This window comes from Lotus japonicus, chromosome 5 (genome assembly GCF_012489685.1).
Source record: "Lotus japonicus ecotype B-129 chromosome 5, LjGifu_v1.2".
Classification (NCBI taxonomy): domain Eukaryota; kingdom Viridiplantae; phylum Streptophyta; class Magnoliopsida; order Fabales; family Fabaceae; genus Lotus; species Lotus japonicus.
The window spans coordinates 58,859,643-59,136,572 of NC_080045.1; the positions used below are offsets into that span (position 1 = coordinate 58,859,643).

Below are 276,930 nucleotides of genomic sequence, written 5' to 3' on the forward strand. Positions count from 1 at the left end.
ATACTTATAGCTCAAGTGAGCTTTACATATATATATATAGATAACTTGACAATACAAACTTAACATGTTTCAATTGACTACGGATCACATTTTATTTGCATGTACTAGCTTTTACTCAAAAGTGTGGACGGAATATTCAAATTGGTTGGGTATCTCAACCATATTGCATAAGCATCGCAAAGATAATTTAATTCAATGTATAAGCCTATACCTTGCTGCATTTCTAAGGATACACAAGTATGTGGATTAAGATTACATTGCTGATTTAATTAAAGACTAGTAGCTTGTGATATGGATAAAGGCTAAGTCCTAAGTTTTACATATACTTTCATGAGTTTGGTATGTAAACCCCGGTGGTGTGTTCAATTTTATTTTTGAGTTTCATTACATTGCTGTATTTTTGAGAAAGGACCATTGTGAATTTGTGATGTTTTTTTTTTATATTCTTGGAGGAATTTCCTTTTTATTTTGCAGGTTATGTTATTGCAAAATCTTTTGTGATTTTCTGGAATGTGGATTACTTATCTTGATCTATACTCAATTACACTTTCGTAAAAGTTTTTCGTAGTATTAGTATGAGTATTCATGACTCATGTCTGTATCACTATATAATTTGCAAAGTTGGTTATGTTGCTTTGTTCTTAATTGTGAGGATTAAAGTACTTCTTCTTCTTCTCCCTTCATTCATCATTCTCTTATAACTTATAATCTCCTAAAAATATTGTTATCCATCATGCTCCTTTCTCTTTTAGCCCCTTTCATACCTCAAGAGCCAAGAGGTGTGTTATCCGATTTGGTCTAACTGATGGCTAACCATTTGATTGCCCCATACTTATTGTATTGAAGTCACAAGAGCTGCCAAACGACCTAACATCAGTCAATCAAACATGGGGACAAACTCCACAGAAGCACAAATAAGTAACACTAGAATGCTTAAGAATTAAACATTATAATGAGGAATATGTTTGTTCACAAAAATACAAATTAGCAATTACTCCTACGACTTTTCCCTTTGAAGGACGATTTTGGTTTTGTCAATCTTTTCATGAACTGGTGCTCGTTGGGCTCAGTTGTATGGCTCATTAGTCATATTTGGCCTATTTATCTGATGTTGGAGCTATGGGGTGATGACACTTACTGAACGGCCCAATTCAAGAAATTTTGTTTTATAAGATCCAAGAATGTAAGCCACACTATTTTTTTGGGCCTGCACCCAACATAGGAAAACTCATAATGCATTGTAGTGTATATGTTGTAAGTGCCATTTAGCTTGAGTTTATCATCCATTTTTTAAATCTCCATTATTGATAAAATATTCAAACATTTAAAAAAAAACGTCTATAATGAATAGTTTCATGAAGATGTGTGATGGAGTAGAAATTCAATTGAATTGTCCCCAGTAATGATGTCATTGCCATGTGTTACTCGTTCCCATCCATCTATTATGATAGGTATATAATCAGTTTAGTTTTGGTTGCATGATGATGGAAAATTGGAAGATAAGAGTTGTGGTTGTATCCCTTTCCTTTCCTCTTTTATCGTACTATGAGCAATCAATGAGTGTGTTGCACTTGTTAAGGGTAGTAATAAGTAATGAATGTCCTTTTCCTCTTGATTTATGGGAGAGGCTCAGGCCCTTCAATAGAAGCTACCCACCATCCATGGCTATATCATGTGCGGTGATGAAGAGATCTACGGCCCTCACGTTGTCCTCGCATTAATTAAACGCGCGCATCATGTCTCAACTAATTCAAGTATTCAACACACCTTAGTTATTGTATCTCATGATCATATTATGATCAGTTAGACATAAACACGTATCAACAACATCTAGTGATACATATTTAATTATACTTAAATAAAGTCTTAAATTTGAGTTTTATGGATGAAAAATTCACTGAAAGAGTTAGTCCCACCAAAATCACCAGTAGGAAAATATTTTCGGTGGTTAAAAACCGCAGCTAAACTATGTCGATTGAATGTCGTTGCTAAGAAGTGAACGTTAGATTCATAGATATATCATATATACCTATGGAAAAAACTTATGGTCGGTAAAATTACTCACACCCAAAAATATATACCCATGAATTTATAAAATTGATATTTTATCTACACTTTTTTTTGTTAATAATTTTCTCTACACACTTACTAATTAATGAATACGCGTACGAGTATAATTCATACCCATAGTACCCTATATCTAATACTAGATATTATACCCGTGCGTTGCACGGGTTTACCTACAATATTTTTTAACATTATATAAAAAATATTATAATTAAATAAAAATTAAAATATTTTTAACTATACATAAAAAAAAATTGTGTTAAGACACTTAAATAAATATTATTACAGATCTTTTTATATAAATAATTAATACTACTCAAATTTAATTATTAGTATAGAAATCATTTTAACAATTAAAAAATTTATTTATTTAATAATATGAAAAATAATTTATTTAACTTTTTTTTATAGAAAAAAATAATTTATTTAACTTGAAATATTAATATTTCATAAGAAATGTTAAGTAATAAATGTTTAATGCCATAAAATAATTTTTAATACTATTTTTTATATTTTTTACCTGGAAAATCATTTGCTCTGACATTTCAAGACCAAGAAGTAATAACTTAAATAGCCTTTTTTTTTGAAGTTATTAAATAGCCTTTTGATAAAAGAAAAAGGCCTAAAATATTATCTTATGAATTTAATTTTTTTCAACTAATTTGGTTTGCGAATGTTTTCTCACACTCAATAGTCATGATACTAATCCATTGAGGCTCTACGATCACGTTAAGTGAATAGACCAGACCTCTCACAACAAACATTTATTCAACTTGTTATAATTAATATGAAATACCTTTTAGCGGCAATTTTTTTAAAATTTTAATTTTTTTATCCATATTATTTATTAGTAAATACTTTTTATTTTTAATATTTGACAAATGCAAAACTAAAGATAATTTCATGTTTTTTTAAGTCAATTTTAATTTAATGAATGTTGTTATTTAATGTAAGTAGTTGAATATTTTTTGACAATACAATTTTTTCAGTTTTTAATTATTTTTTAATATATTATTACAAAGAAAATTTATTATTTCTTAATGTATTTTAATACAAAGATATATGAGAGTTTTATGATTTAATGTATTTAATGTAAAACTCAAGTCTCCTTTACATATAAATATAATTTTTTTTTAATTTTAAAACTATTTTATCTAAATTATTTGTTAGTAAGTATTATTTTCCTATTGAATTTAGTTTTTAATATCTGTGAAATACAAAACTCAAGTAAAATTTAATGTAAGTAGTTGAATAGCTTTTGACAATATAAATTTTGTCAATTTTAATTTTATTATTGTTTAATATATTTATTAATAAATTTTTTTTTGTTAGGATGCTTTTAATACAATCCAACACTTGAGTTTCGCTTATGTATTTAATTCTAAAACTCAAGTGTGATTTACATATATATATGTATATATATACATATATATATATATAGAAGATAGATAGATATATAGATTTAAAAGTATTTTATATAAATTAATTATTAATAAATAATATTTATTATTAATTTTAATTTTTACTTGTCAAATGCAAATCTCAAGTCAATTTTAAGTTTATGAATGTTGTTATTTAATATAAGTAGTTGAATAGTTTTTTATTATATAAATTTTTTTCAGTTTTTAATATATTTAATATTTTTTGTTATTTTTTATTGTATTTAATATAAATGTATGGGAGCTTTATGGTTTAATGCATTTAATACATGCAAAACCTCAAGTCTCCTTTACGTATATATATATAGATATAGATTAATCCTAAAACTCAAGTGTGCTTTACACACACACACATATATATATATGGATAGATATAAGATAGGTAGACTTAAAAGTATTTTATATAAATTAATTATTAATAAATATTATTTATTATTTATTTTAATTTTTAATATTTTTCAAATGCAAATATCAAGTCAATTTTAAGTTTATGAATGTTGTTATTTAATATAAGTAGTTGAATAGTTTTTATTATATAAATGTTTTTCAGTTTTTAATATATTTAATATTTTTTTGTTATTTTTTAAGAGTTTAATGGATATGCACTGTCAGTGTAAAACAGTTTTACACTAACAACCAATCACAACATGCCACATAGGAGGAATAGTAAATATCATTTTAAATTCTAATTAAAACAAAGATATATTTTATGATGTGGCGGAATTCAATTGGGCGTCTGTGTAAAAAAAGTTTACACTGACGGTGTATTTCCATTAAACTCATTTTTTAATGTATTTAATGTAAATGTATTGGAGCTTTATGGTTTAATGCATTTAATACATGCAAAACCTCAAGTCTCCTTTACATATATATATATAGATACTCCTAAATGTATCTGATAATTTTTTTAAACCCATTCTTCAATATGGATGTGTAAATATTTAATAATAAAATAAATGTGTATATAAGTTCAACAAAATCTTAATTATTGTCTTTAAACTTTCTTTATCGGTAAAATTTTTCCCTAAGAATTAATCAACGGAGAGCATCTCAAATGTTAGCTTTTAAAGGTGAGTTCTTATACTAAGAACTATGAACCACATTCTTAAGCATTGGAGATGACTAACGTGAAATTCTTAGTTCTTAAAAATAAGAATTAGTTCTTATATGAACAACTTTGTTTTATGAGTTCTTAGCATAAAAAACATTTTTCTCTCTCATTCAAATTGTTTTATCACTTTATGAGTTTCGTTGTATTTCTTTATGAGAATAAAATGTATAAACAATGTTGTGTGGTGAGATTAAATAAATAGTGCTTGGTTTGAGCGAAATATGCAAAAAATGACTTGAAGAGTTGTTTAAAGCACATGTGACAGTACGAACGCACGCGAATGTTAAAACTAAAAAATAAGAATTAGGATGTATATAGATGCTCTCATCATTTATGCTCATCATTTCGGTAATATGGTTATATGATGAAAAACAAAACTCATCATTGGGGGGACACAGGGCCTGGTGGATTCTTCACGCTTGAGTAAAAAGAAACATAAGGAAGGGTGTTTAAAGTGCATATATATGGTGAAATCAAATATTGGAACTATAAAAAAACCTTCACCAGCATAGCTTCGTTTTTTTGCTTTTGGTTTCTTTCTAATTTGGCTTTTCTTCTTTTTTGACTGGATATGATGATTGTTTCAGCCATCTCAGCTTGCTAGAAATTTCCCTTCTTGTCCCCTTGCCAGTAACATACACTTCCCACCAAAATTAAAGTAATTTCCGTTTCTGTTTTTCAAGTTGGAGTTTCCCATCATATAACATATATACATACATACATCATCAGTACTTTCACATCAATTAAGTTGAAGGGCAAGGTTTTTCAGGTGGTTGCAATTCAGAAACATGGCACCAGTCACCACTTACATCATGATTCTGATCTCCTCAGTGTTCTATGTTTTATGGGATGCCCGCGTTGTGATTGAAGATTTCAGTGCTCACGATCGCCTCCGGTACCCTTTGTCTCCACTTGGCTACGCTCTCAACCACCTTGATTTTCCAATCATTCTGTAAATTTCTTCAGAGGAATCCTGTTTCAGCTGTATGTGGAGTATTATCATGTACCATATATTTTCTCTACCTATGTGGGTTCTTAATCTTAGCTATAGTTGAAGAATGTCTTTTTTTTTTTTAATTCTGTATATATTAGATAAGATGATGAGTGGTTAGTGGTTATTCCAGCTAGCAGATGGAAATCGTGTTATTTTGAAGTGAAATTCTGCAGTTGAAGAAGAAAATGAATCTTCTTGTGTCTTTTTTGTCTTGAATCGTGAAGTGAAGTTTGAGTGTTTTTCCAATTCATTAACTGATTCTGGTTTAATTTTGATGAAATATGAAATAGAAGTCACACATTGCTCAAATCAAAAGCAATTCAAAGGTTTGAAGTGCACATATTGAAAATCCAATTCCCTTAATGTTTTTGGAACAAATCACTTACGGTACTCTTCTCTAGCCCAATCTTCTTGATTTCTGAATTTATAAATCATCCACTAACACAGACTTCACTTTTAACCATGAAAATTGAGCACACAATCTTCTAAAAAAAGTGATTAATCTTTACTAATTAAACTAGGCTACCATTAAACTAACACCTATTGATAAATGGAAAGTTTTTCAATTGTCCTTCTTTAAAACATGGAACATTCGTTTAATTTTGCTTTAATGTCTTGTCTTGCTGAATGCTTTTTCTTTTCTTTCCTTTTCTGGATTGCTTTGCTTTCAATGAACCTTACCTGTGAGGCTGTGATAATTTGCGTTTGCAAAATGCCCCCATATGGTGACCGTGAAAGAAGCATCGCGTGCAACACAAGGGAACTCGATTACTTGGAATATCCCAAATAAAAAATAAGTAAATGTTACAAGTTACTATTAAAAAAAATAAAACTTAGGTCAAGTTCCTTACTTCTATTTCATCAAATTTATGTGTAATTTTTTAAATTTTGACAACAAATTCTTAATAAATGACATTTATTTTTAGAAATAGTTGTACATGTGTCGTGACATAATTGGTAAACTTGATGAAATGAATTTAAGAAACTTGATATAAGTTTCTCTCTAAAAAACATACAAAATGCAAGAAAAGTTAATCCTACTACCATTTCATAATTTCAGTAGAAAATATTGTTAGCTTTTATATCACATTAGCATTTCTTACGTTTTTTTTACATTTTTCCTTCATAATTAACATATAGCGGTGCTTCTTAACCTACACAAAATTTGGTTAACACATACTAGAGGAAGTTATTGTGTGAACTTATTACAGTAATCTCCCATCTCTATTAACTATTTAACCAACACACTAACCATTAGGCGTGTTTGTGAAGTGGATTGGATATAACAGTGTTTTTTTTGTTACAAGACGAAAACAAAAGAAAAAAATTGGATATAACAGTTTGAATTTGATTGAATTGGATTTTTTAGTTTTATCATCTAATGAATATCTTTCCTACTACAATCATGTTTAGCAAGAGCATCAATAAAATTGTTCTTTTCCCTTTCCTAAACAAATAATTTCCTTTCTTAAGTGATCAATGATGCTTAGAGTGTTAAGCAACTTCCAAAGGTTATTGGAATCATTGGTAACCCAACCCATCCTAAGAATATAATTGCTTACACTTGAAACCGAACACATAAATTCATAATTATATAGCCGAGACTTCTGCTTCGAAAGCCCATACCTCCCAATATGCTTTGAAAAACACCCAAGGACCTCATCATTATGATTCCTTAGAACACCACCCCAAGGATCTCATCCTTATGATCCAATCCAACAAAAAAAAATTGGATGGTGGATTAAGTAGTGTCATTAACATCACTATGAGCGAGGGTGGACATTGACCACTGAAGGATGGTTCAACCATCAAACCTAGCCAAGGTCAAGTTTGAGACAACCACTAGGATTGTTTTCTTTTAGAAAAGAAAAAATTAATTAATTTGTCAAAGAGTAGTGGGTGGTGACAGCCGGCATAGGAGGGGGTGGTCTTGTATGACGAATAGCTAGGGTGAGATTTACCTCTGGATGGTCTTTGACTACAGTAGTGACATGGCTACAGGGTTACCAAGAGAGGAGAGAGGAAGATTAACCTACTATAAGTAGTCAAAATACAAGATTTAAAGCAAAGGTTTTTTTTGTCAAAAAGCAAAGGTTATTTTTTTTTTGGTCAAAGAAAACTTGTTCAATCATAAAGGGGCACAAAAAGCCCAAAACCCAACGACTATACAAAAGGCCCAAAGCCTAGAAACCTCCACAACAGGGGAGAAAACAGGGACAAACGCATGAAAACAAAATGGGGAGGGGGAGGGGGGGGGGAGCAGGATTCTTTCCAAGTGCAAACCAATACACAGAATAAAGTAGTTGGGACAAAACATAAAGGGAATTAAAAACACCACCCACTACAATAATTGTACCGCAGCACTACCCAAAGCCAGCTTCAGAAGAGAAAGCAATTTGTGAAGGAGAACCAACATCAAGAAAGCCATTCTCATCCTAGAATTCTCCCTAACATCAATGGACAAACCACACAGAGAAGAGATGCACACGATGAAACTACTGCCATTGCTAGAAAGGGGTGGCCTTGTAGAGTAACCAAAGATAAAAGCAAATAACCCAACCAGAGATAACACAAACTGGTGTAGACGGATTCATACAGAAATGTCCCATAGTATTCTCCCAAATGGTGTTCAAACAGCTGAGGGCCAAAACAGAGGTTCAGTTGCGAGGAGGGACCCATCTAGCATCTTCCTGGAGTGCTCTCACAATCTGCAATGGAGGAGATAGGCACCAATTCCAAGCAAGTCTGGTCTGAGATCCCAGTAGAGCTATCTTGTTGTTTGGTTTTTTTTGTTAAAGAAGGATAGTCAAATAACAAAAGGCCCAAGGCCGAGCCCACTAGGGGAGGAACAACAAGACAAACTTTGGAGCAGGAAAACAGAAAAGCAACCGACACACACTAAGCAATAATGCTGAAAAGTGGTCCCAAACTAACACTGGAAATGCACAAGTCACATGGGTGATTAATTCAGCTTTGAAAACAAACAACCACTAGGCTTCAGAGAGCAGAACGCACTAATGCTAGTGGAGCACAAACCAAGATTGAATCTCCAAGACTAGAGACAAACCAGAGAAGAAAAGCTTGAACTACCAAGGCAACCTTCTTCAAATCTCCTCTATCCTTAGCCTTCCAGCTAGATCTCATCCACTAAGATAGATTGTTACAGGAGCCCAGCGAGACAGATGAAGCCAGGGGCATGGAAACTCTGATGTTTAATCTCCATCAACAAGGAAAGGAGCTTGGAAAACCATGAATAGATGCAGCAGCTTGAGCATCAAGAACCAAAGCTCTACGAAGCTCCTGAGGGGGCTTAAACATCCAGTTATCCAACAAAAAGTTCTGCATGCACATCTTAGCAACAAGGTGAGCTGAATTATTTCTTTCTCTATTGGCCCATGCGAAATCACATCTATGAAAGAGTCTTTTCAAGTAGAAAATGTCCTGTAGAATGGCACTTGCTTCCCCTACCAGAGTTTCTGATTTGCATGCGTCTATGAGTATCTTGCTGTCTGATTCCATAATAATTTCAGGGCATCCCAGATTGTGGGCCAAAGAGAGACCTTCCCTAATTGCACTTGCCTCTGCAGTCAGGGGAGAGGAGGAATAGACCTTTGCATGCGAGCCAGCCAGTAGCGTGGAGAATTTATCCCGGATTAAGACCCCAACTGCAGATTGAGGTACAGAGCTCACCCAACTAGCATCTACATTTATCTTAAGGAGGTTACCAAATGGGGGCCTCCAAGCCGTTGGTCTCTGATTTGTGTTCTGATTTCCATCACTAATTACTTTCTCTGTCACTGGTTTAGCCAGGTCAATAGCTGAGAGGGTGCTAGCCACTTGTTGGATAGCAAAAGTTGGGTCAGGGCGAATGGCGTTGAAGACAGCTTTATTACGACCCCTCCAAATGGACCAGAGTATGCAGGCCAGAGTTGAGAAGTCCTTGTTGAAATCCAGAGAGATGGTTTGCAAAGCTGTGATTTTCTGCAAAAGCCACACATCAAAAGAACCAAGACCTTTTGGAGAGACCACCCACTGGAGAGAAGAACCGAACCATACTGCACGCGTCCAAGGGCAGACAAAGAACATGTGTTCCACTGTTTCCTGGGCTTCACAACAGACCAGACACTGGCCAGATGGTAATATTCTTTTTCTCCAAAGATTATATTTTACAGCTAAAGAATTATGACTAGCCTTCCAAAGAAATACCTTAACTTTCTGGGGTAGTTGAGATTTCCAAATTGTTCTCCACAAGAGTTCTGGAATATTGTGGGACCTTGAACTTAGGGCCTGGGGTTTAATAGAGTTAGACCTTGCTATTTCAAAACCCGAACTGACTGTGTAGTCCCCCTTGGGGGTATGAGGCCAGAATAACACATCAGTTTGATTTAGCTTACTGACTGGGGTTTGGAGAACTTTTAGAGCTAATTCTGGTTGAAAGAGACTTCGAACCAGTGCACTATTCCACCCTTCTCCATGAGGGGAAATTAACTCACTAACTTTCATATCTGGTGCATTATGCGGTTGGATAAGAGCTTCCCCTGAACTCAACCAGTTGTCCCCCCAAACTTCGATCAAGAGACCTCCACCCACTGCCCATCTGCTGTACCTACTGATAAAGTCTCTCCCTGCGAGTAAGCTTCGCCACATCCAGGAAGGATTACGGCCTAAGGAAGCGTTCAAGAAATCAGAAGTTGGGAAGTAAACAGATTTAAGAACACACACCCACAAGGCTTCTGGGTTGGTGAGAACACGCCAAGCTTGTTTGGCAAGGATCGCTAGGTTTTGCATTCTGAACTCTCTGAATCCCATACCCCCTTCATCCTTGCTCAAAGTCATTTTTTCCCAACTTCTCCAATGTATTCCACGGTCTTTCCCTTGCCCCTTCCACCAGAAATTCGCCACCAGAGAATTAAGAGAATTACAAAAGGTTTTCGGGAAGTGAACCATAGCCATAGCATACAATGGTATTGCTTGAATAATGGCTTTAATCAAGACTTCCTTTCCTGCTTGGTTTAAAAGAGTCTCCTTCCAGCCTTCCAACTTTTCCTTTACTCTCTCCTCAATCCAGGCTAGTGAGTGGCACTTGTTGCGTCCCCAAATAGCTGGCAACCCCAAATACTGGCCTGGGCTATCCCAAATAGCCATGTGGAGCAGATTAGAAATGTCTCTCTTTACCCTATTAGAAGCAGATCTGCCAAAAATTAACCCAGACTTTGCACATTTATTCTTTGACCCGAAGCCCTGTTGTACAAGTTCAAAATATGAATGATGCTCGTAGCCTCCTTTACTGTTGCCTCAGCAAAAAGAAGGGAGTCATCTGCAAAAAAGAGATGGGTTAGGGGTGGAGAGTGAGGCGTGAATCTGAATCCAGAGATTTCCCCATCTCGTTGTGCTTGGGTCAGCATGAAAGAAAGCACGTCTGTGGCTAGAACAAATAGATAGGGTGATAGGGGATCACCCTGTCTCAAACCTCTTCCTGGAGTCAGTGTAGAGCTCAAAAAACCATTCACTTTCAGTTTGTACGTGGCCCCCTTCACTAAAGTCAAGACTCTTGCTGTCCAAATTGGATGAAAGCCATATGCAAGTAGAGTCTTTTCTAAGAATGTCCATTCCAATCTGTCATAAGCCTTGCTCATGTCCACTTTGATTGCCATGTAATCTTTCATTCGTGATTCACCCCTTTGAAGCAAATGGAAGGCTTCTTGAGAAACTGTAATATTGTCTTGGATCAATCTTCCTCCAACAAAAGCACTTTGATTAGGAGAGATTAGGAGATTTAGGTCATCTTTGAGTCTAGTAACCATGATACGTGAGATGACTTTCAGAATGTAGTTACAACAACTTATGGGCCTAAATTGCACCACACTTTCTGGGGAATCCACCTTAGGTACTAATGCCACAATCGTTTCATTAATCTCAGCTGATAGATTTCCTGTGCTAAAGAACTCTTTGATAGCAGAACACACTGAATCCTGAATTGTTGCCCAATGATTTTTAAAAAATAAGCCATTTAACCCATCTGGGCCCGGGGCTTTCAAACCCCCTAACAAATTAACTGCTTCCGCAATTTCTGCATCTGAAGCTGGCATAATTAGTCTGTTATTCAGTTCTGCTGTCACCTTTCGTGGGAAGCCACGCAAGCAATCCTCAATTTGGTTAACCCCTTCAGATTGAAAAATCTCCTCATAATGGGAAACAAAGGCGTGCATAACTTCTGTTTGGCCTTCCTTCCAAGTCCCCTGAGCGTCACACACCCTATCTATTCTGTTTCTGTTCCTGCGTTTTAGAGTAGAAGCATGGAAGAACTTAGAATTTTTATCACCATATCGAGCCCATTTGACACGCGATCTCTGGCCCCAAAACAATTCCTCTTGTCGCCACAGTGTATCAATCTCCAGTTTGATGTTTTTAACCTCATTCCAATCCACTAGGTGATTTGGTCTATCTTGCTTGCTTTGTAATTCCTGCTTCAGCCTTCCAATCTCTTTTTCCGCCACTTTAAAGGTCTTCATTTGCCAAGACCAGATGGTCCTCTTGGAACTTTTGATTCTGTTTTCCAGATCCTTCCAGCAGTCTTCATTGTGCAATGGTTTAAGCCAGCCCTCAGCAACAACCTCACTACATTGTTCATGTTCATCCCAAAAAACTTCATATTTAAATGGGGTTTTACTCCAAGTGGGTGGGGAAGGGTCTAATAATATTGGGGAATGATCAGAGCTTATCTGCGGGTAAGCCATGGCTGAAGCATTCGGAAAAATATTTCTCCAACTCCAGTTGGTCAGTACTCTATCAATTTTCTCCCTAGTAACAAAGCCATCCCTAGGATTACTATGCCAAGTAAATCTACTACCTTTGAGATCCACATCCATCAACCCAGAATTATGAACAAACTCTCGAAACCTTTGAAGCACTGAAGGAGGTTGGGGCCTCATTCCTTCCTTTTCATGGGCAAAAAGGATTTCATTGAAGTCCCCAAGTAGGCACCAAGGGGTATTATCTCTGAATCTCAGAGCTGTTATTTGTGGCCATAGAAACCTTCTTCTTTGTGAGGAGGGATCACCATACACAAAAGTACAATCCCAATCTGAAACAGAGTTGTTGGCATAGATGGAGGTATGAATATAGTTTTGAGATGAATGGAGGATTTGGATATGCACTTCCCTTTTCCAGAAAAGAGCTAAGCCTCCAGAGAGGCCCCTTGGGTTTACCGTGAACAGGTAGTCAAAACCCAAACTTCTTCTAATCACTTCTAAATTTTCCTTCTTGGAGCGAGTTTCCATTAAGAAAACTATGGTCGGCTTGTTCTTGGAGCATAAAGTTCTCAACTCCCTTCCCGTCGGGGTGGCCGCCACACCCCGGCAGTTCCAACTTAGGATCATCATGGTGATTGGGGGGGCGTGGTTTGGCCCGCCTCCTCAGCCTTGCTGGTAATAGTGTGAAGTGGAGTAAGCTCATCATCAAAGCTATGTCTTTGCTCAAACCCTGTTTTAGGTTTCTTGGCAGAAGGATCACAATCCTTATTGTAATCACAGATGAGGTCTGGTTGCCAGTTTCTCTTGAGGCTGAGCGATAGGGCCAAATTAAGACTAAGTTGGGCTTCACAGTCATCACTAATCTGGTTTGTTTGGGTCTTTTCAGTCTCCTCATCCTCTGGTGGGAGATCAACATAATACTCTTGATCTTTCCCTTCATGCACCGCTTGATCAGCTGAGCCCTTGCCCTGCTGAATTTGTGTGGCAAGACGGTGTCTCCTCATCTTCCTTTTTGCTATCTCTTCCGCTTTCTTCCTCCAACCATACATTCCCATTTCCTCATTAATTTGTCTGCATTTTCTAATCGATCTTTGTTTCTCTTCTTCTGACATGCATGCAGCAAAAGAACTTACAAAATCATCACATTCCTCACTACTTTCAGTTGTAGCATCCTGTTCAAAACTAGGTTCCGGATAGGGCCAAGAGGAATCTAGAGGGCGCCCTTGGATGACCAGCTCCTTGAAAGGTAGATCCTGAAATGCATGTGGGATTTGTTGTTGTGTCACATCTGGTTCTACTGTAATGGTTTCTGCAACAGTCCCAGATGTTCTATCTGGGTCATCATTTTGTGTCTCTAGTTGAGTTATTGTCTCTTCCTCACTTATCTGAACTTGGTGAGGTTGGGGAACATCCTGGGTAGTTTGTTGGGAGTAGGCATTCTCTCTAACATCCATGGGATCCATTTGTTGGTGAAGAGTATGTGGGCTCATCCCCTCTGGAATGTTTTCTACAGGTTGGTTACTTCCCCCCGCTTTATCCTTTAGATTTGTTGTGCTCAATCTAGCCTTCCAGAATTGTACCCCTTCTTCTGTTCTTGTTCCACTGCTATTAGTTGAGTTTAGTTTCTCCCCCATATCCCTAACAGTTGACATGGAAGCTAAGTTTGCCAGGGATCTGCTTGGAGCAGCACTCAGGGCTAAAGAGTACTTTGGAATGTTTGGGTTAACAATTGACATTGCTTTGTTTTTTTTACAGGTTGTTTGTTCATGCCCGATAATCCCACACCTGAAGCAAAGTCCCTGAAGCCTTTCATACTTCACTGAGACCCAAGCTTTTGGCGGATTCAGCCTTGGGACCCAGAAGCCTGTAACTAGCACTTTGTCCACATTCAGGAGAACTCTTGCTCTGTAAAAAGGCCTTAAAAGACACCCTTGTACTTTCGGATCCTCCAACTCCAGCAGCTCCCCTACTACTGCTGCAAGTTTCTTAACATTTGCTTCGGTCATAAACTCCATTGGTAACCCATGGAGCTGTATCCAGAAAGGAACAAGATTGAATCTTACTTCTGAAGCTGAAATATGAGGATCCCAGAACTGTAAACTGATGAGGTTTCCCATAACATTCCATGGACCCTCAGACATGATCCTGCTAACACCTTCAGCTGTCGGGAAGGTGAAGATGTAAGTATTCTGGTTCAGATCTCCCACCTGTAACCCTTGCGGGTTTCCCCAAGATTTCACTATAGTTTGTTTGACTGCAAGTTTGTTGAGCACTTTGTTTGTAATGACTCTTCCCACCAACATTCTTTGAGCTAGATCTACGTTTGAAGAGGGATCTGGTTCCAAAGCAATGGTTAAACCATCTAGCTCTGGTTCACCTTCCATCATCTGGATCTGTTCAGCCATAAGGACAAGAAACTTCTAAACTTCCACAAGAGGAAAGGAATCCAGCTAAACTGGAAGAGTGCTCTTCTTAGATATTTTTCCTCTAGAAAAGCCCTAGCAGAGAAAGGATCTAAAAGAGAGATTTGCAAAGGTTATTTAAGTAACAGTAAACAAAGAGCACACATATGCAGCTAGAGAGGGCTAGAGCCCACAGTATCAAATCCAATAGAGGGCTAGAGCCCACAGTATCAAATCCAATATGACTGAAAAAGAAAGACCACAGATTTGCAGCTTCGGCCCAACTTTAAGGTAGGTAAACGTATACTTACCCTTCCTTGAAACATGTCATATTAGTGCTTGCTTTTTTTGTTTGAATATTTTTTATTTAAAGTTTGCAATGTTTACAAGAATGAAGTTACTTATTGTCTGTGCCAACTACACCCATATTCGTTATTAAAATTGAAAGAAGCCTAAACCATACTTCCACCTCTGGCACCTCTTTAATGTCTTTCCTCTACCACCACCATGTTGGTTTTGGTTTATAGGGAAGGGCTCTAACGCAATTAGTACCTTTGTACCGGAGGTACTACTAATAAATTTGAAGGAAAAGCAAACCTTCAAATTTACATCCCATTGAAAGATGATTAAAAGAGAAACATAGGAAAAAGAATATAGTTAAGAAAATTTTATGGAGTAATGTTTTATGAACATATAGTTTTTACTATAAATTGAACTGGTAAACATATTTTTTTGTGGTTTTCAACTGCTGCAGATATTAGTGGTGTATGTTAGCAAAAAGTATATGTCTGGAAGTTTATATGTCAAGTTAATAAAAAAACATGGTCGTCTAAAAATCAAATGCAAGCTGTAACATTATTAAGAAAAAGGATTAATTTTGTTATCTTGTGGTACTCAGCTTGTTAGTTGTGACTTGTAATCCTTTAGCTAGGTATCATCCACACCACAGATAAAAAGTTAAAAATCACAATTCTAATCCAATCTTTTCTGATTTAACCAGACTTGAAAATGATAGGTAAAGAATGCAGTTGACACGCCATTTATTATCAATAGGGTGAAAACATGTGGATAGGAATTAGCATTTTACTAATAATGCATAAAACAATATTAATATGGTCTTCAAACCTCGAGAAAATTAGTATCATAACTGTCGGTAGTGTGATAATTAGAAAATAAAATAAAAAACTATAAGAATTTTATTTATTTGCAAAAATTAAAAGAGAGAGAGAAACAGTGACAAGTGAAAAGCTTTAAAAACTGACTGAGAGCAGAACACTCTGTTCTAATAGAAGCATCGCCTTCAGAGAAAACAGAGTAGAGTGCGCAGTTTAATTTTTAGGCGCAGGATAGCAACAATGGTGCACCCAATCGCGGAGGCGAACGAGCACAACCCCTTCGGCGACCTCACTCCGGACGAGTTCTACGCTCACCACTCAGTGAGTCACGGCACCGAGTTCATCACCAATTCCCGCGGCCTCAAGCTTTTCACCCAGTGGTGGACCCCACTCCCTCCGGCCAAACCAATCGGAACCCTCGCCGTCGTGCACGGCTTCACCGGCGAGTCAAGCTGGTTCATCCAGCTCACCGCCGTACACTTCGCCAAAGCCGGATTCGCCACCTGCGCCATCGACCACCAGGGACACGGCTTCTCCGACGGGCTCGTCGCGCACATCCCCGATGTCAACCCCGTCGTCGATGACTGCATCTCGTTCTTCAATTCCTTCCGTTCCCGCTTCGATCCCTCGCTTCCTTCCTTCCTCTACTCCGAATCCCTCGGCGGCGCTATCGCGTTGCTCATCACGCTCCGCCGCGAAAATCCGCCGTGGAACGGGCTAATCCTCAACGGCGCGATGTGCGGGATCAGCGCGAAATTCAAACCGCCGTGGCCGTTGGAGCACTTTCTCTCAATCGCGGCGGCGATCATCCCGACGTGGCGCGTGGTTCCCACGCGCGGCTCGATCCCGGAGGTTTCGTTCAAGGTGGAGTGGAAGAGGAAATTGGCCATGGCGAGTCCGAGGAGGACGGTGGCGCGTCCACGCGCCTCCACTGCGCAGGAGCTGCTGAGGATATGTAGAGAGCTGCAGGGGAGGTATGAGGAGGTGGAGGTGCCGTTCCTGGTGGCGCACGGCGGGGATGACGTGGTTTGCGACCCGGCGTGCGTGGAGGAGCTGTACTCACGCGCCGCGAGTAAGGATAAGACTCTGAAGATTTATCCTGGAATGTGGCATCAGTTGGTTGGAGAGCCACAAGAGAACGTGGAGCTGGTGTTTGGGGATATGCTAGAGTGGCTTCGCAAACGCGCCGCCGTAGGCGGTGGCGCTTAGGGTGGCTAACCGGTTGTACTTGTTTCTTTGTCATTATTTCATAAGATAAGATAAGGAAAAAAAATACAATAAAATAAATTAATAGTATCATTTTCAGAAAAAATGTTGAGAACTTCATTGGTTGGTTGTTATGCAGCTATTAATGTGATGAGTTGATTGAGTTCTACCAACAGATCAGGAGCAATAAATGTGTTTTTATGTCATGAAATCAATAGCTTTTTTTGTAACCAAAAAACTTGATACAATTTGTATTTAATTTCATACTTCTATATTTTAACTTAATTTTTAGGTTAATTTTATATTTTAACTTAATTTTTATAATCATTTTTCTTTGTTGAGATGAGTAGTGTATAGTTATTGTAAAAGTAAAATGAGTAGAAGTAGTTGGAAACATTATATGGGTGATCTAACTTCCACTTTAATGGGATGTTTGTCCAAAAATATAGGGTGGAATTCATGAACGTCATATGCGTGACCTACCGAATTTAGGGCCTGTTTGGATTGGCGTTTGAGAGGCCAAATGGGCGTTGCGTTGAGATCGACGTGATTTACCTATTGTGATTCACCGTTTGGATATGCGTTGAGCGTTTGGTGTTTGATTTTGGATTTCACCAACTCACCTTTGCAGATCCGTGAAGAGGCGGTCGATGTTCACGCTCGGCCGTTCGCAAACCTCTACGCTGGCCACTCCAGATCAGATCTGTGCCACTCCGGCCATCGTTCACGCTCCGCCGTTCGCGCTCAGCCTTCCACCAGCCCACCGTTCTTGCTCCTCCTTCCCCATGGAATTGGTGTGTAACACCCCGATTTCGGTGGCGTCACTTTAGTAACCAAAAATAAACTTAATGCGGAAAAACGTGAATATATTTTTTTTTATAATAACTAAGACAAGACTGAAATAGATAAAACCCAAAAGCAACAAGCAACAGAACTAATGTACAATATATAATACAGCCCCCGCTGTAAGTAACGACCTCGTCACGAGTAACCTCCAGTGACGGAAAGAAAAGTGTAGCGCCCGAAGGCAATATGTACAGACTGAAAGTAAAGGTGAAGTGTCTGCAACACCATCTCTCAAACTGAGAATGAGCTGGCCCATCGGCCTGAAACAAGACCTCCTATGTCCAACCAACTCTATGTGATTCCCGTAAAGAAACCACACAAAAAGCTATAAGTGGGAAACTACCATGTCCCAAAAGAAACAAATGATGTTCAGAGCTAAGACTCTACTCCTACACTAATCTCATCTTGAGGAGCTCACACCAGCACTAAAACCTACATGCTAGCATGATCGTCGTCCGAATTTGAAATCCAGAACGACCTAGTCTATGTACACCATCCGTCCTCCTCTCGCTACCGCGACGCGCTCCTGTTCCAGCATCCCAACCTAGTTCCCCCCGAAGGGTGAACCATCATGAACTAGCCCGCCAAAGACATCTGACAATGGGCGTTTGTCCGCCAAAGCACACACAGAAGACGCGATGGTCAACTCCAAAGAATTATATAAATAATACCACCGATAGATACAGATAAGGAAATAGCCACTTAGGCTTATAGCTAGGGATGACATCCTAGGGTTGCATATTTCTCAATGAACAAAAACGACAGTAAATCACAGTTAACATGCCTCAATTCGAATTAACAAGTATCACACACACTTATCAACTAAGTCAGTATGCATGTTGCATGAAATGATATGCAGGTTAACCCAGTCAACCAATATGCAATCCGGAAACGGATGGACATCAAACGGGTCAATCCTAGCACCAGCAACGGTGGGACCATTTCTGCCCGCGTGCCTCTTACACCACACAAAGGTAGCCAGATCAGCCGTAACCCGTAGGTCTGCCATTTCGGTCTGCTACAAGAGTCGTCTACAAACGCTCTTACACGGCATTCCGGGTCTTATGACCATTTTGGAAACCGACGACATTTGGAATTCTCCGAGGTCCGGTATCACGCCGTGTATTAACCTCCTATGTATGCATGAATGCAATGTGATTAACCAAACAACGTCTCCGACCTCACTCGACACGTCGCCACGTGTTCTAGGTAAATTAATGTCTCTAAAAGCTTACCCTAAGGTAAAAGTCGATTCTGCGACAAAATACAATAATCATAAAATGAGTGCAAACACTCACGATGACTCTTCGGGTCATCAATGCTCTCACGAAGTCTCACGCTTCAGTGGAGTCTCACACATTCACAAAGTCTCACGCTTCAGTGAAGTTTCATGCTCTCACAAGGTCTCACGCCTCAGTGGAGTTCCATGCTTTCCACAAGGTCTCACGCCTCAGTGGAGTATCCCGCATTCACAAGGTCTCACGCCTCAGTGAAGCTTCATGCTGTTCACGAGGTCTCACGCCTCAGTGAAGATCCATGCTTTCCACAAGGTCTCACGCCTCAGTGGAGTATCACGCATTCACAAGGTCTCACGCCTCAGTGAAGCTTCTCGGCTCATCCCTTGGATGGCTAAACAAACTGCTCAACGAGCGAAGGAGTATCAACATACTCAGAACTTACCAATCTCCTCAACACTTGGATCTGACGACACTTCTCGTTTTCCAAAACTAAGATTTGCATCCAAAGCTTCCTTTCGAGTTTATTATCGTTTATTGAAGATTTAGAGGTTGTTTAATGTCTTATGTGTTTTCTTTTCAAAATAATATCCTTTTAGTCTTATCGCAAATCCTATCAGTTCTCGGGATCTCCTAATCCCCAAATAACACCAGAGAATGTCTCGATCCATAAACATCATAACAAGGCCCGAATCTCATTCGTCCTATCAAACTTTCTCAAAACTCTCAAAATAAAATCAGCATGACCTGCCCGCCATTCTCACCATTCAGAAACTCAGATTTCATTGCAAAAGCATAAATACTCAGCACAATCAATCAACATGTCATATATCAACATATTAAGCAATAAACACATAGCACTTAGCATATAAGGCATGCACCACACATCCTAGATTACCCACATAGCACGTAGCATGTAAGTCAATCATCAAAAACATTCAGTAGATGCATCATCTACATTGTCAGCCGAAGCCTCAGAAAACATTTTCCAATCACACACAATCCAGTGCATAAACAGTAAACAATGTCGAAAGCATCGACCCTAAGCATTAACTAGAGATTCAGTGAGAAGCCCTCACCTGTAGATTCTCCAGGGTGAACTTCAAACTCTTCCTCACAAGCAAAGCGTTGCTCCTCAGGAAATTCCTCAAAAGCTCCTTTAAAGCAAAATCACAGAAATACTATCAGAATCTATCGAAAACTAAGCTATCGATACTTACTAAGGTTACCCGAAGTAGTACATACTCCAAGGTATGATAATCTAGCGCGAAAGGACAAGTTTTCGGAAAAGGAAATTTTCCTCCTCCTCCCCCTATAGGCTCGGCCACTTTAGGTAATTAGGGGACTCGATTTTTCTTCGATCAAACTTGGTTCCTATGCTATCATTGGCCGTAACTAAGGGTATTCTGAACTCGGAAAAATTATCGGATCAAAAACTGTCGCAGGGGTATTTTGGTCATGATTTTTAACTTAGAATTTTCAAAACTGAAATCCCAAAAATCAAATTTGACAGGGACGTCACCAACGACGTTTATGACAACTAATCCTACTAGCACTAAGCTAAGGCGATAGTTTTCAGCCTAAAGGTTGAAGCTTTACTTCAAAAACTCCAAAAATGGGTATTTAAGGCTAAAATTGATTCCGGCGGAAATCCGGCGGCATAACGGAAAATCTAATCCGGCAGAAGTGATCTTGGGCACATAAGGAAGAGGTTTAGAATCAGAAATGAAATATTCAGGATAGTTTTGCAAAAACCTCAAAACTATCAGCTCAGAAAAGTCTACAGAAAAGCTATGGAAAAAGCGATCAGAGGTAAGGATTAGCGACTATACCTCGAAACCTTGAAGCAGCAACTGATTGATCGACGATCAAGCAAGAAATGAAGAAAATCTTCTTCTCCTCCTCCTCTCCTCTCAAACTCGCGGCCTTGGTGGGGAAAATGGGTATGGTTTTGTGTTTTTTTCTTCCTTTCTTGGCTATATATAGAGGTTGGCAAAACGAGGTAAAATGAAAGTTTCGCGAATCTGATTTTTCCGGCGACATTCTCCGTGAATTCTAAGATATGTTTTGGCGAAAGAATTCCAAAACTAAAATGAGGTCTCCTTGTATTTTTGGCAACTAAAGCATAGTCGGTGTAAAACTATTTTACCCGATAAGTTGCTTTTTGCATCGAATGTCGGAATGGAAAACTTCCTTCTGAAGAAAGATTGAAATCATCAAGAGAAATGGGTGTACGCGTGTGGAATATTCATTTGAAGCTCTGAATAGAAAAAGTCTTCATTGTCGGTTGATTCTAGGGTTTTGAGATACCAGGGTTTCGATTTCGGCAAACTTCCGATGATTGGAATCGGACGTTCGTAGATTCTAGAGTTTCGCCTCGAAACGATTGCGATATATGGAAAAAGAGAAGTTCTAACATTTCTCTGAAGATTTTTGGAATTAACTCCCATCGTGCCTAAAAGTGAAAACTAGCTATATACTAGGGTTTCTGACCTAGGTTTAAGCGTATAACGATCGGGCTATAACTTTTATCGATCCTGGTACAATCCTTAGACTTTTCCTGAACTTTCTCCTTCATAAATTTATTTCATTTGGTAAACTCTTGTTCAGGATTCCCTTCACAATACATCAAACCTACTTGTGAATAAGAATTTATTCACTTGGTATAAACTGAAAAAAACTGGGCCTTACATGGTGTCCCTGATGAACCACTGTACCTCTTTGTTTAGATCTGTGTACTCGCATAACACTGAACTAATTTCTCCATTCTCCATTTGCATACCTCTGCTCGTGAACTGGTTTATCCTTTTCTCTTGGGTTTTTTTTTTCTTTTTAATAAAAAGCTCTTGCTATTTTTTTTATTCCGTTGATTTGTTTGATGTCAAAAAAATGTTGATTTTGTTAATTTTTTAATTCAACCTGATGGACATGTAGTATCTTTTTTTGATTAAAATAGTTTAAACATATTTATTTTCTAAACTCAAAATAGTTTAAACATTACTTTCACTAATTTCATCCAAACAATATTCATTTTTTTTTAAATCACGTTTGTTACAAATCATTCAAACATAATCACGTTTATTCAAACACAATTTACTCAAAATCATTTTAACAAAATCACGTTAATTCAAACACCACGTTTCTAACGGGATGCCAAACGGGCACTTAATCTTGAAGGTCAAACCCACTTGTATGAAGTTAAAGCAGGGAACTTGTTTTTTGTTTTTTTTTTTAAGTAGTAGTTCTTCCGTTTCTTATTATTATGACTTTTCATATTAAAATTTAGGCTTAAATACTCTTTTGGTCCTTGAAATTGTAAAAGGAATCAAATATGGTTCTTGTAAAATTTTCGCATCAAATCGGGTCCCTAAAATTGTTTTTTAATCTAATTAAGTCATTTTGCTCAATTTTGACCTGTCAACGGTCCAGTGACAAGCCTGGTCAACTAAGGATGGTCACGTTGACTTTTTCACATCAATTTTAGTCCCTTGAAAAATATTTTAATCAATTTTAGTCAATGTTCTTCCACCTTTTTGCTCTTCCTCCATAACTCAAATCCTTAAACTCAAAAATTCAAAATCCTAAAAAAACAGTGTCATCATATTCACCTTGTTCTTCCTTTTGAATTTATGTGATTTGAGTTATGGAGGAAGAGGAAGAAGGTGGAAGAACAGAGACTAAAATTGATTTAAATATTTTTCTAGCGACTAAAATTGATATCAAAAAGTCCACGTGGCCGTCCTTAGCTGACTAGGCTTGCCACTAGACCGTTGACCGGTCAAAATTGAGCAAAAAGACTTAATTAGATTTAAAAAAAAATTAGGAACCCAATTTGATGCGAAAATTTTACAAGAACCAGATTTGATTCCCTTTACAATTGCAAGGACAAAAAAGTTATTTAAGCCTAAAATTTAAGAGGTTTAATCCAATTCAAAAGTTAGCTCAATAGTTGAAGTTGTATGAATCTATGATAGACTCTAAAATCATATTAGAATTTGGGGGATCTACCCTTTATAAAAGCTATTTATATTATATTTCTAGTCAATATGAGACTTCTAATAAAAAATAAGAATTTTTTTTGTGTTAAATTGTTATCGCAATTCTAATCTAGATATCAATGCTAAAGGTTTCCCAAGAGTGCAACCTTTTAGAATCAAACTCTCGTCTAGTGTTTTTTTTTTTTAAATAAATCAAAAGTTGATTAATATTTCTACCAAAGAAATGGCTGATTTTTTTTTTTGCTGATTTTCAAATATAAATTAAAACAAAAATAATTAGATAAATTATTTGAAATGTCAAGATGGTTGTAACCAACAAAATGTCAATTAGACAATTTTTTGGGCAATTCAAGAAGATATTTATGTTAGTGTTCTACGGTCGAGAAGAAATAGGAGGGGATTTGGGTTTGTCACCCCACTTTATTCAATACGGGAATTAAATTTCCGTTTTCAAAACGGAATTTAAAATTCTGATTTTTTTTTTTATATGCAATGAATGGTTGAAAATGTGCCACATATGCTAAAACACAAAACGGTTTTTTAATTTCCGTTTTTTTCGTATTAAATTCAGAATTTTAATTCCCGTTTTTAATAAAGTGGGGTGGGAAACCCAATAGGTGGGGTGCCAAACCTAATTCCCAAATAGGAGGGGTTCCTGATACTGATCAAACTTGGGCATTTTGGACATCATTGGAGTTCAATTTGGCTCTCACTTGAGGGCAAGCTAGTTATTACTGGACCAATTGGAGTTGAGTCTTGGGCTTTATTGTTTTTCCTTGTACATTGTAAATTGTATTGGTCTACGATTGGGCATAATCAATTGTAGGCCCAATTATTGTATACTGCATTTAACTAATCCATAAAAAATTGTGAACTTTGAACAAAAAAAGAATAGAAAAAAGATGGTGAACTCAAAGCAACAACACTAAGGGCTCGTTTGGCACGCCGTATTAGGCATGATAGTATAAGCTTATACAATACATTATGAGTTTATCCATTGTTTGGTGATGACATTGTATTGTATAAGCTTATCCATCAAAGTCCCCTTATACGTTAAAATGACGTATTATTTAATCCATCATGTGAGTGATGGATAAGACATGATAAGGTTGCGACGTATAAGTCACCATCACCACCACCCTCTATTGCTGCCAACTTACACCACCATTGGCACCACCACCACCACCACCACCATCCGATCACCGCCGCCGCCGCCACCACCGCCCTACCGTCACCACTGGTGTTGCCACCACCACCACCACCGCCGCCCTACCGCCACCACCACCATAATCGCCGCCACCACAACCCTATCGCCACCACCACCATAATCGCCGCCACCACCGACACCACAACCACCACCCTATCGCCACCACCACCACCACCACCATTGCCTCCACCCTCCACCGTCACCACCACCCTACTAAGCCGCCACCGCCTTACTACCACCACCACACTCTATCGTCGCCAACACCACAACCACCATCGCTGCCACCACCGCCACCACCGATGTTGCCGCCACCGCCACCGCCCTACCGCCACCACAACCACCACCCTATCGCCACCACCACCATAATTGTCGCCACCACTCTATTGCCACCACCGACACCACAACCACCACCCTATCGCCGCCACCACCACCACCATTGCCTCCACCCTCCACTGTAGCCGCCACCGCCTTACCACCACCACCACCACCCTATCATCACCACCACCACAACCACCATCGCTGCCACCACCACCACCAACCTATCTCCACTGTCACCACCACCGCCACCAACACCAACCTACCACCATTGCCACCACCACCACCAACCTACCACTACTTCCATCACCACCGCCACCACCGTTATAATCACCTCCATATTTGATTTTTATTTTATATCATTATTCAATACTTCATTAAACATAAAATTGCATTAATTTAAACGATATGGTAAATTATACAGTGTATGTCCAAACGCTGTATAGTATAAGAAAATTATCAGGGCTTATACTATCAGGCCTAATACTATCAGGCCTTATACTATCAGGCCTTATACTATACGTCACACCAAACGGGCCCTAAGGGAAGGAGGACAAGGGGAAAAAAAAGAACATTGGAGCATATCATGAGATGATGGGATTTAACTCATTCAAGGAGCCAATTCAAAAGCTGAATAAGTTATTATGATCGTTGATTGAAAGCCCATTGGTTGAAATTTCATGGAACATTATAATTTGTTATACATATACAAATCACAAATGTATGGTCATTCTTAATCAATGCTTATGATGTATTATTTTACTTTTTAAAGTGACTTTTTCACTTTACATGAACTAAATTTTTAGATTTGATTCTTACAAGAAAATGTGATGAAGGTAAAGTTTAGAACTAGTTGTGCTTGTAAAAAATCACTAGCTGCCTCATTATTGTAGGTAATGAAATTCCTTAAGCCCAACCCTTTTTCTTAGATAAGATAGGACATTTGACTTCTCTTTGGTAAAGTATGTGGTATTTGTCATGGTATATATAAGACTATCTTAAATTGTGCATAACTAAAGACTCTTAAATGATTGAAAAAGATGGTTGATAAAAAAATGGTTGAATGATCAGTGACTTTGTCGTTAATCCTTGAGTACACTCATTACTTTTACTGTAGAATATGAGTATACTAAATCAAAAACCTTAGTTTTTGGTCAAAATACACCTTTCAAAGAACCAAAATACATCACACATTAAATAATTCTCTCTAACTTTGGATGATGGATCCTGAATTCCTAAAAGCCTATAAAGTTTTGGGCCCAAGAAATCTCTTTCGAATAGTGATGAATAAGACATTTGTTGCGCACCACTCTAGCTAGGCCTAGAAGCATGCATGCACCTACAGATAGATATACGTATGGCCCATTGCCATGTTGTGTTTGTAATCAACACTTGTAGTAATGACTAATGAGAATTACTTAGTTTGGTCTTACTTTGGGAGTTCATTTTTGGAGGGAAATGTTTTGGAATACATATTTTTCTTGTTTAAATTAGAAATATTTATAATATATTTTACAATAAATAAGTTATTAGTATGTTGTGTTTATGCTAATTTATTATTTCTAAATTTTATTTTGAAGAATAATCAAATTAGATATTATTTATTCAAAAATTTAAAATATGTCATCTAAAACAAGCTCACAAACAACTCCTTAAGGTCGATAGTCAAGAAACAAAGTCTGGGCCTTTCATGATTCTCAGTTTTGGACATAAAAAATTGTCTCTTGTCCATTTTAATTGAGCTTGTAAGTCCAACTTTCATCTTTTTCTACCGATTTTAATCACCTTGTACTTTTTTTTTCTTCATCCGAAAATACTCTATTTTATTGTGCGTAACTATTATTTTTTTTTAATTCTAAAACAACTAGTGTTTTTTACCCGCGCGTTGCACGGGAAATATGTCTATTGTATTTGATATATTAATTAATACTTTGATTATTAAAAATATATTAAACAACGAATGAAATAGAAAAGTCAGAATTGATGAGTAAAGTGGACATAAAGACTTATCTTCTAAGCCCGATTGAGACCAAGAGGAACTCGTTTCACATTTTTTGTAAATATGAAGACGATAACACAAATCATAGATATAAGGAATTATCAACATATTAATCTTAAAAAAAAATAATGTGATAGTAGCACAAATCAGAATTGTGTAAGATATATCATAAAGTATAACATTATTGTGTTTATTTCAACTAAGTAGAGATGACAATGGGTAGGTACTATAGTACCATCTCCATACCCGCGTTTTTAAAAATTACATGTACTCGTCTCCATACTCACGTGGGTAGCAACTCGAAGCTCTCCACCTTTAGACAATTCAATGTCATTATAGGAAGAAATCCATCTTTGCCAAAATCTAAATCTATGGATGACAATGGGTCTCAAAATCATAGGGTACCCGCAAAAAATATCCACTATGGGTAGGGTAAAAAACCGCTAAATGGGTATGAGGTTAAGTATAGATAATTACCCGCAAAAAATAGAGGGTATGGGTGCGGGTATGGGTACTATAGTACCCAACCGGCCCATATCCGCACACACATGTTATCATCATCATCATCATTATTATTATTATTATTATTATTATTATTATTATTATTATTATTATTATTATTATTATTATTATTATTATTATTTGAGAATATATTAACAAATTAACTTAAGCTATAGCTTTCAAACTCACTCTTTTTAAAAAAAAGTTTGGGATATATTAATTAATACTCTAAAAATAAATAATAAATAAATTAAGATAAAATCAAGAAATAAACCACCTAAATCCTAATCAAATCTAAAATTTAAAAATGTATTTTTTTTATTCTAAAAATAAATCAAAAATAAATTAAGATAAAATCAAGAAATAAACAACATAAATCATAATCAAATCTAAAATTTTAAAATGTATTTTTTTATGAGAATTAATCTGAGAATGACACGTGTTATTTTTTTTTTCCTCAATTAGTGAATATTCTGCACCCTAGAAGATTTTCTTTTCCTCAATCCTTTTGCTTTTGATTAAGAAGATAAAAGCAGGAATCCTTAAAGCATATGACATCTTACAATTAGTTGAAGAACAAAATCAATTCATGAAGAAGATTGAAACAGAAACCCAAAATGAAGTCTTGAAGAACAAAATACCCTCTTTCACCAATTTGAAAGGACTGTGGTGAAAGAATTGTATTTAGTGTATTTGTGAATCTTGGGGTGGAGCCCTTGTGAAACAAAAAATCAAAGGAACATTTCAGTTAAGAGAAACAAAAAATGATGTATTGCCCCATATGTGCGCACCCCAGCAAATTATTTATATATGTAAGAAAAAAACAAAATAATTCTCTCACCCAAAATAATTGTGGTTACTTCACCAATAAACTTATACTAACAATCAATTTAAATTGAACTTAAGAAAATATATAGAGTAAAGTAAGATAAGTCACCCAATTGGCATACTAAAACATGAGTATATGCAAAACTAATGAGTTTGAGGAAAACATGAACCAACCTTAAGAATGAGCTAACCATACTCATGAAGATTAAATGTGAGCTCTTCATATGCTTTCATCAATTTGACTGACCTGTGCATCATTAAAAAAAAAATTAGTAAGTTGTGCATCATTCACATACAGTGCAAATAGTATGCTTATACACAGAGCTCAAACATGATGAATAAAAACGTGCAAAATTTGAGAAATGAATATAAATTCGGGTTATCCTAAGTTTCGTAAATTTCTATAAATTATACCAAAATCTGGTTTAGAATGGCTTCAAACGCATGGATTTCTACAAACTATACTAAAATCTGGTTTAAAAAAATACAAAAGCGGAAGTAGAACAATAGAAAAAATATTACGTCTTCAACAATGATTCGTTAAAGGGTCTATGCAAAAATTTGTAAACTTTTTGATCAAAACACACAAAATATGTGAAATTTAAGAATCCAGGATTGAATTACGAACAAAGGATAAACTGAAATAGCACAAACCATCAATCACAACATGATAAACTCTTCTTCACGTAACATCATCTTACGGCATACTTCTGTCGTGATCGCGACATGTGGCTGGGGTAGAAATAGCAGCTATCAAATCTCTGCGTGTCCATGGTAGCTTTGTGGACCCTCAGCACCAAATCAACTCCATTTTCTTAGAATTAGCATTAAATAAATAATAAGATAAATTAAGATAAAATCAAGAAATAAACAACCTAAATCCTAATCAAATCTAAACTTTAAAAATGTACTAAATAAAGATAGATAAAAATTACCAAAATCTAGCAAATCACAAAAAAAAAACTCATAAAATCCTGAATTAAATAAAAATATGAAAATTCAATAAAAGTACCATAAAAATTCATTTATACTCTAAATGTAACTCAAAAACAAAATAAAATATTTCATGAAATTAAAATTAAATAAATAATAAATAAGGAAAGATAAAAACTATCAAAATCTTGCAAATCACAATAAAAACTCATAAAATCCTGCATTAATTAAAAATTCGAAAATTCAATAAAAATTAATTATTATACTCTATAAATAAATGTAAAATAAAATAAAATATTTCCTGGAAGTAAAATTAAATAAATAATAAGATAAAATTAAGAAATAAACAACCTAAATTCTAATCAAATCTAAAATTTAAAAAGGTACTAAATAAAGATAGATAAAAACTACCAAGTCTAGCAAATCACAATAAAAACTCATAAAATCTTGAATTAATTAAAAATCTGAAAATTTAAGAAAATTTAATTAATATACTCTAAAAGTGAATCTAAAATAAATAAAGTATTTTCTGGATTTAAAATAAATGATAAGATAAATTAAAATAAAATTAAGAAATAAACAACCTAAATCCCAATCAAATCTAATATTAAAAATGGTATTAAATAAAGATAGATAAAAACTAACAAAATCTAGCAAATCACAATAAAAACTCATAAAATCCCGAATTAATAAAAAATTCGAAAATTCAATAAAAATTAATCAATTTATTCTAAAAATAAATTTAAAATAAATTAAAAGACCAAATCTTATCTTTTAAAATAATATCAATCAATTATTTTAGAATATATAAAATTAAAACATATATCAATTGAAAATTATATCTTCTAAAATAATATCAATTAATTAGGTTAGAATATATAAAATTAAAATATATATCAATTGAAAATTATATCCTCTAACAAATTGACACGTGGAATAATTTTTATGAGAATTAATCTGGGAGCGACACGTCACTAACTTGGCCTGTGGGAGCGACACGTCATGCTAGAAGTTGTTCTTTTCTAATATATATAGATAGATTAGGTCAAAATAACTTATAAAAATAACTTATAAATAGTGATAGAGGGAGTATAAGATACCAAACCAAATTAACTGTACAAAAATTACTCTAGGATTCAGTTCTTGTATAGACTATAGTGTAATAGTAATGGAGGCATTAGTGTTTAATACCGGGCTTAAATTTCAACAATGTTTACTATTTGCATAATTCAACTTTAAATTGACCCGTACACAATCGATAGAAAGGAATTTACAATGGAGAATGGATATGGCATGTTTAAAGTGCTCTGAAAGGGTATATGATTGGATTTTTTCCCCCCGAAAGCAATATGCTTGGATCTATATATGCATTGCATTTATTACCAATAAAAGAAAGTAAAATATGTCACTGTCTGGGTGAGGGTGTCCTTATGTAATTTATAGAGACAAATTAATTAACAGACTCATTACAAATGGACATGGTTGGGATAGTGAATGGAACTAGGTGAATGGGCAAGAGTCTAAGATATTAATATGAAAAGGACCTGAAGTTATGGAGATGAAGGGGGCTGGGCTTTTGCCCTCCAAATTATCAAAAAAAAAAAAGGAGATGAAGGGGGCCATTAGAGGGATGTGAAAAGGACAAATAATTGGCAAATTGAAGAGATCTGAGAATTCTATGGTTTCTATTTCCCAATTAAAATGATAAGTGATAACTACATGTTTGTTTGTCTAAAACTTAGAGACATAAAAGTAGTGTTTTAACCCTCTTAGGAAAAACTTAAAAAATGTTATATACTTTTGAAACGTTTTGTATAGGGAACAATTGAAACAAGCTAAATAGACATGCATAATACTATATTCGTACGGGAAGAGAAGAAGAGAGCAAATAATTTGAGGGAAAAGAAGTAGAAAAGAGTGAAACTAGAAAATGGATTTTTGTAGGAAATATAAAGAAAGGTTGAGTGTTCTTTCCACTTATTTAGTGATAGAGGAGCAACACTTAGATTCTTTGAAGTCTAACGGTAGATTACTGCATCTGCAATTAATAAATCATCATAAACTCTTTAATTTAATAAAAAAAACATTTAGATTATGATAGTCATTGATTACAAAAATCAATAGCCTATGATTGTAACAGTGCATTATTCGAAATTAAATCACTTACGTAAAAAGAAAAACACAGACAAAAAATCAATTAAATTTTGAGTTTTAACATCAAAGGGGTATCTGTCAAAAAAAAAACATCAAAGGGGAAAGAGATGCTCTGCCATGGCAGACACGCATGCAATGTCAAGAACAAACACATAATTAAGTCAAATGACTTCATTAGCAAAGCATTATGATTTATGAGAATATCGATTTAATGTTCCAATGGATTGGTATGCAAATGACCTAATAGAAGAATTAAAGAAAAAACATGACACTATGAGTGGTCATTCAGAAGTCTTGCAATCTATATTTTAGGATCAACTTGGCAGTTCGTTTTCCAAATGAAATTGACTAACTCCACATAACCATCCGGAAGTGTTTCAATTCTTTCATTATGTTAAGTGTTAACGTTTGGATATGCGATATATTTTCATAGTGGAAGAATAATTGATTCCTAATGTTTTGAACTTAAATTCAAATATTTTTTTTTATATAAAAAAAAAATTCAAATATTTTTATTTAAGATTTTTTTTAGAATTCACTCAATATCCAGCCCATTAAAGCTCAAAGGCTTGTCTAATTGTAAGATAATTTCAATGGGTGATTTTCATTGATAAAATACATTGTATATATAGATACAATAGAGTTGACCTAGGCTAGTAATTACAGATAAATCTAAGCCTAATTACAGGAAAATCATAATGACATAATATTCTATCACACCCCCGCAGTCGAAGCGGGAGGTTCACTGACGCTGAGACTGGAGCGAAAGTCATCAAATAGAACCCGAGGAAGGCCTTTGGTGAAGATGTCTGCAATCTGGTGACGAGAGGGAACATGAAGGATACGTGCCTGACCACGGACGACCTTCTCGCGAACAAAGTGAATGTCCATCTCAATGTGTTTAGTGCGCTGATGCTGGACAGGATTGCCGGATAGGTAGATGGCACTAACATTATCACAATAGACCAAAGTAGCCTGAAAAAGAGGAATGTGAAGCTCTAAAAGCAAGTTGCGTAGCCAACATGATTCAGAAACCACATTAGCGACGCCTCGGTACTCAGCCTCAGCACTAGATCGAGAAAGCGTGGGTTGTCTCTTGGACGACCAGGAAATGAGGTTGTCGCCGAGAAACACACAGTAGCCAGAAGTAGACCGACGAGTATCGGGACATCCACCCCAATCTGCATCGGTGAATGAAATAAGCTTCTCGATAGGAGAAGGATAGAGATGCAAGCCAAACTGTAAGGTGCCCTGAACATAACGCAGGATGCGCTTCAGTGCTAGCATATGCTCGGTGCGGGGGGCATGCATGTGAAGGCACACCTGCTGAACAGCATAAGAGATGTCAGGACGGGTAAATGTGAGATACTGTAAAGCCCCAGCAAGACTCCGATATAAAGTAGGGTCATCACACGGAGTACCAGCAGAAGTACTGAGTTTCTGCTTGGTGTCAACTGGAGTGGCAGAAGGATTGCACGAGGTCATACCGGCCCGAGCAATAATGTCACGTGCATATGTACTCTGACTGAGAAAAAGTCCACCTGCATGTCTGGTGACAGCAATGCCCAAGAAATAACTCAACGGTCCCAGATCCTTCATAGCAAACTCAGAGGCAAGAAGAGCCATGATAGATTTGCGAAGGTCATGAGAAGAGCTGATGAGTATGATGTCATCAACATAAAGCAGGAGGTAAGCCATGTCAGAGCCGCGTCTGTAGATGAAAAGAGAGTGATCATAGGTGCTATGCTGAAACCCAATGGTGGAGACATAATCTGCAAAACGCTGGTACCAAGCGCGAGGCGCTTGCTTCAACCCATAAAGAGATTTCCGCAGGCGACACACATAATTAGGATGAGTACGGTCACGAAAACCCAATGGCTGATGCATATAAACTGTCTCATGGAGATCACCATGGAGGAAGGCATTCTGAACATCTAGTTGGTGAATGGGCCAAGACCTGGAGAGGGCAATGGTGAGAACTGTGCGAATGGTCGCTGGTTTCACCACAGGACTGAAAGTCTCATCACAATCAACACCTGCAATCTGTGACCTGCCATCACCTACAAGACGAGCTTTATAACGCTCATAACAACCATTAGCTTTCGTCTTATGACGAAAAATCCACATGCAGCGAATGATATTAACATCACGAGGACGAGGTACCAAATCCCAAGTATTATTTCTAATTAAAGCATCAAATTCAGACTGCATGGCGGATTTCCAATTTGGGTCTGACAGAGCTAGCTTCGGGTTTTTGGGAAGAGGTGAGATGGTGGGATCATCAATGGTGACAGAAAGGTTGAAGAGCTTTCTGGGTTTGTAGATACCTCGCATGCTGCGAGTGGCCATGGTACGGATAGGGGGTACAGGTAAGGTGGATGGATGAGTCCATTGGTGAAGAAAAGAAGGATGTATAGTATCAGAGAAGCAGTCATATGTGGAGGGGGAACGGTGGTTGAGCGGTGGACACGCGAGCTCGGGAGTGCGATGCGGAGGGAAGATCTGCACAGGGAGAGAGAGAGCTCGACAGTGAGGGAGAAACCCAGCACGCTTGGGCTCGCAGCGGTGGTGCGAGCGGCCGGCGGCGGCTCTGGAAGAGAGGAGCGGTGGCGGGCGGCGCGGGGGAGACAGCGGCTGACGGTGGGGAAGAAAAGAGAGGGAGGCAGCGGCTGCTATAGGGAAAGAAAGGAGAGAAAGAAATCAGATAAGGAAAAGAAATTAGGTTAGGATCTTTTGTGCTCTTGATACCATGTAAGATAATTTCAATGAGTGATTTTCATTGATAAAATACATTGTATATATAGATACAATAGAGTTGACCTAAGCTAGTAATTACAGATAAATCTAAGCCTAATTACAGGAAAATCATAATGACATAATATTCTATCACTAATGACACTTAAAATATGAAAGAATAAATTTGAACAAACTATAATATAATGTAGAACATAAGTAATTTAAGTAAGTATACACACTCATGTAAATAAACTAAACCATTCAACATAAAGAGCCCCCTAAAACACCCAAATTTACATGAAAATTGGATACTACTCTACTTTTTCCTCTCTTCTTAGTTGGACTTATTTTAGCTCTAATAGGGTTTATTTGTTAGATCTACAAAAGTTCTACCCCAAAGATTGAGGTTGAGGTGCATTATATTGAATACTTTGTAGTTAGAAATTAGAATGAAGAGTTGCTCGAAGAAATAGACCAAATAGTCTCTATAGGACATCAAGTTGACCATAACATCATCAATAATACTATTAAAAGAGCAAAGGTTCAAAGGACCAAATGCTGATGTGTCGCAACCACAAGCATTCTGCTCTCTCATGCAATCTAAGACTTAGTGGAATTCCACATGGCATTCTACAAGCTCTTATCTCCTTTTTACTGTACACGTGGCATTTCCTTCTTTTTTCTGTTTTTTTATCATGCTTCACTCACCATTCTCTCTCCCACTATCTTCCTTCATTATTAAGAACTCATTCTCTCTCTATCTCATTCTTATTTTTCTCTCTCCCACCCAAAGCCTCATTAAATCCATCCATCCTCTAAGGTTCTTCCATCTTCTACTATGCGCACGTTCCACGAGTTTTTTTACAACAATTGTAGCCAATCAAATGATTTCATACCCACTATCACTTCTAAAGCATGTGTGAAAATATTAATCTTCCTATTTCTTTCTCCAAGACCAATTAATAATCTGCAATACCTAGAATTTCAATTACTAATGGTGCCTACCTACTTTTCTTTCAAATTTCTTATTTGAAATACAAAATTAAGACCCTCTTTTTTTTTAAACTTCATTTAATGATTTACTAAACCAATTGAAAATTCCCAATGCATCTCCTCACCTATTCAGAAGCAAATTTTCTGACCCTCTTTAATTTTAGAAATTTTAAATCCAGTTCTCTCCCCTCATCCTCATGTATCCAATTAATTATATTTTTCCAATTTCAAATTCTAGAATTTATCCATTGCCGTGTCTATCACGAAGTGTTCCAATCTCATGAGTTGCACCTTAGTTACCAATGCCACTTACTTTTGTTTTGAATTTGAAAATTCAAAAATTTCAAATGCAAATGTTATCAATCGCTTTCTCATAAATGCCAACCCTTTGGAATAACCCAGGATTTCGACCATCTTCTTTTTCTATTCAAGTTCATTTGCTGTTGTTCTCTAATCATGAACAACCCCTACACGACACCACCACAGCCGCTTCAAATCCTATGCCATCCGCTTCCAAAACCCCTCCTTCAGGGCCTTTTTATCGGTTGAGAAGATTTCAGAGTTCTTTCCACACCAATTTTTCCCCCATCTGAGCCCAACGATCTCTTCCTCTTCTCTGCCTAGAAACCCCATTGATTTTCGTTCTAACGTATGCTGAAGAGCTCGAAATCCTTCCAAGGACCGGGTTCTGGTGAGACCCATAACCTGACCTTGGTCGCCACAAATCTGGCACAAAGGTTCGCAACCCCCCTATCTGATAAACCAAATCTTTAATTTGTATATATTGATTTCTTCTAGCTTCCATTCATGTCTTCTTTCTATTTGGATTGTGTACTGGCTTAGCTTATATATTCATAAGAATTTGGAAGAGAAGCATATGTATTGAATATTATAGATTATGATGTTGAAAGTTTTGGTTTTGTTCTGATGAAGCCTGACTTTGAGTGCAGAATCCAGAACCTACAGTTGATTTCTACACAGTGGCAAATGTGAAGCATCAACATGAAGTTAATGTTGGTAATATTCTACATAATTGTTCTTATAGTGAATCTAGATTCTTTAACATTGATATATTGGTCCAAATAGTATTTCCCACCTTTCTATCTCTTCACTCAGCATGCACGTTGATGATATGTTTTCATTCATTATGCTAATGTCTTTAGTTATTGTACAGGTTGTTGGAAACCTTTTAATGGAGTCATTGAAAAGAGGAAGGCATACTCCATAGATCAATGTAAGAATACAGTTTCAATTTTGTGTAGAGAAGTTGTGGAGCATATTTGTTTCCTCAAATCCTGTGTTAGAAGCATCATGTACTCAAATAGAGCTAGATTTTCTAGAGCCTTTATGAACTTTTCTAAGTACTCATCTCATGCACACTGCTGCTGTAATTCAAACTAAAATATCTGCATTTTCCCTAGCCTTATTGCTGATTAGTTTTGGGACTTATATCTATCTTTTTTATTTGTAGGACTTTCTAAGTCAACTTTCTGGTGCAGATAATGATGAGTTTGATGGAGAAAATTAGAATGCTTCTGACTTCCTTCTACAGGTTTCATTTTCCTCTAATGCTTGCTTCTCTATCCTGATTTAATCTATGGGTGCCTATATAGGTTGCGTTAGAAAATATAATTTTCTCTTTTATCATTGATCTTCAAGTTAATTCTTTATCTGACTATATTATCATTCTAATTTTAACTACAGTGGTATTAAGTTTTAAAGTGTATCAATGCCTGTTGGTTGGTTGCAGAAGACCCTAAAGTCATCCCAACCCCAAAATCCATTTGTTCTGCATTCTTATTCTCATTATCTTATTCAATTCTCTGTAATATAGTGAGTAGGTTAAACGAGTGGATTTTGTTTCTTCATCATTTCAATTCACTCTTGGAACTCGAGGGAGGAATAGCTAAGTGTACCTTTTTTTATTTATTCTCTTAAACTTTGCTTCTTTCTCTTCAATCCTCTTCTTTTCTTGGCATTTTGGTGAACATATGGTGAGCCAATTTAGTTAAAGTTTACAAATATTAATGAATAGGTTTCAATTCTAATAAGAAGTGTTGCAGTGACCTTCTCCAACAACTTGAAAGCGTGTAACTATTTACATTTAGTTTATGAAAACATTTGTCAGAGGTCTTTGTGAATTTTGGTGATGAGTGATTCACAAGCAGGCTTTAAAAAGTAATGAATGAAGGATATGTCTGCAAATGTAAGTCTGAATCTATTAGTATATATCTCTTAAGTTTGAAAAATTCATTAGAATGTTATGTATTTTCACTTTGGTACTTTCCATGACTAAGTCATTTTCTATGCAATGCTTGAGCTATTATTCTAATTGTACTTTAACATTTTATATCAAAATTCGAATGATGATAATCATGCTTAATTTATTGTTTAGGTTGTCACTGGAAAGAGGCATGCTTAGTCCATAGAGCAATGTAAGAAGCTTGGGAATTGGTCGTCGAATGCCATACTTTCCGGCATTTCAAGGAAGAGATGTTACAACATTACATCCAAATATGCAAGAACATTAGCTCTACAAGAAAAATAGACTCATTATGTTAAGTGAAATTAGCCAATGAAGTTTATCAAGAATGTTAGCTGCCACTGAAATGGACTGAGAAGATTAAGAACTATCATAGATACTAATGCGATAAACAATTCTTTGAGGCAGATTATTGACGTGACACTTTTATATGATGAATTATTCACCCCATGTTAGGAACATGGTAAAGGTTGAATGTTGAAGTGTAGTATCTCTTTTTTACAGTTTGGTGCTTCCTTTTTTTTTTACTGTGTCTGTCAGTGATGCTATTAAGTTTTCTGATTTTAACTCAATTGGGGAGCTGAAAAATATTTTTTATGTAATTAGGTTTATTTTAATTTTCGTAAATTTTAAAATAACTTTTGGAGTAAAACATGTGTGTATTATATGAAAATTTTATAGTAAATATTTAGTTTCTTTCACTCTTTTTTTTTTCAAATTACAGGTAAAAAACTCCCACGGGAGGTACATTGAACCTGAAAATACTTTTAAGTTTAAATGAATAGAAAAATACATTTTCATATAATTAAAGTTCTTTTTATCGTAATTTTTAAAATAATTTTTAGAGTTAGTATCAATATATAAAAGTATGAAAATTTTATAGTAAAATATGTCATATTGGAACTAGAAAATATTAATATACATAATTTCGAATTTCATATGTTCATTACACGAACATGAATAGTTTAATTACATGTAATGTAAATAATTTTATATTGAAACTAATATAAAAATTAATTTACAGAGTAACAAATGAATTAGTACGTATATAGTCTATAATTTTTTATAGCAAAAGTAATATATATATATATATATATGTATATATATATATAATTACAGAGTTATTTACGTATATAGTCTATATTTATTTATGTTTAAATTACAGAGTTACAAGTTTTTTTTTGAAATAAATTACAGAGTTACAAGTTACTACAAAGAGGACCGGGCATGGAAATACTTTCATGTAGAAATCTCTCAGGGAATAACACAATAGTAGCAGAAGTGGTTTTTTCGTTGAGGCAACTGTTTAAATATTTTGGTCAATTGGTGTAAATTTATGTCTTTTTAAAAGCTGTCGACATATTATTGTGCTGATTTATACTTATTTATTTATTTATAAAGTATGAATTAATTGATATATGCTCCCCGTGCAACGCACGGGTGAAAAATCTAGTAATTTCTTAAAAGCCAAAATGACAGTTTAGTCTTGTGGTTAATGACCAAATTTCTAATTAGTGGAGCTTGTTTGCCAATGTTGACTATGAGATCGAGATTTATAATAAAATAGTCATAGCAATGGGTTTTCAGTCACTCTTAAGCTCTTAGCCAACCATAAAGTATTAACAATATATATCCATATATATGACATAAGCGCCACGTCCACAAATGAATTTAAAGAAGTATGAAATCGCAAAATGTGCCGTTAACAAGATTAGTCAATAAAGACGTTGTGAACTTATCTTGATAATGCCATAAAAAGTTTTTAATATTGAAGCTACCCAATGGATAAGCTCCAATATCATCATTCTGGATACATCCGAAACTAAGAAAAGAAAGGAAACACGTTAGGATTGGATGCTTCATTAAAAGTTGGTTTTTTTTTATAAGCGCTTCATTAAAAGTTAGTATAAAGAAGTTTTGAGTTTACAAGGTCTAGGAAAACAGAGTTAACGATTACGGCAAGAAAACCCCACTTATATGGATGACATAAGCCATAGTTAAAATAAGTAAGATACTTAGTATAATGCTAGAGTTCTTATACATATAGATTCTATTAATTTTGGTTGTTCAATCCATAAATGTTTTTAAGAGGCTTTCAACCGCGTTAAACACAAAGTAATAAGAAAAAGAAGCTTATAACTTAAGGATGTAATTGTATGAGAATTGTTATTCAGACCCTCCCACAGTTATTCAGACCTCTCAAAATTGGTGAATTGTCTAAAATGCCTCTGTTTAAAAAAAAAACTTCCAAATTTCCCCACTAACTCCCCCCCCCCCTCTCTCACTTCTTCAAACTTCCGAAACCCCCTCCCCTCCCCCAAACACATTTCACTCATTTAAATCTTCATAATTCAAAATCTCTCTCCCTCTCTCACGCATCCTCCTCCACTGCCCCGCCTGCCACCGCCATCGGTTCCGCCAGCGACACCGCAACCGAGTGGAGTCGCCACCACCCCCATCGCCACCTTCTGCTGCCAACCACCCAAGATTCTTCCCGAAATCCAGGTTTGTTACGTGACCCGACCCATTATGTTATGGTTTTTATGACACTTTGGAGATGCGTCTGTGTCGCAGCTTGAAGATGCGTGTTCAATACACGCACCTTAAGGGTGCGCTTGATACGCAACTTAAAGGTGCGACCAAGACGCACCCTGAGAGTGCGTCTTAGACCCTTATATGTCAAAGCTTCAATGCCCTTATCTGTCAAAGTGCATCACCAACGCACTCTCAGTGTACGTTCGTGCCGCACTCGAAACATGAGGTTCAAACTGCGACTGTCACGCAATTTAAAGATGCGTTCGAAAGGAGTAATTTTGGATTTCAGAAAATTCCTTCGGTCTAAATAGCTGTGGGGGGTCTGAATAACAATTCCCTAATTGTATTTTGGTGATTATAAAAGTTAAGCACATTCGATTGATTATACTCAAAAGCTACTTTCACATTTTTGTTAAGAATATGTTTCTCTATTAATTTTACCTTAGAATGCCGAATAATGTGGGTTAGATGTTTATCCAAACATACTTTTACTCGAAGTATATGATACTTTTATCTATAGTTTCATTTTCACATTAGAAGACCTATTGGATTAATCATTGTTCAAAAGTCAAAACATGATTTGCATGTAGTATGACTAGTATTTTACTTTCTTTGTATTGTTGTTTGCTTTTGAGCTTATATAGTGGCCTTATTAGGGTTTAGAATATCCAGACTTGTACTTTTGGTTGTACTTGGTTTTGGGATTGTATTTAGGTCCATTAGGGATATAGTTTTATGGACGCGTCCCAATTAGGATGAGTAGTTTTACACTTATATTAGAAGGCATGCCAAGTTGGGACAACTTCTCTTAGATAGCCGCCCCATTTATGTGCTTCCTATATAATGAGTGCCCTCTTTGTATTTTGGTACCATCGAATCATTTGATAAGTTTCTTCTTTTGAAAGAATAGTTTTTCTGAAGTTTTTTTTCCCATAGGAACCTTATCGAATCAAGTGTTCATAACTTGTGTTTCCTCTTCATTGGACTATCACTTCTAGAGTGTGACACCTCCTTCACTCCTTCCTTTTCGACTTTGATTTTGTCTTCCCTCCTTTAGTGACTTGTACATCAAGACAAACTAAATCTACAATAGTTCATAAAGATTCAAGGCTTGGATGAGTATTGATCTCCGTTGCCTATAACCCCCACTTTTAATTTAATTCCAATTACTAAAAATGTATATAGGTATATATGTCACTCAAATTTCTCACAATGAGTGGTGCATAGCTTATTCATTTTAAGTAAATTCACAACATTCAAGTCTTCTATATGGAAACTCTCCTCCGTTGAAAGGGCTATCCACCATAATATAAATGTTTTGTTTCAGCATTTTGATCACATAAACCTTTTACAAATAGTTTTATGTGTTGTTTTGTTTCAACATTCTCATATAAATCTTTCTATTCTTGGCCATAGAGAAGAAGAGTATCTAAGAACACATTGAAGGAGGTGACTATATCTTGTAAAACTTCCCCTCTAATCATTTTTAATTCACAACATAGTTTAAAAAATATTATGTAATGTTTTTATTTCTTGTTATATATATTATATTATATTATATTATATTACTATTCTATCAACCTCAAGTACAAGATAAAATCATAATGTATCTTGCTCTTAACATATTCTGTTATTATTCAACTTTCTTATCTTTTCTTCTCTTACTATATCTTGACTACTAAACTGACTCTTAATTAGTTAAGTGGATTTACATAGTTAATACAAAATTAAAAGCTCTTGTTCTAGCATGGTCTGTTCTGGAAATCAAGAAAAGAGAACCAAACCAAGCCCATAATTTTATTTTCTGCACCTGATGACCAGAAATTGTCTCCTGTCCGGCTGTCTTTTTGTTCATTGTCTTTCCTCCCACCGCATGCACAAAACAAAACACTTGGTCCCCACTGCCCTTCTCAATGCCAATGCCCCTCCCCCTACCGCCAACTCACCTAATTCCAAGGCCAAACCAGTCAATCCATACAACAACACTGTATAATCTACAAATAACTATTCCAAATTCCACCATTTGGTAGCAGAACAGAATACATCAGTACTGTCATAGTAGTAGTAGTGCTTTCCCTCTTCTCTTCTATTCTATTCAATTCAGCGACTCAATCCAAATCCTTGGCCCCACACGCAATAACCACCAGAGTTATTCATTAACTAATAATTATTATATACAATCACTAAGTATGTACATAATTGGCTAAATGGTCACTTTGGTCCTTGAAAGTGTCAACCGATTCCACATTCGTCCCTGAATGAATTTTATCCACCTTGCGGTCCCTGAATGCGGCGAATGTCATTCATATTGGTCCTTCTGTTAAAAAAACCTTAACGGACGTTAAGAAATTTATTTTTTATATTTTTTTTCCTAGGTGAAAATCATTAATTTAAATAAAAAAAAACAAATTAACTAAAAGATTGATTAATTACAAAAACTCAATTAAAAATCAAAACACGAAATCCTAATCACCTTCTTCCCATCTTCTTCTTCCTACTTCTTTTTTCTTCATCTTCTTCATCAAATAAAAGAAAAAAGAAAAGCTCTATCAATTATAGCCATTGACAGACAAGGAAGAAGGAAAAGATCAAAAGACAAGATTGCAAGCTTAAGGATAAAGGAGTAAAGCCCTGTTGCACTAGAAGAACCCGATGTATAATCAAAGCACACCATCCTCCAAAAAGGATAACATAACTCAACAACTTGTGGTTCCAAGCATCACAAACACACGACTAGAAAGGCCAAGAGAAAACCCACCAGTAGAAGGAAGACAAAAACATAGCGTGGGTAAAACAGGGCACATGAATTTACAGCAGAGCAATGAAGGAAGAAGGGTGCATCTGCCAATATAATGAACAACTCAGATCAAACCCACTGCCACCACCCTCATCCCCATCGCAAAAACCTCCCCCCACCGCACCCCATCGTAGAAACCAACCGCCACCGCAACCCTGGCCACAAAACCCAGACCGAACCCAGCTCCATCTCCTTTCCCAACCGCCATCGCAACCCTAGCGAGAAGGTGCTGTAGTGGGGAGAACAAAGGTTTGATTGAAACTTCAAACCAAAAGAGGAAAATGTTGAAACTTTTTTGTGGGTTTGAAAATCTCTACTCAGATCTGTGGGTTTGGAAATCTCATTAGGTAGAGAGAAATGGGTTTAAGTAGGGGTGGGGGATAGGGTTTGCGGTAGGGGATTGGGTTGCGGTGGAGTTTGATTGTGATGGAAAAATTAGTGAGGATGATGAAGAAGATGAGAAAATGGAGATGAAGAATGATGGTGATGGCTGGTGGTTAGGATTTTTTTTGTTTTAATTAATTAAATTTTTAGTTAATTTGTTATTTTAATTTAATTTAATGAATTTTCAGCTTTAAAAAAGGAAATTATTAACGTCCGTTAAGTTTTTTTACCAGAAGGACCAATATGAATGACATTCGCCACATTCAGGGACCGTAAGGTGGATAAAATTCATTCAGGGACGAATGTGAAGTCGGTGGAAACTTTCAAGGACCAAAGTGACCATTTACCCGTACATAATTCCTTTAAATTTACAAAGGACTAATGTTATGCTACTCCATTTGTTTAGTTATGAAGGAACTAAGTGGTTGGCATGCTGTTAAAAGATTTCTTCCTTTAACTAAGTGATATCAAATAACCAATTACTTTATAAGGTTAAGTTTTATAAGTGTCATGTAAATTGATTTTATATTATATTTATGACATTTTTCTCACGCAAGAGTTTACTTTGGCTTTGAAGCATGAACAATGCACGTACTCATGTACCACATGTCCCCGAGGGTTAGCTCAAATGATAAGACCTAGGGGGCACAATGGTTGGGGGAGGTGGGGAAGAAGAGTGAAGGGTCCAAGGTTCGAATCCTGAGGAGAGACTATTTTACTAACATTATTAAGTGTGTTTATTAGAATAATTAAGGACGACAAAGATCGAATTCTAAACCCGTTTGATCATAGAGACTCCAATATCATGTCAAATATCAATTATCCAAAAAGCTTGATTTCCCTGGTGATAAGGATTACTTAGGATTGGGAAAGATTTACCGCCCCAAATTAAAATCCATTTAAACTAATGAACATTATGACTTTGAGTTCTCAATTGCATTCGGGTTACGTAGGAGTGGGACGCACACCTATCAAGCCAAAACAAGCGAATCCAAAATACATTGTCAAACAACTAATTATCTCGAAACTTTAAGTTGTTAAGTAAGACTTACATGAATGATCCTATATTATATGTCTAACAAGTGATTGAGAGAGTTAGATTCCAAACACTTGCGAATGGAAAAAACTCATTGAGACTAACGTCCAACTGTTTATTGCGTTGATAGTATAATAAAATACTAATCTTAGAACTATCGACTATCGATTATGAGATATCTTGGTTAAGAATTAAAAATAAATATTCAGGTATTAGTTAATTAAGTATCTACAAGTTGTACAATATTGTGCAATTTGTTGAGTATACGTCAAAGAAACTATACTAAATTGAAACATTGATGACGGAGGAGTCCAATTGGTGAAATCTGAGCCATGGATGATGAACATCAAGATTGACGGTATACAAGTGTCGGTGACTGATTGGTGATGCTCACAATTCCTACTGTAGGACCCTCTATTGTTTGTCCCCCCCACCCTCTCTCTGTAGCTGAGAGGAGGCCACAACAATCAACAACAGTATCTTCTTATTATGTCATGTTTTTTTAATTCATGTATATAGAGACCGTTGAAGCCTGCTTGCTAGCTGAATGAATGGTGAATAATAATAATAGTTGTAGTAAAAAAATAGAACAAAGAGTCATGAGTATATATAGATAGATAGAGAGATATTGACATGGTGTTGCAGCTGTGGTGATTTGGCATTTTCTGGTTTTGTTCGGTGATTGTTTGTTGGTTGGTTGGTTGGTTGGTTGGGTTTGAACTTTGACGTTTACAATCACAATTACATAGAGTTAGACAAGAGAAGAGGTAGCTACTTTGGCCAAAACAAAGAGAGGGTATATTTTCTTCCTTCATTTTAGAGAGCATAAGGGTACCTTGTGCTCTTTTTCTACCATCATGGTATGATTGGTTTCAGACTCATTGTTTTCTTTCTTTACTTCCCCTGTTTGCTTCCTGGTGATTGGAGAAGAAACTTGACTTTTCTGGAATCACATTCATTCTCCTCGAATGAGGTAGCTATGTTTGTTTTGTTTCATTGGAAGAATGTTCATTTCTAATTCCAACCATGCTTTTGAATTTTCATTTCTAAACACGTTTTCCTGAGAAAATTTTCATTTGTTTTTTCTTCTCTGTTTTCTTCTTCTATTTTATAGGCGTCAGTTCCGAGGTGGTGAGTTTTCTCCAACACCCAGATAATAATCCATGCAACAGAAGCCAATGATGTGTTAACTCCTTCATCATCTTCTTCTTCGTTCTAGCTTTCATGCCATGCTGAGAAGTTTGATAGTTTGAAAGGAAGAAAAAAAAACTCAAGGGTTGTTTCATTTTCTCGGGAAAATATTGAAAGAGAAAGGAAAATGGATTGTAATAATCTCATGGAAATGCAGGAACCGAGCATTGAAACTGATAAGCTCAGCTATGAAATCTTCTCCATTCTTGAGAGCAAGTTTTTGTTTGGTTACGACGAGCAGAAGCTCTGGTTTCCGAAGCAAATACCCACCGCCGCCGCCATTGAGACACAGCAGATTCCGAGCATCGCCGGTGATGGAGTCTCCGCTGTTAAGAATCAGAGGGGGAAGATATGTATACTGGCTATCGACGGCGGTGGCATGCGGGGGATCCTCGCCGGGAAAGCTCTGGCCTACCTGGAGACCGCGCTGAAGAAGAAATCCGGCGACCAGGACGCGAGAATCGCTGATTACTTCGACGTCGCCGCCGGGGCTGGTGTTGGTGGGATATTCACCTCGATGCTCTTCGCCACCAAGGACCAGCAGAAACCGATTTTCGCCGCGGAGGATACATGGCGGTTTCTGGCGGAGCAGGGGAGGAAATTCTACCCCAGCGGCGGAGGCAACCGCGGGTTTTTCAAGAGACTGTTTGGCGGAGGGTCTGGGTCGTCAGGGAGCGCGACGGCGGGTTTGGAGAAGACGGTTAAGGAAGCGTTCACGGCGGAGGATGGGCGGAGCTTGACGTTGAGGGACACGCTGAAACCGGTGCTGATTCCTTGCTATGATTTGTCCAGTACGGCGCCGTTTTTGTTCTCACGTGCGGACGCTTTGGAATCGGAGAGCTTTGATTTCCGGTTGTGGGAGGTTTGCCGGGCCACGTCGGCGGAACCAGGTGTTTTTGAGCCGGTTCAGATGCGGTCAGTGGATGGTCAGACCGGGTGCGTGGCGGTGGACGGTGGTTTGGCGATGAGCAACCCGACCGGGGCGGCGATCACGCATGTGCTGCATAACAAGCAGGAGTTTCCCTTTGTGAGAGGGGTGGAGGACCTGCTTGTTCTTTCCCTTGGAACTGGGCAGCTCATGGATGTCAAGTTTGACTATGAACACGTGGCGCGATGGAAGGCCAAGGATTGGGCCCGGCCAATGGCCCGCATCTCCGGCGACGCGTCTGGGGACCTTGTTGACCAGGCCGTCGCCATGGCCTTCGGTCATTCCCGGAGCACCAACTATGTTCGCATTCAGGTACATGTAAATAAAATTAACTTCCATTTCATCTGCACATGATGGTAATGTAGCATAAATGTTGTTGTTGTTATCATTGTAGTTGAATAGAATTTGAGGGTTTAAGGGAATGTGGTTGTCATGTTGTTTTGATTCAGATGAGAATGTCAATTAAACTATATCTGAATAGGAAATGAGCAACTATTATGATGTGAATGTTGTTTTCTTTTCAATAATTTTGGGTATCTAAGAGGGGCGGACCTCAGCACAACGATAAAGTTGCTGCAATGTGACTTCGTGGTCATAGGTTTGAGTCGCAAATCAGCATCTTGCAAAAATGTAAGGTAAGGTTGCATTTGTTAGATTCACAATGTGAGTCTGACCTCTACCCGGACCTCGTGCATGGCAGGAGCTTTATAGTTTATTAATTTGGGGTATCTGATTGAGTTTGGGAATGCTGGCTGGGAAAAACAGGGGATGTTGATCTCAGAAAGGTTAAGGGGAATTAAATTGAGTCAATTTCAGAACAGCAGGAGGGTAGGGTTTTGCATAGGGGAATTTGTTTTGCCTTGTCTGTATGCAGCAAGTGGAAGAATATGATGGGATAGGATAGCTGGATTTGGACTTGTTAGGGAGGAGTAGGGGGATATATGTTAATGTCAATTAATGTTGTGTATTTTTGTCCATCAATAATGTGTATCAGTATTCAGAAACCTTGCCATTCTTGATTGACATTGGATTTGGTTGGTTATCAGTCTTGTTGCAATGTATGTAATGTCATGTGTGCACTATCTCACTAGCTGGTGAGATTGAATGGATACATTTCTTTTCCCAGTGTAGGATCAAGAGGGTAGTAGCATTTGATATTGCACTGTATTGAATTTCATTTTGTCAGAACCTCATGTACTAATGCCCCTTTTTAGGTAAAGCTAATAAAAGCCCATTCTAAAATTTGAGTGGGATTGTGATCACCAGCTGTTGTGGCTTTTAATTGTGATTAATGTGAGCATCTTATCCTTCATTTTCTTTTAATGGTGGATTTTCTAAGCAATTCTTGCATGACAGGCGAATGGGTCGAGTATGGGGCGATGCGGACCCAATGTAGATACAGATTCCAGTCCCGACAATGTGAGGATGCTGATGGGAATAGCTGAGGGGATGTTGAAGCAGGAGAATGTCGAGTCGGTGCTGTTCGGAGGGAAGAAGATTGGTGAGCATAGCAATTTCGATAAACTCGACTGGTTCGCCGGAGAGCTTGTTCAGGAACATCAGAGGAGGAGCTGCAGAATAGCACCCACTGTTGCTTTCAAGCAAGCCACCCCAAAATGTAAAAACAGTAAGCAAGCATTCTCTGTTGTTTTGTTTTGTTTTGTTTTGTTTGTGTTACCTCAATAATTCATAGATAGAAAGAAAGCAATTTTAGTGGACCCTAGCAATAAATAGTACTAGATAACAATGTGAACATGGTAAATTTCACGGGTAGAAGATCAACACCCCCAACTTGTAGATGTTTTAAGGTTGATGAATTTTCAAGTTCAAACATGTTCATCAGAAATAGCACAGTTGAATTTTATTGACTAGTTAGCAAACCAAGTGTTATCAGGAACAGGTGCTGAATTTGTCAGCTTCTGTGTATTTGCTCAATTTATAGAATTATTGATTGATTCTTTTAGCAAGCAATTTGAACTCAAGTTTTGTCGGCCCACCGACACTCATTGTGTTAGTATCATCAGGCAAGGGCATTATGGTCACTTTAGTTCAAAAGCAGGGTGGGGAACTTGGAATGAAGAGGTTAGGTCAAGAGGTTTTTTTTTTTTATGATGTAGAATGAGATCATGGCGGGGCACCCTTAAAAGTTTTTTCCGTAGTCCTGCAAAAGGTGCTTCTCATGTCATGATGCTATGAACGGCTGGTTTCATTTAGAAAAAAATAAATTAAGGCTATGTTTGTATATCTATTAGTATTAGTCTAATCGGACGTTTCACGGTGAGTGCAACTCTTCCTATGGATTGGGATGAAAGTGAAAATGGATTTCTTATAGAATCCCTACATTCACACCGTTACGTAATCTGAGTCGTTTGACCGATCTTGATAAAATATATGAACAAACCGATCTTGATTAGGCGGCTCGGATTGCACAACTACCTGAATGTAGGAATTTCCGGACTGCAAAGAAGCTGAATCCAAAGAAAGTTCATTCATGTTATACTTAATTGGTATACAAAGAGGCACTTCCTAAGTGGAGGGTGTTGAGGTAATTTTGGTTGAAATTCTGATGTTCACAAGTTGTAAACTTGTAGGGTCCTTGTGCCAGTGAGTACCACTAGTTAATTAGGTTCTCTATGTGGTTTGTCTTTTATCTTGTTTCTTCCTTAGAATATTTGGTAGGATATATTTTTTAATTTCTCTTTCACCATATATATAAATTTTTGATTCCACATTTTTGATTCCACACTTTTCCTAACATTATATTTGCATGTAAAAGGTTTTAACGTGTAGTTCTTTTTGTTGCAGTGGAAAACTGATATAGGAGGCAAAAACAAGAAGCAGGAGGAAGAAAAAGAAAGAAAATGCAGATAGTAGTAATAGCATAGCAGCTTTACTTTTGAAGAAGACAGAGAAGGTTAGGGAGTTTGAGTGAAAAGGACAAGTGGTGTAAAAAGGGTAGAAAATCTCTGTGGGATACTTTGCTCTCCAGAGGACAGACATTGTGGTGTCCACTCCACCTTTCTATTAGGGTAAGGAACCAAGAAAGAAAAGCAAAGTGTCTGCATTAAAGCTTTTTAGGGTCAAACATGAGTCTCAATCAAGTGTGAGTTTTTTAATTTCAAAAATTCAGGATGGTAAATTGCATTACATTCTTCCATTCTACTTTTTTTTTTAATAAAATTTTGTAAATCTTTTTTTATTTTTTATTTTGTCAAAAGCTTCATCCCTGCTCAAAGAAACTTTGTAGGTGGTGGGGCTATCTTGTTATATAAAATCTCAAATGTGTTGCCAAACTTGTCTCTGTCATCAGATTGATTTTTTATTTTTTGACTTCATAGCACGGTGGAAAAGGCTTAATTCATGGTGAGTGAGTACCTTTTTTGAATGATTCAACAGTGTCTCTTGTTGACATAAGGTTGGGCCAGCAGCATGTCCATACCTTGGTAGTTGGTACCTGTTCCATCCTTAGGCAAGCTAGTAATTATTTTGTTCTTTCAATTAATTTATTATTTGAATATATTTAAAAGTTAACATTGTGAAATTCAGTTATAAAACTGATGATAACTTCCAGTTCGATTGGTATATAGCTAAGCATCTTAAATATTTTGTTGATGGTTCAATTTCTTGGCGGTGTGTAGGAGAAATGTACATACTTAATTTGTTTTTAGAATTTTGAAGAGATTATCTCATAATAGCTGGTTGTTGAGTAACTTTGGTGGAAAAAAAAAGGATATAGATTGTGAACTTGAAGTTAATTGTGAAAGCAGCATCTAACTGGATGAAAATTGATTCTAACCTTGGAGGGTCAATTCTACCACTTTTAAACATGTAACTAAACATGTTCTAAATTTTAGTAGTGGTTTTTCTCTTAAAAAGAATCTGAATTCAGGGCCAATTGTTTTTTAAAAATTGTCTATTCTGTAAACGGCTTTGATTGAACTTAGGAAAAGTGAAATACCTAACATTGTACACATTGATGTCTGGATCAAGTGATAGTTAAGAAGAGAAGTACCCGTGTAGTTTTTTTTTTCTTTTCTCTATTTGCCTTGTGTGTGTCTTGTGATGTTGAAAAGAGGTTTTGACATTTTCTTGAACATAGGTTAAGCGATTCATTTGACTATTGACAAGCTAGTTAAGTGATAATGCACTATATATATAAAGTAGAAAACAAAATCTAAACATGGTCCATGGTTCCATGCTCATTGCTACTCTCATCTCAAGAGACCTTCTTCATGCCGTACGGTTGTGTTAACTTCTAAAGAAAGTAACAAACCCCATCTCTCCAAATTTGACTTTTATCACATGGTGAAAAAATATATAGGATTGTGGCATTGTGCTCGCATTGGTTTTTCTATTCATAGAAAACTAAATAAATAAGCATAACTTCATCAACGGTACTAAGTACTAACAAGTGTTTAACATCGTCACTCGCCGCTTGAACTTTGTGGCAGTTTCAAACCATTACAATTATTCATTTAAAATTGATCTAATTTAAGTTCCTGCGTTCTAGTATTTCAATGTATACTAGTAACAATCTTATAGGTATGATGAATATTTTTTTTTAGTATAACTAGTATTTCTATCTGGTATGGTTTGTTTGTGAAACTTCATAATTGATTATGTCTTTCTTAGAGCTATTCTCATAATTGATTTTGGGATTAAAGTTAATGTTGTAAGTTTATTTCCAAACTTCCATCAATGTACCCACCCAATAAAAGTGATTCTAGTTAATGAGAATTGATTCTAAGGCACTAACTAAATTGGAAACCAAACACACACTAAAACTACGTGTGTTTGACTTCATGTTTGGGAGCCTTAGAACTAATTTTTATGGAATAGAATCACTTTTACATGGTTATATAAATATTAGTAATAGATTTAGAGAATTGAAGGATATGCTATTAAGGATAAGCCAAGAGTAGCTCATACAGTGAAAATAATCAATTATGAAATTTCTTAATTGAATTTCACAATACAAAATTCACTTCTCAGAAAACTTCTTTAAATATAAACCACTTTATGTTTAACTCACTTTTACCATATTTAATTTTATTAAAATCAATTCAATCCAAAATCAATTCTCCTAAACAGCCTGTAAAAGACTAGATCATGATCACCCTACTATTGTTTCACATGCATGAACAGACAACAAAGTATGTTCTACTATCCCAGTGAAACAGTTAAAGTTGAAAGTGTTCATACCAACCAACCAATTTTTGCAGTTTCGAGTAATCTTGTGTCAAAATTCTACCATGCTGTTTGATCCTTTCTGTCATATCTTACAGAAAGACACTTTTTCCTTGATTGATCAATTTCCCACCCCATTAAATTGCCCTCTAACCTACACTAATCATACAATAACCACAAATGTAAATTGAATTGCTGTCAGTTACTCTGCTTTTTTGACATCTTTTTCTTGATTTGTTCACATTTAGTAACTAATAGGAACCTTTTTCTATCTTTTTTTTACTATTCAATTTGAAAGATACCATATTTCAAAACTAAAGCAACTTATGGTTTTTACTGGTTTCGACTTTCACGTTTAAGCATGGTTGCTTTATAAAAAGGGAGCCTAAAAAATATTGCTCATACATGAAAAAATGTCACCATCTAACCATCAGTTGGTGGAAATCTATGAAAACATACATATTAGTGACTCACATTCTTCTAAAGAAACTAAGTAGTTGAGAAGCTGAGGAATAACATGGATCATAATCTCTTTTCTCAACATCAATTATGAAATTCATAAGCTATTCAGATGGGTTTTTTATCAGAATTAATTGATTTTTTTTTTAAATATGATTGAAATCGTTACTTTTTGGTTAATTTGGAGAGTAGAAACAGAAATAAATTGAAGGATATGCTCTTAAAGAGATAATGAAGTTTATAAGGACCTAAAGTATTTGATGATAGTATAAGACAATCTCTGCTCATAATGTAGTCGCCTATAAAGTCATTGTAGCTGGTGCCAAGTCCTTATTTGAAGGGAAATTATAGTGGTGCGTTTCTTTTTGTCACGATCTTTGGACCTATTCATCTTTTCAATTTATATGCCCATTTTGTCTTGATAACCTACACTTCTTCTGATTAATTTGGTATTCTTTTGTTTGGCACTGCCTACAACCCCACAATGCTTTTTTGGTTTAAAGTAATCATGTTTGAGTCAACTAAAATTATTATGAGCAGTAAAACTTTCTCTATTAAATAATTAATGTAACTACATTTATAAGGATTCAAACCTAAACATGTGTTTAAGTTTGAACAACTTCACATCGATTGATGTATGTATTTGGTGGTAGCTTCTATAGTGCTTTGATGCCAAACGTTGCCACCCTTCCCCTCCCTTTATCTTAGTATATCTTATGAAATAAATAAAATACGGTTCTAGTCTTTATGGAAGACCAAACTTTATAATGGAATCTTTCTTTTAATTAATGAACAAAATTGGCTTATGCTTCTGTCATTTGGCCATTTTTGCTATCACAATCCCAATAAGTATAGTTTTCCATTGGACAAAATGTACACCCGTTATCATTATTAATGGGATTGGAATGCTAATTGGGCCCCCAAACATGACTTGCTACTAGACTCAATTAAATTAAACTATAATAACAGTGACAAATTATGAGAAAGATGATGACAAAAGGTGCTCTTTTGAGAGCTATCCTCCACACAAAAACATATTAATTTCCATTTAATGTTTAATTAAATAATATTTAATTTGCATCACTAATTGCTCAATTAATGTCTCTTTTTCTCTCATCAATCATCATATATGAGCTGAAATGAAAGGCAATCATATATGCCTCTGGTTGTTATTAGGATTAGAAGTAGAAGGATTCCTAACTGGTAATTAATGATGACAATAAACATAGATAACGAGAGTAGAGTAATCACAGATTAATTATTCTCTATTATTTGCTTGCCGTGCTTGCAAAAATTTCCTTGTTTTGAGTTTGATTAGAGAGTTCAACAACAGGATATTTTTTTCTCTTGAACTAAGGTATCAACTATTCTTGAACTAAAGTATCAACTGTTGTCAGCAGTGACTAATCTCTTATTCTAAGTGCTCACAACCTCACACTATTCAGTAATCAATTGACCACTAAATACGTTTCATCTCACGTGAGAGGATTAAACACCTCGCTTCATAATTAAAAGATGAAGTAAGCAACTACCACATCCGATTTCTAACATCTGAATTGAAGTTTGTATATTTATGTTTTGAAGATTTTAAAATATATGATGTAGTGATACTTCCCTTTCACAAGCCACTACAGAACATAAATGGGCATGAGACGTGGATTCTATGGCTTAACAGTTATTAAGTTCATAAATTTCAAGAAAAAAAAATTGAATGACAAGGACTGAACAAGGTATAATTGAAAGATATGCATAAAGTTGTGAATTTATTGGATGGAAATGAACGCGTGTAGAATTTATGTATCTATTCAAACACATTTGGGCATTTAATCAAGATAAGTCTTCACAACATCTTTTTTACCAGAGATCAGGTTCTTCTTTCATACATGGATCTTGAATATGAGACCTTATTTTAAAAAAAATAACTAATATATGTTCTATCTTCAGAATATCTAGTGCTTAAGAACATTTACTTTCCTTTGATGAAACTTATTTTGTTTATAATAAATTGGCCAGACTTTTTTTTAAAGAACTTAGGTGTAATGTGACATGTGTCTATGCATGAAAATTCTTCTCTAGTTTATTCTGAAGTAAGTTTTATGAGAGAAAGTTTCTATGAATAGCTTTTGAGAAGTTTTATGAAAATCAATTTAGGTTGGCACAACCGACCGCAACTTCAAAGTTCAACTCTCACTTCCTCATATGTCATGGTTCGAATCGCTCTGCGTCCTTTGAAGAGTGAATGTCTGATTATCTTCTCAATATATCACTGACGCTATGCTTAGGGGTGGAAATAAGTCAAGCCAAGCTTTGCTTGGCCCAAGTCTGGCTTGCATTGTGTTTTCATGGCTCAAGCCTGGCTTGTGGCCTGTCAACAAGCCAAGTTTTAAGGCTTGGTTTGGCTTATTATAAAGCTTTGCTTGGCCCAAGTCTGGCTTGCATTGTGTTTTCATGGCTCAAGCCTGGCTTGTGGCCTGTCAACAAGCCAAGTTTTAAGGCTTGGTTTGGCTTATTATAAAGCTTGGCTCGGCCTACAAGCCTACTTAAAAGCCTATTTAACAGACGTCAGACAATTTCATCTAAAGAAAGTCGATAGACTGACGATCTAATAGGTCGACGAGCTAATATGCCTTTTATATATCATTGCATTTCCTTTTCAAATAAATAAAAAACTTATATATAATTGCAGAGAGAAATAATAATCTGGAAGAAAGTCTTGAATTAGAGAGAAATATAAATAGAAACCTCTGCAATTCTCTAAAACGGTGGTGGTCGTGACTCATGATTGTGGAGAACAAGCGGACTTTGGGCGCCACAGTGGTGGCTGGTTGCGGCCTGCGTGCTTGTCTCCTGTTGTTGTGCCTCATGTGTTGTCCTAAAATTCTGAAAGGCTTCCAATCTAGGTTAGGGACTTAGAGTTTTATGTATACATTAGTTTTTTTTTTAAAAATAATATAATATATTATTATACTCCATCTGTTCCTATTTATAAGAACCAACTGAAAGGTGTAGCTCAGTCCTTTTTATAAGAATCAATTCAAATTTCAAGATGTATTAATTATTTTTTTGCAACAATACCCTTATTTAATAGATGTTTCTCTTTCTTTCCACTGTGCAACTCATTAGTGATAAATAGAAACGGAGGGAGTATTTTATTTATTTATAATATTAATAAAAATAATAGATAAACAAGCCGGCCTATCAAGCCAAATAGACTTTTATGATAGCTTAGGCTAGGTCTTTTTAGTCAATTAAGCCTTTTAAAAAGCCTAAGCTCAGTTTTTTTAATAAACGAATTAAGCTAAAGCAAGTCTCTAACGAGCCAAGCCTCAAGTCCCTGTTGGGCCGCCTGACTTATTTCCACCCCTAGCTATGCTCGGTAATTTGCCTTCCCTCCGTTCTACATTATTTAACAAAAATGAAGAATTGATTCTGATTTTTTTTTCCAAACATGCTTTAAAGGGAATGATTGGATAAGCTTCCGAGATAAACGTCCCACGGACCACGGTGATGAATAGAACTATCTAAAACCGACCAAATGACGATGGCAAATAAAAGTTAATGATAATATTATTAAAATAAAGCAATTATTATAGTATATATATATATATATATATATGAAGCACACTTGAGTTTTAGCTAGCATTAAATATATATGTATAAGAGAATTGAATTACATTAGTAAGTTGGCATGTGAGTGAGTGAGGATTAAGAAACCGTTAGAAATGAAAAGTCTCAATAATAATCTACATTGGCATGTGAGTGAGCTGAGTGAGGATTAAGAAAATGTTAGAAATGAAGTCTCAATAATAATCTACATTGGTAAGTTGTCATGTGAGTGGTTTAAGGGGATAAAGGAAACTGACAGAAAGGAAAAGACCTTAATAATGGTTAAATAAATACATAGATGAATATATATAATCAACTTGGTGGGTTGAGGTGTTGAGAAGCTTCAAATTGGAATGTATCACTTCTGCGCTGGGCTCTATCGGGTGTACATTACCTTACATGTTTGGTTATAACAGAGTGTATTGGTGACTTTGCTTCTTGCCTCTTGGTGCTCCCTAAGTACCTATCTTCTACTGCATAGTTGGCTTGAGAGATTAAGATGGATCTGGCTTTACTATGTGGCCTTTGCAGGTTCGTTTGCTTTTCTTTCGACCACTGTTTGGGTCCTTATGTTTCTGATTTTCTGTTTTTGTTTGGTTATGTTGTTTCTAAACTTCTAGCTCACTTGGGAGAGCTTTTGTTCCCAAGACCTATGTTTATTTATCTACTTATCTTTTGTTCATTAGCACTGAAAATTTCTCTACATAGCTTTGAAAGAAATATCTTGACTTATCATTTTTATGTTTACATATTTTACTAATAAAAGTTGTTCAATACAGGTGAACATGCAAGGATTGGTGGAATTGTAATTAAAGACAATGATTTATACAAGTTAGCTATCTATGACCTTCGGGTAAGTATTTAGGTATGTCGGGCATGTAGACAATAGATGATGATAGTTTAACTGTTCTCAGTTCTCACACTGTTTATTAGAAAGGTTGTAATTGTTTAACTTTGAAAGCAAGGTTACATGTTTAGATAGATAGTAAAAAGATATGGTGAACCAAAATTATAGAGGACAAAAGTAACTTCCCTTAAGTTCTATTAGGTTTTATGGGTGTCGACCATGATTTTGAAAATATCCTATCCTGAGTTTTCCTTACTTTTCAGATGTTATCAGAAGATGGCCGGAATAAGGCAATCCCCAAACGTATGAGTTAGTTGAATAATGCTTGCAAATAAATTATTATGGTGCTAAAAATCACTACTATAGAAAAAATGAATTAATTAGCACTGATATGGTTCTAAATTCTAATTGACGTGAATGGTTTCCATTTTTATTGTCTTATACTTTTTACTCTCACTAAACTTACTTCTTTTGATTTCTAATTTTTGCTCTTGATTTCTTATGGTTTCAATACTTTCAGAGTAACTACATACATGCTTCTATAGGGAGAAATGTTGCAGATAAATTTAAGAATATTTTGAAAGAAGTAAAATATACACAATCATCAATTGATGGTCTCAAAGAATAAAGAACAAATTATTATAATTAGAAAAATGCTACAACTATAGTCAAGAAAATAGCATGTAATGACTTTCTTAACTTTATAAAAATCTTACAATTAAAAACAAACCCGTGCAACGCACGGGTTTAATTTCTAGTATTTAGTAAAGATAAGCGCGCATATGCATATGTTATGAAGTCAATTCGTATAATACAACGTATATAACACAAAAATACAAAGGTTGTCTACTCAATGAGGCGTTTGGATAGTGATTACATGAATAACTATAAAATGAAGTGGGCACCAACGACATTTCATTTCTTTATTACTTGTATTTCTTGTGATAAGCATTATTAGTGATATCTTGATTATGATGGAAAGTGATGGAGAGACACATTTTTTTTTTATAAGCGATATGGAATATATTGAAATGAAGTACAAGGAGTACTTCAACCCAATACAAATAGGAAAAGAGAGAAAAAAGAAAATCAAAAGTACCAACTTTACAAAACAACAACACTGACCCTCCTACTTTGTATGATAGCCCACCACCCACCACCTCCTTGGAGAACCCCCTTGGGAAAACCTGGTGAAGGAAAAAGAGTACATGATTTCAATAATCAAGAGGTAAACTCCAACAATAGAGAGACACATGTATTGTTTTTTCTATTAGTTTTGAAATGTGGTACATTTTTATTTGTTTTCTTTAATTTGTGACAAAGGCATCAAAATAACTTTTTAGGTTTATTAAATTGTCTAATTATCATAGAATTTAAAAGTTATTTTATTTAAAAATGCTTCTTAAGAAAAAAGCTAAAAAGGTAGACCTCGTACTTTTTTATTCATTACTTGAGTATGTAAACTTCATTTTGAACACTATTTTAGTTAGGAATCCTTTAAGGGCGTGTTAAGTTGAAATGATCATGATTCTAATTTCAATTTCTTTACTATGCTCAAAACCATCAAAATAAAGTTGGCAAGACTATACTCCGCACATTTCATTTCCTTAGTTTTGAGGGTGATCTTCTAGAAAATAGACAATGATCTTATAGAAAGTCTACAAGCACTTGGTCTTTCATAGATACAAAGAAGAATATGTTTATGTAATATGTGCTCAAAGTGAGAAATTACAATTAGATCAGAGGATTTAATGTATTTCTGAAATTTAGTACAAGAAAAGTACATATGTGAAATGAATCTTTGAAGGGGGAAACATTTTTATCATTCCATATAAATGTGAAATGAATCTTTGAAGGAAATGTTTTTAGATGTAGACTTAATACAACTTATTCATAAGTTCCTACTACACCATAGCATCAAAAAGTAATTTTTTATATATCCTCTTTAACGATGAAAATTTGACTCATGTATATCCATAGAAAAAACTTGAATTTCATTGTCTGCTACTAAATCAACTAAAATCAGCAAATGTCAATCAAAAAGCAAATAAATCAGTGATAAGAAACATGAAAAAGAAAAGTGCCCAATTGTCTTCGAAATCATGTATACTTGCCAAAGCTTCATTTATTTAAATGCAGTGCAGCATTTGTAAGAGAAATCGGACCTTAAAAAACTTACATTTCTTACAAGAAAATATTTCCAACTCACTGTAAAAAAATTACATCTGCCTAGCTGCTTTAGCAGCAAATTCCAGAAACAATGTCAACAAGGAAAATGAGAAGAAAAGAAAAAGAAACATATTTTACCCTTACATTAATACAAGACGATAAATAGCATCCGCAAAAATATATCAGCAGCAAGGCAACAATGCAGACCAGGGAAACGGACTTTTCTCATCAAAGTGAAATAACTGTCCACTGAACACTTCCCAGAATGAAGATTCTATCTGAGGCCAATATCTGATTTATGCACTCCCTTCCTTCATATTCACTTTCAGAAGAGCGCTTCTTCTGGCTCGAATATGGACGACAAGGGGTCTTGCAATTCTGAGTTTATGGGAAACAGATTACACTGTGCGTGTTGTGCCATCAATTGGTCCACAAGCACCAAAGCTACCACGGCCTCTACCATGGGTACAGCTGCAAGCCCAGTCAAAAAATTATTTAAGAAATTTTCTTTCCTACTGATGAAGAGAAACTACAGAAGTTGAAATCGTCAAGATAGAAAATCAAGCAGACACATGCATACTTTTTTTTGTAACATCAGATTTAGATGTCAAACAGGAAAAGCTGTAATGTAAAAAAAATTCTTACCCTTTCAGGTCAATGTTAACTTAGTTCTAAAGGATGGGTTATTAACCTGAAAGGGCAAGATAATGTCCTACAGGAAAATGTATGTGTGTGTACATATATATGAGATGAAGATAAGATTAACAGCACTGCAAAAAAGGATGAGTTATTAACCTCTTGGGACAACACAGGGATCATGGCGACCACGGGTTATCAGCTCAGTTTCTTTTTTTTCTCGAGTAACTGTAAGTTGCTTCTTCTGCACAAATGTAACGCCATGTTCAATTCATATAAAATACATACTTACATAGGGTGGTGCAAAGTAATTGTAATGTGTGATGAAATATGCAACGAGTCATGTGACCAGCTAAATATAGTGTGAAGTAAACATGTAGAAGCCAAGGACCTGGTGGTGGTGGTGGTGGTGGTTGGGCCCTTTTTTTCTTTTACTTTTGTGGCCAATAACCACAAAAGTTTATATTTCATTACAGACTGCCTAAAATTATACAAATCCAAAATTGACATGCAAGTGGGACCAAGAGAAAAACCACACAAGGTTCCCTCAATTGCCACCCCAAACAAAAGGCTTTCCTTTTTTTCGAGAAAATGAAGAATAAACCATGTCTTCATGTGCACTCATTAGGCTACGTTTACTATTTCATTTACCAATGCATTTATCCCACTAAAATAGGGAACAAGGAAATCAAAGTAGCAGCTTCAGCAGTAGTACCCTATTTCCTAAAAAACCATACTCAGTTTTGGTAAATGCAGAGGATATTCCTAAATCTCATTGTACATATAGAATATAGCACAGGGATATGTCCAAGTCAAACAATAATCCACTTCAAAAATACGGGCGAGCCTATCTTCATATGCACAGGGAGTGAGGAAGAAAGCTCAACATGATGAACTGAATAAAAGCATCTTATTACTTCCTATTGAATATGTGCATATTCCAGTCATGAGGTTAGCATAGTATCGTTGTCTGCCAAACAACGAACTATAGTAAACTAGGCACAGCCAAGAAAATAAGAAAATATAGCATTCCATGTGGGTATGCTTGCAGATAAAGCAATATGTCATTGTTACACTGGCTGTTTCATTCATTTATTTTGTACTCCTTCAACTTAAAAACATCAAAGATATTGTGGTACTGGTAGCATAAATGGTGTTTTCTAATGTAGGGGAGAGGAGTGATGCACTTCTTAAAAGAAACAACCCTCAGAGTAAGGGGGTGGTTTTTTTTATAAAAGGATATATTCATCGGAGACAGAGAAGATGATTAAACGTAGGAGGGTCCTCCTTAACATCTAAAGAGAACAAACACCTAAGAACGAAGAAAACATCCCAGGATGAAAGTATATTTATATATAATGGTAATATTCCGGCATGAATATAAAATGTCACATCACAAATGAGTAGACAAAGAATTAAAAGCCCATTTAATTTCACAATTCCTCTATGCGAGTCAAGTACATGGTGATGGTGTTATCATCGAGTAATTAAAATTGTTGAAATTTGAGGGGTTTATGTAAAGGAGGAAAAGAGGATATCATAAAATACAGTATGAATAATATTCAGTTATCTTACAAGTTTTTTTCCCCATAAGCCATGCCTGAATTTTTAGTGCTAAAAAAATCTCATTTTAAGTTTTAAACCCCTAGCACTGGTTTAAATGAGAGAGAGAGGGAGAGAGAGAGAGAGAGAGAGAGAGAGAGAGAGAGAGAGAGAGAGAGAGAGAGGATATTGGACTTACTCCAATAGTTGCTGTCGGCTTGAAAGCTATTCTCATGTTAATTATTTCCCCATTGGAAATCCCACCCTGATATTCAATATAGATAATATAAGTAAAGTCCAAAAGAACATGACCATCATACACTGCACTTCTAGAAAAAAAACTAATTTGATTCCAGAACAGAAAATACCTGTATCCCACCAGAACGATTTGTCCTTGTTCTCATCTTTCCATGCTCATCTATGTAGAATTCATCATTGTGTTCACTACCAGTCAAAAAGGTACCTTCAATGATTTCACTAAGCCATCAGAGCACACTTCAGACACAAGTGATAAGAAAATACATAGTTTAATTGGTCCCTGTTTAGTCAGATCAAAATCATAAGACAAAGGCACTCTGAGTCATATACATGAGCAAGTTTAAATACCTGCAAACCCACTACCAAATTGAAAGCCCTTAGTTGCAGGCAGTGACATAACAGCTTTAGCCAGCTCAGCTTCAAGTTTGTCAAATACAGGTGAACCAAGACCCTGAGAAATAATAATGATAGTGTCATTTCAATTCTAGTGAAAAGCAAAATTGAAAACACAAATAAAAGTTACTTGGTTGCAAAACTATCCAAGGATTATAAGCATCTTGTAAGATATCAGGCATTCAAGCGGACATATAAAGGAAGATAGGAAGTTGCAAAACAACAAGCCTGGTTCCAAAGTAGAGTGTTGCTTTCTTCCCTTTGTTTTTATGTTAATTATTAAAATATCAAATAACAGGGTCAGAAGACCACAGAGCAATGCCCATCAATATTGGCATTGCTCTGGTAAAAAGGTACAAACCCCCTCCATTTTAAACGGGTACCAAAGAAATCACCATTATTCATGGGCTACAAATTTAATTCATCTTGTATGGATGAGTAAAGAGCACAGCTTGTCTGAGTTTACTTCAGGCAAAATTTCTAGTAATTTTTATCTCAAATATTCTCTGCATCACATGTATTTACCAGACCAAATTCAGGATCAACCATTATGCAATATTACAGGAAGGGGCAGAGTTGAAAGATACTCTCGCTTATATTTGTATTTAAAGCCAACTCTAGCCAAGGAATAGTTTCCCCATAGAACCCCTGTGATTGTAATCACTTTTTCAGGTTAACTAGTACCCAGAAGGCAGAAACCCTACTAACTGTCTTGCTCAATTAATTTCACTTGACAGTGAGATCTAAAGACTTACACGTGGACAGTTCCTCACAATGCATGTTACAACACCACCAACAGAATCACCTCTCACGCGAATAGCATCTATAGCAGATATCATCTTCTCAGCATATTCCGGGTCTGGACATCGAACAATGTTACTCTCAATCTGGGCAAATTCCAAAACGACGTATCAAGAAATTGGCTTCAGAGTTGCAAGAGTAAAATAATGATAATAATCTAAATGCCTAAACAGGATAGGAAGACCGCAACTGTTTAATAAAGCAAATAGGAAGATACTCACACTTAGTTTGACTCCAATATTAGTCTATTTTTCTTGCAAGTGCATATTATATTGGAAAGGAACTTTAAGAAATCTATACGAGTTTATCATCAAATTGACACTTATTTGGTGAAAATACAGGAGCAAGTTTACTGCAGTCTGCAGATTAAATTCATGCAATATTCTAGTTAAATGCATTAATCATGCTTTTGAGAAATCAGAATGAGATGAAAGTCTATCCCTTTTATATGAATGGTTTCCCCCTTACAATCAATACCACATCATAAGCTCAATGTAAATAGCCTTGATATACTGATACAACTGTATTCTGTATGAATTGTTATATCAAATTCAAGATAACAACTTACAATTATATGAACATTTACCAAAAATTCAGCTTTGTTCCTGAATGCCCAGAGGAGAAGGTTGGGATGGAAAGTATATTTATTACACATAATTTATTTTCTTAGTAATTTGAGAGTCATTTCCTTAATAATATTCATTACTCATGTAAAAAATGTTTGAATTTCTGTCAAGCATTGAATTGAGATTTCTTATTTGGTGAGACTGAGAATCAGTTTTATCAAATGCACATCATGTGAGAAGTAAAGCTTTTTCTCTCAAATTTGATATTGATATTCTGGAGTGAACTCACTAAATAGGGAGAAAAGTAAGGTTATATATCGAGTTTAATTAAACAAGGACATTTATTCATATTAATTATGAATTCCAAATAAATTTTTCAGCAAAAGCTTGAGTTTCAATCATGATTTGAAGAGTGCATTTAAAGAAATAATGGAGTTGAAACTAGTCCTTCTTCTAGTTGTCAATAATGTCTTTCATCATAATATTTGTTAGTAAAATCCTAATATCCACATGAAAATATTAAAAAATAAAACAGATAGTCATCACCGTGTACAGCATATATGAAAATTGAAATATACTTCAAACAGTTTCACAAAAAGCACCACTGAGCATTTACAAATATGAAGGAAAAAAAAACTTTAATACCTGATCAATGGTTACTTTGTCATGATCAATTAGGTCATCCGGAAGAACTACCTTGTGAACTTGAGAGACATAGGCAATAATCTGAAAAATAAAGATAGTTGCCAAAGAGTCTTTCTTAAGGAACTGACAACTATTGTACATCAAGCGTGCATTTGTGAACATAAAATTGCATAAAAACGGGAACAGAAGAAAAAAGAGGCACATCTATCAAAATTAGGTTCTGACAAGTAAATTATGGATTCACATAGCTGATCCCACCTAGTGGTAAAAGGATTTGGTTGTTATTAATATAGTAAAGTTAGGCTCTGACAAGTACATGAGCACTCTATGCACATTACATAAGATCAGTATGGATAAGAAGCCAATTCAGTGATTGCTTCAACTCATGCTAGTCCTTGGAAGTCCAGTTCTAAGTGTAGCGATTCTTTTAAATCTCTGGTTCCATTCTGTTTGAGTTGTAGTGATCATATTGTGTTTTATGAGGAATTTTGGTGAGGAGTGTTACTCAGGTTTTTCATCACCTTTACAAACTGTCTTCTGTACATAAACCAACCAATAATTTTTTTATTGTATTCCTGATCTAAATTTTACTCAGAACTTGAGTGATAGAAAAGCTAGTGAAAAAATCCTTCTAAATTTTACTTGAATCTAGTCATCTCCCTAAACTTGCCGTTGGATAAAGTTGTGTTTATCACATCTCTTTGGTGCTCTACTCCAGGCTATTCCAAGAAACTCACGAATTTGGGTTTTGCAGAGAAAGTGGACAGGTTTGCTCATGTTTTTTTCTTTTTGAAGTTCCTTATTCCTTGTCTTTTCTGTTTTGGAGATGGCATACCCCCTTCCCCACTTGAACCTTATCTCTTACTAAAATTTATCTTTTAATCAAGAAAAAGAATTTTTTTACCTCTTGCGTATATCTTCAAAACGTAGGAATAGAATAATAGGAGAGGGGCAATCATGTAGCATAAGAGGAAAGGGAAAAAATAGAGGGAAAAAGAACTTGGGAAATTTTTCCTTTTGTGTATTATTAGTTTGATAGATTTTCATCTTCTATAATCATAAAATGGAACAAAAAAACTAAAAAGTACCAATATGAACTCGTAAACAGTTGAAATATAAATATGAAGGTTAAAAAAACTAACGTATTTTTATAATAATATATCATTTTTTCCATGTTAAAACAAAAACACCAATGAAGAAATACCACAAAAGAATTATAGCCTAACGTATGTGACAAGTAGCACACCTCAGTTCCAGAAAATTTCTTAAGGATTTTCTTAGCAACAGCACCAGAAGCAACCCTTCCAATAGTTTCTCTTGCCGAAGATCTACCACCGCCCTAAAAGACAAAAGTTCAGATGTATGAGCTTAGTGCATATCTCATCACGTGAAAATGCCTAACTTGTTAAATTATAAACTACGTACCTGAACTGATCTGACACCAAACTTCATGTCATAGGTAGCATCTGCATGGGAGGGCCTATAAGCTGCTGACATCTCATTATAATCCTGAAAATATTTGCAAAAGTAGAGTAGTTTAACAGCCTATTAAATTAAGATAACAGTTGCTTATCTTTATTGCATACTTATGAACATGAACATATACTCACATGTCCTCTTTGATCAGTATTGGGTACAAATACATGGATTGGGGTTCCAGTAGTAACTCCTGCAATTAATAGATTATACTTCAAACCTTCCTTCAAGAAACATATAACTTCCCAAGCCCCAGACAATAGTAGTTGGAAGAAATACTAACCTTCAGAGACTCCTGAAAATATTTTACATGTATCGGTCTCCTTTCTAGGAGTTGTAATTCGGCTCTGACCTGGCCTCCTATACACATGAACCTTACACTGTTACTCTTTAAAGACATGTGGCATCAGAAGCAATCACTACCTATCATTCATAAATGTCATATTCCCTTACTAGCAGTTTAGCTGCGTTTCAATAAAATAACGATCTCTTTAAAAGCGTTTTCCACAGTGCAATGCAAGTAATTCAGCCAAGACAATGAGATGACTTCAGAGGCAAGTACCTTCTGTCAAGATCCCCTTGCATGTCAGCTTCGGAGAGAGGGATGCGAGGAGGACATCCGTCAATAACACAACCAACACCTCCTCCATGAGATTCTCCATATGTTGTAACACGAAAGTTAGTTCCGTAGGTACTACCAGCTGCCTGTATCTCTGTTACAAGCCAACAGTTTCAGAAACTTAAACGCCTGGCAATCTCAATACCATTAGTTTATACTTGTTTAAGATGCAATGCAACAACAGGCATAAGAACTAACTATTACCTCCGATCCTTTGTGTTTAACATATAGACTCCACAACCAACTCACTATAATTTGAAGGTAAAAAATAAATAAATGTGGTTCCTAGAGAGAGCTTATGTAAATAGCTTATGACCTACATGTAAGCTGCTTTGAGCTTATTTTCATAAGCTGTTCCGAATAGCTTATGCTTATTTATAACTTATTTTCAACTTATTTCTTAAATTAGTTTACGAATAAGCGTTAATGTGATAAGCTCGCTTCATTAAGCTGTTTTGCTAAACACACCCTAAGCCTACATCAGTTGGTGTTAAGAAGCGGTTATAGAAAAGTTAGCACTAGCAGCCATGCCTGAAGGAATGCAGAGGATGGCTTGAGAAACAGTGAACATCCAAGTTCATATAACATGATCTATGCATTTCCAAAAATTCTTACATCAATCACACAACCACAGCAATTTCAGAACTGAGAACAATGCATTCATGGCTTTAAGTTACAACAGAAAACAGAGAAAATTTCAAAGATGCAGTCGAACAAAGCAGCAGATACGAAGAATCCAAATAGTAGCAGATAATTCTCATATTGCGACAAATTCCAAATAGAAAAACACGCGATTAACAGAGGGAGAGAGAGAGAGAGAGAGAACTGACGGAGTTTCTTGGGGAAGCGAGGACGGAGATAGACGGAGGAGTGAGAGCTGAGAGGAGGGAAGGCGGAGAAAGCGGAATCGGTGGTTCTGGAAGCGGTGAGGAAGGGGTTGGTGGCGAGAGAAGAAGAAGAAGAAGCCATTGAAATTGAAATTGGGGATTTCAGAGAACTGAGATCGAAAAATGATGGAAGAGTCAATGCTACACCACCAACTATGGTTGTTGAGTTGAGCGGATGATCGATGTAGAAAAAGGAGGGGTTGGGCTGGGTTGGGTTGGGTTGGGTTGGGTTGGGTGGTTAGTGACAACAAAGTTGCCACTACCTACCTACCCTTCTTTTGTTTGTAGCCTCAAAATCATGTTTGGTGTGCGCCACGTGGCATATTCTTTGTTAATTGTTCCCCATGTTTGGTGTTTGTCACTGCATCTTTGAGGGGTTGGTGAATCTGAAATTCTCAATATAACACCTTCTTGGATCTTTGGGGTGTGATACATGTGTTCACCATGCTTCAAACAAGTTTTTAAAATGAATGACCCAAATTAGATGTTAAAGACTTTATTTACACTAATAAAAGTGCAGCACAACAGGTAGATAGTTGAACTCCTTAAGCATTTAGTTCGATGTTCGATTCCTAAATGGTTCGTATGGGGATTTATTAGACCATGTACAATGGCATGTTTAATGCCATGTTGAAACATGTTGAAAGTTGTTGAACCCATGCAATGGTTGGTTGAAAGCTGTTGAAAGTGCCAAAATGTTGAACCGGTTCAACAATGTTGAGAGGAGCCTCCGGAGCCACGTGGCAGCTCCGGATTGGAGCCAGCTGGGCGCGTGCACGACACGCGCCGACAAGGCGCGTGGCGTGTCAGTGGGAGAGGAGAGAGAAGACCGAGTGGGTGAGGATGGGACGCGTGGCAGCGTCCCATTGGCCAGCCGGATTTTTTTTTTAAAAAAACTTTAAACTGAATTATCTTGTTGAAAATGTTTTTTTTTTTTTTTTTTTTTTTTACCAAAATTCATAACTTTTTTTTCTCTATAAATAGAGACTTGGTTTGATAGATTTGGACACAGGAAAAAAAACCAAGTTTTTCCCCATCTTTATTATCTCTCTCACCATCTTATTATCCTTCTATTAGCATTTGTTTTGAAATGGATCCCAACAATCACCATTACAACACCCAGAATTCTTCAAGCTACCCAATTTCCAACCAAAATCCCAACAACTATGAAGATCCAAATCAATTTTCTTACCCACGTCCTCAAAATCCCACCAATTATCAAGTCCCACATCAATTCTCCAACCAACGTCCTCAAAATCCAAACTATTTTCAAGTCCCACATCAATTCTCCAACCAACATCCTCAAAATCCAAACTATTATCCAGATCCAAATCAGTATTCGAACCAGTCATCATTTGTTCCAAACTTTCATCCATCTTATGGATCTGTGAGATATCCATCTCAAACACCCCAGTCTAGTGGTTATATGCCAATGGTTCGTGCAAATTTTCCTAGTGTTGATGGACCGGAATTTCCGGAATTTTCAACACAAGTCAATCTTGGTGACGGGTCAGCTGATAATGAAGTCAATGAAGTCACTCCTAAGAGCAAAAAAACGCATGCACCCGCATGGAACACTGCACAAAATATGGTGCTAATTAGTGGGTGGATTAACTGTGGAACAAGCAGTGTTGTGGGGAAAAACCAGAAAGGAGAAACATTTTGGAGAGATATTGCTGAGTATTGTAATGAGCATTGCTCATTCGATCCTCCGCGTGATGGAATTGCATGTCGAAACCGTTGGAATTATATGAACAAAATACTGGGTAAATGGATTGGCGCTTATGATGCCGCTAAGCGTCAACAAGGAAGCGGTTGGTCGGATAATGATGTTTTGGCAAAAGCGCAGGAATTATTCGCATGTGGGAAGAATGTTCAATTTACTTTGATGGAAGAATGGATCGCTCTCCGTGATCTACCACGTTTTTGTAGTCAAGTAGGAGGAAATGGTGGCTCAGCAAGTAGTGGATCTAAGAGATCTCACGACAGTGATGCATGTGGCTCAACCACTATAGGATCAATTCCTCGTCCAATGGGTAGGGAGGCAGCTAAAAGAAAGAATAAAAAGAAAAGTAAAGAACCTGTCGTTGAGGAGAAGGGGAAAGTTTGGGTTGAATACAAAGATTTGAAGGCTCAAGAGATTGCACGAATTGATAAGCTAACAATGGTGCAAGAACAAACTAACCAATTGATGAAAACCAATTTGTATCTCAAGCTAAGTTCTGAAGAGGATCTCGATGACCGTAAGAAAGAGCTGTTGAGTAAGTTGGCCCAAGACCTATTTGGTAATTAATTTCAATCGAGTATTTGTCTGTATTCGGTCAAACCCGCCAGTGGTGTCAAGTCTGTGGTGTTTGCTTTAACCATTTGTCAGTGTTGTCGTCAAGTATGTTGTGTTTGCTTTAATAATTTGTCAGTGATGGCAAGTCTGTAATGTTCGGCTTTAATGTATGAGTTATTGTGTTTGAATATGTTCCACTCAATTCGAATCTACTCCTTTTCCGATTATTAACTCTAGTGGGTAACTTGTTTCGAATCTGTCAGTGGTGTCAAGTCGGTGGGGTTTGCTTTAATAATTTGCCAGTGGTGTCAAGTCTGCAGTGTTCGGCTTTAGTGTATGGGTTATTGGGTTTGAATATGCTCCACTCAATTCGAATCTACTCCTTTTCCGATTATTAACTCTAGTGGGTAACTTGTTTCGAATCTGTCAGTGGTGTCAAGTCGGTGGGGTTTGCTTTAATAATTTGCCAGTGGTGTCAAGTCGGTGGGGTTTGCTTTAATAATTTGCCAGTGGTGTCAAGTCTGCAGTGTTCGGCTTTAGTGTATGGGTTATTGGGTTTGAATATGTTCCACTCAATTCGAATCTAGTCCTTTTCCGATTATTAACTCTAGTGGGTAACTTGTTTTGAATCCGTCAGTGTCCACCATTCAATTTACTTATATATATGGATTCATAGATCAATTTATGTACCAATATCCAAAACCTCTTACTTTCTACTTCGAATTTCACAACAAATGGATCCTTTTGATCCTTTTGAGAATCCTTGTGAAAATCCTTTTGATATTGCAACATACCTTCAAAATTCTCAACTTGAAGAAGCTTTTATACTCAACCAATTAGGGTTGGGTCCAAACCAAAATTTGGAAGATAGTGCACCTCGTAGAAAGTATGTCCGTAGAGATCATGCAGCAGCAAACCGAAGGCTAATTGACGACTACTTTGCCAATGAGCCTACATATGACGATTCAATGTTTCGTCGTCGGTACCGGATGCAAAAACACGTTTTCCTTCGAATCGTTGGGGACCTTTCAAGTAGTGATAACTACTTCACCCAGCGAGTTGATGCAGCCAAGAAAGAAGGTATATCACCCTTAGCAAAATGTACCACAGCAATGCGAATGTTAGCATATGGTGTGGCAGCAGATGCAGTCGATGAGTACATCAAAATAGGAGGTACTACAGCACTGGAGTGTTTACGTAGATTCTGTAATGGAATCATACGATTGTATGAGCACGAGTACTTGAGAGCACCAACTCAAGAGGACCTGCAAAGAATACTACAGGTTAGTGAACAAAGGGGGTTCCCAGGCATGATCGGGAGTATTGACTGCATGCACTGGGAGTGGAAAAATTGTCCTAAAGCATGGGAAGGTCAATTTACTAGAGGGGATAAGGGAACCACTACAGTTATTCTTGAAGCAGTTGCATCTCATGATCTATGGATCTGGCATGCCTTTTTTGGATGTCCGGGAACGTTGAACGACATAAACGTTCTAGATCGATCACCAGTGTTTGATGATGTGGAACAGGGAAAGGCTCCAACTGTGAGTTTCAGTGTGAATCAACGTCCCTATAATATGGCATACTATCTAGCTGATGGTATCTACCCTTCTTATCCAACTTTCGTCAAATCGATCAGACTTCCTCAAAGTGAACCGGATAAGTTGTTTGCACAAGTTCAGGAGAGATGTCGGAAGGACATCGAACGTGCATTTGGAGTTCTTCAAGCTCGTTTTAAAATCATCCGTGAACCAGCTCGTTTGTGGGACATAGCTGATTTGGGTATCATTATGAGGTCATGCATCATATTACATAATATGATTGTTGAGGATGAACGAGATACATTTGCTCAACGTTGGACCGATTTTGAGCAATCTGGGGAAGGTGGATCTAGTACACCGCAACCATACTCGACCGAGGTGTTACCCGCTTTTGCAAATCATGTGCGTGCTAGATCCGAGTTGCGTGATTCGAACGTTCATCACGAACTGCAAGCAGATCTAGTGAAGCACATATGGACAAAGTTTGCAAATGCTTCGTGATGGAAGATGATTTGTATCGTACTAATTACGTTATTTGTGTGTTGTGTGCTTAGTTTGTTGTCTTGCATTTTAAGTTAAGAAAATAAAATAAATTATTGTGTGCTTCGTTTATCGTCTTCCATTTTTTAGTTAAGGAAATAAAATAAATTATTATCTATATTAAAAAAAATTAATTCGTTAAGTGTTTATTATTTAATTTAATTTAAAATAATAATTGTAATTTTATGTAAATAAAAAAAACAAAAACATAAAATTAAATAAAAATATGAAATAAAAAGTGGTGGGGTAGGGTGAGTGGTGGGGTAGGGTGTTGAGAGAGAAAACCATTGGAGTGGGTATTTGTTGAAAGTGTGTTGAATTGGAGAGAGAAGATGATGTGGAGTGTTGGGAAGATAAAAAGTGGTGTTGAATGGGAAAAACTTGTTTACACCATTGTACATGGTCTTAGAAGAGACTTACCCACCTACCTAACGGACAATACAGAACTAAGCATCCCCTCAATGTCATACTAGGTAAAATATTGACAAAATGTTTAGACAAAGATGAATTAGAAGAACATGTATGAAGATTGAAGAACATACAAGCCCTTTTCTAAACTAGCGCCAATCATGTTCATGTGGCTCTTGTCTTGGAGCTGGAAAAATTGGCCGGTGAAAGAAATGAAAAGATTAGATCCATTAACAATGCGCTGCTGATATTATTAGGTTTAATTGAAAAACAATACTATACATTGTGGAGAATCAAGTTGTGTTGAAGGATAACCCTACCAACATGAGTGGTTGGAACTTTTGAACCATTTGGAAGATTGACAAAAGATTCTGAACAGATGAAAAAATGTTGTAAAGAAAATGTGATGTGATATGACATGTAGCACCAAAATCAATTATCCATTATGAAGAATTGAAAAAGGAAGAAGTGTTCATGAAAGTAGAAAAAAACAGAACCATGAACTTCTGTTAGTTGAATATTTGATGCAGGGATAGATTCTTATAACATTTGAGAAGACAGTGAACAAATCAGAAGTTGACATTGTTCTTGTGATAGTGTTGAAGAAGAACCAATTGAAGAAGGAATATTGGATGTGTGACTAACGACAGCAGGATCGAAAGGAGGATTCTCTTTTGATTTCTTGGGATATCCAAGGGGTAACCATGAATCTTGAAACAACAATCAATAGTGGGCCAGATAAACCACAATGAGAGCATTGAAAACAATCCCTTTTGCTATTCTTAAACTTGAAATCAACAAAAGACTAGTATTATCAATTTGAAAGGCAATTGGAAATGGAGGAGTTACCAAGTTACTTCTATTTCTCATTCTGAGAAGCAAGAGATAAAACCTCGGACATTGTTGGAAATGCTCCATCATCAAGACCTGGCTTCGAATTTGAGCATGATCTTCATTGAGACCCATTAGATAAACCATCACATACTGTTGATTTTTTTAATCAACAAGAGTTTGAGAACCTCCACAAGCACAAGTATGATCAGGATAAGCTCTTCCCAGATTGCTTTCAATTTGGTGAAGTCCTGGTTAATTGATGGAGATTGAACCTTGATCAAGATCAACAAGTTCTTTCCTTAGTTGATACACAACACAAGGGCCACTAGTTGGAGGGAGTAGTGGCACAGTTCCCAAGCGAGTTTATACCTGAAAAAAATGAAGTTCCTTCTTCACATTTCTTCTATTTCAAATAATAAAATTCTTATTTTTGGATTTAAATATTTTATATATTGAACCAATGAAATTGTTTTGAAAATTGTATACTTAATTTAAACTCAACAACCATAACGTTAAATTTTGTCGATGGAAGCTGGAATTCAGAGACCTCGCGTATGGGTTGTAGCATGTACGTGTTTGATGCCCCGGACCGGTGGTTATTGGGAGCCTCTCCGAAAGCCATGGTGCGGGTGATGCTTTCCTTGCGGAGCTGTTAGTAGTGGAACTTGGTTTGCAGGCTTGTTGGGATATGGGACTGCGACAAGTCATGTGCTGCACGGATTGCTCTATGGTGGTGGAAGTCATGCAGGTTGATGCCAGCGTTGGTCAGTATTGGGCTCACGATGTTATTCGCCGTGTTCAAGGATTGCTCCGTCGAGATTGGCGGGTGGTTATGCAGCTCATTCCTCGCGAGAAGAATTATGCAGCGGACTCGTTAGCACGACAAACTTCCCGGGAAGGTTCTCCTAGATGCTACTGGTGACATCCACCTGCTGGTGTTAGTGCTTTACTGGTGGAAGATGCTATAGCGTAGTTTTTCCTTTTATTTCCTTATGTAACCAAAAAAAAAATCATCCTAAATAAAAAATCTCAAGTTTTTTCTTCCAAACCCTAATATCTCATCTTATAAAACCCTTTAAGTTTAATTCATCAATTTTTTTTGTACATCGGAAAGATAAATTGCGTCCGTCAGGATTCAATCCTTGGACCTCCCATACCCAACTCATATGCCTCCAACTCCTACCACTTGAACTATCCTACGGGAACTTAATTCATCAATTTGACTAAATTGTAACTACTAAAACTTTACCGTAAAATAAAAAATGACTAAAATTTTAAAATCATTACACATCCTAAATTCCTTATTAACCCTTAGAAATTTCATTATTTTTTTTTTATTTTTTTATAAATATTCCTATTTGTCAATTAGTCAATTAGGGTGAGGTAAAATTAGCTTTATGGGCGATTTTGAATGAATCAATAAGTTTTAAAAGATAACTGAAATAGAAATTTCAATAATTTATTTCTTTATTTTTATGTATAATTTTATTGATCCATTAATGTGAGGTAAAATTACCTGAGAAGTGGTTTAGACTATTTTTCTCTTAATTTAAATTTCACCCCCTTTTATTTCTCATACGCCTTCACTAGTATTGATCTCACATTCCCACGTCATGCACAAATGAAATAAGAGTATGAATAAATGAGTAAGAAATAAATTCAACTTAAATATAAGTCAGTAAATTAGCAAGTGTTAATCAATTATTGGTTAAAATATTCTTATAAACCACAATAAACCGCATTCGTTGTTTTTTTAAGAGCACATTCATTATTGTTGAACATACATTTTCTTTACTACCATTCATAGGTATTTTCAGTTTGTAACTTTCGCAATACAATATGTCATGCTCTCGCAGTAAAACCTGCTCCAAATGTATAAAATATTTTAATACAATTAAATTAAGATTCATTTCAATTATGAAATGTATTAAGTTTTTTTAAAAAATAGAAAATGTATTAAATATAAATAAATTATTTTGCAACATAATTTGATACTAATTTCAAATTTAATAGTAATAATAAATGAATTTAAATTTTTAGTATTTTTTAAACCGAAATATTAGTGTAATATTTTATGTAATTGCGCTAAAATATTATTTAAATTAAAATTAAAATTATGAAATCTATTTTTTGTGGTGAACAAATTATGAAATGTATGAATGTAATCAAGTTATTTTACCACACAATTTAATAAATTATGATTGATTTAAATTTGTGAATGTATTTAATATAATTAAGTTATTTTTAAATTTCAGATGGTAATAAATATAATTCAACTAATAATATGACATTTTCTATAACTATGACTGTAATGATGACATTTTTTATAATTTTAATTAAATTTTATTAAATTTCTGCGTGACATAGTTGTAGAAATTTTATTTATTGATTTTTATTATATTTAATTTGAAATTGTAAAATAATATATATATATATATGACATCATATTACTAATTTTAGGATTATTCTAAAATATAGATTTTTTTTACAGGCAAATGATAGTTGTTAGTAAAAAAATTGAATATAAGATTCTAAAAAAAAATTAAAATATAGATAATGATGTTGATTTTACTTATAAAATGATAGAGATATATGACATTGTATAACTAATTAAATGAATAGGTCAATTACATCATATTAAATTTTTATAATTAGTGTAAAAACTTAAACTTATCTTTAATTAAATTTTAATTTATCAAATATTCACAGCTATAAAAAATTGTTACTTTCTATATTTAAACTCAAGATAAAAATATAGATTTAACAAAAAAAATGGCAAATACATTTAAAGATAAAAAAGTCACAATTGACTTTTGTTAATTATTATAATATCATTAATAATCATTAAATATCTTATTAATACTGTAGTTATTTTTAAAAATATGAAATTGTTGACTATTGAACTTATTGGAAATTAGAAAATACAAATATTACATCATCTACCTACTAATAATAGTATGAGAGAGAAAACAACTTAAAAATAAAGAATGAGGGAGTGACACTTATCGGAGTTGTAATTTTATAGTTTCGAAAATAGTATATAATATTGATATATAATAAAAATATTGATATTGATAGATATAGAATAGGATGAGCAAGAAAACTATTATTGTTATTATTCGTTCATGAACAGCAAGTCAATAACAAGAATTATTATTACAAGTCTATAACCACATTTTAGTGTTTCAAAGTGATCAGAAGGGGTAAGAATAATGCCCTGATATCATAACTATGATAGAAAGCTATATACTCTTACCCCATTTTCATATACTAGTATTTTTTAATTTCCTTCTTGTAAAAAAAATGATTAGAAGAGCCACCAAAATAAAATAAAAAATGAAAATAAGAGTAAACTGAGGAGTTGTAGATATAATACAAAATATGATAATGTTAATTAGATACTCTTGCATTTATCTAACATTGTCGTATATTATTTATATTCTTTTCATTTTCAAAATTTGTTATGACATTTTTTCGGTACTCTTTCTAAGATACTAAAAGACAAAGATTTGCAACTTAAAATATATGTAGAGTAAAAAAAAAAGCATAAATAATCAACATATGAATAGGAAAACCTAAAATGACTATTTTTTTTTTAAATGAAAAACCTAAAATGACTAACAACCTGCATATTTGGTAAAGATGACACCAATACATCTAAACTTTTGTGATTTGAAAAAAAAAAATCCTAAATGAAATATATTATATGAAATATATATTCCCACTTCACTTCCTTTTCAATCACGTTTTCATTTACTTGTCTCTTGCATTTCTTCTTTTCTTATTATATTATTTATCATTTGATCATCTCTCTTAATTATCTTTATTTTCCTACCTATTGAGCTTAAAGTGAATTTCCTGCAAAATATGCAGGTTAACTAATACGAGATTTTTCTACAATATAATTGTCATACTTAGAATATGAATAATATTTTTCCGGGTTAACTGTTATATTAGTCCTTGTCTTTGTCTCGCCGTCTGAGGTAGGTCCGTCCCCGGAAAAAAATTTGTCTGAAGTCCTCTTGTTTGAAAAGTGGTTGGAGCAAGCCCTCGCCGGAGGGCGGAGCTCCGGCGAGTGCATGTGTGGCTTGGTGACTAGGATTAATGAACCCACGTGGCATTAAAAAATAAATAAAAAATAAAAATCAAATTACAACTCAGAATTTTAAACCTAATTAACCTATTTCTAATTAACCCTAACTTAATTAACCAAAAACTAATTTCCCCCCCAAACTTAACCCAATTCACACCAAATCAACCCTACCCCCAAATCAACCCAATCCCAATCTGAAGTAGCAGGGTTCTCCTTCATCGTAAGCCTTATCGTGTTCTTCCTCTGCCGTCTCCTGTTCTTCTTCATCGTCTTCCTCTTATCGTGTTCTCCTTCCTCTCTATCTTGTTCTTCTGGGTCGGCTTTGGTGCGGCTTCTTCTGGGTCTTGTCGTTTTCTCCTTTTCCTCTCCTATTTGGTGCGACTTCTTCTGGATCTTACATGGATAGTTCTTCTGGTTTCAAGGGTTCCACTGCTTCCTCCTCTCGTTTCAGGCAGAGGCCACGATCTGCAGGTGCAAGGGCTAACTGTCCTTGTGGTCTTCCTCTCATTATTTACACTGCTGGTACTCGAGTGAACTCAGAAAGGAGGTTTTTGAGATGCAGAAATTGGCATGTAAGTGTTGTATACTTTGATTTCAATCTTGGGTAATCGTTCTATTTGGATTTCAATTTTGGATAACCCTTCAATTTTTCTACACTTTCAGTTACCAGGCACATGTAATTTCTTTTTTTGGATTGATGATCCTGTTGATGAAAGACAACCCAGGCATGTAGAGGCTGATACTGACATTTCTGAGATTGACAATTCATCTAACTCTGTGCTTCCTGGACCTGATTTGAAGAAGAAGATGAAGAAGTTAAAGAAGAAGGTTGAAATTGAGACATTTCACAAGAATGTTGCACGGTTGATTGCTCTGATTTCTTGGATAGTCACAGTTCTGGTGTTTTTGTATGGCAAGAGTTTGAAGGGTTGAAGGGTTTCAAGGGTTTCAAGTTAATTCTGTTTTAGGGTGGTTGGTTTGTGTTAGGGAATGAATTTGGTTGTTTGTTCTAGGGGATGTATGTGGTTGTTTGTGGGATGAAATACTTGTTGTGTAGCATGAATTCAACTTAATGAAATGAAAGAAAAGTTGTTGTCTCTCATTTATGTCTCATTCCTACTTCCTTTACCATACACAGTTAACATTGAAAGAAAAATGATAGTATAAGGACTTAAACATGAAGTCAAACATGTAAGTAAAGATGCAAAACTTTAAACAGAAACAAGAGAAGGACTTTAACCTTGAATTTGAAGTGCAACATCAATACATAAGGAGGACTTAAACATGAACTTGTTGTTTGGACCATATAGTCACAGCAAACAAAACAACATAAACAACATAAAAGCCTGTTTTAATAACTAACAAAAGCAAGTGGCTATAGTTTTGTGGTCCACAAATCCCCACTCCCTAAATATTACAAAAAAACTGACCCTAGTGGCCATGTGGTGCATCTGCTGCTTTTGACAAAAAAAGATTCCCACTCCATTAAAGTTGTCCCTCATCCAAATCACAGTCAAGTTGAACCTCCAAGGGTGTTGTCCATCACAACACTGCACTGTGTTGGAACATTTCCTCCACCTTCTTCTTCTATTATTTCCATTTGATGTCCTGCATCTGCTACAGAACCTGCTGGATCTGAGCTGCCAGGTTCAGGATTTTCAACCATAGAACATGAAGTAGTCGCCCCTCCATTGTCATGAATTAGTGCAGCTATATATTTGCTTTTAATGCAACCATCATCAAAAGATCTAGGAATTTCAGGTACCTTTTCTTTCTGAAAAAATCATAAGGAAAAGTTTGCTATAATTTGTGTTCACAAAGTGAAATTAAAGCTTATTGGTTGATTATGGGTTTAGGAAATACCTGTTTTCCATTATTGTGAGGGACTTGGACAGTAGCAGAAGTTGGTTCCTTTATCACAATCCCAGGTAGAGAAATTGGTTCATTGGGGGTTTTCTTTGGGTATTTCTTACAACTTGTCTTATAGTGACCATATTGCTTGCACACACTGCACCTCTTATTACCTTTTTTCTGTTTCAATACACAAGTTGCATTACATTCAAGAAATACAAAATTATGAACAAACAAAATTTAGTAGAGTTTAGTGTTAATACCTCTTTCTTATTCTGACCAGTTGTTGGTTGGTGTGTTTCATCACCTGGAGCTGGAGCTGCAGTGGCCTGTTGTGATTCAGTCTCCAACAATTTCTCCAGTACTGCATCCATCTGGGCATCAAGCTCTGCTGCATCTATCTCTATCTCTTCTTCAATTGGGTTTTTGCAACCTTTCTTATTGTGTCCATACTGGTTGCACCTGCTACACCTCACAAAAGCACCTCCTCTCTTCAACTTGTTTGGATTAGGGTCATCATATGGGTCCCTCCTTCTCAATTTTTTGGGCCTCCCTGCACCTCTCTTAAACAGTGGTGGCAGAATGCACTCAGGGTCATTTGGTGTCACAATCCACTGGTCAGGGCCAGGAAGTGGAGTGATTTCATGTTCATAAGTAGCCCTGAAAGCACCTTTTTTGTAACAATCATCAACATAGCTCTTTGGATCATAACCCTTGAAGTTAATTCCACACACTGCATGCCTGCAAGGAAAGCCATTGATCTCCCAGAATTTGCAGCTGCATTTCCTGTCCCTCAAGCTTACAACATGCCTCTGCAAAGTGTGAGCATGACGAACTTCAAACTTCTCATTTCCCACTTGCCTAGGAATCCAGTTCTTGCTCTTTCCCACCTCAAATCCTATTCTTTTAAGTGGCTTTGGCATAATCTGACATGTCCAGTTGTTAAGCTTCTCCATCATCTTTGGAAACCTCCCCATGACATAGGTCCTAATCCACTCCATCATAGTGAGAATAGGTTTGTCTCTGGCCAAAATAATTGCAGCATTGAAGGACTCTGAGAGGTTGTTCATGATGACATCACACTTGGGCCAAATGCTAAATGCATGCCTGCACCAAGAAGATGTTGGTTTCTCCATCAACCATTCAAAGGCAAGCAGATTCTTTTCCTTAATGAGCTGCATTTTCTCCCTCCATTCTTCTTCATATGTAGCTTTTGCGGCTGCCATCATCAGGTTCCTTAAAAGAACTCCACCACCAAACTTTGTCTTCAAATTTGCATACAGGTGTCTCACACACAGCCTATGATCACAACCTTGGAGCAACTCTTCTTTGAAGACTTCCATCAAACCCTGTGATGATAACATAACACAAGCCAGACAATTAGATTATCACCATGACATTGTAATATTTGTAAGTGAAAGAATATATATATATTTACCTTTTGTTGGTCTGAGATAAAGCATCATCTACTTGACCTTGTAGGGTCAATGTCATCCATCAACAGCTCCATAAACCACCTCCAACTGTCCTTGTTCTCTGATTCAACCACAGCAAAGGCAAGGGGGAAGTATTCCTCATTTGGATCACGAGCTACAGCTGACAAAAGGATCCCTCCATGTTTTGTTTTCAGATGACATCCATCCAAGCCAATAAATGGCCTACATCCCCCCAGAAACCCTCTCTTACACCCTTCTAAGCACATATAAAATCTGAGGAACCTAGGATGCAAGCTAGCTCTTGGTGTCACAAAGTTGATTTTGCATGTGTTACCTGCATCCCTCCTTCTCAACTCATTGCTGAATCTCCAAAGCAAAGTATATTGCATTTCAGCAGCTCCATCAACCTCCTCAGTTGCCAACTTCTTACCTTTCCAAGCTCTGTATCTGGTAATTCCAATTCCTAGATTTACCCTGAAATCATCAACAATCTCATTGGTGCTAATTTTGTTTACAGTCCTGATTTTGTTCAACAAATTTTTCTTCACCCATCTAACATTGGCAGACTTATTATCAAAAACCCTTGCACATGTGTGCTCTCCCTTAAGAGTTTTGATTCTATAAGTCTGTTTGTTTCCAACTTTGCTACATAAGATCACAAATGGACAGCCATCACTCAAGCATACAACCCTGCATCTCTTACTGTCATTCTTCTTGAATTTATATTCCCTGTTATTTTTCATACAGTAGTCAGTGAGGGCTTCCTTGAACTGTGTAAGTGATATAAACTCCATACCCAATGTGAATTTGAAATCTGGGCCCATGTCATCCTCATTGAATCTTTCAAACCTTCTCCTAGGAATCCCTTCCTGCTCACTATCAGTGGGGACACTTTCAAGGTCCTCACTCTCATAGCCTCCACATAAATCTGTCTCATCTCTCTTTTCCCCATCATCATTATCTGCTGCAGTTTGTTGAAGCATTTGAGTAATGTGCTCATTCAATAGGGACTCAGCCTGAGCAAATCCTGGGTTTGTAACTTCCTCCCCTTTTGCTAAATCCCTTTCTTCTTCACTATCATCGACCCTATCAACTTCAGAAACATCAGAATCATCATTTTCTTCTTCCTGGTTATCCTCACCAGCTTTATCACCATCTACCCCATCTACTACTTCAGGAACTGCAACTTCAGGGTCCACAACATTAGGGATAACGGGTTCAGGAATCACAGCTTCAAGGAGAACAGGTTCAGGGAGAATAGTTTCATTTTGTAGCATTGCAACTTCATTAGGAAATTGCTCATCATCAGATAACTCTACAACTTCAGGAGGTCCCTTATTTGTTCCTTGTCTCACCATTGCTTGCAACCTACCTGACTTTCTCACCCTTAGTTTTTGTACCTTAACATTCTTGTTGGCATCTTTCTTCTTTTCCTTTAATGCAGTAGGTAGAGTGGGAGGGTCTTTGGATAGATTGTCCACAAATATAACACCTTCATGGTCATTTCCAACTGCATATTTAGCAAATTCCTTGGCATCCATATCTGTTGTGTAATTCCTGAAAACATGCCAGTCAACATCCTCATCAGGAAGCCACAGTAAATCAAACTCTTTGTAGCCAAGACCTTTGACAATTTCCACAGTTTTAGAGTAGGACCATTTAGACTCATCAAGATCATGGAACTCACTTTTGGCACCACCGAAGTAATGCCAGTAAGGACTACTTCCAAACCAACCACCATGTCGCACAACCAGTGTAAAAACCATCCTGAGAAATCACAAATTTATCAACCACATAAAACAACAGTGAAGCATGCTAATATAGCAACCCTCATACCCATCCCTGCACCCTAAGTCATTGTAGACGAAAACCCTAAGCATGCTAATATAGGACCATATGCCATTATCGAAGAACCCAGGAAAACCATAAACCCAAAACAACGAACCAAAAACCCCAAACCCAAAACCACATGTCATTATTGAAGAGGAGAGGAAGAACGAAACTTACTTTGAAGAAGCACAATGAGCGGCGAGCCTGAGCAAGAGAACCGGCGAGAACACGAACGATGACGGAGAATTCGATGGTAGACGATGGTAGGGGAAGAACCCTGCTACTTCAGATTGGGATTGGGTTGATTTGGGGGTAGGGTTGATTTGGTGTGAATTGGGTTAAGTTTGGGGGGAAAATTAGTTTTTGGTTAATTAAGTTAGGGTTAATTAGAAATAGGTTAATTAGGTTTAAAATTCTGAGTTGTAATTTGATTTTTATTTTTTATTTATTTGTTAATGCCACGTGGGTTCATTAATCCTAGTCACCAAGCCACACATGCACTCGCCGGAGCTCCGCCCTCCGGCGAGGGCCTGCTCCAACCACTTTTCAAACAAGAGGACTTCAGACAAATTTTTTTCCGGGGAGGGACCTACCTCAGACGGCGAGACAAAGACAAGGACTAATATAACAGTTAACCCTATTTTTCCTCCACTTTGACATTATGGAGTGAAAAATAAGAGATGTTTGTTCTTCAAAAAACTAGAAAAGAAGTGATAGATGATAAGAGGAGAGAGGTAGAAACAAAAATAGGTGGAAATGAAGTGTTTAATATATGAGGTGTGTATTGAGTAATGATATATACACACCTCATCTATTAAACACTTCATTTCCACCTATTTTTGTTTCTACCTCTCTCCTCTTATCATCTATCACATCTAAAACTTTATCTCTCTTATTTTTTCTTTTCTTCCTATCTCTCTCTCCCTCCACCTCAAAATGAGGTGTGAAGAAAACATTTTCCAAGGTGTATGTTAGAGCTGTCAATACGGGTCAGCCCGACCCATATGGGTCAGTCCGTATGGGTTGGGTTCAAAACGGGTTGGGTTATGTCAACTCGGGGTCTTAACGAGTCAGGAAAATATGAACCCAACCCCTACCCGCAACGAGCTCACGGGTTGGCGGGCTGGCTCGCGGGTTGAGTGAAATAAATATTAAAAATTAAGAAATTGGATTAGAAAATGTTTAAAATGCTATAAAAAATAATTTCAAAAAAATACTTATAGAAATTGGTATCAACTCATAAAAAGAGGTTTATCAACGCAATTATTTTTATCTCACATTTGAAATATAGAAAAAGAATTTTGTTTACAGGATTTAAGAATACAATTATTTTACTGTCACATTTAAAATGAGATAAATAATATAATAATAATAAATAAAACATAAAAAGTTGACTCAAATTAAAAAAAAATGAAAATTTCAATTTTTCTATATAAAATTAATCCATAAAACTAACATGAAATTAAAGAGAAATAAAATAATTTTTTTAATTAAAAATAACTCTAACCCGACGGGTTGGCTCGCTTGACCCGCGGGTTGGCTCGTCTAACCCGCGGGTTAAACGAGCCGGATTGCACTAACCCAAGTTCTTTTCGAGCTGGAATTTAACCAACCCAACCCGGCTCATTTAGCCAACCCGTCGAGCTGGCCCGCAGGTTGGAACCCATATTAATAGCTCTAGTGTATGTGTAGTGGTGTGAGATATATTCACAACAAAACATAACGAGGATATACCTGACACTTTGACACTCAAATCAACTACTATATCAGAGTAAAAGATCTTCGAAGAATATTCAATAAGCAAAATGAACAATGCTTATGTAATTAAACGTTCAAAAGTGTATTTATTATGGACAAATTTTTCCTCCAGGAACTTGATCCATGAACCTTTTCATCCCCAACCCATATGTCTCTAACTCTTACCATTTGAACTATCATTCGGGGACCATATGAAGTGTAGTTAAAGCCCACAGTGTAGCCATCGTAAATAAGTTACGAGTTAATGATCATGCTCGGGCAGCCTCTATGCTATTGGTTGTGCTGTCTATGTTTTGATCGGCTAACTATTTGAGTGAACTAAATCTTGCATTAGTTGCCCTTACTAACAAACATGACATTCACTCTGTTGTGAATCTAGTAGATCGTCAAGGACGATATTGAGTCTTATGACTATTTGAGTATGCCAGGACGATGTTTATATATTTAATTTTGATATACTCATACATACTTTTTATTTCATCTCAATTTCACCAACTTTACTTCTGATTTTTTTCCTATAATCCTATCACATTACATATGATAGTCATTAAGACTGTGAGCGGAATGATTGTGAACTTTTGTTTCGATATATTCACAAAAAATTTATTTTTCATCCCATTATTAGTTTATTTTTCCATATCTCTTTTATTTTCAAAAATCACATCACTCATCTTTTAATCATTGTCATCTTCTTTTGGTACATCAGAAAGATAAATTACACCACAAATAATTAATCTCTTGACATTTCCTCTCTAATTTATATGCCACAAACTCCTAACACTTGAGCTATCATTTGGATAGTTCATCGTCCTCTTCCATGTGTGACGTTGAATTTTGGTGTGATGTATTAATTTCCTATAAATTTCTTCCCATTCATTTCTTCCTTAAGCCGCCACCACCACCCGCTCCGAATCCACAACCACCTTCCCTCACTTTACCTTCTCACCATTCATTCTCTGCAACTCTTCCTCGTACGTGTCTCTCTTCCTTCACCTTCTTCTGATTCAAAACCAATCTCAGCTCCTCCTTCACCTCTTCCTAATATCTCTTTGTTTTTCTTGTAAAGTTTGAATCTTTCACGTGATTTGACTAATGGGTATTCATATCTCTTTATGATCTCTTCCTTTGCATCTGCAAGATCCTCCTTTGTGTAACTTATTTTTGTTGCATACATGAGAACATGATTACATGATTTGTTTTGTACTTTTTGTATCTTAGCTTGTGTTTGCACAATGTTACAAGCTCAAAAGCTACCATCTTTACTTAATTTGATTCATGGGCATAGCAGTTAATGATTACATGCATATTCATCTGCAGTAGTGGAGTGTAGAAGCTAGTTCCTGTGAAAATGAGCTCCTCCTTGAGTTTTTTGGCTTCTGAGTTCCCCTGTTCAACTAGTGAAGCCACACAATACACAAATGTGAGCTTTCTTTTGTCTAGACCCTTAGTAAGGGTTTCTTGTCTCATTGAGAAAGATGATATGAAGGCGTCGAATCGGTATCGTGGTGGAAGAAATGTGAGGGTTTGTTGCCAGTTGGTGCCTAGCCACTTACAAGAGTCATACAAAAGAAAGAAAAGGCCACAAGTGCCTAAACAGAAGTTGGATTTTGTGAGGACTTTGTTGATTGACAACTATGATAGCTACACATACAATATATACCAGGCGCTTTCGGTTATTAATGGCAGTAAGTTCTCTCATTTGAATGTGGATTTGGATAGAAAACATTTGGGAAATATTGATTTGCTAGATTGTGTTTGGATACCTTGTATTAAAAAACCTTAGCAAGAGACATTTTGGAAAAAGAGAAGCAACTTTTCCTTAAAAGAGAATATAGTGCAAAGGTACTAATTGTTCGGTTATCAAGCTGTGCAATATTAAAACATGTGTCTTCTAAACTCAGTAAGCATCCTTACTAGTGATAGTTTATATCAAGGTTCTAAATATGTGGTTGTGTCGTGATAATATTGTGGCAAATCACGGAGGAATGCGACTGTAATTGTGGTCGCGATGTGCTGATACCTTCACGGATACCTCCAAAACCATGATGTCATGGTCATATTTGTGGTCATGGACCTTGATATAAAACAATGGTTATATTAATATGATGGTTGAAATTAGTTATTGTTGCAACTTGGTGGTAGCAATTAATTGAAAGTAATAAAAGCCTGTGGGGTCTCAGAACAATTGCATTAGAAGACATGTTTGATTAAATTTATCATGTCCAGTTATTTTAATTTATATACATGATATTAGACATGTAGAGTTAGCTCGTTTCCTTTCCCTATAAGTCTCTGTTCATCCTGATCCAGTTTCCATTATGGACCACCAAAATGGAGCTGTAATGGTCAATCAATGAGTGATCACCTTAGATTTAATGTCAAAAAAAAAATAATGTATAGATTCAAATAGAACTGTCTAGATTTTAATAATAGAACACTGTTGGGATTATCTTCACCCCCACAACAATTTAAAACTGAATTAGATTCTGAGTAAGAATCAAGATGATGTTGTTCTGCAAGAACGTTTAACACTTTTTCTAAACATTATAAAATCCCATTAATTGTACTCTATGCTTGGAAGGTTTGGGAAGTTAACTTTTGGATTTTATGTCCATTTTAACAGCTGGTTTGGTTTTTCAATTTGCCAGTACCTCCTGTGGTGATCCGGAATGATGAATGGACATGGGAAGAACTTTGCCACTACTTGTATGAGGAATATGCATTTGATAACATTGTAATATCACCTGGACCTGGTACTCCATCGTGCCCAGAGGATATAGGTGAGAATCATGGAATGCCCTTCTGGACTGATAATTTCATGACATTTATAGGAAGCAAGAGAAAAATTTGTTGATGGAATCATAAGTGTAAATGTTTGTAGTCCTTTTCTTTATATTCAAGGACCTATATATCATCGTATAATGCATTCATGGCAAATCTACACTTCCAGCCATTGAGAGTTAGGGGTGGTTCAGAGACAACTATGAAATATTTGTCTGTCTGATAACCCTGGTGATAGCAGTATGTGACTCGAGAAATCAGTGAAAGAGTAACACTGCTAACAGAAAATTCACATTAAGAGTCGCACAGTAACCCCTGTTATTTCTTGTGATAAAACTTTATCTTCAAACCATTTCTAGTTTACCCAAATGCTAAACATAAGATATTTTAGGAGATGTTATTGAACAACAAAAACCAAGGCTTACTCTATTACACCAGATGGGATTGGTTAAATGGATCAATCAACACCATTAGGCTCCTTCAAACAAAAAATTTCATCAGATTTATTTAGAGTAAGGTCGTTTTCAATTGTTTCTCCTGAAGTATTCTTCAATCTGCCCCCTTTTAATATATTTGACTATCTAGCATCTACGATTTGATCCAATTCTTGAACTAGTGCCTAAAGTCCTTAACTAGTCTTCTTCTCACATGACCACACCATGTGAGTCTAGTTTTTACATTACACTACAGGTGCTGTAACCTTCTATGTGAAACACCCTCAAACCACATGGATTACAATTTATTAGCATAGCTGTGCTTATGTGCGACTTAAAGGAGATATATTTAGTTTGCAGAATTTAATTATAAGATTTAATTTAATATGTTGTCCTGATTGTTGTTTCAAGAGGTGTGAAAGATACTTTTTTGATTTTTTTACTTTCTGGAAATGGTTTTTTATGCTTCAGGAATTTGTCTTCAGCTATTTTCCAAATGCTGGGATATTCCTGTTCTGGGTGTTTGCTTAGGACACCAGGTATTTCCCTCTCCTTTTTGCAACATTGTACTCTTATTTTTCACTTCTAATTTATCCACTTTCTGGCTGAGGAAACCTTCAATGTATCATGCATTCTTCCATTCTAGAATATTGTGCAAACTCTTTCAGATTTCAACTTATACTGTTGATAAGATGCACAAGTTTCAATGGAGTGCATTGCATATCTATTTAGGCATTGTTGTAACATGACAGCAACTTTATCCATCTAATTATTTGTCTCCCTATACCCAAAACTCTCGCTAAAGTTCATTTTTCTTTTGTTAGCAAAGTTTCTTATAATAAGATATATAAAGATGGAACAAGTATGAGCCCTGTAAGACGAACTTTATGCTTTTAATTGCTTCAGTGAAAATTGATAGACAAAATTTAATGAGTAGTTTTTAAACAGTTTGTTTAAAGTTTAAACTCCTATCTTGAATAAATTGAGTGGATTTAATTCTTCATTATTGAGAAATCTCCCATTTTCGTTTATAATCAGGATATATTTGGAATGTTACATTTCTTTGTTTATGGGGTTCCTTGCATAAGTTAGTTTTAAAGAATATTAGTTATTATGAATCGATGTAAGGTTACAAAGGAATTCTGGTTCACAAATGCCTGATACTAACAATGAACTTATCCACCAATGCCTTTTGTGATGCTATGTTCCTGTTTCAATCATTATATTAAACTTAACTCTGTTGAGATTCATCTGTTTTATATATATGTTCCTGTTTCAATCATTATATTATCAGCTGTCATATTTATGGCTTTATAGCTATTGTTTACACTATGTTCTTTTCTTAGTTTAATTGCTTAATCTGTGATAGGCATTAGGTTATGTGCATGGAGCTCAAGTTGTTCACGCACCTGAGCCAATCCATGGACGTTTGAGGTATGGTTAAACATTTCAAAATTTTATCAGTTGTTTTTATGGAAATTATTACATAATTGCTACATTTAGGAAGATTAATATACGTTAAAAACCTTGTCACTTATAGTTCTCATATCTATTCCTTCCCCTTTCATTTAACTATATTTTCTCTTACTGTGCAGTGAAGTTGAGCACAATGGCTGCCAGCTTTTTCATGACATACCTTCCGGTAGAGATTCTGGTTTCAAGGTGCCTTTACCACTGTATATTTGAAATAATATGAATTTGGGTCCTTGAAAACTTTTTGAAGAATTTGAATATTTTATTTACAATTCAATCTTATTCATCTTTGAGACATACAAGTCATTCAGACACAAAGAAACTCTAAATTTAATCTCATTCTTTCTGTATGGCTGATGTTGCTCAATATCGACTGAAGTTGTTTCGGATTCTTAAGTGAGTTCTGAATTTGTAAATGACACGTGGACTTTTTTTTTCCTTGCTGGTTTTTAGGGGAGGAAAAGGTTTTGCGGTGCTGTGTTCATTTAGCAAGCACGTGGAAAATTTGATTATAAATATATACCTTTTGTTTCTATGTTGCTTTCTTCTCGTGGTTTCTTTAAAAGGGTGTTTCTATATCAAATATGCAGAGGCATTACCGTGCTATTTTCAGCTGATGTTTTCATATTTGTCCTTTTCCCTTGTCTCTTTTGTTTTAAGAGTATTCCCAATCTCCTTGATGTGCTATTCTTTCTGTCAAGGCATTGTTAATTTTATTCAAGTATAAATAAAGATGAGCAGATAAGGAAGATGCCTTGTTTCTAATTTTGTCGGTGGAGGTTCTTCTATTTATGTTTATTTTCTTTCTCCAGGGGAAAAGGGAGATGTTGGGTGGCTGGGTGAGTGAGTGAGGAAGGGCTACAACACACGGTTGGTGTTGGTTGCTCATAATACTGCCAAAATTGTTTCGCTCCCTTGGAATATTCTTAAGATGTTTTGTTAAAATTCTTAGGAATGTTTGATTGATGTGATTGGTTCAATTGTAAATTCATAGTAATCTTGGCGTTTTTTTCCAAAATCACCCTTGTTCAGTTCAATTTTTAATCAGAAGAGAGAGCCATTTCTTGGAATTCTAAAATGTAACCGCAACCAAATGTCCCTTTGCTGTAGTCCATTACCATTGTATTTAAGCAAAAATGGCTGTGTAAGTAAATAACTTGCTGATAATATCTGAAATTTTTTATGATGCAGAAATGTCATTCTTCATCTAAAATATGGATTATGTACGATGCAAACTGCTCCCTTGCAATTTGTTCATTCTTTCCTGTTAATTTAATTTTTCTTGTCAAAATTAAATACTATCAGAACCACTACTACCACCATCATAATTGTTGTTTGTCACATATTTCAGGTAGTTCGATATCATTCACTGGTCATAGATTCTGAATCACTTCCTGAAGAGCTCATTCCAATAGCATGGACTTCTTCCACTACCAGACTTCCATTTATCGGAGCCAAGGATTCTGACAAGTCCAATGCTCATGAAATAATGACAGACAAAAGCGTCTTTGTTGATCCTTTTTTACCTAAAGTAGGAAACAGAAGTTCACACCTTTCTGACAATGGAAAAACTAGAAATGCAAGAGTGCTAATGGGAATCAAGCATTCTACAATGCCACACTATGGTGTGCAGGTGCTAAGTATAGAGATGATCCTTCTACAGTCTGCAGTTTGTTTATTTTTATTCACTATTTTTTAACTACGTTCAACTCATTCGACCTCCAGTTTCATCCAGAGAGTGTTGCAACCTGCTATGGAAGTCAAATATTCAAGAATTTTAAAGAGATTACTGATGATTATTGGCTGAGATTTTGGTCATCGTGCAAAAAGGATAAATCTGCTCATTTCGATGGTACACTGAAAAACTTTGCTTTTTTATCCCCCCTTCAAAGAAAAGAAAAACCGAAGAACTTCTTTTATCATGGTTCACTTTGTCGGGCATACATGCTTATCAAGCACTTAATTATCGAGGAGGCATTCACTTTGTATCTTGTGTTCCAGTCTTGTTATGGTCTAGTTCTAGGAAATATCTAGATCTCCAAAACTAGAGTAAAATCTCATTAGTTCTATTTACATGCTGCATAGTTACTTTCTTAATTTCCATTGGCCTTCAAATATATATGATAATTTCTTATAATTTATCTGAGCAGTAAACTTTCTTTAGCGTGCATGCAGGTTTCAAGTGCTAGCAGACTCTGCAGAGAATTTCACAGAAGCTTTAGTTCAGAGAAGAAAACAATGGATCAGCTAGAAGTAGTTCATGAAGATAGGAATTTGGTACACACTAATGCTGAGATGAAGGGTTTAGAAATGCTCAACATCCTAAATGTTCAACATGTAGGCACCGGTTATAAATGTTTGAAGTTGAAATGGAGGAAACTTGATCACCTGGCTGGTCAAGTTGGTGGTGCGAAAAGTATATTCTGTTGGTTGTATGGACATGAAGCTGAAAACACCTTCTGGTTGGATAGTTCTTCCACAGAGAAGGTATTTATCTGAATTCATGTATTTATCTTGATTCTTTAGACATGAAGCTGAAAGTTTACTTCATTACTATATTTTTCCATCATAACTTACATTACCATGTCTATCAATATTCTTCCTGTCCTAATTAGGGAAGAGCACGCTTTTCATTCATGGGAGGAAAAGGTGGATCACTTTGGAAGCAGATAACGTTTCGATTATCTGATCAAAGGTTTGAATTTAATCCTATTAACTGTTAATTTTTAATTATTTCTTACAGCTTTTCAATTCTGTTCTATATTTTAGATCCTCTTTTTTTATGATGCATTGACAAAAAAGATTTCTTCCAAATTAGTGTAACCTTTTTACCCTTTGATGTAGATAATAGTAAGTAATAGTAAAATAGTATGTGTAATTTATATTGTTTATCCAGTGAAGGTTGTTCAAAAGGTGGTGGCTATTTGTCATTGGAAGATTCTCAAGGTTCTGCGAAAACAATTTTTTTGGAAGACGGTTTTCTTGATTTTTTGAATAAGGTTATATACTAAAACTCCCTTTTTATGCTTTATTCTTGCATATCACACTTCTCAACTCAGACATGACTTTGAGATATGTGAACATTCTTGGGCTTCTACCTAACAGTTTAAGCTTCTGGGAGACTTGGTATTTGAAATGGTATTAGAAATTTAGAATCTCTATAAGAATTTCAATCCTTGTTAGTTGTTAGTTGTTACCCTCATTCTTCACAGTTAAGCTGATTATCACAAGATAAAGATGGACCTATAATTATATATGCTTCAAACCTTAAAATTTCTCACTTGAAGGGGCATGTTTTATATATAAAATTGTCAACGGACTTGTACATAGCAGCTCAAGCTTTAGGTTAAATTTGGCCTCGACACTTGTTATATAGTTTCTATGGTTTGGGGGATATCTTATCATACCCTGGGTAGATTGCCTCTTATCATATGATGTCTTGTGTATAAACTGGTATATATACATCATAATGACTATACAGAATCCCTAAACAATGAGGATTGAGAAATTGAAAATGGAAATTGTTAGAAGTATAATATAAAAACTATTTATGTGTCTTCACCCAACAGCTTAAGCTTTTGGGAAAGTGATAGGTACCAGAGGAGATAGATAGATAGAGGGAGCTGTATTGTTCTGTAACTGAAATTGCACAGGTAACACTAGCTTTTGAGAGGCCAGACTCTCCATCTTTGGTGATTCAACTGAATGCCCCACTAACTATCTGTCTCCTCCTTTTAAGGGCAAAACAGTTATTGACAGCTAACTATCTCACAAACTAGTAACTAACTTCCTAACCCTCATGACCAATACGTTATTACATTTGAGTCCCTAAGCTCCTCCCCTCCTCTGATATACATTCTTAATGATAGGCGTAGCTCGATCTCTTTCAGAAAGTTGGTACATGACAAGGTATCAGAGCATCTATATCCAAGTGGTCTAGAGTTAGACCCTTGTGGCTCCAGTATTCTACTGAAAGTTGAATCTCAGGACATGCTAGGTGGCATGTGCATTGTCCACACTTATGTGAGGGGGTGTGTTAGAAGTATAATATAAAAACCATTCATGTGTCTTCACCCAACAGCTTAAGCTTTTGGGGAAGTTGGTTCATGAGTCATGACAGAACCTTTGCCTAACTAACCATCTATGGTGAGTGTATCAAGAATATAAAAGGAAAACAAAATATAGCAATTAACATCATAATCAACTTCCCCCTGAAGCTAGAACATATATATCAGATGCATCCCGATTGTTACATCTGTAGATTATCCTAGGCACAAATAAGAAATTGAACATTAGGGATTGAGAAATTAAAAACAGAAACTATGCCTAATTAACTATCTATAATAAGTGTATCAAGAATATAAAAGGAAAGGACCGCAATTACAATCACAATCAACAAGACTTTATCCTAAATATTCTAAAATATACAAGAAGTGATCCTCAATTCCTAATAGCTCATTCTCGTTTGATCTAGACCAATAAAATGCCATATTTCACACTATGTTTTTTCGCTTTGATCAGAGATGAAGTTAAGAAATGAAGGGGTGGGGTATACAGGATAAAGTAAACAGGATAAGACACATTACAAATGTCAAATCTTCGTGTAGTGAACCTCCCAGCATGTATGTATTTTCTTGGTACATATTGAAATTATTTCCTGATTTGCTTGGATCTTTCTTATATGATAGGCCTAATTTTTGTTACAAACATAATGGCATATTTAATCTTTTTATTCCTCTTCCCACATAAATATGTTGCCTTCACAATGTTGCAGGAGCTTCAATCACATCTTTATGATAAAAATGAGTATGAAGGTCTGCCATTTGACTTTCATGGTGGTTATGTTGGTTACATCGGGTAGGTGGTAGAGTCAAGCAATCATATGTTTACACTAAGAATATGTCAATCAATTTCTTGGTTTTTTAAAACTTACCTCTTCAGCGAATCAACACCAGACAAATAATTGATTTCCGTTGTTGCAGGTATGACCTCAAAGTTGAATGTGGCGTCACATCTAACCGTCACAAATCTAAAACTCCAGATGCATGTTTTTTCTTTGCTGACAATCTTGTAGTCATAGACCACAAAAACGATGATGTTTATTTATTGGCTATATGTGAAGAAAGTTCAAGTATTACACAGTGGTTGGATGATACTGAGGAGAGACTTCTGAGCTTAAATGACTCTCTGAGAATGGGTTTAGAAAGACAGTATTCTCACCCTTCAACTTTTTCCTCACGTGAGGCTGGTTTTGCAGCTGAAAAATCTAGAGAGCAGTACATTGAAGATGTGAAAAAGTGTTTAAACTATATTAAAGATGGAGAAAGCTATGAGTTGTGCCTCACAACTCAGATAAGGAAACCAATTGAGGAATTAAATTCTTTTGGACTTTATCTGCATTTAAGAGAAAGGAATCCAGCGCCTTATGCTGCTTGGCTTAGTTTTCCAAAGGAAGATCTTTATATTTGCTGTTCGTCTCCTGAGAGGTTCCTGCAGTTGGATAGGAATGATATACTAGAAGCTAAGCCCATCAAGGGTACTATAGCTCGTGGTGCTACCGAAGAGGAAGATGAGCAACTCAAATCGAAACTACAGCTCAGGTAACAACACATTTATTTCTGGGAACAAATAAGTCTATCCATCACCATTTCCACGTTCCTATCCCCTTTAAATTTTGGAATTATATCCTAGGATGTTTTTCCTAAGTATATTTGATGCTTCAGTAATTTGGAAACAATCAAGACTCATTGAAATGTGTGATGCCCCAATTTTGATGCAAATAAAATCTTGTATTATGTATGAATCTGCTATCTAGAGTTTACATATGTTGAAGCGAATTCAAACCCAATTTCCTTATGGGGTTTCCTCATTCAGATCTGATACAAATATGCAATATCCAGGATTATAACATGATATAGCAAAACACTCTGAACTATTCAATTGGGTGATTCTGTTGTGGACTAACTTGCTTTCTACATTTCAGTGAAAAGGAACAGGCTGAAAACTTGATGATTGTTGACCTTCTGAGGAATGACCTTGGTCGCGTATGTGATCCAGGATCGGTTCATGTGCCACATCTCATGGATGTGGAATCGTATGCAACTGTTCACACAATGGTCAGTACAATTCGTGGGAAGAAGCGGTTAGATGTTAGTGTTGTAGACTGTGTCAAAGCTGCATTTCCCGGTGGTTCAATGACAGGTGCACCGAAGTTGAGATCCATGGAACTTCTTGATTCTCTTGAAAGTTGTTCACGAGGTATCTACTCAGGCTGCATTGGATTTTTCTCATATAATCAAACATTTGATCTAAATATAGTCATAAGAACAGTTGTTATACATGAGGGTGAAGCTTCCATAGGAGCTGGAGGGGCAATTATTGCGCTGTCAAACCCCGAAAACGAATATGAAGAGATGATCTTAAAAACAAAAGCCCCTAGGAAGGCTGTGACAGATTTAATAGAGTTCAATAAGTCCAACAGCAGCTAGCTCAGACAACAATGATCAAAGTGTTTTCATCCTACTAATCATTTTGTATTTTCACATAAAGAATACAAAAGAATATTGAAATATAGCAAAGGTTCAATTGTTTTGAAGTTAGAAGGTTTTCTTTTTCAAACAGCAGGATTCCAATCCTTTTCAATTTTAATAGAAGCAAGCGTGCTTACACGCTTGATTTGATATAGTAGACTATAATAATATTTATGCATAGATGAACTATATACTTTAGGCTTTCTGAGTGTTAAGTTCAGGTTTTTCTGTACTATAGTTTGTATTGAATACATTCCTAGTGTTTTAATTGTATTCATTCATTTAATGGAAATGTTCACCTTATATATATCTCATTTAGTTCAAGAAGTCCTTTGTTCTATCTGTTATTATGAATGGAGTGACGAATGTGATAAAGTTAGACATATTCAATGGCTCTCGTACAAGTTAAAACACATGCTATTGGTATCTGCAGATAAAAACTGTCCGTCAAGTAAAATTAAATTACCTGCATCCACAGATATCCGTAAATTTACTTAATGGGGCGGATGTGTGAAGATAAAAACTGTCCATTAAGTAAAATTACCCGCATCCACGCATATCCGTAAATTTACTTAATAGGGCGGATGTGTGTTAACAATGAGAAATGTTAGTATGTTTTTTTTTGGTACATAGGAAAATAAATGTTAGTATGTTTGAACTTAATATTATATTATTTATATAGTTTTAAATAATTTATTTATCTTGAATACCATTTTTTATTTTTTATATTAATAAATATCAGTGGAAAATTATTCATTTTTTTAAATGTGTTTAAATTCATTGGTACCATGGATGCTGTGTATATCCATGTAGGTATGAAATGAGTATGCAGTTTTTTTACCGAGAGGTGGGTGACATATATATACTAATCATGCCCACTCACACCATTTACATCCTTAGACCAAATAATATTAGAAAAATATTAGCAATCTCTTTTTAGCACTCTCTTATTGATTGATTAAAATTCAAGTAGGGTCCATTAAAAATATGAGACCCACATCAATTTCAACTAATTAATAGGTGTGGAAGAAAGTGTTGCTAGAACTCCTAGAAAACATTAAGTTATCATGTCTTAGTTTGAGATGAAAATATTTTATTTATACTTTGAAAAATAATACAAACTAAACACAAACTAAAACTAAGAAGCTGAAAGTGAATCCCTCGAAATGAAGGTTTCCAACTCCATATGAGGCCTCTCAGTGCAATGACCACCCAAAGGAGGCAAGTTATCACCTAGTTTGGCAAGGCAATCCACAACCAAATCTCTCTGGAGTGTGGGTAGTCACGAAGGCAATGGAGTGAATCTTCAACGGTTGCTGGACACCTCAAGCACGCTGGAGAATTCGTCATCTTGCATTTGAACCTATGGGAGTTCACTTGGAGTGAATTATGCATCACAATTTAAATAAATATTTTGACTTTTTTAGGGACTTTCATCTTCCACAGCCACAGCTAGCTCCCATTATCTATCCTCCTCGCAGCGCATGTTGTGGAGCCAGTTGTACGCATCCTTTACTGTATAGCGAACCATCAAGATAATTTTGTTTCATTACTTGACCCAAAGCCTTTGAGGTATGTGAGTAATGTGACTCAAGCTCCAAACAACCTTCCCTAACAAGGCTATGTTAGCAATTTCCATGTCTTGCAGTATATGACAAAGAAAGTACAAATTTCCCCTCGAGATAAAATTAATATACTTTTCAAAATTAATTAAAATATTTATTTTAATAAGTGTATTTTATTTAAAAATAAAATAAAATTAATATCTAATATTTTAAATTATTCTATTTCTAAAAAAAAAACTATGTAAATAGTGAAGTATACAAAAATTCCCAACGTGGCCAAAATCTTGACCACAACCACGTACAATTGAAACCTTGCTAATCACTCTCTAGTACTGCAATATTTAGGTTCCAATTGCCATAATTAACATTGCACAGCTTATAAAATGTTATATATGTGGGATATATAAATCCTTGAAACTTTGGAGTTTGTATTTTGTAAGTATGTTATTGCTTTTTTTCCCATTAGATATGCTTGCTTAAAAGAAGAAAAAAGAAAGAATCTGGAAGAGTGCTGTACCATTTAGCTAGTAACGTAATGATACTCCTACACAAAGAGACAGGAGGACAGTGCAGTTTGCATATAGCAGTGAAGAATCTAACAAAATTAGCCATATCTGGAGACTTTGTGAGCACATCATAATGCATGACGCAAATTTATTTTTTCTAGTCCAAGAATTTTTCAGAATCATATATATACTTTTTCTGCACTATCACCAAACCCATTTCAAGGGACAACCAGCTGCAGATCATGCATGCTTCTGCTAACTTTTTTAATGATGAGAAAAAGATCACACAAGATAGAAAATAAGAAATTATTGTATAAAATAATTAAATAATAAAGTTAAAAGTCTTAATGTATACATGTTTGAATTTGATGCATTTGATCAAAAGTTGAAATTGAGGGGAAATTATGGAGAAAAGATATGCATTTTTCGTCACAAGGAAAAGAAAGGAAGTGATGATGGAGAAAGATGGAAAGTGAAATTCATCAAAAAAAAGCAAATGATATTCCCATCCATCCATCACCAAAGGCAAAGTGAGACATGAATAGTATAGAATCTACTTTCTCAGCCTTGCAAGAGTACAATTAATCTGCCCGCAGAGGCATCAAACACTGAGGAACCGGGCCTAGCCACCATGCACCTTACATCATATGATTACTCTAATAATTTTATTCTCTCCTTCTTCATCTCTTTCTTTCTCCTATTTATCTGCTGGTTATTTTGCATCACCCCAAGTTGTTACCTTAGCTGAGTTTTCCCACAACATTAATCAATGTTGTTATGAGCTATTAGGGCAATTCTTTATATATGTTCGAAACATTTTTACAATTGATTATGAAGTAATTATCAATTATGAGAATGAGCTTTTGTGAGTATAGTTTATGAGTTTTAAAATTTGTTATGGTAAAGAGAAACTGATTTAAATATGTTATATGATGGACCATGTTAAAATTTCATTTATCCACAATTCATGTTCTTACTTGTGATAAGATAATTGTGCTTTTAACAAAATAACTTAATTAAATGTTGATGGCAATAAGCCATTATCATAAATTGGATTATGTGTTGCAGAGTTTATTTCAATCTCGAAATCAAATTTTACTAGAAACTAAAGAGGCGCTTATGCGCTGATATACCATAACTAATTTTGAGATTTTACAACATTTCCTGCAAAACACTTTTTTTATAACCTTACAAAACATTTTTTCTAAAAAAAACATTTTTTATATACGTATATATATATATATATTAAAAAATAAATTACTATTTTTCAACTTATTTATACAGTAAAACATGTTTTGGATGTGTTTTGGCACACACTCTAAAACACGTGAATGGGAAAAGTTTTATGTTGTAGCTTCTAGTTAAAACGTAACTTTAGGGTATAAAGTGAATTTTAGATTTAAATGTGAAACATTCACTAAACCCTTCAAAAAAAAAAACTAAACACTTACTATGAATGCTTTTTTCATTATAAAATTCCATTGATTGGTATATAATACAATTATACAAGAATAAGATTGCAAGGGTGCATAGTGGAATTGTGGGAGGAAGTATTGAATTTGATTTCCCCAGGAGAGGAGGGGGTTTAGGGGAGTGGGGTGGTCCCATGATAGCCCTGACCAATAATGTCCTTTTGTAAGCTTTTGACCTGCTTTGACCGTATAACATATTCCCTACAAACCAATTAGAATTAGAGAGATAGTGTGTTTGTGTGGTCCATTCCTTTTTGCAATATTGCATTTGCATTTTGCATTCCATTGCTTTGCATGAGTGAGAGAGAGATTCCCCAGTTGCTTGCTGGCTCTATAATCATAATCATAATCCCTCCAGCTGCAGCAAGCAGCAGCTGCTGCTACAATCATGCTTTTACTTTTCCCAGGATCCTCCTCACCTTTTTCACTTTCTTCATGCCCTGCTCAGACATGCGTGTGTGTATCCCAAACACCAATCTAAAATATAAAAGACTCAGAAGGAAAGTACTACCAATTAAGCAAACCAAATTCAATCAATGTTAATAACCCTATATAATTATGTGTAATGAATTATTAATTTCCACAGTTTAGATTCAATTTTATATATTTAATAATTGTGATTTTCTTTTCTTTAACTAGCTAGTATACCTGGATTAAGGAAAACATGATTCACAAGTATAAAGGTCTTTTCTGCAAATTAAGTATGACACATAAGGAATGTATCGTAAATAACATATAATTAATAAATATTAGTTGTTAAAACATGATTCATGGAATCAATTTTTAAAATAAATAGAAGTAACTATATAGTTGTAACTTTTGGAGAATCATGCATTGAACTTTGTGTCTAACTCTTTCTCTACACACAAATATTCTTCTCATGTTTTACTACAACCCCAGAGGGTTCACAAGGTCACCAACGTTTGAGCCTTGTAAAAAAGCATCCAACAATAACCAGTAAAAAATGTTTGATCACAAAACAACATCGATCATACAAATGACTCATTACCAGTAAAATGACATTGTTCTCACCGAATCTTAGTACTGAGTAAATTAAGAAAGTTTATTACTGTGTGTTATGACACAGTTAATGTTCCTTCATTTTCTCCAACTGTTATAAATGAAATTTTACAATAAATAACCGATAAAATTACAGCTCATTATGTTAATAAAAGCATTGATTTGATGCATGACTAATTGTAAATAGTATCATAAACAGCCTTTAGTTAAGGAAGGAATTAAGGAGTAACTTACAGTACAGAAAATGTACAACAAATTAAGAAATTTCTCTTCCACATGACAGTGGTCAAACTAAGATCTTGTCAGACTAATGAATCACATTTCAAATATAATAAGCCCTAAAATAGCAGTGATAATCGGAATTAATTAATTGACAATGTCTAAAGAGAAAATCAAAATGAAATTGTTCTACCAATTCAAATCAACAATGATCACGAAATTAACCCCCCAATGAAGTATATAAACATAATCATTAATAATGACTCTTAATAATAAAATAAACAAATAAATTAAAAACTGTAACTGTTTACATGTCACAGTATAGTTGCTACTTTTGAGGCTATTGTTGGTATAATCAGAGGTCATATGAAATGTCCAAGAGACAGACAAGCATGAGTAACAAAAAAAGGTGAGGAAAAGTAATTTTTATAACTCCCATACATGTTAATTGTCAGGAACTGTTGTAATTATTTACCGTAACTTGGGCTTCATGCCCTCGTTTCAAGAAATGATTATATGATCTTTAGAAGACATAGAAAATCAAAAGATAGAAAAAGTATATGACACCCGCATGTGAGCCCCCAGATGGTAAATTGTTCCCTCCCCCCTGCAAATCATGCATCACAAGAACCCTAGAAAAGAAAAGAAAAATGTCTTCTTTCTTTGTAAGTTTTTTTTTTGAAAAAGGAAGATAAAAAACATGTACCTTTGTTCAGTCCTCAGGAAGCATAACCTGCAGTGCCTTTGAAAATGACAATGCCGTGCAAAGTTGAATCATAATTCGCCTATATGTACACCACCTTCACTAGCTAGTACTAATTCCATGATTAATAACAACAAACTCAAAAAATTTATGATAAAAAATGTCTCAATTTAGATCATTCAACATAAGTAGATAATTAAATTTGATCATGATCATCTCCATGTATGAAACATGGAATATGCTTGGCTCCTCATACGCCATCCAAAGAGATCATTGATGTTTCGATGAGCTCTCCAAATGGCATACAGGGAGCCAGGCACATACACATATGTATGCATGATGACATATGACTATAAATTAAATACAATTAGAATAGCAACAAAATTTAAAAAAGGAAGAAAAATATTCAGATCAAATGAATATTTTCTCTTCCAAATTCCTAATTAGCCTCCACAAATCTCTCCCCACATCCAAAGGCTATAGAATTTGTGTGTGTATATGTGTGTGAAAACAAAAGAGCTAGCTTTGGCTACATAAATGTAATGCACATGATTTGTGGTGAGAAAAATTCTTTCTATATATGTAAGTGATCAAACCTAGATGATAATTGTTGTATGAAGATGAAGGTGGAATTGGTGGTAGGGAAAGAAAGAAGTGAGTAAGGGACAAAAAAAGAGAGAGGAAGAGAATGAAGGAGAGAAAGTGAGTAGTACTAGAGAGTAAGAGTGAAGGGGGAGGGAAGGAGAGGAGGTATATAGTGAGGATGAAGGGAGATCTATAGAATAGAACTAGGTCATAATCAAATAAATGGGGTTTGAGAGAGCCCCACAAACTGAAAAATTGGCATAAAACAAGCAAAGCAGTGGGCTAACACATAGAGGACGAGTTAAGGTGTGGCTAATAATAGGGTTTGTTTTCAGAGAGAAAGGAGGAAGATGTGGGGTTGGAATTGCACCCTGAACCCAAGCTCCCCACCCCTCTAAATATAGACACAAACACAAGGAGAGGGAAAGACTAGAGAGAGAGAGAAGAAAGGTTTGGTTAATTGGGTTGTGTTTGGTTGGGTTACTAACCACCCACGCAATTTCCTAAGCTAGCCTCATGTTGTTGTTTGAAACCTCCTTTTCTCTGAGTCGTAAAGCTAAGTGTGCTTTTGCTCTTCTCTGAAGCTCATTTTGTCTGGGAGTGCTTGGAGGACTATGGATTCCTCATCACTACTCACTAAACTTTCTTTAAATAAAAATAAAGCTAAAGAAAGATAAAGGAGGAGAAGTATTACCAAATAAATATGTGCCTTCTTTTTCTTTATCTTTTCGGTTTTCCTTCCCTTAATTTGCAATCATATTTTATTACCAACTGATTATATGCTTTGATTTGCTCTATCCCTTTTTTGTTTAGATTTTAGAATAATAATCCTAGCCTGGCTTGTCACCTAATTCATCACTTTTATTCGTATCCACTCATATGACAACTCAGATTAGCGCCTTTAATCGCGTGTTTTCCCTTTTTTAACATGCGTATATGCATGTGTTTTAGGTGAGTTGTGGGGTATTCATTATATCCCTTAGAAAAGTTCAACTATTGATCAATTAACTCTCCATACAATTTTAATACATTCACACTCATTTTTTTTAGAGGTATATTGAAATGGGCTAACGGGTCTCGTCTCATTGTCAACCCGTTTAAAGCGAGTAACATTTCCTGCCCTACCCCGCATTTGAGACATGAATTGCATAATGCACTCACTCTTGCCCTTAGCTGGGGTAAACCCGCTCCGTTTCAATTGGCTTGACTAAAACAGGCGATCAGCCGATCGACTCATAAAAAATAGCATTAAAATTGAAAATTATATGTAAAAGTAATAATAATAATAATAATAATAATAATAATTTAAAAATTGTAAACTTGATAAGTAAAAAATGAACCAATCGGCCAACTCGTCATGTCACGCCATCAATCAGCTTATTTATGGATGTGGCAAAGTGCGTTAATACGAGTGAGTGAGTTAAGAAATCCAACTCACCCTTCCCTGTTATGATGGGTAGGCGGGTTGACGCGACTAGTCCAATCCATTTTGTCATTCATACTTCTTTTTATTTTGTTTTTATTAACTTTTTTTTTCCTATCACATTACAAATTATATTATCACTTCTTGCTCTTTTAGTCTCATCTATTTCTAGGTGGATGCGAATAATTTTTTTCCATAGTTGATTTTCTTTACCAGGTTGTGTACAATATACCAAATGGTGGGACCCCTTCTCAGACGCTGCGTATGTGGGAGTTTTGTGCGAGGTAAAAACTATGACTCATTCATTCTTCATTCCCTCAACCTTATATCTCTACCTGTTACCACTTAAGCTAACAAGTTACATATATATTATTACTTAAGGAAATTTGAATTATAGAAATAGGGTGATAACAGAGAAAGAAATTGGGAGATATCGAGGGACACAAAGGACTTTATGATGTGATCTGCAAATCGATTATATATTTTGTCCATTTGAATTTTGCATCTGCTTTATAAAAGTTATGTGTATGCATAACTTTGATGGACACATTCTACAATTTTTGACAAATAATCACTTTGACCGACTTTTGCTATGGAAAAGTAAAACATCCAACCCATGGGGGCAATCATATCACACGGCTTAGACCGACGTATGTATATGGAGAAATTTGTGTGAAATAAATACAAAAAGTCTACTAAAATCATATATAGTTCTAGTTTAGTAGGTGGCACTGTGCACGGTTAATAACAACAAAATTTCCTTAGAAAAAACACAAAAATTATGGTAAAGCATTTTAGGAAATAATATCAATCAGATGGTCGATAAAATGTTTTTTTTTTAAGACGGATCCATGAAATGTATTTGTTCAAAAACCAAAAATATATATAAATATATAAAGTTGAGAAATAAGCTCTCTCAACATAAGTACAATGACCTAAAGCTCCGCCACTACAATAAAAACCCTCTTAATGACCTCTAAAAAAAACCCACAATATGCTTTAAAGCCAAATCTTTTGCGTCTGCACAATTGGGACCTCTATTTGAAGTCGATAAAATGTTACAATTTACAAGTATGTAAAAATCCAAAATAAAATAATTCTTTTTTATATATTTTTCTTTGAAATGAATGAATTTTTATATTTTAAAATATGAATTTAAGTATTAGAAAATGAATAATAGATAAAAAAAATTAGTGACAGATTTTATAAAGGAAAGTTTTTCATCGCAAAAGTCATCACTAATTTAAATTCCTTTATTTTAGCGACAATTTTTTTCCATCTTGAAACTTCGTCACTAATACATCTCACTAATACATGCAAAGTTAACGAGTATTATAAATTATCAATAGATTTTAAAAATGGAAGTATAATGTGTAGCTAAAATAAACACATTTAAATAAGTGATGAATTTTACGGCAGAAAACATCTCTTTCTAAAATTCATCATTAATTCGGTCTCTATATATTATTCAGATTTTGTGACGGATTTACATATTTGATGGCAAAAGTTGAAAGGGCGTGGAGTTGAGTTTATATTTTATACAATGGTAGGTTGGAGTGTCATTTTGACATGACTTGAGAAAAAAGTAATTGCATTTTACTCTTCTTTCTTTCTTCTTGTTTTTTTTCAATTTCACTTTTCTTTCCCCAACCAAACAAAGTCTATATGTGCATGTAGAAAAATTATTGATGGTAGAATCTCTTTTATCAGCCAATCTTTGGCACTTCCTGCAATAGATTTTTATTCTGCATCCTGCATTATAAATAGCCCATTGGCCATGAGTGTGGGTTTGAATTATTTGAGTGATTGGATATTTCTAAGGAGCTTGCATGCATTGAACTTAATTATAAATATAATAATACCAATGAAATAGCAAAGCTAGATAGTAGAGCCTGTTCTGTGTTGTGATTGATTTAAGAATGGTCGATGTCTTAAAGAGAATCTTGGCCTGTCAAAATATGGCCACCAATAGAATGTTAGGGTTGATAACGAAATCAACAGGTGTCGGATTCATCTTCCATTTTCAATCTTATATTTTACACAGCTATATATGAATTAGTTGGTGCACAGAAATTAGAACATAATTAACAAGGTAATAAGAATTTCTGGTTAAGATTTGGGTTGAATTTAGCTGTCAAGACTATAAAAAAAGTCAAGTTTTAGAAAAAGGAATGAACAATATAATTAGGATGTGACATTAATTATATGACATAAGATAGGGAATATCAAACTACTTATATATATATTTGCTTTCCTTTTCTTCCCTCTCTGTCTTTGTATATATATGCTGTCTTCAACTGCAATGTTGTGGCTTTTCACTAAACTTGAAAACACTTTCAAATTCAAAATGAAAAGGTAGCACATATATATACTTTTTCAATTCTATGTAAATTTGGAAGAATACAAACAGATCCGATGTGTTTTTTACTTTTTTTTTTCTTGGTGAGGGGAGCAGAATATACGAATTCGTTCCAGAATATACATAGCTAGTACTAAACCATTATATGTCATCAAATATTAGCTCAAGTGATAAGAGTTATGAGACATAAGAGTTGAGTGAGATGAAATGTGATCAAGGGTCGAGGTTTCGTAGTGTCAAAAAGTTAATCACTACTTCAAAACAAATACATATGTTTACTCTAAGAATTAAGTTTCAAATGATTCTATCATACGAGAGGATCGCTTCTCCACTTTCATTTCACTACAGGAAATGACTATTTTTATTTAGAGATCGAGAAAATTAGCGTCAACTTCAACCCTAACTTACGCTAATTTCTTCATTTAGTCTCGGTTAAACCAACGTAACACTGATGCTAAATTCAAATTTAAATCCATTTCATTTAAGATAGTGTTGGTTATAAGTGTTAATTTTAAAAGAGATCTCACTTCAAGTACTTATTATACCTATAATTCTTCATTTACTCTCGGCTAAACTGACGTAACAACGATGTTGAGTGTCAATTTTAAATCTATTTCATTTAAGATAGTGTTTGTGATAAGTATTAATTTTAAAAAGAGATCATTTCAGGTACTTATCTTGCCTATATGTTTGAATTGAAAATCATTTATCCCTTGATGGGTTCAATTTGTAAATATTTAGTTTTAGTATAAATAGTGTGTTTACGTATTAATACTCTTTAATCCCAAGATTTTGATGTATGTTTGGAAATGAAGGAGTTTCAAAAGCTAATGAGAAAAAAATTCTGAAAGATTTTAGATTAGCCAAGAAAATCTCATTAAGTGAAGTTTTGGCAGAGAAGAATGAAATTTTGTACACCCTCCGGTCACATATATAAGCAAAAATCACTTTTTATGTTCATTTATTTAATGAATGTATCTAGTCATTAAAACAACTAAATACATTCATTAAATGAATGTATCTAAAAAGTGTTTTTTTGCTTATATATGTGATCGGAGGGTGTAAGCAATAATTCGCTAAGTGGATTCGAGAGATTTCCTGCACTTAATGAAAACTTTTCGCTAAACAAGAATAATTAAGGTGACCAGAACACCTTTGAAAGGCCAAATATAGAGTTTTAAAGTCATTTTATCACTTTTATTTCATCATAGTTGTTAGCTCAAAATTTCACCAAAAGAAGGCTCATCGACACCATTTCGTCGAAAGAAGGTTTATCGACACCAATCGAAATTTGACAAAAGAGGCAGCCATGAAAAACGCTAAGTTAAATGACAGAGTGAGTCATAACGTCGAAATTCGATCACAAAAGGGAATTGCAGCTAAACGCATAAAGCGGTTACAGAAAGAGTGGGCAGTTAAGAGTGGTTAAGAGCGCATGCCTTCCCCACGATGCAAGTGAGCAATTAGAAATGCATGCATTCCCCCACGATACAAGAAGCTTCCAGAATAAGTAAGAGATCATGGGCTTATCAAAAAAAAAAGTAAGAGATCATGGAGCATAGCACCGATTCTCAAGCCCACTAACCCACTCAGCGGAGGACAAACTATCAAGGACGTGTGAAGCAATAGAGCACTATAAATAAGAGAAAATCATTCAGAAAAAGAGTTCCCAACTTGACTCTAAAGACTCACTAAAAAGCTCACACATCCGCATCAAAGAGACTTCAAGAGCCTAACGTGATGATGAACGAGTATGTTGCAGAACCAACGATTTATGATTCATGCCTTGACGCTTTGCAAGCAGTCACCCTGTTTATGAGCATTGTTTGTGTTTAAGTTTAGTTTGAATTCCTGTCGAGTTCTTTGCTTAGTGTAATCTTTAATTTTCAATTCCCCTTTTTGTATTCTGCACTTTGTGTAAGTTTAATGCAATTCAAGTTTTTGTTTTTGTAAATCGCTGATTTCCCTTGCAAATTTGCTCCATTGCGAGAAACACACCTTTTGCACACAACACTTTGGCAAGACGTTTTCCCAAAAGAATCCATAACTTTAAATTTTTTTCAGTCGAATTAGAGAATGTTTGTTTACCAAAAATCACCGTAAATAATTTCTAACAACTAATATTTGCTTATAAAAAAACCTTAGATATGTGTAGTAGTCAGTGTAGTGTCGTCTGAGAGATTACATTGCCTGAAACTATGAAATCATGTTCAAATCTCCTTGTTACGTTTGATCTCTCAAATCCTTCCACACCTCAGAAGAGTTTTCCAGGAAAACAATGCTTTGTGACTTAGTTCTATTGAGGAATTCACCGAATTCATAAGCAAAAAAATGCACTAAGTTGTTGCATCTTCCCACGCATTTGTCATATAAACATTGTAGTGCCCACATATTAATACTCCCTTTTAATGCTATCATTTTGTTTGCAAAATAATTGTAAGATTTTTTTTAAGTTAGATTGATATGGATCCACAATTTGTCAACCAAGAAATTAATAGTTTGCAATGATTTTAATTTACGCCGCGCAGTTTGGTGGTCGCAGGATTGTGCACCTTGACCGTGGTGCTTGCTTGAAATGATTATCGAAAGAAATGATGAAAACAAACTTTATAACAAACATAATCATTCATCTTATTAATTATGACAATATTTTTATGTCTAAAGTCATTCTGCATTGAAGGAATCTACTTACCCAGTCCTATGCTCTTAATTGATGCAACTTTGATTATCATCCATTTTTTCTTCAATCTCATTAAACATATATTTTTATTCTTTTATTCTATTACTATCAATCAAATCTCTCACTTACTTCTAACAACTACTTCTATATTTCTCTAGGTTGAGCTCAAACTCGCAGAAAAACTTTTTTGACTCGTGAATCAAATTTTGTTAGTCCACGGTATATGAAGCCTTAATTAAGGGTCAATGATGTTTACCATAATTACAATTGGACTTTTAACTTTTTAATGACCCGAGGTAATGCCCTTGCCAGTTGCCACATTATTTGTAGCTGCATGATGATATCTGCAGTTCCGATTTTCCTTTAATTTCCCCTTAATTTGCTAAAAGGAACAAGCTATATAAAATGTATTGAGATGGGCAGTGTTGATTTTTAACTCACTCGAAATAACTGTTGAAGCTAAAAATGTGACAAATGAGAGAGACCGAAAAGAAGATAATCTGGAAGATAGTGACATCAAGGAGATGGTATTTCGATCAACTCAAATTTGTATGGAAGATCAAAGTGGACCAATTAAATTTGTATGGTCCACCGTAGAAGAGGATTTGGATTCGATACACAAGCTATAAGTTCGAATGTTGGGTTTCAAAAAGAAAATCTAGAAAGTAATGAGATAAATTTGCACTATATCAAACACATCTTACTTTCACAAAAAAAAAAAAAAAAACACATCTTTACATGTAGTAATACATTGACAAATTAAATTAACATAACTTAATATGTATAATGATACTTTTTATGTTTAGGAGAGATAATTGAGGAATTTTATTAATTTAGTGCTCATGAGTGTAATTTTATCCTACTCTAATGGACTAATAAAATTTAGGCTTAATTGTACTTTTGGTCCCCCAACTTTGGCATTTCTGCGAAAATCATCCTCAAACTTTAAAATTAGCAAAAAAACGACCCTAAAGTTTACACCCGGTTGCAAAATTGGTTTTCCGTTAAATTCCGTCTAAAATCTAACTGAAAATGATGACATGGCATTTCTAAATTAATTATAACTGAAAAAATAATTTTTTAATTAAATAACATTTAGTCAGTTGCATTTTTAGTCCCCCACTCTATAACTACCACTCCTCCTCCCCTTCATTCCTCACTTTCTTCATCTTCATCAATACAAACCCAGAAAATTTGTAACTACTAAAATTAAAATCATCTTCATCTCCAGTTTCATCAATTATTGTTCATCTTCATCAATACATGCATTTGATTCAATTTCTAGCCCTCAACCAAATCCCCAAACCTTGGATCTGTGTTTGAGGATTTGAGGACTGTGCTCTTTTCGGGTTCAACTCCTTTCTTCATCACTGAAAAATTAACTCCTTTCCTCGGTGGGTTTTATCCATAAAATAAACCACCAAAGCTTTAGATAAAAAAATCATTTTTTTCAAGAACCCATTAAAGTTACAGCAGGGGGAGATCTGCTAGTGGATTTGGTGTTATTGGTGGGGGAGGGGAAGAAGATCTGGTGGAGAAGAAGGAGAAGAAGGAAGAGGAAAACGAAGATGAATAGTTCTTCTCTCCAAAAGGGTCTTCTTCAAGTTATGGAAACAGAGAACAGAGTCCTCCTCTTTCACAAACTCATGTTCTTGCTGCATCAAGCTCTCCCTCCTTGAAAGCCATTGATAGATTCTGCAGAAGCTTCACTTCAAGAACCCATCTTTCCCTCTTTCCAATTCTCTCTCTAGTTTCATTTCTCGTTCCCCTTCTCTGAATTTGAGCCCCACAAGTTCCAAACTGCTAACACCCCATCACAACCCTGCATCCTCATCATTCTCCTCTACCCCTTCTCAATCATCTTCTACGGAGAAAACGACAACCACCTCGCAGCAATACCCGTGAAAGGCAACCAGATCTGGATCTGAACCGTTAAACACACCTTGGCTGAGCTTACTCTCGCAGCCGCCATAGCTGTCATGGCGGAGGCCAGACCTAAAGTGAAACGCACAAGGGCGGTGTAGGAAGAAGAAGATGAAGGGAATTATGGTGCCTGGGTTTTGAAGATGAAGAAAATGGTTAAATTTCTAGGTTTAGAAGATGAACATTTTGGTGTTTCAATTTTAATGAATAAATGAAATTAATTAGGCTGTAATTAGGTTTTTATTATTGAGGTTAATTTCCAATTCTATTTTTTTCTCAATTTTATTTTTTCTTTAATTTTTAATTTATTTTTAACGGAATATTCTATTAGTTTTTTGACGGAATTTAACAGAAAACCTATTTTGCAATTGGGTGTAAACTTTGAGGATACTTTTTGCTAATTTTTTAGTTGGGGGACGATTTTCACATAAAGGACAAAGTTGGGGGACCAAAAATGCAATTAAGCCTAAAATTTAAGATAAGTGATGACTAATTTTTTTTTATAACTTATCTTAAATCTATTGGTTCGTTAGATTGTAGTAAAATTATCCTTATTTGTGATTGAGGAGGGATATATTCACTCCAAGAGTAAGTTAAAAAACCTACTCCCAACCTGGACCCTTGATTTTATTATAAAACAAGAGCTGAGATTAATACCTTATGGTCTCTCACGTGGCCCTTTGCTCGTTTCCTCGTTCATTTTTTCCTGTAAATGTTGAGCCTCACCAATTCATCGTATGTATCCTCGTTTCCTCGTTCACCCATTGTCAAATCTTGCTTTTCCACACTCACCCAATCCATCCATCTTTTCCCTACCTCAATCTGAAGCCTCACCTATGTACCGATCAAACCCTTGCCCTTCTCACACCATCTTGTTTGAGTATGTTGAGATCTATAGTTAGGATTATGACACTTTCATATGCAGATAGGTTTTTCTTCAAAACAGAATATGTAATCAAGCCCTTCCCACCCTTGTTCTGCGATAAATTTTCTAAAAACAATGGTCCATTTCCTCTGTCCGTTTAATTTTTTAGCATGTTTCCATCAGTTTGTATTCAAACACGATAACAAGAACAAGATCCCTTAATTTTATCAACTAAATCAATTGGAGAAACCACCGTGCTCAATTTCTGATGTACCCAGTTCATGTTTTGTGAAGATAGCACAAAATAATATGAAAAACTAACGAGACCCAACTGCTCGATTGTTCTGTAACTCTGTTCCATGTTTGATTGTTTTTTCTAGCGATCTTGGGAAAAACGGATGGAAGGAGTCACGTGAGAGTTTATACAGTAATACTCTCAGCCTTTGTTTTATAATAAAATCAAGGGTCCAGATTGAGAGTAGATTCTTTAACTTACTCTTGAAGTCAATGAATCCCTCCTCTTTGTGATTTTTTTAAAAGACTTATGTCACGATTTAGAAAATCCTATAAGTATAATGTCACAAGTTAGTAAAATAAGTTTATTTATCAAATAATTTTATTAATTTTAAGCTAGATAAATAAATTGTAAACTAATTGAAATGCATTCTTATATATATTCTATAATTATTTAGGATTCGTTTGACACACTGTATTAGACATGATAGTATAAACTTATACAATACATTATGAATTTATTCATTGTTTGGTGTTAACATTGTATTGTATAAGTTTATACATCAATCCCCTCTAATACATTAAAATGATGGATTATTGAATCCACCTTATAGATGATAGATAAGGCATGATAAGAGTGTCATTTATAAGCCATAACACAACTCTCCACCATTACCACCACACCACCATCCACCATTGCTACCACCACTCTCCACCACCGCCCTCCACCACCACCACTGCCGCCACCACCGCAACCGCCGCCGCCACCACGACTGCCACCACCGTCGTTGTCGTCATCGCCACTGCCACCACCATCATCACCATTTCCATCACCTACCACCACCACCGCCGCCGCCTCTACCACGTCAACTGCCATTATCATCGCTGCTACCACTGCATACCACCATGACCCAACACCAACACTACCGCCACAACCACCTCCCCCCGCCGCCACCACCACCACTACCACCATAACTTCCAACGCCACCACAGCCGTTGCCACCACCTAAACCAATACCGCCATCATAACCCTCCACCATCGCCCTCAACTGCCGCCACCACCATCACTTCCAACACCGCTGTGGCCACCACCCTAACCACCACTCAGCATCACCGCTGCCACCTCTACCACTACCACCGCCACCACCATCATCACTGCCGCTGCCACCAACTAAACCACTACCACCATCACCACAACCGCCCACCACCACCATCACTTCCAACACCGCCGCCACCACCACCCTAACTACCATTCAGTATCACCGCTGCCACCTCTACAGCCACCGCCACCGTCCAACACCGCCACCGCTATTTTTATCACCCACTAAAGTCATCTTCATTTTTATAATATATGTCATTATTTAATATTTTACAAAACATAAGTTTATATTAATTTAAATGAAATAATAATATATACAATGTGTTACCAAACACTGTATAATATTAAAATTTTATCAGGCCTAATATTATCAGACTTTATACTATACAATATATTAAACGACACTCGATAAAAGTTTCATATTATTACTATCCTTGCAAAATTGGCTTGTTTCATTGGTGCCATCCAGCAACAAGTGGTCAAAGATTATTTGTTGGTCTAAGAAAGGCATCAACAAAGCCAAAAAACAAAAACTTTTTAGGAAGTAAAATAAAGCATAATGATGTGCGCTCTGTAACACTGGTTTCTTTGACTAAACTTATTTTATTTTAGTAAAAATAGAGTACTTAACTACTGCCTCTTGAGTGTAAGATATCTCTCATTTCAGCTCAAAATATTAACACATGAATGATAAAAGAACTTTAAGAAGGTCAGAAGCATTGTTCCTTTTGACTGTTTTTCTCCTTTACTTAGTGCTTAGTCAGGTTTTTTGTCCCCGTCATGTTGGATGGCTATTTAATATTAGAATTGAGTAATGATAAACAGATATATGGTTTTGGACAGACATATGATTTAGTGGCGTGTTTCATCCGCTGCAAAACATCAGCAGAAGTTAAAAACCGACACAAACCTGAATGTCTGAAGGTGGTTTTGAAAAAGTGTATGAACACTTATCACTTTCTATTAGATTTCAATCTTATATAAATGGAAATTTTGATATTTCAATTCATATTTACTACTCTATAGAATGTAGTAGGAAAATTCATAGGAAACAAAATGTGATAATTTATAGGAAAATCTATTGGAAAAATATGTAGGAAAAACCGTAGGAGAAAATGTTGCCAAATCACAAGAGAAAGTAGTAGAAAAATCCACATAGCAAATAGGAGGTATGAAGCCATAAGAAAAAACTGTAGGAAAATCATCAGGAAAGTCTTGTAAGAAAATCCAGACAAAAAATTGCAAGCAAATCAAAAGGTATATTTTCCTATGGATTTTTCTTTGGTTTTTTCATACAACTAATATTTCTTATAAATTTTCCTACATATAATTGCTGCAAATTTATTCCATAGAAATATTCCCAAGAAACTTTAATGTTTCTTGCGATATTTCCTGCAGATTTGAAATTCACATGAAAAACTTATAGGGGGAGACCTCTTGAGGGTGAATAGTGATTTTATTTGCAGCCAACTTCAGAGTGCTGGTGCCCAAGAGGTTCTTTACCTCGTTGCAAAGCAATCCTTTAGAGCTATTTATGTTTCCCGTTTCGTCAACATTGACGTGCTTCCTCAATTCATGCAAAAATTTGCTAAAAATGCTAAGGAATAAACTTTGTATGAGATAATGTTTGGATGTTAAGCATCAACCTTGAATATGCTTAATGAGGGTTTAGAGGGCCAAGTAAATACAGGACCTTAATAAAGTAAGAGGTTCAAGGGCTGAAAATTAAATGCTAAAAGGTTGAGGCAATTGCTTCCTTGACCGCTGATTATTTGAAGGAGAATTAAGGTCCAACAATTTGCATGTCTGCGAAAATAATACAACTCGTGTTTGGAGAAGCTCAACTTGGCAAGCTCTAAGAAGGAAGATGCTCTCAGTGTTGCTCGAGATGAGATGAAAGAGAAATGCACGCTTACGGTGCACAAGAGATAATAGAAATTGGGTTGAGATTAAACCCTAATCTATCAACTTTTATTTTGTTATTATATTACTTCATTTGTTCCTTGATTAAGAAGAAATTTTTTTTTCTTATATATTTATCTACTTAGAATTTCAAGAGAGCATTAATTGACATTTTTCAAAATAAAACCCTTATAGAAACAATAAATGATGATGGATAAAACACATTTAAAATGGTAAAATAGAAAAATAAATATTTTCCTGAAAATTAACAAAATTAATTTCACTCTTTAAAATAGAAAGATATGTGTTTCTTATTTTTCTGAACATTTAATTGAGAATAGAGGAAATAGTAAATACAAATTTAATAATATTATATGTATAAAATAAAAATTTAATATATAATTTAAAATTACTAAATCTTTATTGTTTCGATAAATTTGTCTGCAATGGAAATGATTCCTTTCTAGAATCACAAATCTGTGCGAAATTAGAAATAAAATTGCATTACCTCGCTAATTAGCGACATAATAGTCATATAGAAAAATTTGTGACGAAACTCAGGAGAAGGATTTCACAAAATTCCTAGCTAAACCTACTTGTTGGGTTATCGCAACAACATTAACAAGCTAGGGAAGGAATATTAGTGAGAGATATTTTTCATCGTTGATAGCTTTTCTAACTTTTAATTAAATTGATACCAACACCATAAATGTCAATTTGTTGTTAAATCCGACTCTATTGGGGACATATTTTGTTACATTATATTTTTCAAGTTTTTGGTTTTTATCCAGTTCCACGACCAACAACTATGAGACTATTTTTTTAGGTTCTGAGAGGGTAGACGTCTCGCAACAAATCTTTCTCCACACATATATGAGATCAAAAACTCTACTAAGTGTTCAATGAGTCCAGTAGTGAATCCACGTTAAGTCTAACGTGAATTCCAACGCAAATCTAAACCTATAAGCCTGTTTGGTTTTCAGTTGGCTGAATGTGAAAACACATTCACCTAACCCAACAAGTGCATTTTCCGCTGGCGAAATGTGCATTGAAAATTGTGATCTTAAATTTCAATACTTCAAACGGATTTCCTAACTGAAATCCAAACAGGATCTAACAATGTCTTTGGGCGTTATGCTATTTCTTAGCTATGGAATGTTAAAAACCCCAAAACTAAGCTAAAATTTCTGAAAAAGAATAGCGAAGCATGTTCAATGAATATGTTATATACGCTATATATAATAATCAGTGACAAAGTCTGACTTCAAAAGTGCTAGCTAGCGAGTAGCTAGCATGTTTTGAACCCTACATGTTATTGACTGAAGATTTGGTTTTAAACTAATTTAATTGCAATGTGGGGTGAAACGTGCAGGCAAAAGGCAAAAGAGAAGCACATAAAACCAAAATAGATTGCAAAAAAAAGATTTTCAAATAGAACAGTGACATTAACCTTAGAAAACACTGAATAGGTAGGCAGACATGGAGTCAAGGATGGTTAATTAATATACACACGATCAATTGAAAACTTAACATGTCAATTTCACTATCTCACATTTGATTTTTGTGTGTTTGATAATTAATGAAAAAGTAAGAAAATATTAAATCAATGGTTAAATTGGTAAAACATGACATGGTTAAATTTTGTTACAATTGAGATGATCCTTGTTCTAATCGGGTCAAAATGTCATAAGGCTCAATAACATCTTCGTCAACCCAAAAGTCTTATAACTAAGTAAGTACGATAGAGACGAGATGACTGAGCTAAGATGTAGTCGTTCATTTATGTACGCATTTATAAATAGATTATCTTAGTGTCTTTACTCATTATGCAAACTTATAGTTCTTATTAGAATCTCAGATTCTATGCTCTACACTAATTTATGCACCAGTGTACATTATCTCAGTCTTAACGTAGTTTCATCATGGTAGAATAGTCATTTTAGGCCGCGTTGCACTACCAAAAATAAAGAGATTCAAACGATCTCATTTGATGAGGAAGAACAATTCTGATCTGTGAAAAATATTTAAATATATGTAAAGTGGTCCTGAAGTAATTCTTTTAATAGTTACATCGATCAATAACTTATATGATGGTACTATAAGTAACGGGATAGGAAAAAGACATCACCTTTCTACATATATACTTCTCCTACACGTAAGAACAATAGAAAAGTTAAATTCTATGGACAATATATATTACATATGTAGCAGAGTGGAGAACATGATACTGGGGGCAATAGGGAGAACGGGGAAGAAGACAAAATTAGATCTATAAAAGTCATATATGTAGTACATTAATAATGTGTAATGTGCATATTTCAGTGAAAAGTACAAATATTAAATGTTAAACACTAGCAACTAACACACCCATTTGAAATGCACCAATTAAACAATGTACTTTAGTGTGAAGAAAGAGAGAATGAGGTAGTCAAAAGAGAAGAGAATAGAGTGGTTAATTTCTAGAAAAGGGTGCATGCTGAATTAGCAAGGTTTTCGATATGGTTGGGTCGGTTTTTATTGTATGTAGAAATTGGTAAGAGATTAAGAAAAGAAAGAGAAAAAACAGTGATTAAAAATGGTAATAGATGGGAAGCTTTATCGTTTAGAGTGTTGGAAGGAACAAGTGTGGGAATCCTGGTGTCAGGGGACCCTTCTTTTCTCTTGGTTTTGTGCACTTATGATCAGTACTACTGTCTTGTGTGTGTGGCTGCAGTTTCAGTTTTTGTTGTGTTTTTCATGCTTATGCTTCTCTGTATTCTCTTCTTCTTTTTGTGTTTGTATGTAAGTACTGTCTCTCACGGTAAGATTCTAGTCTCTGTGTTCATTCCATCTCTTTTTCTCTCCCAAAATTTCGTGCAACTCCTTTTGATGAATGATGGTTAAATGGTTAATTATAAGATGGCAGTAGTACATCTTATTTTTACACATAAATATTTAATTGAGGATGTCTTAGTAAACTTGTTAGTTTTATCATGTGATTAAATATCAGTCTTAGTTGGATATGAATGTTTGACCAATAAAAAGTTGGATATGAATGAACTTGAGTTATGTTTAATTTTTTTTTTTGTCTTGAATTATGTGTAAATTTGTTTAATGAATTCAGATTATCTACTGTTTTTGCGGTCTCCGCAACAGTAAAATGACTAGTATTTAAAACTTTTTACTAATAAACATGAATCGTTTAATTCAAGAATCGATAGTTCAAAATATGCAGCCGCAGAGAAAATAGTTGCAAATGATCCATATTGCATGACAAAAGATATGCAAACATGTGTTTAGGAAAAGAAATATTTTTTTTGAACCAAAGAACTTAGTTAGTAACTTATGTTATTAAGCACTTATTCATAACTAGCTAGTTTGATAAACTTATTGAAAGAAGCTGAAAATGAACTCTTATTCATAAGCGAGTCTGAACAATTTATAAAAATAAGTAGAAAATAGTTATAGGTCATAAGTTATTAATTAATTACATATATATAAGTTCTTCCAAATACTTACACATACGTTATGCTATAATAAACTCTTTCACACGGCACAATAGTCTACATGTTAAGAGGAGACATGATTTTTGGGAGAAGGGGGAAATGATTCATGCAGGTTTAACCATGAATGCAATTATGCTGTGAATTTTTCTGAATTTTTCAAGCTATTCAAAGCTCGATTGGAAAACACAATCAATTCTATATAATCAATTTAACTTGGTTTAAATCAATATAATCGGTTGAAATGATGTTAGGATGCACTAGAATTAGTTGTACAGAATCAATTCTACTTGCTACAACACAACAACTAGGTGTGGCATTTGTCACAATAACCCTTGTATGCACAATGCATTAAACATACTTAATTTTAAAATTTTACAACAGAATTTTATATAGCATTAGCTACAACCACTAATTTTTTCGTACCAAAATCCAAACATAAATCACATTATGATTTATTATAATTTTGACTCACGTTTAGCTCAATTTTTAGTAGAATTAGTTTCGTTTAAGATCAATTATGCTAACACCAATATAAACCCACACTTAGTTTGGACAGGGCCGGTCCCGACATTTTGGAGGCCCTAGGCCGTTTCAGAGTTAATTGGTTCACCAATTAATATCTACTTATCTAGTGAAAGCTCTTAATTACAGAAATATAGAACTGGTCTTGAATGCAACTACTAAATATTTTTTTTGGGAAAGTTTAATGGGAATATTTTTTTTGGACCCCTTCTTTTTGGAGGCCCTGGCCGTGGGTCTGCCTGCACAAGCCCAGGGCCGGCCCTGAGTTTGAAGCCAGCTAATTACTCACGGCAAGGGTTATTCTATTCCAATACATATATTCGTGTATCATATTTTTGTGACACGTATTCGACTCTTTCAATTTATGTCACTTAAAAACGGCCACAATAAACTCTACAATTAGTGGCAATTTTTGAGGTGTCTTTCACAAAAAGTGTAATACACAAATCAGAATCCTTGATTTTTTTGTTAAATCTTATTCTCTTCTCTTCTATCCTCGAATAACTCACAAGCTCTCAACTATTGGTTTTGGTATGTGGATGGATGGTGAAGGTGTTGCAGACAAGCATGTGTGGTGTGCAGCTCAGTCTCTCTCACACACACTGGCATGCATAGAGAGTAAGAGAAACGGCGGAATAATGTAACCTAACCAACATATATGCATTTCCTTTCACCTCAAAAGGGGAGCAACTTAAAGCATGGAAACGGGTCATATATGCAGTTATATATACAATAACTATAACATGCGTGTTTGCTTCTGTGTTATCCAAGAATCACAACACCAATTACTCTCTCTCTCTCTCTCTCTCTCTCTCTCTTGGTTGTTTCCTTTTCTTTCTCAGCTGCCTCAAAATATCTCTCTTGTGTGTGTGGTTTTCATACTATCAGGTTTTTGTCATGTGTGTCTTACACGTGAGAATGTTTCTCAGTATTTTATTTTATTTGTTGTTAACTAATTGTTTGTGTCTGGCTACATGTTACAGCTAGCTTACAAGTTGCACTAAATATTAATTTTCTTATTAGTTCATAATGTGTCCTACTTCATCTCCAGACATGGATGGCTGGCAAATTACTTGAGATGTGTATCATAGTAACTATTATTAATAGGGTTGTTTAAATGACCCATGATGAATTTTGGGTTAAATCACTCATTGCTTAGTTATTCCAATTATATTGTGACATGTGTCAATTTATTATCTACGTTAGTTTTAATTTTTTATTTTCGTAATATATAATTAATCAATTAATTTAATTGCAGAATAACCTCTACTAATTTAGTTAATAGCTCAGTACTCCTTTTTTTTTTAAATATATGCCCAATTGATTCTGGGTGCAGGTGAGAGGGGGACGAAAACCGGCAATTGATTCTGCAAACACAATTTTTTGTGCAATCAAACAAACACCGTTTGCAATCGGGGTTGATTCATATTGATATACGAAGAAAAAATTGATCTTGAACCATTTTGATTACTTTAAATTCTGACCGTAATCCTATCATTGGACAATTGATGCACAATTGGAAGTATGTTAGTGACATCATACTTAGTTATCTACCCCCATTGGAGTAGAAGAAAAACCATATCCAAATTAAAGTTAATTACCAGAATTTCTCTAGAAGAAGAAGAAAAAACTCTTATCAAACTGAAATTATGCACTACAACACTCAACAATGACACAATCGACTTTGGCATACTGATTGGAGAAGTGGCATGCAGGAGATCTACCACCGCACCATGTTAATCTGAGTCCCTGTTGCTGCCGGCGATGGATGAACGTGAAAGGGGATTGGGAATATATTTAAAAAAAAAAAAGTACTGAGCTATTAACTAAAATAGTAGGGGTTATTCTGCAATTTAATTAATTAATTAAATATATATTACGAAAATAAAAATAAAAATTGACGTGGATATTAAATTGACACATGTCACAATATAGCTGGAACAACTAAGCAATGAGTGATTTAACCAAAAATTCACCATGTGTCATTTAGACAACCCTATAAAATATCATTGTCGTGTTTAAGGTCATTTTGATTAGTTGTTGCATTCACTTCACATGGTATTTCTACTAAAGACATGACACACATACCAAAAACCTTTCCATAATTGATTCAATTAATTATGGGAAAAAACTAAACTTTAGAATTAATTCAGATGAAAAATAAATTGATTTAAACATGCTAATCTTCTTTAAATCACCATGAAAACTACTAGCCCTTAAGAGAATTACTTCTCTCCTAAACGTAAAAACTTTAGATGTGTTCGGATACTAATTGAGTGTAATTATGTGCATATACTTTTATCATAACTTATAAGAAATGTTTTGTTTATATTTTAACTTGAAGTTGAAAAATAGGAAAGTCATGAGAATGAATAAATGTATCATCTAAAAGATTAATCTAAGGGCTTAGATAAAGGTTCCCTTGGGCTCTTTAAGGTTAGTGGTTTATAATTAAGTGGTGAAGTTATGTGTCCCTAAGACTTTAATCATGTTTCATCTTCTGGTGTTCAAGTTGAATTAAAACAGAGTAAGATGAACAACACAAGTTATTCAATGGTAACTTTAAAAAATAATGCTCTGGTGAGTACTGATCAAATACAAAATTCAAAAAGAAAACAAATTGTCTAGTGACAACTCGAAGGTCCAATATGGTGAGTATTGACTATTGACTCAAGCAAGAAGCTAAGAACTGAGAGATTTTTTTTCGATACATCGGAAAACTAAAAACTGAGAGATTGATTGCAAAAAAACTTAAAATCAAAGTAAGAAGGGTAACATAAATTGCATTAAACTAAAAAGGTGGAGGGAAATCCATTTACTTTTGACTCCTTGAAGTCATTGCCATAACAGTAGACTTGGGTGTTAGTGCTTTTCATACACTCAATGCTTTAGAATTTTGGATAAAATATGGTGGCTAATTTAATTTTTTGGGTGATATTTAGTTTGGTCCATTAATTGTCGTTTTGCCTCTTAGTGTCTCCCTAACATCTGCTCAATTGTGCATCCTTGATTTCAATTTATAATAGGGTTTTGACTCATTCACAATTCTCATTCTCTTCCCTCTCATTTTCTTATGACATCACCTATCATATCTCTCATTTATATTATTTTTCTCTTAGGTGAAAGTGGAAATAAGTGCCAAGATATACTTAATCTTTACAATACCATAAAAACCACTTTGATCATTATTTGTATGACCTTAATGTATATATACATGGTTTTTTTATTTTATTTCCATTTATACATGAATGGAACTGTTAGGTAAACATATATTGAAGGGTACGGGTTTATATTCGGTTGAGTCTAGTCAATTGCAGGGCACAGAGATAACAGATATGAAGTTTGTTCCTTTTGATTCGTGATGTGCCCAAAAGGGAAGTAGTGGGCATAGTTTCAACCCAAATCCATGATCCTCCCTCAAGGCATATGCTACCTGCCATATTAAAGTGCACAGGTGAGGGGGGCCAATGTCCCTGACTTTTTTTTGCCAGTCTCATCTCACATTTCATCCTTTCAATTCATCTTTCTTGGATATTGATCTATTTATCACTGTAATGGTGTTATCATCATTCTCTGCATTCAATTCGTGTGTCAGTCAATAATTTTATTTTATTTTTCACAGACTCATACTGCACATGCACCTCCAATCATAATAATTATTGGTGTTGAGAATCAAAAGACAGTGAGGACGAGAGACCAAAGGTGGTAATTGAGACATGCGTGGGTCAATGAGAATATGGTCATGAAAATATATAGCTTTATCCTTTTCTAACAAAAAACTTAAAGCTTGTTTGCAGAGTTTCAAACTGTGGTCCCTAATTATTGTAAGTGCGGCCTAAATTAACGGGTTTTGGAGTCCTCACATCAACATCACAACCGCAATCACAGTCGCATCGCTCCACATTCGTCCACAATTCTGCAATATAACGGTAACTACAATCAGAACTGCAATTTAAAACCCTACTTGTTTGAATCAGCTTCATAACTATTTGCTGAAGTGGTTTTAAACATGAAATTACTTATATATGGCTCTTTCTTGATTTAATTAGTTTATTTTTCAAGAATACTGGTTAATTTATTTTAACAGGATAAATCTCTCCATTAATCCACACTTTGCTTTTTCTTGCATATGCATGTCTATTGTGACGTGACACAAGTCTTCTAGCAAGTTATTACATGAGACATGACTACATGAGTTAACCTTGGACAATACAGTAAAGGAAAATAATTGGTAGATATCCCCATAATAATATAGACATTCAATAGACCTTGTAGCTAGTAAACAAACACAGTCTAGGACCAACTCTGTTGACAAAAACAATACATAGCATCGGCCCAATGTGCCACTGCAAAAACAAAACGCATTCTGGGCTTTCTTTTCATGGTCTTCAAGGGTCTTGTTTCTTAAAAGTACTGCAGCAAAATTTGAAACAAGCCCAACCCAATTCACATATTTTGAACAAACGTGAAGACCTTAAAAAAGTAAAGACTTTGGACAGTGAGCCAATTTGAAATTGTATGAAGGACACTGAAAAAAAGTGTATAAAGAGCTTGGTTTAAAAGAAGGTTAGAGCTTGGATATCATTTTGACTGTAAAGCTTGAATTTGATGCAAGTGTGGTACTCACTGAATCTTAGCCATATTGGCATTAAGAAAATCTAACAATGTTGGACGAAAAATAACCTTTTTTAGTTTCTCATATTGTTTATTAGTATTTACCAACCCACAAATACAAACATATGGAACATAGTAGACTCCAGACTCAGAAACAACAACCTACAGCAGTTTTTACAGTTTAATTCTCCAATCAAGGAAGCTGTCTATACATAAGGAAAGGTACATATAGTATAAACAATAAAGGGCAGGAAGATTACTGGTCCTCCATAGTCAAGCAAAATATACAGGCTCCATCTGTTCCTTATAGCTTGTTTGCTTAGGCTTCTGTGTGAATGCCGTGATGCGTTTTTTCAGAAGCTACTACTATTAGCCTATAACTACTATCCAGACATGCATTTAGTAACTATCACCCAGGAGAAAGTTTCCTGAGCAATGAATTCTAAGCATGAAATGAATTCTAAGCATGATTTCATTTGCACATATTTAAATATATTTAAGATACCAAACCTGAATAACAAGCTATACACAACGGCAAGATTCCTTTGAGATGAGAGAAGCATTCCATTCATTTCGATAGTAGTTCCATCTTCCGGAGAACTTTCACTGTCGATAACCTCTCCATTTCTTGAGGAAATAAGTATGCTAAATGGTATGACTTCAGTAGACTTGTTTTTAGAGGCTAATTATCACCAAAAATCCTGACAGGAGCAAGATCCACCCTTGAAATGGTGGAACCGATTTACGTCACGAACAACTATTTCTTTATTTATGATGACTGAGACAAGCTTCATAAAGTTATGGCAATCACAGCAAATGCGAAGGTTTTTAAAAATCCGGATTGTTTTCATATGGCTGTTGCTCACAAGGGCAAAAGCAAGAGCTAACTTCTCACTGTGATGACTAAGATGTTCTTTTTTCTCTTTGTCTGGAACATTATGAAGCACATGTTGAATTTGTGGGGCATAACCCACCAATCTAAGTCTTTGACCAAGCTCCTCCAGTTTCAAACGAATTTCTGGCATGTTTGGATGTACACTATCTGACACAAAGACGTGTACTTCATTGTTAATTTCTAACCAGCTACATCCAGGTTCCTTTTTCACACCCTGGCTGGACATTAAGGCCCTTACCTTTCTGACATCTTCCCACCTACCTTTGCTAGCAAAAATATTAGAAAGTAATATATAAGTTGAGTCTGTTTCATGTTTGAGCTTAAAGAGTTCCTCTGCAGCCCTTTCGCCCAATTCAACATTACCGTGCTTTGCACATGCACCCAAAACAGTTTCCCAGATCAAGGCATTAGATGTTAGCTTCATCTCTTCAACAAAGCTTTCAACCTCAGTAAATCTTCCAGCGCGGCTGAGAATGCCAACCATACAAGCATAATGCTCATCTCCAGGAGTTATGCCATAAACGTTGCTCATAGAATTGAAGTGTCGCTTCCCTTCTTCAACAAGACCCATGTGGCTACATGCAGAAAGGACACCTAGAAAGGTAACCTCATCTGGTAAGATACCCTCATCTTTCATTGCCTGAAAGGTCTCGAGAGCCTTATTGCCGTGACCGTGCTGAGAGAACCCACATATCATAGTGTTCCACAGGACTGTATCACGTGTTACCAATCCCTTGAATATAGTCTCAGCATCTTCTATGGAGCCACATTTTGCATACATATCAACAAGGGCACTAGAAACATGCATATCAAGCAGAAGTCCACTCTTAATTGCCACTGAGTGAAGCTGCATTCCACTCTCGGTGGCGGTTATTTGGGAACAACCGCTTAAACAACCAGCCACGGTGAACTCATTGAGCTTTATTCCTTCTTGCCGCATTAAATTGAGGAATTTAAGAGCCTTCTCTGCTTGGTCAGTTTGGGCATAACCAGTTATCATTACTGTCCATGTAAAGACATCTCGATTGATCAAACTAGCAAAAATCAAGTATGCTTCTTCAATACACCGACATTTGGCATACATGTCCACGAGAGCTATCCCAGCATACTCATTTCCATCAAGATTGTTTTTCACAACTTGTGCATGAACTTGCTTCCCAAAGTCTACGTCTAAGAGACTAGAACAAGACCTTAAAACACTGATAAATGTATACATATTGGGCTTAAAACCTTCAACAAGCATCTGATAGAAAGTTCTAGGTCCGAATTTGCAGGAATCATTATCGTGAAATCCAGACAACAGGTTATTCCATGAAATAAGATCCGGTCCTGCCATCGCCTCAAATACAAGAGCACCATTATGCACATGACCATGTTTCATGTACATCCTGATAAGGGCATTACTTACTGAGATATCAGATTCAAATCCATATTTAAAAACACAAGCATGGATACTTTTTCCATATTGAAAGTCTTCTAATTCAGTGGCGGCACTAAGAACACTTGCAAAGGTATACTCGTTTGGTTCAACACCTGTATGTCTCATCAAGTGAAATAGCTTAACTGCTTCTTTGCTACGCCCTTGCTGATCAAGGCACGCAATCATTGCACTCCATGAAACTACGTCATGATCTGTGGTCATAGAAAAGAGTTTCAGTGCATCACCTACCAAATCACACTTAGAGTACATATCTATAAGACTAGAACCCAAAACCTTATCTCGTTCGAAACCACTTTTGATTGCCAAACAATGCAAGAGGTGGCCATTTCTCAAGTCTCCTGAATTTGCACAACCCTTGAGAACACTGGACAAGGTAAATTCACTGAACATTATTTCTGATTTTAACATTTTGCAAAACATTATAAACGCTTCCTTCCCATCACCCACTTCAGCATGGCCATTAATCAACACATTCCACAACACTTCATTCTGCTCAGGCATGCAAAAGAACACCTTATCGGCGAGGTCCATTTCACCACATTTCACATACAGATTAACCAGTGCAGACCCAACAAACACATCAGATAACAAGCCAGCCTTAATCACTTCCGTATGAACCTGTTTCCCTAATCCAACATCCAAGCACATAGAACAAGCTTTCAAACAACTTGCCACCGTGAATCCATTCGGCCTTACCCCTGCCCTTATCATCTCACAAAACAAACGAATACCTTCCCGGCCATCACCCTTACCCACAAAACCTTGAATCAACGCCGTCCACGAGACAACATCTTGTTCAGGCATTTCATCAAGCACCTGGCGCGCATAACTGAGTTTACCACATTTCGCATAAAAGTTAATCAGCGAAACCCAAAAGTGAGAATCTGGGTCAACCCCATTTTTCAACTGGTGCCCATGAATGGCCATTCCCTCATTCAAAGCCGCTCTGGAAGTACAATCACCCAACATGGAAGAATATTTTTTCAGCAACTGCTTTGTATTCACATTCACATTCAAAATTGCAGGTTCTTCCTCAATATTCTTCTCCCTTTGAGGTACTGAGCCATAGCTTCCATTTCCAACACAAGGGGAACTTGTTGTGGGTTGGTGAGTTGAAGTGGTTGTGGTGTGGCATGGTTTTGTGAGCTGAAGAGGTTTCTGCTTCTGGGTAGTTGAAGTGAGAAGAGATGAAGTTTGGAGATGGGGATATAGGGAAATTGAAAACTGGGTTGGTTCAACACAACTGAGAGTTCCATGAAAATTGGGACATACACACAGCATGCCACTCATTGCTTGGGAGAGAGGGAAGAAGCTGAATTTGGAGTGGGTGAAAGGTGATAAAAAAACCAATTTTTAAAAGAAATGTGTTCTGATGTATTGTTAAAAATGCATTTTTTTTTCAACTACTTCTCTAAAAAGCAGAATTATATTTTGTTGGACTTTTTTATTTTTTTAATAAATCATCCAAACATGCTAAAATATTTTATAAAGATTATTCAAAACAAAGAATCCAAACAATGATATTGAGAGACGAAAGCTACGGGAGCGGATGAGATTAGATACCCCAATAGTCCTATCTGTAAATAATGGATAATAAACGTTGTGCGTATCGATTCGTGCAATGATGTTGTAAAATAAATCACATTTAATACGATATTGTGTGTTTATGTGAATGATGAGAGTGACTTTCCTTAGTCATAAGCAAAAACAACTGAATTTATTTAGGGTAAAGAGTACTCTTTGAGGGTTCGACTCCTTTAAAGTGGGTTCATGTCTCCATGAGGTAAAATATGTTATGACATCATTGATTGAATTGTTTTTATTGATTTTTTAAATTGGGTAATTATTTTTAATAATGTGATGACTTATTTTACTTTTTAAAGTGAATCCAATAACTTTAGATGAGTCAAATCCCCTGAAGAAGTGTTCATTAGTTCAAACTGATTTGATGAACTTGATAATCTAAATCAAATAAGTGTAATTGGTTCATTCAAATTTGTTTGGCTAATTATTTCACTTATGTTTCGACTTGGATTATTATTATCAACTCGGTTCTCAACTTTATTTATCTTAACCGAACCGACTCAATCGTCCAAAATTTTCTTCATATTTAACATTTATATATATACATTTAAAACTTTATTATTAAACTCTTTTTATACTTTATCAACTTTTACCGCTTAGTGCGTTGACTCTGAGGGATTAATTAGTCTTACAACTACCAGTTTTGAAAATTGGTTATGAAAAAAAAATCTCGTTATATTTTTATCATTTTAAAATCATAATTGATTTTGATTATCAAATCATTAATCAGTATCATATTCTTTGTGAATGATAAAACTAACAAACGACTAAAGAACAACATCTTGAGGATTATCATGACTAGTAAATTCACATTGCAAACGAGCACCCAAACTAGCAAAGCAATCCGCAGGGCCATTAGCTTCATTAGGAATATGGTGAATAAGGACATCTCAATTTTGTGCAAAAGAAAGAGATGAACATCTATGAAGGGACTAGCAAACACATGAAAAGGGAAACTCTGTTTTCTTATAATGAGTTAGGTCAGGTTATAATCATTAAAAGTAAATATTGATTAAATGGATTATTAAATTCACTAATATACCATTATTGTAAAAAACATTCTAAAAATAATTTCAAAAAATAAAAATGACACCGACCAGATTGATATCCATGTGGCCAATGAATGAAGTTATCGAGTCCATGGCGTCGCTGATTTGTGACTGTGAACGTCATCACCTTTACTCCTCAACCACACAACACTTCACTTCTTCCAATCCCAATCTTCTTCTCTTCTTCTTCTTCTTCTTCACATTCAACAACAACACCATCAACATCAACAATCAATGCTCATTCAATTCAACTGACTCTCCAACAACCTCCGAAGATGGCGACGGTGATAGCACCACCGCCCACACTCTTCTCCGTGCGCGCTGCAACGGCGTCGTCGTCGCGGAACAAGAAGAAGCAGAAGAAGCCGCGAGCTCTGGGTAACTTCGACCACATGGCTCATGTGGTTAGCAAGGACATGGAGTTTCTCAAGAGAGGGATTTATAAAGGAGTTGCGTGGGCTAATGATGCTTTTCGCATTCCCCAGATTGCTAAGAAAGTTGATGACCTTGTTTGGCTTCGTAATCTCGAAGACCCTCTTGCTGCTTCTGTTTCTGCGCCTTCTTGGCCTCAGCCTTGGTACCCAGGTAGAAATTTGTTAGTAAAATGGTTTTTTGGTATGTGGGGTGTGTGTTTAAGAGCGTGATTTGATGTGAAAGTGAATTTGGTGAAATGGGTATTGCTTACTTTTGGTAGTTGATGCATGTGTCATGGGTTTGAATTGTTGGGAGTCTGTTTGTTGAATTGGCCTAATTCCATGTGTGAAGTTGGTGTTGGATGTTTTTGACATGGGGCATAGGTTCAGGATGTTAGAGGGTCTGTTTTGGTGATTGAAAGTGATAATGTGATTTGTTGAACTTGAAGACTGAAGTTACTATGAGATGGTTTTTGCATGTTCTATCTAGGTGCCTGGGTTTGGGAGGGTGGGGGGGGGGGGGGTTAATGAGAATTATCGAGAGTTGAGATAGCGGTGGTGATTCCTGCGTGATGCTATTCAGCTATGGTGTGAATCCATCTAATTTCTTGTTTCGCCAACTTAAAATAAAATATAATTCCTTTTTTCAATTCAAACTTGTTTTGCTGGCTTGCCTTGCATTTTATTGAGAAATCGCAAAGTTCTGCTACGGTGAGAAGACCATGTCTGTTTATTGGACTTTTGAAGTAAACTTGGAAATGTTATTTCTCAAATATTTGGTCAACTTAAATCAAGTTACTATCTTAGTTGTCTTCAATGAAATTATGGGATTTCCTATTGAACTCTTGTAAATTAAGATAAAGTTAGGAGGAAACTTATATGTTGATTTGCGTGGTAGCAACAGCTATCAGAGATACAGTTTACTCACTCCTTCTCTGCTTCCAGGACTTACTGGAGTGGATTTGCTCATGTATGATCTCAAAGCCTTGGAAGCATATGCTGCATACTTCTATTATTCGTCTAAGATTTGGTCTAAGCCTCTCCCTGAAGCTTATGATCCTGAGGATGTTGCTCACTATTTTAATGCCAGGCCCCATGTGGTGGCTCTTCGTGTTCTTGAGGTAGTTGGATTTGCAATTTGAACAAAAACTTGCAATGATCTGATCTATGAATCTGCCCTTTATCCTTAATAAATTATTAGGTTTAGTGTTGAAATCTTTCTACTTTTAAATTTTAGGCTTAATTGTAACTTTGGTCCTCGACGTTTATCAATGTCACGATTTTGGTCCCCCACCTAATTTAATTACGTGAATGGTCCCTGACGTTGTAGGTCGTGTACAACGTTAGTCCTACCGTTTATTTCTTAATGGAGGAGGCTTACGTGGACGTCCAGTTGGAGAGAGAAAGGAGGTATGAGGAGAGAGGGAAGCACGTGAGTATCACGTGACCCTTATCTGAACCCATTATACCCAAACCCCTGACCTCCCTAGAACGAAGAAAGTAACGCGATTTAGATCCCTAGGGTTTCAGATTTGGGTATAATGGGTTCATATAAGGTTCACGTGAGTTCACGTGATACTCACGTGCTTCCCTCTCTCCTCAGATCTCCTTTTTCTCTCCAACTAGACGTCCACGTAAGCCTCCTCCATTAAGAAATAAACGGTAGGACTAACGTTGCACACGGCCTACAACGTCGGGGACCATCCATGCAATTAAATTAGGTGGGGGACCAAAATTGTGGCATTAATAAACGTCGGGGACCAAAGTCGTAATTAAGCCTAAATTTTAATATCTCAATGCTTATTTTATCTAGTTTTCAGTCACAGCAATTCTAAGTTTTCTGCTTGTTTAAATATGAACGTATTACAATGATTTGTTATGCATCAGTAGATGATAGTTGGTTCCTACTGATAAAATGGTATATAATTATAATTATATATGTACTGGCCTAGGCACTAAGGCTTAGGAAGAACTGTAGGTCCAATGTATCTTATTCAAGCAGTAATTGTATCTTAATTTTATTAGTTTCATAAGAATTATACTAATACCATACCTTGGATTGATGATGTTTCATTCTTGCCTTGATTTTTCTTTTTAATATAATTAAATTTAATCATTTGCTTGTACTAGTTATAAGGGTTGAGTTATACGTAGTCCATTCTCTGCTCTAATATGTCAGGGAAGTCTATCCCGGTTCCTCCCCTGTAAAAATTCCATACTCCAAATGTCGGGTCCTAAGTGTGAGGTGCGTGCGTTAAAATCTCATATCAATTGGGTGGATAGATAAAGCAATCCTTATAATGACTTTGACAATCCTTCTCCCATGAATTAACTTTCAGGGTTGAGTTATACTTAGTATGTTCTCAATTCTAATAGTAATAATTAACTTTACATAATTGCTGATTTGTGCCCTTTTTAGATTTTAACGGGTTTGAAACTGATGATGAGATGCTTTCTTGACTCCTTATTGAAATGTATCCTTATTGAGTTATATTTCATTCTGGAAGGTATTTTCCTCCTTTGCCTCTGCTGTGATCAGTATTCGAACTTCAAGGTTTAGAAAGTTTCTAGGGAGAAGTCCAGAAGAAGATGTAGATGATAAAACATCTCAATATAATTTTGGGATGGTGTTAAAGGAAACAATGCTCAATCTTGGCCCCACCTTCATAAAAGGTAATGAATTTGATAACTGTTAAATTATATTATTTTCATCATTTCATTAATATTCTTTATATGCTGTTTGTAATGCCTATTACTATAGAAATTTTCTGCTGGGACTTTCATTTCTCTCCTGCAGTCACAAGATTACCGGTATCCTTACATTCATTTGTTTGGTGATGCAGTTGGTCAGTCCCTTTCCACAAGGCCAGATATCATTGGTGTTGAGATGTCCAAGGTTAGATCGAAAACTGTATCCAGATTGCTATTTCTTTAGGGCTGATTATTTCTTTCTTCCGATGAACGTGTAAACATAGCTAATTATCGGTTATGGGCAGCGACATGTCTTGTTATATGGTGATTATAATATGTGATTATATCAAATTTATTGGTGACCGCACATTAAATATGTTCTTTTTGCATATAAAAGGTATCTGTGCTTCTTTCATGTGGCTTCTATCTCTATTTGTCTATATGAAACTTCCAGCAACAGATATTAGAAGGGTGGCTTTTACAGTGCACAGAAAGTATTGTACTGGTACAAGACTTGTTTGACCTGCTATAATAGGTTTTTCAGTTTATTGTAATGTCATATGTTACCCCTATAAAATATATAATTGTGAAGAAGTCGTCTTCTTGAAGATGACGGATCAATAGTACCAACAAAAAATCAACCTTACGTAACAATGATTCAAAACAACAAAACAAGGAGTGATATTTGATTCTTGACCGTTCCCACCAGACCATCAATATAATTAGTCTTTTCACCATTCGAGTTCCACAAAAGAGTTAAAACTTAAAACCAAAAACAACGAACCAATAAAACACCACAGGTCCAATAAAAATTCCAGCAATGACACCACCAGACAACTTCGTCTTCTTCTCCCCATCACTTTCCCCCATTCTCTCCAACCACACTTGGAGTCCCATTCCCACTATTTGCAGGGCCAGATCAGGCCCAAGGGGCTTCCTGCATAGGAAATTACCCTAAACTGAATCATTAGCAAAACTTTCCAACTTATAGAGAACAGAACTGTTGAGCATGTGTTGGACACTATGAACCCAGTGAGCTTGGCCCGATCCAGCTTGGGCCGCGAATTGGAGAAGTAGTTGGAAGTCAAGCTAAAGCAACCTAGCCGGTGATGCCAAACAAGAACACCACAAATTCGCTGTAGGTTCTGCTGTAAGTACAGGTTTGGTTGGGCGGTGCATAAGAAGAGAGGGGGTCGAAGTGGGTGTTGAAGTGGAGGCTAAAGTTTGGAGGTTGAAGAGCATGGAGGACATGCTGGAAAGGAGTTAATCGGAGATGGAGACCTCGGGGTGGTGGAGTTCCACCATATCAATGTTGTTTTGGCTATGCATTGGACGCCACTTGCGCAGGTGAAGGTTGTTTTGATGGATCTATAAGTGAAGATCTGGTTGCTTCTCTGAGATGCTATTGAAAAGTATGGAGTTTTAGATTTGAGGGACTAAACTATAAATTTAGAAAATATATCCTTCCTCCCAACATTAAGTTCCACGTAACTGATGTTGTACTTTTTTGTTGTTTCAGTAAATGCTGCCTACCGTAAGCTATAAAATATCTTCTGAAGTCTGAACTCTTTATTTTTGTCATTTTACCAGAAGTATTTGTAACATCACCTTTGTATAATGGTGGTAATGCTGCTAACAGTTTGAATAACTGGATTGGCCACCTAGATATCTCAATTGCATGGTTCTTGCAGGCATTGTCAGAACTGCATGATCAAATCCCTCCTTTTCCCAGGAATGTTGCTATGAAGATCATTGAGGAAGAACTGGGAGCTCCTCTGGAATCATTCTTCAGTTACATTTCTGAGGAACCTATAGCTGCAGCATCATTCGGTCAGGTACATTTTTGCTATGGCAATATAATTGAATATTACTAGTTAATTGGAATTTAGAAGTATGTGGCTGCCAGTGTGTTTGGAAATTTTACATTGTGCGAAGAATCACACCTCACATATAAGCTACTGTGAGTAGCTTCTAATATATTTATGCGTTTCTGAGGCCGAGAAGGCTGAAGCAAACATGCACTGCATTTACTTTGAAGTGCTGGTGAAATGGCATGTCTTGTTCACTTATTTGTTTACATTTCTAGGTTTATTTTGCCCGTACTACTGATGGTGTTAATGTTGCGGTAAAAGTTCAGCGCCCTGATTTGCATCATGTGGTGGTGCGGGATATCTACATCCTTCGCCTTGGGGTTGGTATTGACTATTGATTGTTATTGATTTGTTACCTGTAAGCCTATTCTGCATTAAATTCTGAAATGAGTTACCATCTCAGTTGGGGCTTCTGCAAAAGATTGCGAAGAGAAAGAGTGACCCTCGCGTGTATGCTGATGAGCTTGGGAAAGGTTTTGTTGGTGAATTGGATTACACTTTAGAGGCTGCAAATGCTTTGAAGTTTCGGGTAATAAATGTCATATCAATTGAGGCTTAATTATATTCGTATATCTTTCTTTAGGGTTTAGACCTTTGAACCTAGGATGAATTGGTTTCTGACAAAACTGTAAGTGTTAGAAACTGAGGAAACTAAAGTGTGAAAGACTGAAAGTTTAGAGAGAGTGAAACTTTGTGAATCGTATTCTTATAATGAGTTTACATGAGTGCTGCACATATATACACAAGTGATACAGCAAGGGTTGAGATGCAAATAACTGACTCCAACAAAGTTAATCAATCAACTAACTAACTAAACAGTAAGCAGCAGTAAGAACTGACTAATACATTTTATAACAAATGTTTTGCCTTTTCAATTTACTTGTTATTGCTACATGCAGGAAGTTCACTCATCATTTGCTTTCATGCATGTGCCAAAAATATTTCGACATTTAAGTCGAAAGAGAGTTCTGACCATGGAGTGGGTGGTTGGTGAAAGTCCAACAGATTTGGTCTCTGTATCTACTGGTAACTCTCGTGGAAATGTCCCTGAATATTCAGAAAGGCAGAAAGTAGATGCAAAAAGGCGTCTTCTGGATCTGGTATGTAACTGAAATGCAAGTATCTATTTTTCTGTATATTATTCAAAAATCGTTATTATCTTGAATGTTTGATAATGTCCATACATGGTAGGAGTCAGTTGGGTCCTTGAAGATAATTGATACTTTTCCAATATAATTCCGTGAGTAAAAGGGAAACGTTTGGCCTTCTGACATTAAAGGGTTTCAATTACTAAATAAATGTTTCTCTGGATTGAGTTAGTGGTAAAATTTATTCATCAATCTTTTATAATGGCATAATCCAATAGCTTATGTGAATAGTAAGCACCCTGTCTTTATTACTCAATTTTATTTGCTTCTTACTATTTTCCTCTTAGATCAATATAAATTCAGATGGAATAAAATTTGTGTTGGGTCCAGCAATTCTTTGGGTTAAAAAAAGAGAAAGGTCTAGTTTGTTTTCCATAACAATTAATTAATGAAATAAAAAGGACCTCATTTGCCTTTATTTTTGCATTTTATTTTTATTGCTCATTTTGTATTTGTTTCTATTGGTTTCCTTGAGGGCTGATATTGATTACAATGAACTGAGTTTTATGAGATTTAAAAGAGAGGATGGTTTTTTAGTAAGAAACTAAAATAGATAAAGAAAGAGAAAGCTGACTATTTTAAATGGAAAGTTGACACCTTTGGTAACAGTTTTTGGAACTTTGTAATGGAATGTATAAACACCTTGCTTTCTCTAAATGGATGTACGGTTGTAGAGATAGTTTTTCCCAGTGGAGTCGCCATCTTTTGTGACCTGGGGTGTGGTGGGAATGGCGAGAAATGAACAAAATTGTTTGAAAAGCATCACATTCAATGAATGTTTACTTCTATTGCACATTGATTAATTCAGGTCAACAAAGGTGTTGAAGCAACATTGGTGCAACTTCTTGAAACTGGCTTAATACATGCTGATCCCCATTCTGGCAACTTGCGCTATACTTCCTCAGGACAATTGGGGTATGCATCTTATCTTGCCTATCCAATCTGAATAAATTGTGATTTTCCTTCAACACAAAAAATTAAAATTCTTTAACTTCTTTTTATTTGTGTGATAGGTTTCTGGATTTTGGTTTGCTCTGTCAAATGGAAAAAAGGCATCAGTTTGCTATGCTGGCTTCAATAGTTCATATAGTAAATGGTGACTGGGCATCCCTTGTACGTGCTCTGATTGACATGGATGTTGTGAGGCCAGGGACAAATATCCGACTTGTTACCCGGGTAAAACACTTGTATCTCAGAATATGATCATCTTGCTAATGAACATTTGAACTAAATAAGTTTAGCGTTCTCATGTTTTTTTGTAACTTTTATGGACCGTCAGAAGATAACTTTCTCAATCTCTATCAAATTTTCAGGAACTGGAACAGGCCTTGGGAGAAGTAGAATTTAAAGAAGGAATTCCTGATGTAAAGTTCAGCAGGGTGAGTCATCTTTAACAAGAAGAATAGTAATTAAAAATCTGTGTATGAAGGGATGGAAATTAATAGGAGTTCGAACTAATTTTGAACTATCCTTAATTGAAACAAAATGTAGTACCCACTTTCTAACCATAACTAAAAAGAAAATTACACTTCTAAAGCTGAAACCACCATAACTGATCTCTGAAGTTCATGAAGTATCTGAAATCAACCACATAGGATGTGTATGGAAAGCTACACAGAAAGCGGGCATGCATATCTATAAATTTTTGTGTGTGCTCATGAGTAATTTGTTGTGGGAAATTAATAGTATCACTTTGTACTGCATTTACATTTGATGTATGTGTAAGATAATTTATATTTAAGCAAAGTAATAGCTTCCATCAAGTTAAACATGTCATAATAGTTGTTTTTCTAAATTTATAATAACTTTTTCCATTGTATGCTTTCTTCTCTTCAGTAGCTGACCTTTTTAATAAATTTTCCTCAAGGTTCTGGGAAAGATTTGGTCTGTAGCACTCAAGTATCATTTCCGTATGCCACCATATTATACCCTTGTCTTAAGATCCCTAGCTTCATTCGAAGGTAAGATGTCAATGCCACAAATATGTACCAACATGTTGTAATTTGAAATATTTGTGTTGAATTTCTATTATTCTTGTTTCATTGCTTCAATTTGTATTTTGCTTTGAAACATTTTCAGGTTTGGCTATAGCTGCAGATCCAAATTTTAAGACCTTTGAAGCTGCATACCCTTATGTTGTTCGGAAACTTCTCACAGAAAATTCCGCTTCAACCAGGCAGATATTGCATTCGGTATTGAACACTAAGCTTTTTGCCAATTGTCCACAGAACTGAAAGATGTTATCTGTGTGTTTGCACTTTTCCTAAAACGTAGGGAATAGATCCTGAGCCCTTTTAGAAAAATGAGAAGAAATCTAATATTTCATTCTTATATAATAATCTTGTTTAGCCACACCTTTTTTTTTGGACATGTTTCATCCAACCAGTAATCCTAATTTTGCATATTTATCTTTGTATTAACATTAAGGTCTTAAACTATTAAGATTCATGAGCACTTGTTCCTTAAACGTATATTGCCATGTAAAGTATCATGTATTGTTCACTTTTTTTCTTAACTTTTTTCTTTCTCTTCTGTTAAGGTCCTTCTAAACCGAAAGAGGGAGTTCCAGTGGCAAAGGCTTTCCATGTTCTTGAGGGTAGGGTCAACCAGGTATGTCAAAATGGCATGTCAGGGAGTATGCGCTGCAGGAAATAGCTATTTTTCATTTACATATTTTTTTAGCTATCTTTTGGGAAATTTAATCACAATTTTTAATGCTAACTGTAAAATTAGGATAGACCGAGAGACTACATTAGACTTAATCCGTGTGTGTAAACTACGCAATGGGGGGTTATTATTTATAATAGGCACCATATAGGCACAATAAATACAAAATATCCTGGAAATATTCTATTTCCCTGTTTACATGATCCTTCCCTAATTACGTGATTAGATTACCTTATAACTATAAATAAAAGATATCATATTTAGTTACATATCGATCACTAACAATCCAACCTAATAATTGCCCTTTTGTCTAGGATCTGTCTGTTTGTATTTTAGTTTCATCTGCAAACTATTTTATAGTAAACCAGCAAAGTCCTATTTTACTTTCACTATTACTTTTTAGTATAATAGGAATGTCAAGTAACCGCAGTCCATCATGTGACTGCTCTTTGGGGTAAATTTTATAGGTCAGGGAGGCTCTAATATCATTTTTAAGCTTGCCTAGGTCTAGGCTAAGGGGCTGCCGTTACTTGAAGAAAGCATTAGCTTTTCGACAAAATTGCTCAGTATTTGGATTTTTTATATAGAAATATAACTAACTAGAATATAGCAGTTTAGGGATATTAGTTTTGTATACCTAAAATGTCAAAACTCATGTTGATATTGCTACTCATCTCAAAGGAACGTCTGCACTAACTCCCCCAATTATTTAGAGCTCACAGCATAAACATACTCAAAGATTCAAATTTTATAGCACCAAAATACACTGAAAAGCTCCTAGCGCGATTCTTATAAAAGTTCTGTTATGTTATCATGAAATTTCTCAACCTAGTACCTAATAATTGTCTATTTTGCTTCTGCCAAAGTATGCATTCAGAATTTAGTTTTGGCATGATCTTTCTCATCTGTCATTTATGTGTTAGGCTTGCTTGATAAATTGCTATCTTTTATTGTTTGATATATTGTCTCATACTTAAAATAACTTTCCAGGAAAGCCTTGCAACTAGTGGCATCAAATAATGAGACTTCCCTTGACCATTTACCAAATAAGGCCACTGGTAAATTTGATGTTGCGTACTTGGTCTTGAGGCTCTTACCATCCAAAGACGGTGTTGCTCTCAGAAGACTTCTCATGACTGCTGTGAGTTCCTATAAGCTACCTATCTTGCTTCTTTCACGAAATAATAATTTCATGTAAGCAACCTTACTTTTCCTGGAATGAACAGGATGGAGCTTCATTAATCAAAGCCATGGTCTCAAATGAGGGAAAGTTTTACCGCCAACAACTTTGCAAGCTCATTACTGATGCACTGTACCAATGGATGATCAAATTACTTGGACAAGGAATTTCAGCTACTCAGTATTCTGGGGCGATATTGGTTGATCGACCTTACAACAAAGAACCAGGTCTATCCCCTGGATCATCCTTGCCTGCATATGATTATGACTCCATCTTTAGAGATCGACGGCTTAGGGTGATATTTTCTAAGGTTCTAAAATCTGCCAGTAGTGATAAAATATTGATGCTGCGCTTCTGCTGGGCCTCCATTCTTATAACTATTACAGCTTCAACTTTGGCTTTGCACCGGGTTGTCATGTCTCTGTCTGAAGTTTACTTGGGTTCTATATTCGATGCTCCTAAAAGATATGCAGTCAGTGCATGATAGTATTCAGTTTTCCCAACTGAAAGTGAGCATTCTTATCCAGCAGTTTTCAAAGAGGGAAAAAAATGTTCATTTCTATGCATAACAAGAAGTTCAATTATTTATTATTGCTAACAAAAGCAGTTGTGTTTGTTGCTTAAGTTTAATGTGTTAATTTTGGAGCCAATTAAGTGGCAGGCAGGTGAAATATAGTTATATAATATATAGGATTACAGTGTCTTGTAGTTACAGTTATGTTTCATACACAGGGAAACTCTATGCAGTGAACTGATGTTATGTTGATGCATCCTGATCTAGATATCTGTATGTGGCAGTCTTGATCTAGATATCTGTACAGTGTCATGTAAAGTATTCCATTTGTTTTTTTAAGAATAAAGATGTCTTTGATTACTAATCTTCCTTGTATCTCAGTCCTCAGTAGAATTAACAGTGGATCAAACTACATATATCAATTGCAAAGGTGACACAACAAATGTGAAAGATATAAAGAAAGATCTTAAGAAATGAAAAGATTATTATGCATCACTCTGATAACAGTTTTGTTAAAAATTGTATCATAATCAACTCAAATATGATTGTAGCACATGATAGCATAAAAAATCATATGAAATGAGAAGATTAATATAAAGTGCATTACTCCAACAAATGCTGTTACTCATAAATCATAATAGCCAATAGGGTTGTCTCATGTGCCTGGTAATCCCAAACAAAATTACTTAAAAAGCTTCCAAGGATAAGATTGAAATGAAGGACGCAATCTAGTTTGGACTTACATTTACCGAAAGCTCAATTGAATATGTAACATCTTCTTATACGTGGATTTTCAGCGTGCTACCAAACACGCTATGATTGATAGGTGTCAGTGAGAAAATGACATTTTCTCTACATATTTTCCGTATTCTTCGACAAACAACTGATTATAGTTATTGAAATTAATAGTAATAATAATATTAAGAGAATTACAATTTTAACATTTTACAAGTTAATTAAGCGGCTGATTTTCTTTCTAAATTGGCCTTTACCACCCTTGATGTAGTTTGGGGTTGAGGATGTACCTTCAAGATTAGTTGTTTTTCTTCAAGTTGATGTATTGAGCGCAATCTCATGTTCTTTCTTTTAATCTAACCTTTTAATTGATAATACACTAAGCTATGTAACATCTCTTCAAACGTAATTATGACGTTAGTTTCCAACGTAGTACCAAATACGCCAGCCGGTGATGCGAAATCAACATTTTCTCTAACATGTTTGTTGCATTATTCGACAAACCACAAAACTTTTTTTTATAAAATTAGTAACAATAATAATATTAGGAAAATTATGGTTTTATATTTGTTTACAATTAATTCATCAATTGTGACATATCAAAGGACACAAAAGAAACATCATATGAATTAGAATAACCTTCATTACTCAAACTCTCATATGATTTGTAATCACAGACATGGATAATAATGAAATAAAGGGTAAAAACTAATTAAGTCTGATTTACTTTTAGTTTACACTTTCACAAAAAGACATATGTTCACCGAAACTACAATGTGTAACTTCTCATGAGACGCATCCACGCATATGTGACGTACATTTCTGATGTATTGCGAAACACGCTATATGTTAAGTTGTAGTAAGAATCAACATACTCTTTTACATGTTTCTTCTCCCACAATCAACAATTTATTTCCTCTGATTATTATTGGGAGATTTTCATAACTTTTTTTTATAAATGAATAGTATAACTTTGGTGTGTATAGTACATAAGTCTACGTAGCAACAATAACCAAGGTGGATGATGAGATTCAGATCTTGCTGAACTCAGCTCAATTTCACCATCTTCTTCTTCTTCTTCTTCTTCTTCAAATTCGAAGCTCATTCTGAATCGTCCATGTCCATGCCCATGAGCAGCACGCTACCGCCCTCACAGACAAACTCAGAGGTTGGTCTCTCTCTCTCTCTCTCTCTCTCTCTCTCGTTTATCGAATCCAATGTTGGTGGTGACTTTGAATGTGGGTTGTGCAGGGCGCAAGGGTGTTTTCCGGCGGCTTCACGCGCCTCTGCAAGGGTCTTTCCGTTCTTCTTCTCGCCCTTCACCTTCTTCTTCACATTTTCCCTTCCGCTATCACCTACCTCGCTCTCATTCCCGCAAGGTATCTCTCTCTTTGAATTGCATGTTTGATTGATACCCACTTCACCATTCTTCATTTTTTCCCTCATTTTGCATTTGCAGGACTATCCCTTTTGCCTGGAACCTCATCACTGCTGGTTACCTTGAACAATCTCTACATGGGGTATGCAAACACGGTTTACTTCATTCACTGCATTTCCTGAATATGTCTGTTATGAATTCTGATGTTTTAGGCCCTGTTTGGAAGAGCTTATTTGATAGCATAAGCGCTTGTGCAAGTGTTTGGAAGAGCTTATGCTACCATAAGCTGTTTTGAGCTTATTTTCATAAGCTACTCAGGATAGCTTATGAAAAAGAACTTATGCTTATATATATAGCTTATTTTCATTAAGCTGTTTTTCCAAACGGGGCCTTAATCATTTCAGAAATTCATTCCCAATTAATGTTACTGTGCCTTTTATAGGTTGTGATCAGCATTATCTGTCTCCTCTTCATTGGCAAGCTGCTTGAACCAGTTTGGGGTCCTAGGGAATTTATCAAGTTCATCTTTGTTGTTAACATCTTAACTTGTGTCTGCATTTTCATCACTGCTATTGCCTTATACTACATTACAAGTCTGGAGACTTACCTGTAAGTACTTCTAATCCAGTTACCATCTTAGATGAATTGGTTTTCTTCATGTTTATTAGATTTCCCACTTTCCTAGACCTTGCATTGAAGCTTGATTTCTTGGTCTCTTTTTGCTTCTACATTAGAAAAACATTGTTGGTCATGTATTCGTTAAGCTATGTGTTTTATTGATTAAGCTTGGCTAGCTTAATTTTCTAAGCTAAAAGTTAAGGTATTGAAAATTTGAACTGGAACATTTTTTAGATCCTTTAGGTCTTGATGTTGTTTTTATTCTGTGCTATCTATTGAATCTTGTTAGGTGTTGAGTGTGCCTTCTGCACCTTGATCTATTTTTTTTTTTTAATCTTTATACTCTTGCGATGTTCTAGTTATAAACCACTTTCTGGCTTTGATGGAGTTATTTCTGGGTTCTTGGTTGGCATCAAGCAAATTATACCAGATCAAGAACTTCCTTTCCTTAAGTTAAAAATGAAGGTTTGATATTCTTAATCCATTTCCTGAACTTCTTGTTCATTAGTTTACAGCAACAATAGGTTAATGAGAATGCCTAAATGTGGTATATCTTCCATTTCTGTTCAGTGGTTACCATCTATTGCTTTATTGTGTTCTGTTGCCATGAGCTTCTGGATAGATGAGGCAATAGCACATCTTCCAACAGTGATATTTGGTACATATATGAGCTGGATTTACCTCAGATACTGGCAGAGGAAGCCAGAAACAAAGCTCAAGGGTGATCCCAATGAGGATTTTGCATTCTCTACCTTTTTCCCAGAGTTTTTAAGGTAAGATACGGTTTTGGTTAGCCTGTCATAAATGATGAATAAGAAGCTCCTATTCCTATAGTCTTTCTAAGCAACTTTTATTTTTTCATGGCTGCCTTGCAGACCAGTAATAGACCCTGTTGCGTCAATATTTCACCGAATGCTCTGTGGAAGATCTGATGCCTCTAATGATTCCGAAGGCTACACTTTGGGAGGTGAACCTATGCTAGGTTCTGACCCCATTGAGGCATCTAGGAGAAGGTAATTTCACATTGCTTTTTTATTTTATCTCACCTAGCTGAATATATTGTAAATTAAAAGTTACTGCTATGGAGCAATTCATAAGGAAAAAAATCAAACAGGCAAACAATAGAAGTTAATGGCAAACATGATGAATTTGTTTTTGTAAATAAACGACATAAATTATCCGAATCAATTTTGGCACCCAGAAGCCGATCACATAAGCTTCTTCCCAGAATTGATTTTGGTTTTAGAATCAATTTATAGAAGGATTTCCAAACATGCTATAAGCATTGTGACTGGTTTTTCTTGTAGGGAAAGAGGTGCCCGAGCACTGGAAGAAAGGTTGGCTGCTGAGAGGTTGGCTACTTCACACAATGCAGGGGAATTGCAAACAGATGCTGCAGGAAATGTATAATTCCTTAGCTTTTGTACATTCACATATGTTAGACCAATATATGAAACTATCATGAGTGACATTTTCACAGATGGTAAAGTAATGAGAAAGTTTTTACTGCCTTTAAGGCAGATTTTAATGTGCATTTTGTCTTTTGGGATGTGATCCTTGTGAAACAAGTTTCTCTTACGTCAGAAAATTGAACCATATGTGCACACCCAAAGAATCATGCAACTACATGAAAGATTTATTAAGAACTAGCTGTCCTTTTTTGTTTTGTTCTAGCTGTCCTCAGTTGTAATCCATAAATAAGTTGTTTGTTCTTTTTTTTTTTACTTTCTTAAGAAAAGTTACTGGGAAAGTAAATATGGTTGCGAATGCTCTTGCTAAATATGGATTATCCTCAAATGGTCACACACATTTACAAATTTTTATCTCCCTATTATAGTTTTTTGAGAGTGACTGCCACCACCTCCTATAGAAGTGGTTTAGTTTTTGTCTGTTTTCTCTGGGCTTTTAGACCCTTTTGATTCATAAAGAAACAAAAGGGATGGGAAACCCCTCCAGCCATAAAACCCCCCTTGTCACACTGGCTATTCGCTTTTTTGTCCAAAAAATATGTACCAAATTTAAGAAAAATGGACATTAGATGAAAAACCAAAAATAAATCCTTTTGTCAACACAAGTATATAAGTAATGTAACTTCAACCATTTGAAAAAAAATAATAGTAAAGAAATTCTAATATAACTTAAATGTATAATTTGTTTTCTCCAATTTTCATTGCCTGTATTTTCTTAAAAACCTTAAGCATGATTATGATTATCTATTTAATGCATGTTTGGAAATCCTTCAACAATTTATTTTAAAAATAAAAATTAATTCTAGAAAAAAGTTTGTGTCAGAATAATTTGAGTGATGATGTGCCAACTTAGCGCTTTGACCTTGGGGCTGAGAATTAGTCTCACAACTATCGCCTGTGAGGATACCTTAGTAAAGAAAAAAAAAACATGCAATTAAGATTGCCACATTGAAATGATGATGTGTCAGCTCCCTACCGCTTATTGCGCTGACCGTCGGCTGATGATTAGTCTCATGGCTATCGCCGGTAAGATACTTGGTTAAGGAAAAAATGCAATTAAGATTGCCACATTGATAATTATAATTATAACGTTTACACTAACCTCAATAGTTAAATAACATACAACTAAAAAATAACTTACAACTAAATATTGAAGTACTTGAAAAATTAGGATGTCCATGTATAAAAGATATCACGTAAAATGAATATATAAATGTAAGCCTCGTATATGTAGAAGAAATAAAAAAAATACAAGGAGCCACTGAGTAATTTTTGCATTTATGATTTATGAAATGAATGTTGTTATAACTTTTGACAGAAAGTTATCAGAACACTTCCAGAGGACTATGTAGTTTCAGCTTTCAGGTTACAATATCAAAGCAAATTACAAAAGAAAAATGGATGTATTTATAAGCAGCAGAAGTTTTCTTCAGATAAACCTTTACAACTACAGCGAGGAAACTAATTGGTCTCACTTTGAAATTGTATCAATCAACTTTCAGGTGCTTCTCCAGCAAAATACTGTTTGTGGATCATCCTCTTGTAATCTGCATGATATATTCCATAGGTAGTCCCGAATAAAAAATGCATTAGATTTAGACATATTGAAGTTGAAATAAAATGAAGTAAATCTAAGAAGTAATGTTAACAAATAGTTGGCAATTTAAATAATCATAACAAAAAACTTTATAAGAATATTTTTCCAACCTTCCTTATCATTCCAAAGTGCTGCAGCATAGCTGTTTAGAGGACTCTCCAGGTTAGGCTCTGTTGATAGAAAGTAAATTGATTAGGAAGCAAGCACACAAAAGTGAATTCAAACTCATAAAATGATAAAGTATATGAAGAACAGACCTTCCAATAAACTCTGAATAGATAGAAGAATGGTTCTGCAATCATATGCTGAAGACCACTTGTCCTATAGAAACATAGAAGTAGGACAGTGACTGGATCAGAGAGAATGTAGTAATTGAATCATGAGTGCAGAGTGATGCAATACAAATGGATCATCTCTATATACTAGACATCCGTAGGACCTAACTCATGACAGAAACCTAGTTGGAAAAAGCTTTAGTTGTTGTTGATGTAATAATAAGCATCCATAGTAAAACAAAATGGTAGATCCAAACAAGTCAAAACACAGATAATGGAAAATCTGTCTCCAATGGATGCTCTTTTGTTATCTAAGTTCATGAATACCTGAAGGATGTCCAGACAAATGTTGCCAAACTGATCGATATTTGGATGAAAGCACATTGTCTCAAACTTCACTTGGGGTGGCTTAAAAGGATAGTCCAGGGGGAAACGCAAGGAGAGTTTATAAGATAAACCCTCATACAGAGTCCCTTTTCCACCTTCAATTGTGCCAATCCATGTAAAAATACTCTCACCCTCAGGAAAAGCTGATACTCCAAGATCTCCTCCAGTCATCTGAGGGAAAAGTCATTATCAACATTTAGAGAGTGGCTGTGATTGTGAAAAAGAATATAATAAACTATACTGTGAATAAAAAGAAAGCAATTGTCACACCTTAGTTTCTTAAGAATCTAAGGACTTCCAACAACATATTTTACAAAATTCCATACTCTAGTATAGATGGCAGATGCTGATTTAGAAGGGTATATGAAGAAGTCAAATATAGCATTATAAACAGTAATGCAGTTAAAATTTTGCAACTTTTAGTGGGAGTATCTATAGGCATTTGAAGCATATTTTGAGAAACTGAGGATGCCCAATCGCAGACTTCATATAATTTCCCAGCTTAATATGCTGATTTAAAAGGAGAAATTATACAAACAATTTCGAACAAGTCAGAATATAACTTTCAGCTTAAACTTCATGATTCTTTCACAGCAGGTATCAAAGATATTGGAATACATAAGATTCAGATAAATGGCATGAATACCAATATTCACGAGGATGTTTACGACTTGAAAACCACTATACTTTGTTCATAAAAGGGTCCAATACAGCAATATTCACAATCATACCATTTTACGACTGCAATCACCTCATATTTTATTCAATAAAGCAGTAATACTCTAGTTATCCTAAATAACACCAATACATTTTACAACCAATTTAACTATTATTGCACCATTCTTATAAAGCTTCATAAGTGTCGAGAACAACAGTTCAATGGTCTACTAAATAATACAGTGAACACCTATATGCTGAGAGTTTAACATGACATTTTATGGACCTGCAAGACAGTCAACATCAACATACAATACAATGGATTAACAGAAATGTATATCTAGTATCTACCGATATTAGCATCAACTCTCGAGTGTGATGAATGTACGGTTTAGGGGTATTATTGTAATCTGGATCATTAGTATCCTTATATATGCTTGTAACACTGAAACCCTAATCATTGTATTCAGAACGAATCAATAAACGAAACTATAGCTGCTCTATAGTTGCAGACGTAGGCCCTTTGGCCGAATTGCGTGACCAAAGCTTTTGTGTGTTTCTCTCTACTCTGTTCTGTATTCGTGTTGCTGTTCTAACAAACTTATTAGCACAACATAAGTTCAGACTATTTGCAATCAAGAAAGGAGCCAATGCAATTGCATATTGAGACTTAAAAAATAACCAACCCCTCCCCAAAAAATAAATAAATTTGATCATGATCATGATTTTTCTAGTTACTCCTTAGGAATTCAACTCAAGAAATCACAACTGATTCCAGAAAAGAGACATACCATGAGAGCCATTAATTCCTTCTGGAGTCTGCACTTGCATAAAAATAAACAAAGAAAACCATCAAAATGTGAAAAAACACCATGGAAACTGTAAATTAACCATATAAAAACCTAGAAATAAAATAAATAAATAAAAGTAAAAATCAGTATCAATTTCATCATGGATCGTTAACATTCTTATCACAATTTCCAAATTCAAATTCATTTGCCATGAAGAAACGAGAGAGATTCACCTCTGAGAAACAGCGGTGGTGTCAACGGGGTGAGGAGAAGCGAGCGGCTGCTTCGACGAAACGGCGGGCGTTCGACGGTTGCGATGCGCCGGCGGCGTGGCGGGGGAGTTGTCGGCGGTGGGGTTGGGCCGGACCTCCATGATTGCGCGATCTCGACGGAGGCCCAATCCGAACAGAGAAGATTAACGGCTGAGATTTCAATCAACGAGAGAAAAAAGAGACAGTTGTTTCTTTCCTTTCTTTTTCTTTTTAAAAATTTTCCGGGAAAATGAATGATATTTTCTGAAACAATTGGTGGTGGTTGGTTATCTCAATCTCATTTTTCACATTATTTACATAAAATATAGTTGGATTTTCTTTTAGCATATTGTTTTTTTTATTTGCATTATGGGGCATGAGATGGATAGATTCCTTACATTAAGAAACTATATGTTTCAACTTTAATAAAATAAAATAATATTTAAAAAGCAATCATTTTAGAAGACCTTTATAATTGTAATATTTCTCTAGCCTTTTCCACTTAAGGGTATTTTTAAAAAATATAAGAAGTAAAACACTATTTACCAAAACCAAAAAAAGTAGTTTAAAACAAATTTATCAGGTAGTTTGGTAAGAAATTGATATTTTGCTATCGATAACAAAGAGAATTGCTACATACTGTAAAAACTCTTTAAATTAATAATCGGTAAATTAATAAATTCTCTAAAATAATAAATTTATCCGATCCCGAGTTGGACCAATGTAAAAAATTGAAAAACTCGATAAAATAATAAGATAATAATTTTTTGGGAGATCTCTTTATAATTTTCGGTCCCAAGAAAATCATAAATTAATAATTCATAGAAACTGAAAAAAATATATTACACTCTATTAAAATATGATTCAATAGTTGTCTATTTTCCTTTAAAGTTCAAGGGCTCGTTTGGCACGCCGTATTAGGCATGATAGCATAAGCTTATACAATACATTATGAGTTTATCCATTGTTTGGTGATGACATTGTATTGTATAAGCTTATTCATCAAAGTCCCCTTATACGTTAAAATGACGTATTATTTAATCCATCATGTGAGTGATGGATAAGACATGATAAGGTTGTGACGTATAAGTCACCATCCCCACCACCCTCCATTGCTGCCAACTTACACTACCATTAACACCACCACCACCCGATCACCGCCGCCGCCACCACCACCACCGCCGCCCTACCGCCACCACCACCATAATCACCACCACCACAACCCTATGGCCGCCACCACTCTATTGCTACCACCGCCACCACAACCACCACCCTATCGCCACCACCACCACCATTGCCTCCACCCTCAACCGTCGTCGCCACCCTACTAAACCGCCACCGCCTTACCACCATCACCACCACCCTATTGTCGCACGACAACCACCATCGCTGCCACCACCCGATCACCACCACCGCCGCCACCACTGGTGTTGCCGCCACCGCCACCACCACCACCACCGCCCTACCGCTACCACCGACACCACAACCACCACCCTATCGCCACCACCACCATAATCGTCGTCACCAATCTATTGCCACCACTGACACCACAGCCACCACCCTATCGCCACCACCACCACCATTGCCTCCACCCTCCACCGTAGCCGCCGCCACCGCCTTACCACCACCACCACCGTATCATCGTCACCACCACAACCACCATCGCTGCCACCATCACCACCAACCTATCTCCACTGTCACCACCACCGCCACCAACACCAACCTACCACCATTGCCGCCACCACCACCAACCTACCACCACTTCCATCACCACCACCACCACTGTTATAATCACCTCCATATTTGATTTTTATTATATATCATTATTCAATACTTCATTAAACATAAAATTGCATTAATTTAAATGATATGATAAATTATACAGAGTATGGCCAAACGCTTGATAGTATAAGAAAGTTATCAGGGCTTATACTATCATGCCTAATACTATCGGGTCTTATACTATCAGGCCTTATACTATACGTCGCACCAAACGGGCCCCAAGTCTATTTGGAGCTCATCTCTAACTTTTTCTTATTGCATCCAATAGCTCAGGTATTGTATTTTTTGTATTGTATCATAAAGTTGCCTTTTTGTTTGGTATGTACAGCATAATTACTTAAAAAAAATTAAATTATTAATTATTAATTTATCAATAAATTAATAACTCTCTAAATTAATAAATTTCTCCGGTTCTGATATTATTAATTTAAAGAGTTTCGACTGTATTACGAAAATATATTCAATGGAACTCACAATAAAGTAATTGCTTTAAGTATAATATCACTATTCTAAATCAAATAAAAGTTGTAGCCTGCTTTTATAGGACTTGGTGACCAATCATAACGAGTTTGACATTATTCTTGAGTTTCATTTCATACTCTTTAGTATTTTCTGATAACAAATCTGTCACAAGTTTCTTGAGTTTTATAATTAGGGAAACTTTCAGCTGGTGGAGCTTCCGCTAGGGTAAAAAGTTTTGGAACTAGGCAGAATGGCTTAAAGTCTCTTTTGTACCTGATCCCATTTGCAAGAACTTTAAGCTTTTGGATCATTTATCCAAACAATGAAATTTGAAAGTTGATTCAATTCAATTCTCTAGCATTTCAAATTCCTTGAGTATCTAGTTTCCTCCATCCAAACACACTATAAATAGAGGGTTACTTTAGCAGTTGAGGTGTTGAGCAGACAACAATCCAAACCCCAAGCTGGCTATAAGCATTTCTTGCAATGAGGCAATATGATTCTTTATTAATTAGAGTGAAAAAAAATTACGTTGGAATGGAAGTGGAAGTACTACCGTCTAAAAAAATTATACATGCAAGATTGCTGCAACGGTAAAAGATTGTTGCTATGTGACAGGGGTCACGGGTTAAATCCTGGAAAACTTCACTTGTGTAAAAACATGCTTAAGACTAGGTACAATAAATCAAGTGGTTCGAGGTTCGACCCTTTTCCATACCGGAAGCTTTAATGCGATGAGCCCTTTAACAATCATCTATTCCCTACTAGTTGGTGCCTTGTCAAATGAGAACTCTGGTAAACCAATAGGGGTGATTTCATGATGGACTTCAGCAGGAGAAAATTCAGTTGCACTTGACCCGCATCTGCAGGGTCTGATCATGACCTCTTGTGTGGTTGCTAGGGGAATTAGGTTCAAGGTACCATTGTTCAGTTTCATAATTGGATGGTGACTCTCTTGGAGAAGCTAGTGGACTATCACTGTTGTGATAATTGTGGTGCTTGTGAAGCAGGTGAACTGGAGACATGCCATGTGTTGGGGTTGCTGGCCTGCTTGAGAATGGTGTGTTAGAATGAGAATTAGAATCCCTGTTGTGCTTGACATGCTTTTTAGCTGTGTGGTGCCAACTCTTTAGTGCTGTTGCTACCCTGTCATGGAAAATGGTGGGTCTCATGGTTGAACCCATCTAGCCAAAACAGAATGAATATCAGTGACCATTCTTAATGTTGAAAAGAAATTAAGGCTTCAAATAAGTTTAATGTTGATGTATCTGACCTGTGTGACTAGAGCATAGAGAGGCAGGGTCACATAGCTGCATAGAACTTGGGTGACAACCCTGGAAAATTTGTTACTTTCTCATCAGTTTACAGGTATAATAATTCATTCCTACAAACTAAACACTCTGTTGAATTATTTCAAAAACACCAAGTCATATACATCAATGTTTGTTCCTTCGTATTGGCATGTCATTTGCAGTTTTTGCTGATGAAATGGACTTACCCCAATGTAAGTCTGATGACAACATCTGCAGTACTTCGGTGGAAGCAAGAGTTTATCTTGAAATCATTGTCACACTGTAACCAAAAACAAATGATGCCAAGTTAGAAAAATCATGCAGTTTTGAGCTTTTTTATTAAATGTTAGGCTTAATCCAGTTTTTGGTCCCTACCCTTTGCCATAAATATGGCTTTAGTCCCTCGCCGGAGTAAAGGTGGGGATTGGTCCCCGGTTTTTGGCAAAATGATTGGTTTTGGTCCTTCTGGCCGGTTGGGTCAACGCCGGAGCTCCGGGAATCCCATGTGGCATTGCCACATCATTTAATGAGTCTACTTGGATTTTTTTCTTTTTCATTTAAAAAAAATTAAAACAGAAAAAAAAAAACATCATTCGTTCATTGCATCTTCTTCATCATTATCAACATCATCTTCAACCATCATCATCATGAAAAAAACCCAACCAGATGCATATTCAAATATCCAAAGTAATTAACTCAGCAAACTTGAAGCAAAAACATACACTTTAACTTCATTCTTCATCTTGATTTCACATTCATCCAAAACATTTTTGAAATCAAACCAAACTAGAATCAAAACCAATTAATACAAAGTTCATGAATTCCATAAACACTAAACCACGAGACCTGCATCATCTTCAAGCCTCATCAATCCAAGAAACCACCAGACCTTCAAACAACCACAACACTTGAATCGACCAAACCCTACACCCACATCACCAAAAACAACAACCATCGTCAAAACACGACCCCGACTTCATCAATCCAAAACTGTGGCCACAACCAGATCGGAGCCACCGCAACGCTCCATCGTCGCGTCTTCAGCCACCACAGCCAGATCTAAAAATACAGTGGCTTCGCGATTTGGATCTGGAAGAAGAATGGGGGGGGGGGTGACGATGTGATATGGGGAAGAGGAGAAGGTCGTGATTTGGGTTGGAGGTGGTTGGGTGAGGTTGCGGCGGCGCTGGAAAGGGAGTACGAGCATTGTGTGTTGCCTGCGCGCAGTGCCTCTGTTGCCCACTTTTTTTCCTCTGTTTTGGTCTATATCAAAAGCTATTGTTCCAAAGGCACAACTATAGTGCAGTCCAATGCTACAATTTTCACAATACCCAAATCTGGTCCAACCTTGTGCTCCGACAACCATGGTTATGTAAGATCAAGATTTGGTCATGTGGTACAACTCTATGTTTTGATGATAACAAGTATTTATTTGTGGATGAACAACTATGATACTCTAATGTTTGTCTTGAGTGTTTTGACAAACAGGCTCTGATTCTGACACCAGAAGATATATTCGTCAGAAGATCAGAGGATCAGAGGATCTGAAGATCAGAGGATCTGAAGATCAGAAGATCAGAGGATCAGAGGATCTGAAGATCAGAGGATCTGAAGATCAGAGGATCTGAGGATCAGAGGATCAGAAGATCTGAGGATCAGAAGATCTGAAGACCAGAAGCTCTGAGGGACCAGAGGCTCTGAAGGTTCAGAAGCTCTGAAGGTCCAGAAGCAGAAGTTACGAAGGTCAGAGGATCCAAGCATCCCTCTGACTCTGATCACCAAGCTTCACAAGTTCCAACACGAAGCATAACTCTGATCAGAAGTCATTGGTTAAAGGCAAAGGTCTCTATCGAGAAGTACAAGAGCAGTGTACTATTCTGAAAAGCCTACCTACCAAGGTTCAGCCACAGCAGGTTCTGGAAGTTCCAGAAATGCCCTCCAACGGTCATATTCTCTCAACAGAAATATCCTTTGCACCTTGGACTATAAAAGGCTGAAGAAAAGAAGAAAGACTAAGAGAGCGAGAAAAGTGAGAGAAAACAAAGAGCTGCAATACAAGAAAAGATTCAAGCCTCTACTTTCTTCATCTATTCTTATTTGGTTTACACTCAGCTTATTTAGAAGCAAACCTTTGTAAACACCAACCTCAAACAGTTGTTTGATTTTCCTTAAGGGACCGGGTAGGTCAGTATCCTTAAGAAGACTAAGAGAGTGAATCTTAGTGGTGATTCCTTTAGGAGATCAAGGTTGATCGGATCCTAGAGAAGACTAAGAGAGTGAATCTTAGTGATAGCTAAGTCAGTGTATTGTTAGTCACTTGTAGGTTTCAAGTGCAGTTGTAACAATTATCTGATTAGTGGATTGCCTTCATTCTAAGAAGGAAGAAATCACCTTAACGGGTGGACTGGATTAGCTTGAGGGATTTATCAAGTGAACCAGGATAAAATACTTGTGTGCTTTTCTCTTCTCTCTATCTTTATCCGCTGCACCATCTATCTTAGAGAAACCGAAAAGATTTACTTTAAATCTTAAGGGGAAAGTTTTTATATTGAAAACGCTATTCAACCCCCCCCCTTCTAGTCGTTTTTCACACCTTCAATTGGTATCAGAGCGCAAGTTCTGATTACCACACTTAACAGTGTTCAGTAGATCCGGGCCAGTGTGAAAAACTCATGGATTCCACCACTACTACAAGCAAATATCAATACAGTGCAAGACTACCTATCTTTGATGGTCAGAGATTTGATTTCTGGAAAGATAGAATCAAAAGCTTCTTTCTTGGCTTTGATCCTGATCTCTGGGATTTTGTTGTTGATGGCTACACCCCTCCTGTTGATGAACATGGTGTAAAGATCCCAAGGGTGAAGATGAGTGAAGATCAAAAGAAGGAATTCAGAGATCATCACAGATCAAGATCTATTCTGCAAAGTGCCATTTCATATGAAGAATATGAGAAAATTACTGATCGTGATTCCGCCAAGGGCATCTTTGAATCCTTGCAGATGTCTCATGAAGGAAACAAGAAAGTGAAAGAGACAAAAGCGTTATCTCTAATCAAGCAGTATGAATCCTTCCAAATGGAACCTGACGAATCCATTGAGGATATGTTTTCCAGACTTCAGTTGCTCGTAGCTGGAATAAGACCTCTCAACAAAAGCTACACTACAAAAGATCATGTCATAAGGGTCATCAGAAGTCTTCCTGAAAGCTGGATGCCTTTAGTGACTTCAATAGAGCTTACAAGAGATGTTGAGCATATGAGTTTAGAAGAACTCATCAGCATACTGAAGTGTCATGAACTAAAGCGTGCTGAACATCAAGATCACAAGAAGAAGTCTATTGCCTTGAAATCCAAATCTGAAAAGGCTAAGGCTCTCCAAGAAGCATCAGAAGATTCTGATAAAGATGAGCTGACTCTGATATCCAGAAAGCTCAACTGCATCTGGAAGCACAGGCAGAGCAAATACAAAGGTTCATCAAAGGACAAAAGGCCAAAGAAGCACTTCAAGACGAAGAAGAGTCTGATGGTGACATTTGATGAATCAGAGTCAGAGGATGTTGACTCTGATGGTAAAGTCCAAGGACTCGTGGCTATTGTCAAAGACAAAGGAGCAGAGTCAAAGGATGCTGTTGACTCTGACTCAGAATCAGAAGGAGATCCAGACTCTGACGATGAAAATGAGGTATTTGATTCTTTCTCAACTTCTGAACTTAAAGATGCTTTGTCTGAAATTATGGATAAATATAACTCTCTCTTGACTAAGCATAAAAGGTTGAAAAAGAATTTCTCTGTTGCCTCTGAAACTTCTTCTGAACATGAGAAAATTATTTCTGATTTGAAAAATGATAACCATGCTTTAGTTAATTCTAACTCTGTGCTTAAGAATCAAATTGCTAAGTTAGAAGAAGTTATTGCCTGCGATGCCTCTGATAGTAAGCATGAATCTAAGTATGAAAAATCTTTTCAAAGATTCCTGGCTAAAAGCGTAGATAGAAGCTTGATGGCTTCATTGATCTATGGCGTGAGCAGAAATGGAATGCGTGGCATTGGGTATTCTAAACCAATTAGAAATGAGCCCTCTGTGCCTAAAGCTAAATCTTTGTATGAATGCTTTGTTCCCTCTGGTACCATATTGCCTGACCCTGTACCTGCCGAAGCTGCTAAACCTCCTCTTATAAAGGGATCTTTCTCCATGTCTAAATATCATGCAAAAATTCCTGTATATTATCCTGTTGAAAGACCCAAAGTTGTCAGAACTTCTGGGCTAACTAACAAGAAAGGACCCAGAAAGTGGGTACCTAGGGATAAGATTATATATGTTGCAGATATCTTCAATAGGTCCATCGAAACTCCAACCATGGAACTTGGACAGTGGATGCAAGCAACACATGACGGGAGAAAGACATATGTCCCAAGATCCAAAACTTGAACCTGAAGGTGAAGTTAATCTTGGAGGCATCAGTAGAGTAAGATTTGGTCAAGTCAAAGCTAGCTGAAAAAGCTTGTAGAGATGAGCATGACCGGTTCAGAAAGTAACAAAGACTCAGAACTTGACGAACCAGAAGCAACAACATCAGAAGATGCTACTACAACTTCTGACTTGCGTCATCAGAAGAAGAGTTGGTTTCTAGCTTCTCATTCTGAAGTATCTGAAGATGAAATTTTGTCCAGAACGGAGATGTCACCAGAACCACACTTCTGCTCTCATCAGAAGATACACTAATCAGAAGCCAAGTATCCCTTGGTATTCCTTCTGAGGGGGAGTATTTCGTCTTATGCTCTTACTATTTTTTTTCCCTCCACCTTCATTCTTTTTGCTTATGACAAAAAGGGGGAGAACTTATAGTATCTTGACAACTCCTATTTTATTAAGCTCAGAATCTAGATATTACTAACGTTGATATTAAGTATTAGATTCAGGGGGAGCTTAGCTCAGAATCAAGCACGAGTCTTGGATTCAGAAGGAGCAAGATAAACTATACACATCAGGATAAGTTCTAACTCTGATACCTTATACTCTGAGTGTATTCAGTTTATTTGTTTAGAGTTGTTCATCAAAATACATGGTTTTGTCATCATCAAAAAGGGGGAGATTGTAAGATCAAGATTTGGTCATGTGGTACAACTCTATGTTTTGATGATAACAAGTATTTATTTGTGGATGAACAACTATGATACTCTAATGTTTGTCTTGAGTGTTTTGACAAACAGGCTCTGATTCTGACACCAGAAGATATATTCGTCAGAAGATCAGAGGATCAGAGGATCTGAAGATCAGAGGATCTGAAGATCAGAAGATCAGAGGATCAGAGGATCTGAAGATCAGAGGATCTGAAGATCAGAGGATCTGAGGATCAGAGGATCAGAAGATCTGAGGATCAGAAGATCTGAAGACCAGAAGCTCTGAGGGACCAGAGGCTCTGAAGGTTCAGAAGCTCTGAAGGTCCAGAAGCAGAAGTTACGAAGGTCAGAGGATCCAAGCATCCCTCTGACTCTGATCACCAAGCTTCACAAGTTCCAACACGAAGCATAACTCTGATCAGAAGTCATTGGTTAAAGGCAAAGGTCTCTATCGAGAAGTACAAGAGCAGTGTACTATTCTGAAAAGCCTACCTACCAAGGTTCAGCCACAGCAGGTTCTGGAAGTTCCAGAAATGCCCTCCAACGGTCATATTCTCTCAACAGAAATATCCTTTGCACCTTGGACTATAAAAGGCTGAAGAAAAGAAGAAAGACTAAGAGAGCGAGAAAAGTGAGAGAAAACAAAGAGCTGCAATACAAGAAAAGATTCAAGCCTCTACTTTCTTCATCTATTCTTATTTGGTTTACACTCAGCTTATTTAGAAGCAAACCTTTGTAAACACCAACCTCAAACAGTTGTTTGATTTTCCTTAAGGGACCGGGTAGGTCAGTATCCTTAAGAAGACTAAGAGAGTGAATCTTAGTGGTGATTCCTTTAGGAGATCAAGGTTGATCGGATCCTAGAGAAGACTAAGAGAGTGAATCTTAGTGATAGCTAAGTCAGTGTATTGTTAGTCACTTGTAGGTTTCAAGTGCAGTTGTAACAATTATCTGATTAGTGGATTGCCTTCATTCTAAGAAGGAAGAAATCACCTTAACGGGTGGACTGGATTAGCTTGAGGGATTTATCAAGTGAACCAGGATAAAATACTTGTGTGCTTTTCTCTTCTCTCTATCTTTATCCGCTGCACCATCTATCTTAGAGAAACCGAAAAGATTTACTTTAAATCTTAAGGGGAAAGTTTTTATATTGAAAACGCTATTCAACCCCCCCTTCTAGTCGTTTTTCACACCTTCAGGTTAATGTTAAACAAAATTCCACTGTTACCAACAACAGCACAAGAGGAGTACCTTTTCTCACCGGAACTCCGGAAGTCCAACCAGTACCGGTAGAACAGCGGTGACCTGAGATTCGCCGGGAGGCCATTCCTGTTGTTGATGAGGAAGGATGATGGTGTTGATGATGAAGAAGAAGAAATCTGGGTGGTGAGGATTTTAATTAATTAGAAAAGAGGTTAATTAGTAATAATTAATTAATGTTTTAATTTTTGTCTCTTTAATTTAATGAAAAAAGAAAAAAAATTCCAACAAGGCTCATTAATTGACGTGGCAAGGGCCACGTCAGCTGGCGGAGCTCCGGCGTTGACCTAACCGGCCAGAAGGACCAAAACCAATCATTTTGCCAAAAACCGGGGACCAATCCCCACCTTTACTCCGGCGAGGGACTAAAGCCATATTTATGGCAAAGGTTAGGGACCAAAAACTGGATTAAGCCTAAATGTTATAGTACAGAATAGTGTAAGAGATATTTGAAAGCCATAGTTATTTTTGGTGAAGATGGAACACTTACTGCACTCCAAGCAAAAAATGCTAGTTGAAATGCATTCTGCAGCATAGCACCAACGATAGTTAATTTTCAGAATAGAAAGATTGGAACACTTAAATTTGATACATAACAGAATCAGAGAAAAAAAAAATGGCATTCACCTGAAAGAGAACAAGATGAATCAAAGAGAGAATAAGGCGAGGTCTATTGAACCAGAACAAATCATCTCCTGGCTCAACCAAAGGTGCACCTTTGATCACATCCCCTCTTTCTTGAATCTTTAGCCCCATGTTTGTTATGATCATTTGTAGCTTAGTACCCACCAATAAGATTATCTGTAAGATTTACATTAAACTCTATGTTCAGTTTAATATCCCTATTTTCAATTAAGAGAAATGTAGGGAAGCAACATAAACAAAATGAGTGGTTTGGACTCACAATTAATGGGATAAAAGGAAGCCACAAATAAGAATGCCACCCTGTCCACACAGAACAAAAATCCTTAATAGGATAAACTAGTACTATTAGAAGTCTCATATTGACTAGAGATATAATCAAAATAGTCATTATAAAAGGTAGAGCAACACTCATTCCTAAACTAGCTTTTAGCATAGACTTAGGCCTAATCCGAATTCAAAAATGGTATTACCGCATCTTAGGATTAGAAACATTATGCATGAAAGTAGTTGGCATGAATCATGATCAAACCCATATTGATTATATTTTGCTTTACTTTGATACAATCACGGTGAAATGTTCAAGCATCACTTCTGGTTAGAAGCTTCAAAGCTTCTTTCTGAGTAAAACATGCCTTGGATTCTGTTTCCAATTTACAAAATCAAATATGCATGATTTCATTTGTAATCTTCAAACTGGTTTCAAAACTTCATTAGGGCTTACCATGAGTATTAGTCAGCAGGATTAGCACCGCAAAGAACCATACGGTTGGGCTACAAGTGACGTGAAGGTTGATTGATCAAAGTTTAGTAAGTTGTAACATAGCAAAAGGAAATTAGCAAAGAGTGGATAATAATCTTCTTACCTTATTCCCACTACAACTTTGAAATCCGCATCAACTGATCTACTGATATACTTTTGGAAATCAAATTTTGATTCACTTCCCGGTGCAAGATGGGCCTAAAATTTTACATAGCTTAGTTTGGGATGTCCTTTCAATTGAAATTTATCAAACTAGAACAGTGTTTTATAAATGCAAACTCAGTTACTCACAATGATAAATCCATGCCGCAATACCATATAGTCAACCTTATCAACTGATCCATAGAATTGTCTGAAGAAGCTAACCTGATCAGAGCATAATACAAAGGCCTTAACAGCTTTTCAAATTGTGAGTCACAAACAATAAATCATATACTTAAACTAGTGTAGAGATTTATCATTTGATTCATGTATCATGTTTGTGTACTTACTATCCATAAGGAAATTGGTGATTGACTCCATGAATTCAAGTGCCTTCTTCCAAATGTTGTATCCCTTGCAAATCTGAACCTCTCAGGATCTGCAATGCATAGGCAATATCATAAATGAATACTAAGAGTCTGTTTGGTTTCCCGCTCTATAAATTTTTTTGAGAAAAATGAAGTTTGATATAATTATATTCAAAAAAAATAGAACTAAGTTTTAAAAAAATGAATTTGTGTTTAGAAATGATGTGTAAAAGTAAATTTTCTCAAACACCTAAACATATGTATAAATTTTCTCTAACACTGACATAAACATTTGTGTTATAAGATAACCTCAAATCATTTCAAACGCAACCATAGGGAAAATGTATGATCAACTTTAGATTTTAAAAGAAAAAGACTTGCACCCACCTTAGATCATAATTAAATTCTTTCTGGCATGACTCAAAATATCTGATATTTCATAGGTTGGAAAAGACTTGCACCAACCTCTATTTCATCAAATCAATCTGTAATTTATAATTTGATTTTTTGTGTCTAGTTGTTTTCATAATAAATGCATTGATTACAGATTGATGTTGAAGTGGATAAACACAAAACTTCTAACTTTTTAACTTTATGGAGTCTTAATTACCATTGTCAAATTGATGTTCAAGAGTCTTTGTTTCCTCTTCCCACTTCTTCCACATGGCCATCTTCACACAGTGAAAAACAACAAAGGATTGAGACACTGACAGACAAAAATGGAGTGCCTTCAAGGGCAGGTAAAATGAATGAGACAAAGGAGTGATGTACCCTTGTTCTACCCAGAGCTAGTGTTGTGATGCATTGAAGGATATGAAAAATAGCAAGCACAAAGATGAATATGTGGAGCTGGTGAATCCCATATTGAGACATAAAAGCAACTTTATCTTTACCCTGCAAATACAAAAATAAAAATACTCGATTAATATTTGGAAACTCTTCTACAATTGATTCTGAAACTAAAATTAGTTCTTGGAAGAAGATTTTCCGAGTAGCTTCTGAGTTTCAGAAATGATTCTGATGAAAAAGAAGTAGACTCAAACACGTTAATGAACTTTTTAAAGAATATACTCCCTTTTGATAACATACACTATCTCCTTCCTAGCTATGCAATGAAAGTAAATAAGATTATGAAAGAAAAAGAAGAGTGATAGGTGTTGTGCTTACATCTTTTGCACATTTGTCATAATATCCTTCTGGACCTTTCTTCTTTTCTTCGGGATGACAAGGATGCCAAGTGGATGCAACTTGTTTTGATATGCAAATATTAGAAATGGGATCCTTAAACACCGTTAGGAGGAAGGATATGAATCCCATTAGCATAAGCTCTAAACAGAACAAAGAAAGGAATAGCTTAATTAGGCTCCAAACACATATAAGATTCATGGATAAGTATAAGTTAGAAAACAGACAGAAAAAATAGTACCTCCTTTGATCTTTTCAACTGCTTCATGAAGAGCCTTCTTGTGTCTCTTTTCTAACCACTGCAGTTGCAATACAAGTAGTGAAAGTGAAACACAGCAAGAGACTATATGCATTGATTCTAAAGTTATAATAAATTCTAAGGAGAAGCTTCTCTGGTTTCAAAGTTGATTCTGACGAAAGAGAAGCTGATCCGAATTAATTACCTTTTCGATAGCTTCGATGCCATGTTCAATGATGATTGAGATAGCAAGCATCACAAAGCATACAACTGCAACAGCCCAGGTTGGTGTCTCCTCCAACTTCTTCTGAGCAACTTTATCCATTTTGATTTCTATAACCAGTTTCTTTGGAGATTCTTGTATAAAATTGAATAAATTAATGGGTTTGTGCTAGTACTAGTTTATAAGCTGGAGCATGCTAGAGAAGAACATGTTAGAGTATCATTTTCACAGAATGAACACATTGGCATTTGATATATTCAAATAAAGCAATGAGTGGTCATGGAAAGAAGAGTGAAAGAGTCTCAATTCATCTATTTATTAAGAGATAGAAAAGAGAGAAGGTGGTTGAAAAGACTTGGATACAAGTCAAGCCAAATCTAACAGGAACTATGATGGAAGTGGGGGGAAAATAGTAATTATATGTATACCTATAGCAACATGCTTTTGTTTTTTGATTCAAACCTCTATAGCAACGGTTTATCCACCTAAAAGTACCGCTGAATTGGACAACATTCATTAATTTCATGGATAGACATGGCTGTTGCCCTTCTGCAAAGAATTTATTGAAAGACAACCTACTTGGACTGTTACCAAGTTGCTGACTTACATTGCAATGCAACTTGTTGACAATTAATTTTGGAACTTATTAAATGCCACTTTAAGCCGCGTCCTCCATTTGCTATCTTTTTTCTTTGATCAAATGTTTGTGTGAAACTATCACTCTTACCGTTGATAAATGATTTTTTAAGGGTTCGAACTTGTATTTTTACATTACATCCGGGGATCTAAGCTTACTTATCACCGGATCAACATCTTATTAATACTCGTATTGCTATCTGGCCAGTTGACTTTGTACCAGAAACTATATTATCATGATCCCATTCCTCAGGGCCGGTCAAAGGGTCAAGCCACCCAAGCAAGGGTTTTTGACCTCTAATTTTTTATTTATTTTACCAAGTAAAAAAAAGGTCTCCAATTTTTCTACTAAGTTAAAAAGACCCCAAAATTTTAATAAATAAATATTTCTTTAGGAAAAAAGACCTCACTTTTAAAATTTGCTTTAGGTCTCGTTTAGTGTTGGGCCGGCCTGCCATTCCTTCAAAAGAGAACTTTGTGAAGAGAGGAGTTTGTCAACAACGAGAATCTTCAAGCAGTCTATGTAATTGAGAAGAGGAGCATACAAATCATATCATCTTCCACTGCAAAATTCTCAGCAACATTTTGGCGGCAATTGGCATGCCTCCCATGATTTGATCATTTGGCTTTCATTCATTTTTCTCCAATAATAAATATGTAGCATTTCTCATGTTGAGTTGGGGTCTTTCTCCCGTCCTCCTTCGCCGAGTTGGTGGTTCCATGACGCATGAGAGTACCTATAAAAGCACTCCAACCCAAAAGTTAGTAATTTTTTTAGCAATGTGAGTGTGTGACGGTAGGGTAAAGTGTGTACCTGACAAATAGTGTCATTTCTTATTTACCATGTCATCTCTAATGTTAGTCACCTTGGGTGTTGACATCACCGCTTTGGTGTGTGTAGCGTTGGGTGTAGTCTATCAATGGACCATGACACAGGTTGTTTCTCATTTTGTCTTGTTGGACCGCGGATATGATTTGGCTTTTGAGTTTCCTAACTAACCTTGTGACATGCTTCGATTCTAGCACCTTCTATGGAAACATCCCATATGCAAGCAAGTCGCGCGCTTTGAATCATTTGTGTGAGAAATCTCGGTCTTTCAATCGACCCACTTTATGCTGGAGCAAGTCATCTCTTTTTTGGATCAATAAGTAGACTTTTTTTTTGGTCAAAAAGCAGTAGACTCAGGTTAGCAAGAAGACATAGGGCCATCAGCCCAAGTCATAACACCTTCAATTCAAAGGTTAAAAAAGAAAGAAAGGTTTGACCAAAAAAAAAAAAAGAAAGGTATTCCTAATTACAAGGGAAAATGTGATACGTAGCAAGTTATTAGGCTTGAAGTGCTTTGGGGTGTGTTTGGGGCACTTAGTCAATAAACAGATAAGTGCATATTTTTTTATTTTTTTAGAAGCTTATTAAAATTAGCTGAAAATAACTTATATGCAGGTAAAATGCTTATTTATAAGCTAACCAAAGAAACTTGTCAGAATAAGCTCGGAAGAGCTTATAAATAAGCCTTAACCTATTTTCGTAATTGTAACCAAACACATCAATATCAATCAATATATATTAGAAAAGAAGAACTTCTATCAGGCTGATTTAGTGACGTGTCGTTCTCACGTTAATTCTCATTAAAAAAATTACACGTGTCATTCTTAGGTTAATTCTCATAAAAAATTATTTTTAAATTTTAGATTTGATTAGAATTTAGGTTGTTTATTTCTTGATTTAATTTTAATTTATTTTTAATTTATTTTTAGAGCATTAATTTATGGTATTTTTATTGAATTTTCGGATTTTTAATTAATTCAGAATTTTATGAGTTTTTATTGTGATTTGCTAGATTTTGATAGTTTTTATCTATATTTATTTAGTACCTTTTTAAATTTTAGATTTGATTAGGATTTAGGTTGTTTGTTTTTATGTATCTTTGTTAGATAGTTTCTGTTAAAAAAAATCTTCCTAAAAAATATTGCTTTTTATATAGAGTATCAATATCAATCTATATTAGAAAATAAAAAGGGTTAGAAGAGCAAAAAAAACCTTCATACGTTCTCCATCTCCAAAATTCTCACACAATTTTCTCTATTTCTCCCTTCTTCATCTCAACCATGGCAAACCTCATATCATATATGCTTCAAAAACAACATGGACCTTCACTTCAATTAAATTTTTCATTTTAAATTTATCCCCATCACAATTGAGAATTTTTTTTATGATTACAGAGGGAAATCACAATTGAGATTTGAGAGTGCATGTTCTTCAAACTCAAAAATGAGTTTCTCACTTCTTGCTTCAGCCTCTTTGTTCCAGGTATGCCAAAAACAATTTTTGTGGCTTTGTAGACTAAGAATTGTTATCACTCAAAAGTCAAAGACATATCATTTTCCTCATATCTCTGGTAGTCCTTCTTCTTCAATTTTAATGATTCTTTCATGTAGTTCTAGAAGTGTCTTTTGTTCGCCAAAGCATGTTTTAACCCATTCTATGTTTCATTATTATTGTTTTGTAATGTTCATGTATTAATGTGTTTGTTGATAAAAAAAAATTAACATTGATAGATGAACATCTCATTTATTTATTTTCATTGTTATGTATGTTATTTCAGCATTTAGCTGTTCTCACTGGTCATGAAAGGTGAATTGTTTTCCATCTGTTCTCACTTTTTAAGGGGGGATTAAAAGTTTCTTTGATGTTGTAAGCTTATGAATTAGGCTAACCAGATCTTACTGCAGTGTGTTATCCAACCAAATCTTAAGGTTAATGGCCATAAGTACGTACTTTAATTTGAGGCATGTACTACTGACAAAGATTGAGATATAGGTGCATTTGAATGTATGTGAACATTTATACAAACATAGTCTTAATGACTAACATAAGCAAGGTGAGATCAATAAAAAAATATTGTGCATATAAAACAATAGAAAATATATATTTTTTAATTAATCGAGGTATGTGGAAAAGTAGTGTGATTCATTTCACCTTGCAATTTAGATTTTTTCATAGTTTTGGTGGGATTCTTCTACAACTGAATACCTATAGGTTAGTGTTAATTTGGAATTGCCAAAACCTATTGCTAGGTTGCATTTTTTTTTCTAGAATGGTGAATTTTCTTTAGAATTTTATGGTCCCTTATTTGATTAAGCTAAATCTTGAGAACATTTATTTGTTTGCATATGAACTTTTTGTTGTATATTTTATTAATATTTCAAAAGATTTAAAGTGAATTTAAATTAAAAATATTTATCTATTTATGATTGGCATCCTGTTTATGTTTACAATTAAAATATTGATTACATGGTTAATATGTTACCATTCAATATTTCTCTCTCTGTTCTTATATAAGTTTTCTTTGTGCCAAACGTTACCTTCCCTCTCATAATGTACATGGTAAAAGGTTTTCAATTTCCGTGAAAAACATACCGACAGTCTACCAGCACCTTTCATAAGTTCTAAACCATATAGTTACATATTCCCTTAAGAGTGTTAATTAATTTTTATCGTATTTTTATTGAATTTTCGGATTTTTATTTAATTCAGGGTTTTATGAGTTTTTATTGTGATTTGCTAGACTTTGGTAATTTTTATTTATCTTTAATTAGTACATTTTTAAATTTTAGATTTGATTAAGATTTAAGTTGTTTATTTCTTGATTTTATCTTGGATCTTTTATTTTATTTTGAGAGTATGAATTAATTTTTATTGTGTCTTTATTGAATTTTAGGTCTTTATTTAATTTATGATTTTATAAGTTTTTATTGTAATTTGCTAGATTTTAAGAGTTTTTATCTATCTTTAATTAGTACCTTTTTAAATTTTAGATTTGATTAGGATTTAGGTACTTTAATTCTTGATTTTTTCTTAATTTTTCATATTTTTATTTATTGTGAATTCCAGGAAAATGGAGCTGATCTGGTGCTGAGGGACCACAGAGCTACCATGGACACGCAGAGATTTGATGGTTGCTAGGTGAATTTGGCAAAGTTTCTCATTAGCTGCAGACTAGAGCTCATAGGTTACTGCATATAAGGTTTGATGTACATTTATGGAGGGTGAAAGGATATTACTCCGGTAAATCAACCATTATTAATGTGAATGCAATCATTATTAATTTTAAAATCTTATTTTTAATTATAGAGATTTTTTTATGTATATGTTACGTGAGATTTTGTTTTATATAAAAACTATCATTGTAAAATCTTCTTTTTAACTTTAGAGATTTCTTTATGTATATGTAACGTGAGATTTTGTAAAACCCTAAGGATTTATCTATACAGTTAACTTCTTTATTTCTTTGATAAATGAGCATCCATTTAGTAAGATGATTTGCATCTAAAGCTGCTCTGAAATCTAAAAGCTATTGTTGTTTGTATTTGGGTTTAATTTTCAATTTATATGTTTTAATTTTAAATTACAATAATGCTACCTACGTGAGATTTTGTTTTATATAAAATGTATCATTATATTTTTTTTAAACAATCATTATATTCTAAACTAATTGATTGATATTATGTCAAATTTCAAATAAAATCAAATGAGATACCAACCGAAAGCATTCAGTTACTCCCTCCATCACCTATTATAAGTCATTTTTACCTAATTCTCTAGGATTAAGAAAAGTGGTTAGAATTAGTTAGTTACAATAAATTTGTATCTTTTTTCCTAAACTGACCACATTTAAAAGTATATCAATTCAATGAATCTCATCTACCTCTCTCTCCATATTAATGTTCCACTATCTTGAAAACCCCCTTCCACCAATAAAAAATAAGTTTTGGAAGTTTTTTGAGTAGATATAAATGAAAGTGACCTCGATAATAAAGAAAAATATTGGAAAGTAGGAAAATTCTTTAAATGCTACAAGGGTAAACATGGAGAGAAAAAATTAATGTTGCATAGATATTGTAAAGTGACTTATATTTTGGGACAAAAAAAACTCACAAAAAGTGACTTATAATAGGGGACGAAGGGAGTATAAATGACGAGGAGAAATTTCTACACCTAAAATTCATTTCCAAAACAAATCTATATTGGCTAATTTGAAAATTTTAAATCTATATTGATTTATGAAATTTATAAGATTTTGTTTCTCTGATAAATGAGAATCCATTGAGTAAGATGATTTGCATCTAAGTCTGCTCTGAAACCTAAAAGCGGTTGTTCTTTGTATTTGCGTATAATTTTCAATTGTATGTTTTAATTTTAAAGTACTATAATGCTATCTACGTGAGATTTTGTTTTATATAAAAAGTATCATTATACTTGTTTTATACAATCATTATATTCTAAACTAATTAATTGATATTATTTTAATAGAATAAATTTAATATAATTAACTTTAGTATTGTTTTCAAAATTTTAAGAGTGTATATTTATATAAGTATATAACTATAATAATTTGATTATAAGAAAAGTACGAGAAATACAAAATATTAATACATATGTACTATAAAATTATGACCTGAATTTATTAGTGCTAACAAATTAGAGTTACGAGATCTCACGGGTAGAAACATTCTACATGAAAATGAAAATTTGTACGAGCTAAAAAAAATAAAATTCATTTTCTATAACTTAAGTGTATTTTTAATAATTTAAAAAATAATTATATATTTATGTATTGTTATATATCTAAAACACAAAAGCATTACCCTTTATGCAACACGAGTATACATCTTCACAAACAAAATTCAGTTATACCTCACATATGCAAAAATTAAAGCTTTTGGTTTATTAACTTCTGTGTTTTTCAAAATTTGTGCTCTTTAAATATCTACATTTTTATTATGATTATTCTTACATTCTTAGCATCTTAAATATTTATAATTTAAAATATGAATCGATGTATCAAATACAATAGATATATTCCCCGTACAACGCGCGGGTAAAAAAGCACTAGTGGTTAATATTTATCCTATAAGTTCTACTAGATGTATGGTTGACTAGCTAGAAATCAAGCAACCTTCAATTCACTGCCTGTAAGGCTGGACAGTAATGAAATAATAATGGAGTGGATCAAAATTTGATCCCTGTTATGGCTTATAGAGCATATGAAAATCAATCATTGATTGCTACTTTGAAAACAAACAGACAAAGCCATTAGTGTTTTTGGTTGGGCTGGACTTTAACCCACACGTTTCCCTGTTGTTTCTTCATCAAGCTCTGTACAAAAAGCATCCACTTAGGAAGCTGGTAGAAACAAAGTGCTTGAGACCTTCTATGCCCATTTACAGAGAAACTAGTGAATTGAACCATCAATGCAGCATCAATGCATGAATGGATGGTAGAGATTATTTGCTGACTAATAAAGTTGTTCTCTCCTGTTATGCAACCACCTCCACCTGTGGAAAAAGCAAACCAGATAACAGTCAAATTAAGAATCTTCATAGGTGAGCATGATTCATTTATACCATTTAAATTTGTACAAGTATGAACCATAGTCCATAGACAAAGACTTGTTCTAGTTACTATGTTTAATACTTCAATTTAAAGCATTAGAAATATTTCTAGTTCATGCCATGAAAAACAATTCTACTTAGACCAGTAAGTGCACGTCTGGAGAATTGATTTTGAGTAGAATAGATTATGGTAAAAGTAAGTTGAAAGCGAAGTGATATATGTTAGAATATGTTGATTGGAAAAGTGATTTATTTTTGTAGGGTATTGGTATGAAATCGAGTTATAAAATTTCACAAACGATCTAATTAATTTTGGGACTACAATCAATTCTCTGTGTTGATTGTCAAACATCTATATAAACCATATAAAAATGATTATGATCAATGAGAATTGATTCTAAGGCTCTCAAACGCCGAACCAAACACACACTAAATTTTCCGCCTAAAAAGTTGGATTTCCAATATTAACATAGTTTCTCTTCCTCTTTCTTTTCGATTTTTCTTAGTGCATGTCTGGATACACGGTAGAAAACCACAATGAAGCCAAAATCACTGTGGATGGCCACAAAAATCAAAGAAAGTTGCTTCTGTCCACCGTAATTTTATTTCACAGTAGTTTTTCACCGTGTATCCAGACATGCATTATTGGAAGGGAAATGCAATAAAATATGACCTAATTTTTGTACTAAGTTTGGACTTACCAGTGGTAATCCCATCTGGGTCGGACTTTGGTCATCCGGTTCTCGCCATATGGATAATCTGTTTCAGCCCTTCTTGCATTTCTGAAAGCACAGCACCCAATGGAATAAATCCCTATGAGAAGCACAAGCATGGAGACAGTGAGAACAGAGAGCTTATGCCAGTTCCTTCTTATGTCTTCAAGCACACCAGCTTTGCAGGAATCACACTCATAGCAGAGCAAAGTAGGATCATTGTTCCACTTGTAGCAATCAGGGTCTTGGCTCATCATTGTTGACTCCATGTTGTAAGTGCAAGCAGTTGGTGGCTTACAACATCCAGACTGCATAACCAATTATGAATTAGCATTTATCAATTTGACTTAGAAAAATGAATTGGAATTTAGAGCATTAGAGAGACAAATATATGTTATACAAGTATATACCATAACTGGTTTTAGTATTCATTAGTTGTATTTCAAAAGAAAATGACTTTCTCTCTTCAATTGAACCATATCATGTTATTCAAAAATACAAGAAAATGTCTTTGAAAGTTAATTATATATTTGGTACCTTATAGTGTGAGATGTAACCTGGGTTTGGATTAGCAGCCTAATTAAGCACTTATGTCAATAAATCCTTACCAAATAATAGCTTTGATAAAGTTATCAAAATAAATTCAGAGTAGGCTACACACGTATGTAGAAGTGCTTATTCATAAATTAGTTCGAGCAACCTATAAAACTTTGCTCAAAACAGCTCATAAGTATGTTATAAAATATTTACATAAGTTCTTCCGATCACTTGCATAAACGTTTATACTATAAAATAAGCTTAAATAAGTTCTTTCAATGGATAGTATGGAGGGGATGGACCATGGTGTGGAGGGATGGTTCACCGACCATTTTTGCGGAAATAGTGGAAATTTATGATTGGTTAACTTGCTTGCAACCAGTAGTAGGAACAACCAAAAAAAACTACCACTAAATCAGCTCTCCTATTCAGCCTTTTTAATAGCTCACAACTTTGAGTTCTTAAGAATTTAATTTTACAATTCAACTGAAGATGACAGACACCACACAAATGATAAAATGATTCTCCTCTCCACATATTAAGAACAACTAGAAGACAAAGGAGCAAAACATAAAGCCAGAATTTGAAAATTGAATCCTCAAACACACACCAAAGTTGAAAGTCCAAACAAACCACAAATAGAAACAAGCTACATATTATTAATTGTACCTGTATTGGAGACATATCCCTCTGCATATAATCCAGAGGAGTCCAAGAAGCAAGTTTTTCACAAGTCTTAGAGCCCAAAATACAGCTCCTGATAGTGTTCCAATAGCGAGGATCATTCACTCTCTTCTGCAGCCATGGTGAATAATCCTGAAGACGATACTCCTTGTAAACTCTACCAGGCACTTCCACACCACCACCCTTGCTAGTCACACCAAAACCAAACACAGTCAACCCCAGAAGTGCTGCTATGAGGAACAACATGACCACCAAGTACAACCAGAGTGCACATGCCACATGAAAACAAGCACCAATGAAGCCTGATAATGATACCACAAGCACAACAAAACCAATCACCAAAAGTGGTGTTTGGAGAAAATTTTCACAGGTTGTGCTGCTCCTTGCCATCCATAAACCTGCTCCAATTATGGGTATGGATGCTAGAAGTGTAAACAAGTTCAAGAACCCAATCACTGTGTTGCTGAACCTATGCATCTCTCTCTCTCTCCCTAGTTTTTTTATGTATTGTTGCTTCTTGGGATTCTTATGGCACCTCTATTTAAATTGGGAGAGAGGCACTAGTTATGGTTTGTTATGCTATTTCAAATTCATTTTTCCTTACGAAATGACGGTTGGTTGGTTTGAAATGGTATATGCTTGATTTCTCTTAAATAATGTCTCAAATTTGAGTCTTATGTATGGAAAGAACCTCTGCTGAGAGAGTTAGTCTGCCACCAGCACATGAATGTTCTCAACTCGAACAGAATTGTCTCTCATGGAAGATAACATATGGAAAAAAAAAAGTATATTGAGAAACTTTAGTTGGAGTTTGTGAAAATGAGCAAATGAGAATGACATGTACTTCTTAGTTGTTAAGGAAGTTGTTTTTTCTTTCCAAATTTGTCCTTCTTGCCTGCTTTCCCGGCCTTATTTTTTCAAATATTCTAGTGATGCAATTGACATGTTTATCCATGTAACTGATGGTATATAACAATTTGCAGAAGCATCAATTCCATGTGTGTTTCGATAAGGCAAGCAAAGAATTTTAGAACTAGTGATGGTCTTTTTGGTAACTACAGATGATGCTATTTGCTTTTGGATTATGGACCCCATTTGGACTTCTTTGCTAAGCAAGATAATGAATGAACCAGATTTGGGTTATTCTTGGATAGGTATTATACAATAGAAATATTGTATAATATGGATGCTCTTTCTTTCTTTCTTATCCTGCCTCATCTAATCTGAATGCCATATCAGCAGCATGTATCTTTTCAGCTCCACTTGGTACTCTTATTCTTTTTCTTAAAAAGAGGTTCCACCAAGCTTTAATTCGTCCATGACAAATATACTTTAGCAAAGCACCTTGTGTTGTTGATATATTGTCTTCAACCATGAAATCTTAAATGTGAAAAAACAAAATACCAGATTGTAAAAGTTTTATTTGCAAACTCTAATGAATATCTGCTACAGCATTGTTAATTCTACTAAATTTCAATTATCAAACACTCCCTACATGGAGTTGTTCTAGCTTAACTACATATCTCGGGTTCGAATCCCTAACTACTTGGTAGGAAGAGTTTTGCCGCCCATAGAGGTCCTACTAGGCTCGAACATAATTGTCTCAATAGATGCTACTTATGGTTTGAACAAAAAGAAAATACTCCCTACATGCACCATCAACCCTGGCAAAGCGCATAAATATGAAAGAACCAAGAATTTTCTAGCAGACTTGATTCTTCGTTAGACTACTGTAAGAATATTTTCTATAATGGATTGTGAGTAATATGTTAACTGAACTTTTTATCATAATAGGTTGTTGGCCGTTCTATATTGAAATCAAAATAAGTCAGGATGATCAATTCATTATTTAGGCATATTGCATCTTATTGGAATGATACTCAATGAGTCGGTAGTTGTTTAAAACTCGTACTCTTTGTGAGACCTTTGGCATTCACTATGCTTGAGCAGATTATAACACCAAAGAAAATCTTATTGAAATGATATACCAAGTGGTTATTGGTTATAAGTGGGGGAACATTCTTTAGTGACCCATGATAAGAGAATTTCATTGGAGTTAACATTATCAGTAGGTCCCTTTCAATGTTGTCTGCAAGTGCTCAATCCATTGAAAGTCACAATTCGACTAAGCTTGAAGGGGAAGGTTGAACACCAAACAAGAGAAAGATTATATACTTCCTGGATCGATTTATTGAACCATTCAATTCAGTTGTCCAGCCTGAGGGTGAGAAGGTGGGTTGGGAAGTTTCATATTGACCAGAGATATAGCCGAATAAGTCATTATAAAAGTAAAACAACTTTCACCTCTAAACTAAGTTTTGAGGTAAAGTTAAACTTAAACCGAATTCTAATTTTAGAATACACAACAATATATCCCAACTTGTTGGTAGAGCATCTTACGTTAATTCTTTTATGATGTGTTCCTATGTGAATTTAATCAATTCATTCCACTTTGTATCCTACTTTTTCAAAAGGTGTGCCTGTACATATGTTTTCTGTAATTATTTCAGTGCCAATATTAGTTGAGGCAAAAATCTAACTACATAAATTTAAAGCAAAAAAAAAAAAAACAGGAACAAATTAAGTTTTCAGTCACATCACATCACATAAAAATTATATAAAAAAAAAAGTGACTAAATGCAGAGTTGAAAGTAGAGACTCTTCATTGATGAGAACAGTTTTTATACAAGATATGGCATTAGTCTTGCACAATGAAAACAACATAAAGAATAACACTTCATATAAATAATCACATTTTCAATAACAAATAAAAATAGAGGAAATTAACATTGATACATTTATCAATTGACCAGGCAGAGAGCCAAGATGGAACTCATGAGAAATGAGTTCCTTATTCTGTCTCAGCCTGTTCTATGTATATAAATGGCAGTAACTATTCCTAAGCCTAGGGTACTGCAAGAATGGTGAACCTTTTGGTTTTGTACTTGTGTGATGATCATTCATCAAGTGAAAAAGAATAAATGGTTCTAACTTGAAGATGGCATGGCCTTGTTCTCCAAGAAGGACCTAAAAAGAATAAATGCCTGGCGAGGCCTGTGGAGTGGAACCTCATGTCCAGCTCCTCTTACTGTAACCAGTGTGAGCCCTTTATAAACTTGACTCCACCCACCAACCTTCACAAAATAGCAAATTTTCAGCTATCAGGTAGACAAAGCAATAGTGTGATAGGTACACAAAGTTAGTAAGCAGTTTAGTTTGTTAGTTGAGGTAGTTTTAGCTAGTTTGAGATAGTTAGTTAGAGAGTGAGAGAGAAATAGGATTTGTAGGAAACATTTTCCATTGGGAATTAAGGACAGTTGCTGAGACTCTAGAATTACTCAGGAACCATCATAATTTCTATTCTTGTATAATATCAATTTTCTTCTTCTTATTAGCTTAGTTCCTATCATAGTGGTTACTAATATGCAGAAGTTAGCACCAACCTTGCCATTATCATTCCAAGGGTACCAGTTGATGATGGTTGGTAGTTTCAAGGCATCAATGGAATATCGAGTGGCAGTCAAAGGAACCACAGCATCAGTATCTCCACTGCAGCCAAAATATAAAAATGAAGAGTCAATTCTAGACAACAGAATATATGGTAGATGAGAATGTTGAATTGAGTATATGGTAGGTGGCAACAACTCAAATGATTAAGGAACAAAGATATTTTCACTTTATCTCGGCACAATGCTTAAAATGCATATGTATTCTTCAACAATTTACAATAAAAATAATGATATGATGAGTGAGAAAAGTTAAGTACCTGTAAACCCATATACGGAGGCTAGCATTAATAAGTTCCCGGTATATAGGAAGCATGGATAGTGGAGAATCAGTCCAATAGTTTCCAACAATATCACTGTTAATAGAAACCTTCTATATCAAACTTCTAATAGAATAGACCTAAAAAAAGTCCAATATTAGTTACATATAAATAGAATACCTGCAAGTCTTCCATTCATAAGAAACCCCAGTAACATTGGCATGAAGTGCCTTCTGAACTTCTGGAAGATTGAAATACACAGAAGAATGCCTTTCAGTACAGGGATCATAAGCTCGAGACATCCATGGCTGAGTTTGGAAGAAAAGTTAATCAACTTTATGTAAGGAAAAATTGGAAATTCAGCAACTCCTAGATGTTCGATCTACCACAACAAGATTTCAGTAACTTTTCAACCACTTTTTCTACAGGAGAGATAATTTGGTAGAAAGTAGAAACTTCTCAAGAAGAAATATAAGCATTAGAATCTAATCTCAGATAGCATTTTTCTACAATATTTTGGTTTGACAACTACACTGGAATGAAAGGACTTGCAACTAGACACGGTGTTTATGCGAGTAAATTGAATAAGTTGCTAAAAAAAGCTTACATAGCGACCCCTCAAGCCGCTTCTGAGTGATGCGGTATCGTTACAAGGCGGTGTATAAATGCTGTATGGATCAATATTTCCCTGCTCCACAACTGCTACTCTGAGAGCCTGCATGCATTGCACTGATGGATGTTGTGAGGAGCCAAAGTCACAAGCAATTCTCAGCATCCTATATGTGGAATCTGAAATTAAACCATGAGTCCACCAGTACTCAAATGTGCCAACATAATCATGATAATCATCAGTAACAGCATTTCCAACCTGAGAGTAATTAGCGTAGCACGAAATGATTATAACAAGGTAGTTGTATAACTATAAAACTAAAAAGATTAAAAATGTATCTTTTCTCATGAATCTTACAGTCTTACCATAAATCCCTTAAAATTTATATCCGGATTATTTATTCCCTTATTTCTCCGATAAACAAGTTGAGCCAACTGAGGAACATAGTGACCTGAAAAGCAATTTTAACAAATTGAATCAATCTTCATAGTACAAAGCATTCAATTGATAACTCTAGCACCAAAATCTTTGGGGAAAAAAGTAGAAAACTGATACTGTACCAGTTATCATATATAGAATCACCTGCATAACTTTCTCCAGCAATGTAGAATTCTCTATGCTTATATTGAGGAAATCTTTCAAACCAATTGACAAGAAAAATATATGCATCTTCAGCTGCAAAGTCAGAAAACCCATATCCAAATGCATATTAGCATGTCAAATCACAAATTCATAAACTATTATAGCTAAAAAAAACAAACAAAACTAGCATGATGAGTAAATCCTGCATCAGAAAGTACATTACTCTTCCAAATGTGGATTTAGTTTCCTTGCATTCAGGGCAATCCTAAATTCAAGCTTCAAGAACTCTTAGCCATTCGATCGAGATCGGACAGCTTATTGGTTTCATCAACATCAGCCAGCTCAGATAAATCAGCCATCGGATTTTGATCGAATGACTCGAATCCGACGACGGTGTGAATTTAGGATTTTCCTGACAGCAAATAACCCAAATTCTCCAAATGTTACTACTAACACATAAATTACCTGTTTTCTTGTCACCAAATGTATACAGATCTGTTGTTTTATTTGCATATGAAAAACCAACCCCAGCAGGAGAGTCAAGAAATAGTATATTTGCCACTGCAACATCCAAAACAAATTTGACATGAAAATTATGACTAAAAAAATACAATTCCAAACTGTTGGTGCTAAGAATTTCACTTACAATTGTTCCAAGCATAAGGATTCGAGTAAAGTGTCTTCCCATCAGGCTTAATATGAAAAGGGCCAATTTCTTCCGATGCACCATAAGCAATGGAGGAGCATCCAGGGCCACCATTAAGCCACAACACAAGTGGCCTTGACTTAGGTCCACGGTTCGCCGGCGCCTCAACCAACCAGTAAAACAATGCCCTCCCATTCTGCTCATTGACAGTAACATAGCCAGAGTACTGAGCAAATTCAACATTCTTTGGCTGCCCTGGAAGATAGGTAATCCTATCTCTCCTTTGATCTTCTATTGGTGTGGCTAGAGAAACTCCCACACAAATGGACAACAAAAACAAAACATGATAACAAAACCCCATGATTCTGTCACACAAAAAAAGTACTAATGAAAAAGAAAGCAGGGAATCAATCAGAGAATAATGAGATAACCAATGGAATTTCTAGAAGTACTACAAAGTGTCAAAGACTAAATCCAACTACAGTGACAAAAAAGATCTACACCCTATTGCCAGAGATTTGAAGCAAGTGGCAGCATTGAAACCCAGATGCAGAAATTATCTATCTTTCTGATCCAAACACAGAGGAGTGAAAGAGAGAAAGAAAGAGAGAGAGGGTTTGTTGCAGTAAAACAAAGGAAGAGTCCAAGAAGAGACAGTGAGGAAGTGAGAGACACAACAAAATAATTGAATAAAAGTGTCTCAGTTGATATTTATAAGGAGGTACCAATGATTGTGACAATGAAATTAAAATGAGTTGTTGGCAATTTAGCGCCATACATTGGGTGTCTTCACTTTTATCATCAATGCTTTGAATTTTCTTGCTAGCATATGCTTTGTTTCAGGCAAGTTGACTGAGCACTTGTGTGCACATGGGAGTGCTCAAAGTTTCCCTAGATAGATTTTTGTTTGGATCATATCAGTAACAGTAAGTCAATAACAACATTATGGGCATTCTAACTTCTGATTGGTTGTGTCATCATGATCAATACGGTTCTAACTTAGTAGAGGACTTCACTTATTGTTAGATGTTGAATTTTAGTTTATTTTATTTGAACTTAAATTTATTGTACATTTATATTGGTTTGATTTACCAGACTAGTCAATCAAAAAAAATTGTGATTTAAATTTAGCATATAACTTCTTATATTATTCAAAAAAAAAAAAAACTTCAAGTCTACTGAAATAACGAATTGACCTTGAGAAGGTGGAAGACCAGTGTCAAGTCGTGAAGGTAATGGTTATATAAAAGCACACTTTTTTTGAAGGAATATATTTGGCATATTGATAGTGTACACATGATTTGATGAACTCCTCTGTTCCAGTGTACAGGGCAAGCCAGTTGAAAGAGGCACCTATGCGAGTAAAATTGAGTTTTAACCCAGGGTGGAATGAAACTTAGCAATGATGAAGTGGCAGAGAAAACAAATTGGTAGGATTAAAGTAATGTACCAAACTCTAATAACTAGCAGTAACTAAAACCTAGAAGAGGGGGGGGGGGGGGGGGAGAGAGAAAATATGAGAGCAATGCTCAATTTTTTTATTAGTTCCTCAAATGGTAGCCAAACTTCTCTAGTGCATGAAGATTAAGAATGTTTTTTTGTGAAACAAATTGTTTAGAGATTGTCGAATCCTCAATGGATGAAAGGTTCAAACTCCATGTGTGCACGAGTAAGTTATTGGATATCCATTCACTTCTGTCATGTGATTGAGATGTTCATCTTCGCCGTATCCTAATAGAGACAAATAAGCTCGCAGATTGTCTTGCTGGAATGAAAGCAAGTCTTCAATGTCCACTATCCACTTAACCCTTTTGATAGGATTAGGATTGTGTCTTTGCTTTTCAGACTTTAGTGATGTTTTAAGTGTGTAGTTGTTGTTTTATTTTCCTATTCACAAAAAACAATACAACTTGGGTTCAGGATAAGGTGCAATATGGTGTGGGTCTTGCACCGGTGCAAGAGAGGGATGGCCCAATTAGAATATGCCATCTGGCAATGACTAAAATTGGTTACCGGATCTGCTTGTTAAAGGAAAAAAAAAAAAATTTAATTAAGTGTGTATATGACAGGAAAGCCCCTTCCTATTCTGCTTTCTGGGTCGGGTATCATGGATCATGTTTCATGGACGTGTTGAATACGGGTTTGAATTTTCTGCCTGAGATTGCTTGGCACCGTGCAATCCCTGATTTTGATAGACTAGGGTCGTTGTTGCCTTGTGATGGTGGATTCGGTGTCGATCGTGGATTAGGTCACTGTCACGGAAGTACTTCTTCCACCGCCAGTCTTCAGTTTCATGGACGTGTTGAATACGGGTTTGATTTTTCTGCCTGAGATTGCTTGGCACCGTGCAATCCCTGTTTTTGATAGATTGGGGTCGTCGTTGTCTTGTGATGGTGGATTCGGTGTCCATGGTGGATTATCTTTGGTGGATTAGGTCACTGTCACGGAATGAGTTAGTATCTTAGAACCCCTTCTCCGACTGAGTGAGTATCTTAGAACCCTGTTCTTCTCTTCTTTTGTTTCTTAACGAAAATGGTATATTATGTTGAACTGAAATGTAGGAAATGTACTCTGGAAATGCTTTAGATTATTGTAGGAAATGTAGGAGATGTAGTCTGGAAATGTTTCATGGTTCTGTAGTTGGACTGAAATGTAGTCTGGAAATGCTTTAGATTATTGTAGGAAATGGTACCCTTGATTCCTGATTTGCTTCACACTTTTCAGTTGTATTCTGTGAGCGTAGAAGAAGAATAGAGGAGATAAACCCCACACTAAGATAAGCCATCCCAGATCCTGAATGCATCATGTAATACACACAATCAGACCCCGTGGTTGAACTAGAGGGAGGTCCAAGTATCGGGGATCTTGCGCCACCAGTAAGCATAAAATTTGGGAAAATCCTGACCAATATTTTCCATGATGAAAATTTTTATTTACTGAATTAAATCATTGCTTTTAAATAGCACAACAAGACGTGATCACAGCATTAGCTTATGCCATAGTGAAACTGCAATTGTTAATCAAGTGAGTTCACTTTCATGTGTTGTTGATCAAGTGAGTTCATCTCATTAGTTTACTTTCATCTGATGCAAATGAAGTTTATGCCATGTTAGGATAGTTTAATGGGTTTAAGTTGTAAAACTAGGATTTGTTTGAAATAAACAAATTGTTTACATCTGAAGTAATGAGAATATGTTCCGATCTCCCGAATTATCACCAGATCCTTTTTTTCATTGCTGGATGTATGTATTTTCTATTTTGTAGGTTATGCTGAGAACAAATGTTGAAGGGTTGCTGTTTGTGAAAGTAAGGGTGAGACATGTTCATATTGCAGAAGGGCTCGTATGACAATCGGCCAGCTTATTGATTGTATCATGGGGAAGGTGGCTGCCCACATGGGAGAAGAAGGAGATGCAACAGCTTTTATGGATGTTACTGTAAGTAGTAGCATGTTATAACTACCAAATATCTTCCATGTCAAAACTCGATACTTGTATAACTAATCTAATTCAGCTTCTCGTTTTGGACCTTGTTTTATAGTATCACCCATCCAGCCCAGACTTGCATAAATTCTATCTTGTATGAAAAGACTCAGTCACAATTTTGCCTCTAATCAGTCAGAAATAATCATGGTAGAATATTTCATCTATCGGTTAATCTCAAGATATCTTTTTATATTATGTTAATAGTTATATTATTTTTACATGTTATGCATAATTGTTAGAAGTCCTATGTTTTCCTTGTGCTGAATGTTTGGTTCTGATTGTATATGCAGGTTTATATTCGTTATTTTTTGTAAACTACTATTCCAAGAGATGATGGGTATTGCCATTGCTCCAAGAATGCTTATGAAGGAGGTGAAATGTATGAAATACCAAAAGAAAAAAGGATCCTGATAAATATGTTAGAGTAAAGCCACTTGGTTTGTTCCATCCTGTCTTACACCTCTTGGGAATATGGAACAAGCAGGGGATCTGAGCTTGTTATGCCACAAAAAATAATGAATGTCATCCGAAAACTGTTTTGTGTAAGCTGATTATGAGATTGGATGCGACATTTTTTTAACTTTGATGTATTTGATTCACATGCACCGAGGTCGATGCGACATTTGTTTTAACTTTGATGTATTTGATTCAATGGGTACTCCTTCCTACTAACTTATACCGTAGAACATTGTATATATACAATGTAAGTGATGTTTCAAGATAATCAGACAGAGAGCTTGTTATCTGCTAAGCATAGATGGATTAGTGGATGTTGTAGTTATGTGAATTTAGTTAGCTATTTCAAAAAAATGAAGCTAGGTATTGAGAATTTGTGTTATTGGTGCTGCCTTCTTGAATATGTGTTGACTATTTCCCATTAGCTCTGTAGCTCTTATATCAGACCCTGAATGCTGTGTAAGTTTATATAAAAAATTAAAAACTTCATGAGTTGGATTCATTGATTGACTTTATATGTAATGCCTCATAGCACCAGTATTGAATGCCTCTTAGCACCAGTATGTATCTGATTGACTTAATGTATATGATTGATTTAATTTAATAAACAATCATAGAATAAGCCACTTCCTACTTGCACCATGTATCATGCAGTTGTGGTTGAAAATCACGAAATAAATCCATATGAAATAGAAGTACAATAATAGAACTTTGCACACAGGCCAAAAGGGGCATTGTGTTCTGTTTCACGCACCCAATTAAAGGCATGATAATACATAAAAAGAAGTTGGTCTAATTAGTTGCAAAACAACATAATAATTTACTTGATCAAATTAACGCATGAGAGAACGTTATGAGTAATATGAAGTTAACTAAGCAAAAAACACTTTGCTTCATTAATTTGTCAATTGCCAGTAAGTTCATTCCAAAACGCTGCACTCTTTTCCTCTATCTCCCTCCTTTCCTCATTGTGGACACCAGTCACCAACTTCATAGTGGTCCTCATCCTCACAGTTTTCATTTTTGGCTGTATGAATAAATGTATGAACATCAACATTTAAGTTAAGAATAGAAGCTAACTACAGTGTAATGTTCTCAAGTCTGTACTTACCAACTCACTTTGCCAATGGTTGAACTCATCTTCCATTTGAAGCCAATATAACACCCACACTGCCGAATCCTCCCTGTTGTTAAATTAAAAGTGAGTACCGTATAACTTTTATGATAACACAACAAGAATTAATTAAGGAGCATGATGAGTGTCTGAACCTGTAATAAGTGAATCTAATGAAAACAGCAAAGGGAGGGACCCTAGATAATACTATAGACAAACCAGAGGTTTAACAAACTTAGAGGTTTGTCTTGTTAAATTAGAGGTTTGTTAAAATACAAATAGATTTCCATAGTAAGAACCAGAAGAAGCCATATTCAAAAGCCATTTACGTAGTTATTAGTCTAGACATGTTAGACATTTGATTAGTTTTCAGTCTTCCTTTGAATACCTTGAACCAGTATTTGGAATCCCATCAGCTTGCTTAATTGGCCATGCTGTGAATTTAGCTGCATTTATGACTATCCACTTTGAATATTGTTTTTGGGCAACAACATTAGATATCGCAGCTGCCTATTAGAATCACAAAAAAGAACAACAATAGTTAGAGAAATGAAGTAGGTGTGTGTTCAAGCATCTAACAAATATTGAAGAAATTTTTACCACAGTGGATATCATTTCTGTCCTTCGATTTATGCTTTCGGTCAGCCCAAGGAATGAGTCTAGATGGAACACTGTTTGATGAGGTAGTGATATCACCATAAGAAACCAATGACCTTCCTCATCACGTAATGGAACATACACCTAACACATAATAAACATTTGTCATTATAGAGGTTGTTACTGGCAAAACAGGTTTTGGAAATTGTTAACAAGATTGAGTACTAGGGTGATGTAAATGGTCCGCACATATTTCAGGGATTCTGTTGGCTGCATCCAAACTTGAGCATATGTGTTAGCTAGTTCTTCTATGGTCAGCCCGTGGAAGACATCCTCCTATTTCAACAAGTCCACCACACTTTGACAGTTAGCTATGAATATATGTAATTTACATTAAGCATGAATTTGGAGTACATGATTGATGTAATAACCTACCACAAAAGATGGTGGTAAAGCCCACACGGCTGAAGTAGGGTTGTCATGATGCATGAAAGTTGTTTTCATGGTCATGAGGGTGATGATCTGCATAAGAAACAAATGACTTAAGTAACTGGAATCAGTTAGTAGTAGCAAAAAGGAAACTTCAGAGTTATATGTTTGAGAATACAAAACCTCTTGTTGCACTTCATTTTTGGGACACATGCATTGAAATTCCATTCTAGTGAACATCTTATTTCCCATGCGTACTAATACTTCGCTGTTATAATCACAATGTAAATGAAACTAATTATTAATAAGTTGCAGAATATGAAATTTAATTTGTGTTGTTGTTTATATACGAACTCATTATCAAGCTCTGGATGGAACACGTATGCCGCCACTTTGACTTCAGACCTCGGCAACAGCATAGCCTTAGTTGGTTTGAAGTTGGTTAACATTCCCTGATATTTATATTTTGTATAAAGTAAACTATATTAAGGTGAATACTAAGAGCACATAAATCTGAGATATAATAAAAGTTAATATCAATGATGAAAAGATAGTTCCAGTCCATGTACATAAGATGAGTAACTCTAAGCCATTTTATAAAGTTAAATTATGTGAAAATGACTTCATTCAATTCATAATATTGAATTAATTCCCTTACCACAGGAAACACATGTGCACCAGGGGTGATGGAGTCCGCTTGTTCACCTTCATCAAATGTGATTTCCATCTTTGCCATTTTGTTACCCCTACCGGTTGGACTTGGACTATCAAACAGTTTTCTAACTGTGTCACATGCTACTTCATTGCGGAATGAAGCTATTAGACCCTGCAAATGGAAAAAAGCACACAATGAGGTTGCAACATAGGTTACTAGTGTCAATCCTAAAACGTGTTGATTTCGACCTGTGTTGGGCTGGCACGACGATACGTAGCAGTGTTTGTCACCTTGGAGTCGAAAAGTTTGGGGGAAACTGAGTTTTTTCTGTTTGGCCAGTGGATGGAGGTTCCTTCACCAAGTTGTACGAGATTTTCTACACCGACACTGTTAGGATCCACCAGTTTTGTGATTTTAGCAACAGTTTGTTGGAGTTGTACCACTTGTATTTGCAAACCGTCCACACGTGATGTAAGTCCCTATCATACATAAAACCATAAAGTCAATACTGGAAGCAGTTGAATATTCATTGTGTGATTGGTGTAGAGAAAAGTTATTTACCTTAATATGACCCAAAGCTTCGTTAACAGCTGTTCTCATAGCATTAAAAGTAGTTTCCAGCTTTCTAACCTCATGTTCCAAGTCAGCCCTTCATAGAAAAGAAATGAGTTTTTGTGAGACATTAAGCACTGAATATAAAAGGAACATATACAAGATTTGTAGAACTAGTATTACATACCCGTTGAAAGTCCTTTTGGTTGTAGAATTTCCATCATAAGCATCACTAACATCAGCACACTGTGAATGTGGATCTCCCATTACTATCTGGTTCACTGGTCAAGCTTGAAGGTGTGGAAAGAGGTCAGGTTGAATGGAGGAGGAAACCTCTGATATGTGAGGTTGAATGGAGGAGGAAACCTCTGATATGTTTTTAAGACAATAGAGGAATTGTAAATAACAACATATATGTGGACTTGTGCAACCTAACCTAGTTTGTGGGTCCTGAAACAGGTCACCCCTGAAACACTTGAAAATGACATGCATGTCCATATAACCTAAGGTTCAGTTAGTCTCAGTTTGAACTGAACTATCCCTGTCTTGGAAGGAGAGCTAGTCCAGTTGAAGGAAACATGTTGCTGCACCCTTAGCCAATTTAGTTCCTTATGTTCAGGGTGTCAGTTGGTAGGCAGTAAAATTCATCATCATATTAATTAGGATAATGGAACTAAAGTTAATTGTTAAATTTGTTTATAAAATGAGGTAAACTCACATTGAACACAGTTAAACAAGCCAGATTTTCATTAAGGATGTTTGTTGTCTTACAGAAGCAGGAAAAAAGGTAGCTTACTAACAGAAACCCCTAAGAGATTACATTGAACATAGAATAAAAAGTTGAACATACATATTGCCACTAAGCAGGAGAAGAATACAAGAACACAACATGCAAATTAAGCATGTGCATGACTTCGGCAAAAGCAGAACATCATGACCACTAAGCAGGACAACGCAGCAAACACCATGACCACCTTTTTTTGGAATCTTTGTTGGACAAGTTTTTTCTCCAATTTCGCAATCTTTGGTTTGATTTGTTCCTCCTGCAGAGTAATTTTCACCAACTGAAGTTCCAAATGTCTCAGTGCAGCCTCTAAATCTGCTTCATCCTCTTCGTCAGCCCACTTGAAGTGACCACAATCCTTTGCATTCTGTAAAAGAAACCGAAATTTAGACATAAACCAAGCAAATAAATAACAGTATGAAGTTAACTTACATGCCAATTTGTGCATCTCCAGAACTTTCTGTCAGGGTTATCCTCACTGTGCGAAGTGAGGAGGACTAGGTTTTCCATACACTTGCATATTCTCCGTCGCCCCATGGCCACAGATGAAGACCGTGAAGCAGAGGCTGATGAGGAAGCTCTCTTCATTGTTGAATGTGTGACGTTTTGGGACAAAATGAGGTGCAAAATAAAAGCAATTTGTAGCCAAGTGATGGAACTCAATAACTGCGGATGCAACCTTTACACCAGATCGGTCCTGTACTTGGCATAGCCATTTGAAAAGGAAAAAATAAAAAACTGAATGGTATAAAATATCTATTTTGATTTTTTGAAACATAATAGCATAGCAATATAATGGTAACAGAGAAACGAACTAGCCCAAACAGTTTGGTTGAAATTGAACAAAGGCAAACTGAGTTTGGTTGATGCAGTTGGACTCTTCTTCATTTGTCGTTTCCAATGTATTAATGTTTCCACCTTTCCATTAGTACCAACTGGTCATTTTTGACATCAAACCATAGAAAAGGACAGAAACGTGTAGAAAGACAGAAACGTGTTCAGACCATTGCGTTTGAAATTAAGTAAATGTCACAGTCCCTTTTCTGATGCAAAGGACAACAACTTGTACAACAGTTTAGTATTTTATTGCCACCTACCTTTCTTGTAGCATTTAAACCATATGACCACTTTATGCACCAACTTTTTCCCTGTATTCGTGATCAAGTGCATTCGGTGAATTACCGCGGCAATAATTATTTATTCACACCTCAAAATGAGGTGGAAAGAGGTGGAGGAAGAAAGAGGTAGGAAGAAAAGAAAAATTAAGAGTGAGAAAGTATAAGATGTGATAGATGATAAGAGAAGAGAGATGGAAATAAAAATAGGTGGAAATGAAGTATATAAAAAAAGAGGTGTGAGGATTGAGCTGAGTGTCCTAACTGAAAAGAAGAATCGTTAGGCGGGAGTATTCAGTTAGGGTGAGGAGTGAGCTGAATGTCCTAACTTGAAGAGGTTCTTTCGGCGGGTGAACTCGGTGAGGGTGAGGAGTGAGCTGAATGTCCTAACTGAAGTGATTCGTTCGGCGGGTGAACTCAGTTAGGTTGAGGATTGAGCTGAATGTCCCAACTTGCAGAGATTCATTCGGCGGGAGTATTCAGTTAGGGTGAGGATTGAGCTGAATGTCCTAACTTGAAGATATTCTCTCGGCGGGTGAACTCAGTTAGGGTGAGGAGTGAGCTGAATGTCCTAACTGAAGTGATTCGTTCGGCGGGTGAACTCAGTTAGGTTGAGGATTGAGCTGAATGTCCCAACTTGCAGAGATTCGTTCGGCGGGAGTATTCAGTTAGGGTGAGGATTGAGCTGAATGTCCTAACTTGAAGATATTCTCTCGGCGGGTGAACTCAGTTAGGGTGAGGAGTGAGCTGAATGTCCTAACTTGCAGAGGTCCTTTCGGCGGGTGAACTCAGTTAGGGTGAGGAGTGAGCTGAATGTCCTAACTGAAGTGATTCGTTCGGCGGGTGAACTCAGTTAGGGTGAGGAGTGAGCTGAATGTCCTAACTGAAGTGATTCGTTCGGCGGGTGAACTCAGTTAGGGTGAGGATTGAGCGGAATGTCCTAACTTGCAGAGGTCCTTTCGGCGGGTGAACTCAGTTAGGGTGAGGAGTGAGCTGAATGTCCTAGCTGAAGTGATTCGTTCGGCGGGTGAACTCAGTTAGGGTGAGGAGTGAGCTGGATGTCCTAACTTGCAGAGGTCCTTTCGGCGGGTGAACTCAGTTAGGGTGAGGATTGAGCGGAATGTCCTAACTTGCAGAGGTCCTTTCGGCGGGTGAACTCAGTTAGGGTGAGGAGTGAGCTGAATGTCCTAACTGAAGTGATTCGTTCGGCGGGTGAACTCAGTTAGGTAATGACTTTCATTCAACAGACATAGTATCAGAAATCTGAAAAGCTCAATTTGCATGATTTCTCAAAAACTGAAACTGGATGATCCAAAACCATAACTCTGATGCCCACAAGAAAAACACAACAATGATACAAATGCACATCCACTCTGAAAATCAATAGGCATACAATCCATTCCTATCAAACCAGAGAATACTAATTCACTCAACATCTCATTTTGTACAGAGTAAGGTAAGTGTTTCACTCAATCATACACTGAATCACAAAAATCAATTTTGTTACCCGTCTCAACAATTGTCAAAGTTGCATGTTCAATCAAGGATCTCTAAGGTCTTTGAGGGTTGTAATGATGTCAGGTTTCAAAGAAAATTGGTTTTTTTTTTTTTTGGATATTCAAAATACTCAATAAGTTAAGAGAGCAATCACAGTTCAAACCAATAAAATATGATAAATCACTCTCTCACTTTTACCAACTATCTCATTCACCATTCTTTTCTTTTCTTTTATTTTCACCCTTTTTCTTTTCTTTCTTTCTCAATCTTTGTTTTCTGTTTTTTTTTCACAATTATTCACACTATATACATATAGTACACAAAAGAGATTGAGAATTCAACATTTTTTGAACCAACATGCCTTTCCCTCCAACTTGAACACAACAATAGCTACCCCCAACTTGAATACAACCATATCATGCAAATGCTCTCTTAACCTATTCAGCTTAGGTGAGATCATTATTTTCCTTTTAGGCTCAAGGTTATAAACAAGAAATAAATCACAAATTCTTTCCTTTTCAAGCTCAATGGGGTTGCACAATGGATTTCCTAATAAAAGGGTATGGTCATTTGGCTAAGTGAGTGTGTAAGCACTAAAGAAAGAACATGCCTTGATCATTTCCAAGAAATTCTATACAACAATGACAATCGGAGACTCAAACAAAACCAATCATGCAAAACAATGAGGACTCTCTCAGCTCACAACTGTATAGGCACACTCCCTCACATGGCTTAGGTTCAAAGCAGTCCCTGATTTTCAAAAATTTCATGTTATGCCTATGAATTCAATGTGAATCATACAATCATATCATATCATGTTATCAATGAGTGCAAACACTAGTTAGACCATGGAATCAAACAATCCAAGTTGCATTTAAAACATATCATGCAATTCCATTGATTCTTCATCAACCTTGCCATTGAAATCAATCATATATCCATGAAATCCACAGAAAGTGTTAATTTATCTTTATACTAGAATACTAACAAGAAACTAAAAGACAAAAAATGAAAGAAGAATAAAAATACTCCCTCATGATGCTATGCATGATTCTCCAGGATAGCTCATCAAACTTCTCACCCCCTCCAAGAAAATTGGATTGTCCTCAGGCCAAGCAAAATCAGCAATAAAAGATTCCTGCTAACAATCACTTGTAATTTATGTTAGTACAAAAAAGAGAATGAGAAAAGTCACACATTCCGTTAAAACAATCCATACTCTGGTTCATATGAAAGAGCACTGGAAGAGCTTTCCAAAGAGTGGTCATTTGCTTAAATCAGATAAGAAACAAGGAAGATATGATCATTTAAAGTAGGGAGTGCAATGTTGTTTTTGGGATAGGCGCTGAGCGCTTACTGGTGTGCGCTGAGCGGCCAGTGCCAGTTCTCTAGGCCGCTGAGTGATCAAATATATCCGCTAAGCACCCAACAGCAGAGATTATCATTATGCAGATCAAAAACAGGGGATTTCAAGGGAAAATCATGAATACCTACAAGTCCTACCCCCAAAATTCAATATATGCTATAACTTGAACCCAAATATGATTGAAAATCACATAAGCATCTAAGGAAACTTGTGGAAAACTTAAAATTACACAACTAAACACTCATTCCACAAGATCAAAATCTAAGAGCCTATGTACTAAAAACACTACACAACCTACTAAAACATATGATACTTAATTTTTAACACTCAAACTAGTACGTACACAAGACAAACATAAAAGTGCACTATACTAACATAAGTAGACACCAAAACAAGAATGACTTCATGCCATTTAGAAACATTATGCAGAATTTATGTAAAATTTGGCACAAAAGTACTTGAATTTCATTACAATTTCACAACCACCATACCCAAAATCTTTAATACTCAACATACCAACATTCCATCATTCCATATGCATTACATGCATCAAAATGGACCTGTTCAAACTTCAAAACACAGATTACAAGTACATATACCATAGGTTCCAAGTATTCACTCAAAAGCATGCATTTCCACAAGTCTATGCCCATATTTTTGAAATCTTCAATTCTAATGCTTCAAAACATCATGAACACATTTAAAATACTAAATAAGACATGTGAAGCATAAAGTTACACAGTTTTAAGCACAACTTCACAAAATCACTACCCTAGTTCTAAAAACACACTAAAACTCATGGTTTCCCAAAACTCTGGGTTCTATCTTGATTCACATAACTCAAAAGAGGATTTTTATCCTTAAAACTTTGAAAAATCAGTCAAGAACCAAAAGTGAGGGATCCTAAGGTAATCTGAAAACAAAAACAAGAGAACAAGAGCAAGGAAGCACAAACAATTATGCACAAGTGACCTATATACAACATCTTATGCATCAAACTCATCAATTCATGACTAGTGAACTTAATGGACATTAAATTCACTAGTTGATTCATTCTATGTCAGATTCAGATATTTCCAAATCTCATATCATGTTATAGGTGATCAGGCTACAACAAGCATTAATAACAAGTACAAATCAGTGAAGTTGACACATACGGTCAAAACATTGAGTATATACACTACTTACACTATTTACAGCTCAAATTAATACTCCATTTGTTTCACCAACATTACAAACACAATCCCCGGCAACGGCGCCAAATTTGATAAAGGTTTTTTCCTCGTTGTTTGTACTGCTTTTGGCTAAACCTTTATGATTCAATCATAGTAAAGCAGATACGGGTTTATCGTCCTCAGGGATTATGTGAATATCAGTTCCACAAGCTAAATATTGATTCGAGTGGATAGAAAAGATATTTGAAGAATTTGTTTTTGTGGTTTTTGAATATAAATGAAAGCAGTAAAAGAAGGTTTACAGAGACAACGAAGAAGAAAGCGTATTTAGAATGCATTCACCTAATCCTCTAATTGCTTCCGCTCAATCACTTTTGTAATGGTTCATTTCATTTATGATGCTGAGAGTTATTCACCTAACTATCCCTAGCCTAGGTGAATCTATCAGTTGGAATTCCTAGACGTAATCTCTTACCATCTAGAAAACCCAAAAGGAATAATACAACTCAGATTCTCTCTCAAAGACATTCCCAACGACCAATTTTTCCTAGAACAAGGTACCCTAAGCTTGCAAGTCCCCGTTGTCAAGTCGGAAACTTCTGTTAGAACTCAGAACCCCACCTGTCACGTGGAAATCCACTATTGCTCCTACCCGAGATATTCTAACCCTAAGACAACTAGTTCACTGAGTGATTTCTCTCTTGAACCGGACCCGCAATTATCTCCCAATCTCATGCTAGTCCATTGAAATCTAACACAAATCAATCGATACTTGAAGCGAAGAAAGTAAAACTTTAACACAGTGTTGTGACCTAAGACATAGGCGTTATACTTTCATTTATCTAAGCATTCACCAACTCATATCAACCTCTCGATCTATTTACAAATTAGTGAAGCTCATTTGATTATCAATTGATTGGTTAAAAGCATAAAGCATAGAAAGAAACACCATGCATGGAAGATTTCCATATACATCAATGAATGAACTTAGAACAATCAAAGAGTCAAGCTATACAAATCTAAATACACAAATAGAAAACAACAACTACAAGGGAAAGGGAAGAAAGAACTGAAACCCAAGAGGAGAAGACGTAACCACAACCATGGAAGCTCTCCCAAGCTTTCCATGGCTTCCCGGAGGTTGTCACCGTCCTCCCATGGCTGCCATCACCATCTTGAAGCTCCAATCCATCCAATCCTAGCCCAGGGATCCTTCTAGAGTCGTGCCTAGCTCTCTTGCTATGAGTTTTGAGAGAAAATGGTGAAAGATCCTCAAAAAATCTGATTTCTGGCCACTTATAAGTGTTTGAGGCGGCCGACGGCGCTCAGCGCTCCTCAGAGGCCGCTCAGCGCCCAGCTTTCTTCAGAATTGGGTTTTCTAGCCGCCATGGGCGCTCAGCGCCCCTTTCTGGGCGCTCAGCGCTCTGCTTCTCTAAAAATACAAATTTTCACTTTAAACTTGGATTCTTCATGAATTTCTTCCCTGCATCAAATGTCCAAGTTAAGCTTATGAAATATATAATATTTATACTATTTCTAAGCTAAAATTAAGTATATAATAATTTATCTACTTTGGGGGATAAAATGATAAATAATGCAAGCATACATGTCAAATAAGTGCCTAAATGATATTCAAATATACGTAAAACCGACACTTATCATTAGGGTGAGGAGTGAGCTGAATGTCCTAACTGAAGTGATTCGTTCGGCGGGTGAACTCAGTTAGGGTGAGGAGTGAGCTGAATGTCCTAACTGAAGTGATTCGTTCGGCGGGTGAACTCAGTTAGGGTGAGGATTGAGCGGAATGTCCTAACTTGCAGAGGTCCTTTCGGCGGGTGAACTCAGTTAGGGTGAGGAGTGAGCTGAATGTCCTAACTGAAGTGATTCGTTCGGCGGGTGAACTCAGTTAGGGTGAGGAGTGAGCTGAATGTCCCAACTTGCAGAGATTCGTTCGGCGGGAGTATTCAGTTAGGGTGAGGATTGAGCTGAATGTCCTAACTTGCAGAGGTCCTCTCGGCGGGTAAACTCAGTTAGGGTGGGGAGTGAGCTGAATGTCCTAACTGAAGTGATTCGTTCGGCGGGTGAACTCAGTGAGGGTGAGGAGTGAGCTGAATGTCCCAACTTGCAGAGATTCGTTCGGCGGGAGTATTCAGTTAGGGTGAGGATTGAGCTGAATGTCCTAACTTGCAGAGGTCCTTTCGGCGGGTGAACTCAGTTAGGGTGAGGATTGAGCGGAATGTCCTAACTTGCAGAGGTCCTTTCGGCGGGTGAACTCAGTTAGGGTGAGGAGTGAGCTGAATGTCCTAACTGAAGTGATTCGTTCGGCGTGTGAACTCAGTTAGGGTGAGGAGTGAGCTGAATGTCCTAACTTGAAGAGGTTCTTTCGGCGGGTGAACTCGGTGAGGGTGAGGAGTGAGCTGAATGTCCTAACTGAAGTGATTCATTCGGCGGGTGAACTCAGTTAGGGTGAGGAGTGAGCTGAATGTCCTAACTGAAGTGATTCGTTCGGCGGGTGAACTCAGTTAGGGTGAGGATTGAGCTGAATGTCCCAACTTGCAGAGGTTCGTTCGGCGGGAGTATTCAGTTAGGGTGAGGATTGAGCTGAATGTCCTAACTTGAAGAGGTCCTCTCGGCGGGTGAACTCAGTTAGGGTGAGGAGTGAGCTGAATGTCCTAACTTGCAGAGGTCCTTTCGGCGGGTGAACTCAGTTAGGGTGAGGAGTGAGCTGAATGTCCTAACTGAAGTGATTCGTTCGGCGGGTGAACTCAGTTAGGGTGAGGAGTGAGCTGAATGTCCTAACTGAAGTGATTCGTTCGGCGGGTGAACTCAGTTAGGGTGAGGATTGAGCGGAATGTCCTAACTTGCAGAGGTCCTTTCGGCGGGTGAACTCAGTTAGGGTGAGGAGTGAGCTGAATGTCCTAACTGAAGTGATTCGTTCGGCGGGTGAACTCAGTTAGGGTGAGGAGTGAGCTGGATGTCCCAACTTGCAGAGATTCGTTCGGCGGGATTATTCAGTTAGGGTGAGGATTGAGCTGAATGTCCTAACTTGCAGAGGTCCTCTCGGCGGGTGAACTCAGTTAGGGTGGGGAATGAAGTAAATGTCAATCGTGAAGAGATTCGTAAGTTATATCATTTTAATAAGAGAAAATGTTTGATGCACCGACGGTTTTAATTTTTTTGACACGGTTAACCAATATTGAATTCAATGATGAGCCACGTCAATTAATGAAATTAAATTACGTGAGAGGTTTTGTCACATCCTTGCATAGAAATTAAACTATTTTATAATAACAAATACTTTTTGTACTATTTGTAATATAACATAAACCTATAATTTAACACTATTTATACGTATAATTTAACCTATAATTAAAACGATTTGTACTTGAAAATGGGATTATGGGCCGTTTTTTTTTTTTTTTACCTTTTTAGGGCCCAAATGAGACAAAGTGATTGACGGGTCGGGTCATGTTGACATGTAGCCCGATTCAAATCCAACTTTTCAAGGTTCAAAATCCCTAAATTAGAATAGCGCCGTTCTCAGATGAGCACATCAGGTTCTTGAGCACCGACGGCGAGCTTAAGACGGAAGCGGGTGTGTGGCTGTTGCGTTCATATTCCCGGAACTCATAGGTAAAGTTGTTCTATACATTAGTAATCCATTCTTGTTCAAACGAATTTTCAGCTTTCAAATTAGGGTTTAGGTTTCCAATTCTGAACAAGGGTTTAGGTTTCCAATTCTGAACAAGGTTTCCCAGTCTAAAATGTAGTATACAACCTTCGGTTTCCATTTTGTCCTCCTCTTATTTGTGCTGATTAATGTCAGGTAACATTGTGAAAGAAAATCTTAGGGTTTCCATTTTGGGGTTTCCATCTGAGGGTTTCCATTTTGTCCTCTACTATATGCTCTATATTGTCAATTATTAAATTGATAAACTTGTAGTGCACCAGCCAAACACCCCACCTTTTGTCCTCGTTCACGACTATATATTACTAGTAGTGTTTGTCACTTTCAAAAACTCTTGGACCACCTTTTTTGTCCTTTACCACATGTCTGTACTTTCCAGTATCACGTGGTCCATGCATGTTGGATTTTAAAACTGGTTGTCTGCATGAAAATGGGAGTAATTTGAAGTAATTTAACTTGCACTTGCTGTTAGCACACATTAACCTGTTTCTGGGAGTAATATAACTGGTTGTCTTTAAATGTTGGCACACATTAACCTTGCACTTGCTGTTAGCCCACATTAATAAGGTTTTGGGTGTAATATAACTGTTTGTCTTTAAAATGTTAGCACACATTGCACACATTGACCTGCACTTGCTGTGTCAGGTGATTTATTTGTTGCAATGGAGACTCCCAGAAGCGCTGGTGAAGATCCATTTCTCACAAAATTTGGAATGTGGTGGAGTCCGGATCAGGTATTATAAAACCTTGTTCATATGCATTCATATTAGGGTTTATATCTCTGCTAACTACATTGTTAAAAAAATGCAGGACTTTATCTACATAAGCAGAAGGTTCTATGCTTATTGGGAAACTGTAATTGCTGGAAAAGAGGTTGTTGTTGCTGATCCCAATGGAACAACAAGACAGTTCACCATTGGAATGAAGCATGGGAGGCCTGCATTTACACAAGGGGTGCAGCAGTGTGCTGATTTTTACTCGTTGCAGAGCAAAGCTATGTGGCAGTTCAAGTATGATGAACCTCTGACTTTCCACTTCCGCATCTTCCCTGAGGGAGGAGAGGAAATTGAATACCCAGATGTCATACACATCTTGTCTGATACTGAGTCTGATGATGATGAGTTCGACCAAGGGGTACAGCAGTGTGCTGAGTTCGACCAAGACAATGATTGGCATAAGGTTGTCACCAAAAGGATAGCTGATGGAAGAAACCCTTTGGTAAAATATCCTCATGATATGAAATATAGCAGCATTATTACCAATTTACTATGCTTTATGTCCTCATGATATTAAATATAGCAGCACCATTATTATCATTTTACTATGCTTTACTTCATATGAAATACAATAGCATTGTTAACCTTCGACTATGATGTATATCCTCATGATATGAAATATAGCAGCATTGTTACCATACAGTTTTACTAGTGTTTACATCCTCATCATATAAAATATAGCAGCATTATTATCATTTAACTAAGCTTTATATCCTCATCATATGAAATATAGCAGCATTATTATCATTTAACTAAGCTTTATATCCTCATCATATGAAAATATAGCACCATTATCATTGTGTTGACTAAAAGGCTGATGATTTTTATTGTCTCAGCATTTACCTGCAAGGGTTGCCGGCAGAATTGTTGATACTGGAATGAAAAGAATTACTGTGAGGCTCTCAAACCATACTGCTGCTGACTGTGAAATTCATCCATGTGGAAGAACAAAAAATGAAGCTTATTTATGTGATGGCTGGTACGGGCTATGCAAACAGCTGAAAATGACCCCTGGAAGCACCATGTACTTCACTTTTCTCCCTGTGGAGCTGCAAATTATCATGAGTGTAGTTCGCAAGAATTAGCATGGTTTATGTCTATGTTTATGACTTGGTCAACGAGTTGCAAGTGCTTGTCATGTTGTGTATGGACTTTGAGTCTTCATGTCTTTAAGTCGTAGTTGCATTTCAGACACCGTACTTATGTTTATGAACCATGTTGGACATGTTATGTAGACTGCCTGTAACAGATATTGTGTTTTAATTTAAGTCATGTTTAGTATCCAGTTTATGGTGTGGTTGCTTACTAACCTTTTTAGGTACAGGAGTGAATTAGCAATTAATCCAAAATGTAGTATACAACCTACTTACTTACCTTGTGGCCAAGATCAAGGTTCAATATCATTACCACACATTTAAATTAATATTATATCCATGATATAGAACCCTGGTCAACATTAGTTGAAATTGAACCAAGTCAAACACATTTTGTTTCATGTAGTTGGAAACATCTTCAGACTTCAGTCCTTGCTGTTGCAATTTAAATGAAGTAAATGTCACTATCACTTTTTCTGAATAAAGCATTTGAAATTTATGGCATAGTCACACACCAACTTGTCAATGTCCTTGGTTGGTACAGAGTTCAGACCTTTTCACCACCCACCTTTGTGTAGCATTTAAAGCAGCAGTCCAACTCTTTTAAAGCATCTAACCTACTTGTTTTTGACGTTCATAAATGTGCCCCTATATTAGCATATGTGACCTGCTTTGAAATTGCGAGACCAAACTATCCAAAACCCCCACTCCGAACAATTGTGAGGAAATGATGAATGAACATGTGCCCAACAAGTGCTATGTGGTGTTTGAAGGAAGAAGACCTGGCATTTACCTCACATGGATCGACTGTTACGCACAGGTTAATGGATTCAAGGATTCAGTATTTGAAACATATGATACACTAGGAGAAGGTGCAATCGCATTACAGGGGCATAAAACTATTTCAGGTTCATCAACAGGTGCTCCAAGCTTGCCAAAAGGGAAGGGTAAAAAAAACATGGAGACGGAAGGGCTTACTGATGGTGAGTAAGACCATGACTTTATTAGATTGAATATATGATTAGCAATGTGCTATACTATTAACTACATCTTCTAACATTATTTTTATTATCTTTAGAAAAATAATTATAATTTCCAGTGATATACTTCCTTCTTCCTATGACTTATTAGATATATCATTTTACGACGAATTATTTTACTTTGTAGCTATAAGTGAATCTGTTACAGAGCATCCAGAAGTGGCTGTAGCGATCCAGGAATCCATGCAAATTACTCTGCGTACCCTGTGTGTTCATTTGAAAGTGCCCCAACCACAATATACTCTGCACGACAAGAACTACTCCAAAGGGTATCCACTATACAAGTATAAGGTATCATTGTCATGTAAAATTATGGGTCGACCACCAGTTTCATTGGGACGGTATGCAAGATATGAAGATGTAGCGCGGGATGATGCAGCCGTCTTACTAATTCGACGACTACTGTCATCGACCGGGAAAAAAATACTTGATTACAATCAACGAAATGTTGAGTTACTAGAAAATCAATTACAAAAGAAACTGATAGAAAACTTCGAACTGAAGGTTGAAAATGCTGTTCTTGGCCAAGATATTTTATGTTTACAAAAAAAAATAAAGAGTCTTGTTGCCTAATCATTTGTTGTAATGACCTAAATGTACTTTATTTTTACAAGTGAATGTATCGCTCAACCTTATTTCGCATATATTTCTAAATAGCACATAAGCTATTTGATATGACGTGCCGAACATAACCTTAATATCCAAAATATGCACTCCACAACCCTCGTTCAGATAAATTCCTGTTAATTATAATTGAAGCTCAACTTCATGGTTAAGACATAAAGTGAGATATTCATTACACGAACCAAATTATCTATATGTCAAAGACTATAACCGGACCAATCATCTAACGACTGTGAAATCACAAGCACTTAAATGAAATTAATTCTATTTGTTGTAATTGTGCAACTTTACGGGATACTGACAATTGTGATAATTAGATCCTAAACGTTGCATTGATTTGGCCAAAATCTTGGTTTCGTACTCACCCACAGCTATAGTAAATGTAGCATCAAATTAGCTCAACTCTAGTACCATAGGTAGGTGGTATGATGTGAGGTAAGTGTAAAAATATAACACGTCAGTCAAGACACAACTTTACATAACATGTTATATAATATTGAAAGATAAAGATGAATAGCAGGACCTGAACACCATTCGTACTTGGTGTGTGTTTTCATGGGCAAGTGTCAAAGCTGAAAATACCCTCACAAAGCTTACTCACAACCATGGATGATGTGAAGATGGTTCAAGATCCAGAATCAACAGCTGATAGAACAAATAGTGGGTAAGAAACAACATTCCAACTTGAAACCTTTTGAATCGATAAGCATATTTTGTTTCGTCAACATTAGTGAGGCTTATATTGATTTATTGACCCTGGATTAGAGAAGGATTGAGTGCTACACATAAAGAATCTACTCCATCTCACGGGAGTCATCAAGAGGTTAGGCAAACTAATAACTAACTTCTTAAGTTATACTTCCAATGGACATGTATGTAGTAACTGATCAATGATTGCTTGAATTTATTGTGTTGTTAGGGGATACCATCTGCAGTGGCCAACCTAGAAGACATCATTAAAACACTGCATCTTCTGTCAGAAAATGTTGCGGTTTGATTTCTACCACTAGCTAAGAGCATTGGTTTACATATAACTTCATTGGTGGAATGTAATATCCTGATGAAATCTGTATATTTTTTTTGCCTGCATTGACATTCAAATAAAGTGAGCACATTTTCCAAATCTTGGCTCCCTCACACAGTAATAAAAAATATATGGAAATTTTATGAAGTCAGCTATGTTGTGCAACAATACTTTTATTGTGTCTTATTAGAGGGTTACATTGCTGAAGCACCTCTTGTTATTCCTAACTGGTTTGATTGTGCATTTGAGTATGAACAGACAATTGCTAAACATGTGCATGATGGGGAAAAAATGTCCAAGCTGGTGCTAACAAAGATAAATAGAATAGATGAGGCTATCCTTGTGCAGAATGAGGTACTAAATCCAAATTGACTCATTCATGCAACATATTGAGGTTGTGATTCTGCTGTGAATACTAACATTTACACCACCTGTGTAGGCCATGACAACCAAACTTGAGGATTTTGACACAACGCTGAAGGAGATTGCAACTAAAGTGGATGAGCTGGATTTGGCACAAGGGTGCACCAGCAAGGATAATATCCATACTGACTCCCCCAAATCGCGTCCTGATGACTACAACATCTTTGTTATTGACTCATCAGATGATGAAGACGTCCCTAGGACAGCCTCCCATCTTCAAAAGCAAGTCAAGACTGAGGTCCTTGAACGTCAACATGAACTTATCACCCCTCAAGGGAAAAGTTTCTTGCAATTTGAGCAGAACAAGGTGTTTGGGTCTGGCAAAGATTCGTACCAAAGAGCACCAAAAAAATCAATGGTATAACAATGAAACTTGTGTGTCCTATTTTTTTTTTAATGCATGTAGACAACTAACAATTTTAATGACCAAATAGATTAATACTTCAATGATGAAGGAGGACTCTTTAGCTAGAAAAAGGTTGCCTTACACGCCAGAAGCGAAGCGTCCAAAACTAGAGCCAAATCTGCAAAGTTACAAAGTAAAGGGAAGTGCTTCTAACTTAGCTCCCAAACACCCTGAATTGCCAAAACAAAACTTCCTACCAATTCACCCAAGAAACTCTTCAGTAAAACACTCATCAGTGAAACATGTAAGTAACTTACAAACATGTGTTAATTTCAAGTGGCATATATTGTTCTGACTGAAATTTTATATGATGCAGTTAATCAAAACCAAATTCAAACCGTCAGAAGATATGAAGCTCACCCCCACTCAGTTGCATTTAGCTGCATACATTTTCCATCCGGATAACATCCAGACGTAAACTTGCAGGATTTATATATACATTTTCTAATTTCAGTTTAATGTGTCAATGCATTTTTTCATGAAATACACACCACTTTGAATTTACGAATCAAATATTTGTTTTTTACTTGTTTAGTGAGACAATCTTCAAGATTGGAAATATATCAGCCACGGTGAATGACTTTGATTGCCTTAATCCTGAGCGGGTTGTTGAACCTGAGGTAATCTTCGAAGCACCTACTTAATTTAATCGTTTCTTGATATTAAGCGCAACCTCAGTAAGCTCTTAATCAAAATTTTTGACAGCTCATCACAAAAATGTCTGCTAAAATGAATTGGATTGAAATGAATACAAGACCTCAAACAACTTGGAGCTTGCCACCCTCATTTGCAGTAAGTACTTCATCAGTATTTGTAATGTTAGAATGGGACGCAGAATAGAGAGTTTTTCCAGATTCGTTAACAAAATTACTCTCTGCCCAGTGGGATGTTAGAATGGGACGCAAAATAGAGGAGATTATGGATACATATTCAAATGATTGGTTGCACCCCTATGCCCAACTGAAATATGTGAGTATTACATATTTCATACAGTTTGTTCAATTGAATTACATTGTAATGACTAACCTTTTTTTACATTTTTATTAGATATATGTCCCAATCAATGCAGGCTATGACCATTACTATCTAATGGTTATTGCACTATCTGAGCGTCGAGTTTACCACTTTGACTCCTTCCTGGATGAAGACACATCGTTCTACAAGCAATTCTTCATGAGACAAATCGTATGTCTTTTTCAGTGAACTGAGTATTCATTCATTGATGTTAGCTTACAATATTAACTTAATAATACATATAAATACATTCTTCCTTTTGGATCAGCGTAAGATGATTCAAGACTTATTGGCTTTGGACAAGTTCTCGTCCATGGAAAGCAATGGAAAAGTGGACTTGGAAAATTGGGAAGTGGTGGAATTGACAGTAGATGGTGGAGAGTCTTATATGTACAACTCACCCATATGGGTAATGGAATGGTTAAGCATGGGGTCTTCTTTCCACCAAAATGCAAAAACAAAGGTGAAGCTAATAAATTAAAACTACATTTGTTCCTTTGCTTGAACTGTGTTACAAAATCTATTATTGTGTCACCAGTTGAACGAGAGAGCATCAAGGATGAAGATTGCTGTTAACTTGGTCGGTGGAGTGCACAATGAATGTTGGAAAGAGCTTGAAGGAAAGGTGGATAAGTTCTGGAATATGGTGAAGCCAATTGGTGGCTAGAATTGAGGGGGGAAATAGTTTCCTATATTTTTTGTAGTGCAACAACAGTTGTTCATGATTTTTTTGAAAATGTTGTATCTAATTACAATCCAGTTATGACTTAGCTGTACATTTATTCAGTGGCCAGCGGGTCGCAAATTATATTTTTTGAAGCAGGCTTCAACCACTATTTGTAACACTACACACTTAAGTTCCTTGAATATGCTTATGCATATATTTTGTTATGGGTAACTGTTAGTTGTGTATCAAACAGTTAATTCTCTTCCTCATCTATGAGAACCTACATTAATAAGAACAATGTGTTATGACCTTTTGACTATCTTCTTATCCAAAGAAAATACATTACAACGACCCTTTTTTACTTAGATGTTTACAATTCAACACGTTAATTCAACACGTCCCATTTTTTAAAGCTTTTTACAGCATTTCAATGCACCACAGAAGAGCCTAATCACACAAGCAAAGAGACCCGCAGGAAATGTAGGTCCAACCAGAATACTTCACAGCAACCCAATTCAATATTTGACACCAGGCAAATATATCATGACAATGTTGTGGCATTCATTTCATATGCTACATCACTTACTGGAAGGCCAATTTCAACCTGGGCATTAAAATAATAATTCTCAATAAAATCATATAATATTGGCATACTATAACTTCAATAAGAGAGGTCATTGACAGGGAAAAAAACCACGTTCTTAAAGGTTACAGATCTAGTGCTCAAATAAAGACAACCAATTTCACACCACACAGAGACAGAGTAATGCATTGCAACTAGTCTTTTGTACAATGCTAGATAAATATTACCATTACACAACTGAAAGTACATATTTTTTTCAAACTCAATGCTCAGCACAACCAGATTTCCAAATTCATTGCTTGTTGCTAATTCCAACTTCAATACTTGTTGCAAATTCCAACTTCATTGCTGATTGCAAATTCACTGAACCAACAATTATCATAACTATGAAGTCATACTATTTAACATAACATGTAAGTAAGACAAAAAAAATTATTTAAATTTACCTCGTTAACATCAAGGTCTGAAGTAAAGAAGTTAATTTCTTCACCACCGTGAGGACGATTAAGACAGGTTTGCTTGTTATGGCCAGCTTCCTTGCATATCGAACAATTGATGGTACGTTCCGCCTTCAATCCTGAACATGATTTGTTTTTTCCACCACGACCTTTCCTACTTAAATGCAAGGGATCCTTTAAATTTAAAAGATCACTTTGGCTCAATGAAACTCCACCTTCCCGTTGACATGACTTCTTCGCCTTACTTTGCTGAATTAGCTCATTGGCCTTTCCTCTTGCATCATTGAAATCAGCCATATTATCAGAATTTAAATCAGCCAGAACCCTATATAGATCCATCAATGCTCCACATCTACTGCTCTTTAGAGAATTCCATCCATCGTTGAGAAAATCCTTACCACTATAAAGCCCATCTCTTGCACCTTTGGTCCATCTTTTCAAAATAATGCTTTCAGGAAAGTCTTCCATTTTTAAATGCGCTAACACAGCAACTATGTGCTCACATGGTAAGCCCCGTGACTCCATCTTCATACAAGAACATTTCAGGTCTTTGCTATCCGGATAAAAAGAAACATGCCACTCTTTGGCCCCAAAACTTGGCTTAGCCACAGTATAAATTGAGCACGTCAAAGCATCCTTGCATTCTACAATTTTCAGCAACGGAGCATGATGCAAAACAGGACGAAATAGACGAAACACATTTTCAGTAAAGTACTTTGCAGCTGACATTTCCAATGATTTTAATTTGGTTTGGGGTACAGGCACTCCATGTATAGAACGACAATCGTCATCCAGCTCTCTATATCGCATATGCTTCACGCATGTAGTCAACTGTTGTAAGAAGTATGTCAAGTTTTGCCGGGAATGAACATATTTGCCTAACTCAGAGTGAAAACCCTCACATCTAGATGTGGTCCTAAATCCACCAAAAAATTTAACCCGCAAATGAGCCGATGCCCACATTTTTCTCTTCTCATATGTATCTTGTACCCAAGAGTTGTCTACCAAACCAAGCTTTAAAACCAATTCATCCCACTTTCTCTTGAATTTTCCCACATCATAGTCACCAAACATGCAATTCTTAAACCCTTGAGTGAACAAAGGGTTCCCAATATTTCTGTTCGCATTTTGAAGTAGATGCCATGCACAAAGACGATGGTAAGCATTCGGAAACACCTTCCTAATTGCATTCCTCATTGATGGGTGACCATCTGTAATAACAGCAACAGGTTGTTTACCATTCATTGCTGCCAAAAATTGTTCCAACAACCACACATAAGTTTCCTCAGTTTCATTTGTAACTACCGCAATAGCAAAAATGGTTGTTCTATTATGATTGTTTACCCCTGAGAACACAACTATTGGCAGCAAGTACTTATTTTTCCCATATGTGGCATCAAATGCCAACACATCACCATATACCTGGTAGCTCAACCGACCAATGCCATCACTCCAAAACAGATGTTGCAGTCTATTATCCTGATCCACAATGTGCTCACAATAAAAGTTGTCATCCTTGGAATCCAATTGAGCCAAGAATTGCATTGCAGTCACACTATCATTTTTAAGCATCCGCCTTTGCCGACTAATCTGGTTATACATGCTCCTTTTACTGTACGACATTTTATCCACTCCTCCACACTGATTCGCAATAGCACGGAAAATATGAGGAACCCCAATCCCAGCATCTCTGTAGCTATTCATCTGAGCTATATCACTCAAATTCATCTTCCTATGAGGTGCCTGCATTCCGCACTCAACATCATCAAATAGCTCATGATTGTGATTATCTGTAAAGCAAGTACAATACCATCGACCACTTATAATGTCAACATGAACCCTGAACTTAGCCTTACAACCACATCTAGTTTCTCGCTTAGGCTCTCGTTTCCTTTGCTCCACTGACAACCCCCTAACTTCACGTCTACCATTCCTGTTACAAACAAAGTCTTGCTGCAATATGTCCCCGGTTTTCAGACTTTTAATAACATTGTATTTTCGGACACAAAATCCATTGGCCCTGCCATAATGGACGTAGAACAAGTATGCAACATCTAGATTCACAAAATCGTACACAGATATTTGTTGTGGCAAAAATGTCTTCAAATCAATGCTACAAATATCTCCTACACAATCTATTGGAATGCTATCAGTGGCATCGTTACCCTTCGTGGTTTCATCGTTGCTATCACACCATTGCTCATCAACAGTATACCCCGCACCACTTTCATCTTTCAACTCATCTTCTTCACCGAAATATTTCAACTCATCATCTTCAACAAAATACTTCAACTCATCATCTTTACCTTGCATAGAACCATTCCCATAATCTAAACATTCAACTTCAGCAAAAAAGGACAACTCTTCCAATCCCTTCAAACATATATAAGTATAATTCATAATCAAAATGTAATACAGTCTGAGTATATTATAAAACATACAATAAATTGTTTTCCCCTCAACAATGACATTATTGAATCAAATCTAAAAGCAACACAATATGCTTTCATCAGTCATTCAATAAGCACCAAATTGTCAACATTGTCAGACCTTTCAAGTTTATACTCTCAACATTCATACCTGAATCAAAGTGCTTTCCTGAGTATTTGACTCATTCATCTCAGCTGTACTATGCTGCTAAAGTGGTGATTTTTTGGGTTTACAATACAATCCACAATCCAATAACCCCTATAATTCAAATGTATGTTGTAGTTAAATTCAAATGCATAGTTATTCAAACTGAGATACAAAATCTTGCAGTTTATAATCCAAAAAAATATCCACAAAAGTTTCGGATCTGACCTGAGATAGCTCTTGGGATGCAAAATGTTGGGTAGCAGATCCAAGGGAAGCACATGACTTCGCACCTCAGCCACATGAACCAGAGCATACGGCAACTACCCACAGCTAGCCAAACTAGATCCAACAGAACTACCCACCTTATTATCTTACAATCTTATAACTATTTCAACTAGCCACAATCTTTCGAATGGCAAAAGGAAACAAGGAGGAATGGTGAGGAGAAAGATCTGGTTCAACTAATTTCAATGGAAATGTTGGCTGTGTGTGTTCGGTGGAGATGGTGATATTGGGTCAGTAGAGTATATTAAATGGTGGCAGATTATTCAATTGGGTCAAGCCATCAGAGTAAAAATGGTATTAACTAAATCATTTAATTCTTATTTTTCAATATAACCGGTCAAATTTACTTGGTAGAGCAGGTATTTTTTAGTCTTGCACCATGCAAGACCTAGGGTGCTATTGCACCCTAACAGCCACCACTTATTTATGGTAGAATCTCATGAAATAAGGATAATCGTACAAGTAGCCACTATCATATGCCTAGAAACATCTTAAATGTAATTGTTCACCCACTAGGCCTGGTTGTGGCACTCTTGGTCCTATACCCAACAAAGGAGAAGTTCCCTTGTCAAATCAATGAGGACCAAAGACCAAATTAGTTTAAAATATATATATATATATATATATATATATATATCCACCCTGTTATCTAATAATTTTGAGACCTCACTCTGGAAAATGAGGCACTCAAAAAACACACCCTCCTCCACAAATGTCCACGTCATCTTTTCTTTAAAATTTACATTCTCTCTCTTCAATTGAGCATCCGTGTTTCTCACGCGCTGTTTAGTGTGCTTCCCGTTTGTTCTCCATGTTTTTCCCAACGCTCAACAACTCTTTTTTCCATCGTTTCTCTTCCTCCTGCAGTCCTGTTGAAATTAAATTTTAAACTCCTAAATCCCTAAATCTCCACCTCAATTTCACAGAAATTTGGTTTCATTCAATCCTATCACTTCATTTTCTCAATCTGCTCTTCTCAAATTCTTGCCTCAATACCTCTCATGATCTCACAATCCCTAAATCTTCTTTCTCGATATTTTGTTTTCACTCCAGTCTCACTCTCTCAGATAGGAGCATCACGTCTCCCCTTCAAATTCGAAAGCATCGTATCTCTCTCAATTAGATTCAGGAACATCACGTCTCTCCTTCAAATCGTCTGCTGATGATGGCGTAGGTTTTGCTATGTCTAACTGTGGTGTTGGGTACGTAGCGAATTTGGTTTTTATTGTTTCATGTTCAAATCTGATATCATTAGAGCTCACTATTTTGGACATAAAAAGGGTTTGACATTTCCCAAGAAGTGGTTGTTTCTTCCCTCCTTTTCCTGCTTTTTGAGTTGTGTCAAGAATCCTGGTGGTTTTAGGTTAAGGACGAGAACGCTCGATTTTGAGAAAAGGTATGCCAATAATACCATAACAGAGGATTGTTAATGAGTTAATAACAATACTTTCATTCCATGTAATGTGCACAAATTGATAGGATATATCAGATTGATAGGATTTCAAGGATTGTTGCCAAATATGTGCAAAGCCCATTACTTCCTATTTCAACCTTTGATCTCATAATAACAATGCCTTCATGTTTACTTGATTAATGCTTATAAACCCCCAAGATTGTGGAGCTTGCTGTTGTAGTAATGGAGGAACTAATATTGTGATTCTGAATGAAGATGAATACAAAAGGTGAAAAACATGGAAATTACAAATTTTTATTTCAACCTTTGCTGTGAGTTTTCTTCTGCACTTATATTATTGTCTTTGTTGCCTTGATTAACTTTGCTTTAGATCAATAAAATTGTGCCGTTGAAACTCATATAGGTAGAATTTTGGAAATTAATATGCTTTATAGATTTGGTTATTTGAGAATAGTTTATTTGTGTTTTTATTGTTAGTCACGGTTGGGTTTGTCTATGAACATTTCCCTAATCTTTATTCTCTAGGTTTCCTTCACCCTGGAACATTTAATTTCATATACTTGGTTCTGCCTGATTGCAGACATCACAGAACATTTTATTCCATAGTTGGAAACCTTAGTTTAGTCCTTTTTGAGTTTATATGTTGAATGATTTTCTTCATCATGGGCTATTTCTGCTCTATTGATCATATTAAGTTGGTTCTCATTCAGTAATTATGAATTATAATTGTTTACTGTAGAGGCATCAACTTGGTTAAGTGGAGAAACATCTAATTTGGAAAAAGGGGTGGACATATAGTTTGAGATAGATGCTATTGACTATGTATGTTAAGTGTGGGTTCTTGCTCAAAGGTTGTTGATTCCAATCCAACCAGATAACTCCTATTTGAGAAAAATGTATGATAAAGTCAATTGTGGTAAAGACTTGTGTACTGCAAGCAAATGTAAAGCAGATTTATGCTTTTCTTTGCAACTTACTTATTTTCTAAAGAAAACTTTTAAAAGATCTTCTTAATAGATGTTGTCATGTTGCTACCCGTTTTTGAAAACTACAAGTATAGCTACTAGGTTTTATTGTTGAAAGCATGTCCGACAGGGCTGGCCAGCAATATGTTTATCATTGCAGGAACTTGCCCTCCTAATACAAAGCCAGTTTTATGTTTATTGTCTCATAAATAGGCGTCAAACTAACATGTTCAAATCTATATCTATATCTATATATATTAGAAAAGAACAACTTCTAGCATGACGTGTCGCTCTCATAGGCCAAGTTAGTGACGTGTCGCTCCCAGATTAATTCTCACCTAATATTTTACATGTAAACTCTTTCTCCTTGGTCCCACTTGCCACATGTGGCCTGATTTTTCCTTACCTTATTTCTCCTTAATAAAAAAATACATTTTTAAATTTTAGATTTGATTAGGATTTATGTTGTTTATTTATGTATTTTATCTTAATTTATATTATTATTTATTTTTAGAGTATTAATTGTTTTTTATGTTATTTTTATTGAATTTTCGGATTTTTAATTAATTCCGGATTTTATGAGTTTTTATTGTGATTTGTTAGATTTTGATAGTTTTTATCTATATTTATTTAGTGTATTTTTAAATTTTTTATCAATATATATTAGAAAAAAAGAACTTCTATTAAGCAGATTTAGTGACGTGTCATTTTCACGTTAATTCTCAGAAAAAAATTCCACGTGTCATTTTCAGGTTAATTTGCATAAAAAAATACATTTATAAATTTTAGATTTGATTAGAATTTAGGTTGTTTATTTCTTGATTTTATCTTAATTTATTTTTGATTTATTTTTAGAGTATTAATTAATTTTTATGGTATTTTTATTGAATTTTCGGATTTTTAATTAATTCAAGATTTTATGAGTTTTTATTGTGATTTGCTAGATTTTGATAGTTTTTAGCTATATTTATTTAGTACCTTTTTAAATTTTAGATTTGATTAGGATTTAGGTTGTTTATTTCAGGATTTTATCTAAATTTATCTTATTATTTATTTTTAGAGTATTAGTTAATTTTTATGGTATTTTTATTGAATTTTCGGATTTTTAATTAATTCAAGATTTTATGAGTTTTTATTGTGATTTCTAGATTTTTGTAGTTTTTATCTATCTTTATTTAGTAGCTTTTTAAATTTTAGATTTGATTTAAAAGATTTTTCCTAATTATCTAAGATTTACCTAGATTACTCCTTACTAAATTTATTTCATCATGATTTAAATAGATTATTAATATCTGGAAAAAAAGTTCATAAAATTTTAAAAGATTAAAAAACTAAAAATTCAATAAAAATACCTTAAAAATTAATTAATAAAAACTACCAAATCACAATAAAAACTCATAAAATCCTTAATTAAATAAAAATCCGAAAATTCAAAAAAAAAATTTAATTAATACTCTAAAAATAAACTTTTTTTTTACCTAAAATTTATTTTCATAACAAATCTTGAAACCAATTTTTTAAATTTAATTTTAAATTTGAGAAACTTTTTCATAAAATATTAAAATCTTAAAAGATTTGGCTTAATTATCTAAGATTTACCTAAATTGCTCCTTACTAATACTGAATCAGTCATCTCCTCCCCTACATGTCTCTACTGTGAACCGGTTGACATGGAGGAAAAATGAGGAAGATTACTCGAGTATGCAACTTGCTTAATGTGGTGTTGATAATTGAGTAAGTTGATAATTGTGTAAGTGTTTGACATAAATGTTTATGCTTCGCTTCCTAAAGGTTTTTTTGTTGCTGAATTTGATTGACCTAATTAGTGAGCACTATATTTGGTAGTGTTGATTCAATTCCTAAAAGCCATGTCCTTTAATTTTCTCTTAATTTGTTCATTGTTCCCTATTTTGTGATTGTTTTGTTTAATTTCATATATGCTTTAGTATTTGTTGGTGGTCTCTGTGATGCTTCCATATCTCTTAAATAAACTAATGTTGTGATGTTTTCTCTTATGCAACCCTTATTCTGAATGTTCTTAATCGGCCAATTGATAGAAGACTTACATGCTTTTATCCTTCCCATTGCAAGTTTATTTAATTGCATCATTATCTTCCAGTTTTGGCTGTCAAAACTTCATCTACAATGTCAGCATCATGAAGGCAGAGAAACTCTTTCAGAAGAAGGGACGTCCAACAAATTTGACCCATGATCCTAGATAAAGAAATGAGATTTAGGTAAGATACTTATTCATATGATTGCTTTCAATTCCAGATTTTGCTATTTTTCTTATTAAATAATAGGTTTTTTTGTTGTCAATTGTAAATCGCTTTTAGACATAGCTATAGTCTCTTTTATTTTGCTTTACTATCTCAATAGTGGAAGCTTTTTTTCAATTAGTACATGGGTTAAAATTATAAATTTGCTTAACTAAAGGTCTAATTCTATTTGATTTTCAGGCAGTTTCCTATTTGGCTCAAGAATGTTTGGGGTTATGGTCCGGGAACTGCATCTTTATACCTGTCACATCCATGGGTATTAGTTGTACTCATAGCTGCATCTTTATAACTCATAAGTTACATTTAGTTTGGCTTCATAACTGATACTTGAACTTTTGCTTAGTGGGAAGCAAGCCTTAACACAGTTAATGAGCTGAATGGAAAGAGAATGTGGATAAGGAGAATGAATCATATAAAATTTCCTTATTTTCATTCACCAATTTATGGCCTTTGCTCTTGCTATCTCATTTCTTGCTGATAAATTTATAACTACTGATTTGTGTTGATTTTGGATCTTAGAATTATTAATCTGATCAAATAAATAACTTTTTCAGCATGTGGTTCATTATACTTTTCGTCTCCATTTTTTTACTGCAATTCCTGATCTGATGTGAAATGGGATTAGGATATAAGATTGGTGGCAAAATGAACAGTTCTTGGTTCATATAATGAGGATAGGGACTTTGCTGAGCTCTATGGACATCACTTCTCATCCCAATTTTAGGTAAGGGAAGAAATTTATTATAGCCTTCACACATTCTGATTGCTTAGTATAAAAAGATTATTAACTCTTATCCGGGTTTTATGGACTTGCATGTCTGCTGCTCACCGTTTTTTTTGGTAATTCAATTGTTTTCCACTACCTAAACATTATTTCATTGTTCCTCTCAATCTATTTTGTCCATCTCACATGTGCAATGTAAGCTCTTGCTTGGTTTGCAATTGGTTTTGCATTTTTTTTCTATAACAGATGCATCATCTTGCACAATTTAATATCATTCCCAATGTTGTAGAGTAAAAGAAATACATTGATGCTCCTAACTACCAAAGAAGCATGACGATAATTGATGATATGTGATGGATTTGCAAGAAATGGAGCATGAGTTCTACACCAAGAATAGAATAAAATGTGTTATTCTAAATACAGTTGGTGGCTACTATACAGCTCTAAAGGACCACACTTCTTGATAAATTGTGGCAAAAAAGAGCATGCAAAGATCAATGTTTGTTGTAATGATGTTTCAAGGTGTTGCCACTTATGTATAAGTAAATCCTTCTCCTATTTTGACATGTGTTACACTGAAAATTTTAAAATCTTATTTTTAACTTTAGAGATTTTTTTATGCATATGTAACGTGACATATTGTTTTATATAAAAAGTATCATTATAGTTTTTTTAAACAATCATTATAGGCCCAGTTTGGAAGAGCTTATTTGAGCTTATCTGACAACATAAGCTCTTATGCCAGTGCTTGGGAGAGCTTATGCAAACAGCTTATGACCTGCCATAAGCTATTTTCAGCTTATTTTCATAAGCTACTCAGGACAGCTTATGAAAAACAGCTTATGCTTATATACAACTTATTTTTAATTTATTTCAATAAATTTTTAAAAATAGCTTATGAATAAGCGCTTATGACATAAGCGCTTATAACCATAATCGCTTAATTAAGCTATTTATCCAAACAGGGCCATACTCTAATATTGTGTTAAATTACAAATAAAATCAAATGAGATACCAAGCGAATGCATTCAGTTATAAATGGAGAGGAGAAATCTCTGCACCAAAAATTTATTACCAAAACAAATCTATGTTGGCTCATTTAAAAAATTTAAATATGAGAAACTTTTTCATAAAATATTAAAATCTTCTTTTCAACCTTAGAGATTTCTTTATGTATATGTAACGTGAGATTTTATTTTATATAAAAAGTATCACTATATTTTTTTAAACAATCATTATATTCTAAACTAATTGATTGATATTATGTTAAATTTCAAATAAAATCAAATGGGATACCAACTGAATGCATTCGGTTATAAATGGAGAGGAGAAATTTCTGCACCTAAAATTTATTGCCAAAACAAATCTATGTTGGCTAATTTGAAATCTATGCAAAATTATTTTTGTCGGTTTAAGGTTCGTAAATTTTGTACAAAATCTGATATATTGCTATTTTATGACTTCAAATAAACAAAATGATGTCATATTTTATGATTTATCTTTCACAACCTTAATTTGTGCTACTATCACATTCTTTTTTTCCATGATTAATATGTGTTTATCATCTGCTTTATTATAATTGTTCTTACATTCTTAGTATGTTAAATTTTTTATAATTTAAAATATGATCGATGTATCAAATACAATAGACACATTCTTTTTATTTCCATGATTAATATGTGTTTATCATCTGTTTCATTAAGATTTTTCTTACATTTTTAGTATCTTAAATTTTTTTATAATTTAAAATATGATCGATGTATCAAATACAATAAATATATTCCCCGTGCAACGCACGGGTAAAAAGAACACTAGTGTTAATTATAATGATCCATGTAGTCCATTCAACAACTTTATCTTTATAAACATGTTTCTGTTTGTCATTCTCTATATAGTTCACTCCATTATGAAATCTCAATAAATATACAATCTTGCAGAATCACAGAGACAATTTGACTTCAACCAAGGAAGTATTGGCTAATGCGTCATCAATAGTCCAAGCTTCTTCTAATCCATATATATAGACTTTGCAACTGTTAGGTGTTAATATGCTTCAGTGGAATTCAAGCTTTCAAAGACTTTATTAAATTGTAAGACTATTGTGTGTTGTAATTCATTCATAATATGACCATTGTCATTGTGGCCAACAAGATTTGTGTACTTTCTTATGAGAATGACCTTGGTTTTAATTCCTTGGAATATTTTATATTTTGTATACATTAAAAGAATTCATAGACATGCGAAAATGGTCCACGATAAGGCTTATGAACAAAGATTATTACGTATTTTGAATTAAATTATCTGATATTTGATTTTTTTTAATTTAAAATAAACTTTACTCAGGGAAAATAATTTTAACAACAATTTTTTATATGCTTTAATTATTTTAATTAATAGAAATATTTTAAAATTAATGTATATTGTGTTTTTACCTTTAACGTACACTCACATTTTTATATTTCCCACTATTAGGTGCATATATTATAAGTTAAATTATTAAATAATTAAGTAATTTATTTTAGTTTTTTAAAATTGTTTTACTAATTATTAAATATGAAATTATAAGAAAACAAAGTCAATCAACTTATTCTTTGCTTAATGTGATGGGTAATTGTTAAAAAAAAATTAATTTGGTAAATTATAAAAAAACAGTAAATAATTAAAATAATTTTATCTTTGATGATACGTTAAATTGCATATTTCCCTTTCAAGAGTTGTATATGTAATTTTAGAACCTCAATAACAGATTTAGTATCAACTTTTTAAATTATTAGTATTAAATTCATCTTATGCTTTTATTTTGCTTAAAATTCTCAAATTCTTATTTTTAGTGCAAAATCTTTACAAATTTAATTGAGTTAGTTTTTGTAGACATTCTTCCCCTTGAAACTCACTAGACAATAAAATTTCAGCCATAATCTCAAATACTTGGCTTCGCAAGTTATTATTCACATAATTGACAACCATGATACTATTCATTATATTTTATAAATGTCTAAATATTATTCTATAGTATTTCATATGCTACGTTAGTTATTAATTTTTTACCATCAATTTCAAATAAATATTTTAAAATATTTCCTTTGCAACAACAAAAAAATTAAAATAAAAAATTAAAAAATATTGCAAAATATAATAATAATAATAATTTATTAAAATCCCGTGCATTGCACGGGCTACTTGCTAGTATATATATATCGAGAATGTATTTTATATGAGAATGGTTGCTTGAAAAACTTTGGTACATCCATCTCACTCAGCCACTCTGCCCACACATGGTTTCTTCTTTTGCTCAATTCGATACGTCCCTCTCACGTGTGCGCGATACTGCTTGCGTAGCTTCGTGGGAGCAAAAATACAGAGAAAACAAAACAACGTATGAAAAAAAAGGTAATGTCACATTTGTAGTTTTCAAATGTTTTAAGGTTAAACTGGTCATTTAAGTAGTAATACACCTAATTTTGTTCAATCTCATATAGTAGTAGCCTTCCCCATTTAAACCGATAAATTAATTGAATGACAAAAACTGCAAAGATATTTAATGTAGCATTAAATTCCTCACTGGAGATGTTACTGCTGTTCTGAATTTGGTCTGGTTTTCATTTTTCTCAAATTGATTTGAACCTATGTTCCAAAATCAGTGCTTTAAGCTGTGGGGTCTTCATCAAATCATCAAAACAAGGTCTAAAGTTGTTCTAGAGTATTTTGCTTTATAGGATGAAGCAAATAAGTGAAAACAATGGAGAATCACCACCATGGAGTATTGGAGTTATCTTCCCTTGCAAAAAGTTAAGGTTCTACTATTTCGGTTTTATAGTACACAGTACACACACTACACTACACTCGTGCTTATTTTTCAACACACAGATAATCTATTCATTCATTCATTGCTATGCTACTGTCTGGGAATATTTAATTGTCCTCTGATTCAGGTTTGTCAAGGTCAACTCCTTGTTTTACGGCATGGATCTAAGCACTTCAATGAATCATAGTTAGTGTATTTATTGGAGATTACGACTAACGCTTCAATGTTTACTTGATGCTCAGCTAATTAGGGCATCAAATGGAAGAGCAAAAATAAAGGGAAAAAGTTGAGAGAATGGTGCAAATGACAGATTACTGATTTCACTTTTCAATGATGAAGGTTAGTCAGTCAGGTATGTTTTCGCTGCCACTGATGTGTTGATTGGCAAAAATAACTTTTGGAAATTAAAATTAAGTTTTTTTTGTCAGTTAATCCAGTTCTTACGACTTTTTAGCGTCAGAACCTGAAGATGTTGATGGACTGTCGACATGTGCAAGAGGTTAATTTTTTTTTAATGCAATGATTTAGAGCCTGTTTAGATAAACACTAAAAACCATTTATCAAAACTTTTCTACTAAAAAAAATATACTTAATAAACTCCAATAAATACTATATAGTCTGCATCCAAACGGAAATATTGTTTAGATAAGGCTCGGTAAAGCCAATTACATGAGTCTCCTAGCTTTTACCACTTGAGTTAACTTTATGTCTTATAACTCTTACTACTTTAGCTAATCATCTGAAACATAAAAAAAAAGGAAAAATGTTCCCTTCCTAGCTAAAAACACATGAGCCGGGAAAAAACACATACGTCAAATAATTTTTTGTCATGTTAAAAAGTAAAATTTAAAATGTAAGTTTTTTTTTAAACATTCGGTACCCGATCACCCTTTGGATGATGTCAGATTTGAGATTTAGTCACAGTTAAGGCTCATCATTCCTCCCCCAAAGTATATTGTGTGGGGATCGAGCTCGAGAGCTTTTTCCACACAATCAGTCTGCGTTGCCAACTGAGCTACCCCTCTTAAATAATTTAAAATGTAAGATGATAAAATATGGACTCGTTAGGTATGTCGTAATAGACATGATTGTATAAGCTTATACAATACATTATGAGTTAATCCATTGTTTTGTGCTAACATCGTATTGTATTAGCTTATCCATCAAACGACCCTCATGCAGAATTCGCTCCAGCCACGGTTGCTTATTTTACTTATAGTTGGATCTTACTATACCTAACATATTTATATTATTTCAAGGTCATGATACTATTCAAAGTGATCATGAATGAAAGAGAAAATATAATTTTTTAATACAAAAATAAGTAGAGAGAGAATAAGCAACCATTGCTTAAACTTAAGCAACCAAACTGTCAGGTCATGTAGCTCTAATGAATAAGCAATGTTGCTTAAGTGCTACAACTGAATTAAGCAACCCCCATTAGAGATGCTTTTAGTATGGAAGGTTTTCTGAAGGTACATGACGATAATTCGAATTGTCATGTAAAGTCTAAATTTTTTTAAATTTATTAGTTACTAGTATTGATCCCGCGCCATACACGAATGAAATAATAGTACTTTGTCAGCATACATCCGACCTTTTGATATTTTATCTCTCTTTTTTATTTTTTAAATATGTATATCACTTATTTAAGTTTTTTTCTAATCTGAGTTACATTCTAATTCCCTATTTCCCCCCTTAATTTGTTACGCTTTGAATCAATATATCAAAACCATTTTAATCTTCCAGATGTATAAACAAAAACAGAAAATGAAAAAATTTTGAGTTAATTTCTAAATCAATCCTTTAAAACTATTTGATATCAATTTTTTATAGCATATTTGATATCATTTTGAACGTAAGATACTATATTCAATTTTTTAATATTTTGTAATATAAAAAATAAACATTTTTTAACTCAATCTAAAAAATAAACACAATGGTTAAAAACAATTGTCAGCATACATCTTAATGGTAGAAAAGTCATAATTGACTTTTATTAATTGTTATAATGTCATTAAAAACCATTAAATGTCAAATTAATACAATAGTTATTTTTGAAAAAAAATCACAATTGATTTTTGTTAATTATTTCAATGTCATTAATAACTATTAAATGCAATATTAATACATTAATCATTTTCAAAAATATAGAATTATTTAATATTTAAATTACTAAAAAAATCAGAAAATATGAACATACATTCATAAAAATTAATTTGTTTGTCCATGTAGGATAGCTCAAGTGGTAGGAGTTGGAGGACATGGGTTGAGTAGGGGGAGGTCCATGAATCGATTCATGCCGGAGGCAATTTATCTTTCCGATGTACAAAAATATATTAATTTGTAATATAAAAAATAAACATATTCATTAAAAAAAACTTTGTGAGCATACATCTAATAATAGAAAACTCAAAATTGACTTTTATTAATTATTCTAATGTCATTAAAAACCATTAAATGTCAAATTAACACAATGGTTATTTTCGAAAAAAGTCACAATTGACTTTTGTTTATTATTATAATGTCATTAATAACTATTAAATGTAATATTAATACTTTTCAAAAATATGGAATTATTTAATATTTTTAATTACTAAAAAATCAGAAAATATACATATGGCATCATCTACCTACTAATTATTTTCCGATGTAACAAAAAAAAATCTACCAACTAATTATAATACGTAAGAGAATGCTTATAAAGAAAGACATAAAATGAGGGGTTGAGACACTTATCAGAGTTGTCACTTTTTTGTTTCATAAATAATATATAGTATAGAATAGAATTGGTTATATGATACCAAAATTTCACACTTTAACCTGTCAAAAACAATTTCACACTTTAAAAATAATTTTCAAATTTATAAAAATAAACAAAAGGTTAAAGGGCTCATTTGTCAAATTCAACTACCATACTTCTCTAGCCTAGTTTCCCAGCATTAGCGGGAAAAGTTTTTCACAGTACGGAGTATCAAATTGCGCTATTTATAAGACTGAACTTCTGTAATTTTTGTTTTGAGCACTATCATTAGTCTGAACTAGAATCTTAATTGAGGTGAATTCTAAATTTAAGCTTTAGAATTTTCAAAAAAGAAGTTTTAGAAAATTTTCAAATCTTAATTTAGTTTTAAATTTGTATTGTGGATATTAATTCAAATATTAAATCTAGCTAATAGATAGTGATATAGTGCTATTAGATAGAGGCTAGAATAAAAGATAATAACTGATTTAGTTATTATGATAAGAAGTTATCTTTTAGTTATCTTCTAGTAAGTTAGGTCTTTTATATAAGTCATGTATTGCTTTCAGTTTTAATTAAGTCAATAATATATTTTTCCTCAATCTCTCTCTCTACTCTTTCACGTTATTTCTCTATTTTCTCCAACAACTTGGTATCTAGAGCACGTTCCGATTCTTGGACCTGCGGGTCGTGAAGATTGAAGCTGCGTGTTTCAATCTTGTTTAAACGGAGCCAAACACAACCTCTGATCGAAGCTGCGAGTTTCGAGGCCTGTGATAGGTTTGGTGGTTTAGGGTTGCTGTGAAACTGTGTCTTTCAAATCTGTTTGGCTCGGTTTTGTTGAAGTGCGATTCTGCGAGTCTCGTCCTTCATCAGAATTGTAATTCTGCGATTCTGAAATTGGTGGAAGCTGCGAGTTTCAGAGGTTCCTTCCCTACACGCTGTGAATCTTGATTTTGATCAAGAAACTGAAACCCTAACGATGGCAAGTAGCAATCTGCCCGGAGTAAATCTTCCAATTCTAACTGATAAGAATTGGGATCGATGGAATTCTCAGATGAAAGTTCTATTTGGGTTTCAAGATGTTCTTGATGTTATAGAGAATGGGTTTCAACCACTGACCCAAGACATGATTGAAGAACAGAAGACTCTTCATAACGAGATGAAGAAGAAGGATTGTAAGGCGATGTTTCTCATTCATCAATGCGTTGATGATACGCATTTTGAGAAAATAGCAAATGCATCTTCAGCAAAGGAGATGTGGGACATTATACAGAAAGTTCATAGTGGCAGTGACAAGGTAAAGAAGGTAAAGTTGCAAACTCTTCGAAGACAGTATGAAGGTCTTCAGATGGAGGAGAATGAAAAGGTTGGTGAATACTTCACCAAGATCCTAACCACTGTCAATTTAATGAAGGGCTGTGGAGAAAAGATCACTGATGTGATGGTGATAGAGAAAATCATGAGGTCCTTGGCTCCTAAATTTGACTACATCGTAGTGGCAATTGAGGAATCTAAAGATGTGGACAACATGAAGATAGAAGAGTTGCAGAGTTCATTGGAAGCACATGAGATGCGCCTTGCTGATCGTAATTCTGTGAAAGTTGCAGAACAAGCTTTGAAGGTTGGTCTGGACAATCATGATGGCAAAAAGAAGAAGTGGACAGGCAAAGGAAAGTCCGACAACAAGTCAAAGTGGTCTCAAGGTAATTCTGACAAGCCAGAATCGTCCAAAAGGAGAGGTGAATCTGCAAAGAATGGTGGCAATCAGAGGAAGACTGATAAGAAGAATGTTGAATGCTACAAGTGTCACAAGATGGGACACTACTCCTATGAGTGTCGCGCTGGTAAACCAAAACAGCAGAAGAATGCAGACAAGGAAGCTTATGCAACAAGGGAAGATTCTGATGAAGATCCTATAATGCTAATGGTCACAACAATGAATTCAACAGTGAATGCTGAAACTGATGAGATATGGTACCTAGACTCAGGCTGTTCCAATCACATGACCAGCCACAATGAATGGTTGGTAGATCTGGACAAGACGAGGACTGGCAGAGTAAAATTTGCTGATAACAGGACACTTCAGATAAAAGGGAAAGGAGATGTAGTCATTCCAAGGAGGAATGGTAAGACTGCGGTTATCAAAGATGTTTTCTATGTTCCAGAGTTAAAGTGCAATTTGATGAGTATTGGTCAGCTAGTGGAGAAAGGGTACAACTTTGACACGAAGAATAGGAAGCTTCATCTGTATGATCCTGAGGAAAGGCTAGTTCTGAATGCTAATCTCACAAAGAACAAAACCTTTCAGGTCAATATGAAAGCTGCTGAAATTAAATGTTTTGCTGCACAAGAACCTGAAGAATAATGTTGGACTTGGCACTCCAGGTATGGTCACTTGAACTTTAAAAGTTTGCATCAGTTAGGTGTCAAACACATGGTGTCCGGTTTGCCTGTTACTGCATTGCCTGAGAAAGTTTGTGAGGTTTGTATGGCTGGGAAACAAACCAGAAATTCTTTTCAGTCACAACTAGGAATGAGAGCTAAAGACATTCTAGAAGTTGTGCATTCTGATCTGTGTGGGCCATTTGAGGTTCCTTCATTAGGAGGAAACAAGTATTTCATGAGTTTTGTTGATGAGTACAGCAGGATGTTGTGGGTATATCTTATCAAGCAGAAGAGTGAAGCATTCTCAACATTTGTGAACTTTAAAGCTGCAGTTGAAAGGCAAAGTGGGAAGCTTCTTAAAACACTCAGAACTGGTGGAGGAGGAGAGTACACTTCCAAGGAGTTCGCTGATTTTTGTTTGAAATGTGGTGTGCAACATGAAGTTACAGCCCCTTATACCCCACAACACAATGGTCTAGCAGAGAGAAGAAACAGAACCATCCTCAACATGACAAGGAGCATGCTGAAGGAGAAATTTTTGCCTCAGAGTTTTTGGGGAGAAGCAGTGGCAGTAGCTGCTTATATTCTTAACAGATGTCCAACAAAGAGGCTTCCAGAACAGGTTCCTGAGGAAATTTGGACTGGAAGTAAACCCAAGGTTAGTCATTTGAGGATTTTTGGTTCACTTTGTTATAAGCACGTTCCAGATCAAAGGAGAAGCAAGCTACAAGACAAGAGTGAAGCAATGATCTTAGTTGGATATCATCCAACTGGTGCGTACAAGCTGTATGATCCAGCAAGAAAGAAGATGACTTTCAGCAGAGATGTCATGGTGCTTGACAAAGAGCACTGGGACTGGAAGGAGAACAAAAGCAGTCTTAGAAGATTTGGACTTGATGTTCTGGGTGAGAACAGTAATTCTGCACCTTTATCACATGTCCACCAAACTAATTATGAGGCTTTACCACATGATGATCAGGCTGATTCAGATGGTTCTGCAAACTATGTTTCAAGACCTCAAAGGCAGAGGAATAGACCTGAAAGATATAGTGAGTATCAGAAGTCCCTGACCATGCAGTTAATGATGAAGGCGATCTGATTCACTTTGCTTTGATGGCTGACGCTGAGCCATTGCATGTGGAGGAAGCTCTTGCGAAACCAGTTTGGAAGGCTGCTATGATTGATGAGTTGAAAGCAATTGAGAAAAATCAGACCTGGTCTCTGGTCCATTTACCTCCAAATAAGCACAAAATTGGGGTTAAATGGGTGTTCAAACAGAAGTTAAATCCTGATGGTTCTATTGCTAGGCACAAGGCAAGGCTTGTGGCTAGAGGTTTTCTACAGAAACCTGGGCTGGATTATTCTGAGGTTTTCGCATCGGTGGCAAGGATAGAAACCATAAGACTAGTGGTTTCCATTGCTAGTGCGAGAAACTGGCCTATTTTTCAGCTTGATGTGAAATCTGCATTTCTGAATGGACCTTTGGAAGTAGAGGTTTATGTGAGTCAGCCTCCTGGATTTGAGATACAAGGAAAAGAGAACATGGTTTTCAAGCTCAGCAAAGCCTTATATGGCTTGAAGCAGGCCCCGCAAGCATGGAATAAGAGAATTGATGGTTTCCTCCTTCAACTCAAATTTCATAGGTGCTCTGTGGAGTATGGTGTGTATGTCAGAAAGAGTCATGGAGACACTGGTTCGCTACTCATCTGTCTATATGTAGATGATTTGTTGATAACTGGGTCAGATCCTAAAGAACTTGATGAGCTGAAGCAGATTCTGAAGTCTGAATTTGAGATGTCAGATTTAGGAAAGCTGAGTTACTTCCTGGGCATGCAATTCGAGTATACTGCAGCAGGAATTTTCATGTACCAGCAGAAGTACATCAAAGACATACTGAAGAGGTTCAACATGGGGAATTGTCATCCAGTAACAACTCCATCTGAAGTGAATATCAAGTTGAGGAGGGATGATGAAGGGGATGTTGATGCATCTCTGTACAAGCAACTTGTTGGTTCACTCAGATTTTTGTGCAACTCAAGGCCTGATATTTCCTATGGTGTAGGACTCATCAGCAAGTTCATGTGTGGACCTAAGAAATCACATTTGGCTGCTGCCAAAAGAATTTTGCGGTATCTGCAGGGTACTACAGATTATGGAATATTGTTTCCAAGGCAGAAGAAGCTTGGAAAGGAGCTGGAACTGGTTGGCTACACAGATTCTGACTATAGTGGCGACTTGGATGACAGGAAAAGTACTTCTGGGTACTTGTTTCAGCTGCATGGAGCTCCAATCTCTTGGACCTCAAAGAAGCAACCTGTCATAGCTCTTTCCTCATGTGAAGCTGAATACATAGCAGGGTCCTTTGCTGCCTGCCAGGCTGTTTGGCTTGAAGAACTGTTAAAAGAAATGAGTTTTGTGACTAAGAAGCCAATGGAGCTGATGGTTGACAACATCTCAGCGATTAGTCTTGCTAAAAATCCAATTTCTCATGGAAGAAGTAAGCACATTGAAGTCAGATTTCACTTTCTGCGTGAACAGGTGAATGGAGGGAAGCTGGAGCTGGTGTACTGCCCCACTGATGAGCAGAAGGCAGATATCTTCACCAAGCCTTTGAAGACTGAAAGATTTGTGATCTTAAGGAAAGAGATAGGTGTACTATCTCTTGGGTATTTGAATTAAGGGGGAGTATTGTGGATATTAATTCAAATATTAAATCTAGCTAATAGATAGTGATATAGTGCTATTAGATAGAGGCTAGAATAAAAGATATTAACTGATTTAGTTATTATGATAAGAAGTTATCTTTTAGTTATCTTCTAGTAAGTTAGGTCTTTTATATAAGACATGTATTGCTTTCAGTTTTAATTAAGTCAATTAAGTCAATAATATATTTTCCCTCAATCTCTCTCTACTCTTTCACGTTATTTCTCTATTTTCTCCAACAATTTGTACTCTCAGTTTAAATTTCTTATGATTTTCATTTTTCAAAAAGTTGTTAGCAACTGTGGTAGTGACTAAAACCGAACCCACCCGAATTTTTTTCATTTGGAAAAAAAAATATAGGGGCAATATAGTCAAAGTGGAGAAACTTTACAGCTCCCGTAAATAACGGCCTAAACAATGGGCCTTCTGATGACCCAAGAAGGCCAAACTCACAAGGAAAAGCTGATTGATAGACGTAAAAAAAATCATAATCAAATTAAAAAAAAGTAAAAGATACGAAAACGAAAAACAATAAAATAAAATAAAGAAATAAACAATTGCGGATTCGAAGGGAGTTTGAAATTCGGTTTTATAAGAAGCGTTGAGATCCGCTTCTACTCTTTCTCTCTCTATCTCAAGGTTCTCTTTGTCCCTTATCGTTTCACGTTCTTACTTTCTCGCCATTCTCCACCACCAAGAAAAGGATAGAAAATCGCCGAGAAAATTTTCAGAGTTTCTCAGAAAATCTCACACATCACAACACAAACACAGTGTTCAAGCTCCATACACACCAATTTCACCTTCAACAATCCACGGTTTCTCCTTCCTCACTGTTCATGGCGTCGCTCTTCGATCTGATTCGCCGCCTTTGAAATTCTTCCCCTCCGTTTGTTTCCTCTTGTGAAATCGGCAGGTTTTGTCCTCCCGGTGGCGTTTTTCGTCCTGGTGCTGCGCGGAAGCCCTAGATTGGCGTGCGGCGCGGCTAATTTGTGCTGCCGCGTGCGGTTTCTTGCTCGATCTGCGGGCGGCGTTGGTTGTTTCAGCTCTGCGAACCCTAGATTTGCCGCGTTGTTTTGATTTTGGCGGTGCCGCGGGATCTGGAGCGGTGCGGTTGTGGTGTTGTTTTGCGTGCTGCGTTTGAGCGGTGAATACGGTTTTTGCTGGTCTATGCTGTGGCTGCCCATGCTATTGGGTTGATTTTTGATGCCGCCTGAACCATTGCCTTGGGATCGAAAGGACTTCTTCAAGGAGAGGAAGCACGAGAGGTCCGAGTCGGTTGGGTCCGTCGCGAGATGGAGAGATTCTTCTCATCACCGGGACTTCCACCGCTGGGGATCGGCCGAGTTTCGCAGACCGCCTGGTGAGTTTGAATCCTTCTGCTCTTTGATTATTTAGGTTTTTGATTATATGCGTTTTGATTTAGCTAGCAAACAAGAGAAATTTCGCTGGTTTTTCATTCAGTTTTGTTTTCCTGTCTTCAATTGTTATCATCATCATCACCATCATCATTGTTTTCTGGGAGATGAATAGTGGTTTATGATTTGGTTTATTTTTCTTTTGGGTATTTGATATATTGATGGTGTTGGTTCTGAGAAGATCTGTGCCTGTAGTTGTTATCGTAATGCTTTTGAAACCCTAAGGAAGATGAGTTTTTCGCAAGATTTCGATGTTCTCTTTTTATGCCTTCCCTTTTCTTTTGTGGGTGTGAGAATATATACCTTGCTTGTGTTGATTTTTTCTATTTTCCTTTTTTGTTTAAATATTTTCTGAAGGTCATGGTAAGCAGGGTGGTTGGCACCTGTTTTCCGAGGAATCTGGCCATGGGTACGCGGGTTCTCGGTCCGGCGACAAGATGGTGGAGGAAGATAGTCGGCCATCGATCTCACGTGGTGATGGAAAATATGGCAGGAGCGGTAGCAGGGAAAATAGAGGTTCCTCTGGGCCGAGAGATTGGAGAGGACACTCATGGGAAAACTCTAATGGCTCTCAGAATTTTTCCAGGAGGCCACCAGATGTGAATAATGACCAGAGGTCAGTTGACGATACCCTAGCGCATTCCTCTCATCCACATTCTGATTTTGCGAATAACTCTTGGGATCAGCATCACTTGAAAGACCAGAATGATAAGATGGGTGGTTTCAATGGGACGGGAACAGGCCCCAGATGTGATAGGGAGAATTCTCTCGGTGCAGCTGACTGGAAGCCACTTAAATGGACCCGTTCTGGAAGCTTGTCTTCTCGAGCCTCGGGTTTTAGCCACACAAGTAGCTCAAGGAGCATGGGAGGGGCGGATTCCTATGAAGTGAAGGCTGAATTGCAACCGAAAAATGCAACTGCTAGTAAGTCGCATTCAGGGGAAGCTGCTACTGCACGTGTGACATCTTCTGCGCCATCTGAAGATACAACTTCTAGAAAAAAGCCTAGGCTAGGTTGGGGTGAAGGACTTGCAAAGTATGAGAAGAAAAAAGTTGAGGGGCCTGAATTAAGTGTTAACAAAGATGGCCCTGTCTCGTCTACTAGTAATATGGAACCTTGTAATGTCTTCAGTCCCAACTTAGTAGATAAAAGCCCAAAACTTACTGGGTTTTCAGACTGTGCATCTCCTGCAACGCCATCTTCTGTTGCCTGCAGTTCCTCACCAGGTATGTTTTGAGACATTTTGTTATTGTTTGAAATCCTTCAGTGATAGATATAAGAATAAAATGGCAATTTGATTTGTAGAAGTGTTCACTTTTGATATTGAAGTAATATCTTATTTAGCATGGTTAACATATTCTGGTATCATATATATTATAGGATTACGGTGAATGTGATATTTATGTGTTTATCATGGCTTTTCACATAGAATTGTGGTGAGATAGTAGTCAGATATTAGAAAGGCAATTCTGTTCGTGTGTAATTATTCTTTACTACTTTTTCGTTGTAATTTTAAAACTGGATTGCGGATAGCTTGCTTCCTTGATGCTCCTTTGCACTCTTTTGTTTATGTTTTTGTTTTACTTTTTCGGATATTTTCTGACACTCTTAATTCTTTGTAATCATCATCTCTTGTGGTGATGGATTGTTTCCTTTTTCACAAAATAACTAAATTGCTTCATTGATGTTTTCATAGTTCAGTTCTCTTATGTTTGTGCTCATTTTTAACTTTAAGGGCGACCTCTTATCCTCCTCATTCATTGTAATCATTCATTTTTTGTTTGTTTTCCTTCTCTTAATTTTTTGGGTCTTTCTTATCTTTGTCTTAATGAATTTCTCCGTTAATTAGAAAGCGTTAATTCATTCATTATTTCTTCTTTTACAAAATGTCTTCAAACTAATTCCTGCTGTTACAATTAATTCCATTAGTTGGTCAACTCAGCAAGTGTTTCTTTGTCTGGTGGATGCTCCTTTGTCTGCTTCTTTGTTCTGTAGAACTTTCCTATAGATACTTCTTCACGTTCTTCTTTTTTCAATAAAATGTCCCATTGGTACAAAATTCCATTAGCATGCTTTTTGTTTGGGAAATGCTCATTTAGATCCTCTTTTTTACTTCAAATTATCCAATAGGCTGAAATGACGGTGTTTGGGACTAGTTTGTAAACATTTGCAAGTGTGATAACTTTGAAAAGGAAGAACTTAGAGAACTAAATTGAAATGAAGAGGAACTATAGTCTTAAGTATTAATCAGCAAAAAAACTGTTTTGGGCATCTATCCTTGATTTATCAGTGTTCACTAGAATTATCATTTTGACAGTTGTATTGTTATCTTAATTTTTCCACTGATATTGAGATACTGCTCCCTGAACTTTTATTATGTCCTTACTTTAGTTAGAGTATCCATTGGAACTTGTAATTCAGGATATCTGCTATGAACATATTTCTCATTCTAGATGAGTTATCCATAAAAGTTATAATCAAGTCAATATATTTACTATCCTGGTCTCCTGGAACACTGCTATGTGCTAACCACCTTTTTAGGTTATTCATCCCATCATCCCTAATTAGAAATATGTAGAGTTTTGACAGGATTTCCTACATTTATGTATAGCATCTTTTTTTGTCTGTTGATACTTTTTACTCTTATTTTGGCATGGTCATATTTCCCTTAGTTTATATGAGAAATACCAATTAAGGTTTTTCCTCAAATATTCTGTAATGGTAGTGTTATTGTTGTATTATATATACTACTTATATTTTCTTTTATGTATTGCTTCTATGCCAGAACCTAACTTCAGCCTTGTAGCAGGTGTGGATGATAAATTATTCAGCAAGAGTGCAAACGTGGACAGTGATTTTAGTAATTTGACTGGTTCGCCTGCTCCTGGGTCCCAGAATCATCTGCAGAAGTTCTCTTTTAACTTACATAACTTGGATATTTATTCCTTGAATAATTTGGGGTCTTCAATTGTTGATTTGGTACAATCTGATGATCCCAGTTCTGTGGATTCTGGTTTAGGGAGGTCCAGTGCAATTAATAAGTTGCTGATATGGAAAGCTGACATTTCGAAGGTATTGGAGATGACTGAAACTGAAATTGATTCGCTTGAAAATGAACTCAAGTCTCTTAAATCTGAACCTGGTGATAAATGTCCACCAGCACCGGGCTCACAGGTGGTCGGTAACAATGAAATTTTTTGTGAAGATCTTGCTGGAGTCAATAAGGTCACTCGGCCAGTACCCTTGAAAATTGTTTCTTCTGATGAGCCCGATGTAGAGAAGATGCCTCAGTCTAATAATTTACATAGTATTCATGAAAATGCCAATGAAGAGGATATTGATAGTCCTGGAACAGCAACTTCTAAATTTGTTGAGCCTCTGCCTTTGATTAAAGCAGTTTCGTCATGTGAAGCCAGGGGATATGATAACTTCTCTGCAGATTTGAATGCTCGTCAGTCTGCAGCCGTAAAATCCTTAGTCCCTTGTACTACTAGGAGAAATGCTAGTGTATCTGCTTGTGGTGATAGCAATACTTCTATGGAGGTGAAGGTTAGCTTGGATGCTTCCTCTGGAGCAAGCTTAAGTTATAGCTCGGAGGATATTTACAATACAATTATTTCTTCAAATAAAGAAATTGCTGACAGAGCACATGATGCATTTGCTAAGTTATTGCCCAAAGAATGTTGTAAGATTGATAATGTGGGGGCTAACAACGGCTCATGCACTGGTGGATTAATTGTGGAAAAAATTGCTGAGAAAAAGCAGTTTGCAAGATTTAAGGAGAGAGTTATCGCACTTAAGTTCAAAGCCCTGCATCATGTGTGGAAAGAAGATATGCGCTTACTGTCTATGAAGAAATGCCGCCAAAAATCTCACAAGAAAAATGAACTTAGTGTGCGAACTACCTATAATGGCAATCAGAAGAATCGGTCCTCCATCCGGTCACGTTTTACTTCCCCTGGTATGAATATTTATATCAGTTATTTCTTTCAACTAAGCCAGTGATTTTGTGTTGTCTTTGCATAATTAGGTCAGCTAGGACATAATGACATTATATCGCAATTGATGCTTGTTTAAAAAAAAACTGATTACTTTTCTATTTTAGGTTTGGATTTTGACAAAAGCAACCCATGATGATTTTATAACCTTTATTATGTCCGTGTTGGGGGGGGGGGGTCTTAAAATGATTATAAGTCAATTGGATTTCTTTGTTGTTTCCAATTTTTTTTTGTGAACCTTCTTTAGTGTTTGACACGCTTTAAAATTCATATTTGATTATTGCAGCATTATGTTGATACCACGTGTTTTGGGGATGGAGGTAGCAGTTTAGTTGAGTTTTGTGTTCAAGTGTTTACTGATAAGACTTAAAAGAAATAATGGCATGTTGTAGTTAGTGAAGAAAAAGAAGTTTGTATATGTTAAATATGTATGCGGCCTCTAAGCAAATAAGAACTTTGAGAATCCTTTTAAATTTGATCTTATATCCATGGGGGGTCAGTAATTTGTACCTTGAGTTGTTGTGTAAAAATTGTTTACATTATGCTTGTTTGGTGTTCAATGCATGGACTCTCTGATGTTTTCTTCTTTGGCAAATATGCCAGAGTTTTAAGATGAGCTTTATTATCCCCCCTGCTTGGTTTGATGAGGATCCACAATTTTGTAGTCATTTATCAAATTTATTCTTTTACAAAATATATAATTAAAATAAAGTAGTTCCCTATGGTCAACAACCCTATCATGGGGTGATGATAGTCTGGTCTTTAGTATCCTATTTTTTTCTTGTGAAGATAAATAGCCTCTTCGAATGCTGATGTACATTTTTATGCCTTGTGAAACTTATAAATTAATGTATCTTGGTAGATGCTTAGCAATAAGTTTTTTATAAATGAAGGGATTGTATTGTTGACGAAATAACCTGGTCTCAAACTGTGTTTCAAATGATGATAAGAAGAGAATCTTTCATCGAGATTTCTACCATTAGGGTTGAACAAAGGATCGGTCAAATTCATGTTTGATTTGGTTTTTTTTTGTTGGTCTGGTTTGTTTCCAATAGTTTTTGGTTTCAACCAGCCTTGCTTTGGTTTGAGCCTACACTTTATTTTGTTTGAACAAGGATTGGCTTGTAGACACTAGATATGATTCCTCGCTGTAGTTAATGAGATGATGTTTAGCTAGTTTAACTGCTGCAATATTGTAAGATGAACCTATATGTGGCATGCATTTTTTGACATTGGACTTGGGACCGTACTAGATGATTAGATGCGAATATGTCATTGCACTACTTGTATCTGGTCATGGTGTATATAGCTAGCTGCTGCTTTCTGTAGTTGATACTTGACCTTTGTATGCGCTGGCTTCTTCATTGGCTTTTCTCCTGGACTGGTTTATTTAAATGTTGTTTGACATTACCTTTCATGGTCATGTATTAACATTCATGTTCAATTTTATTTGCAAATTTCTTGCCTGGTATTTGCTGACTAGGTGACTTGTTGGGGGTAGGTTGAATTCTAAATTTTGTCATGAAAAGTTGTTGCATGGTAGACGCAATTTTGATTTATTGAATATGAATTTATTTTATGATAAATTTATAATCATCTCTAACAATTTCAGGAGTATTTGCTTCTTTTTTTCCTGCCACACAAATTATATATAATGCCTAACTGTTTTCTTAGATGTTTTATGTTCATGTATACCATTATATTTTCTAGTTGTTCCGTTCATGATTTATTTGGCCCTTTCGTTGTGATGATGTTTAAGCTTCACTTTTGTCTTTCTTTTCGGTCTGCAGCAGGAAATCATCTAAGCATGGTCCCAACATCAGAGATAATTAATTTTACAAGCACGCTGCTTTCAGAATCCCAAGTCAAAGCTCAGAGAAACGCCCTGAAGATGCCAGCATTGATTTTGGATGAAAAGGAGAAGCTGATTTCAAAGTTCATATCTAGTAATGGGCTGGTTGAAGATCCGTTGGCTGTGGAGAAAGAAAAGGCTATGATCAATCCATGGACATCTGAGGAGAGAGAAATTTTCTTGGAGAAATTTGCTGCCTTGGGAAAAGATTTTCGGAAAATCGCTTCTTTCCTTGACCACAAGACAACTGCTGATTGTGTTGAATTCTACTACAAGAACCATAAATCTGATTGTTTTGTGAAGCTTAAGAAGGAAGGTCTTTGTAAGCTAGGAAAGTCATTTTCAGCTAAAACAAGTTTGGTGGCATCAGGTAAAAAATGGAATCGTGAAGTTAATGCTGCATCGCTTGAGATTTTGAGTGCAGCTTCAGTGATGGCAGACGGTATGTCAGGCAATAAAAAAATGCGTTCAAGAAGTTTCCTTTTGGGGGGATATGGCAATGTAAAAAAATCTAAGGGTGAAGACAGCTTCATAGATAGATCAAGCAGTTTTGACATTCATGGGGATGAAAGAGAGACTGCTGCTGCAGCTGATGTATTGGCTGGTATATGTGGCTCTCTTTCATCTGAGGCCATGAGTTCCTGCATCACAAGTTCAGTTGATCCTGTAGATGGCAACACGGATAGGAAGTTCTTGAAAGCTAATCCTTTGTGCAGAAAACCCTTGACACCTGATGTTACTCAGAATGTTGAGGACGAGACTTGTTCAGATCAGAGCTCGGATGAAATGGATCTTTCCGATTGGACAGATGATGAGAAGGCAGCTTTACTTCAGGCTGTATCATCTTTTGGTAAGGATTTTGCAAAGATAGCACGGTGTGTGGGAACGAAATCCCAAGAACAGTGCAAAGTTTTCTTCAGCAAGGCTCGGAAATGCCTTAGGTTAGACCTCATGCACCCTATACCTGGAAATGGCAGGTCTTTAGGGAATGATGATGCAAATGGTGGAGGTAGTGACACAGATGATGCGTGTGTTGTTGAGACAGGCTCAGCAGTAGGCACTGATAAGTCTGGCACTAAAACAGATGAGGATCTGCCTTCTATGAATGCATTCCATGATGAATCCAACCCTGTCGAACCTAGGAACCTGTCTGCTGAATTGAATGAATCAAAGGAAAATAATTTGACAGCTGTAGATCTTGAAGACATAAATTTGATTTCTGATGCTTGTGCAATTAAGGTGGAATCCAAACTGGGCTCTGATGATGATAGTGAAGTTGTCTTGGCAAGTCCTGATAAGTCTGCCTCAGTTAGTGAGCGAGCAGCTATGATTATGTCTGGTAGCATAGAAGGCGGAAAAGAAAGAGCAAATAAATTGGGAGGTGCAGAATTGATTTCTGCTCCAGAGGTTGTTGAACTGCGCGAGTGTAATTCTGTACCCGCAGATAGACTAACCTCTGAGGTTTCTTTGGGGGGTCTTGGAAATAAATTGAAGACACAGAGAGTGTTGTCACCCCATTGTTTTGATGACAGAGATGATAAACATGAAGCTAATACAGGTGTGGTTGAATTGAAAAGCTCTGTGCAAGATTCAAGCACTTCACTAAATGTCTCACTCTCATCTGTGGGCAGTTCTTATTCAGGATTGTGTTTCGATAGTGAAAATAAGCATGTCTTTGTTGGAAAGCCTCCTATCTCAGCATTATCTTTGAAGGAATTTCATCCAACTGCAAATTCATTGTTGCAAAATGCTGCTGCTGATGTTCAATCTGAGAAAGCAGCTAGTCAAGTTCAACTGTCCTCTACTTCTGACATTCAGGGAATTAGAGATATGCATTGTCATAACCCCATTAGCAATGGTGATCATCAGCTTCCTCTTCCTGGGAACCATCTTATGGCTAGTATCCTGCAGGGCTATCCCTTACAAGTGCCCATTAAGAAGGAAGTGAACGTGAATATGAATTGCAGCGGTTCAGCAACTGAGTTGCCTCTTCTGTCCCAAAAGATTGAACAGGCTGATGATCATTTCAAAACAACATTACGGCGTCCTTCAGATTCAGAAAAGGCATCCAGAAATGGTGATGTGAAGCTTTTTGGAAAAATACTAACCAATCCTTCATCCACTCAGAAGCCAAATTTGACTACCAAGGGAATTGAAGAAAACGGTACCCATCATCCTAAGTTAAGCAACAAGTCTTCTAGTCTGAAATTTTCTGGCCACCATAACACTGATGGACATTTGAAAATTTTGAAGTTTGACCGAAATGACCATAATGATTATCTTGGCCTTGAAAACGTTCCCATGAGGAGTTATGGTTTTTGGGATGGGAACAGAATACAGACCGGTCTCTCAGCATTGCCCGATTCGACCATCTTGCTAGCAAAATATCCTGCTGCTTTTAGTAATTATCCTGCATCTTCTGCCATGTTGGAGCACCAGTCATTGCAGACATTTGCTAAGAATAATGAACGGCACCTGAATGGAGCATCTGCTTTTACAACTAGAGACATCAATGGCAGCAATGCTGTGATTGATTATCAAATGTTCAGAAGTAGAGATGTCAAGCACTGCCAAGATGTATTCACTGATATGCAGAGAAGAAATGGTTTTGAAACAATCTCTAGTTTACAGCAGCAGGGGAGGGGAGTGATTGGAATGAATGGTGTTGGAAGACCTGGGATTCTTGTTGGAGGATCTTGCAGTGGTGTCTCGGATCCTGTGGCAGCAATCAAAATGCACTATACCAATTCTGACAAGTATGGTGGTCAGACCGGGAGCATCACAAGAGAGGATGAATCTTGGGGAGGGAAAGGAGACTTAGGAAGGTAGTAGATGTGCTGAGCGGCAAATATCGTTTGTCGCGTCCTGTATTATAGTTTACGTTAATTGCTCAATAGTGTAGGGTTGATTTAATGGTTCACAAGCCTTTTTTTTTCCGTAAAGTATTAGGTGCATGTAATATGGCAGCAGCTTTGTATTTTGTTGTATTTGATGAAAATACAGAAATAATCTCTCAAAAAGTTAGGAGGGGCTTTTGCCATTACCATTGCATCTGGATATCACGTTCATTGCTTATTCTTACAATCACCTGGATATTTGATCCAAGTTTTGACGATTCACTTCGAGGTACCGATTCAGTATTCTCTATATTTGATTTTTTGAGATAATTGAGGGGCTTGGTATGTTCTTCAATATGGCTACTTTAGTTTCTTTTATTCTTTCTAGTATGTTTGTAACACAAATAGAAGAATGATGCCATAGCTTTTAATTTCAGTAGTTTTAGACTGGATTGGTCTTCTATGTTTTTTTTTAAGTGTTTGGTCTTCTATGTGTGTGTATTTATGTTCAAATTGGCTTAAAGCAGTACAGCACAATCATTCAAGTGACATGAACGGGGGGATGAATTGTCAAAACAACACTATTAAACTGCTTTGAAATGTGTGCTGACAGATCTAACACAACTTCTTGTTCTTGTCGCCCCTACCCTTTGGTTATTGTACTTTTGCGTGGGCTTGTATGCTTTGTGGGATGAGTAGGACTTTGGTAGCTTTCTCTATACTGCTCAACTTGTTTTGCATGGAATTATGATTTTATTTAATTATCTAAACCTTGCTTGCTTTCTTCTCACTCATTCAATAAATATGGGTAGTGGTGATAGTGGAAGCTAAGAGTGAGTGATACTCTGTGATGAAGAGGCTCCTCAGTCCTCATCCATGGCTTTTCTTGTTGTTGTTGTCCTTGTAGCACACATAATCTGCGTTGTTTTTGGAGAAGCTGGGGGTGATGAAAACATCTTAGTTGAAACCATGCAGGCATGGTTTTTCACAGGGACTGCACCAATCAATGGCTTTACTACTACTCCACATGCCTCCTTATGTAGGGGGAGAACAATCTCCCCTAAGAGTAATGGTGTTATCAAGTTATTAGCAGGTTTGGCTTTGATGTTGCTACAATTGAAAAAATATTGTTTGTGCTTTATGTGCCATTATGTTAAGGGAATATGTTTGGACAGTTTGGTGAATTCTCAAACTGCATTTTACCCCTTAAGCTATTGGTACTATCAAGTTATTAGGATGTTTGTTAGAAGTTAAATTAAGGATATGGATATGTTTGGTGGGCAGAATAAGAGTGAGATAAAATAAAGTAATCATATTCTATCTTCAACACCGTTTGTGTGCACACAAGATATGCTATTGTACTCTAGGAGACATATTTAATTGAAGAAGAGTTTGTCACATCAAAGTAGTTCATCCATGACAATAGTTGTGTGTTGACAAAAAGTAGCAATTTTTTATTTGTTCATTAACTTATTGTGGTATTTTGTCAAATCTTAAGTGTGAACTTTTGAAGCTCTTAAAAGACTAAATCACAGCAAAACATTTCCCTTGTTAAATTTATTTATATAGTTTTAAAAAATTCTTAAAAATGTTAGGTAGGGGAATCATCTTTTCATTTTGGATTTTTGTGCAGGGACTTATATTTTTGGAGAAATAGATAATACAAAAAGAATTTACTGCATCAAATTAGTTTATTCTATTAAGTATTTACATGAGAAAAGAACAAATGTTTTATTTAATAATTTATTTTCGATGTGATAGTAGATCATGAAGTGTGTGTATTTGGTTTTTTGTTGCATTTAATGTTCATCCACAACAAGGTTGATGTGCCAATATCTTACATCTCCATTTGTGTGTGTTTTGTATTCGTCTTTAGCAAGCGAAAAAACAAGACACTAAATTCAAGTGGATGAAAGACTAAAGCAAGCAAAATTTGATAGCAACATTCAATTATTGTAGACAACAACAAATGAAATTGTGAAGGCAATTTTTTTACCAAGGAATTAAAATTGTAAGATACCTGAAATTGTTTGTCTTTAGATAATATATAATGATTTTTCACCGCCAACATTAATTGAATTACTAGTAAAGTAAATAAATATGATGCCTCCAGTTTCACGGTCATCAGCAAGGCTCTCTCTTTAATCTTTTCTTCTGAGTTTCAACTCTTAAGTATTCTCAGGAAATAAGATAGAATTATAGTATTATACACTTCCTTCTCTTGTTTAAAGTTTCCCTAACAATGGAATTTCATTTAATAGAAATTTCATCACTTATAGATCCAATTACATTTGATGCATTTAGAAGAGCTATTTTTTGGAACATGTTTGCAGGAAAAAAAAATTCCTACCACTTACTCGCTTCGCTCGCCCGCCCTTTGCCCCCTTGACATTACCCATGAGTCATACTTAAAAAAAAATTATGTTTGTACAAAAGTAAAGAATATAGTTTATCAAAAAAAAAGTTTATAAGAATATATTCCATAATATTCAATATATTTGAACGGTACAAAAACAAATGTATGTGAACATGTCATATTTTTCAGTCTCACAATTCTTTCACTCTGCACGAGTTAATGCACTAGTACAAAACAAAAGGATATTATCTTTCACTTTCTACACAGTTAACCAACCAGCTCAGTCTTGTTAATTGCGGATTGCGGAAAATAGCGGAAAGCCAAAGATCCGCTATTTCAAGCCCTCAAAGTGGCAAAAGCGGTGAGCCCTCAAAGCACTATGCTATAACGACTATTTGACAGCATTGAACCAGTTTCAACAACTTCTTAAGCAGTTGTCTGCTGTGCCACAGCAATCTCCTTAGCCTCTTCTGCTGTCATGAGGATGGAAGGAAGGGGTGCAATGATATCAATAATCTACAAGCACACATGAAAATGTTACAATTTGGAAACTGAAACTAGGAATGTATCATAGCTAAATCAGTGATAAGCTTGCATAACTCGGAAACTTACTATTCGGCATTCGCACAAGTATAATAAAAGCATTCACGCATGAAGAAATCACAATGTTTTTAAGGATGCAGTACCACTAAATTGATCTGACGAAGGGCATCAAATTGAATACCATAAAGCGAGCCATGTGCATTCATTCTCAAATGATATAACCAAATGGACATTGTAAATAGTTAACTTTTGAGTCTAAGATCGAGTGGATAACAACTATTATAAGATTAATATTCGATACTAATATTGCTACTTTACCTCATTAGTTATTGGATGGGAGAGAATCAATTTATGTGCATGCAAATAATACCCACAGTCTCCAGGAACCGGTTTGGTGGGCCTCTGATAACCCCTATACAATGAGCAGTAAAGTGAAACTTGGATCAAATCGCAAATGCATATATTATTTTTTTCAGACATAATTCATTGATATTGATCCGCCAAAAGAACTAGAGGAGTAAACGGATAATCCAACTTTGTATATACGGAGCATTACTGCCCTAAACTATCATATTTTGACATTAAACACCAGTCAAAATAAGTCAAAGAAATGCAAGTATTGAACATATCAATAGAAAAGTTTAATGTGAAACTTAACTCACAAGTCAGGATAGAAATTTACAAGTAAATAAGTGATACTGTATGAACTATGAAATATCACCCGAGCACCCCAAAAGCGTTACGCAAAAACTAGTGGCCATAAAAAAATAAAGAATGAAAGTAACTAACTGCAATGTCATTAGACATGTTGGTTGCCAGATCATACTACTTACAAATTTGCTGGCATTCTCTCTAAGTTCATTCAGTTAGTGTTAATTTGGGAAGATACTGGAACGATCATTGCATAACAGAATTTAATAAATCCGTAACTTTAGAGAGGAACATGGTGATAAATGAATGGAAGTATAATTGTAAAATATTGTTAGGTCCCATGTTGACTAAAGAAATGGGCAAAATAATCCTCAAAAAGTGCAGGACAGTCCTCACAAGCTATCTCTTGGGGTAGAGTTAGTTCTAATCTAAATTTGAGATAGTAAATTTAAGAGTTAGTCTATCCTAGATCTCTCTATTTGGGCCGCAGATGTTCAGACCTACAAACTTCACGCTCCAGATGTCCCCCCCTCTGAGTGTGAAGGGTGTGTATAGAGATCCCAAATTTACTAGAGATATGGACAAAGTATTCCTTACAAAAAATATGACATTTCTCATCCATAAGCTTGCTTTTTTGCGATAGGTCGAACTCAAATTTAAGAAATATAAATACAAGCACTTACCCATCTTCAGCAAAACTCTCATCCATAAAATCACAATCCATGCATTTAGGCTGACCACCAACAGCATAAAGAGGATCACCTGCAAATAAAAAATAGAGGAAAAGATAAATGGATTATGGGCATGATATTCATAATTCTTACCAGTTCAGGTGAAGTGAATATCACACATGAATTCACGGAAGACTCACAAGAAGATATTGTGAGTGCCCTCATCATGCATGTTGCATAGGAATAGGACTGTGCATGCTTTCAAAGACTGATTAATATGTGTGAGCCTCAAAGATGTCAAAAGATGCAGGGAAATATACTGTTTAGTTATTTTCTCATCTTGTTTAGAAAAGAAAATGTGCAATCCTTAATGAGTGTCAGTGCAACCTATGTTTTGAAAGAAACACCTTTATAAGACAAAGAAACCAAATACGCAACAAGTTAGGGTAATCATATCCCTAGACACTAACTAAACAAAGGATAAAATACCCATCTGACGGATTCCCCAAATCAAAGGCTAATTGCCAAATTGAAACGCTAATGAATCATCATTCTGTATTCCATTAGTAACACCATTAGATTGGTATAGACTTTGCTAAAGATAAAATAAGAAGAAAAAACGAAATATTTCAAGAATAAAATTAAAACTTCAAATTTGAGGGGTGAAAAATATATTTTAAACGTAATAGAAGTTTAGAGGCTTAATATACACGAATCGTTATTGGTAAACATGTAGTTTTACAACTTTATTGTTTTGTCCGTGATATAAGAAATGTTAATATTTCTCTTCATATGTAGCACCATAAAGGAGTAAATAACATAACACTAAATATTTACCTAACAAAGGATGCCCTATGAAAGAAAGATGAATGCGGATTTGATGAGGTCGTCCAGACTGAATCTTAACCTGTTAAACAAGCCAATCAGAGGAAGTAATAAGGCTACCATAACCACGAGAATCCAAAATTTTGCAAACCATTTTCACTTTGCATTGCCCAAGATGCATATGTAGACTTGCTATTTACCCAAACCACCATATATCTGTTCATTTCTTCACTTAATGGCGTTTTTTGAAAACAGCCACCAACTCTTATACCACTAGGTCCCTTTTTAGCTAAGGAAAAAATTAAGAAGTAAATAAAATAGGGCCAAGAAATTATTCATGAGGAGGGGATTGAATCAAAGACAACCCTTAACCAAAGAAATTGAGAAGATAAATGTCACTATAGAGTCTGGATATATAATTTATGGTAGCCTTTTCTATTTCTATCGTTTCTTAATAGCAACAAATGAGAAATGAATACAAGCAAAACTTTGGTTAGCAGAAAGGTTGAAACAAAAGTGAATAATTTAGGAATGACTGTTCCTAGACTGCAGTTTGATAGGACATCAATGAATATTGAACAATATCTGAGAACAGAGCAGTGCTGCACAATTTTCAATTGAAGCAGGGGTTCATATGATGTTTTGTATGAATAAATTGACTATTATTTTTCATTAAATGTTATATTGATAAATAAGAGGGTGAGCCTCGGCGCAACGGTAAGGTTGCTGCCATGTGACTTTGAGGTCTCAGGTTCAAGACTCGAGCCGTGGAATCCGTCTCTTGCAAAAAAAAAGCAAGGTAAGACTACCTACATTAGATCCACAAAGTGGACCCAGCCCCTCCCTGGACCTCGCGCATGGCAAGAGCTTTAAAGCATCAGGTTTGCCCTTTTATTTTTATTGATAAATAGTGGTAGGTAGTAAATAGTTGGGTTACTTTCTTTTACCCTATCACATTTAGTGTTTTCTTATAATCCAAAGTTTACATGGTTGAGGACTCGTAAGAAGAAACTTGCAGTTTTGAATATTAAATTTGGCAACCTGGACCAATGTGCTGTTTTCTTGTATGTTTCTTTCCAGAATGTCCACTACACTGAGTGCTGGTTTTCCTGGATCAATGAAAACAATTATGCACGAGTGGCCAATAAAGGAAATTATAGAGGGAAGTTTTATGATGAAAAGGAAACATAATAGTAAAAGATGAATGGAAATAAATAGACATGACATGACTGAGATTTTCGTAAGGAGGTAGATCAATTGACAATCTGAAAATAAATTATAAAAAAATAACCTGATTGGGAAGCAACATATAATCCTTTAGCAACACCAGGGTATTTTTCCATTCCAATTGGTTGATTAATGGTCACCTGTGAATATAAGCAAGGTCAAATAAATATAGCAAAGTTGTTGCAAATTACATAAACAGAGCATCAAAATATTCTAAAAAGCATAAACTTCCCTTCACCTTGATATTAAACATATGATATAGGCATGACCTCTATTCATAGAGCGATAAACAAACCATGCTCACTAAAGTAGTTAATACCATTTTGATAACCATCCGGAATAAACTTACAAATGAACCAGAAGAAAGTAACAAACAATACATAGTGGGAACTTAGTTGTAATCATATCTAGTTAAAATTATGGAATGTAGATAGATGATATGATAGGGAAACCAAAACTTTCCAAAAGAAAATAGTAAGGATTGGGCAGAGGTGATGGGAAAAAGAACAAAAGCCCCTATTTCCAAACAAAAAAAATCATTGCAAAGACAATAAGAAGAATCAACATGGAACATGGTCACTCTTACTCTTGGAAAACACGCAAACAATGAATTCAGTTTACATGGCACATCACACAATGCCCCAAAACATCCATGACACACCTACTTTTCTTCATTTTCAAAATACACTAGACAGTAGTAATTATAGAAGAAAAGGGTCTCTTGTAGTATAACTAAATACAGAGAGAAATCAGTGCAACTTTCTTGTCATTATTCCTTATGAATAGGTCTATGAAATAAGAAATATCCATGTTTTCTTGATCTCTTATAGAATTTCTGTCGTCCTTTATTTGGGGATGGATGTGGTAAAAAACCACTCCTCATTCAAGATACCTATATTAAAAGCGGGAAAACTGTCAGTACATTACCTTATCATTACCAATTATACCACTCACAAGCGCCCGATATATCTTTGCAATCTTCCCAAGTCCCTGGTCTGTGTCCCTACTTCCGTAAATAATAGAATACAATGAGTCAAACCAGGTCATTGAGCATGGAATTTTAACTTCAACTTTAAAACTTAAAACTACTTTTTTCCTATCTTCTGTTGAAGTATTTTCTTTATATACCTTTTTACTCCCACGTGAGATGTTACATCAGCAAAATAAGAAGCAAGATGAGCTCTGGCTAGTTTTGTCTTTGCACATAATAATATTCCTGTGATACAATCAATCAATCGTGAACGCATTAGAGAGTGTCCTCAGCTAGTTAGTTTAGTTATTTATAATGTTGGAAGGTTATTAAAATAAAAGGATCCAGTCATACTCACATACCATCTCAGGTAGTAATATAATAACTATCTAAATAACACTACCATTTGAAATTAACAATCAACTTAAGGGCTTTAATCTTTCACAGATGATAACAGTTTTGCATTATTTTAAAGTAAATTACCTTCATCTCATCGAGTTTTAAAACTTACCTCGGTTCATGCATACAACATTACCAAAGAAAACTAAGCAACAGATAGAATTAAGCACTTTCAAATTTCAATAGAGATATTCTGTATAACCTGAAGTTCCCCTCCCTAGGCGATGTACTGGAGCAGGATGAGTTTTCCGTGCTTCAAGGGTACTCTTATTGTTGGCTTCCCATTGAAGCTGTGTTAAAACTGTCCTTTTCTGGAAGAGACCTCCGGGCAGAACTTGCAGGCCAGAAGGTTTATTTAGAGCAATCTGAATTGATAATCAGCATCCTAATTAAGAGATCAAATATTGAAAACATTCTAATTTCCTAGTACTTGCAACAATATATTATGGCAAGGAGCGGCAACATTTGTGGATAACTTAATCCATAGGTACTAACTACTCATGTAAAACACTCATTGAGAGCATTCAGTCAGAAACTAGAATTTTATATAAATTTGGCTGAGACATGTTTCTATCTTCTGTTTCCTTGCTTCTTAAAATTTATTACAGTAAATAGTGTCAATTATGTATTAGTATTCCAAAACACTATTAGCAATAAAATTAAGTTCAAAATTCGAATTTAATATGATTGATCAGACAAAAACAGTTCGGAAACAAATAGAGGTATGCACAGTGATATAAAGTAAACTAACCATGTCATCATCTTCATACAAGACTTTAATCATGTGTGGTGCATCAGGTTCTTTCCATGGAAGTCTATGATAGACTAGCTTTGAACCAACTCTAATATGAAGAAGTCAGAAAATTATTTAATGGAACAAAACCATGCAATCATCCGTATTATAAAGACAAGTTTCTATTAAAGAACCTGAGGACTGTGTTCGGATCAGTAACAACTCTTCCACCAACTGATATCTGTAGATGACATATTATTAATACGACAATCAGCCATCCCGATGATACATTTCATTAAGTCAACTATTTCAGATGCATTGATGATCAAACCTGCTCATTTTCTATACGCTGCAACCAACTGTCAAAAGAGAAATGCGTGCCAATAGCTCAAAATAGTTCTCAAATGCCTCAAAAAGTTCAAGAAATCAACCCCACTTAAAAAGACTACAAGAGACATACAAAAGAGGCAGTAAAACAATTCCATGATCCCAGGAAAGATGCACTGGAAGAAACCACTGACCAATAATTCATAATTTCAGTTCATAAGTATTGGAAAATTTTCATTCCTTGCTTACTTTTCCCCTAATTTTTTTATTACAGAAATAAATTAGTACTAGGGAATCCGTAGCAAATATAGTTGTAATAATGGTATCCATTTTTCTTTTGTATCGAACCCTCGGTACAATAGCCATGGTCTCTAACTAATAGTTGGAAACACCAAATTTAAACTCCCATTATATTAACTTCCAGCTCAATGCACTTACTAGTTACTTCATTTTCCCTCAGTGTTTAGACAATTTCAATCAATAACCTTTCTTACTAAAGTGAAAATCTTTCTACAAGTTCTCAATAAAGCAAATTCAAGTTGAGAAAAAAAAAACTCTATCCAGTTCAAATATTGCACTTTCCTTCATTAGTGAACATATATAAAGGAGAAAAGTTTCAATTTTTTGATAAAAATGAAAATGGGGTAGTAGAGAGAGTGCTTAACTTACCCTTGTAAGGGAGCTGAACTCTTGTACTTGGTGGAATAGAACTCAATCACTGTCAACCCTGAAATTGTTACACTAAATGTCATCAAATTGAGTTGCAAATAAGAAGAAAAGAGAGAGGGAGAGAGAGAGTGGTGAACCATCATCGGAGGGACGAATGACGTCGTGGTAGGAGAGGCCGTCGTTGAACTCCGGCCATGGAACGCCGAATTCCTTAGTGCTCGCCATTCTGAGTCACAAGCTCTAATCTTGAGTGTTAAATTTACTGTTAATATTTGATAAATATAATTATTAAGAGCATATTTAAGAACTCTTTTATTGTTAAAAAAAAATAAGAACCCTTTACAATTAATTATGGAGTTGGAATCAATTCTAGAGAAGTCTAAAGTTGATTTTGAAGCTAGAATCAAGTTAGGATCAAAAGCTAAGAGAATTTGCTTCTGGTAGTAAGATTTTCTGGGGTTACTGGAGCGTCTAACTAATGGGCCAATAGCGAAGATCGTCAAGAGATCTAGACATCATTTCTATACACAAAATCTTAAGGTATTAGGTTTATGAATTATGAGTTAGGTCTCTTATATTGTTTTCACCTCACCTACTTTTAATCAATATGAGACTCCAACTCACACATGAATTTTCAGTGTTATCTCTCTCAAGCATGAGTCACCACCACATTACCAATAGTTCCCCTTTAGTAGAAGTTATTTACACTTGCACCATTATTCACTTTCATCACCACCACATCAATTAAACAAATCGCCTAGCCAACCACATTCCCAAAAAGACTTTCAGTACAAGAAGTTGTCACCATGGAGACAACAACTATCATCTATGATACCACTAGTTGGGATGTCAGGGGAGCGCAAAGCAGGAGAACATGTAGGTTTATGGTCATATCTTTTATGTTGTCTTCACATCACTCATTCTTAACCGACGTGAGACTCAAACTCACTTAAATTCTCAACAGACAAACCTTCATCCAGATAGTGGAAGTTGATATGGAGGTGCAATGCAAATGAGAAAGTACATTTTTTCTTATGGCTAAAGAATGTCTTGTCCACTAATCTCAAATGTAATGCCTCTATTGAAGATTTAGATAATCTCTTCAAGACTTGTCTTATTTCCAATAGTGTGTCGGATTATTTTCGAGCTTTTATACCAGCTATATATTTCAGAGATTATTTGAGAATTATTTTCCCGATGATAGATTTCTTAAGGCTAACATATGCGAATTTGGGTCAAAATTGAGTTTTCAAGGGAAAATCTCAAGTTGGAAGGGACTTTTAGTTTGCCATGACTTGCCTCGTTGCCCAAATGGTTTCCCTATGCTAAGGTGCCCCCGTGAGCTCCCATGTCAAAATTAGAGAATCTTGCCCAAAGATGGATTTCCAAAGGATAACCTATGCGAATTTGGGTGGAAAATGAATTTTCAAGGGAAGATCTCAAGTTGGAAGGGAAACTTGGTCTGCCATGACTTGCCTCGTTGCCCAAATGGCTTCCCTCTGCGAAGGTGCCCCCGTGAGCTCCCATGTCAAAATTAGAGAATTATTGCCCTGTTGATCGATTTCTCAAGGCTAACCTATGCAAATTTTTTGGAAAATGAGTTTTCAAGGGAAAATATCAAGTTGGAAGGGAAACTTGGTTTTCCATGACATGCCTCGTTGCCCAAATGGTTTCCCTATGCCAAGGCGAGCCCGTGAGCTCCCATGTCAAAATTTGGGAATTCTTGCCCCGATGATGGCAGGGAAACTTGGTTTGCCATGGAATGCCTCGTTACCCAAATGGTTTCCCTATGCCAAGGTGTCCCCGTGAGCTCCCATGTCAAAATTGAGAATTATTTTCTCGATGATAGAATTTTCAAGGCTAACCTATGCGAATTTGGGTAGAAAATGAGTTTTCAAGGGAAGATCTCAAGTTAGAATGGACTCTTAGTTTGCCATGGCTTATTTCGTAGCCCAAATGGTTTCCCTATGCTAAGGTGCCCCCGTGAGCTCCCATGTCAAAATTAAAGAATTCTTGCCCCGATGATGGATTTCCCAAGGCTAACCTATGCGAATTTGGGTGGAAAGTGAGTTTTCAAGGGAAAATCTCAAGTTGGAAGGAAAACTTGGTTTGTCATGGCTTGCCTCGTTTCCCAAATGGCTTCCCAATGCCAAGGTGCCCCCGTGAGATCCCATGTCAAAATTAGAGAATTCTTGCCCCGTTCATGGAATTCCAAAGGCTAACCTATACAAATTTGGGTGGAAAATGAGTTTTCAAGGAAAAATCTCAAGTTGGAAGAGAAATTTGGTTTTCCATGAAATGCCTCGTTGCCCAAATGGTTTCCCTATGCCAAGGTGCCCCTGTGAGCTCCCATGGAATTCCAAAGGCTAACCTATGCGAATTTGGGTGGAAAATGAGTTTTCAAGGGAAAATCTCAAGTTGGAAGGGAAACTTGGTTTGTCATGGCTTGCCTTGTTGCCCAAATGGCTTCCCTCTCCCAATGTGCCCCTGTGATCTCCCATGTCATAATTTGGGAATTATTGCCCCGAAGATGAATTTCCCAAGGCGTTTTACAAATTTGGGTGGAAAATGAGTTTTCAAGGGAAAATCTTAAGTATAAAGGGAAACTTGATTTTCCATGACATGTCTCGTTTCCCAAATGGTTTCCATATGCTAAGGTACCCCCGTGAGCTCCCATGACAAAATTTGGGAATTCTTGCCCAATGATTGATTTCCCAAGGCTAACCTATGCGAATTTGGGTAGAAAATGAGTTTTCAAGGGAAAATATCATGTTGGAAGGGAAACTTGGTTTGCCTTGGAATGCCTCGTTGCCCAAATGGTTTCCCTATGCTAAGGTGCCCCCGTGAGCTCCCATGAAATGTTTTTGGAATTCTTGCCCAATAAAGGATTTCCCAAGGCTAAGCTATGCGAATTTTGGTGGAAAATGAGTTTTCAAGGGAAAATCTCAAGTTGGAAGGGAAACTTGGTTTTTCATGGCTTCCCTCGTTGCTCAAATGGCTTCCCTATGCCAAGGTGCCCCCGTGAGCTCCCATGTCAAAATTAGTGAATTCTTGCCCCGTTGATGGATTTCCCAAGGCTAACCTATACAAATTTGGGTGAAAAATGAGTTTTCAAGGGAAAATCTCATGTTGGAAGGGAAACTTAGTTTGTCATGGAATGTCTCGTTGCCCTAATGGTTTCCCTATGCCAAGGTGCCCCCGTTAGCTCCCATGTAAAAATTTGAGAATTCTTGCCCCGATGATGGATTTCTCAAGCCTAACCTATGCAAATTTGGGTAGAAAATAGGTTTTCAAGGGAAAATATCAAGTTGTAAGGGAAACTTGGTTTGCCATGGAATGCCTCGTTGCCCAAATGATTTCCCTGTGCCAAGGTGCCTCCATGAGCTCCATTGTCAAAATTTGAGAATAATTTTCCCGATGATAGATTTCCCAAGGCTAACCTATGCGAATTTGGGTGGAAAATTAGTTCTCAAGGGAAAATCTCAAGTGTAAGACCCAGATTTAAGAACAGGATTAAATAATTATTTTTCCGACTCACGCGTAGGATCGGTGTAAGCGTGACATGAGTTTGCTGTTTGGGAAAGTTTAATGAAGAAGAAAGTTCAGGAATTGGTTGAGGATAGTACCATAGACGTTTTAGGAGTTAGCACGAGTCGTCTGCACACCCGCCTTATGGCGAGAGTTTCCAGAATAGTCTAATTCCGCTCTTAATGCACTGTTTAAGCGAAATTCTAGATCCTTGGGAAAATAAGAAGTTCTGTTTATTTTTCCTTCGACCAACGTTTCATTTCGGAACTCTGGACTGTACGTACGATAGGTTTCACTTCTCGGAAGTCTTACGACGCTAAATTCTTTTCTCTCAAAACTCTAAATTCAAACGCTGAATGAAGATTTTTTCTATTCGGAGCTTCTAACGAAGTTTCCATCCGTGTATCCAATTTTCTTTCGACGTTTCCAATCTTTCTTCTGAACGAAGTTTTGTCATCCAACTTTCACAGCAAAAAGTAGTTTTTCGAGGCAATTTAACTCACACCGCTTTTGGATCGTTTTCTTCAAATTCAAGAGACTTGTTTTGAGTTCTGGAATTCTGTCGCCATAACCTCGCTTAGAATTCACAGATGAACGTACTGCAAAAATCGGAATCGCGAAATATTCATTTTCCCGCGATTTCACTCTCATATAAATAAGAAAAAAACAAAATATCTCACTATTCTTCCTTGTTGTGGCCGCGAGTGAGAAGAGGAGAGGGAGAGGAGAGATTTTCTTCGTTTCTTGACGGATCTTCGAGCTGTTTGTCTCTACTTCACGGCACAGAGGTAATCTACTCACTTCTTACCTCTGATCATATTTTATATCGCGTTTCTTTAACTCTTTTCGTAAAATTGTTCGATTTTCCCGATTTTTCTTTTGAACTACCTTCTATAGTTGCCCAACAAGCTAAATCACTTGCTGATGCGCGCCGATTTCGATCGAGTCGCCAAAGATCTGAAAAACTGTATAAAAACCCATTTACGCACATATTGAAACTTTATCTTCGAAAAGCCATAATCTGACTTAGTGCCCTTAGGATTAGTTGCTATAAATGTCGTTGTGAACGACCCCATCAAATTTATTTTTCAAAGTTTCGACTTTGAGTTTTTGAGCTTTAATTTTGGACCAAAGTGCCCCTAACTAGTCGTAATTCGTCCCGGTCGTTCTAAAATTTTTCCGACAATTTCTTTGCCCTAGTTTTACCCTAAAACTACCTAAGAATTAAATTAGATCGAAGAAAAAGCGCCGGAACCCCTATTTCTAGAGAGTGGCCGAGAGCATGTTTAAGGGGGGGGGGGGAGAATTTCGTTTTCGCGATAACTCGTCCTCTCGTGCTCGATTGTTGTACTCCGAAGCTTCAAACGCTTTGTTTATCGTTAGTTAACTTTGTTATGATCGAATTATTCGAGTTTGGATTGATTTTTGCGTTGTTTTCTCCAAGGTTCAGTTGAGGGAACTTTGGGTATTACTGAGCCAGATTGTGAGGAAAACCTACACCGCGAGGCTGGAGCAACTCGAGGTTAGGGAACTTACTTACTAGCTATTGTATTGTAGGCGTCGATAAATTCGACTTGAATGTTGTTTGATATTGAATATTGCTTGAATATTGTTTGATATTGAATATTGCTTGGATATTGTTTATCGCTTTGAATTGGAAAATGTTTTCTGGAGGCTTCGGCCGAGTAAACTTATATGAGACGTGTGTCTCCGTTTTCTGAGAGGCTTCAGCCGTTTACTGGTTTCCGTCTTATGATTTCTGCACTGAATTATTGTTATATTGATATTGTTATTGAATTGTGCGCTTTGTCGCGACTACGGAGTGTGGAATCATGGAACGTCCTACTTGTATTCTTTTAGGTTGAATGAACAACCCTAGGCAAGTCCAAACCCGAGGTTTGAGATTAAGCCTATTGGAACACTTAGACTTTCTCCGGGGATTACATTTGGGGGGATTTTGGCAAACTTGGAATGATTAGAATTTGGAACTAGAGATCTTAGGGAACTTAGTTTTCAAGAATGAAACTCATAACTTGACTAATTCAACTTTAAATATTTTTATTAACGAATAAAACCATAGGGAACTTAAGTGGAGAAATGATTGTGAAAGACGAGGGAATGTCGACAAGTCTTGGAGCTGTTGGGATTGGATGGTCGTCACGAGGATGAACCATAGTGACCAGAGATACGTCACTAAGTACGATGCGTACTCCGGCTATTTACAGCCTAGTCGTAGAGTCGACTTTGACCTTCGGGTATTATTGAATTAAGAGTTGTAGCTAAATATTATATCGTGAGGACGATACCATGTTTGGCTAACCATATTGCATCATGCATACATTCGGGGCTTGAGACGATCGGAGGATCGGGCTTCGGTGAAGTTGAAACGGCTTCGGTCGGCTTCACGAAGGTTTGAGACAGTCGAAAGATTGGCCTTCATTGAAGAACACCAAGAGTGTATCTTCGGCATAGCAGGCAAAATGGTTCAACCTGGAGGGGTTAGAATTGATCCGACTATGCATGGGTTTGTAAGTGACACCCGAGGGGAAATGGTTAAACACTAGGCCGGTGTTAGGACTGACTCGATGGTGCCCATCCCAACTGAATTATCTGGATCATTTGAAACACATTGCAAGCATACATGCACCCTGACTGGAATTGTGTGCTATTGTCTATTGAATTATTGTTAGAGCCGATAACATGCTAGGAATATATATAAACATATATATATATATATATATATATATATATATATATCTATTCCCCCAATCACATGCTGTTTGAATATTTACTCTATTCCGTGAGTTGACCCTAGCGCCTTGACTTTGGTTTTATGTTTGTGTTTGGGCGGTCGGCCTGCTGCCAGATGTCGAAGGCGGATTGGTTTTCGATGGTCTCTCCCTCGGGGGGATCATGTTTGAGCTGGTTGACCTACATGCCCCCACCGCTTGGGTGATCGATCCTGAGGATCATCGGGCGACGTATCGGAGAAGGGTCATGGAGGACCGGACTGATGAGCGTGGACGTCTGACGAGAGGAGTTCTACGACACATGGAGCTGAGCTTCAACTTACCACCTTTGGTGCGCTGTGGACCGGGAACTGGCCGGAGACCTCCTTCACCACCTCATCTTCATCCGACGACGAGTATCCATCTGAGATCGAGGCTGATAATGAAGCACCTGTCGCGCCACTTTCATCTACAACTGTTGATCCTACCGACGTTGCGTCGTCCTCGAGGCTCGTGGAGCCGAAGAGGGAGCCTGTTGTTCCGTCTGCCTCTCGCCGTTTTCCGCTTACTCCATCACGCGGCTACCGCGTGGAACCCCGGTGCGTGCGGTGGAGGAGGATGTCCCTTATGATGAGGTAGATGTTAAGATGGGTTCGACTAGGGTTGTACGCAGGACAGTCAGGAGGGAGGTCGTGGACTTGGACACTGAGATGATCACGGTGGACTCTGATTCTGACACTGATGTCGACTACTACGTCGGGAGCGACGAGGAGGAGGATGAGGAGGAGCTTTGAGCGGTACTGGAGGGTAGGTTTAGGCATGAGTCATATTTTGTAAAGCTCTGATTCGTTTTGTTTTGGGATAGGGTAGGTTCCCTACGCATAGCTTTTTGTGTGGTTCTCTTGCTGGGGGATCACAGAGAGTTAGTCGGACTGTAGGGGTCTTTTCTTAGGTCATTTTGGGGCCGACTTTCTTCTGGAGGATTGTAATTGTAACTTTGCCACTCAAGTTTCTGGATCTGTAAATATTTGCCTGTGGGCACACTACTTGGGAGTCACTGCGAGAGCGCATGACGTTAGAGTGCAACTGAGGCTGTACCTGTTTATATGATGTACATCAGTTAAGTTTAAACTGCGGGATTATGTCTTCATCTTTATGACGTTTTCATTTCAACAAAAGAAACAAACGAAAAAAAAATACATGTTTTCCGCTTAAAGTTTTTTTTTATGTTACTTAAGTGACACCTGAAAATCGGGGTGTTACATCAAGTATAAAGGGAAACTTGGTTTGCCATAACATGCCTCGTTGCCCAAATGGTTTCCTTATGCTAAGGTTCCCCCGTGAGCTCTCATGAAAAAATTTGGGAATTCTCGCCCAATGAAGGATTTCCCAAGGCTAACCTATGCGAATTTGGATGAAAATAATTTTTCAAGGAAAAAAATCATGTTGGGAGGGAAACTTGGTATGCCATGGAATGCCTCATTGCCCAAATGGTTTCCCTATGCAAATGTGCCCCCGTTAGCTTCCATGTAAAAATTTGAGAATTCTTGCCCAATGATGGATTTCCCAAGGCTAACATATGCGAATTTGATTGGAAAATGAGTTTTCAAAGGAAAATCTCAAGTTGGAAGGGAAACTTGGTTTTCCATGGCTTTCCTCGTTGCCCAAATGACTTCCTCTTCTAAGGTCCCCCTGTGAGCTCCCATGTCAAAATTTGGGAATTCTTGCCCCAATGATGGATTTCCTAAGGCTAACCTATGCGAATTTGGATGGAAAATGAGTTTTCAAGGAAAAATCTCAAGTTGGAATGAACTCTTAGTTTGCCATGACATGAATCATTGCCCAAATGGTTTCCCTATGCAAAGGTGCCCCCGTGAGATCTCATGTCGAAATTAGAGAATTCTTGCCCCGATGATGGATTTCTTAAGCCTAAACTATGCAAATTTAGGAAGAAAATAAGTTTTCAAGGAAAAATATTAAGTTTGAAGTGAAACTTGGTTTGCCATGGAATGCCTCGTTGCCCAAATGGTTTCCCTATGCCAAGGTGCCCCCTTGAGCTCCCATGTCAAGATTTGTGAATTATTTTCCCGATGATAGATTTCCCAAGACTAACCTATGCGAATTTGGGTGGAAAATGTGTTTTCAATAGAAGATATCAAGTTGGAAGGGAAACTTGGTTTTTCATGGCTTGCCTCGTTGTCCAAATGGCTTCCCTATGCCAATGTGCTCCCTTGAGTTCCCATGTCAAAAGTAGAGAATTCTTGCCCCATTGATGGATTTCCCAAGGCTAACCTATACAAATTTGGGTGGAAAATGAGTTTTCAAGGGAAAATCTCAAGTTGGAAGGGAAACTTGGTTTGCTATAAAATGCCTCGTTGCCCAAATGTTTACCTTATGCCAAGGTTCCCCCGAGAGCTCCCATGTCAGAATTTGAGAAATATTTTCCCGATGATAGATTTCCCAAGGCTAACATCTGCAAATTTGGGTGGAAAAAAAGTTTTTAAGGGAAAATCTCAAGTATGAAGCGAAACTTGGTTTGTCATGACATGCCTCGTTGCCAAATGGTTTCCCTATGCAAAGTTGCACGCGTGAACTCCCATGTTAAATTTAGGAATTCTTCCCCGATGATGGATTTCCCAAGGTTAACCTATGTAAATTTGGGTAGAAAATGAGTTTTCAAGGGAAAATATCAAGTTGGAAGGGAAACTTGGTTTGCCATGGAATGCCTCGTTCCCCAAATGGTTTCCCTATGCCAAGGTGCCCCCGTTAGCTCTCATGTCAAAATTTGAGAATTCTTTCCCCGATGATTGATTTCTCAAGCCTAACCTATGCAAATTTGGGTTGAAAATAAGTTTTCAAGGGAAAATATCAAGTGGTAAGGGAAACTTGGTTTGCCATGAAATATCTCGTTTCACCAAAGGTTTCCCTATGCCAAAGTGCCCTCGTGAGCTTCCATGTCAAAATTTGAGAATAATTTTCCCGATGATAGATTTCCCAAGGCTAACCTAAGCGAATTTGGGTGGAAAATGAGTTCTCAAGAGAAAATCTCAAGTATAAAGGGAAACTTGGTTTGTCATGACATGTCTCGTTGCCCAAATGGTTTCCCTATGCTAAGATGCCCCCGTGAGCTCCCATGACAAAATTTGGGAATTCTTGCACCAATGATGGACTTCCCAAGGCTAACCTATGCGAATTTGGATGGAAAATAAGTTTTAAAGTAAAAATCTGAAGTTGGACGGGACTCTTAGTTTGCCATGGAATGTCTCGTTGCCCACATGGTTTCTTTTTTCAAAGGTGTCCCTGTGAGATCTCATGTCAAAATTTGAGAATTCTTGCCCCGATGATGGATTTCCCAAGGCTAACCTATGCAAATTTGGGTAGAAAATGAGTTTTCAAGGGAAAATATCAAGTGGGAAGTGAAACTTGGTTTGCCATGGAATGTCTCATTTCCCAAATGGTTTTCCTATGCCAAGGTACCCTCGTTAGCTCCCATGTCAAAATTTGAGAATTTTTGCCTCGATGATTGATTTCTCAAGCCTAACCCTATGCAAATTTCGGTAGAAAATAAGTTTTCAAGGGAAAATATCAAGTTGTAAGGGAAACTTGGTTTGCCATGGAATTCCTCGTTGCCCAAATGGTATCCTTATGCCAAGGTGCCCCCGTGAGCTCGCATGTCAAAATTTGTGAAATATTTTCTCGATGATAGATTTCACAAGTCTAACATTTGCAAATTTGGGTGGAAATGAGTTTTCAAGGGAAAATCTCAAAAATGAAGCGAAACTTGGTTTGCCATGACAAGCCTCGTTGCCAAAATGTTTCCCTATGCTAAGTTGCCCCTGTTAGCTTCCATGTCAAATTTATGAATTCATCCCCGATGATGGATTTCCCAAGGCTTACCTACGCAAATTTGGGTAGAAAATGAGTTTTTAAGGGAAAATCTCAAGTATAAAGGGAAACTTGGTTTGTCATAACATGCCTCGTTGCCCAAATGGTTTCCCTATGCCAATGTTCTCCCGTTAGCTCCAATGTCAAAATTTGAGAATTTTTGACTCGATGATTGATTTCTCAAGCCTAACCCTATGCAAATTTGGGTAGAAAATAAATTTTCAAGAGAAAATATCAAGTTGTAAGGGAAACTTGGTTTGCCATGGAATGCCTCGTTGCACAAAGTTTTTCCCTATGCCAAGGTGCCTCCGTGAGCTCCCATGTCAAAATTTTAGAATAATTTTCTCGATGATAGATTTCCCAAGGCTAAACTATGCGAATTTGGGTGGAAAATGAGTTCTCAAGGGAAAATCTCAAGTATAGAGGGAAACTTGGTTTGCCATGTCATGCCTCGTTTCCCAAATGGTTTCCCTATACTAAGATGCCCCCGTGAGTTCCAATGAAAAAATTTGGGAATTCTTTCCAAATGATGGATTTCCCAAAGCTTACCTATGCGAATTTGGGTGGAAAATGAGTTTTCAAGGGAAAATATCACGTTGGAAGGGAAACTTGGTTTGCCTGGGAATGCCTCGTTGCCGAAATGGTTTCCCTATGCCAAGGTGCCCCCGTTAGCTCCCATGTCAAAATTTGAGAATTCTTGCCTAATGATAGATTTCCCAAGGCTAACCTATGCGAATTTGGGTGAAAAATGAGTTTTCAAGGGAAGATCTCAAGTTAGAATGGACTCTTAGTTTGACATGGCTTGCTTCGTTGCCCAAATGGTTTCCCTATGCTAAGGTGCCCCCGTGAGCTCCCATGTCAAAATTAAAGAATTCTTTCCCCGATGATGGATTTCCCCAGGCTAACTTATGCGAATTTGGGTGGAAAATGAGTTTTTAAGGAAAAATCTCAAGTTGGAAGGGAAACTTGGTTTGTCATGGCTTCCCTCGTTGCCCAAATGGATTTCCTATGCCAAGGTGCCCCCATGAGCTCCCATGTTAAAATTAGAGAATTCTTGCCCCGTTCATGGATTTCCCAAGGCTAACCTATACATATTTGGGTGCAAAATGAGTTTTCAAGGGAAAATTTCAAGTTGGAAGGGAAACTTTGTTTGCCATGGAATGCCTCGTTGCCCAAATGGTTTCCCTATGCCAAGGTGCCACCGTGAGCTCCCATGTCAAAATTTGAGAATTTTTTTTTCGGATGATAGATTTCTCAAGGCTAACTTATGCGAATTTGGGTGGAAAATGAGTTTTTAAGGGAAGATCTCAAGTTAGAATTGACTCTTAGTTTGCTATGGCTTGCTTCGTTGTCTAAATGGTTTCCCTATGCTAAGGTTCCCCCGTGAGCTCCCATGTCAAAATTAAAGAATTCTTTCTCCGATGATGGATTTCCCCAGGCTAACTTATGCGAATTTGGGTGGAAAATGAGTTTTTAAGGGAAAATCTCAAGTTGGACGAACCTCTTAGTTTTCGATGGCATGCCTTGTTGCCCAAATGGTTTCTCTATGCCAAGGTGCCCCCGTGAGATCTCATGTCAAAATTAGAGAATTCTTGCCCCGATGATGGATTTCTCAAGCCTAAACTATGCAACTTTAGGTAGAAAATGAGTTTTTAAGGGAAAATCTCAAGTTGGAAGGTAAACTTGGTTTGTCATGGCTTGTCTCTTTGCCCAAATGGCTTCCCTATGCCAAGGTGCCCCCGTGAGCTCCTATGTCAGAATTTGAGAATTATTTTCCGATGATAGATTTCTCAAGGCTAACCAATGCGAATTTGGGTGGAAAATGAGTTTTCAAGGAAAAATCTCAAGTTGGAAGGGAAACTTGGTTTACCATGGCTTGCCTCGTTGCCCAAATGGCTTCCCTCTGCCAAGATGCCCCTGTGAGCTCCCATGTCAAAATTTGGGAATTCTCGCTACGATGATGGATTTCCCAAAGCTAACCTATATAAATTTGGGTGGAAAATAAGTTTTCAAGGAAAAATCTGAAGTATAAAGGGAAACTTGGTTTGCCCTTGCATGTCTCGTTGCCCAAATGGTTTCCCTATGCTAAGGTGCCCCCGTGAGCTCCCATGACAAAATTTGGGAATTCTTGCCTAATGATGGATTTTCCAAGGCTAACCTATGCGAATTTGGGTGAAAAATGAGTTTTCAAGGGAAAATCTCAAGTATGAAGGGAAACTTGGTTTCCGATGACATGCCTCGTTGCCTAAATGGTTTCTCTATGCCAAGGTAAGCCCGTGAGCTCCCATGACAAAATTTGGGAATTCTTGCCTAATGATGGATTTTCCAAGGCTAACCTATGCGAATTTGGGTGAAAAATGAGTTTTCAAGGTAAAATCTCAAGTATGAAGGGAAACTTGGTTTCCCATGACATGCCTCGTTGCCTAAATGGTTTCTCTATGCCAAGGTAAGCCCGTGAAATCCCATGTCAAAATTTGGGAATATTGCTCCCACAATGGTTTTCCCAAGGCTAACAACCTATGCGAATTTGGATAGAAAATGATATTTCAAGGAAAAATATAAAGTTGGAAGAGACTCTTAGTTTTCCATGGCTTGCCTCGTTGCGATAATGGTTTCCCTAAACTAAGTTCCCTCGTGAGCTCCCATATCAAAATTTGAAAATTATTGCCCCGATGATGGATTTCCCAAGGCTAAATGCGAATTTGGGTGGAAAATGAGTTTTCAAGGGAAAATATCAAGTTGAAAGGGAAACGTGGTTTGCCATGGAAAGTCTCGTTGCCCAAATGGTTTCCCTATGCCAAGGTTCCCCCGAGAGCTCCCATGTCAAAATTTGTGAATTATTTTCCCGATGATAGATTTCTCAAGGCTAACCTACGCGAATTTGGGTGAAAAATGAGTTTTCAAGGGAAAATCTCAAGTATGAAAGGAAATTTGGTTTGCCATGACATGTCTCGTTGCCCAATTGGTTTACCTATGCCAAGGTGAGCCCGTGAGCTCCCATGTCAAAATTTGGGAATTCTTGCCCCGATGATGGATTTCCCAAGGCTAACCTATGCGAATTTAGATGGAAAATGAGTTTTCAAGGGAAAAACTCAAGTTGGAAGGGACTCTTAGTTTTCCATGGCATGCCTCGTTGCCTAAATGGTTACCCTATGCCAAGGAACTCCCGTGAGATCTCATGTCAAAATTAGAGAATTCTTGTCCCGATGATGGATTTCCCAAGCCTAACCTATTTAAATTTGGGTGGAAAATGAGTTTTCAAGGGAAAATCTCAAGGTTGAAGGGAGTCTTAGTTTTTCATGGCATTCCTCGTTAGCTAAATGGTTTCCCTATGCCAAGGTGCCTCAATGAGATCTCATGTCAAAATTAGTGAATTCTTGCCCCGATGATGGATTTCTCAAGTCTAACCTATGCAAATTTGGGTGGAAAATGAGTTTTCAAGTGAAAATATCATGTTGGAAGGGAAACTTGGTTTTCCATGGCTTGCTTCGTTGCCCAAATTGCTTCCCTCTGCTAATGTGCTCTCTCAGCTCCCATGTCGAAATTTGGGATTTCTTGCCCCAATGATGGATTTCTCAAGGCTAACCTATGCGAATTTTGATGGAAAATGAGTTTTCAAGGAAAAATCTCAAGTTGGAAGGGACTCTTAGTTTCCCATGGCATGCCTCGTTGCCCAAATGGTTTCCCTATGCTAAGGTGTCCCCGTGAGATGTCATGGCAAAATTAGAGAATTCTAGCCCCGATGATGGATTTCTCAAGCCTAAATTATGCAAATTTAGGTAGAAAATGAGTTTTCAAGGGAAAATATTAAGTTGGAAGTGAAACTCTGTTTGCCAAGGAATGCCTCGTTGCCCAAATGGTTTCCCGATGCCAAGGTCACCCCGTGAACTCCCAAGTAAAAATTTGAGAATTATTTTCCCGATTAGAGATTTCCCAAGGCAAACCTATGCGAAATTGGGTAGAAAATGTGTTTTCAAGGGAAAAACTCAAGTTGGAAGGGACTCTTTGTTTTCAATGGCATGCCTCGTTGCCTAAATGGTTTCCCTATGTCAAGGTGCCCCCGTGAGATCTCATGTCAAAATTAGAGAATTATTGCCCCAATGATGGATTTCTCAAGCCTAACCTTTGCAAATTTGGGTGGAAAATGAGTTTTCAAGAGAAAATCTCAAGTTAGAAGGGAGTCTTAGTTTTTCATGGCATCCTTCGTTGCTTAAATGGTTTCCCTATGCCAAGGTGCCCCCGTGAGATCTCATGTCAAAATTAGTAAATTCTTGACCCGATGATGGATTTCCCAAGTCTAACCTATGCAAATTTGGGTGGAAAATGAGTTTTCAAGTGAAAATATCAAGTTGGAAGGGAAACTTGGTTTGCCATGGCTTGCTTCTTTGCCCAAATTGTTTCCCTCTTCTAATGTGCTCTCTGAGCTCCCATGTCAAAATTTGGGATTTCTTGCCCCAATTATGGATTTCTCAAGGCTATAACCTATGCGAATTTCGATGGAAAATGAGTTTTCAAGGAAAAATCTCAAGTTGGAAGGGACTCTTAATTTCCCATGGCTTGCCTCGTTGCCCAAATGGTTTCCCTATGCCAAGGTGCCCACGTGAGATCACATGTCAAAATTAGAGAATTCTTGCCCCGATTATGGATTTCTCAAGCCTAAACTATGCAAATTTAGGTAGAAAATGAGTTTTCAAGGAAAAATATTAAGTTGGAAGTGAAACTCTGTTTGACAAGGAATGGCTTGTTGGCTAAATGGTTTCCCTATGCCAAGGTGACCCCGTGAGCTCCCATGTAAAAATTTGAGAATTATTTTCTCGATGAGAGATTTCCTAAGGCAAACCTATGCGAAATTGGGTAGAAAATGAGTTTTCAAGGGAAGATCTCAAATTGGAAGGGACTCTTAGTTTGCCATGGCTTGCCTCTTTGCCCAAATGGTTTCCCTATGCTAAGGTGCCTCCGTGAGCTCCCATGTCAAATTTAGAGAATTCTTGCCCCGATGATGGATTTCCCAAGGCTAACCTATGCGAATTTGGGTGGAAAATGAGTTTTCAAGGGAAAATATCAAGTTGATAGGGAAACTAGGTTTGCCATGACTTGCCTCTTTGCCCAAATGGCTTCCCTATGCCAAGGTGCCCCCGTGAGCTCTCATGTCAAAATTAGAGAATTCTTGCCTCGTTGATGGATTTCTCAAGGCTTAACATATGCAAATTTGGGTGGAAAATGAGTTTTCAAGGGAAAATCTCAAGTATGAAGGGAAACTTGGTTTGCCATGACATGCCTCGTTGCCCAAATGGTTTCCCTATGCTAAGGTGTCCCCGTGAGCTCCCATGTCGAAATTTGGGAATTCTTGCCCCGATGATTGATTTCTCAAGGCAAACCTATGCAAATTTGGGTAGAAAATGAGTTTTCAAGGGAAAATATCAAGTTGGAAGGGAAACTTGGTTTGCCAAGAAAAGCCTCGTTGCCCAAATGGTTTCCATATGCCAAGGTTCCCCCGAGAGCTTCCATGTCAAAATTTGTGAATTATTTTCCCGATGATAGATTTCCCAAGGCTAACCTACGCGAATTTGGGTGAAAAATGAGTTTTCAAGGGAAAATCTCAAGTATGAAAGTAAACTTGGTTTGCCATGACATGTCTCGTTGCCCAAATGGTTTACCTATGCCAAGGTGAGCCCGTGAGCTCCCATGTCAAAATTTGGGAATTCTTGCCTCGATGATGGATTTCCCAAGGCTAACCTATGCGAATTTGGTTGGAAAATGAGTTTTCAAGGGAAAATCTCAAGTTGGAAGGGAGTCTTAGTTTTTCATGACATGCCTCGTTTCCTAAATGGTTTCTCTATGCTAAGGTGCCCCCGTGAGATCTCATGTCAAAATTAGAGAAATCTTGCCCCGATGATGGATTTCCCAAGCCGTTAATTTGGGTGGAAAATGAGTTTTCAAGGGAAAATATCAAGTTGGACGACAAACTTGGTTTGCCATGGAATGTCTCGTTGCCCAAATGGTTTCCCTATACCAAGGTGCCGCCGTGAGCTCCCATGTCAAAATTTGAGAATTATTTTCCCAATGATTGATTTCCCAAGACAATCTTATGCGAATTTGGGTAGAAAATGAGTTTCGAGGGAAAATCTCAAGTTGAAAGAGACTCTTTGTTTTCCATGGTTTTCCTCGTTGCCCAAATGGTTTCCCTATTCTAAGGTGCCCCTGTGAGCTCCCATGTCAAAATTAGAGAATTCTTGCCCCGATGATGGATTTGCCAAGGCTAACGTATGCGAATTTGAGCGGAAAATGAGTTTTCAAGGGAAAATCTCAAGTTGGAAGGGAAACTAGGTTTGTCATTGCTTGCCTCGTTTCCCAAATGGCTTCCCTATGCCAAGGTGCCCCCGTGAGCTCCCATATGAAAATTAGAGAATTCTTGCCCCGTTGATGGATTTCTCAAGGCTAACCTGTTCAAATTTGTTTGGAAAATGAGTTTTCAATGAAAAATCTCAACTTGAAAGGGACTCTTAGTTTTCTATGGCTTGCCTCGTTGCCCAAATGGTTTCCATCTTCTAAGGTTCCCCCGTGAGCTCCCATGTCAAAAATAGAGAATTTTTGCCCCGATAAGGGATTTTTCAAGGCTAACCTATGCGAATTTGGGTGAAAAATGAGTTTTTAAGGGAAAATCTCAAGTTGGAAGGGAAACTAGGTTTGCCATTGCTTGCCTCGTTTTCCAAATGGCTTCCCTATGCCAAGGTACTCCTGTGAGCTCCCATGTCAAAATTAGTGAATTATTGCCCCGTTGATGGATTTATCAAGGCTAACCTATTCAAATTTGTTTGGAAAATGAGTTTTCAACGAAAAATCTTAAGTTGGAAGGGACTCTTAGTTTCCCATGGCATGGCTCGTTTCCCAAATGGTTTCCCTATGCCAAGGTTCCCTCGTGAGATCTCATGTCGAAATTAGAGAATTCTTGCCCCGATTATGAATTTCCCAAGGCTAACCTATGCAAATTTGGGTGGAAAATGAGTTTTCAAGGGAAAATCTAAAGTATGAAGGGAAACTTGGTTTGCCATGACATGCCTTGTTGTCCAAATGGTTTCCCTATACTAAGGTGCCCCGTGGGCTTCCATGTCAAAATTTGGGAATTCTTGCCCCGAAGATTGATTTTCCAAGGCTAACCTATGCAAATTTGGGTAGACAATGAGTTTTCAACGGAAAATATAAAGTTGGAAGGGACTCTTAGTTTTCCATGGCTTGCCTCGTTCCTTAAATGGTTTCCCTAAGCTCAGGTGCCCTTGTGAGCTCCCATATCAAAATTTGAAATTCTTGCCCCGATGATGGAGTTCTCATGGCTAACCTATGCGAATTTTGGTGGAAAATGAATTTTCAAGGGAAAATCTCAAGTTGGAAGGGAAACTTGGTTTGCCATGGCTTGATTCGTTGCCCAAATTTCTTCCCTCTGCTAATGTGCTCTCTAAGCTCCCATATCAAAATTTGGGATTTCTTGCCCCAATGATGGATTTCTCAAGGCTAACCTATGCGAATTTCGATGGAAAATGAGTTTTTAAGGAAAAATATCAAGTTGGAAGTGAAACTTGGTTTGCCATGGAATGCCTCCTTGCCCAAATGGTTTCCTATGTCAAGGTTTCCCCGTTAGCTCTCATGTCAAAATTTGAGAATTATTTTCCCGATGATAGATTGCTCAAGGCTAACCTATGCGAATTTGGGTAGAAAATGAGTTATCAAGGGAAAATCTCAAGTTGGAAGGGACTCTTAGTTTGCCATGGCTTGCCTCGTTGCTCAAATGGTTTTCCAATGCTAAGGTGCCCCCGTGAGCTCCCATGTCAAAATTAGAGAATTCTTTCCCAATGATGGATTTCCATGGCTAACCTATTCGAATTTGGGTGGAAAACTAGTTTTCAAGGGAAAATCTCAAGTTGGAAGGGAAACTTGGTTTGTCATGGCTTGCCTCGTTGCCCAAATGGCTTCCCTCTGCCAAGGTGCCCCCGTGAGCTCCCATGTCAAAATTAGAGAATTCTTGCCCTGTTGATGGATTTCTCAAGGCTAACCTATGCAAATTTGTTTGGAAAATGAGTTTTCATGGAAAAATCTCAAGTTGGAAGGATAATCTTGGTTTGCCTAGACTTGTCTTGTTGCCCAAATGATTTCCCTATGCCAAGGTGAGCCCGTGAGCTCCCATGTCAATTTTGGGAATTCTTGCCCCGATGATGGATTTCCCAAGTCTAACCTATGCAAATTTGGGTGGAAAATAAGTTTTAAAGGAAAAATCTCAAGTATGAAGGGAAACTTGGTTTGCCATGACATGTCTCATTTCCCAAATGGTTTCCCTATGCTAAGGTGCTCCCGTGAGCTTCCATGTCAAAATTTGGGAATTTTTGCCCCGATGATGGATTTTTCAAGGCGTTATGCAAATTTGGGTAGAAAATGAGTTTTCAAGGGAAAATATCAAGTTGGAAGGGAAACTTGGTTTGCCATGGAATGCCTCGTTGCCCAAATGGTTTTCCTATGTCAAGGTGCCCCCGAGAGCTTCCAGGTCAAAATTTGAGAATTTTTTTCCCGATGAGAGGTTTGTTAAGGCTAACCTATGCGAATTTGGGTGGAAAATTAGTTTTCAAGTGAAAATCTCAAGTTGGAAGGGAAACTTGGTTTGCCATGACATGCATCGTTGCCAAAATGGTTTCCGTATGCCAAGGTGAGCCCGTGAGCTCTCATATTAAAATTTGGGAATTTTTGCCACCATGATGGATTTCCTAAGGCTAACCTATGCGAATTTGGATGGAAAATGAGTTTTCAAGGGAAAATCTCAAGCTGGAAGGGAGTCTTAGTTTGTCATGGCATGCCTCGTTGCCTAAATGGTTTCTCTATGCTAGAGTGCCCCCGTGAGATTTCATGTCCAAATTAGAGAATTATTGCCCCGATAATGGATTTCCCAAGCCTAAGCTATGCAAATTTGGGTGGAAAAAGAGTTTTGAAGAGAAAATATCAAACTGGAAGGGAAACTTGGTTTGCCATGGAATGCCTCGTTAGCCAAATGGTTTCTCTATGCCAAGGTTCCCCCGTCAAAATTTGAGAATTATTTTCCGGATGATAGATTTCTCAAGGCTAACCTATGCGAATTTGGGTGGAAAATGAGTTTTCAGCGGAAAATCTCAAGTTGGAAGAGACTCTTGGTTTGCCATGGCTTGCCTCATTGCCCAAATGATTTCCCTATGCCAAGGTTCCCCGTAAGCTCCAATGTCAAAATTTGAGAATATTTTCCTCTATGATGGATGTCCAAAGGCTAACATTTGCGAATTTTGGTGGAAAATGAGTTTTCAAGGGAAAATATAAAGTTGGAAGGCACTCTTAGTTTGCCATGGCTTGCCTCATTGCCTAAATGGTTTCCCTAAGCTATGTTGCCCTCGTGAGTTCCCATATTAAAATTGGAAATTTTTTGCCCTGATGATGGATTTCCTAAGGCTAACTATTACATATCTTCTGAAGGGTGGTTCAGTGCTCAGCTTCAACAATATAACTATGGTCTTGTTGTTGCAATCCTCTAGTGGATTTGGAAGTGACGTAATAATCATTTTTTGATACTCATGCTTGGCCTATTAATCATGTTCTCTGGCAGATCTTGGTGGAAGTGCAGGATTTCAAACGGCGGGGTAGGCCAACGAACACTATTGCAAAACACAGGGAGACTTCAATCCATGGTAAGGTGCGATTGAGTGTTTATGGTAGTTGGATTTAAGTTCATGGAGGATGAAGGGATGTGGTGTCCTTCATGATCATAACAGAAGTTCGATATCAGGCTTCTCATGGGACGAGGACCATTTTCTTGTTGAGCTTCTCACTGTAGAGTCAGGCATGTTTGGGAGCTAGGAGATAAAGAGGTTGTTTGTGAGTTTGATTATTTGGAGGTCATGTAAATCCTCACTAGTACTAGTGACATTTGTAATTATTGGCTACATGACATAATTCTCAAGATTAAGAATATGTTGAGTTGGAAATGGACTTTTACTTTATCTCATTTCACTTAATAAGGTTGCACATGCTTCGGTCAAGCAAGCCATTCAAGAAAGTTCTCCTTTACATGTTTGAGAGTTCTCTGCTTCCGGCAGTGGCGGACCAACCACAGGGCTTGGTAGGTCCAATGCCCTGGTTCAAAGAAAAAAAAATAAAAATCTCTTTGGACTAGGTAGGTTTTTTGGCAAAAAAAAAAATTTAGAGAAAAGGCAAAATTTAAAGGAAGGCAAAGTTTAGGGACTTAATCAAAAAATTTGCCTAGGCTTCCTAAAATTTCTAGTTCCGCCACTGGCTTCCGGTGTCATTCATCTTCTTTGTCAAGACTTATTTATGTAAATAAAAGTTGTATTGTGATTAAAATGAAATAAAAAAATATTTTTATGAGTTATTTAAACATTTCTTAGTTTACTTTTTTTAATTAAACCACCCAGTATCCGGTCACCCTTAATAAATTTGTAAGTAGATTAACCTCACAAATGAGGTTTGTGAGACAAATTGTATGTGAACATAATAACCGTCAAACAAAAAGAGAAACAGCACGCAAAATTTCAATGTTCACATTCTTCCCCATTTGCAGGGCAGGATAGTACAGTGTTGAAAACGAATTAATGAAGCATGTAAACAAATTTACAAAACCAACGCAATATTAATTTTGCATTGGCCTTTTATTTATATATCTTGTAGCATAAGTGCATAGCAGAAAGAGGTGAAATTCAAATGAGATACATGAATACTTTTATTTTTGCCAACTGAGGCATTCAAAGTTGAAAGGGAGCACCGAAGTAGTAACAAATTACACACTCAGAGTACACAGACAATTACACTGCAGATGCAGACCACAACAAAACAATCATGAGCAAACTAGATCAGTTGATGAAGTTCCTGTCAGCTGAAGAGGACCTGCAGCTGCATTCCACTCCATAGTGTCACTGCAGTGCCTGTCTTTTGTTGTGACCACTGGTAGCTGGACTTGAACAACATCAGAGTTCTCTTTAATGGACAGTTTTTTAGCAGCAACACCCTTTAGCCTGTATCTCTCAGCTCTTGAGCCAATCACTTGGCCTAAGATTGATGCTGCAATAGTAAATGCCATAGCTGATTTAGGCATTAAGACAGTCTTCCTTAGCATTCCTATGAACGGAACAGCTGCATGGACAGCAGCAAACCAGGAGGGCGAAAATTTCTCTGTATGTTCTCTCCATACGCCTAAGGGGACATTAACTGCCATGCCCAGCATCCCTATCACAAGAACTTTTGTCGGCAATGTTTGAGGGCGGAGGTTCTTTGCAAACGCAGTGCGTGCTAGAGCTGCCCGGGCCGCAACTATTGCTTCAGGGCACTTTATTTTTATGCCTGGAGGAGGCTGAATAACCTTTGCAACAAGGGGAAGCACATTGCTGACTGCCCGGAATGACTTTGCAATTGGACAGTTTCCATTTTGCAGCCACTCATTGCTTGCTGCCTCATGCTTTGAACCATCCTGAATATCAGATAAAAACACATCAGGGACACTGAAAAAGTAACCCAAGTCATGACTGAAAGTTGTACTGTGCTTTAAAATTTTTAAAAAACACATTTCTAGGGGCCTTTTACACCTGTACGTTTATTGTTTTGCAACAAAGTTTCAATTTTTAAAAGACAGAAGACAAAAACTCGAGTTTTGAAAAACAGTTCTTATTTCAGTTTTCAAAATTGAATTCCCAAAACATGTTTATGTTTCTGTTTTTAGTTTTTAAGTCTCACGTCTTTTAGCTTTGAAAACATATCGCTCTAACAGTTTTTATTTTCTTTCCTTCTTCTGAATAACAGGTTTTCAAAATTGTTTTTCAATTCAAAAAACTAATAAGGCATTCAAACAAGCTCAGTGGTTTGTCTTCAGATAAAATCTTTCTTTAGAATTCCCCCTTTAAAAAGAGAAAAATGGAAATTCAAGTTAGTAGGCCAAAACATGTTATTTATAATTTTAAAACCTTCACTAGAGAATGTATTCATAGAAGATGACTTGGCAGTGACTAGAACAGAAGACTGAATGTACTGCATACCTTTGATGATTTGGATTTTTTTTGCTGGTTCTTCCACTTCTCAGAAAATGCATCAAAACTGAAAGGCCCGCCAAATCCAAATGAAGATAGGCTAATAGTTGCTGCCTTTGCAGCCAAAGGATTGAAATGGGATTTGGGAAGCTCAGACTGTACTTTCTCTGAATGCTGGAAAGATCTCCCAGACAAGGGGACTACACCATCGCTCCCATGGAAAAGCCTAAATGACAAATCAAAATTCGGACCATCTTCAAAAATTGGACCTTTAGCTCCACCTCCACGCACCTGTGTAAGACAGATTGTAAGTATGTGGATTTCTATTTAAGAGTAATAACAGAACAGGAAAATAGAAGCTTAGTTTACAATGCACATATTTTAAGCCTTCCTTTGGGATTAGATAGATGTAACGTAACTATGTAAGAAGAGCAAGATATGATAGTCATCATTCTAAGATAAAATGCTAGGTGACATCAAAACCCATACATACAAGATGGAGAAAAAGATAAAGTGTGAATCATACTAAGAAGGAAAACTTACAGGCATTGAGAAAGCCAACGGTGAAGAGAATGAGAAGCTAGTAGGCTCATTGATGTTCCTTAAGAATGGACATCTAAGGATAGAGTCCTCGTTAATGTCTCTAGTAAAGAAGTCCATTCTTCTGCTTCAAACAAAAAGACCTGCAAAAAGAGGCAAATCATAATAAATAAGAAATACTTCATAGAATTGTGCTGTGGAGGATCCAGTAAGTCCAATCTTCAGATTTAAGATAAACAAAATCATATGAAAATTTAAGACAGATTAAATTTCTGAGATTCTTCTTGCATCTAAAACCAAAGGTAAAAGCACACACAAAGATGAACTTCATACCAAGGACCTGTGAAGTCTACATCAGGACTCAAAGCCTAATATTGAACCAATGTGATAGATATATCATGGAGCAACATTAAACAATTTCTCTGATTTTTCCAGTCCAGATAAAGAGAAAATAACTCTAAACTGGACAACACTTGAACATAACACTCCCCACCCTTTCTCATTGAATCAAATCAATTAGTGACTGACTAGAGATTATTGAAGCAAGTTGAGCATTGACCCACTTTCCAACTTGCATTAATTCACAACTGTACATGTTAAATCTATTAACCTCAGATCCCTTCCATCCCCACAATCAACCCAAGGCCAAACCCCATCAAATTTCCAGTATTCAACCTCCTACCAAACCCATTCTAAACATTCACACAATAAATGAAAAAACAAGCAATTCAACTCCGACCCATCTAATGAATTTCCCAATCCAATTCGAAACAGACGGCAAAATCAAAACTTTTCAATCAACCAGGAAACCCCCAAAATTAAAGAAAAAGAAACAATTCATTACAGAAAAAGGGGGCAAATCACGCAAATTGAGAGATAAAGAACTGGATCCAAATTGCATCAAATCAGAGAATGAAACAGCACAAACAGTACAAACAATCGAAGAAAATTCAAGAAAAAATCACAAAATTGAGGAATTAAATGAAGAATCAAGAACAGCAGATACCTTTCGGAAGAGTGCAAGAGGCACACGCCAATGTAGAGAGAGAAAGAAGAGAGAGAATGAGAAGAAAGCAATGGAATGAGAGAACGTGGTTGGTGAACGCCAATGGTAAGGTAAACAACACAACACTATCTATCAACAACTACACAATGAAAGAAAATAATGAAGAAACCAATTTCATTATTTTTATTTTTATTGAAAAATTGGTTTGAAGAGTCAATTCAATGCACACGCCAAAGCAGGCACAGCCAAAGTTGAATATGATTTTAGGTAAGCATGATACATATGGGGAAATTTTGTTTCCATTTATATTATTTTAAAAGGGTTAAACATCATATTAGTCCCTGTTTTTGTATCGCCGTCTGATCTAGGTTCCTCGCCGGAAAAATTATTATAAATGGTCCTCATGTTTGAAATCTTTTTGGAGCGGATCCTCGCCGGAGGTCGGAGTTCCGATGAATGCTTAAATGGCATGCTGACCGGGATCAAAATGCTTATGTGGATTTAAAAAAAAAAAAAAAAATTACACATCATAAAATTTAAAAAATTAAAAAAACCCAAACTACCCCAAATTAATTAATTAAAATTAAACTTATTAAGTAAAAAATTAAAAACCCCAATTCTCCTAATACTTATTTTAATTATGTCAAAACATCATCTTTCATTCTTCTTCATACTTGCTATTGTGAAACATGGAACAAAAGGACAAAAGAATTCTTTCTAATTGTCGATAGGCTAAACTCCATTCAATTTGTGCTGGTGAATGAAATCCCAAATTAAAACTTGCTATCGATTCATCTATTTCATGGTCCTTGGTGAATCTAATTCAGTTATAGCAATTCCCTGCACTGACACAATCAAAGCCATCAAATTTGTCTTCTGCACTTTCCCAGCATCCAAACAAGATATGCAGAACCTGTGCAGATGGGGAAAATCGCAAACCATGGGTGCGAACGGGTACCTTGGTGAGTCCAAACGAATCAAAATGAGAGAGCCCTCAACCTCTCCTCTTCCTCTTCGCACGACAGAGCCCTCAACCTCTTTCTCGGCCTTCGATTCACATTTCACAGCAACACCAAGCGGTTGTTTGGTCTGGGTTCTTCTGGGTTTTTCTTCCATGCTTTTCATCTTCTCCTTCTCTCATAAACTCAGATCCAAACTTAGATTGGGGGGGATTTCCGTTGGGGGTTGGGGTTTTGGTTTGGTTCCGATTACAGGTGGGGTTGGGGTGGTTCCGATTGCAGGTGGGTGGGGGTTGGGGTTGAGGGGGTGTGGGTGCGGGTGAGGGTGAGGGTGAGGGTGGGTGAGGCCGTGAGTGAGGTTGCAGGTGGATGGTAGAAGATGATGATGATGATATTCTGGAAAATGATTCTGAGTTAGGGGATGGAGAAGAACTTAGATATGAACCCTAAATTGGTAGGGATAATTGAGAATTTGGGGTTAATTTGTGGAATTGAAATTAATCTGGGAAGGAAATGAATTTGTTAATTAATTATGTTTAATTTTAGTTAATTAGATTAATAAAGCTGACATGTAATTTTTTTTTTTATAATCCACGTCACCTCATTAAACCCAGTCAGCATGCCATTTAAGCACTCGCCGGAGCTCTGACATCCGGCGAGGATCCGCTCCAAAAATATTTCAAACATGAGGACCACTCACAATAATTTTTCCGGCGAGGGACCTAGATCAGACGACGACACAAAGACAGGGACTAATATGATGTTTAACCCATTTTAAAATGATAACATAGGTTTCACTTTTAAGAAAAAAAGATAAGATAGGTTAGGGATCAACCTTAAGGGTGTAATTTATCTTTTCAATTTAAAAATAAAATAAAATAAGATAGGATTAATTTTTTAATGTATTTAATTTGTTTTGTGATTTTAAGTCGGGTAGAATCATTATGAGTGATAAAGATCTTTATATTAAATATTTATTGTAGCTGCACTTACTGATACTCGAATGTGAGACCTTAGCTTAAGGAGAGCAACCAGTTAATCTTTTCGCTTAGTTAGATTGGTTTTGTTATTGAATAATTGTGTTTTTGCTTTCATTTAAAAAAAATCATATTTTTTTATCTTTATTTAGTAAACTTTATGCTTTTGTTTGGATAACTTATAGTCTTATATATGTTTATTTGATCCAATAGAATTATTTAGTAAATTAGCTTGTAGTGACTTCAAAAAAAAACTTGTAGTTTTTTTTGAAACCGTACTTTAAAACTTATACTTATTTTTTATCTCCTTATATGATTTCTATTTTAATAATTTTTTATCTTTATAGTTAACAATGACTACTTTTTCATTTTAAAAATTTCCCTAATTAAATTTCATGAACGCTTTGTTAATTTTTACAGGTACATTGAAAAGATAAATTACACCTTTTAGGGATTGATTCTCGGATCTTTTCCTCCCCCAGGGGCGTATCCAGGATTTTCTTGTTGGGGGGCGAAATATTAGACTAAAAAAATCTTCATTGAATATTATATAAACTTTAAATAATAAAAAATTATTCAAATACAACTCTTCGTTCTTTCATAGTACTAATTCTATCTATTATTGTATCAACATAGATTTTTTCAACAATTTCTCTCTCGATATATATAACCAATAAATTTCAGAGAAAATCATCTTCAATTTTGTTGCGAAACCTAGTCTTAACCACTTTCATTGTAGAAAAAAGATCGTTCTGTAGATGTGTTGAAACAGGGAGTGTCGAAACAAGTGGAAATATTGTTGCTTTTTAAGTTCCAACTAACTTCTGGTAAAACTTGGATAAAGTGAGAATTTTTACTAAATTATGATCTCGGGAAACATCGATAATGTCTTAGTTTGAACGACAAATTTCTTTTTTTTAGCTAAGAAAAATACCTATAGTCGGTGACATTCTTAAAATTCTTGGGGGGGCGATGACCCCTGCATGGCCCTCCCTGGATACGCCCCTGTCCTCCTCAACTAATATGTACCTCTTGAGCTAATTTGAAAAATAGAAGCATATTTGATTGACTTATAATATTTTCTTCTTTTTTTAACAAGATTTACTAATAATCTAAACTCATTTCATTGTAGTATCTTTTCCATTTAATAAAATATTTAAATATATAATCTGATTCCTAAAAGAGTAGCTCAAATACATTTAAATATAATCTTAGTTTTAGGAATAACTAATATATATTGTCCTAATCTAAAAATAATGGTAACATTATCTTAAAAAAAAACTATCTTTCCAATATAATTTATCTTTTCCGATGAAAAAAAATTAAATCTTAACTAAACATCATCTCTTAATTAATTGCAAGGCACACTATCAACGGTTACAATACACAACACATAAAATTAAATGACAGTTACTATTTAATTATATATTTTTAACACTTTTTGTTGCAAATAAATAAGCGGGTCCAATCAAAATTCATAATGAACTTGCGTAATTTTTTTTGGTTACAACGAACTTGCGTAATTTAATAAAATAATATTTTAAAAATATTAGTTACATTTATTATATGAATATTGGCTTTTACGATTTGGTTTGGTCAATTCAGTTGGTGATATCTAACCATTGGCTTTTTATGATTTGGTTTGGTCAATTTAATTGATTAATCAAATATGGGTTGGATGGTGGTTGGCATGCGACTCTGTTTAGTTGTAGTTGTTTTGGGAGCTGACTATGCTTTGAATAGATTCCCTTCACACATCATGTGAATTGAATTTTATTTTATTTTTAAAGGTATTGCCTCCTCAACTAATGTTTAAGTGAGGATTATGGATATTAATTAATTCACTTTGTTCATCTCATGATGAAAGGTAATTTATCTACCAAACGATTAATTAAGATACTTTTACAAGTATGGATTTATTAAAGTCTGGACTCTGGATCATACAGATCATCTCAAAAAAGAAGAAAAAAAGTCCAAGTTATACTCAATTCGTATAGAAGTGATTATTGTTGAATCATAAATCTTGAATTTTATCACATATATATTGTGTCTGACATAACTAGACTCACATCATACGAACATGGTTTGATCAAAGATGTTCAAGAATCAAAGGGAGTGCTTCGAAAGAGTTACAACAAGACTGTCAAAAAAAAAAGAGTTACAACAAGATCAAGGATCAAAGACACTGGCCCAAAGGCCTTCATTTCATAGGCTAAGTATAAGTCCATAAATCTATTGATAAATCCCTCTTATGGATTAACTGTACAGATTTGTATGCTTTAATTGGAGCCTATTGTGGGATGGTGCTAAGAGGCAGTGGCGACTGGCGAGGTATCTAGAGAAAGGAATGATCTAATTGAATTTTGTTTTGTGAAGGGAATCAATTACTCTATTTGGTTCAAAATCTTTAGTATAGGCTGGGGCTGGGAGTTGTTTTTTTTTTATTGCACTGGAACTTGTCTAATGGTCACCAAATTAAGTGCTTGGAAGCAATGATCATGAGTTATTTGGTGACATTATGGTGATCAATTTCTCTAACAGCATATCCTATGTTTCCTCCAAAGAAAAACCTCTCCTATCCAATTTCCAACTCCAACAAACTTCTCCCATTGGAGGGGAGTACTTGAAAATGAGGAGCGAAAAAATGATGGGTTGTTTTTCCAAAAGAATGCGTTAAAAATGGACTTACAAGGTTAAAGTTTTAACCATTCTAAAGCGCATACGTTATGCAAGAATTCTGCCCCAAAAACATCTATATAAAGTGATTTCCCTCTTACTGTAGAGTTGTGCAACAACACCTCAAAAATATACCTTGAAAGCTTATTAATCAATTGAATCTTATTGATAGCATTTGTAAGGACATAAATTGTTATGAAATCTATCAAGTTTTCATTGAAGCTAATGCTTTTGTGGACAATTTGACTCTACAAGGTTGTAACTAAGAGAGCTCGATATTGTCAATAGTTGATACTTGATAATGTCTAAGTGCCCATTGTTAAATTTCTCAATCATATACATCAATGAATTTTGTTGTTCGAAAAAAAACTTCATATGCATTAGCCATCTGCTACTTCACACTTTGTGTGATTTCTATGAACCAAAATCTAGTGTCTGACTCTCTGTTAAGGCTATATATGCCCTAGTATATATAGTGATTTTTTTGGAGATCTTGTAATGGTGTATTGCCCATGAATGTTAATCTGGTTCGAAGGGGTAAGTTGAAGAGCTTTTTGGTTTGCCTCCAATGTTTCATGTAGAATTCAGCAGCACCTTCAATTTGCCACATACAATCCAGCGCTGATGTTTCTTTCACTGCAACAAATGTAGGGCCAAACATGTCTAACCAATCCCATAGCTTTAATTATTAAGTATTTTTTTGAAATAATAATAAGGTACCATCCATTGACCAAAAAAAAAAGAGGTTCAAATGTAAGCCAAAAAAATGATTGTGTGTGTTTTTGAAAAAGGGGATAGTTGTATTTTATTTTTATTAGGAAAAACTGGTTTTATTCATTGGGCCAGCCCACTACATTAGCTTCATATTTCAATGTAGAAATTGTTTTGGTTTAGTGGGCTTTCACACCATTCGATCTGTTCTTATCAACGGCTCTTAAGTTGTTTCACACGGATTGCCACCTCATCCTGTTCATAGGGTGCTCATGCAATTTTCTTAGGCCCATTGGACAAATGGCTTTGGACTCTATTTCACATTGCTAGGTGCTTAAATGTTGTTATTTCTTTTTATAAGTTGTTATTGGGTTACTTTTATGGGTCTTCTTCATTCTAGGGTTGCTTCCCTTAACTTAAAGTATAAATAAATTGTATCTTTTTCCACATTCATGAGATAATCAGGAAATTGAGATATTGCTCACATTTTGTTATGTTTTCTTAATTTCATTTTTATCTGTTCTCCTATGTTACATTGATAAAGTTTTTCTCTATAAGAGTGCAAGAGGCACAAACCAACATAGAGAGAAAAATAAATGAGAGAAAAAATGAGAAAGCAAAAGGAATGAGAAAATGCGGTAGGTGAATGTTAATGGAAATACTCATACCAGCTATAGCTTATATATCAAAAAAAAAAAAAACTAACACCAGCTATAATAGTTAAAAAATCCTTAAAAGTATTGGAGGTGATTAGTGATTGGTTTGTTTCTAAACTAGCGAAATACATCTCATATCCTCAATATTGCCTCTAATAGACATTGGAAGCTTATTATCAATCAATTGAGTCTTTGATAGCATTTGTATGGAGATCATGTCATGGTGTATGTCCTTTCCCGAAGCATTTGCCATAAAGCCAAGATGATCTTGTCATGATGTATGTCCTATCAAAGTTAATCGATCTGGTTCAATGCGGTAAGTTCAAGAGATATTTGGTAGGCTTAATTGCATATTTGATCCCTGAAGTAACATCATTGTGCAAAATTCGTCCCATTTGTTTAAAACGAGCGCTTTTAGTCCTACTTGTTTTTAACGTGAGCAATTTTGATCCTTCCGTTAATCTGCCGTTAGAAAGCTAACAGAACTCGCTGATGTGGACTCCATAATTGACGTGGCAGGTGATATAAGCACCTTACATAAATAATTAATAAAACTTTAAATTTATAATCCAATAACTAATTTAAAACATTAATTTAATTTAAAAATAATGACCTAATAAAAATCTTATCTCCCAAAAGTTCTCCATCTCTGCCAGATGTAAACCCAGGACCTAACCTTCTTCTTCCTCTTCTCCATCCAAACCCTGAGTCACACAAACTCTCATCTCCCTTCCACCCTATGCTTACCCAGAGAAATTTCGCCCCACATGCAAATTCCAAATCTGCATCCCCAATAACAAGGCTCGACTCAGGGTTCGGCGGAAAGAGGGAGAGAAAGATCGTGGAGTCGATAAAGTAAATAGAGGACGAAGATGGCGGAACCGTTGGCAGGCAGAGAGTTGCGCACGACTCTAAGGCTCGGCGAAGGAAGCTTCTGTCACGGTGATTCAGTCCGGGGAGGGGTTGGTGTAGCCGCGATTGGGCTTGGCTGAGGAAGTCGAGGTTCAGAATCAGGCGATGGTGACTGATTTGGGTGGCGCTGGATCTGGGTGAAAATGAGATTTTCGTGACGCAAAGGTTGGAGCGACGGCGGATTTGTCTTCTTCGCATCTTCTTGTACAGGTTTGCCCCAAAATCCAGGCTCTTAGTCTTGGAATTAGATAAATCTTATTCTGAGATTTGAAGTCTTTTCATTCATAACATTGTTGATTGGATTTTAATTCCTGATTGGGTTGGTTTTAGGTTTGTTGATTGGGTTTTAACGATGGACCTGAAGTTGGAGAATTTTGCCCAGTAGCAAGGAAATAAAATAGCAAGGAATGGAGAAGTATTGCGTGCCCATGGTTCTTTGGAGGGATAGAGACACTTGAATATACTTAAGGTGAATTCACTTCATAAAGGATGAATTTGGATATATTGAGCTTTACTCTGTTGGGTCCTGTATACATTGAGTTCAATGTAAATGTGTTGCTCGGTGGTCTTTCCTGTGTATTCACTTGCAAGGTTGATCTTTTTTGTGAGTTTAATTTTCTGGAGATTAAAGTTAGGGTTTCTGGGTTTGGTTGATGAAGATGGAAGGAGGATGAATTTTCTGGGTTTGGTTGATGAAGATGGAAGATATGGTGATTTCACTGATTTGTGTAAATCTGTGGAGAGCTATAATTAAGATGAAAAAGAAAGATTTGGAATTTTTTTTCTTTAAAATTTTTTGTTTTTTAATTATATTTTAGTCTGTAGTTAACCCTTTATTCTATTTTTTTGTGTAATTAACCCTTTTTTATTTAACAATTATCCAAGTGGCGTGCTGATGTGGCCTGCCACATCAATTAATGAGTCCACATCAACGGGTTCTGTTAGCTTTCTAACGGAGATTAACAGAAAGATCAAAATCGCTCACGTTAAAAACAAGTAGGACTAAAATCGCTCGGTTTAAACATATGAGATGAGTTTTGCACAATGGTATTACTTCAGGAACCAAATGTGCAATTAAGCCTATTTGGTATGTCTCCGGTAAACATGCTATATACAATACATCGTGATGTTCATTTACTGCAGCAATTTCATCAAAAGCACAAAGAGCTTCAAACCATTTATAGGAAAGTATAGTACCAAACTACATTTTATGTACCCGACAAACAAGATGTACATTTCTAACCAAAGGAGAAATGGATACTATATTATTGTTTCATATAGAATATTAGAAAATCGCATAAAGCCATAAAGGATACACTTTATTTTCATTACTAGTAGAATAACAAGCACCGAAATGTTATTTTATGTAATTTCTGTTGCATGACATATTCAAGGGAATGGGTGGGTCCGAGAAATTTCCGGTAGATATAAGATCAAAGACGACCTTATTAGCAGCCTCTGTATAATGTGTCCCATCCCATATCACTTTAGTAGATGGTCTTTCACATGAGCCCACAAAAATTTCTTTACCAGCTTCGTTTTTTGTTTTCCCACCACATCCTCCTGGGGAATAATTGTATTTCCCTCCATAGCCACAACAATTGATTAGTGGAAGCTCAAATCCTACAATATTAATGAAGCTTTCAATTCGTAATATTCATCTTAGGTAAGTTTGAAAAAATATGAATTGGAATGATTTTGATTTGTCTCACCGTATTTCTCAGGATTGCGAAAAAGATCTAACTTAGGAGAGTAGATATCTACATATGTAATTGCAGCGAGAGGAAGCTTTCCGCGGAGTTGCGCTAATGCTTCCTTCAAATTTTGGTTGAAATATTCTGCTACTTCATTATATTGTGTTGCACAACCATAACGATCTCTTTCAGCTTTAGGAAATCTTGTCAATATATCAGGGAGACATCCAATTGGTCCTGTGTTGTGTATCCAAAATGATCTAGCCCCCAAATCATATAGGAGCTTGATCACCATGTTTCATTCATTTAGAACGATAAGTTAATAAATCAACTAACAATAAATTTTAGGCTGAGTATTTAAATAGTTAATTGTGTTAATTACTCCTTAAATAACTAAAATTAAAGATTCGAAAATTAGAAATATGTTTTTTTTATACATTGGAAAATAGAAATATGTTTTTTTAAGTCTTTAAATATTTTGGAGAATAATGTTTTGTTCATCTTTAAATAAACTTACACCAGGAGAAACACAACAAGAAAAGAATAAATGAGAAACATGAAGAATAATGTGATATAAAAAGAAGGAGACAATGATGAGTACTTGAAATGACATGTAAGAAAAAAGTAAAGTGTGGATGAGTCAATACTCCATTTTAAAAGGACTAATTTGCTTTTGATTCATAAATATATTAAAAGAGTGTTGAACTACCTTGACATTCTCTACCAAAGTCTTGATTATATCCGGTACAGAATGATGGACATCTTGCATAGTTATGTTGTCGTCATAAAAACCAACAGTAATATCATTTTGGCCAATATCAACTGTGTATAAAGCTCTAGAAAAATATTCTTCTTTGGGCATCAATGTTGCAAACAAGCCACCTAAGGACGGAAATTAAAATAAAATTAAAACATGCAAATTCTTGTTATTAATGAAGCTTAAAATTGCCGGCTTTAAAAGAGATCAATGAATATAAATTCTTAAGTACTAACCTTGTTCTCTTATGAATTGTGATCTGGATTTGAACTGTTGGAATTGAACGTACTGAAGTTCAAGGAAGAAAGGACTAGATCTACCATTAGGCATAACACTTGTCGGGAGTCTAATTGTTGATGCTAATGTTGCAAAGCTCGCACCGTAAGAGTAGTTGGCACCCAAAGAGTTAAGATACGCACTGAGATATGGAAGACTAAAATTTTGTGCTGTAATTATGAATCAAAGTTAGATTTAGTAAATTGCAAGTTTTAACAAAGAAGAAGCTAGAGGATTAGAAATCAAAAGAAAACGAGCATTTCATGGACTTACAAAATTTCACAACATCCTTCTAACATATCATTTAACGACGATATTAAACAACGACTAAAATTAGTGGCTGTTAACAACCGCCTCTAAATGATATGTCAGAACAATGTGTCTGCTTGTCATTAGTCTAATTTTGTTTTTAATATACTAAAAAATTCATTCATTGCTAGCACAAAGGGTGTTATAACCCGAGAACAATATATCAGATAAAGAGGGAAAGTGATACAAAATAGAAATAGAACAAAAGAATACTTTCAAATAGGCAGAAAGCAAGCATAAGAGAAAAGAAAAAAGCATACAAAAATATCTTTTCCAAAGCCTATTCATCCGTCCTTTAAAGGATTCATTGCTCCTTTCATTACTCATCAGATTGAAATCCATCCTAAGCACCTTCCAAAGCACTACCTTCCATCAAGTACTAAGCTAGCCAGCTAACAAAACACAACATAATCAGATTTGTACAATGCAAGCACAAGGGTTTGACAACCATTCATACATTGAGCTTTTAAACCTCCTTGCCTTTGACGAAATCCAACTCCAAGCCCTCCATTGGGATAGTTCCAGCAAGTTTACAACCTCCAATGTTCCTTCTCTAAACACTATATTATTGCGCAGTACCCAAATAGACCAAGCAACAATACACCAAATTGCCCACAACCTTTTCTTCTGATTTTTTAAATCATAAAGGAAATAGCTAGAAAAGCAATGTACAAATGCATGCATGTTACCTATGAAATCAAGGATGACTCGGCCATCAGAGAATCTTCCAGCAGGTCTTCCAAAATATGTATCTCCATGTGGTGGTCCTGGCTGTAGAAAAGCCGCAGCCAGGCCTCCGGTATCCGAGTTTGAGTCACCGAAGTTAAAAATGGCAGGAAAATCGCAAGCTTTGGTAGGATTGGAAAATACTACAGCAGGGGGGTTCATAAATGTTGTAAAAAGAAGCACACAAAAAAAGATCTGACTACTTAGAAACTCCATTAGCATTAGGGACATGCAATGAATGAATATGATGTTCTGCTAATTAATCACAAAGGATTGGAATTGTTCCTTTATATATAAAGGCATGACACACATAAGCTGGCTTATTTGGACATTAAATTAGACCATGGGAGGTTATGACAGCGTGGGAAGAAGAGAAACAACAAAGATTGGATTGGGCGGTTTTTATTCTGTTTTCTGTTTTAGATTTATTTAGAGGGGGGTCTATTATTTTACTCACTTTAGAAAGTTATGTTCTGGCGCTTATAAAAAAAAAAGGTTCTCAAGCTGGCTATTTGGTATGGCTCCTATAAACATGCCATACAAAATTCGTCGTTGATGTTCATTTACTGCATTAATTATCATCAAAAGCACACAGAATCTTTCAAACCATTTCACAGAAAAATATAGTACCAAACCACATTTTGTGTACCCAGCAAACAAGATGTACATTATTAACCAAACGAGAAATGGATACTATTATTGTTTAATTTAGAATATTAAGAAATCGCATAGAGTATACACTTTATTTTCATTACTACTAGCTAGAATGACAAGCACCGAAGTTCATATGAAATTTCCGCTACATGACATATTTAAGGGAATTGGCGGGTCTGAGAAAGTTCCGGTAGATATGAGATAAAAAAAATGACCTTATTAGCAGCCTATGTATGATGTGTCCCATCCCATGTCACTCTAGTAGATGGTACGTCTTTCACATGAGACCACAAAAATTTATTCACCATCTACGTTTATTGTTTGCCCATATGCTACTTCTTGGGTATAATTGAATTTCCCTCCATAGCCACAACAATTGATTAGTGGAAGCTCAAATCCTATAATATTAATGAAGCTTTCAATTAGTAACATTCATTTTAGGTAATTTGAGAATATGAATTGAAATAATTTTGATTTGTCTCATCGTATTTGTCAGGATTGTGAAAAAGATCTAATTTCTCAATATTTTAGGTAGTGAATTTAAGAAAAAACTTGTAGTGTTTTTTGAAACCGTATTTTAAAACTTATACTTATTTTTATCTCCTTTTATGATTTCTATTTTAATTATTTTTTTACCTTTATAGCTAACAATGGCTACTTTTTGCCCCCTAGGATAGTTCAAGTGGTACTAGGGACATATGAGTTAGGTAGGGGGGTCCAGAGATCAATTCCTGTTGGTGCAATTTATTTTTCCGATGTACAAAAAAAAAACAATGACTACTTTTTCTGTTTTTCATTTTAAAAAATTTCCTAATTAAATTTCATGAACACTGTTAATTTTTACTGGTACATCAGAAAGATAAATTATGTCCTCCAGGGATTGATTTTCGGATCTTTCTCTCCCCAATAATCATGTACCCCTATCGCATACCTCTTGAGCTAATATGAAAAATAGAAGCATATTTTATTAACTTAATATTGATAAAAAAAACTTATAATCTAAATTCATTTCATTGTATTATATTTTTTCATATAATAAAATATTTAAAAATAAGAATGAAATTAAATTTTTTTTTTGAAAATGAAATGTAAATTATTAAAAAGGGATTGATTTTCGGATCTTTCTCTCCCCAATAATCATGTACCCCTATCGCATACCTCTTGAGCTAATATGAAAAATAGAAGCATAGTTGATTAACTTAATATTGATAAAAAAAACTTATAATCTTAATTCATTTCATTGTATTATATTTTTTCATATAATAAAATATTTAAAAATAAGAATGAAATTAATTTTTTTTTTGAAAATGAAATGTAAATTATTAAAAAAGAAGCTTGAGCCAATAGCAACTCAAGGCAAAATCAGGTACAAACTGATCATAACTCGAAATGCCCAAAGAACACCCTGATCTGAACAAAATAAACCCTCCACCATCCCACAGAATGAAATTTAAATATATAATCTGATGCCTAAAAGAGTATCTCAAAAACATTTAAATATAATCTTAGTTTTAGGAATAACCAAAAAGAGTATCTCATGATTAAGGGTAATTTAATTACCAAACAATTAATTAAGATACTTTTACAAGTATGGATATATCAAAGTCGGGATCATACTGATCATCTTAAAGAAGAAGAAAAACCACTCGTATGAAAATGATTATCGTCCACTCATGAATCTTAAATTTTAGGCTTAAATACTCTGGAATTGTACCCCGTACGAAAATAAATTCCTAAATTTTTTTTCCCGATTCTGGGTCCCTGAATTTTTTTTTTAATCAAAATAGGTCCCTACGCGTATTTAAAGCTTAGGTGACTCTATTTTTGCATAGTCATTGTTTTCACGTGCTCTTTATTATTATTTTTAATTACACATGGCTTATTAAACCACTTGCATATTGATAAGTCAAAAATACGCTTCCTTTCTCAAAAAAATTCCAACTTTCTCCTTCCATCATCCCTTGTCTCTCTGCTTTCATCTTTCTTTCTCCTGCAACTACTATCGTGCTGCCCACCTTGCCACCGCCCGAAAAATAAGAGCTGGAAAACACTCTCCTCATAGATCCGCGATTCTATCAACGTTGATAGTACCTCACTGTTCTGTTCCCATTCCTTCTAGGTTCTATCTTCCCCTCTTCTTTTTCTTCCAATTTTTCTTTCTGGGTGCCACCATGAGAGCCATATTTCATGTTCTGTCAACATGAGAGGATGAGGCTCAAAGCACAAAAAAGCTTCAACGTTGACATATTTAAAGATTTGTATTTTGTACCAGAGATTTATTTAGAATTTGGGTTTTGCTGATGAAGCCATACAATTTTGGATCTGGGTTTTGCTATTGAATTCATGCGATTTTGGATATGGGTTTTTGGATGGGTGGCTTTGGGTGGAGGATTTGGTCGTTGGGGGTGGCTTTAGTGTGGTTGGAGGGGATGGTTTCACAATGACCGTGGCAAACTCCATCTCCGAGGTGCTGGATTTGACGGTGGTGAAGTTCAGGATGCGATGGCTAATATATACGATGGTGGTCTCTGACTCTGTGTCTCTGTTTGCGTGTTGGAGGGTGAGTGGGTTTCTGGTTTCTGGGGTGGGGGTGGGGTGGGTTGCTGTGGTGGCCGACAGTCGGAGGTTGCTGAAGCAAACAAATCTGCAGGAGAATGTGGACCTGAGGAATTGGATTGAAGATGATCTGATTTGATTTCTTAGGGATTAGGGATAATTAGAGTTAGGGATTAAATTTAAAATTAAAATGTTTAATTTCGTTTTATTAATCCATGTGTAATTAAAAATAATATTAAAGGTCACGTGGAAACAATGACTATGCAAAAATAGAGTCATCTAAGCTTTAAACACGCATAGGGACCTATTTTGATTAAAAAAAATCAGGCACCCGGAATCAAAAAAAAATTTAGTGACTTTTTTTTTTCGTACGGGGTACAATTCCAGAGACCTTCAGAGTATTTAAACCTAAATTTTATCACATATTTATTGTATTTGACATAACTAGACTCGCATTGTAACACCCCACTTTTCGTTATTAGGTTATTTATTATTTTATCTTAATTATTATTATGCTATATGGTAATTTGATGAATTATGTGATTATAATTTAAATCTCATGTGATATAGAATAAGATTTAGATAAATAAGTTTGTTAGGTTTTTGTGTGAGTAATTGAGAGTGGGGCCATTAGTATGACTATTTAAGGGATATGAGTGAATTAGAAAGAGAGAAATCAGAATTTGAGAATTGGAGAAGTTAGCAGAGGAGAAGAAAAGAAGCGTGAAAGAGAGAAGGGGAGAAAAGAGAAGAAAAACCTAGAATTGATCTTCAAGAGGTAAGGGTTTGAATTTATCTTGTATAATTGTAGAATAACAGAGTTGAGTTTAACATGAAGGAACCCTCATCTTTTTTGAAAATTCAGAACTGAGAGACTGTGTTGAGTGTTAACATGTGGTGAGAAAAATTGATTTTGAGCGAAATTGAGGTTCCGGGGAAAATTGGGTTCTGTTATGTTTTGCCCGCAGATACCCTAACAGTCTGTGTTGTAGAGAGCATAACTCTCTCTACAGAATTCTAAATTGAGTGAAACCAATTTTGTATGAAAGCTAACTCATAGGCTATGTTGGGTAATATTTTCATAATTTTTCGATTGCTGGTTCAATACCAGAATCATTTGCAAGTTTATTCTGTTTCTGCCCGCAGACACCCTAGCAGCCTGTGTTATAGAGAGCATAACTCTCTCTACAGAATTCCGAATTGAGTGAAACCAATTTTGTATGAAAGCTAACTCATAGGTTATATTGGGTAATATTATCATAATTTTTAGATTGCTGGTTCAATACCAGAATTATCTGCAAGTTCACTCTGTTTCTGCTCGCAGAAACCCTAACAGCCTGTGCTGTAGAGACCATAACTCTCTCTACAGAATTCCAAATTGGGTGAAACTAATTTTATATGAAAGCTAACGTATAAGGCTATGTTTGGTAAAATTTTCATAATTTTTGGACTGCTCATTTAGTACCAGGATTATATGCAAGTTTGCTATGTTTCTGCTTATTTCTGAGATTGATTCTGAAACTGATTCTAGTAATTGATATGAGACATTTGATGATTTTGTGTTGCTATTTTGTCAGTGGAATAGTGAATGATTTGATAATTGTATTGAAGTGTTATTTTGTGCAATTTTGGTGTGATTTCCGTTATGGAATTTGGTGAGAAAATATGTTATATATTTGGGGCTGGAGTGGTCTCAAAATTGCATGTTTTAATTTATGAGTTTTTGCACGAAATACACTTCATTTAGTCAAGAGGCAACGTGTCGGTTTTCATCGGAAAACTGAGGTTTGTCCCAGAACTGGCGTGGTTCTGAAGTCTGGAGTGGACTTCATTGGTGGTTAACTGTCTGGAGTGGACGCGGTGATACCGCTAAGGTTAACAATTGGTACCACATGCATACATTAGAGTCTCACACACTAAGTTTCACGTTTTCAGTGGTTTTATGTGTTTGGTGATTTGTGGTGAATTGTTTTGCTGTTGTGGTAAAGTCGAATTATTATTCTTCTTTAAGCTTATAATTTTTCGAAACATTAATAAGAATTGTGAAACTGTCTTGAGAGAAAATATTATAATCACTCAGATTTTAAAGTAAAGGTGAAGAGTTTATAAAGCAGGATTTGAATTGTTTACTTGCTCTTTGTTATGTTATATTTTATACAATGTAAGTTCTTACCCTTCTGTTGGAATGATGTTCTATGCGACATCGCTCAGGTACAGGAGGTAGAGATGTGGCTCATGAGGAGTAGCTTCGGAGAGTCTTAGCTTATGTTATTATTAT

General features: G+C 36.0%; 21 protein-coding genes, 3 long non-coding RNA genes and 1 pseudogene across 39 annotated transcripts; 12 read left to right on the forward strand and 13 right to left on the reverse strand.

The window, feature by feature from the left end:
- Nucleotides 1-16,028: 16,028 nt before the first annotated feature.
- LOC130719893 (caffeoylshikimate esterase-like) lies at nucleotides 16,029-17,348 on the forward strand. The gene has a single exon (XM_057570490.1). It carries the CDS (start codon nucleotides 16,121-16,123, stop codon nucleotides 17,087-17,089), a length of 969 nt encoding a protein of 322 aa, XP_057426473.1. The 5' UTR covers nucleotides 16,029-16,120; the 3' UTR covers nucleotides 17,090-17,348.
- A 27,050-nt stretch (nucleotides 17,349-44,398) lies between these two features.
- On the forward strand, nucleotides 44,399-49,258 carry LOC130717172 (patatin-like protein 6). Of its 2 annotated transcripts, none has more exons than XM_057567308.1 (4): nucleotides 44,399-44,819; nucleotides 44,961-46,277; nucleotides 47,322-47,592; nucleotides 48,771-49,258. In XM_057567308.1, exons 2-4 carry the CDS (start codon nucleotides 45,165-45,167, stop codon nucleotides 48,779-48,781), a joined length of 1,395 nt encoding a protein of 464 aa, XP_057423291.1. In that variant the 5' UTR covers nucleotides 44,399-44,819; nucleotides 44,961-45,164; the 3' UTR covers nucleotides 48,782-49,258. The 2 variants fall into 2 exon arrangements, with proteins under 2 accessions (XP_057423291.1, XP_057423292.1); XM_057567309.1 differs by having other exon boundaries at nucleotides 44,400-44,819; nucleotides 47,322-47,583.
- Nucleotides 49,259-55,281: 6,023 nt separating this feature from the next.
- Nucleotides 55,282-58,361, forward strand: LOC130721239 (uncharacterized). The gene is made up of 2 exons (XR_009013363.1): nucleotides 55,282-55,748; nucleotides 55,997-58,361. It is a non-coding gene; the product is annotated as an uncharacterized LOC130721239 (long non-coding RNA).
- On the reverse strand, nucleotides 58,172-66,273 carry LOC130721238 (chorismate synthase, chloroplastic). Its single transcript, XM_057571999.1, has 13 exons — nucleotides 66,000-66,273; nucleotides 65,113-65,263; nucleotides 64,834-64,910; nucleotides 64,685-64,743; nucleotides 64,500-64,583; nucleotides 64,321-64,413; nucleotides 63,075-63,155; nucleotides 61,818-61,949; nucleotides 61,018-61,120; nucleotides 60,780-60,874; nucleotides 60,611-60,676; nucleotides 59,029-59,113; nucleotides 58,172-58,704 (listed from the first exon to the last, which is right to left on the reverse strand). The coding sequence occupies exons 1-13, from the start codon at nucleotides 66,136-66,138 to the stop codon at nucleotides 58,559-58,561; spliced, it is 1,311 nt and encodes a 436-aa protein (XP_057427982.1). The 5' UTR covers nucleotides 66,139-66,273; the 3' UTR covers nucleotides 58,172-58,558.
- Nucleotides 66,274-75,604: 9,331 nt separating this feature from the next.
- Nucleotides 75,605-77,149, forward strand: LOC130720422 (uncharacterized protein At4g04775-like). The gene is made up of 2 exons (XM_057571065.1): nucleotides 75,605-76,325; nucleotides 76,417-77,149. The coding sequence occupies exons 1-2, from the start codon at nucleotides 76,152-76,154 to the stop codon at nucleotides 76,684-76,686; spliced, it is 444 nt and encodes a 147-aa protein (XP_057427048.1). The 5' UTR covers nucleotides 75,605-76,151; the 3' UTR covers nucleotides 76,687-77,149.
- A 117-nt stretch (nucleotides 77,150-77,266) lies between these two features.
- On the reverse strand, nucleotides 77,267-79,045 carry LOC130719875 (uncharacterized). Its single transcript, XM_057570473.1, has 3 exons — nucleotides 77,868-79,045; nucleotides 77,617-77,784; nucleotides 77,267-77,527 (listed from the first exon to the last, which is right to left on the reverse strand). The coding sequence occupies exons 1-3, from the start codon at nucleotides 78,966-78,968 to the stop codon at nucleotides 77,267-77,269; spliced, it is 1,530 nt and encodes a 509-aa protein (XP_057426456.1). The 5' UTR covers nucleotides 78,969-79,045.
- Nucleotides 79,046-79,066: 21 nt separating this feature from the next.
- On the reverse strand, nucleotides 79,067-81,290 carry LOC130719876 (uncharacterized). The gene is made up of 2 exons (XM_057570475.1): nucleotides 81,048-81,290; nucleotides 79,067-80,807 (listed from the first exon to the last, which is right to left on the reverse strand). Exon 2 carries the CDS (start codon nucleotides 80,804-80,806, stop codon nucleotides 79,067-79,069), a length of 1,740 nt encoding a protein of 579 aa, XP_057426458.1. The 5' UTR covers nucleotide 80,807; nucleotides 81,048-81,290.
- Nucleotides 81,291-83,444: 2,154 nt separating this feature from the next.
- On the forward strand, nucleotides 83,445-94,155 carry LOC130717264 (aminodeoxychorismate synthase, chloroplastic). Of its 4 annotated transcripts, none has more exons than XM_057567431.1 (14): nucleotides 83,445-83,599; nucleotides 83,946-84,313; nucleotides 85,277-85,408; nucleotides 86,315-86,382; nucleotides 87,213-87,277; nucleotides 87,439-87,505; nucleotides 88,668-88,949; nucleotides 89,042-89,168; nucleotides 89,481-89,803; nucleotides 89,932-90,011; nucleotides 90,213-90,315; nucleotides 92,091-92,173; nucleotides 92,299-92,916; nucleotides 93,300-94,155. In XM_057567431.1, exons 2-14 carry the CDS (start codon nucleotides 83,977-83,979, stop codon nucleotides 93,802-93,804), a joined length of 2,790 nt encoding a protein of 929 aa, XP_057423414.1. In that variant the 5' UTR covers nucleotides 83,445-83,599; nucleotides 83,946-83,976; the 3' UTR covers nucleotides 93,805-94,155. The 4 variants fall into 4 exon arrangements, with proteins under 4 accessions (XP_057423414.1, XP_057423416.1, XP_057423415.1 ...); XM_057567433.1 differs by having other exon boundaries at nucleotides 83,470-83,599; nucleotides 83,949-84,313; XM_057567432.1 differs by having other exon boundaries at nucleotides 83,499-83,724.
- A 25,476-nt stretch (nucleotides 94,156-119,631) lies between these two features.
- On the forward strand, nucleotides 119,632-120,338 carry LOC130718831 (uncharacterized). The gene is made up of 3 exons (XR_009012835.1): nucleotides 119,632-119,862; nucleotides 120,031-120,110; nucleotides 120,206-120,338. It is a non-coding gene; the product is annotated as an uncharacterized LOC130718831 (long non-coding RNA).
- LOC130718829 (pentatricopeptide repeat-containing protein At4g21065-like) lies at nucleotides 120,172-124,716 on the reverse strand. The gene is made up of 2 exons (XM_057569456.1): nucleotides 121,533-124,716; nucleotides 120,172-120,324 (listed from the first exon to the last, which is right to left on the reverse strand). Exon 1 carries the CDS (start codon nucleotides 124,646-124,648, stop codon nucleotides 121,712-121,714), a length of 2,937 nt encoding a protein of 978 aa, XP_057425439.1. The 5' UTR covers nucleotides 124,649-124,716; the 3' UTR covers nucleotides 120,172-120,324; nucleotides 121,533-121,711.
- Nucleotides 124,717-126,081: 1,365 nt separating this feature from the next.
- LOC130717199 (uncharacterized) lies at nucleotides 126,082-136,839 on the forward strand. Its single transcript, XM_057567335.1, has 16 exons — nucleotides 126,082-126,576; nucleotides 127,350-127,525; nucleotides 128,912-129,077; nucleotides 129,248-129,300; nucleotides 130,787-130,930; nucleotides 131,182-131,286; nucleotides 131,370-131,495; nucleotides 131,866-132,066; nucleotides 132,923-133,029; nucleotides 133,128-133,290; nucleotides 133,428-133,493; nucleotides 133,982-134,075; nucleotides 134,194-134,306; nucleotides 134,654-134,724; nucleotides 135,772-135,922; nucleotides 136,008-136,839. The coding sequence occupies exons 1-16, from the start codon at nucleotides 126,267-126,269 to the stop codon at nucleotides 136,443-136,445; spliced, it is 2,484 nt and encodes an 827-aa protein (XP_057423318.1). The 5' UTR covers nucleotides 126,082-126,266; the 3' UTR covers nucleotides 136,446-136,839.
- A 1,369-nt stretch (nucleotides 136,840-138,208) lies between these two features.
- LOC130721266 (rhomboid-like protein 19) lies at nucleotides 138,209-140,734 on the forward strand. Its single transcript, XM_057572032.1, has 8 exons — nucleotides 138,209-138,378; nucleotides 138,462-138,589; nucleotides 138,670-138,730; nucleotides 139,031-139,197; nucleotides 139,566-139,671; nucleotides 139,777-139,979; nucleotides 140,082-140,219; nucleotides 140,514-140,734. The coding sequence occupies exons 1-8, from the start codon at nucleotides 138,328-138,330 to the stop codon at nucleotides 140,614-140,616; spliced, it is 957 nt and encodes a 318-aa protein (XP_057428015.1). The 5' UTR covers nucleotides 138,209-138,327; the 3' UTR covers nucleotides 140,617-140,734.
- A 1,203-nt stretch (nucleotides 140,735-141,937) lies between these two features.
- LOC130720803 (uncharacterized) lies at nucleotides 141,938-144,901 on the reverse strand. Its single transcript, XM_057571502.1, has 6 exons — nucleotides 144,616-144,901; nucleotides 144,383-144,410; nucleotides 142,875-143,105; nucleotides 142,530-142,593; nucleotides 142,383-142,442; nucleotides 141,938-142,222 (listed from the first exon to the last, which is right to left on the reverse strand). Exons 1-6 carry the CDS (start codon nucleotides 144,753-144,755, stop codon nucleotides 142,167-142,169), a joined length of 579 nt encoding a protein of 192 aa, XP_057427485.1. The 5' UTR covers nucleotides 144,756-144,901; the 3' UTR covers nucleotides 141,938-142,166.
- Nucleotides 144,902-147,358: 2,457 nt separating this feature from the next.
- On the reverse strand, nucleotides 147,359-158,553 carry LOC130720108 (MLO-like protein 2). 2 transcript variants are annotated; one of them, XM_057570721.1, is made up of 15 exons: nucleotides 158,094-158,509; nucleotides 157,892-157,949; nucleotides 157,633-157,793; nucleotides 157,237-157,359; nucleotides 157,076-157,136; nucleotides 156,448-156,536; nucleotides 156,248-156,322; nucleotides 156,060-156,154; nucleotides 155,918-155,967; nucleotides 155,456-155,496; nucleotides 155,179-155,352; nucleotides 155,042-155,077; nucleotides 148,376-148,449; nucleotides 148,151-148,211; nucleotides 147,359-148,061 (listed from the first exon to the last, which is right to left on the reverse strand). In XM_057570721.1, the coding sequence occupies exons 1-15, from the start codon at nucleotides 158,211-158,213 to the stop codon at nucleotides 147,720-147,722; spliced, it is 1,560 nt and encodes a 519-aa protein (XP_057426704.1). In that variant the 5' UTR covers nucleotides 158,214-158,509; the 3' UTR covers nucleotides 147,359-147,719. The 2 variants fall into 2 exon arrangements, with proteins under 2 accessions (XP_057426704.1, XP_057426705.1); XM_057570722.1 differs by lacking the exons at nucleotides 147,359-148,061; nucleotides 148,151-148,211; nucleotides 148,376-148,449 and adding an exon at nucleotides 154,464-154,670 and having other exon boundaries at nucleotides 158,094-158,553.
- Nucleotides 158,554-164,586: 6,033 nt separating this feature from the next.
- LOC130718805 (tetraspanin-6-like) lies at nucleotides 164,587-167,642 on the reverse strand. The gene is made up of 3 exons (XM_057569429.1): nucleotides 167,063-167,642; nucleotides 165,845-166,164; nucleotides 164,587-165,086 (listed from the first exon to the last, which is right to left on the reverse strand). The coding sequence occupies exons 1-3, from the start codon at nucleotides 167,552-167,554 to the stop codon at nucleotides 165,047-165,049; spliced, it is 852 nt and encodes a 283-aa protein (XP_057425412.1). The 5' UTR covers nucleotides 167,555-167,642; the 3' UTR covers nucleotides 164,587-165,046.
- Nucleotides 167,643-169,715: 2,073 nt separating this feature from the next.
- Nucleotides 169,716-173,415, reverse strand: LOC130718951 (serine carboxypeptidase-like 27). 2 transcript variants are annotated; one of them, XM_057569606.1, is made up of 9 exons: nucleotides 172,682-173,415; nucleotides 172,501-172,596; nucleotides 172,036-172,128; nucleotides 171,819-171,904; nucleotides 171,451-171,711; nucleotides 171,024-171,151; nucleotides 170,844-170,939; nucleotides 170,521-170,626; nucleotides 169,716-170,211 (listed from the first exon to the last, which is right to left on the reverse strand). In XM_057569606.1, exons 1-9 carry the CDS (start codon nucleotides 173,040-173,042, stop codon nucleotides 170,065-170,067), a joined length of 1,374 nt encoding a protein of 457 aa, XP_057425589.1. In that variant the 5' UTR covers nucleotides 173,043-173,415; the 3' UTR covers nucleotides 169,716-170,064. The 2 variants fall into 2 exon arrangements, with proteins under 2 accessions (XP_057425589.1, XP_057425590.1); XM_057569607.1 differs by having other exon boundaries at nucleotides 172,014-172,128; nucleotides 172,682-172,720.
- A 7,450-nt stretch (nucleotides 173,416-180,865) lies between these two features.
- On the reverse strand, nucleotides 180,866-181,341 carry LOC130719877 (uncharacterized protein At1g43920, Chloroplastic-like). Its single transcript, XM_057570476.1, has 2 exons — nucleotides 181,186-181,341; nucleotides 180,866-181,120 (listed from the first exon to the last, which is right to left on the reverse strand). The coding sequence occupies exons 1-2, from the start codon at nucleotides 181,339-181,341 to the stop codon at nucleotides 180,866-180,868; spliced, it is 411 nt and encodes a 136-aa protein (XP_057426459.1).
- Nucleotides 181,342-197,203: 15,862 nt separating this feature from the next.
- Nucleotides 197,204-200,322, reverse strand: LOC130719878 (protein FAR1-RELATED SEQUENCE 5-like). The gene is made up of 3 exons (XM_057570477.1): nucleotides 200,284-200,322; nucleotides 197,692-200,076; nucleotides 197,204-197,266 (listed from the first exon to the last, which is right to left on the reverse strand). The coding sequence occupies exons 1-3, from the start codon at nucleotides 200,320-200,322 to the stop codon at nucleotides 197,204-197,206; spliced, it is 2,487 nt and encodes an 828-aa protein (XP_057426460.1).
- Nucleotides 200,323-201,369: 1,047 nt separating this feature from the next.
- Nucleotides 201,370-206,558, forward strand: LOC130720863 (uncharacterized). Of its 6 annotated transcripts, none has more exons than XR_009013267.1 (5): nucleotides 201,370-201,961; nucleotides 202,178-202,247; nucleotides 205,064-205,181; nucleotides 205,404-205,947; nucleotides 206,237-206,558. It is a non-coding gene; the product is annotated as an uncharacterized LOC130720863 (long non-coding RNA). The 6 variants fall into 6 exon arrangements; XR_009013264.1 differs by having other exon boundaries at nucleotides 201,371-202,247; nucleotides 205,404-205,479; nucleotides 205,849-205,947; XR_009013263.1 differs by having other exon boundaries at nucleotides 201,370-202,290.
- A 6,919-nt stretch (nucleotides 206,559-213,477) lies between these two features.
- On the forward strand, nucleotides 213,478-214,863 carry LOC130719879 (uncharacterized). Its single transcript, XM_057570478.1, has one exon. The coding sequence runs from the start codon at nucleotides 213,478-213,480 to the stop codon at nucleotides 214,861-214,863; it is 1,386 nt and encodes a 461-aa protein (XP_057426461.1).
- A 3,352-nt stretch (nucleotides 214,864-218,215) lies between these two features.
- On the forward strand, nucleotides 218,216-227,903 carry LOC130717772 (uncharacterized). 4 transcript variants are annotated; one of them, XM_057568132.1, is made up of 4 exons: nucleotides 218,216-218,946; nucleotides 219,359-220,228; nucleotides 221,788-222,963; nucleotides 224,791-227,903. In XM_057568132.1, the coding sequence occupies exons 1-4, from the start codon at nucleotides 218,790-218,792 to the stop codon at nucleotides 227,679-227,681; spliced, it is 5,094 nt and encodes a 1,697-aa protein (XP_057424115.1). In that variant the 5' UTR covers nucleotides 218,216-218,789; the 3' UTR covers nucleotides 227,682-227,903. The 4 variants fall into 4 exon arrangements, with proteins under 4 accessions (XP_057424115.1, XP_057424116.1, XP_057424117.1 ...); XM_057568133.1 differs by having other exon boundaries at nucleotides 224,794-227,903; XM_057568134.1 differs by having other exon boundaries at nucleotides 221,809-222,963.
- On the forward strand, nucleotides 227,765-229,093 carry LOC130717773 (uncharacterized). Its single transcript, XM_057568136.1, has 2 exons — nucleotides 227,765-227,978; nucleotides 228,597-229,093. The coding sequence occupies exons 1-2, from the start codon at nucleotides 227,765-227,767 to the stop codon at nucleotides 228,941-228,943; spliced, it is 561 nt and encodes a 186-aa protein (XP_057424119.1). The 3' UTR covers nucleotides 228,944-229,093.
- Nucleotides 229,094-230,165: 1,072 nt separating this feature from the next.
- Nucleotides 230,166-237,323, reverse strand: LOC130720483 (RNA pseudouridine synthase 5). 2 transcript variants are annotated; one of them, XM_057571134.1, is made up of 14 exons: nucleotides 237,198-237,323; nucleotides 237,061-237,118; nucleotides 236,396-236,423; nucleotides 236,259-236,305; nucleotides 236,083-236,173; nucleotides 235,534-235,696; nucleotides 235,091-235,178; nucleotides 234,890-234,965; nucleotides 234,027-234,102; nucleotides 233,777-233,844; nucleotides 232,748-232,817; nucleotides 231,923-232,001; nucleotides 230,907-231,000; nucleotides 230,166-230,561 (listed from the first exon to the last, which is right to left on the reverse strand). In XM_057571134.1, exons 1-14 carry the CDS (start codon nucleotides 237,283-237,285, stop codon nucleotides 230,472-230,474), a joined length of 1,116 nt encoding a protein of 371 aa, XP_057427117.1. In that variant the 5' UTR covers nucleotides 237,286-237,323; the 3' UTR covers nucleotides 230,166-230,471. The 2 variants fall into 2 exon arrangements, with proteins under 2 accessions (XP_057427117.1, XP_057427116.1); XM_057571133.1 differs by having other exon boundaries at nucleotides 234,890-234,968.
- A 20,513-nt stretch (nucleotides 237,324-257,836) lies between these two features.
- Nucleotides 257,837-261,027, reverse strand: LOC130717890 (uncharacterized). Its single transcript, XM_057568287.1, has 4 exons — nucleotides 260,790-261,027; nucleotides 259,787-259,926; nucleotides 259,253-259,534; nucleotides 257,837-258,690 (listed from the first exon to the last, which is right to left on the reverse strand). The coding sequence occupies exons 2-4, from the start codon at nucleotides 259,901-259,903 to the stop codon at nucleotides 258,061-258,063; spliced, it is 1,029 nt and encodes a 342-aa protein (XP_057424270.1). The 5' UTR covers nucleotides 259,904-259,926; nucleotides 260,790-261,027; the 3' UTR covers nucleotides 257,837-258,060.
- A 7,826-nt stretch (nucleotides 261,028-268,853) lies between these two features.
- LOC130719880 (uncharacterized) overlaps nucleotides 268,854-276,930 on the reverse strand; it is a 12,914-nt pseudogene continuing 4,837 nt past the window's right edge.

Coding starts and splice junctions, on each gene's coding strand:
- LOC130720483 (XM_057571133.1), bottom strand. CDS start 237,285: ATGGCGAGCACTAAGGAATTCGGCGTTCCATGGCCGGAGTTCAACGAC. Junction 236,424..237,060: donor AGTTCAGCTCCCTTACAAGG/GTAAGTTAAGCA, acceptor CTCTTTTGACAG/TTGGTTGCAGCGTATAGAAA. Junction 234,103..234,889: donor GTATAATTGGTAATGATAAG/GTAATGTACTGA, acceptor TTATATTCACAG/GTGACCATTAATCAACCAAT.
- LOC130719875 (XM_057570473.1), bottom strand. CDS start 78,968: ATGTTATCATCACAGGGTTTGATGGAAGTCTTCAAAGAAGAGTTGCTC. Junction 77,785..77,867: donor CTGGTCAGAATAAGAAAGAG/GTATTAACACTA, acceptor GTATTGAAACAG/AAAAAAGGTAATAAGAGGTG. Junction 77,528..77,616: donor CTCACAATAATGGAAAACAG/GTATTTCCTAAA, acceptor TGATTTTTTCAG/AAAGAAAAGGTACCTGAAAT.
- LOC130717199 (XM_057567335.1), top strand. CDS start 126,267: ATGGCGACGGTGATAGCACCACCGCCCACACTCTTCTCCGTGCGCGCT. Junction 127,526..128,911: donor TGGCTCTTCGTGTTCTTGAG/GTAGTTGGATTT, acceptor TCATTCTGGAAG/GTATTTTCCTCCTTTGCCTC. Junction 135,923..136,007: donor GAAGACTTCTCATGACTGCT/GTGAGTTCCTAT, acceptor TGGAATGAACAG/GATGGAGCTTCATTAATCAA.
- LOC130719879 (XM_057570478.1), top strand. CDS start 213,478: ATGGCAAGTAGCAATCTGCCCGGAGTAAATCTTCCAATTCTAACTGAT.
- LOC130720803 (XM_057571502.1), bottom strand. CDS start 144,755: ATGGAGGTCCGGCCCAACCCCACCGCCGACAACTCCCCCGCCACGCCG. Junction 143,106..144,382: donor AGGAATTAATGGCTCTCATG/GTATGTCTCTTT, acceptor CTTTTCCCTCAG/ATGACTGGAGGAGATCTTGG. Junction 142,594..142,874: donor TTTGTCTGGACATCCTTCAG/GTATTCATGAAC, acceptor ATGTTTCTATAG/GACAAGTGGTCTTCAGCATA.
- LOC130719893 (XM_057570490.1), top strand. CDS start 16,121: ATGGTGCACCCAATCGCGGAGGCGAACGAGCACAACCCCTTCGGCGAC.
- LOC130721238 (XM_057571999.1), bottom strand. CDS start 66,138: ATGGCTTCTTCTTCTTCTTCTCTCGCCACCAACCCCTTCCTCACCGCT. Junction 64,744..64,833: donor ATTTTCAGGAGTCTCTGAAG/GTTAGTATTTCT, acceptor TATTAATTGCAG/GAGTTACTACTGGAACCCCA. Junction 59,114..60,610: donor AGCCGACAGCAACTATTGGA/GTAAGTCCAATA, acceptor ACATTTGTGCAG/AAGAAGCAACTTACAGTTAC.
- LOC130717773 (XM_057568136.1), top strand. CDS start 227,765: ATGGTTCACAAGCCTTTTTTTTTCCGTAAAGTATTAGGTGCATGTAAT. Junction 227,979..228,596: donor TTTTGACGATTCACTTCGAG/GTACCGATTCAG, acceptor TTGTCCTTGTAG/CACACATAATCTGCGTTGTT.
- LOC130717772 (XM_057568132.1), top strand. CDS start 218,790: ATGCCGCCTGAACCATTGCCTTGGGATCGAAAGGACTTCTTCAAGGAG. Junction 220,229..221,787: donor TGCCTGCAGTTCCTCACCAG/GTATGTTTTGAG, acceptor CTTCTATGCCAG/AACCTAACTTCAGCCTTGTA. Junction 222,964..224,790: donor GTCACGTTTTACTTCCCCTG/GTATGAATATTT, acceptor TTCGGTCTGCAG/CAGGAAATCATCTAAGCATG.
- LOC130719877 (XM_057570476.1), bottom strand. CDS start 181,341: ATGAAGAGAGCTTCCTCATCAGCCTCTGCTTCACGGTCTTCATCTGTG. Junction 181,121..181,185: donor GGAGATGCACAAATTGGCAT/GTAAGTTAACTT, acceptor TTTCTTTTACAG/AATGCAAAGGATTGTGGTCA.
- LOC130718951 (XM_057569606.1), bottom strand. CDS start 173,042: ATGGGGTTTTGTTATCATGTTTTGTTTTTGTTGTCCATTTGTGTGGGA. Junction 171,712..171,818: donor TAAATTTTAAGGGATTTATG/GTAAGACTGTAA, acceptor AATTACTCTCAG/GTTGGAAATGCTGTTACTGA. Junction 170,940..171,023: donor TATGAATGGAAGACTTGCAG/GTATTCTATTTA, acceptor TTCTATTAACAG/TGATATTGTTGGAAACTATT.
- LOC130720422 (XM_057571065.1), top strand. CDS start 76,152: ATGGATAGTTCTTCTGGTTTCAAGGGTTCCACTGCTTCCTCCTCTCGT. Junction 76,326..76,416: donor TGAGATGCAGAAATTGGCAT/GTAAGTGTTGTA, acceptor CTACACTTTCAG/TTACCAGGCACATGTAATTT.
- LOC130721266 (XM_057572032.1), top strand. CDS start 138,328: ATGTCCATGCCCATGAGCAGCACGCTACCGCCCTCACAGACAAACTCA. Junction 139,980..140,081: donor TTTTTCCCAGAGTTTTTAAG/GTAAGATACGGT, acceptor GCTGCCTTGCAG/ACCAGTAATAGACCCTGTTG. Junction 140,220..140,513: donor ATTGAGGCATCTAGGAGAAG/GTAATTTCACAT, acceptor TTTTTCTTGTAG/GGAAAGAGGTGCCCGAGCAC.
- LOC130717172 (XM_057567308.1), top strand. CDS start 45,165: ATGGATTGTAATAATCTCATGGAAATGCAGGAACCGAGCATTGAAACT. Junction 46,278..47,321: donor CCAACTATGTTCGCATTCAG/GTACATGTAAAT, acceptor CTTGCATGACAG/GCGAATGGGTCGAGTATGGG.
- LOC130719878 (XM_057570477.1), bottom strand. CDS start 200,322: ATGAATGAGTCAAATACTCAGGAAAGCACTTTGATTCAG. Junction 200,077..200,283: donor AGGAAAGCACTTTGATTCAG/GTATGAATGTTG, acceptor ATATGTTTGAAG/GGATTGGAAGAGTTGTCCTT. Junction 197,267..197,691: donor CAGACCTTGATGTTAACGAG/GTAAATTTAAAT, acceptor TTTAATGCCCAG/GTTGAAATTGGCCTTCCAGT.
- LOC130717264 (XM_057567431.1), top strand. CDS start 83,977: ATGAGCTCCTCCTTGAGTTTTTTGGCTTCTGAGTTCCCCTGTTCAACT. Junction 87,278..87,438: donor CCAATCCATGGACGTTTGAG/GTATGGTTAAAC, acceptor CTTACTGTGCAG/TGAAGTTGAGCACAATGGCT. Junction 88,950..89,041: donor TGCCACACTATGGTGTGCAG/GTGCTAAGTATA, acceptor TTCGACCTCCAG/TTTCATCCAGAGAGTGTTGC.
- LOC130719876 (XM_057570475.1), bottom strand. CDS start 80,806: ATGGTTTTTACACTGGTTGTGCGACATGGTGGTTGGTTTGGAAGTAGT.
- LOC130718805 (XM_057569429.1), bottom strand. CDS start 167,554: ATGCATAGGTTCAGCAACACAGTGATTGGGTTCTTGAACTTGTTTACA. Junction 166,165..167,062: donor GGGATATGTCTCCAATACAG/GTACAATTAATA, acceptor TTGGTTATGCAG/TCTGGATGTTGTAAGCCACC. Junction 165,087..165,844: donor CCCAGATGGGATTACCACTG/GTAAGTCCAAAC, acceptor CTTTTTCCACAG/GTGGAGGTGGTTGCATAACA.
- LOC130720108 (XM_057570721.1), bottom strand. CDS start 158,213: ATGGATAAAGTTGCTCAGAAGAAGTTGGAGGAGACACCAACCTGGGCT. Junction 156,537..157,075: donor TGAACATCAATTTGACAATG/GTAATTAAGACT, acceptor TATGCATTGCAG/ATCCTGAGAGGTTCAGATTT. Junction 148,450..155,041: donor CATTTTTTGCTTGGAGTGCA/GTAAGTGTTCCA, acceptor TTTTGGTTACAG/TGTGACAATGATTTCAAGAT.
- LOC130718829 (XM_057569456.1), bottom strand. CDS start 124,648: ATGAGTGGCATGCTGTGTGTATGTCCCAATTTTCATGGAACTCTCAGT.
- LOC130717890 (XM_057568287.1), bottom strand. CDS start 259,903: ATGGACTTCTTTACTAGAGACATTAACGAGGACTCTATCCTTAGATGT. Junction 259,535..259,786: donor CGTTGGCTTTCTCAATGCCT/GTAAGTTTTCCT, acceptor TGTCTTACACAG/GTGCGTGGAGGTGGAGCTAA. Junction 258,691..259,252: donor AAAAATCCAAATCATCAAAG/GTATGCAGTACA, acceptor TCTGATATTCAG/GATGGTTCAAAGCATGAGGC.